At 33.2% G+C, this 236,449-nt stretch overlaps 11 protein-coding genes across 22 annotated transcripts; 6 read left to right on the plus strand and 5 right to left on the minus strand.

Moving 5' to 3' along the window:
• The first annotated feature begins 2,738 nt into the window (after positions 1 to 2,738).
• On the plus strand, positions 2,739 to 31,602 carry LOC148273117 (transcription termination factor 2-like). The gene is given in 18 exon segments (XM_088239102.1): positions 2,739 to 2,872; positions 4,138 to 4,302; positions 5,481 to 5,701; positions 8,069 to 8,356; positions 11,348 to 11,509; positions 12,641 to 12,770; positions 14,473 to 14,661; positions 14,664 to 14,774; positions 15,800 to 15,919; positions 17,041 to 17,240; positions 17,777 to 17,986; positions 19,747 to 19,938; positions 21,740 to 21,884; positions 23,480 to 23,691; positions 25,961 to 26,102; positions 27,314 to 27,477; positions 29,926 to 30,083; positions 31,324 to 31,602. Coding segments are annotated over 17 exon segments (2,961 nt in total). The 5' UTR covers positions 2,739 to 2,872; positions 4,138 to 4,139; the 3' UTR covers positions 31,478 to 31,602.
• A 2,381-nt stretch (positions 31,603 to 33,983) lies between these two features.
• On the plus strand, positions 33,984 to 37,211 carry LOC148273118 (cilia- and flagella-associated protein 45-like). Its single transcript, XM_088239109.1, has 10 exons — positions 33,984 to 34,189; positions 34,482 to 34,683; positions 34,924 to 35,116; positions 35,194 to 35,329; positions 35,501 to 35,772; positions 35,852 to 36,030; positions 36,103 to 36,252; positions 36,340 to 36,444; positions 36,517 to 36,596; positions 36,914 to 37,211. The coding sequence occupies exons 1-10, from the start codon at positions 34,107 to 34,109 to the stop codon at positions 37,092 to 37,094; spliced, it is 1,581 nt and encodes a 526-aa protein (XP_088095235.1). The 5' UTR covers positions 33,984 to 34,106; the 3' UTR covers positions 37,095 to 37,211.
• A 1,363-nt stretch (positions 37,212 to 38,574) lies between these two features.
• LOC148273119 (uncharacterized) lies at positions 38,575 to 43,332 on the minus strand. Of its 2 annotated transcripts, none has more exons than XM_088239096.1 (4): positions 43,220 to 43,332; positions 42,250 to 43,142; positions 41,923 to 41,985; positions 38,575 to 38,749 (listed from the first exon to the last, which is right to left on the minus strand). In XM_088239096.1, the coding sequence occupies exons 1-4, from the start codon at positions 43,226 to 43,228 to the stop codon at positions 38,731 to 38,733; spliced, it is 984 nt and encodes a 327-aa protein (XP_088095222.1). In that variant the 5' UTR covers positions 43,229 to 43,332; the 3' UTR covers positions 38,575 to 38,730. The 2 variants fall into 2 exon arrangements, with proteins under 2 accessions (XP_088095222.1, XP_088095221.1); XM_088239095.1 differs by lacking the exon at positions 38,575 to 38,749 and adding an exon at positions 40,755 to 41,679.
• A 4,765-nt stretch (positions 43,333 to 48,097) lies between these two features.
• On the minus strand, positions 48,098 to 93,966 carry CDase (neutral ceramidase). Of its 3 annotated transcripts, none has more exons than XM_088239097.1 (14): positions 93,149 to 93,966; positions 66,381 to 66,524; positions 64,120 to 64,263; positions 61,573 to 61,749; positions 59,875 to 60,002; positions 59,138 to 59,342; positions 58,147 to 58,356; positions 57,896 to 58,018; positions 56,819 to 57,022; positions 54,674 to 54,901; positions 52,155 to 52,250; positions 51,870 to 52,037; positions 50,988 to 51,106; positions 48,098 to 48,351 (listed from the first exon to the last, which is right to left on the minus strand). In XM_088239097.1, exons 2-14 carry the CDS (start codon positions 66,504 to 66,506, stop codon positions 48,174 to 48,176), a joined length of 2,106 nt encoding a protein of 701 aa, XP_088095223.1. In that variant the 5' UTR covers positions 66,507 to 66,524; positions 93,149 to 93,966; the 3' UTR covers positions 48,098 to 48,173. The 3 variants fall into 3 exon arrangements, with proteins under 3 accessions (XP_088095223.1, XP_088095226.1, XP_088095224.1); XM_088239100.1 differs by having other exon boundaries at positions 93,516 to 93,758; XM_088239098.1 differs by lacking the exon at positions 93,149 to 93,966 and adding an exon at positions 78,207 to 78,238.
• Positions 93,967 to 107,397: 13,431 nt separating this feature from the next.
• On the minus strand, positions 107,398 to 127,018 carry LOC148273121 (phenoloxidase-activating factor 1-like). Its single transcript, XM_088239101.1, has 6 exons — positions 126,868 to 127,018; positions 116,306 to 116,460; positions 116,019 to 116,193; positions 110,620 to 110,919; positions 109,046 to 109,265; positions 107,398 to 107,699 (listed from the first exon to the last, which is right to left on the minus strand). Exons 1-6 carry the CDS (start codon positions 126,935 to 126,937, stop codon positions 107,456 to 107,458), a joined length of 1,164 nt encoding a protein of 387 aa, XP_088095227.1. The 5' UTR covers positions 126,938 to 127,018; the 3' UTR covers positions 107,398 to 107,455.
• A 13,571-nt stretch (positions 127,019 to 140,589) lies between these two features.
• LOC148273122 (CLIP domain-containing serine protease HP8-like) lies at positions 140,590 to 160,825 on the plus strand. Its single transcript, XM_088239110.1, has 6 exons — positions 140,590 to 141,093; positions 152,902 to 153,071; positions 154,288 to 154,561; positions 156,919 to 157,230; positions 159,037 to 159,214; positions 160,574 to 160,825. Exons 1-6 carry the CDS (start codon positions 141,024 to 141,026, stop codon positions 160,818 to 160,820), a joined length of 1,251 nt encoding a protein of 416 aa, XP_088095236.1. The 5' UTR covers positions 140,590 to 141,023; the 3' UTR covers positions 160,821 to 160,825.
• Positions 160,826 to 170,066: 9,241 nt separating this feature from the next.
• On the plus strand, positions 170,067 to 176,234 carry LOC148273123 (uncharacterized). Its single transcript, XM_088239116.1, has 2 exons — positions 170,067 to 170,535; positions 171,136 to 176,234. Exons 1-2 carry the CDS (start codon positions 170,067 to 170,069, stop codon positions 176,232 to 176,234), a joined length of 5,568 nt encoding a protein of 1,855 aa, XP_088095242.1.
• Positions 176,235 to 178,188: 1,954 nt separating this feature from the next.
• On the plus strand, positions 178,189 to 192,950 carry LOC148273124 (phenoloxidase-activating factor 3-like). Of its 2 annotated transcripts, none has more exons than XM_088239115.1 (7): positions 178,189 to 178,392; positions 187,006 to 187,394; positions 187,740 to 187,899; positions 188,763 to 188,859; positions 188,975 to 189,180; positions 190,412 to 190,633; positions 192,687 to 192,950. In XM_088239115.1, exons 1-7 carry the CDS (start codon positions 178,341 to 178,343, stop codon positions 192,866 to 192,868), a joined length of 1,308 nt encoding a protein of 435 aa, XP_088095241.1. In that variant the 5' UTR covers positions 178,189 to 178,340; the 3' UTR covers positions 192,869 to 192,950. The 2 variants fall into 2 exon arrangements, with proteins under 2 accessions (XP_088095241.1, XP_088095240.1); XM_088239114.1 differs by lacking the exon at positions 178,189 to 178,392 and adding an exon at positions 182,241 to 182,303.
• A 158-nt stretch (positions 192,951 to 193,108) lies between these two features.
• LOC148273125 (uncharacterized) lies at positions 193,109 to 198,000 on the minus strand. 3 transcript variants are annotated; one of them, XM_088239111.1, is made up of 6 exons: positions 196,520 to 198,000; positions 196,275 to 196,439; positions 195,771 to 196,004; positions 195,024 to 195,339; positions 194,443 to 194,687; positions 193,109 to 194,337 (listed from the first exon to the last, which is right to left on the minus strand). In XM_088239111.1, exons 1-6 carry the CDS (start codon positions 197,293 to 197,295, stop codon positions 193,935 to 193,937), a joined length of 2,139 nt encoding a protein of 712 aa, XP_088095237.1. In that variant the 5' UTR covers positions 197,296 to 198,000; the 3' UTR covers positions 193,109 to 193,934. The 3 variants fall into 3 exon arrangements, with proteins under 3 accessions (XP_088095237.1, XP_088095238.1, XP_088095239.1); XM_088239112.1 differs by lacking the exon at positions 196,520 to 198,000 and having other exon boundaries at positions 196,208 to 196,315; XM_088239113.1 differs by lacking the exons at positions 193,109 to 194,337; positions 194,443 to 194,687; positions 195,024 to 195,339 and having other exon boundaries at positions 195,915 to 196,004; positions 196,208 to 196,439.
• Positions 198,001 to 198,723: 723 nt separating this feature from the next.
• Positions 198,724 to 204,318, plus strand: LOC148273126 (ubiquinone biosynthesis monooxygenase COQ6, mitochondrial-like). Its single transcript, XM_088239108.1, has 3 exons — positions 198,724 to 198,935; positions 199,083 to 199,273; positions 203,414 to 204,318. The coding sequence occupies exons 1-3, from the start codon at positions 198,764 to 198,766 to the stop codon at positions 203,726 to 203,728; spliced, it is 678 nt and encodes a 225-aa protein (XP_088095234.1). The 5' UTR covers positions 198,724 to 198,763; the 3' UTR covers positions 203,729 to 204,318.
• Positions 204,319 to 204,382: 64 nt separating this feature from the next.
• On the minus strand, positions 204,383 to 232,924 carry pyx (transient receptor potential channel pyrexia). Of its 6 annotated transcripts, XM_088239103.1 has the most exons (15): positions 232,667 to 232,817; positions 229,944 to 230,088; positions 220,225 to 220,426; positions 217,480 to 217,630; positions 216,556 to 216,690; positions 215,447 to 215,675; positions 213,391 to 213,636; positions 211,866 to 212,061; positions 211,568 to 211,597; positions 210,796 to 210,995; positions 208,987 to 209,207; positions 208,135 to 208,285; positions 206,942 to 207,240; positions 205,219 to 205,419; positions 204,383 to 204,769 (listed from the first exon to the last, which is right to left on the minus strand). In XM_088239103.1, the coding sequence occupies exons 1-15, from the start codon at positions 232,700 to 232,702 to the stop codon at positions 204,383 to 204,385; spliced, it is 2,829 nt and encodes a 942-aa protein (XP_088095229.1). In that variant the 5' UTR covers positions 232,703 to 232,817. The 6 variants fall into 6 exon arrangements, 4 of the variants coding, with proteins under 4 accessions (XP_088095229.1, XP_088095230.1, XP_088095231.1 ...); XM_088239104.1 differs by lacking the exon at positions 211,568 to 211,597 and having other exon boundaries at positions 232,667 to 232,924; XR_015824685.1 differs by lacking the exon at positions 204,383 to 204,769 and having other exon boundaries at positions 205,282 to 205,419; positions 211,683 to 212,061.
• Between the last annotated feature and the right edge of the window lie 3,525 nt (positions 232,925 to 236,449).

Consider the following 236,449-nt stretch of genomic DNA (forward strand, 5'->3'; position numbering starts at 1 on the left):
TATTGATCTGCCTTTTCTCTTCAAAATTTTGAACACTTATCGATAGTTCTTATCTCAGTATTTCAATCAGTTGTCCCGTAAAGTCAACACGACAAGTTAAGTTTTTTTATAATCCATTGCCCAAAATAAATATGTTTAAAACTCATTTATTTATCGTAACTGCTCCAAATTTAAGTCACTTTTTCCGGGAATGGGAATTCAGATATTTTCAATACAAAATTTTGTGACTTAAAAAAAAACTTTTTGAAACACTAAAAACAAAACATTTGTCACTGCAATAATTTTATGTACCTTTAATTATGATCATGTTATTATCATATCAAAATTTTGAATCAGTCAACTACATAATGAAAATCCCTCTCCTCCACTCTGTTTCATCATTCCTTAACCTTTTTGCTTTTTTTTTATCTTGTCTTCTGTAATATACATTTTTTTCTGTACTGTGTAACATGTTCTCTTATTATATTTTATAAAAAAAACTTTTACTGAATGCATGTTAGAGTGGGCCGATGATGTGAGAAGTTTTTTTATTTTTTTAGACATCAAAGTGAAAGGGGTCTAAAAAGTTGCATTTTAGATCACATTGAACGTAAAAATTATTAAAAAATATTTTCAATACTAGTTTTGGTCCTCAACCGTCTGAATATTTTGCTAATTATCTGTACTGATAATATTATTGTTTTGTGAATAAAAATATAACTTAATCACATTACAAATTCGAACACGTTTTAAAATTACCGAAATGCAAAAAGTTAACACTCCGTGGAACTGATTCCGTTGAGCACCTGGCTAATATTGACGAAAACAATGGCTAATTAAAACAATGCTACCCATTTATTACTTAGATGCTTATTTAATAAGGTTTAATGCATATTATATTAATTAGACTGATTTTCTTACTTAAATACGAAATGACAGCTGGTTTAGCGCAAAAAAATATTTTTCGAAAACTTCAAGTTCTGGTTGCGGGCCAAAAGTAGTATCAAATATTTTTTGGATATTTTTTGCATTCCGAGTAATCCAAAAGACAACTTTTTAGGCCCCTTTCATTTCGTAATTCAGAAAAAAAATTACCGGACCACCCTAATGTATGTACTATTTTTATTTTTTTAAATAAAATCATCATTCCCTTTCCGCACCTAATAGTGGATAGGGCACTGTATTGGTACACCAATCTCAGCAAATCTTGATCATTTTTGCTACATGAAGGTAAAATGATCAGTCTTACGCTTCAGGTACCAATCCAGGAATTATGAATTATTCTAATGTAAAATCACCCCTTTAAATAAATATTTCATATCAACCTTGTCGGAAATCGATCCCGAGACCTCTCGTATGGTAGACAAACGCGCTGACCATTGCACCACGAGGCCAACAATTTATATAACAACTGTTGTATTTCCAAAATAAAATAAACAATTTAAAAATTAAAAAAACAAGAACGAAAAGAACGATACTCATATGAAAGACTGTTGTGTATAGTTGGTGCTACAGACTGACAGATGGAATAAATATTTATTGATTGTATATCAACGTAAAAACAACTACCTATATTCCCTGGTCCGAAATACAGTTTTTTGCAACGCACGGGCAATGCACAAGACATATATTTCGTCTATTAATTTAGACATAATCAGACAACATGTGCTGCAAGGAAAAATGATATTGATTAATGTTCTTAAGGTTAAATTTTAAGTACGCTCATATCGGTTAGACGTTAAATAAACGAGCCTCAAACTCAAAATAATTCGTTCAAACGATGAGTCTGATTTTTATAGTGCCTCTTTGATGAAATAAGTAAAAGGGAGCAAGCGGAGTATTCATATTATCGTATTTACTCTTGTACTAATCGTTGGTCGCCTTCAGTCACTCCCGCTCGTATTGGCATTGAGTACATATATGTACCTATGTAGCAGCAATTTTATCGAAATTAAAAAATACGTACCAGAATACACGCTGGATGTTTCTGCCTTCACATTATCCGGTACTTCAGCAAGATCATTCCTCAAATCCGCTTCCTCTAAGTAATCGGGGCTCGAAGATATTCTACTTGGCATTTGGTAATGTCCTATGTGAGGGTTTGGTGCCAAGTCATCAATACTCTCTTCTGGCGAACTGCTTTCCTTGACCTGAACATAGAATTGATTGAGCATTTATTATTTTTAATAATTATTCTAGAAAGCAAATTCAGCAGTGCAATACTATGACTGACCTATTTTTCATAGTAAAATACTTTATCTACATATTTTTACAAATAGTAAAACGTTGAATACATATTAAAGGTGTTCGGGTGTAATGAAAAATATAAATAATCCACATTGATTATTAAAGTCTAGCAGTATTGTAGTACAAAATATATTGTCACCTCACTATAAATTTGGTACCAAAACCACAACTGTTTTATTGTCTGGATAAGGTAACATATGATTGTATTTTTAATAATATTTAACGGTTTCTAACTTGAGTCAAAACTATGGGACGTGAACCTGACTTGGGAGGATGCACAGGAGCTAGCAGCTGACAGAGATGCTTGGAGGATCTTTGTGGGCACCATATGCTCCCACTAGGGAATAATTAATGAAAAAAATCACTTGAAAAGGGTCAATAAAGTACCTACGCTTACGGTGAAATGTGAATGCTCCATTATTATACGAACCATAGATTTGTAAAATTTGTCTCTGGTTTAATAAGATGAAAATAATTTATTCTATGAATAATATGAAAATTAACCGAATCTAACGTGTTTGAAGTTTGAATTGTCTTGAGTTTTAATTTTTAATGTTGTGTTTTGAATTTAAACTGCTTAATACATCGCACTTCTTGAAAATCTAAACTACTTAAATTATTTTTATTTCCCAAAAGTTTGCCCACAGTAAGTGTGTTGAATCCGTAATCCATATATTTATTGTTCAAAATAACTGTCATTGCGATTATTTGAATGCAAGAATGTTGTCAATTATTCACTCTTCTAATAGTTGTTTTAGTGGGCCTTTATTATTATATGCTGTAAATAAAACATATTTACACTAATCATCGAATTCAATCATTTATACTATACTACTGTCGAAGACAAATTTACGACTTGAAATAATTTCGCGAATTGTATTATTATTATATTTTTAAATTACCGCTTTTGTCTCTCTGTCACATTCATATTCATTTGTTTATACGAGACATTTCTTTTAGTATGTCACGCCACTTACAGCCATTAGCGTGACGAATTCCGCTCCATTTAACTTTGTTTGTTATTATTGTTTTTTTCGAGTTGTTTTACAACCATCTTATTTAAGTCTAGGTACTAATAAGTACAACGTGTATGGTCGATGGGTATCATTTTTTAAACAAAACGCCATTTGTATCTGATACTCAATTATTTTAATTAAATATGAGACTCAATTGTATCAGTCATTTGGTTCATTATGAATGCCATTTTCACTACACTAGACTTGTACTTATTGAGGTCCACCTCATGGTGAGTGGCTAGTATGTTTGCATACCATGCATGAAGTCTCAGGTTTGATTATGGTCATGAAGTATTCATTTAAAGTATACACGGACATGGCATGACCAAATCCAACAAATTTTTGAAGATGGACATGTCAAAAGACAGAATAGTCCCGATTAGTGGGTTAACTTCTCGGTAACTAGAAATGAATCCCAACACTTATCATTGGTTGAATTCGGAGAACAAGTGATGACGTTCGGAGTAGTTCATTTTTATCAAAATCATTTTTATTTTTTTTTTTTACATTTTAGAGATACTTCGCAGTACAATTAAATGCTCTAATTTTTATAGCGCATAAGAAAACATTTTTTGTATCTAATTTTCCATTGCACAAAACTTCTTCATTGACAGGCTTACGAAAGCCCTTATGGATTGGCATTAAAGATATAAAGGTACATTGATTGAACTTGAACAGTCTCAAAAACTATTTTAAATTATGCTAGGTATGGTAAGGTAATGGTATGGTCTAGGCAGACATGCCAAGTGTGCCATCTTTACGCCAGGAGTTATAATATCACTTGCTTCTTGAATGCTCGCCTTTGCTGTAGGAACACATCGACAGTGCTACTTTAGGAGATTTTCTTAACTGTTCTTACGTTGGTATTACAGCTTTATCGTATTTATTATTTCAGAAATGGATGATTCATTTGCCAGTTATCGACATGCAATTAATGAACGCTCGGAATCTGAATCCAGTGATGTAATCGACCTGAGTAATGATTCGTCATATTTATCAAGCAAGAGATCGTCAGCAAGGGAAGATGAGAGACAAACTATTATTCCTGATTCTGATGAAGGTAACTTGTGTTTGGGTCACCATTTTAAAAATATTTTTGCAAATTGTGTCGGTATCCCATAGAATTGCACATTAATATTGGGTGTGTTATTCTGTAAATCCACCCATTTCTTTATTTCTACACGTAAAATATAAATGTGTTTATCTAGAGGTTGATAGTTTACATAAATAAAAATATATTTTTTTTAATCTTGTCTTGTTGATGCAAAAAAATGAGCCACAATATTATGACTTTGAGAAAAATTATTGCAGATGATGAAACATCTTTACACATGTTATGTAAATGTGATGCTTTATATCATAAAAGAAGCCGCATCCTCGGTGGACCATTGGTCAAACCTGAGGATTTGAGAGCATTCACCCCCTATCTGATAGCTCGTTACTTTAATTACTTGGGCTTGGAGGAGGAGATTTAGCAATAGATATGAGATCACTTCTCTTTAAAGACTAAGCTTGGAGGGCGAGAACGAATTTACAGGGACCCGTCACAATAGATCTACACAAGTCGCAGTGATGCCAGGAGCTTGTTTGGCACTAAACCCTATTTACAAGAATAGAATGGAATTGACTAGTTAATAAAAAATACTTCTTTCTATTGTAGTACCAATATTTATTTAGCTGGGTTAATAAAACCATTAGTAAATGATATTAAAAACCGGATATACTACAAATCACAAAAGAAAACTTTATGAAAAAGTTTATTGCAATAAATAAATATTTTTCTCTTAGGGCTTTTATTACCAAGACAATGTTTTGTGCCTTTTTATTTAGAAAGTGTCAATTCATACATTGCTTTATTTTTTAAATTAAATTATAATGCTGTTCCTAAACATAAACTTATTTGCGTGCAATGTAGTGTTCTTGCTTGATACCTTGCATTTATATATTTTTTTAATTAAAACTTTAAAATGTGATCACTTTTTACATTACTGCATAATTTTATCTAACAGTTTTTGTTCCACTGACCCATCTTCATTATTTGTTCTGGAAATTGAAAGGTTGACTCAAATATATTATTCAATTTTGATTTCATAGTGAATAAAAAAAATACACAATATTAATCTATTATACCGCAATATTTTATATATTTTTCTAAAGTGTATTTTTGTAATTATATTTCTATGTAAATAATATGTGTATGGAAAAATAAACAATATATTAAATGTGTTTTGTTTTTAGGTTCAGATGGATCGGATACAGAAAGCAGCTCGTTATCGTTCAATCCTAAGAAAAAAGGTGCGAAAAATAAAATACTCACTGATTCTGACTTAGAAGATACTTCAGATTGTGAGGATGATCACAATATGACCATGTCAGCTGCAACACGGCTGAGTATTTTCGGAGTTAAAGCACCCGGTGCCAATTCTGATGATGACTTTATTGAATCAGATAGTGAAGAGGTAATTGAATTTAATGTCAGTTAGAGTAAAGTAAGGTGCGATTTCGTTTCTGTTGATGATAATTTTTCACAGTTGTGTACAATTTCTGTTACTTAGGCACAACCCGCGATAAGTGAATCGGAGTAAAATAATATTAATAAGAGAACTTGTTCATTTTATATTAAGAGGTTCTAGCCGGATGTCTCAAATCAAAGGGTTGTGGTCCCGTGACTAGTATCGCGGACTCACAGATCAGAGGACCGAGGTTCGAACCCCGCTCTATCATGACCTGATTCCCATTTTCTAGTAATGAATTATTTATAACTCATTGAATCGGGTTGTGGTCCTGTGGCTAGTGTCTTGGACTCGCAGACCAATGGTCTGTGGTTCGAATCCAACTCTACTCCAACTTTATTTCCATTTTCTAATAGTGAGTTATTTACAACTCGTTGAAAATAGCCCTTAAAATGAAATATTTGGGTAAATCATAACGAAATATTTATTTTTTCCAAAAAAAAAAAAAAATGCCCCATAAACTTGAAGTATTTGGGTAAATAAAAAAAATGCAATTATTTATCTCTTTAAAAAAAGAAAATGATGTCATTTCTAAAGTGTTTTAACACTTATGCGTAGGTATTGGAACAATTGTTTTCTCACATCCGTATTTTTATTTTTCTAATACATAAGTAGGTTCCTAAATATATTGAACGTTATTATAGTCAGCAAATAATAATATTATCTAATTACTTTCAGTATTGTATTAAAATGCCCGTTGTATTAATTGGAGAAAATAAAAATTAACTTGTTTAACACCCGTTGGATAGTCGTGACATTTAAATTATTAATATTGTTTTTATCGAAATGAACTCGAGAGTTTAGAGTTATATTCTAAAATAGCCATGTGCCTAAAAAAATAAAAACATTAATTCAGAAATTTTCAAAATTGTAAATCTCCCAATTTAAAAATCATGTCTTTGGTCAAAAAACAAATTAATCCTTGCAGTTCACAATAACCACTAAACAACCTAATGAAACATAGCATAGTATACTACTGTTTATGTGTAGTACAATATTATGTGTAGACCACATAATGAGTAAAACTAAAATGGGTGGAAAGGCTTCAATGTTTACATCTGCTATAACTGATAGACTGACCATTATTCAACAATTCTGTCATTTAACAGCAAAAAAAAAAACTAATCATCCGAGAACAATCAATAAACCAACAGCAAACTGAACTCAAATATAAGCTAGAATTAAAAAAAATAATTTAATTGACATGTGAAATATGTAAAATTAAATTGTTCTCCTTAGAACAGGTTTTTTTCTTAGGAGAACTCTTAAATTAATTCTGTAAAAAAAAAATGTAGAGTAAAAAAATCATTTCATAAAATGACCAGACAATATTAAGTCATTTTACATAAAGTTCCAAAAGTAAAGAAGCTTCAAAAGTGGGTACCCAAAGAGCTCAGCAACAAGCTTGCGTCGATACCTGCATTGCTGAGCCGACACAATGACAGGGAAATTTTGGGTCAGATTGTTACTTGCGATGAGAAATGGATCTTGTATGACCACCGTAAGCATTAATCGCAGCGGTTGAATGAAGGGGCTCCAGCCAATCCCAAAATGAAAAATCACCCAATAGAAGGTTGTGGTAACGGTATGGTGGACCTGTGTCAACATTATACTCTACAGCTTTATAAGATCTGGCTAAACTGTGACTGCAGATGTTTATTGTCAAAAATTGCGGACAATGATGGAGAAGCTCGCAATAAAGCAACGAAAGCTGATCAATCGCTCATCACTTTTTTCATGACAACGCCCAGCCTGGCACTTCACGGAAGACGGTCTCTAAGCCGCGAGAGCTGAAGCTGGAGACTCCGTCACCTACCATACTTGCCGGACCTGTTCTGACTGATTACCATTTTTTTTAATTTGGTTATTTTTTTTCAAGGGTTAATTTAACTTCTAAGATTCAATGAAAATGACTTTTTAGGATTTGTCAACACCCGCCCACAGGACTTTTACAGCAAAGGCATCATCAACTACCATTAAAATGGCAAAACTGTGTAGGCAATATTTAGATTAATTCAGTATATAATTTTCATACAAAAATAAATGTTTAATTTTTCTATTCAAAACTGTAATTTGTAAGTGGGCACCTAATACTATAACTGTATCGTTTATATGTAGATTTCAGCAAAAAATAAAATATTTTTCATTACACCCGAACACATATAATATGTATTCAACGTTTTACTATTTGTAAAAATATGTAGATAAAGTATTTTACTATGAAAAATAGGTCAGTCATAGTATTGCACTCCTGAATTTGCTTTCTAGAATAATTATTAAAAATAATAAATGCTCAATCGATTATATGTTCAGGTCAAGGAAAGCACTTCGCCAGAAGAGAGCATTGATGACTTGGCACCAAACCCTCACATAGGACACTACCAAATGCCAAGTAGAATATCTTCGAGCCTCAATTACTTGGAGGAAGCGGATTTGAGGAATGATCTTGCTGAAGTACCGGATGATGTGAAGGCAGAAACATCCAGCGTGTATTCTGAAAAAGATTTCTCCATCAAGATTTTACCGTCGGATGAAGAAGCTGTTATTGATGTCAGTAGCGACGATGATATCAAAGTACTAGACAAAGAAAAAACTTCTGTTGTAAGTTATTGTTTTTTTTATAATTTATAGTAGTGAAAAGAACCAAGTCTCAATATTACTGTTGACAAAAACACTCATCCAGGGTTCTGTTTCTCAGAAAATCCTAAAAAAGAAAATCGAGTGGAGATAGGTTGGCCTCGAAGCATAGTAGTATGCGAATTAGCCTACCATGCTAGAGGTCCTTGGTTTGATTCCTGCCAAGTTATATTAAGTTCTTTTCATGGTCATGTCATACTATATTTTTGATTATAAACTTAATGGCCAAGTTCTTTCGATTGTCACCTCTATAAGAGATCTTGGAGTGATCCTAGATAATAAACTAACTTTTCTGGAACACTTTGATAATATAGTAAACAGATCCTTAAAAATTTTAGGCTTTATTAATAGAACTACGTCTGATTTCCAAAGTATGCTTACACTTAAAACACTTTATTGCTCTTTAGTTCGCCCTATTCTTGAATATGCATCTGTAATCTGGTCCCCTCATTATGCTGTTCATATCAAGCGCCTTGAATCAGTTCAACATCGTTTTATAAGAAAAATTGCATGGAGGATGGGATTGGAAAGAGGAGACTATTCATATTCTGATATGGAGAGGTTTTTAAGCATATCAAGTCTTGAAAAACGCAGATGCATTGCAGATATAATCTGCATGTATAAAATTATGAACTGTCTCATTGATGCCCCTGAAATTTTGCAAAAGATTCTTTTTAACGTTCCCACCCGTAGACTAAGAAATAATGAAATGCTTTTCCTCGGTCACTACAGGACCAATTATGGTGCACAGTCGCCTTTGCCCAGAATGATCAGGCGGGTGAACGATCATCAAGATCTTGATTATTATGGTGTAAGGATGTCTTTCTTTACAAATCAGCTAAAGAATCTGTATAGTTAGCCTATGCTTTTTACTTAATCTAAAAAATCTATCATCTGTCTTTGCTGCTTATTTCTGTTCCTTATATTTTTTTATTCCTTTGTAAAAATTTCTTTTAATTGTAATGTTTATAATGGACTTTGTCCGTAAATAAATAAATAAATAAATAAATATATATGTACTATAAACTATTTAATAATTAAAAAAGGAATGTCCCACGCTCACACGCTGTAGTCTTTGTGGGCATTTTTGCCAATTCGTGTTATAGCTTAATTTTAAGATGTATTTTTCTAAAGTGTATTTTTGTAATTATATTTCTATGTAAATAATATATGTATGGAAAAATAAACAAATAAAAAAAAAAAAAAAAAAACGTGAAATATTTGTTTTAAAGGTGGTTTAACTCTCCACTATTTCACTGTTCCTGAGCTAGTACCTGGAGCGTAAGACTGATCACCTTACCTTCATGTAACAGATGATCGAAATACGCTGCATCTAGTATTTCAATGTACTGTCCTATGCACCACCGGGTGCACACGGGGGTATAATGATGATGAGTTAATAAAAAATATGTCTTTCTGTCTTAGTACCAAAATTTATTCAGCTGGGTCGATGAAATCTTCAGGAAATTAATTAAATTAAAATGTAGTATTGTGGGGTAATTACTACAACGAGGCAACATAAAAATCATGATTTTTGAGTCAACCATTAAAACACATCGCACCTCGAGTGTAAAACCATATGTATGTGCAAATAGATATGGAAGATTTCACTTTGCTTGAAAAACTGAGTTTTAAAAATGTTTTTAAAAGTTAATGTTTTAATTTAAACTTACTTCTCCTTTTCACCTTCAATCTTGTGACAAACAAATGTGATCGTTTTGTATTTAAACCTCAAAAATGACAAATTTGCAGATTAATTTCACACTTACAGCGCGACGTATTTCTATCTTCCTCCATGAATGCTACAAATGGACATGTTGTGATGCATTCAAATATTATTATGGTGCAATTTTTGAGTATGTCCAAATGCTTGCAGACTGGGTGGATTTCCTCCCTAGGGAGTTATTCATATTCAAATTTAAATACTCCCTAGGGAGGAAATCCAATCAGTCTGCAAGCATTTGGGCATACTCAAACATTGTTGAATTAACTACCTGGTAAAAAAAGCATAAAAATTGGAGAAAAAAAAATTAAGCGTTGCCTAGTAGGTAATTTGGTTCAGCCGAATGAATCTCATCCCGTGATAAAGGTTTCAGCTCTTTTACTTCACAAAAGTCAACAGATTGAAGAGTTGAGGAAATGTGGATGTTCAAACATGGGTAGAATGGTGAATGTTACATAGTGTGTAAAGTGGCCACTTAAACCAGCCAATGACAGGTCATAAGCCCTATAAATGCCTAGACTTCCATATTACTTAAAAATGTTTTCCCTCTTTGTTGAAATAAATTGAAATATTATGGTGATTTGAATTTACAACTTGTTAATTTATTTATTCAATAAACGCCCAGAGGGCTCTTACAATATACAGTTAAAAGTACATAAAGCATTATAGAAAATAACATAAAATAAAATCATAACTATTACACTAAACGTGTAATTAATTCTAAAAAAAAAGAAAGAAAGAAAAAGAAAATAAAGTGAATATAAGTAGAGAAACACATTAAAAAGAGGAGAATTGAGGAGATGGCCATTCGATGGATAGGATAGCTGATTTCACTGCAGCAGGAGTGGTGTGGAGCAAGTCCAACAGCTCAGCATAATGATTAGCAGTCCTGTGGATGCTCACTAGGGGAGGGGAGAATGGTGGGTGAAGTTTGTCCTGTTGTACTCACACTGGAACATGTGTCTGAGGTGAATCATGTATTATGGAGGAGGATACAAAAATGTGTTTTAGTTGTTAAAAAAATGCTAATTACCCAACGATATGACCATGATTTTTTTTACATAAAAAAATGTAAAATGAAAGTCTGAGCACCCATGACAAACAGTTTAGCAGTAGAATAGTTTATGGGGAAGAAAAGCTATTGTATTTTATATTTTGTAAAATATTTTTTTTTTTTTTTACATGCTACCAATACGTTTGTTATATGTATATCCATGACCTTTTTTTTTCAGAGAAACACTTCACAAATTTCAAATACATCACAACCAAAAATAGCAAACTTCTTTACCGACAAGACCTATCCAAATAGCGGAGTTGTGTATGTTAAGAAACAAATTAAAGACAATGAAATGAACAAGCTTAACTCGCTTAAAGTGGATTTGATAAAAGTTAATGTAAGTTATTAATAAATTATCTTTGCTAAAATACGTATTTAGTTCAATTGCATTTTTATTTTTAATTTTAACAAGTGACTGACAACGTCATGACAAAACACGGTCACTGGTTAAAATTATAAATAAAAGTGGAATTAAACTATATGCATATTTTTATTATTCAATGTATATATTAAAAAAGTTATGTTTACATTTGCATTTAATATAATTTACATACATATGTAATTTTGTAACATTAAATTCCATTGTATAAATTTATATTGTATAACTGTGTAGTAAATTATGTAGTAGGGAGTAATGTTATTATTTATTTTTGCATAAAAATGTCTGCTTTAAAAGCACAACTCTGCTCCGAAATATCAAAGGGAACTATGCATTCCAGATGAACTAGCTGACAGGCGTCTCACGCTTAGATCAGCTACGTCTACGGCGAGAGGAAAAGTTATCATACCTCTACGCAAACGGCGAACTAAATTTGGTGAGCGCGCATTTGCGTTCGCAGGCCCTATGGCATGGAATGCTCTCCCAGCAGAGGTGCGAGGCTGTGAAAGTGAAGTGATGTTTCGGAAAAAACTTAAAACCCACTTGTTCTCTAAATCATTTGAATAAATCCGTAGCATGTGACAACAAAATAAATTGTTTTAATCAAATTACAAATTTAAAAGCTTCAATTAAATTAATTTAACAATATAATCACTATGTAAAGCGCCCTTGAGGTATTTTATTACAAAAATGGCGCTATATAAGTTATCCATAATAATAATAGGCAGACTAAACATGATCCAGAAAAATCTATTACCTAAGTGTGTATGTAGTAGATAAAGTAATTGTTATTTTTGTTAGTAAACTATTATCTTATTATTAATGTGTTCTGTTGTAGCTTCAAAATTTATGCATGTTACATTCAAAGTCAAATATTTAATTTGCTTTTTATAATTATTTTTAAGCTCCTAATGAATGTGTCATATAATTTTTTGATTTAATTTTTTTTTATTAATTTCAGGTAAAAAGAATAATTCGATAATAGCACTTTATTTATATATTATTCAAGTTGCATCACTTTAGGTGTATATGGGTTCTATTTTGCAATTGATTTATAGTAATATTTTTAAAATGAATTTTTGATTTCAGTATCTGCTGGAGTCAATGAATATTGCAACATTGCCAGATAAAGGGGTGAAGCTTAAACGTAGAGCTGATGAGCTAAAGGTGAAAATCAGAAAACAGCAGGAGAAGGTTTCCGATATGGTGGTGGAACCGGGTGAGTACATTAGCCAAATATTACTTTTCCATTGTTTTATTTTCATGTTTCATATATTTTTTATTCTATATGAACTGTCGAAGTTTGCACTCCCTACCTCAAGGATTATTTGAAATAAAATGTATTATTTTGTTGTAAATAAATCTGCAGTTATTTTTACTAGTAGGCTCTATTTGTATGTCAAATTCAGTAGTCCACTGCATGCCTATAGACTCGACTTAGTTCCTTTAGGAGAATTGAATTATTTTTTACATTTTATTAAAATGTTTGTATTCTATTAAATTTGTATGTTTGTAAGGTAAAAGGCACTGCGTGCTGTGCATATTAGTAAATAAATGTTTTAGAAGAATGGACAACAGAAAGTTATTGGGAACTTATTATGTTATTAGGTTATAAGTTATTAGGAAGACTTCTTACCGAAGACAAGCTCACAAATGTGTAGAGAGGCTTGGACTCTGAAGATGAGGCCTGTAACGTACGCGTTACCACGATGAAAGTTTCGCCGGTTCGTCACCCGCGTCTGCCGCAGTCAAGCTTCCCGGCGTAAGTGGGAAGCCGCCCTCCCAGACAGAGCCAAAGACAAAGTCGGAAGGTAGGAGCACAGCTGCGCCGACCGCAAGTCAACCTCAATAGCCCTGAAAAGGACTTTCCACCCGGTCCAAGTGGTGCAGAGAGGCGAAGGCAGTCAGCAGGCAGAGCGGAGCGAAGAGCGAAGTGCAGGAAGGCGAACAGGGCGGAGAACGGAATAAAACACGTGTGAACTGTTCAGAGTTAGGAACTCAACTGATTTAATATTTCCAATTGACCGCCTTATAAAGCGGTGCGCGTCAGGCTCCGTGAGTCGGCCATCCCACCCGCGCTGGCTGCCTCGGAGTGGTGGGGGTAATCTTTCCCCGCCACTCGCTACATGCCGCCGGCCGCAGGTGGCGTAAATACGGGCGCTCAATGCCCGTACGGGCCATTTCGTCGGCAGCCGCGACGCGCGCAACATGACATTTACATAATATATTTTTATACATTTTATCCATTTTAACCTAGCTATTTTTCCCCGGTAATACTGAGGCCAGGCTCGAAAGTGACCATTTTATCTTTATTGAGAGCCCAGCCATCAGTTCTATACATTTACCGGGGATCCTTTCTAGTTATTGTATTATTTTAAATTATTCGACTTTTACGCGTCCGGAACAAGGCCAATAATTATTGTCAACAGACTTCTTAAATATTTAGATTTTTCTTTTCAATTATTTATTTAAAAACATTTTTTTCAAACAAGTTACTTCAGGTCTCTTGATGCTGTTGCAGACGAATTAGAGGTTATTAAATTGTGTTGTGATTAATATGATTATTCATTCATCGATCATTCCCCTTTCCGCACCAAATGCAGCGTACTTCAATCATCTGTTACATGAAGGTAAGGTGATCAGTCTTACGCTTCAGGTGCCATTCCAGGAACAACGAAATATCGCAGATAAAAAACCTTTCAAATCAATATTTCACGTCCACCCTGCCAGGAGTAGAACCCATGACCTCAAGAATGGTAGGCGAAAACATCAATCATCGTCGATTACCTTATTCAAGACTTACTTAAGAGCAGCCATCGAGTCAAAAACACTCGCCCAGGGTTCTGGTTCTATTTCACACGCATAACTGAATTCTTCACCTGCCTGGACTTACGTTAACAAAATTTGAACAACTCTTTCAGATGTGATCACTGAGACTCATATAAAAAATGACGGTTTCATTTCCTGGGATGACATCAAATCCGGTAGTACCGCAGTCAAGCCGACCCAATTCGGCTCTCAGGCCATCAGTACGCACATGGCGCAGCGAAACTTGACGCTGGAGAGTCTCCGCACCCTACACTCCTCCCTGCAGACCTGCCCCTCGGAGGGACCCTGGCCACTCCTCCCAAGACCCTGAAGACAGAGCTGATGGTGCACCAGCTGCACGCCCTGGCCTGGCTGGCTTGGAGAGAGACCAAGAAGCCTAAGGGAGGGATTCTGGGTTTGTATATTCAAATACTTAACTCTTTGAACTTTATTTATTTTATACTCACTGTTCAAGCTAGCTCTGAATTAAATTCTTGCAAAATAATAGAAATACAAAAATAACAAAGAAAATTTATTTACACACTGATTTATTTAAAATAATAAACATTTTATAAGTAATTTTATCACTATCGAATTTTTTCCTTCATCTGGTAGTTTCCGCAAATTTGTTTCGTAAAACCACACTGTTTATTTTCTCCTTCCCTTTTTATTTCAGTCACTGCACACTGCAAAGTCCTTGGATCCACTTCTCTCATCATCCTATTCATCTTATTTCGTCATCAAAATGATTATGGTCGCGCGGGTGGCTCCCGCCAAATAAGTTCTAAGGGTTAATAAATCTGCACCCTCGGGAGTGCATACAGCATCCACAAATTGTGCCTGGATTTCTCTGTCGACAGTTCCTTAAAAACGTCCTACATTATTTTAATGTCAAACCTTCAAAACTCAATAATTATCTACAAAGTGTTAATTTTCTTATTTAGATAATATTATTATTATTATACAAGCGTCACATAGGGTAGCATTTGGTTTTATTAAGCAAACTTCCGATATCCAGACAGCTTATATTAGGTACTAGCCAATCACTGCCACATTCTAATTCTTTTTAAAAGCAGTCATTTTATATCCGATTCTCATATTTACATAATCTCTTCTCTTCTACAGCATGAAACAAAAATGAAGGCGTTACATATTATTATGTATTTTAACTCTTGTTAATATCAAATTTATATTAACTAGTCTGTGAAAGCATTGCTTATATACCTGTATACATTTTTAAAAAATCAATCCACTGTAATTCAGTTTTACAACTTTTTAAGATTAACTTGATGATAGTGAGGCAAAAAAATCTTTCATTTTGGAGATTTATTTTATGTTCTTTTATGGTTGGATCTGCAGATATCTTTTATTGGGGTATTATTGATTATAAATAATTTGTATATTGTTTCATATTAAAATTTCAACATAAATTATTTCCAGCTGATGACATGGGACTTGGTAAAACATTGACCATGATATCCCTTATCCTCCACAGCAAAGAAAACGAAAATGATGAACTGTACGGTTCAGAGGAAGAAGATAAAGATATGAAAGGAAAATGTAAGTATAAATATATTTAGGTGGCCTCGTGAAACATTGGTACATAAAAAAAAATAATAACAAAATGAAAAAAGATACAGTCCAGAAAATACAACCAGAAAGCCAGGTGACTGTTTTTGACTCGATGGCTACTCTTGTGTATAAATTCTGAAAGGGAAATCTAGTGAAAATCAATCTGTTTCGTAATGTCCTACATAAATAGGTTCCTATAAAATGCCGTGCTATGTGAAACCGTGTTATATGAGACTCAGGGCCAGTACAAAAGGGGGGTTAAGCCACAAAATTCAATGCAATAAGATTTTTTTTGTCATTTAAAATTTTATTAAAAATTATTGTATGTGACAAACAGTAAAACATACCTTTTATTTTCTTCATTAATCTTGATTAAATGATTTTCTGCCACATTGCTGCTCGATACAACTAAAGGTAAACGTCTTTCTGGTTGAATGATAATATCATTTTCACTATCTGACTATTTTTTATCATTCGCGCTTTCCGCCCTCTTTAAAAAGTCTGTGATTTCGGTTCACTTAATGTTCCTTAAAAGGTCATTGTAGATTTTATGGTATAGAAAAATTTTCAGCTCTCTTTTGTGTTTTCGGATTCTTTCGATGGATGGGTCTGCATTTGTAAAAGAAATATTCTAGATTTTTTGCTTGGTTAAGCCTTCTTGTAATCTCTTTAAAGTCAATTAAAAAGCCTTCATCACCGTTTTTCTGCTCAAAATCGATTTGTGCTTCTTCGTCTTTCATAAATAAATCTTGAAAAAATAAATACCGTCAAAACCGTCGCCTACAATCGATTTTCTAATATGACAACAATTTCAGTATCTGATGATTCGTGGTCGTTTTCTGCTTCAACCGACAATTCCTAATTACATCATATATAAACAACCATGTTGTGAGGACCTGTGTTGTAGGAGGGTTTCTGCAAAAAAATTAATCGTATTAGAGCGAAATCGTGTTGTAAGAGGGTTACCTGTATTTCTCAATCATAAACATAACATAATATGATAAGTTAATTATGTATTCCTCACTGGGAAATCATGTGCTGTGTAATGCAATTAACAATTTTTTTTTACATTTAAAACATACAATATTCCATACTATTTGTAATTTCAGTGGCTAATGGCGGAACCCTGGTAGTTTGCCCAGCATCACTTCTCAATCAGTGGCACGGGGAAATTACAAAGCATTGCAAAAAGAATGTCCTCAAAGTGGAGGTCCACCACGGGCTAAAGAGAGAGGGAAACGCATACAGATTAGCTCGAAATGATGTTGTCATCACTACATATAATCTCGTCCAACGCGATCTAGAAAGGGTTTGTTCCCGACTATTTATATTTTGTTTAAAATGTATGAATACTTAATTTAGTAATTTACTAGTCAAAAAATGACAAAACACAAACAAACTTAACAATTTACAACACATCAAGAATTAAAAGAGCTGAGAAATACGGGAAGGTCTATCTCTCCCGCAAAAAATTCCAATTCTCTTTACAATCAAACCGCAACAAATAATAAAAAGCTTTTATTGTAACCCTCATGGCATATTCGCCAATTTGTAGTCGATCACACACACATTGTCAATATTTACACATTACTCTAGTCTTCCTGTATTGCTTCGGACAGCAGCCATGTCATTGCGGATGCCGCTTTGGAAAATAAAAATATATTATACAAATAAAACAACTACCGCTTTACAATTTGGAAACGTTCACATTGGCCTAATTATAACACGCACTTAAATAGCAAAAGATATCAAAATATCAATACAAAATTGACAAATTCCTACCATTCCTATCACGTCAAATTCCCTACTGTGTCCTTTTAACCCTGCTTAATGTTTGTATTCCAGAAAGGCTGCCTTATGCGAATACATTGGCAGCGGGTTATTTTGGACGAGGCACATACAGTGCGCAACCACAAGTCCCAAACTGCGCTAGCCGTGTGTCAACTGCGCGCCTTCTGCCGTTGGTGTCTCACGGGAACTCCCGTCCACAATAAGGATCTCGACCTTTTCGCCCTCCTAAAGTTCCTGAAATGCGAACCATTTCATGATATTGCCGTAAGCCAACTATTTACTTAAAAATTATTGTTTCATTTATTTTACATCTTGAAATAGTGCACACATAAACGTATTCTTATGTAATGATTTAATAACTAATATTTACATATAAGTTATTAATTTAAAAATACTTGCATCATATATTTATATGTATGCATCATTTACAAATTGTTTAACATATTATATCGTCTTGGTTGTAGAACAATGACGGATGTGCAAATAATGCAAAATTGACTTTTTTTATCTTGAAAAGGCTTTTGAATTTGAAAAAACAAATACAGTAACACCTCGTTTTTACGTTCCTTGATTTTGCGTTTTCCCGCTTTTTACACCGAAATATTTAGGTTCCATTTTTTTCCATACATTCTCATTCAATTTTCCCCCCAATTAACGTTTTTCATAACCCCGGTTTTACGTCGATTTTTTTTTCATAACTCATTTGATCTGTCAAAAGAGCCGCGCGCCGCCGCGTGAATGAAGAAAAAAATCGAGGTAAATAAAAAAATGTGTAAATTATTGTCTCAAACCAAATTCAAAGTAGGTGCAGTGTAATTGACCATTTTGTTTTAAGTGTCTAATTTTGTCATTTTACAAAATAGTGGCATGCAATTGACACATGTTTAGAAAAAATAAAGTCTTTACATCAATAAATTACGATGCAGAAAGTTAAAAAAATTGGCAATATAAATATTATTTGATGTCATACACACATAATGTGAAAAGAGGATAGTTTAAACAGTTATCATAAAAGTGTGAAACAGTCCGCGATGTAAATGACAGTTGAAATTTTGTGGTGCTATACTAAAAAAAGTGATAAATAAAATTTCCTAATATTTAGGGAATAAATTGTTGTATGCATTTTATGCAAATTCAAATGTTTATTTTCGTTTTTTTAAGGTTAAGTACCTATATAAAATTATTTATGCATGTATTTTTATAATTCAACAAAAAAAAAACATTGCAGTATTGTTTGAATAATTCCCAATCATGACAGTTCTTACAATTTTTCTGCAGTATATTTAGTATAGTCTTGTTTAATAATTATATTTTAATGAAATTTCATTTTTTTCATACATTTTTCATTTCCTCACTTTAAAGTTTTCCTCAGTTTTACACTTTTTTGTTGCTCCCTTGAAAAACGTAAAAAAGGGGTTTTACTGTTTATATAGCTAACCCAAGTATCAAATGATGTACTTTTGTACTTATCAAGTTGTGACATATTATTTTTTTTTTTTAAATTAAACCGCTCTAAGGTAAATTTGAAGAAAATCACTTCCGTCGTTGTTCTACGATCATGACGATCTGTCCAGGGACAGTGAAGTACTAAGCCACCTTAGTGCGTGTAAACTGAGAGTCACACGAAGAGCCATGGAGCGAGCGATGCTGGGGATGAGTCTTGGAGACAAAGTGAGAAATTAAATCATAAGAACCAAAGTAACTTGTTTTTTTAATGAAAATGTTTTATTGCAATATATTTTTATAGAGCTGTTAGTTTTGCGTTCCTGATCAACGGAATCACCGAAATACTTTTTGTCTTACCATATTCTATACTGTAAGCGTTGCGGGTGCATAAACAGTACACAAGCATTCGGCCGGTGCCGCACTAGAACTCGTTGCGTAGACTGTCAACAAAAAAAATCTCAGATTTTTTTATTCTTTCAGTTCTTGAATAAACAGCTTTTAAAAGTGTTATTTTATTTTATTCTATCCACACATTTGACCTTAGCTCCTGAATTGACTTAATGCTTTTTTTTGCACAGCTTTGGAAGAAGTGGATCGATAACAAATCAACAGGTGGTCAGGAGAGACTTTCCATGATTATGAAGACAATATTACTGCGGAGAACGAAGCAACAGTTGCAAGAACAGAAGACTCTCCTCTGCCTTCCAGAGAAGACTTTACACCATATCAATGTCAAACTTTCCAAGGAAGAAATGAATGTTTACCAAAAGGTTGGATTGCAATACTTTTGCCAGATTAAATAAAAATTAATATCATATTTTAACTCGGTATCTTTATATGTTTTTATTTCTCGAGTTGATTTATACGACATGCTAGTTTACAAACAAATATTTGCACTATCTAATTCTATATATACCCCTAAATTAAACTTCTAAATTACTAAAGTAAACGTGGCACTCAAATTCATATTTTTTTAACTGTTCATACTTTCAGCAATGACATATAATTAATTAGACACGTTACTAGTGCGGAGAAAATGGCATTTCAATTCCTACGTGCCTTTCTTCCGTAATGGACTTTCATTATGATCAGATGTGATGCTACGCAGACACATGCCGCTATCTTATGTGATAAAAAAATGCTTTAATTGAACTGCAGCTGTGAAAAACAAAACAGATGAACTGTTTAATTCTTAAATCTAATTTATGGAATAATTAGATGTATTTTTAATTTTTAAGTACATTTTTCAAAATTTATACAGATCATCGCTTGTGTTGTTTTATGGTAACGAGTTACACAGAAATAAATATGAACTAAGGTTATATATTTATCTCTTTCTTACTGATTGGATGTGTATTGTGATTTGATCTCTTTTTTTTTCAATTGTTAAAAAAATTAATTAAACATTTCTATATTATTGTTATCAAAAACATTTTTCACTTTGTGGTATGACATTTTACACTGATTTGTTTATAAATTTGTATAAACCACTTTAATTTTTTTAATTACACTTCGACCGGTTTCGAGGTTACTACCGCATAAAAAAAATTAAATCATTCGGGAATTTATAAATTAAATTGTTTAAATTGCCCAAATTTCTATATTGGAAAAACTTCACGTAAATTTAAAGTTAGAATCAAAGAACATATAAGATGTCTGAGTAATAATAATTTTTCAGAATTCGCAAATCATCTTATATCCGAAAACCATGAATTTAATCAAGAAACGGGTGTAGAAATTTTGCATGTCAATAAAAATGGTTTTCGTTTAGATAATTTAGAACGATTAGAAATTAGAATAATTTTTTAGAAAAGTAATAGATTTATTTTTAAATATATTATTAAATTTAACTTTGTTTCCTGGAATAAGTGATTTTTTTATTTCTTTATTTCAACGTGTTGGCCATAATATAAATTGTACATTGGTGGATTTATTGCCAACTGGCAACTTCTTCCAACCAACTAATGATGATGATTCCACCAAATAAGGTATTATTTAGTTAATTTAAGTTTTTTTTTATTGCTCTAAAAACTAATAATGTATTAAATACTAATGTTGTATTAAATAATTTTTTTTATTATTATTACCTAGTTATTCTCAACTTTACTTTGTTATATTTATATTTAGAACATAAGATTTTCTCATGGTTATTCTTATCTTTCATTTTGGTATGTTGTTTCTTTTTTACTTTTTTGTTTTTTTTATATTTTATGTTCACTAAACTGTTTAGTTTGAATTATTCTATTATATTTCATATTATATACTACATAATTATTGTGCACTGCTGTGATTATTTCTTTAAAATATTTTTTTGTAATAGTTTCTTTAAACAGTTTATGTATAAATAAATAAATAACTTTTGATGATGCAAATGCCCTTAAATCAGTTTAAGGATTATCAACTAAATATAATAAATATCATTACATTTTCTTTAGAATTCAAACTATTTAAATGCTTAAGAAATTTACATAAAAATAAAGAATAAAAATAATAATGAATAGAAATAATCGAAATCTACCCAAACCAGCATAATCATTATGATAAAAAGTATAATAGACCTTTTGTTTTTAGGTGCTTGTGTTTTCTAAAACACTTTTCGCTCAGTTTTTGCACCAAAGGGCGGAGAAGCAGAATGCTGTGACCGGCTTTAATCCCAAAGATTACGACCCCAATGGGGAATACAACAGAATGCATAGAAAAATGGTTTCCCTCCATGGTGAGTTATTATTTATTCAACATGTTTAATAAATTACAAAAGAAATACATAAGGCGAAAGTACTCATGAAGAAAACGAAAGGGATAACACATCAAATAAGAGAAAGCCTTTTGTGCTTGATGTGGGATTCAACTTTTCAACTATCAAATCAATCCAAACTTTAATTTAATAATAGGGTTTAGAATCCCAACCGTCTATGCGCTCTGTAGCTGCAGGATGTGTTGTAATCCAGCTCTTATTTGTAAACAGAGAGGTACAAACAAACCCACGATCTTAGGCATCCCCTACACCACCACCAACCAACGGCCTCGCTTCTGAGATCTAGAAACAGTTTTATCAAAGCCACCTCCCCTGTTGGATCCTCACAACAGCGGAGAGAAGAACTTGGCAAGATTATCTTGGAGCGAGACTGTGGATGGATCCAAATGAGGGTATCCAAGGAGGTGAACACCTACTATACTCCCTATGGATCGCCCTCAATAGACAATGGGTGGGTGTTACACAATTTTTAAAAAATCTCCAAAGGTAGGGGTACCTCTCTGGTGATAACATCATTTTTAATTTTTTTATTTTATTAACATATACGGCAAATCTGCCTTTTACTAAAATTTATAATACTTGTTTGTTACAATATTTGAGTTTGTCCAAATGTTCACTTCCATGTTCTCTTATTTAAGGTATTCTCCATCCGTGTTGTAATTTGTTAATCTTACTTATTTGGCTTAATATTTTTTTTAAAAAACATAAATTTCCTTTTACCCAAGATTTATAAAAAAAATAAACATAAAAATTATACATGATTTATGAAAAAAATCAACCTAAAAATTATACAACATATTTAGTAGAAAGTTTAAACAATTCAAGAATAAATATAAAAAATATTTTAAAGTAATATAATAAGAAAATCATAAGTACTGTTTCATACAGCTGGGCAAAGTGAACAAAAAATTGTACATATTATGAAATGCATAAATAAATAAATATTATTACCATTCACCATCTTTGTAAAAGTTTAAAAGGTTTGTTCTATAGGAACAATACCCTACACTAAATATATCAGGTACGTGGGAATAACTATTGTCGAGTTCATGAAGTCTGTTCAATACGGCATTACAAGTATACACTGTCCGTGAATTGTCGCTACAAAACGGTGGCACCTGTCTGGTCATTCTTCCAGGCACCCTAAAGTTGATGAGAGATAACAAGGGCAATCCCATATTGAATTTACAATATCGTTAAGTTTCAACAAATTTAATGTTTTTTAGTAAAAAATCGTTATTTAAAAATTCATAACTGATTCTAAGTTTAAACTTTATATACCTTAAGATTTTTTTAAATATACCTTACTATACCATTTACTTAAGAATATCACGATTTTTATAATGCTTTTGTAACATGGTTGTTGAATGTAAATGTGTAAATACATCTATAAAGGAATGTTATATGATTGTTCCTAAATGAGTTGTATGATTGTTCCTAAATTCCTTAGGAGTATTATGTATATGAATTGTGTATAGTATGTTTTTTTTATCAATACAATATATACACTGCTGATTGACACAAAATACAATAATAAATATTGATTCTCTATACAGGAGCCAAGCCCGTGAAGTCTCACGAGATCCTGGTGCTCCTACTGAGGCTGCGGCAGATCTGCTGCCATGCGGGCCTCATCCACTCCATGCTGGAGGAGGAGCTTTATGAGGAGCACGAGGGGGCGCCCGAAGGGCCCGAGGTGGACCTGCTCAGGGAACTGGCCAGTCTGAACATAGAAGAGGAGGATGAAGAAGCTCTAGTGAGAAGCGGAGTATGTATTATCATTAGTAACGAAGCTGAAAATTACATATTATCGCACTTCCAATAACAGAATTCCCAGAAGAGTCCAGAAACTAAACCGACATTTTGTCTTAAAATCATGTTTTTTCTCTATTTAACCCTTGTGTTATGATGTCACACGAGTCTACATAGAATACATAATTCCCCTTTCTGCACCTAATGGTTCATAGGGTAATGCATTGGTACACCAATCGCAGCGTATTTTGTGATCGTTTTTGTTAAATGAAAGTGATATGATCAGTCTTACGCGCCCGTCCAGGGACTATGAAATATTCTAGTGTAAAAACACTTTTGTATAAATATTTCATATTAACCATGTCGGAAATCAAACCCAGGACCTCTTGCATGGTAAGCAAATGCGCTGACCATTGCGCCATGAGGCCTACCTTCTGTATACTTCACTCAAAACTAGATTTTGAAGTATGTATTATAAATTACCATTTTATCGGAGGTGCAATGTACGAGGTGTGTTCAGAAAATAACGGGAAATTTTTAATTTTGCGGGGTTGGGTCCAATTGTCAAATTATTTGTTTATTATGTTGGTATACATGCCCCTGAAGTATGCTCAAATTTTTAACTGTGCTCATTGTTTACTTTGTCTGGCAGAATTGACAATCGGACTCTCCAAACCTGCAAAATTAAAAAATTCCCATTTTTTTCCGAACACATCTCATATATTCCTCATCCTTTAATATGTATAGCATAATGTACTTTTTCAAAGTTAATATGTGCAAGCCTTTTCTCCCCATTAAAAAACAGCAGTTATTTTTAATTCATTAGATTTTTTTTTCATGTATCTTTTGATATATATTTGTGTTTTTTAGTACAAATTTTTGACCAACTCTTTTCACGAAGTTGGAAGATATCGCTTTTAGCAATAAGTCCGCCAAAGTACTGAATTCTTTGTACTTGAATTTTTAAATAAAACAAATATATTAGACTTTATAATCTTGTGATTTATTTATTTATTTAAATCTTAAAGTAGGGCACACATATCATACATATTGTTATGTGTGTTCTAATAATAACATTACAAATATATTTAATTTATAAATTGTTTATCACATATGTCTTGACCATTATTTTAAATTTTGATATGTTTTTTTCTTCATAAATATTTTTTTCCATTTCGTAATACTTTTTAATTGCTTTAAATAAAATTGAATTTTGTGACTTTGCCTTTTTCCTAAATGGAAGTCTAATTTTGTTCTTTTCTCTAGTATTGTGATCGTGTTCATGCTGGTTCCGATCAATTTGCGAATGAATGTGCAAAAGTCGAACGTCATGGTCTTTGAAAGAAATGTAACTATGACTGAATGTAAGATTGTAGTAAATGGAGATAGTTTGAAACAGGTCGAAGAATTTGTATATCTGGGTAGTATGTTTACTAGAGATGGAAATATGGACAAGGATATTGAAAGGAGGGTTAGTGCCGGTAACAGAGTTAATGGTGCCTTAAAGTCTGTCGTAGCAAATAAGTGTCTATCGCAAGAGGCTAAATTAGCAGTTCATAATGGAGTTCTGGTACCAACCCTAATGTATGGAAGCGAAGCATGGAGTTGGAAAAAAAGGGACGAAAGTAGACTGAATGCTGTTGAAATGCGATCCCTCAGGCGAATGTGCGGAAAAACAATGTATGATAGGTGCCCTAATGTCGAAATTAGAGCAGAATGCAAGGCTGAGTTAAGCATTATCGACAAAATTAAGAAATGTCTTTTGCGATGGTTCGGTCATGTGGAGCGAATGAATGATGAAAGAACGGCTAAAAAGATTTATGATGCGAATGTGTCTGGTTGTAGAAGTCGAGGAAGGCCGAGAAAGACATGGCATGATCAAGTACAACAAATTCTTGAAAGTGGTCATGTGAAAAGTCGGAATAATCGACGTGCGTGCATGAGAAGATGTATGAATGTGAAGGAAGCAAAGGAAGTGTGCCAGGACAGAGTAGTGTGGCGTTCTATCCTCTCTGCCTACCCCTCCGGGGAAATGGCGTGATGGTTAGTTAGTTAGTTATAATCTTTTCTATGGCCCAAAAAAGCCAATCTTACGAGTACTTTATGTACGAGAGGGCTAATGCGTTGACTGTATTGTATTTGTATGGCTATGGTGTGCCGTCAGTCCAAACAGTTGACACTGCAAAGCGTGCCAAAACTTCGCAGGAAATGCTATTAAAACATGGCATAACAACCCAGAAAATTGCTTCTAAAGGATATGAAAATCAACACTGTTTATGTTACAGGCGGACGTTGAAAAAACATCGGTGGCGGTAGCAATGAGCAAAGTTCTAAAAGCCTCGAATCCAGTATTTGATTTCAAGAATAAAAGTGCCAAGATCAAAAGTGTACTTGAATGTCTAGAAGAAAAAGTATTTATCCACAAAAGTATGTACAACTACATAATATTTTTTTTTATTTTTTATTTAAATCTTAAAGTAGGGCACACATATACATATTGTTATATCATGGGGTTAATTACTTCAACTGGGTAACTCCAAAATCAGCATTTTCGAGTTAACCACAAAAAACACGTTTTTGTGTCCTCCTTGATGAATATTACAAATATTTTGTTTCATTTTTTCATACACATATTATTTACATAGAAATATAATTACAAAAATACACTTTAGAAAAATACATCTTAAAATTAAGCTAAAACATGAATCGGAAAAAATGCCCACAAAGACTACAGCGTCTGAGCGTGGGCCATTCCTTTTGTAATTATTAAAAAGTTTGTAGCACATATATATGGTATGACATGACCATGAAAAGAAATGAAAAGAAAAATAAAAGAATGGAAAAGAAAAACCAAATTAACATATGCTGAAATTACGAAAATATGATTTATTTGCAGTATGCATTTATTTTTAATTTTTTTTTTTTTTTTTTTAAGAATGTATCTGCTCCTTCCATACTAATCCAAGACCTCAAACCTACTTTAAATGAACGAGTCGTGCATTCAAATCGTAATATTGTTTAAATACATTGTGACTTATTTGTAGCATTCATGGAGGAAGACACATATCACGTTATCCTGATTTTGAAGTTACCTAGATCCAGTAATAAGTATAATTGGAATAATTCAGCGATTAAAGGTGGCGGAGTAAAGAATAAAATTTAATATTTCAACACACTAAGTTTTTGTGAGGTATTTATTTGTACATACCTACTAAAAAATCCAACAATGTTTTCAGTTTGTCCAAATTTTTGTAGACAAGAACTGGATTCAACCCCCTAGGGAGCTGTTAATATTGACATATTACAACAGAGATGAGCAACATTTTTGATAAAGGAATTTAGAAATCTAGGCATCTGTAGGGCTTTGGACCTGTCATTGGCTGGTTTAAGTGTTTAAACATAGACAGAATAGTGAATGTTACGCAGTGTGTAAAGTGGCCACTTAAACCAGCCAATGACATGTCATAAATCCTGTAATGCCTAGACTTCCATATTCCCTTTTCAAAATGTTTTCCCTCTCTGTTGCAACAAATTTAGATCTGAATAATTCCCTAGGGAGGAAATCCAGCCTGTCTACAAACACTTTTGCAAAATAATTCATTCACGTTCATAAATAAATGAAAACATGTTGTTTGCAGGGGACAAGTCTGTGGTTGTCAGTCAGTGGACTAGTATGCTGGATATTGTGGAGACGAACCTGAGGGCGATGGGCATCAAGTGTGCCACGCTCAGCGGGAAGGTTCCCGTTACAGCGCGACATGATATTGTGAAGAATTTTAATGATCCTAATTCCCCAATACAAGTTAGTACACAATAGAAAGATAACCAAGTCTCGCGTATTGCATAGAAAATAATCCAGAAATGCAGTAAGAGAAAATTCAAGGGATAGAAATAATCATTTATAAAAAATATGTTGAGGGCCTTACTTATTATAAACCTGGCATAAAAGTTATATTGCATAAGTTATACCCAGTATATAGCTGGAATAGCGACCATAGAAACATATTCCACGTTTATATCTGCGTCCAACGTGGTATAACAATGGAACAAGCCTGCGATCTGTCATCTGTCACATTTTTCAGTAATAAAATAAATTGCATTTATCTGGAATTTAAACAATTTAGAAAATATGCTGTCTTTTTAAAGATTTTAAAGTGAAATATTGTTGACAAGTGTAAAAATGATCATCAAATTTACATTACATTCAGATAAATTTTATTTAGCATTTGTTTTGAAAATGATCCTTATCATATTTTGCAGTATTTATCCATATAAGATTTATTTTATTACATATTTAAATTTATTGAATGAAAATATATGCGTCCAAACATTTATCAGTGGCATATTTCATTTCTGTATATAATTTTAAAAAATGATAACTAATTTCAATTTGTGCGTGGTGTAATATCTATGAATAGTCTTTCTTCAATTATTTACATTGAATATTCTCATCCAAAAGTCCATGATGTCCTGAAAATATAGTTCATTTACAGTGTGTTCTTTAAGAAGAAATTCCAAGTCTTAAACACCACAGTAATAAATAAATATCATTATCATTTTTGATTGACTTGGAATTTGTAAGTTACGCTTGACATTTATTTCGTTCATTTTGTTTCATTACTAATACTAATTAGAATAACATATTAGTATTTTTAACTGCACATACACATGCAGCTTGGTCATAAATTTGCCATGGTAAAAAAATAAACGATGTAATAAGCTAAATATAGTTATACTAGGCCTAAATGTTTTTATAAGAAACCTTTTTCTTATACCGTTTATAAGTAGTTACACCGGGTATAGTTATTCCTTGGCATATGGAAATCTAATAAGTAAGGCCCTTACTGTAATTGTTATTATAAAAACATACATTTTCCCTGTACCAATATTAAAGAACTAGAATTTTGTCCATATTTGGGAATCAGAATCCTGGACGAGTGCTTTCCACTCGGTAAAAATCCTGAAAAATATAATCATATGAAGATGATTCCGCCTCACAGTTTAGTGGTTGTTGCATTCTCCTACCGCGCTTGAGGTTCCGGCTTCGATTCCTGGGAAGGAGACACGAAATATTTGTTTAAAATGTGGTTTTACACTGCGATCTTTATTATCCCCGGGCTAGCACCTGAAGCTTAAGAATAATAATCACCTTAACATTGTTTTTGACAAATAATCGATATACATCGCATTCGGTGATGATGATAGTAAAAATTTGTATTTCTTGATAAAAACTACAGTAAAACTCCTGTTCTACGTTTTTCTAGGAAGTAACAAAAAAAGTTTAAAACTGAGAAAAATGCTAAAGTGAGGAAATGAAAAATGTATGGAAAAAATTAAATGACATAAAAATATATTTATTGTACTAGACTTTACTAAATAAAGTGCCATAATTGTGGATTATTAATATTTACCTATGATTTAATTTAAAATATTTTGTATTTTTTCAATCAATACTATAATGTGTTTTTTTTTGTTGAATAAAAAAAAAACATGTTTCAATAAGTTTACGTAGGTACTTAACCTTAAAAACACGAAAATAAAAATTTGAATAAAATACCTTCAATGATTTTTCCCCTAAGTATTAGGAAATTTTATTTATATGGTATGATTTTTTTTGTGTGGTAACAGAATTTCAACTGTCATTTACATCGCGGGCAAAAATGTTTCACACTTTTACGATAACTGTTTAAATATCTTCTTTTCACATTATGTTTATAACTTCAAATAATATTTCTATTGCCAAATTTTTAAACTTTCTGCATCGTAATTTATCAATGTAAAGGTTTTATTTTTCCTAAACATGTGTCAACTGCATGTCACAATTTAGTAAAATGTCAAAATTGGATACTCAAAGAAAATGGTCAATTACACTGCACCTACTTTGAATTTAGTTTGAGACAATAATTTACACATTTTTTTATTTGCCTCAATTTTATTCCCCATTCACGTGGGGGCGCACGGCTCGACGTCTTTTGACAGATTTATGACTTTCGAAAAAAAATTCAATGTAAAACCGGGGTTGTGAAAAACACAAAAATGTTAATTGGGGGGGATACTTGAATGAGAATGTATGGAAAAAAATGGGACCTTAATTTAGTCATTTCAAACTTAAAAAAATAGATGAACGTAAAAACGAGGTTTTACTGTGTATATATTATGTTTTTTTAAATCCTTTTACCTTTCTTTGACAATCTGCACTGTCCCTTACAGCATTTCAAATTTCCATTAATGATAGTATTTGTTTTGGCAGGTTCTTCTTTTATCTCTATGCGCGGGCGGAGTGGGGCTCAACCTGATCGGAGGGAACCACCTGCTGTTATTAGACCTCCATTGGAATCCTCAACTTGAAGCGCAAGCGCAGGATCGCATATACCGAGTCGGCCAGTCCAAACCTGTTCACATTTACAAGTAAAACATCTTGTTTGTCTTAAACCCGTCTAACATTCCACCATAAATGTAAATATGCGTAATGTAGGTAATTGAGTTGTCTATTTCTGGCCTGACGACTCAACCATTGATATTATTTTCATGAATATAGTGCATTTTGAAAAAAAAAATATACAAAAATGTACAATTTCAAGATAAATCGTCAAATCGCGGACTTCGTAGTTTAAGGCCAGAATGACACTGCTCGGTGAATTGCCGTCTTTAAGTCTGTTAGATCCTCGCGTAGTATTGATGCTTGGAATAATACAGTGGAGTACTTAAAGATACTGGTTTGTTATAATTATACTAATTAGTAGTGAGTTACATTCTAAGTTTAGATCTGTTTAGTCGGAGAGATAATTCAATAATGAGTTTGCCAGGATGTGATGCAGATAACTATAGATATGTTGTTGTTACTAACAACATACCTTCACTCCTTACAAAGTCAGTGTTGCTTAATGTGTCTGCGATTAAGAATAATAATTCACGTCATGCTGTCAGGAGTAAGTTTTTTTCAAAAGCAAATGTATTTATTATGAAATCAGAAATTGTTAAAAAAAAAAAAAAAATATTTTACATCTTCTAAAGGAATAAAAATAATAATTGTATCAATGCAGATTACCTCATTACTATTGAGAACTATTTTTACAATTTAATTAATATTGTAAAACTCTCCAGGTACAAAGGCGCTGAAAATAACGTCCTACTGCACTTGTCTGCACACAATTTTCAAATTGTAACGGAAATGGTACAACTTATGATATCAGTTATTACATCATCTAATACCAGCTTAAGGCCGGGAATAGATGTTAGATTTTTCCATACAATAGTTGGATCCGATATCTGATCTGGATCGGAAGTTGTTCGCCAAATAAATCCGTCGAAACAGTCAATTGAGTCGATTGGACATCAGACTCGTTTGAATTTAAAGCATTAATCCAATAGCAGCATTTTTTTCCTTCCGAATTAGCAGAGGCAAATATTCAATCGCTAAATTTTTTCACTATCCATGTTCGCTTGCGTGATATATTATGTTTTATGCTGATTGTAGTGTTTTAGACAGATCGGAAACGACTGAGACACGAGAATCAGACGTGTATTTGGTAAGTCGGATCCGATTGTCTGATTGCTGATCTGATCTTATTCCATCCTTAGCAATAATAAAAAATGAAAATACATCTAGCTATACTTTCCTTTGATAATTGTTATTCCCTTGTTACAGGTTTATGTGTGTGGAAACAGTGGAACAGAGTATAAAATTGATTCAGGACAAGAAACTGGAGTTAGCAGAAAATGCTCTCACTGGTGCTGTAATGACACAGTCATCTAAACCCTCTATAGAAGATCTCAAATTTATGTTTAACATGGCATCATAAATGCTTCGTGTATATAAAAGTTTAGTTATTATCTACCTCTTCTGTTGTGTAAAGCTTACTATTATGTAATGAATAAATATATATTAATATGTTATGGGATCATGTCAGTAAAAAAAATTGAATGTGTATTCCTTGTTATTATTACATGTCATATATCGCACGGAAAAAGATTAAGAAATAACCAAGCATGTTATAGTAAATTGTACATGTTTAATAAACATGTGTTTTTTGGGCCGATAAACAATTTTCATTTAAAAAAAGTTTAATAATAATTTAGATATAATAGATTCTACTGAAATGCTTATTTAATAATGTTTAACATGCTAACGTCTCATCATTCCACGTCCGCTCCCTAGTTGGAACATATAGTGTCTACGAAGATCCTCCGGGCATCTCTGTCGGCTGCCAGCTCCTGCGCATCCTCCTAAGTCAAGTTCGAGTCCCGTAGTTCTGACATGAGCTACCGACGAACAGTCGGCAGTGGACGTCAAGGACGTTGAGAACCCGATGCCTTGTAAAGTAGGCAAGCGTTGTTAAGTCTCTCAGAAGGCATCCACAGTATATGGCCAAGCCAACCTTATTGCTTCCGCTTCGTGATAGTCGTCGCCACATATTATTTACTGTGTCGGGGTGTGGTACCACGGTAGTGTCCTGGACTCGCGGATCAGAGGTCCGAGGTTCAAACCCCGCTCTACCTTTAATTCCCATTTCCTGCACTGATGTATTAAATCTTACATGTACACCTTCGAATCTCGTCGTCAAATTTTTCTTGGGAAACATTTTTATTAGCTGATTTCATAAAGTATGTATAATCCAAATATACTGAAAGATCAGATTGTATGTTCCCAATAATTATACTAGAGAGAGATCTTATGCACTGTTTTACACACCCAGAAGCAGTACAAATGAAAGTCTGAATTCACCCATTAATAGGGCAATTTACTTGCTAATAACGGCTTCTGCGGATAATATTTATCTATTTTTCTCTACATATCGGCAATTTAGCAGTTATCTGCTTTCTATTCATTAACTTCTAAATTATATTTACAGTCTGCATTACGTAATGGGTTAAACAGCCTGTCAAGTAACGCAGCCTACAAGTTTTTAAATAAATACACGCTTTATTTCCAATAAAGGCTATATTAAAGATATAGTAAATATTGTGTCACCCTCGACAAAAAAAGTATACACAATAAGAAAGAGATACATATATGTATTTTCTTAGTTCATATTATTTATCTGTGTAACTCATTGCCATAGATAAGATGGCAGCTGTCAATATTTATAGAATCTACCACATTATAATATAACTATGTATCTACTTATTCCTTAAATTGGATCGTATTTACAAACTAAGCTATTATCTGTTTTCACTGTTGCAGTGCGAAATTATCATGTTTTGGTAGAAGGTCCTAATAAAGAGGGGAAAAAAGCATTTTTTCACCACACATGACAAAATATTTCTGCGTAGCCAAGAATTAAGAATAGTCCAGAAACCGCATATGCACTTTAAACAGAAAGAGACTCAACTACTCATAAATGAGTAGGTTTACGTTTTGACCCATTAGTTTCTTTGTAGACGTCGCTCAGTATGCAACTCCTGATTTGAATTCAACTATGCCGTGTTATGTCCTTTTAAAGTGTATAAATAATGCTAGGATCTTAAAGAAACAGGATGCAATCACATTTCATGTGTAATTAGCAAATTAATGTTTATATAACAAATTCAATACTTAAAAATTGAATTATTTTTCCATCTCTCAAATTGTCGAAGAAACAAAATGGAAATTTCCTTAGTGTTGCCAGGGTAGTAAATTTTTTTACCCTACTTTGCTCATCTAATGAGAGAATTAATGAAAATTGGATCTCGGATTAAACAACTCTGTGGTGGACATTTGACCGACATTATCTTCAAAACATCAAATATTATTTAACATGATATAAAAAAAAAAACATTTTATGTAAAATAAAATTTGTTTTATATTTTAAGTTTAAAGTTCACTAATTCAATTACTCTTATTAAATGACCCTTTACTTATCTACTCTGTTGTGTCAATCAATATTTCCGCGTGCACAAAAAATTTTAGAGAAATTAACAGATTGCTTTTTTTTTACCTTACATTTGTGTTGTTTTTTTCCCCCATCAAGCAACATTACGCGGCGACCTCACGAATGCACGTGGCGATAGTAGGGCATGGTGGGGGAATTATTGGACACAGTTCGATGTATTCAAATATGATTCTACGCTCCTTCTGGACTATTCTTAATTCTATGTGCGTAGCATTATAAGTATCTGATTTGTTTGAATTTAAAAAAAAAATTCTTAGATACATACTGTTTCATATAGCTTTAAAAAAAATCCAAGTAGGTAATTTGTTTACTTTGATGACATTATTTCTCATTGTGTATTTTATAACAGCAACAAGATCTTAGCAACAATTTTTTTGTTAGTCCTGGGTAGTAATTTGTAATTTCCATAGCAACGTTTCTTTTTTCAAACTGTTTTGTCAATTAGTTCCCCATCAACCAGTAACACTTAGACATTCCTAATAATCTCTGATAACACTGAAAGATTCTTGATCAAATTTTGCTTTTTCTCTGGTTTATCAAATAAAAATCATCGTTTGAAATGTCGAAACTTGCAAAATTGAATAAAGTTAAATACGAATTTCAAAAGGATAACATAGTTCCGGGAACTTATACACTACATCGGTATGTGAACCTAATAAGAACCTTATAAAATTAAAATTGTTATTAAAAGCCCCACATGATGTGGTTGAGTTGCGATAATATTATTTTGGGATATTAAATGTTTTTCTTTTTAAATTGTACACATTTCATACCAGAAAGAAGAGTTGAATTAGGACATTTGGAATCACTACCACACCACAAAATAACTTACTCGCTGAAAGAACTGTTGTTTTATTTTTTCTACTCATCAACATAGGTTATTATTTTAAGTATTTAGTTGCTCAGAAATTTTGTAAATATTTTTGATTGACAGCCCGTCTCAATGCAATTTGAAATTCCCCACAAATAATAAACCCATCCACAAAAAATTGACAAGCACCTTCGAAGGAAAAGAGGTCCTCAAGGTTCCCCAGAATGATAAATGGAGAGATTTGTTAGTTCCTAGTAATGAGACCACCGTTTACCCGGCAGTGTGGCCCAAATGTGAATATGAAAGATTAAAAGAACAGGCCAGGGTAGGTAACAACTTTTTTATTAGATGAAAAATATCTTCTAATTTTGCGTGGTACATATCCACCTGTAACTTATGTATAGCAACTGAAATAGAATTTCTGGCAATATGTACTCAGAATTTTGACATAAAATTGGCAAAACTCCATTTTGACACCACCATTACTTTTACATCTCTTGCCTGAACTAGTTCTTTCTATGTATTATAATTAAATTAAAATTGTTTAAAACATTTCATTACTAAGGTGGTGACACTACAAGAACAACTTTCTGAAATTCAAGCTGCAGAAGATGAAGCGAAAAAAAAAATAGCAGAAAGTGAAGCCAGGAAACTGTTGCTGAAACGAACTCTACAGAAACAACCCGGACAAAAGGTAGAAAGTTCTGACGCTCAAGAGGTTCCTGACCAACTAGAACACATTCTCAAACGATCATCGGGTATTCAGTCTTTCAAAACTACATAAAAAATATGCATATACTTTTGTAGACCATTTTCTCATTCTAATTGTTTTCAGGTTTGAAAAATGAAGAATTCCAAGGTCCACGTTTGGCTAATCAAATTATTTTGGCATCAAAGTGTCACGCTATCCGCGATGCTCAATGTATTGAAAAGCAGATGATAAAGAAAGAGTTAGAAGAAGAAGAGAGAAGGTTCGTCTTATTAAAATGATTGAAAAGCATTGTAGATGTTTTTTTTAAATTGGTAGATCAAGATTTCCAGAGTTGGATGTCAGATATATAAAAAAAAAAAAAGATTTTGGTTGGCTTGAATGCATATTTTAAGCTAAAATTATTTTCTCAATTTTTGTATTTTTTCGGCAGACTTGATCAAATGATGGAAGAAGATAGAATAGCAGCAATAGAAAGGGAAGAAGAAGCGGAAAGACAAAGGAAGTCCCGCCGCATGGACAACATTAATAATATCAAGAAGCAGATATCATTAAATGAAAGAGCTAAAATGCTCGAAGCTGAAAGAATCGCCACGGAAAGCATTAAACAAAATCAAGTTGGGATAGCGACGCAACTCGATGAACTGGAAATCCTCAAAAGGAAAAGAGAGCAGTCAGATAAACTTAAAGAAATTCTCGACAGATGTTAGTTACAATTACTAAACAATAAAAAACATATAAGGTATGGGTAAACACACCGATTAAATTAATATTTTGTTTGTAGGCAATGAAGAACTCATGTACTTTAAACAACTAAAGACTGAAGAAGAACGCATTCAAAATCTACGTATAGAAAATTTTATAAAACAAAAACAAGAACGGGAAGCAAAACTCAAAGGGGATGCTGAAGCTGTTAAAGCTGCAAAGGAGAAAGGAATCGACGCCATATCGAAGGCACAGAAAGTTAGAAAATAATATTTAAAGTAATCCATCACATTTTACACCAGGTGTTTAAAAATTTCCAAAATGTTTCAGGCTGAGAAAGAGCTTAAAGAAGAGCTAGAAAACATCAGGAATCTCAAAATTCAAGAAGACGTAGAAAAAGAATTCCGTCGTAAGGAAAGAGAAGCAGCTATCAAGAGACAACAAGAAATGAAAAATCTGAAATCATCGAGAGAGCAGCAAGTCAGTAAATACAAAAATATAGGAAATAAGGAACCATTTTATTTTTCCATACCTATCTTTGTGTCACATTTATTCTGTACATTTTAGATTGCCGACATCCGGAGGCAAATCGCATTGGAAATATCCAGAGATGAAGCAATGTTCCATAGTATTGTAAAGAAAAATATGCAAGACATACAAAAAGAGGAAGATGTAAGTTTTTACCATTGTTTTTCCCATTTCGATATTTACCAATGAACATAAAACCTTTTTTTTTCTTGACAGGAAAAGAAAATTCACCACAATGAGGTTCAAAAACATCGTATGGACATCATTAAGCAAATCAATGACAAGGAAAGAGAACGGTATGGTTTTGCATTATATTTGTTTGACAATAATTGTAGTCTGCATTACTTTACGGGCTGTTTAACCCATCACATAATGTAGACTGTATATATAAGTTAGAAGTATTGTAAGTTAAGTATAAGTTATTGTACTATTTGGAATTTTACAGCAAAGATTTTTTACATCGCATCATTGTGTTTCTTGCTTTTATGTCTATGTTCTATCTTTTAAGCTATTCTTATTTTCTATTTGAAGCTTTTTGAAATACAAAAAATAATTTGAGGTAAAAATATATGTATACATAATATGTATCATTATATACATTTTTGAATTACAGAATTAATCTGCGGCAAAGAATGGCAGATGAAGGTGTCGCCCTGAGATTGGAGATAGAGAGGCAAGACAAGTTGGAGAGAGCCATAATACGACACAAAATAAATGAAATGAAAGAACAAAAGATAGATAAAATGTATGTATCCGAGGTTGAACAGCGCCTCGCCAAACTTAAGTATTATTGATATTTTGTATTGTGATACTAAAAATAAATTATCAGCACTTTCATTCACTCAGAGCCCAATATTGAACACGCTTTTTTGAGAACTTTGTAACTTTTGTGATTGTAACCTTTATATCAACTGTGTATATTATAATATAATAATATTTATGAATGATTTTTTTTTCCGATTCCTTATAAAATTGAAATGAAAAGGTAAGTAACCAAATTAAAAAAAAAAAGAGTAAAAAAAAACTATTCAAATTGCAATGGCATAAATTTTTAGGAAAATTTATGAAATAATAAATCATGAAAATACTGCAGTCAATGGCCTAACTTGAGGAAATATTTGATGATACAGGTTGTGGTCATATGTCGGAGGTTCCCGCTCTACAACAGCTTTCAACCAACATAAAACAGTCTCCAAGTTGAAAGATTCACAACCTGATTTTCATTTCCTTATAGTGATATAATCTCAGAGTTAAAATTCGCAGCCCGCTTATAAAGAAGCCCTTTCGCTCTTTTGTGTAGAACAAAAGCATCGGTTTAACAGATGCGTACCTACAGCCTGTTGTTTTGCTGTAAGCTGTAGCGAACTTCGTGATTGATAATCCTAGAATGGTTTTCGTCCGTATAACCGGGCTGCGAATTATTAATCTGAGGAATTATACAACCAACCACCTCACAACTCATTCAAAATGGCCCCCAAAATTAAAATTTGTAGGCAAATCATAATGTAAACGTTAAAAGAAATATATGGATCATCGCATCTTTCAAACACACTGGCTGGAAACTACTCAATTTAAATCCAAGACTTCATTTTTTTTTCCTTTTGCATGACAAAATGACACAATATTTCTGTGGCATTCGGGTAAAGAGAGGTCATTAAAAACTGATTGTGTACATAACCCATTTAATATTAGCTTTTCGGGGATATTAAATGGTTCTATTCCGAATGCCTGTAAAGTTTCTGTTTTATTTCCGCGGTTTGATCGTAAAGAAATATTAAATTTTCGCTTAATTAGTTTAAAAAAAAATTGATATCGATATGCGAAACTGAAGAAAGACTTAAGTCTTTATAAACAGTTTCGAGAAAGGGGTGGATGCTTTCATTGTATTCCGAACGCTCTCGCGCTCGTAGAAAACACTTGTCTCGCGTATTTTGTATGTAAACATGTGAGATTTAAAAGCTTTTTCTACAGCCGCGAGAGCGTTTGGAATGGCAGCGCTGGATTTCCTCAATTCTAGTGATGTGTACCTCCTTTACCTAGATGCCAGATTAAATTGAAACATTATTTTAGTTTCATCTTTTAGAGCGGGTATAGGTCTGCACATGTTAGTATAGGCATTATAACCAGCAAAATAATCATTCCCGGATTAGGTTTTTTGAACATGAGAAAACTATGGTAAATATTTATCTATCTCGATATTAAACATTAATTTTTCCAACTAGGATTATTTTCACTCCTTCCCTTTAGACAGAATGTAACAAAAGAAATAAAACATTTTATTTTTGTAAAATCATTTATTTTTGTTTACACATTTACATCTCGGTACTTCCAGCCGATCTCAGGAGTGGTGCTGAGAAAGCTTCGTTCTTGCGATTCCTCTCAGAGCAGTATTTCAGTTTGGCCACCTCTGGCCATTCCTTTCCTTAGTGTTCATCCTCCACTGGATAAGCTGCACAAAATAACACTAATTAGCTTTATGAAGCAGCACATTTTGACGGGGAACTTTAAATTGTTTTTTTTTCAAGGATGTTTTTTTAAGAGAAGAACTCGATTGAAAAAAATATACTGAGGGTAAAAATATATTAAAAGTAGATAAAGATGCTTTAAAAATATAATCAGAAAAGTATAGAACATGTTTTGTTTATTTCAAATTATTAATCTACATTTAAAACTTGATTGATCAGCATTAAACTCAAATTTGCAACAACTTCGAAAGAGAGTTAGAGAATTATTTTCTGTTAATATTGAGAGCAAGTAACAAAATATTCATTTTGAAACATTGAAGCGTCAAGAGTAATCTCTATTTCTCTTTAGATGTCAACAGCAATAATTATAACATGTAAGCAACTGAAGAACAAGGGCCGGAACTAGCTGAAATTGATAATTGGTCAAGTAAGGTCCTCCTTGCTGATCCAATAGGTTGGGGGGAGCTGAACGTATGTATTACTGCATGTGTAACGTACTATCAAGTCTGGCCCATGGCACAATGGACAATTGACTATGGAAGGAGCATGCACTAATTCTGTACGTGATACTAGCAACAAGTTGGTTGATGCCCAGTACTAATATAACGCAACTAAGGACTGTCGAGACATAACAGTCTGGGCTACTTACGATTGATTGCGCATAACGATTAACGCTCCTGAGTCAGCGGCCGTAATAACGTGGTGATCGGCGCTGCCGTTCCGTGACATTACCCCGCTAGTAGCCGCAAGGGATATACGCTCGTTGTCTTCATTCGCCGTGTCTTCAAACCGCTTCCGTGACGATATTTTTTGACTTTCAAACGATTCTTACGCTGAAATTATCTCAAATACCAGTTTTGTAAAAACGTGTAATCACTTGGCAGCTGCACAAACGTATTTTCTTTTATTTTTTGCAGAAAACACTGCCAGTTTCAATCGTCAAGTAAATTAAACGTCAAGTAAATATATAACAGTTGGTTATATGTAAATAGTTTTTATGCTATCTAAATTAATTTCAACATTTTTGCCAAAATTTTCCTTGAAATATTCACATATAAAAACATATGTGAATCGTACAAAATTACAAAACGTAATTTGGAAGCTTAATGAGGAAGTTTAGTGTTTTTTATTACAGTATATTGTTATTTTGACGCCAAAATGAATTTAAAGCTTTAAAGTTATTAAATCCCCACTTATATGACATCACTCTTTCTACCTAGTTGTACGAAATCTTGGGATTTTTTCTATTGTGGTCAAACGGGCGTTTATGATTGGCGAACTAATTCATAAATGATAAGGACGTAGGTGACGACGTGTAGTTAAACAGTGCATTACTATTTTTGAGTACGTTTAAATAAATTTGTCTATTTCTGTTCGTATTGTCCAAAATAACATTTTAGAAACATAATTTTGGGTAGCACTAAACTTCCTCATTGATTTTATTATTCGTGATCATCTTTACGATTTGAAAATATGGAAATTTTACACAAAAACAATAAACCTTCAACAACTTAATGAACTTTGTTCAGGTTTGCTGATTAATGCAGTTAAAAATATTTTTGTCACAAATTTTATAATTAATTTTACATGAATATTATGTAATGGCAGCCACGGTCATCGTAAGCTACAGTTAATCGAATAATCAATAATCCAATGTTAATTACATTTTGTTCAAAACTTGTGTTTTACGCTGGGTACAAATGAATTGATATTTAAAGAATCGGCAATTAAAAAAAATCAGCGTATATTAAAATTAAAAGTAGGCAAATAAGCACAGCTTGTTCATAATATTTATATTTGTTTTAAAATTTCAATGATTTTTTCTGGATCAATGAATGTATTAAGATACATTACCGATTACATATTTTGTTAGAAATAATAAACTGCCTTTCTTGCATTGAATTTGACAATTACTTCGGGGTGAAAGTACTTTACGATCTAGATTCTAGATGTTCAATTGTTCGAATTCTAACGGGTTTAAATAACAAATTTTGTTAAGATTGTGATAAATGTTTATTTCGTCAAACGTATTTTTACTGACAATAATATGATATAAAATAAAATTATATTTTTACTTTATTAACCTTACCATATAATAATACAAAATAGGATGGTAAATCAGATTCTATTAACTGAACGATTTTACTCTTACATCACATGAGCAAACATAAAAATGAAGGTTCGATAAATGGATCCATAAACCTAAACTTAAATTAAATTGAAAGACGCTAGGATTTCAACGCATTTTATTGAACTTTTCAAGTCATTCATACGCATGTCTTGTACAATAATGCAAATACCAAAAAAAATACTATCGGCGATAGCTTACACCTATGGAATATTCATGGTATCGTAACATTAATTATCGCAGGGAGTATAATTGTTTTTGATATTAAACATCCATGAGAATCCACGATTATATTTAAACATCAAATTATCACTTAACGCATAAAAATGAAAAACGCTAGATACAAATTGATTGTGTGCTATGTAAATAGGAGAGAAACGAAAAATACTAATTAAAATCAATGTAAATTTAAGTTACAGAATAAAAACAAACGAATACCCTCGTCGGGAAGAGAGATCTCCGCATTATAGAAAACTAGTTGCAATAAGTGGGTGAGTAATGAATTTAGCGTCAGGTACGAGTTTGTTTAAATGATATTGCGTTCCGCGGATAAATACTATCACCGCCAGTCGGCGACAGTGTAACGAAGACTGACACGAAGTTTGATCTCTAGCGTATAAAATATTCCTACAGCTAAGTGTCGTTACCTTAAGGACACAGTCACATGGAATAATAGTCTAAGGTTAGATTAAAGGGCTAGTTGCGGTGAAGTGTGCATCCTCGGGGGCTCAGTATCTGCGTGGGCCCCCCATGTCCCGGCCGCCGCGCCCGCCTCCTCCGCCGACACTAAACACAAACCACCAAACTGTAGCAAACTCCAGCCACCGGCTTCTATCCGCTTCCTCTGCGTGCGTACGCTGACTCTCTACTTTACAGGGAACAGGCAATGCGAGAACCGTGAGGCGGTCGCCGCCGAATGGATTAACTGGGAGCTAAACGCAAATGACGTGTTGTGCGGGCATCCGCAAATATTAAGTTTCTGATTTAAAAAACAAAAAAGGATGGATGGATGTGCAGGTGGGCACTTACCGGCCGAGGGGAGGGAACTGTTGGTTGTACGGGTCGCGATCTCCACCAAACCCGCTGACTCTCCTGAAACAAACAAACACATTAGAGCGGGCTGAAGGAAACCAGATCTGGGCAATACGGCTGTCGACGGTTGAAAAAAGCTACCGCCGACCGAGCCGGTCTCCGTGTGTAGTCTCGATAACTTCAAAAATGGGCCAACAACTACCTTTTGTTAAATAGATTCGAGTGTATCAGCTTCAAGCTGCTCGCTTAAAATTAAAATAATGTTGAAAGGTAACAAGGCACTTATCATTTTCAAAAGCTTAAAATATATATTTTTAAACTTACATAGGTGGAGATCTCCTGCTGTACATGTCTCCGTTGCCCATGTTGTTACCGCGAGGTGCCCCCCTGTCGAAAGCAGGCGGCATGGGCATGGGGGGCGGGCGCATGCCCCCGCTGCGGCGCTCCATCATCATGTTGCCGCGCTCCTCGGGGAACATGCCCCCGCCGCGTCTGTCCTCTGGGAACATGCCGCCTCCGCCGCCGCCGCCGCCACCACCCCCGCGCCGCTCGTCCATGGGGTACCCGCCTCCGCCCCCGCCGCCGCGCCTTTCGTCCCCGTACATGTTGCCCCCGCCATAGTTGCCTCCCATGCCCCCCCTGTCCATGAGGGCGAAGCCTCTTCTATCCTCGCCGCTGAAGCCGAGCCTGTCGTCCGGGTACCCGCCGCCCTGGCTGCCGCGCCGGTCCATGCCACGGTCGAAGTTTCCTCCGCCGTTCCGCATGCCCATGGGCCCTCTGCCCATGTCGCCCATGGGCGGGCGCGAGTCCCGCATGTAGGGCGCGTCCCGGCCGCCCCCCATGGGCGGGCCGCGCATGGGGCCGCCGCCGCCGGGCCTGCGCGGGCCCATGCCCATGCCGCCGTTCCTCATGCCCATACCGCCGCCGCCGCCCATTCCGTTTCTCATGCCTCCCGGGCCGCCGCCGCGTGGGGGACCGGTGCGTCCGCCTCCACGCTCCTTGATGCGGCCGCGTTCTACGGTGATCACGCCGCCGTTGAATGTGGTGTTATTGAGGCCTCTTATAGCGTTAGTCGCCATTTCCTCGGTCTCCATGTGTACGAAGCCGCACCTATTCATGACATCGCACTCCGTGACCCCGCCATAACTCTCGAATAGACGCCTAAGTTCCTCCGGCTTCGACCCGAGCGGTAAACTACCGATGAACACCTTGGTTTGCTAAAAATACAAACATGCAGTGAGTAAAACATGACTCAAATCGTAATAGATAAACAACAAAGCAAAATAAGACTTACCGGAACCATTTTCCTTCCTTAATTGCGTTGCCAAAATCAGGACGAAAAGCGAGGAACGACGCAAAAGACGAGAGTGATTCCAAGATGGCGACGGAGACTCAGAGAAGCGACTCACCGCGAGCGTCGGTTCAACAAACTATATGGCCAAATAATCTTATTTTTAACAACCAGATACATGATAACGACGCTCGTTATTTAAACCGGGGCCTTATGTTAATTAATTTTAAACTGTCCAGTGTTTCAAAAAATAGTACAAATTATTTATTTATTCCAAAAGATATGCTTAAAAATTGCTACGTATGAAAATAAATGGTTTTGGTTATGTATATATATTAATATTATATAAGATTCAAAAACAAAATTTTATTCAAAAGGTATTTCAAAAGATAAATATTAGTAAAAGTTAATATGTCCAACAAAGTCGTGTATAATTTTTTTTATTAAATATATATTTATTTAACAATATAATATTCTTACGTTTTTTAAGTAAAAAATATTTTCACTTTATTGTCTGTCATTCCAAAACAAAAAATCCGATAAATTAAAAGCTGTAGATATCTGCTTTTGAAGAACCAAAATTGTTTAAGACATTTTCCTGGAATTACAGTATTTAAAATAATTTTAGAACGTTTCTTAGCTTGAAATTAAAAAACAGATTGGTGTATTAATATTATAAAGTTATATTTTCGATATCAGTTTGAATACTACGAAAACAGTTGATAAGAAAATTTATATCATTTATAATTAACTTATTTATTAGTTTGGGTAAACCATTAAGTGTTTGTGAAAAATTATATTTCATAGTCTGTTGACTAAAATCAATTCCGAATGTTGAAAGTGATGGTTTGCAAGCCTCGATTTCCTGAAGAACACTTGCGCTGTGATTAACGTTTTTAATAAATTCAGATACTTCCATTAAACTGTTTATAGAGGTTGATAAAATTTGTAATTTTTGAGAAATTTCTGGGTGATTATGAACACTCAGAACGTTAAAAAATCTGTAGTTTTTCAATAAATACTCGTGTTTCATCGACACTCGTCCAATCAAGTAACCTAAAACAAACGTTTCATAATTAATATCATTCAGAATCTGTATGTGTGTTTTATCCTAAGAAGTTAATAATTGCTTTGTGTTGGTGCAAATTGTCACCTTGGTCCCTAGTAACTACCTACCTTCATATTATTTATATTACATTTTATTTGAAAAAAAAAAATCTTTTAAAAAGGTCTATAATTATTTATAATTACACCTAAATCATCAGTAATTTACCAAGAAATATTTTAAATATTCGTGTATTAATGTAGAATTTTTCAAACAGCGAAGAAGAATTGATTGTAATGAGCATACAAAGTGTGTTGAAAGTGTAGATAATAAACAAATGAATCGATGTTGATACACAAAAATAGGATTTTAGTAATACCTAGCGTTATTTTTTAGTGGACATTATGGAATAGACCCAAAATCTTTTCTGTCATATGGCTTGTAAATACTGGAATTAATTTGAATGACTAATGAACAGATTATTTTATACCTACGTCGTGCGTTCGCTGTGAGCAAATAATATCGTATATAAATATGATAATCCACAGATTTTTGTTGAGACATGAAAATTATAATTATCAAACTTTCAGGGTCAGTTGCACCAATAAATCTCAGTTATTTTTCAAAATTAAAATGATTGTTGCAGTTTCGTCAAAATGAGCAGAATAAGTGGTTTTTTTCATGCAATCTGTTTTATCCAGTTTGTAAAAACACAACTATAATTTAACTTTTTTTTTTGTCTAATTGATTCTCAGTCAGTGTATTATAAAGTAAATATAATTAAGCATTCGTAAAAAAACCCACAAAAATTAGTTATTCATAGCGATAAATTTGGAGAATCGCTGATTATTGTGTAATATAGTGCGGTAGTAGTGTATAGGTGCCATAGGTTCTCACCTACGTAATCAAAATTATCTTTAGAAAAAGAAAACCAAACACAACGGAAAATGATAAATAATAAACCGAGACGTTCGAGATGCGCCTAAGACTGACTTCAATTTGACATTGGCTTATCTTTATCTTTCAGCTTTCATTTTTGTACATTAATATTTAATCGGTTGTAATAATTAAGATACTAAATAAATAATGCAACAATGAAAACACAACGTACCTCCAAATATACCTAGAAATCCAATTACAAAAACAATGCTTATACATAATCTTTTTCTAATGTATTCTGATTGGCCACAACTTCCCGGTTCCCGAAATGATAGCACTCTATCCATTTCCAGCACAGTATAATATACAATTGAATAAGACTTTAAAAATTAACGCAATATTTACGTTTTCATTATATTCAAACTCTTTTAATGAAGTTGTGTAAAAATAGATTCCGCGCGGCCGTAAATATTCGGATATTTAGAGAGAAATTGGAATCATCCCGGGTAGGTAAAGAATATATTATTTTCAGACATATACACAGGAGAGTACTCAGTATGAAACACAAATGAAGGACGCAGGCGCATATATTGTCTTCATTAATTATTGCAGAATTTAATTGATATTCAATGTTTACGAATGTTTCAGTTGCTTATATTAATTTATTGTAACCCATTTCATTTAATTTCACTATATTCAAGGAGTCCTGAAAAAGCACATTATTATGTTTATAATTTTATTTTCAATCCATCCCCCTTATAAGGATGATTATTTGGTTCTAAACGTTGTGGAAAAAAAATAAAGCATACGGCATAGAAACTAAAAAAAATAACAATTATTAGTGTAGTACTAAACCCATAAAATTGTCTACACATAAAAAAAACCTTTGTGTACTCACTAAACTAAAATGATATTTCTAGATTTGTCGATCTAGCGTAAAAAACTGTAAACTTTAACCCAAAAATTTAACCGTTCAAGGTCATTCTAGTTTGGCTGTGTTTTCAATTATGTCTCTAAGCCACCGTTAAAGCTATTTTATTTATTTACCTTGCTATTCAAAAACGCAGTAACCCAACATTAAAAAAAATTTTTTTTTTTTTATCTCGAATAAACCGAACACACATCGTTTATCAAATGTTTTCTAAGACTAAACGCGAGAAAAAAACATCCAGGACATGTTGTTATGTGATTTAGAAACATACCGAAGGACATTAATAAAGTTTCATAGGTAATACATCTCACTGCACATGTCATAAAGTGACATATCATTGATTAATTTTATTTTTGGGGGATTTAAAAAAAAGTTTTTAGCTGCTAGAACTTTATGACTCCATGTGCTTTGTAGCTGCAAGACGTTTGGTAATATTAGCTTTTATATTAAGTAAATTAACTAACTAAATCCATTCTTCCCATTGAATAATAAATCTTCCAACTATAAATACCTACCTACTGTATAAATCAACGAATACCTATATTTGTAGTCAGAGATAATGTAGAACTATTACTATTTGTAGTGTAGGTAGGTAATGACAATACAAAGACGGGCATCTGTCAATTTGTCATCTAGATGAATTTGAGCTAGCTGTGAAAAGACCTAAATTATATTGTTGTGGTATTTGCCACAATTAATATAGTGTAAAGTTTCCGCAAACCAAGTTTTGTAAAATTTCCACTGAAAATAAACGTAAAAATGTCATTTTTCAATAAAAAATTATAAAAGCGCCATCTATGAATAATGAATTAGTTTCATATTTTCGTTTAGAATCGCTGTTTTTTCCTTTCAATGTCTTTCTCTATGATCATCGTGGTTTCGGATGTGACAGGGTTTTATGAACATTCTGTATATTATAAATAAGTGTCAGCAACGTATCATGTGTATTTTTATTATTTATTTATTAAAAATATAATTTTGTCATTTTTTTTATTCTATTTTTTAAGCATGGTTTGAAATTTTTCAATTTAATATATTTGTTTCAGAAACCTGCTACGTTTGAATTTTTTAAATATACCTTATTACACCATCTACCAACATACATTACCTGTTGTCCGAATATCTGCATGCACATTTATTATTACTCTTTTTTTTTTTACAATGTTACCTGTCTGATTATATCATTTTCCTGTAGATCATCAGAGATTGACAACCATAAACAAACAATAACCATGTTTCGTTGATAGTTTTCAAGTTTATGGCGGGTTTCCGATTGTTTTTAGATTTTACGAGAATTTATATATTTTTTCTTCATGTGTTTTTCTCATTATTTTGAAAGTGTTTTTTTTTACTGTTCAACATACACTGTTTTATATCAGTAGGAATAGGTAGGTACTATACATAATTTAAATCGATTCTTGTTGAGTGATTTGCAAATATTTTTATGTGTAAAGAAAATTTTTTTAATTAATAGAAGAACTTTGAACTTTTTGAATAAATAATAAAATTTTGAGTCAGTTTATTAAATTATTCACATAATCACAATCACTATATTTTTGGTTGAACTGCCTAGTAAAAAACATATGTATGTATTGTTTTATACTTATTACACTTCAAAAAACACGTTGGTCTTGTGGTGAAGTGATCAGGACGTTTACCTACCATGCAAGAGGTCACAGGTTCGATTCCCAACACGGATGACATGAAATATTGATTTAAAAAGGTGTTTTTATGCAAGAATATTTCATAGTCCTTGGATTGGCACGTGAAGCGTCAGATTGGTCATCTACCTTCATGTAACAAAAAAATTATCAAGTTACGCTGCGATTAGTGTATCGATTCAGTGCCCTATGAACCATTAGATGCAGAAAGGAAATGAAGTAAAAAAACACGGAAAAAATCATATTAGAACAAATTCAGAATCCCATGCCCGGTTTCCCAATATAAACCCCAACACGATGCAGACGATAACTTAAAAATACAAATTTCTTTTGTTCGAGATTTATTTTAAAGTAGAAATAAAAGATTTTGTGTTTAAAAATATATATTTATGTGGTAGGTACATTTTAAATATAGTATCAAATTAATATAAATATTTTTGGCTAGTATATTTTGAAGGATTTTGAAGTTCCCATATAAGATTTTGTAGAACCTAAAATGTATCGAAAAGATCCAAAATGCTGTATACGATACGTTCCTACTGGTGTTTTGTCGGACACTTCCCAGTAAATATTTACTCGGCTAGTTCCCAGAAACATAGAAGTTCTCTCCCAAACAAATCTGAAATACGACATTATTATTTATTACTCAAAATTGTAATTCAAATCTCACCCACCGTGTCTAGTCACTAAAAAACAAGACTACAAAAGTAGGGGGCGAGGAGAGTGCTTTTATATCTACAGCCGAATCTCGTACCGGTCCAGGTTCTGAGAGAACTAGTTGGAAGGGAAGCGCTCTTATCGCACCCCCCCGTCCTGAGTGCCACAAGTCTAAATGCGTCAAACTGAGAAAAACAACTTTGAAGATTTTGTCATTGGCAATTTTTGACCATAAATCAGTATAAAACAATTTACTTAATGTTTACTGTAATAAACATTCATTAACAACAATTAATTATTCAAAAATATCTTTGATTGTTATTGACACTTAAAAATATGTTAAGACTGACGCAGTTTGTAATTATGGTAGTCTTGATGAATTCTAAAAGATTATAGATAATATCTTTTTAGTTATGGCAGTTTGGCACAGTGTACCGTATTTTGCGGACGATAAGACGCATCAGACCATAAGGCGCACCCCAAAATTTATCTATCAATTTTTAGAAAAAAAAAATGTTTCGGACGGTAAGACGATCAGTTTTTGGTTGAATTTTCAGAGTAAAAAAAGTGCGCCTTATGGTCCAAAAAATAGAGTACTACGAGTATATTTCAAATTCTATTAAATGTCATACTTAACTTAAAACATTTTGAAAAATACTTATGGAACCCTTGACGGGGGATGCGTTATAATCTACAAGTCTAACAATTGATCCTTTGAATATCTAACATTCTCATTAGGTAATATGTATATTGTTTAACAGGCAGAATAAAAAAAATATACACACCACAATGCGGATGTTACTTGATTGTTATTATTGTTTTGAATGTAAAAATGCTCCAATGTTTGTTTGAAAAACAGCAACTGGTTAATTCTTTAAGTAGTGTATTTACAAAACAATATTTTAGAATAAATTATTAATTATAATTTAATTAAATAAAGCTTTTTAAAGTTGATTGGAATACTGTTTAGAAAATTCTGTAGTTAAAGGTTTTAGATATTTAAAAAAAAAATGAGTTAGATTAAACTTCTTAGATTTTCATGGCCGTTCGGATGCACAATAAGTTTTTCTGAGTTTTTATGCCGTGTGTCGTTTGAACTATTCACCGACGTTTCTGATCGCATTGCAACGTTCATCCTCAGGGTTGATGTATAAGTTAGATAGTGGTATTGAGAAACTAAAGAAAGTCTAGAATACTTGTTTATCAAAACGGAATCTAATGATTTCAACATTATTTATAAGCGCATTTTCATGTGTATACACATCTCATAAACAAAATACAAAGTGCATTTTCTTTTCAAAGTTGTATATGCAAGAGAAACATCATTATAGATTTAGACTAAATATGTTTAGTATAATTACACATTTAAAATTAAACTGATGGAACCCAGATATTAGAACTGCGGATAATGTTAATAATAAATCAGTTATCGTTATAATCAGTCAGTCCTAAAACCATCTGTACAAAATATAATCAGCATATTGTGATCTAACTTCGCCTATTGTTATTTTAAAATAATTAATTAACTTAAAATAATTCAACATAAATAAAGATATGTAAATTCTTTGAAATTTCTACAAAATGATCTTATTGTCCAAAACTTTCCACAAACGACGACTGCATTCAGGAATTGATTAACTCCAATAAAAGGCAAACACCAGCAATTCATTTTGAAGATAAATTTTACACTTTTTGAAAAATTGTTAAGTACATTGTTTTGTGTGTAAATAAATGTTTATATTATCGTTGATTGAATTGACATTCACTTCATTACACTTCATGATGAATTATTATAACAATAAAGACTTTGTTATTGGTGTAAAAATTATTTAAATGGGTTTTTATTTTTAAAATAATTCATTTTTTAATCCTTCGCTTAGTGTTTTTAAGCAGTTATCCTTGTAAAAAAATACAGGTCGCATAGTGATATCACTGTACCTGGACAATAATCCAATTTCACTGTACTTATATAACGTAATATCATATTTAAATACCTATGAGAGATTTGATATTTTCGCATATTATTTTGTAAATACACATAACTGAAAGAAGTAATCATTTGTTGTTTCTCAAATCAAACATTCGAGGTTACTGACCATATTATACAGTACATAACATTGTAAGGTAATTAATTACTAAAACTAGGTAACTTCGAAATCAGCATTTTTAAGTTACCCATTAAAAACACATATTTGTTTCTTCTTCCATGAATACTAGAAATAGGCAAGTCGTAATTCATCATAATCATATAATGATTATTTGAATTTATGACAAGTCTATTTGTAGCTTTCATGGAGGAGGATAAAAAAAGGGGTTTTAATGGGTAACTCACAAATGATGATTTTGAAGTTACTTAGTTGGAGTAATTACCCCGCAATATGATATAAAAAGTATGTGGCACAACAAATTATATTATACTATGTATTGCCCTTTATTCTTCCTCCTAAAATACATGATGCAGTTAAAATGGTTACTGAGAAACGGGACATCTTGTAAAATACAGAGTTAGTTCCCCAAACATTAGAATTAAAAGCATTCAAAACATGTAACAATTATGTAAAACGTGATTGTTTTATGATGAAATAGACGTTTTCAAACCTCGTTTCCCAATGAGCATCGGTGGCCACAATTTTCCAAGTAGAATCGACTTCATTATACTTTTGAACAGTTAAGTAAGTTCCTCCAGTCATCAAATTGTTTCGAGGGTTTCCCGAGACCTGCAAAGAAATTTAGTTACCCAGAAAATTATTGCTAAACTTTTATATATATGCAAGGGAAAATGTAATCATTGCAGAATGAGGAATTTCGGCCCCACGGGAAATTTGATACAATAAATGTTTTCTTGCGCCCGGTGAAAATTAAAACAATCGTACAATTTTAGATAAGTACAGTATTTTATTAAAAACGAACTTCTTTGAACGATGTTACAGTTCATATGAATCAACCAATGATAAGAGAGTAATGGAAGATTACCGGTTTGCTTACCGTCAACTGATTAATGGGCAGAACTGATCGAGAATAAGTGGAAAAGAACCTCTGATGTCACACGTGGAGTTATTTTAGAAATACAAAACTTTGAAAAATCATCGGGCCGATAATACGATACATGAAAATTTTAAAAACTACTGAACTTCCTCATTGTCAATTTTTAACACACTAATCTCATTTTTATTTGTAGTTTGGATCAGCTATTAAATTATTGCTCCTACAAATTATTTATTTTATAAAAACACATGGCTTTTTCGTTATGTTTATATTTTATTGTCACATAATGTTTTTAGGTATCTACTTGTTATTTGGTAAGATAAAAAATATTTAGTGCTAGTTTATTTTTAAGCCCGGATAAAAGGAACAGTCGTGTTCTGAAACTGGTCAGCATAATAAATTTATTTTAGTGATTTAAGTAAATACGTAGTTATATTATTTTCTTTAAAAAGTTCTAATGTTTACATTACATTATGATTTGTAAAGAAAGCTTACAAATTTAACGTGAACAGTGTCTCCACTCCTATATCTGGTCTGCGGTTGGACTAAACATTCTCCAAATGCAGAGCCCCATGGCGCAATGTCAAATATAACTGGGCCCACTAAAGAAATGAGATCTTCAGAAAAGTCATCAGGAACTGGTCCAGGGTCCACTGTCTTACCCTGAAAAGACAAATGTGCAATGAATTCAATATGTACTACTTTTAATCTGAAAGTTTTCTTGAAATACCTATTCCATAAAACATTTGGTTACTCGAAACAAAATTTTATAATATTTACCTCTATTATAGATTTGGCGAGTTGATCAAACTTATATAAATAAATTGCAAGTGTGTTTGGTCCAAAAATGGTTGACGCCGCTTCATATCTTTGGGCCTGAAATAATAAAAAAAGTATGAAAATGTAAATAAAAATTAGTCTAAAAAAGATATAGTTTTATGGTTTATGGAAGAATAGAACATGGATTTTTACCGTCATCATACACCCCTTTCCACACCTGATGCATATGGCACTACATTAAAATAACAAATGCAGCCTGCTTGGATCGTCTGTCACCAAGCCACCTTAATGCATATACACTGAGAGTCACACAGAGAACCATGGAGCGAGCGATGCTGGGGATGAGTTTTAGAGACAGAGTTGGAAACAAAGAGTTGGCTGAGCTAGTCAAGTTGCTTACAACCCAGACGATAGATAGACAAAATGCCTCCTGGTGCCCTCGGACTACTACTAGAAACCCCGGAAGAACCGGCTCTGCTGGAAAGACGATATTGAGAAGCATATGGGAACGGCGTGGATGCAAATAATCTAAGACCGTTCGGCATGGAGGAGGCCTATATGTTCATGAATGAACGGCTACAGTCTGAAGAAGAAGAAACCACCATTATAACCCTTTAAAGCGCATTTTTTATGATTATAATTACAACAATATTTTCACGTCATATTAAAAACTTTTATTTTTACAGCAAATTTCTGTTCAGACAAAACTTTGAAAACAATGAAATTTAGTTTTTTAAAAAGAAAACTTTATTCATAACAAAGCTAACCACGGTGTGTTTGGTAAGGTGATATATTATTTTCCATAAAAATAATAATTTCCTTGAATTGTTGTTTATTTATTGGTATAAATGAATGTTATTAAACAGTAAAACTATAAACTAATAACAAAATAAGTTTGGCCATAAACAAATGAAGGGTACCAGGATATAAAGGATGAATGTCAAAAAGGAAGTTTTGAGATATAACGTTTTTAAACCTCTTGGACATTAAAATAAACTTATGAATTATAAAGGAACCTGCTTAATGTTATGAGCCTATTATGTTTCATATCATCTAAAACGGTTTTCATTTAAATTAAATATTTGCTCTTATTCTAACATTTAACTCACTACCACCCTTTTTTTTGTTCAATTATCTTAAAAAATAGAGCCTTTATGTCAAATTTTATTAAACAGAAATGTCGATCATGTGAACTACCGTCAGGTGCCATTATTAAGAGAATGTGGCAATTATACCAATTGTTTGTTTTAAGATTACTTCCTGCCTATAATAAAATGAGCATAAAAAACAAGTTCAATACAATATTGTATGAAATATAGCCCTAATTGTAGATGATCTCAGAAGCGACCACTTTACCATTTGCGCATTAAGGAATTAAAACTAATACTTCATATCGACCCTGTCAAAAATCAAACCCAGGACCTCAAGTATGGTAGGTGAATGCACCGACCAGTAGACAGTAGAATAACACAATGAGTTTATCAGGATTTTCATCTGACAGTAGCTTTCTCGTTGAAAACACGCATCAAGGGTTCTGGTTTTATTTCACACGCAGAACTGCAAATGGCTTTCCATATTCCCACTCAAAAATATTCCTAGTTTCTGTTGTATTATGGATCAAAAAAACACATGTATTTTTCAAATTTTTATCACCTTACAATCAAATGTATTGTTATGACATCCAAGAATGAGAATTATAAATTTGACAACGACCTTTGTACCACAAAGTTGCATTTATTTATTAAACATGTTTAACAAAATCGTTGCTATGTATATTTTCAATTCACCATATCAGTAAATTTATATTCATAGTTATAACTAAAATCATAGCAGGTAATGAGAAGGTTCAGTGCTACTAGAAATTCAATATAAAAAATATTTTCTTAGACATGAGGTAAAAATTAGAGCATTAAATTGTACAGTCAACTTTCCTAAAAATGCATTAAAAAAATTAAAAATACCATTTTAATAAAAAAATAGCTACTTCGAACGTCACTAGTTCTTCAAATAAACCAATGATAGTGTTGTGATAGATTTTTGTTTACAGGAAGCCAACTCACCAATCAGCGGAACTCACCAAAGAGCACTTGTGACATACACTAGGATTAATTTAAAAATTACAAAACTTAAATCGTAGCGCTGATAATACGATACATAAAAACATTTTTTAAAAAAAAGTTTGACAGTCTATAAACAAATAAAAAAAACACCTAATTTCCTAATACCAATAATAATTGCAAAAATTGTACAAAATTATTATCATTAGCATATCGTCAGTGATACTGCAATACCACGTAACTTTATTTTTTTACAAAATATTTTTACTGCATAAATTCGCTCTAGGGACGAAGAGCTTTTGTTAGTTTTAAATTATTGATATTTTTACTCTAAATAATAATAATAATTGTTTTTTTTAGGTTCCCCTGTAAAAAGTCAAATTGATAGTTACGAGGTATTGCAGTATCACCAACAATATGTTGAATTCATTATAATGTATACCATAATATTATAAGTCTTACTTGGTACTCCTCGTGGGTTGTGATGTAGCTGCTGTAGGCGTTACTGAGCCCGGCTATGACAACCTTCACGTCCTTTCCGGCAACAGCGAAGGTGTTTGTCAGGACGTTCCTCATCCTTCTCCCCGCCATGGTGGTGAACTCTCCGGGTACCCCCACCAACACTACGTCTCCCAGGAGAGCTATCTGAGTGGTTATTATATCCGGCTGCCATTTGTATGGGAACGTTATCTAAACATAAATAAAATAGACATTTATTAAAACAATCAATAACTAGGGATTGAGAGACCATAAACTAATTTCATTTGAAATTCTTTCAGTAGTGGATTAACACTTAATGTTGTTATTATAGTGTGACAAATATTATTTTATGTATCAGGGCCTCGACTACAATGGGAAGTTAACATTTATCTTCAATTTTATCTACAAAGTAAAATTAAGTTTTCTGTATGAAAAGCAGAATATTCATGTTCAATTATAGGTAACCGATGGAGATACTTTAAATGTTCATGCAAATAAACTCATTATCATACACAAATATCGGTTTTTCTTTATAGACAGTTGAAGATAACTCTGTTGACTTCCCACTGTAATCGGGGCCCTCGTCTGTAGCTTTCGGCAGTAAGACAATCAGTAGCTTATATACATATGTACATTCCTCAGGGATCACACTCAGGTTTGATTTAGTTTATTTTGTACATAAATGATTTGTCAATATTTTTGAAAATGTCGAGATTTTTATGTTTGCTGGTGACTTAAAAATGTTTAAAAGGATACATAGAGTAGCAGCCTTGTTTTACAAAAAAAAAAAATAGATTGTCTCTCTCTTTGGTGTAAAGGAAACAACCTTTCCTTAAATATTAGTAAGTGTCAAATAATTAGATTTAATCTTTCAAAAAAGACTCATACTTTTCCTTATTCACTCGACAGTGTTTTGCTTCTGTAAAGGAAGTTAAAGACCTAGGTATCATATTTGATCCAACACTTTCTTTAGTATTCATATAGATTATATATCCAAGAAGGGTATCCAAATGCTTGGATTTGTGTTGACGTCAGCAAAAGACTTCAAATAAATATTACCATTAAAAAAATTATATTGCCCATTGATTAGGGATCGATTGGAATACAATTCTTCAATTTGGTCAGTATAAATTTATTCGGTTCAAAAAATTTAAACTGCATGTAAATGCGAGAAAATAGAAACTATAATTTTCTCTTCTATACATTGAATTTGCTTAAAATTAGTCATGGCAGAGTAATTTCTATTCTTGTTATTTAGTAAGACATTATAAATAATCTTTTTAATGTTCCTGATTTGGTCAAATGTGTCTATTTCAGTGTACCTAATAAGCCAATGAGGCATCATATTTATTTTAGATACATTAAAATCTCTTAAGTCAAATTTGCACATTAATTCTCCGTTTCCGAGAATTCACTCTCTCAGGAACAATCACACAGATGAGCAAAAAATAAATGCATTTGTCACAACTTTAACAAATTTTAAAAATCAATTAGGTACTTATTGATTTTTAAACAATTGTGTACCTAGTATTTTTGGTTGTTTTTTTTAATTAAAAAATATTTTTTATATAGTAAATTATTTATGACCACCGTATATGTAAAAGCCCTTAGGAAATTAATAAATAAATCAATTTATTATGTGCCGCACTGTATGTATGTAGATATGTATCTATCGTATTATGTAATACGAGTACACTGTACGTCAACTATACTCGTATCAATATTTATTATAATATGTAACTGTGCGACCGATATTCAAATGTAGATTTATTTTGAATTTTTATTAATATAAGCAATAATATTAATAATAATACTATTTAATTGACAATTCCTGTAACATTTTTTTTAATTTTTTTTTTTTTAACATTTTTTTTTGCACCACAACAGGCCAGGAGGCCTAATTACAGTGGTGAATTACATCACAGAGCACCCAGGCTTGAGAAAAATCACATTTTAATTTTTGTGTTCTCACCGGGAATCGAACCCGGAACCTTCCGTGCGTGAGTCAAGCGTCTTGACCACTACACCACGGAGGCCGCCAACTACGGGGAAGCCTCTCTAATTAGACTTTATGAAAATTATTTATAATATGTATCTTATGTATTTTTAAAAATAATATTGACTCACCCTTCCTGTGGCAAGAAGAATCGGCTTAGGATGTTGACACTTAATATCTTCCGTAGTAGGTTTTGCTAGCAAGTTTCGAACAGAATCCCACAGTGGGTTACCAGTGGTGGTACCCTGACTGAAGTTAAATGCTCCCGGCCCATCCGTAGTTCCTGCAGCAAAACTGTACCCCATAGAAGGTGAACAGCCATGTACCTTTACTTTCTAAAATCAAATAATAAGTATTCATAAATTGATACAGTCTGGGTCTATAGCTATTAGCTGATGGTTCTTTACTACAGTGTTCAAAATATTAATTATTGAGAATCATCTTTGCAATTAAATTTTCATTGATTACATCCAATCCAAATGTAATACTATTTATTTTTTGATTTGTTGCATAATATACAAACATATTAATTATCAGAGAATCTATATAAAACTAGATCATTTTAACTTGAAAAAGGAGTGTCCTCTGGTTACGTTAGTCTCTGTCTGACATGGCTTAGCTTGTTCTAAAATGGAGATTTCTTGTGTTTGAAATAAATTATAAGTAGTTCTATGTCAATATTGAATAAATATTATTTAGAAAATTAAAACTACTTAATTATAAATAATAACTAACTAAATACAACATTTAAATCATATTCCATAAATTTAAAGTATTAATAATTATAAATGTATACTAAGAATAGATAATGTCATTTGAACATAAATAATGTAGTACTAAATGTGATGAAAACTTACATAAATTAATATATATAATAATATGTGTACCAATGATATAAAGATGATAATTTTTTATTGTAATTTTTTATTTTTTGAAAAAATCTCTGGCTACACTATTTATGTGTGTCTAAAGTTATTTTTCTTTTGAAATTTATATAGCATTTAGAATCCTTTATATCAGGCATTAGGTCGTTAAATATTTGTATATTATTTATAAATAATTATATATTGATTTAGCTTTGTGCATTGGAAAAGCGGACGAAGAACCCAGGGCACATGGTTAATCTTGATTTTCAATTTTGAGTAGTCAATGCAGTGATTTCCAGGTTTCATTAGTTGTATAAAAAAATGAGTAAACGAAAATCTAACCTCCTCAAAGAGTCCAGTTTCAGAATTGTAATTAGGAACTTCAGTTTCTGGCATATTAACAAATTGGTGAGCTAACTTGATTGGTCCAGTTATCTCGTGCTCATTGGGACCTTGGAGAAGTCTCTGCAGGAAAACAGAACAGTAATAAATAAAAATTTCAATGTACAAAGAAAAACACTTATGAAATTAAAAAAAGCAGAACGAATAGTGATTTCAAACTATAAACTGGATCTTATTATGTGTTTTCTTACCAATCCTTCACTTTGAATGCGCTGAGCAATTATTTTTGTGCTTTCAAACATGTTTTCTCCCGGACCGGAAGCAAAACATTTCTCGTCTCTGTCAGCACACCTGCTGGAGTGGATGTCGCAAGCAACTCTGGTGAATTCACATTTTGGCCCCATTATGTTTGGTGAAATGTCTCCTAAATTTGACGATGCAAAAGCACCAACAAATTTTCCCTGAAATGAACCATAATAAGTACTTTTATTTACAATCATATCCTTTACGTATTAGTACCTACCTATGTAATATTAAATAATTATAATGTTTGAACATATCTACTGTAAATGCATTAATTGAAGTGGCTTAAAATATGTGAATTATATAAAATATTTTTTTTGTTAAGAGTGCCAAGAACACAACTATAGTTTCAGGAAAGCACTCCTAAATACTGAAAACAACGTTTTTATTTTGTGAAAAATTATCATGAAGTATTACAAAGTGAATGCTGATTCAACCGATGAAATAATATGCAACATTAAATACATGACTTTGTCAATAAATGCCAGCTAATGATCAATAGGTAAAAAATACAAGATAAAGTTATTTATATGACCACAAATAAAAATGTTAGAATGGTTGTTGAATGAAAGTTAAAGATGCAATGATTTATTTTTCTTCTTCCTTTTCACATCCGTTCCTAAGTGGAGCATCTGGACATCACCAGACACCTCCAGGAGACCTTGTCGCCAGCCAGCACTCTGGTCTCCTTCCACGTCAATACCGCTTCCCTCAACTCTACCGAATAATGCGGAAAGATCGTTATCGCCGGCCTTCTAAAATGGAGACCGTAGGTGTAAAGAAATAGGAACTTAGGTAAAAGCTCTTCTGAGGCATCGGTAGCTTGTGTCCAAACCAAGTCCACCACCCATATAGGAGTACTGGCATTACACGAGATTACACAATTTATTTTACTAATATTGTTTGTAAATTATGTTGAATAATGAAATTAGTGCCGACCTTTCCTGGGAATGTTCCGGGAGGGTTGACTGCCTCCTCTAGCAGGATTGAAGCGTAGCCCATATTATCCGAGGACACCAGAGTATTTGTGTTGTTCATGCTTGTTGGATGCACAGCGAACCAGTTGATGGCTCCCAGCAAGGTCCCATCAGCTGAAACTATCTTCATTTGGCTTATTTTTTTGTCTGTATCTCCATCTACGTATCTAAAATTTATTTAGAAAATATTTTCAAAATATTCTAGAAACTCTTTTTTATCAAGAAATAAAGTTTATTAAAACAAAATTTAAAAATAAATATAAATTAAATTTATAAAATATTTAAAAATAAGGGGGCATTTTCAACAATTTATAAATAAAAATATTATAACTTGGGAATCAAGTACTAATCGTGGGACCACAAACCTGTTCTCTAAACAACTACTTATTTAGAAGAGACGGGTGCGTCTCGAAACCGGTACACATAGAAAAATCGGTAAGTGGTTTTATACAAATATTTAATAACATTTAGTAACTAAATTTGTTTAACAAAGATTCTAAATTTTCTTTCTTCTTTTCTTTTCTCTTTTCTTACTCATCGAATCGACATTTTAACACGTGTAATTAATAATTTTTATACTAATTAGTTTATTTTACAATTATTCCAGTTTTTCTAAATAGTCTTTGTTCCAACTCTGTAGAACCTTTGTCTTGTGTTAAATTGGGATAAAATACTCAAAACGAATAATATTGAACTTACTTATCTCTCTCTGACTGTGGGTTGAGTAGATAAGATGTTGGTGAGCGGTTAATGTTAGCATTTGAAACACTTCCTTCTTTATAATACACCCTTCCTGGTTGTAATGAATCATGTGCCATTTTGATACTCTGAAATTTTGTAGTCGAGTTAGTCATAACCTCAGAGTAATAATTCACCAAAGAAGCACAATAGCTCTTATTGCATAAACAAAAGCGTTCCAAATGTTTGTGGTTTTTAGTTTAGCAACAAACGTGTAACTTATGGTTTCCGTTTGCACTTGCGATTCTCGACCTGAGTACCTACGGCCAGTTAACTGTAGCTAACTTCGTAGCTACTTAGATAATCATAGAATGGTTTTTGTCCATATGGGCGACTTTATTAGCCACTGGCGTGTTATTACTCTAAGATCATAACCTATTTTTAATAATTCATTTGTAATTTTTTTAATCCGTTGGGGTATAAAAACATGTTATAAGGTCAAGTTATGTTATGTCTCATCTGGTTAGTATAGTCATCCTAAGTTTTTTAATGTTTATTCTAAATTTTACTCCAATAAAAAAAATACAAAGTCTTATGGTAAAGGAAGGCTTTTAAAAATAAAGTCCCTTTAATCATTTATTAAATCTTCAGGATTGTAGAACAACGACGCATGAGATTTTCTTCAACTTTACGTGAGAGTGGTTCAATTTATTTTGGACAATTTATGTCACAACTTGATAGGTACAAAAGTATAAAAGTAGTAAGGTTATTTATTATATAAATAAAAGACGAGTGATACTTTAATCCACAAATTTGGAATATCCAGTAAGTATCACTTGTCTTTCATTTATATAATAAATTACAATGAACTTCCATCAAGAATTTTCACTTACAAACTTAAATGTAGTAAGGTTAGTTATATATTTTTTTTCAAACCTGGAAAAAAATTATCAAAAATGAACTACTTTGAACGACGTCACAAGTTCTTCTAAATCAACCAACGGTAGAGTGTTGTGATAAATTTTCAGTTTATGAAAAGCCAATCCACTAATCTGGACATTTTACCTAAGAGAACTAGTGACGTTACTCGCGGACTTATAAAAAAAACGAAAAACTTTAACAAATCGTAGAGATGATAGTATAATGATACATAAAAAAAATTATTAGTTTTATTGTCTATTGACAAATACAAAAAAAAAACACTGAACTTCCTCATTGTTGAAATGATATACCTTCTTAAAAAAAATGAATTGTAATTAAATATTAATCACGTATAATGCTCATGTCAATTATTATTCTGGATAATTTATATAGCGCCATTTTTTTTTAATCACCCCAAGTGCGCTGTAAATACGAGTATTGCATATAAAATTGATAAATATTTTGTTTTGAGACTACATAAAACTTCTACAAATTATGATTTAGGATTTAGTGAAAAATAAATGTACCTAACTAAGAAATGCCCACTATGGCTCGTCTAAATAAAATATTGATGCATTTAAATACGCCGCTTTCATTAAAGAGAAATTTATAAGTCAAATACATAAGTACAAGATATACCTACATAATAAAAAAAACCCACAAGATTAAAACAGAAACTGTTTTTGTAATTATCAATTTACTAGTAAAAATATATAGGTAATCGTTTAAAATAAGTGCATAAAATAAAGGCCTGTGGGGTTCCTATTAAAGGATATATTTAAAAGTATTTGAACCAACCTTTGCTATACCTCTTGCATGAACGGCAACCGTTTGTTTTACAAATCCCAAGATGGATATATCGTATAGTAAATAAAAGTTGTATCCTCCTGGACCGGAGTGTGTGTGAGTTGCGCTTATAATAACATTAGAATCATCATAAGTTGCGCCGTAAGTCTGGTTCAGTATACGAAGTACCTACAATGGAATATTAAAATAAAATTTAAAAAAAAACAATTTCATAATTTTTTGAATTTATAAATCCATTAGCAAATTACCAAAAAATATTTTTAAACTTATTTAATTCTGCTGAGCAGCGACAATACATTCTTATTGAAGTAACATAGTAAAACAAATCATCATATTATTACAACAGGGATGAAGAAGATATTATTAGATATTTTGAAAAAATCCCATGTTTTTCAATGTTCCCTTCTATGCTAGTTTTACTGTACCTACCACAGATCTGCTCCGCGATTATGAACGCTATCTTACATATCGAGACGGTATAAACTAACATCGATATTTAAATATGAAAATGTGTATATTTGTATGAAAATTCAAAGTACATTCGTCGGTAGCCTGTAATAGGGAAATATCACTTTTTTAAACATTTTGATGTGATAAAGATCTACGAAATACTGTCCAGTAAAAAAAATTTTTTTGCTAATTATTAGTTGCATAAAAAATATTTTTAAATGTGTAATTTTGGATTCTCGCAAAAACGGTCATTCCATTGGCCACGCCCCTAATACGTCACGATTTCAGTTTATTTGTTCCTGACCATTCAAATTTGTTAAGAACATTGTCACGAATCTTGACGTCACATCTGTCAAGACCAAACGTGCTGCGTTTTTCTAGCGACGTATTTTTTTAAAAGTTCTTTTTTGAATTTATGTATGAAAATATTTCTCCACAATACCCATGTTGATTTAGAAAATACATTTCATTATGCTAAAGCCATTTCATACATTTTTATCGGTATTCGTAGTATGTGATATTTCCCTATTGAACATGTTTATAAAACAAAATTTTAAACATAATATTCTATATTTCGTACAGAAAACCTCATTTTACATTGTAGATAAAACTGAAGATACATTTTAACTTCCCATTGGAATACGAACCCTGGGCCGCGATTATGAACGGCTTTCTTCATCGGTATATCCTGAAACGGTATAAACTAATATTTATGTACGAAAGTGTGTATATTGTATAACAATTCAAAGTGTTTTAGTCGGTGACCGGTAATTAAACATGTTTAGAAAGAAAAATTGTAAACATATTCTATTTTTCATTCAGAAAACTTAGTTTTACAGTTATAAAATTGAAGATACATTTTAACTTCCCATCATAATCGAGGCCCTGGGGTACAGCGTAACAAGTCAATGACTTTTTAATATATATTTTTTTTTAAAATATTTTTTACTTATGGATGTAGCCACTCCACTGGACCGCAGGCACGATCCGGAGTGTCAGTGTATTATTTATTTTATACATAATTGTACATAATTTCACATCAATTGTGTAAAAATTCAAAAGAAATAAAAAAAAATCAAACATACCTACATAAATAAAACGATAAAGGACTTTCAAGAAACTAAAATTATATCCTTAAATATGAAACATATTCCTCAGCTTCTTGTCTAGTCTTTTTAGCAATCCATTTATGGACTCTAGCTTTGAAAACATTGTTTTTCATTTCGTTCACCAATATGTCCTTGCTTAAAAAGTTGTATAGCTTAGTGGCCAGAAAAGTATAATGCCTTTGTCCGTAATTTGTTTTTTTTTTGGGAGCAGAAGTATTGTCTTTTGTCTTTGCCTAGTGTCGTAAATTTGTTGTTCGTCATTACGTCTATCACTTTAAAAAATAACTTTTATTATTATTCATGATCATGTTTTTTTATTGCTTCTTATTAGTAAAGTCAAGCTAAAGGATAAACTATCGATTGAGTGTAAGAAAAGTGTTCATGAAATAATAACAGATTTAAAAAAATGAAATAAAACTTTTGTTACATCCCATCTATTAAGCATTGTTAAATTAAATTTAAAACATTTTTTTGATTATATTTTTCTACCGTGTTAATTCTAAATCGTGTTCTGGGCCCGTATTATAATAGAAACTTAACATTTATCTTCAATTTTATCTACAAATTAAAATTAAGTTTTCTGTATGAAAAATAGAATATGTGTACTTTTTTTTTCTAAACATGTTCAATTACAGGTTACCAATAAAGATACTTTAAATTTTCATACAAATATACACATTTTGGACATAAATATTGATTTTATCCTTTACCGTCTCAATATGTACCGATGCAAATAGAGTAATCGCGGCCCTGGGGTGGTATTCGAAACGCTCTCGCGCCCGCATTATATCGTGAATTCACGTGCAAGATACTCGAGAAAAACTGTTTTATCGTGTCACGAGAGCGGTTCAGAATAATACCCCTGATGTATTTAATGTTGATCTTGCCAGGAATCGTACCCGGAACCTCAAGCGTGTAATGTAGACGAACGCTTCATTCGAAATTAAAGCATTAAAAATATTATAAAAGTCCATTTTACCTCATTTTTTACGCCAACACTCATCATAGCGGTGTCCGTGCTGACAAATGCGAATTTCTTATTTCCATCGTCAAACAAGAAGGCTCGAGCAAACTGTCTCAAATGAATTCCCTGGCCAGTTTGTTCTGTATTAGCATAGCCCATCTAAAATAAACATTTAAAAAAAAAACAAATCAGTAATGAAAATAGAACCGGGTTGTGGTCCCGTGGCTAGTGTCACGGACCCACGGATCAAAGGTCCGAAGTTCTAACCCCACTCTACCACAATTTTATTTCCATTTTTGAATGGTCGCGGAGAGTTTGAGAGGTTGATGAATTACTCATATTGACATAAAGTTATAAAATTGGTATTTAAATAGCTTATTTGTAATTCGTCAGTAGGTAGGCACTTATTTTCAAATATAAGTTTGACCTATCTTAAATATTTGCATATTATTTATTTAAATGTTTTTATTAAGTAAGAAATATTAAATTGAAAATACAATTATACCTATAATATAAAAAAATAAATAATGAAGTAAAAACCTATACAACAATATAAAAATCAACGTTGAAATCTTATATAGATACTGGTCCCGAATGAAAAGTAGTTTATGTTTTTTAAGTGATTTATTTTATAAAAAAATAAATAAAACAACTTTGTTTTTAACCACAATTTTTTTTTCCACCGACCGGTTTCAAAGCAAACAAGCTTCTTTGTCAAGGTTTACGTAACTAATGAATTAATTCTTATTTTATTTTTTATCATGTTAACCAAATACTACACGTGGACCCAATAAATCAAGTATTTTTTCCCTTACAAGGGTGGTAATTTAATATCAATATTTTCGAAGCTAGACAGGAGCAGACTAAAAGAAATATTAAATAAATATTATTTCGCACCTATTTAAAAGAAATATTGTTTATTTTTATTATTAATAGCTTTTTTAATTTCTATGATTTTTAAGTATTAATTAGTGGTTGAAAACAAAGTTGTTTTATTTATTTTATTATAATGAATAACCACAAAGTTAGTGCTTCAAATGTAAACTTTACTTTAGATTTATTTTATGTCTGGGTATTCTGGGCCCCGATTATAATTGGAAGTTAACAAAGTTATCTTCAATTTTGTATTTAGAGTAAAACCGTTTTTTTATTAAACGGAAATGTAAATATTTTTATTAAAAAAAACTATGCATCCCCGTCGGTAAAATGTAATGAAACAGTTAAAAAATAAACACATTATCGTACAAAAAAATAGAAAAGAGTAAAGTAAAATTCTTTGTACTAAAATGTGTATATTTGTGTATGAAGATTTGAAGTATTGTGGTAAACCGTAATTTTAATTGTCTCTATAACAATTTTATAAGAATATTCTATTAATCACAGAGTATTCGATTTTACTTTATAGACAATTGAAGATAACTTTTTCAACTTCCCATTGTAATACGGGTCTTGCAGTGCTATTCTGAACGCTTTCTCTACACCCTAGAGAGCGGTCAGAATCACGCTGTTGGTATAGATCAAGGCTGCTCAACCTTTTTAACAGTCGGGCAAAACGGACGATTCAGAAATATTTGGCGGGTTAAAGAGTTCTAAATCGGCAGGATAGTTCCTATTTTAGTTACTTCTAAGACTTGTGTAAAAAAAAATCCAATACCTATTATGAAATAAAATTGTTGTTAGTTAAAATAATAATATAAAGAGCATCTTAAATCAAATTCTAAGGGTAGGTAATTGATTAAATTAATGTGATTTCTGACATTGTGTTTGTAGCAATATTTTTTTTATGCTAGGCATTAAGTCAAATGTTGACATTAACAAGTCACAAATTAATACGTTGCTCTGTTAGTGATTCAAAAACATAATATGTTGATCAGAAACTTCTTGAGAACTGCAAGGCCAGGTCAGTTATTGCAGGAAAGTCTTCTTTTAGTACCAATTTCCAGAAATCTGCAAAATCTTCTGAGGAATGTTGTGATTTCGAAGATAGCTTTTGGGCAAATGGGTTTTTTAGGGCTAAATGATTTAGTAGTTCAGTGAGTTCTAGCTGAATGTTGGCAATATAGGTAATTATTTCAGTCAAACTGATTGATAAAAATGTGTATATTTTGTTTCTTACTCTCGAAGTGGGCCATTTAAAATTCGTAGGGGCCTGAATAGATTGTGGGTGTGGTAGGCTGTAGGAGTTCGAACTTCCCACCTTTAAATCGGAAGTCCGCAACATAATCCCGGGATTATAACCCGGTTCTGCTTCAGATGGTTACAATACATATACTTACAAAATTAACTTCAACTGGGGGTCCAGTTATATCAGCTATTCCTACTCCAACATTATATAAAGCTGCCGTACTCTCCACACAGCACAGTGCTGTGAGGAAGAGCGCTGCCGATCGTATTTTTCTCATAATTATTTTGTTGTTGTCCTGAAAAAATGCATAAAAAACTAACTTATTATAATTATTTATTATTACCTATAATATACACATGGTCGTTCCGCAAATCACAAATTACATCGGAGAACGAACATTAAATTTAGTCGTTTAAGGTTGTTGTTTAATAATCTCTCGATAACCATTATTATCATGGAATGAAATGAAAACGAAAAAAATGAACTGAAAAAACACCTCATCAGTACTTTAAAATTTATGTTTGAAAATATTTAATTTATGTATTTTATATGTATAGGTGTGTGTGCAAAATAAACCTGTTTTTAAAAATTGTGTCCCACCAAAGTCTCTGGACTTAGTGGATGACAAAACTTATGTTAATAAATATCGTATCGTATCCCTCAACGTACAACTCGGCTGCAACAATTGTTTCATGTTGGTATTTCAGCACGAATAATAATAAGAATGCATCTTTGCCCAGAATTGTAAATAACTATAACACGTTTTTTGCTGAAATAGATATATATTTCCTCACTTTAAACAAATTTAAAGAAAATGAAACATAATTTTATCTAACTGTACCAACCTAATATTTTATTTTTTTGTACACTTTAATATTGTGATTATTTTCTCTTGTTTGAAAGAAGAAAGAAGGGAGGACTGGTAGCTCCGCATTACTCTGTATGGATCCGCCGGCGAAATGATTTTAAGTCCGAGTAAACAAAAAACTTTTTCTTTTATTTTTTAAAGTAATATTTTATTTATTTTTTACGTGTGGAATGATGCGGAGAAGAAAAAAAGCATGATTTCAATGTATGCTTTTTTTCTTCTTTTTTTGACATTGTATTTAGTTTTGATTTATTTGCAAATATTTTTTTTTGTTATAATGACTGTTGTTTTCTTTTACTAAATAAAATAATGAATAAACGCTAATCTGCAGCAATAAAAGAAAAAATATACATAAATGCGTATTATTATTTTTTATTTCTAGCAAATAAGATGTATTTGTTACCGGTGTGGCGCCTCCGTCATAAACAATCCTCAAGGACCTACCGAGGAGCGAAACCACGCAAGCGAACGCAGCTCGTTAAGTTACCAGCCTGCGGTTCGATACCCAGCCGGAAATAGAGATTCGAAAATTCGATTTCATTTTATAGACGATCGTAACCCAAGACAAACTAGTGGGCCACCGAAGCGACGCTGGGTATTTTATGTATCCAACACAGTCCCACATCCCGCCTTATATTAATAATAAAAAATACAATTTAAACAGACGTGCGTCCAGCTCAAAGTATTTCTCCGAACTGACAAATAAATGAATATTTCGTTAGAATTATTTTTTCATGTGTCAAAACTCGCAATATGAAGTTGTGTGGAGTAGCTGTATTCCCAAAGAGTGAATTATAGTGAAAATATAATTTCTTTGAAGTGGTTTTTATACATTAAGAGTATTATTATTTAATGTATTTTACCTGGAATTATGATTTTTTTTTAAATAAAATGTATGAAACAGGCGCACGGAGCATGACAGAAAATGGATTTCCGTATTTTTTTTACGTTTTTCTAAAATCTAAAAACTTTTTAGATTTCAATCAGTGCACTGTATCCTACTTTTAACCATACATATTGAAATAACAGTTCAATCATCAGTAATATTGCATGTGTTGGAATGATGCGAAGTGATACTTCTGATATCTGACTCTTTTTGATCAATGTGATCGGGCCATGATACTAAAAAAATATTTGTTTACTTACTCAGAAGCTAAAGGTACTAGTAAAATCAGCTCGAAAAATATACAATACGGAAACCTCTTAGTGAACACAACGATAAAAATATCAAACTGAGAAAAACAAGTATTTATTCTTTTTTTTGCATAATTTGTTGCCTATGATGTACTTACTCGACGAGCAAATTCCACACCTTACAAAAAGATTATATTTTTTGGTGAGGCAAACCTACGTTTGTAAGTAATAGACGTGTGCGCCGATCAACATATCGTCTGCATTGCGGAATGAAGTGCTAAAATGGCCGGCGGCCGGCGCGGCGGTGTAATCGGCGTAAAATAGGCACGGTTATTTTGATAAAATATTTTTCAATGTTTTGCTCTATAATCTCGCATACTACAATGATTTCACTGATATCTCAAAAAGTAATTTTTAGTACCCTGGTCATCAAAGCTTTTATTTATTTTTATTCAGATATTTAGAACATTACAGAAAGAAAACCCAATTCATTCTAAATACAATAATAGATCACAAATTATAGTGGATAGTTATGTTATTAAAATAATATAACAAAATGTAAAAAGAAAAATTAAAAGTTAGAATGTGCTTTCCTAAGGGAAGGCCCACTGTCGTGAAATATGTCGACATCCGAGGGGATGCGATTAAGTAGCAAGATTGCTCTACCAACCGGCAAAACCATCGGCAGGTTGGTTCTGCATCGTGGTAGGTAAAACAATCGATGCTGTCTTTGTCGAAGATAGTTATCAGCTTATGGGCTTAGACGACACAAATGTTCAGCGCTACGGAAAATTTGATTCGAAAAATGTTTTTTTACATGCGGTATAAATTAGAACATATAATTGCACAGCGAAGTTTTTCGAAAACGTACGAAAATATTAATAAAAATTAGTTTTACTTTTAACTACGTCACAAGTTCTTAAAAATGAACCAATGATAGAGTATTGTGAGGTATAAATTTTCTGATTCCGGGAAGCTTACTCACCAATCAGCAAAACTCACAGACGAGAAATTGTGACGTCAAAGGCGGAGTAATTGCAAAACTTAAAAACATCGTAGCTATGATAATAAGTTACATAAAAATAAAAAGATTGGCTTAGTTTGATAGTCTAGTAACAAATAAAAAGTTGAAAAAACACTCGTTTGAGAAACTGATTGTTAGCTTTAACACCTCGGTAAAAAAAACTCAAAGTTCGATTTGTTAAGTGCATTTGATTGCAGCGACTGTCTATGCCAAACTGGGATATATGTACATTAAAATAACACGCAAATACTAAGGGGCAGTCCAAATGAGTGTAGTTAGTCCATAAACATCCAATGACCAGAAAATGTTCGCAGTTTTTTCCAGTTTAGTGATCAAAATCTAAGAACTTATTACACATGCTGTGTCTAATAGAAACGACAACGTTTGTCTTGGCTGAGTAGCGCGATTTAAGAAGGTCATGCCGTCTTTTAGTTTAGTATTTTCTGTACTTGTACGCGATGTTTCGACCGGCGCGGCGTGGCGGGGCAACGGCGGCGACGCCGACGCAACGATAGCTTAAAGCTAGGGTTTCCTAGGACAGCGGTGCCCGCATCTTAACGGCCGTAGTGAACAGTGATGCGGTGGACAGCCGTCGTAACGGTGCCTAGAGAGTGGTTTCCTAGGAAAACGGTGTTATCAACACCATTTAACACCGTTTCTCTAGGAAACCCCTCTCTGGTCGACGTTACGACGGCTGTCCACCGCATCACCGTTCACTACGGCCGTTAAGATACGGGCACCGCTGTCCTAGGAAACCCTAGCTTAATCGGAAGTCGGAATCATCGGCGGCCGTCGCCGTCGGCAGCGCGGCGCGGCGCGGCGCACACTTAATTTTTTGTGACGTGACATTTTTTGTAACTTGAATATTTTGCATTATTAGTTACTACATTATTGTGTTATTTATTACATTAGCATATTTTATACAAAAAAATTGATAAATATTCATCATGAATTTCATGAATCGGGTTGATAATGAGGAAGTTCAGTAATTTAAAAAAAAATGTAAATAAACTAGTAGTTGGCCAAATGTTTTTTAAAATATTTTTTCGTATCGTGATATCAGCGCCATGATTTTTTTAGAGCTCTGTAATTTGGATATTACTCCACCCGTGACGTCACAAGTTACAGGCAGTGAGTTCAGCTGATTGGTGAGTTGGCTTCCCGTCAACTGGAAATCTATCATAACACTCTGTAGGTTGATTCGTAAAAAAAATGTTTCATTTTTATTATTTTTTTTATTCATTTTGAGAAATTTCGCCATACAATTAAATGCTCTAACTTTTACCGCGTATAAGAAAACATTTTTCATGTCCAATTTCCCTTAGCTCTAAACTTCCTCATTAGCCGAGAAAATGTGTAAATAAGGTACCTAATTGAATGTTATGCAAGCAGAAAATATTTTTTTGATAGTAAGAATAATACACAATATTTAAGATGAAAAGTGTAACACCCACATTACGATTTATTTTATATAATATATATTTCAAATCTATAATTTACACTTAACATTTTTTTCGAATAGCCTACAATACCATAGGTACCGAGTTTGATTATATAAGTTTTGAGTGAGTTTTACTGTAAAATCTGGACTGGATTTGAATGTAAGACTAATTATCTTCACCTTTATGTATCAAATGATCAGGATATGCTGCTAGTTGCTATTGGAATACCTGTACCTACATCCCCATAAACCACTGGGTGCTGCTGATGATTGAACAAACACCTTGCTAGAATGAACCTTTCCGAAACTTCTAGGTGTAGGTTCTGCAGTGCAGATGAGAAAACACCTATACACATTATATGTGAATGTGATGCTTTACATCATAAAAGGAGCCTCATCCTCGGGGGACCACTAGTTAAACCTGAGGATGAGAAGAGCTCGCCCCTTACCCAACAGCCTGATACTTTACGGATCTGGGCTTAGAGGGGTAGATTTAGCAAAATGTAAGCTCTCGCCTTTCATACACCAGCCAAGCTCTTTATAGACCTGGGCTTGGAGGGCGATAACTATTCACGGGGACCCGTCACAATAGATCTTCACAGGTCGCAGTGACGTCAGGAGCTTGAATAGCACTGACCCCCCCCCTCTAAGGATAATATTGGGTACTTTCTTGACATTTAGCAAAATCTAAACATTTATTGCGGGCATCTGCGATATATGTGTAAATGGTGAGATTTGTTAAAACATTAACTTGACTTAATCACGCTTCCACATTGAATACCAATGATACACTTTAACAACTACGTCCATTTTCTTACTACATAATCGGTACAGTATTCAAATTACCGTATGTATATAAATTTCACTTTCTACAACTGGCTTCTGATTGCGTATTATGTCGCCAATTTGTTCATTCATAGTAAAGTTATGTACATTTCGATTTAATACCATACACTTATAAAATATTTCGGCATAAAATATTTTCGGCACTTTATATTACAAAAAAAAATTACAATCGTTTTTTTAACATATTTTAATCCAATTTAAGTCTCTTCAAGAAAAAAAACCGGTAACTTAAAAATAAATCATAATTATATATTATACGATAACAATCCAAAGAAATAACATAAAATACTTAATACTTAAAAATAATAAAATAGAAATTGTACCTACATAGTTATAAGCAAAATTTAATATACAAAATAAAAGAAGCATTAAAATCGATATAAAATAAGGCAAATAAAGATGTGATTTACATGGTATAAATTGAAATAATTATTAAAGTATCGAAATAACAGAAAAAAAAACTTTATGCAAATATTAGGTACTCGAAAAATGATACAAATTACCAGACAATACCACTTTAATGATATTTATACTTTAAGACATTCAATAACTTATTTATGAACTTAGTATTATTTTGCATATTTGCACATATTCACCGGTCTTAAACATTTAAAATGGAAAATGGAAACATAGTGTAAATGGAAACTATTAGCAATTTGTTTAATCGGGTTGTGGTCCAGTGTATAGTATCTCGGACTCACGGATCAAAGGTACGTGGTTCGAATCCCACTCTACCCCAACTTGATTTTCGTTTTATAATATTGAGTTATTTACAAGTAGTACAACTACTTGTAAATAAATCAAAATAAAATATTTGTGTAAATCATAAGAACGCTAATATTTATTTTCCAAAAAATAGAATTAAAATTTTCAGCGTGTGCGCTTGAGTAGAATATCAATGCTTAGATTACTTTGTACAAATAGCGTTTTAAATATTATATTAGTTGTAAATATGCAAGTCGCTACACGTTTTGGTGTTGGATGCAAAGACCTCTAGTTACTTGACCTTAGAAACCAAAGTTCATGCTGGCTCTGGCTGACACATTTATCTTAGTAAATATCAGCAGTAACCTTGTATGCAGAAATGCCCTATTGTGATACGCCTGCGCCTCCAATATAATGAATAATAACCATGTTATTGTGTTAAACGCTATTGACATTTTATAAGAAAGGAAATATTGCATTAGTATTTTTACATAATATTTTTTGACCCGAATTAAATTCCGTTCGCTGGTGGAATCTTTTATTTCAGTACCCCGAAAGCAAATTATTATCGACAATGTTATTTGTTTACACACAAAAATTGTAGTCGAGCATGGGTAGGAATGAGCCACGGGGAAGAGGGAATCATTGACCATATCGTCGGAGTAACTTGTAAAACCCGTAAGTCCCAAACGTACTTTCATCCAGGGTAGAGTTAAAAAAGTATTTACTTAAGTGGGCAATTTTTTTTGATACTTAAAAAAAATAATGCTACAATGTACAAATATGTAAAATTAATTAATAATGTAAAATTAAATAAATAAATAAAAAATTAAATATACAAGTTTTACAAACATATAAATTATTTGAAGTCCTAACAGAAAACTTGAAATAATCCCTTTTGACCAATTGGGGACTTACGCGTTTTACGAATTTACGAATCAGAACTAGCTCCCTCGGTATATTCGAAAATCTTAATGTAAAATCTATAAAACAACTTTATGTAAAAGCTTTGTTACTGTACGCACACAAACATTATTCTCTACCTTCCATAACTCCTTCCACAAATAAAAGAGTTACTAGATACTCCACCCTGATGCTGTAAAAAAAAATAAAAAGAATAATACAACCTTCGGTCAAAGTGGATTGGCTTACTACTCGGTTAAAGTGTACAATCTACTTCCATTATCCATAAGGACAATTAGTAAGTATTCTCAATAAAAAATTGCCATTAAGAAATGGATAGTGGAGGTGGGTTGCACACGGATCGATGAGTGGATCAAGCCAAATAGGTAAAATGTGTGTACTGTTTATGAAATTTGGTCTCTACAAATTGTTTATGTTTTTTATGATTATCTTATGTTATATTGTTTATTATTTTAATGATGATTAGGTTAATTAGATTAATAACGTTTTTTAAATTTATTATTATGTTAACTTTGTTAAACAACTAATGAGGAACTTCAGCCCTACGGGAAATTGGATACAAAAAATGTTTTCTTACGCGGGGTAAAAATTAGAGCATTAAATTGTACGGCAAAGTTTCTTGAAAATGTACAGAAAAAATAATAAAAAATATTTTGATAAAAACGCACTACTTTAAATGACGTCACTGGTTCATGTGAATCAACCTATGATCTGAGAGCTATGGAAGATTTCCGGTCTGCTTGTCGCTTCTGGACCAATAGGAAGAACTGAATGAGAATAAGCGGAAATGAACCTCTGACGTCACACGCGGAGTTATTTCAGAAATACAAAACTTTAAAAAATCGTAGCCCCGATAATACTATATGTAAAAATTAAAAAACAAAAAAATTGACTTAGTTTAACAGTCTATTAACAAGTAAAAAATTTGAAAAAAACCACTGAACTTCCTCATTTAAGGCATGTTTCACATTTTGTAAAATGTTTCCCTCGGCACGGGACACACTAGTGAGGGAACATTATTATGTATAAAAAAATAATACAAACAATGTAAAAGTATAAATACATGAAAGTGACGATATGACTTATCGTATTTTTGTACTCGTCCCGTACATTCAAGTTGCCCGGATCTTGTCACAGGAGCATGCGCTGACAGTGTCATCCGCCCTTTTTGATGATTAAGTCAAATTTACGTAGTAAGTGTTTGACACCTCAATAAACTATGTAGTACCTACAACTGTAATAATAATTTTAAAACCCAAGTGTTTCGGGAATGTTTCGGGAATATTCCCGCTCCAAAAGTTACGCTCTCGGGTATTGTCACATCATAAGTCATATACATACGTTGACACGATTTAATAGGTACTTTTTCCATTTAAATTATCTGTTGAAGAGAGGTGGGTAAGTGTGTAGCACTATGTAGTGAAGGTACGTATGTACCAAATACTGATTAATTATGACGTGGGAAAACACACCACCAAATATTTTAAGGTAAATCTCAGTAAAATTAGATAAGAATGACATATTACATTTTATGCAGGCAGGTAATGCCTCATATCACATAATTAATTCAATAAAATAATATGCTATCAATAATAATTCGATGTGTTTTATTACGTAGATAATATATTATTATGTACGAGTATAATTAATTTCGATTAATATTTATTGTCAACAAAACAATAAGGATGACGTTTAAAAGTAAAACAGTATCGCCTCGCATTTATCGATAACGCAATTATGTTCTTAGTTTTAACGTAAAGATTTAATATTTCAAAGGAACATAATATTAATTCATTTACTAACAGTAAATTACCGAAAGAATTGCAGTAAAATTGTCAATCAATTAGACAAAAAAATAAACATTTAACGATACTTAATGTTAGTATGAAAAGTCTCGATAGACGCATGAAAAAAAAAGTGAATACAATTAAGAAAAAAAAGCTAGATTATTTTGGACATTTTATTTATTTATTTCACACTTCATATATATATACAATTTATATACATATAAGGGCGGGCATATTACCTTAAGGCAAATTCTTCCAACTTACCCAAATTGTTTAGTTTGAGAAAATTACAAGTGCATGGACATATTCTATGTAATTATTCAGAATCTTACAACTTTATACAAAAAGTTAAAACGAAAAGTGGAGAGGGGATGGGAAGGAAAGAAGAAAGAGAAAGGAACAACTCAAACATTTAGATAGCGACATTTCAATATTGATTTAAATGTAAATCAAGAAAGGGCGTCTCTAACATTAGCGGGTAGATTATTCCACAATCGAGTAGTTACTACTGTGAAAGAGGGGGCAAAAAATTAGAGCGATGAAAGGGTATTAAAAGGGTTCTCTCGTCACTAGAACGAAGAGATAGTCGATGTTGTGATAGAGGTTGGAAGAGCTCTATCAGATAAACAGGCGAAATGGGATTATTTAAAATATTGTGAAGAAGTTATAGAATGTGAACGTTTCTTCTATGCCTGATGCTGATCCAGTGTAGCGCGTGCGGTAATCGGTTGGAATCGAATTTGCGAATATTAAAGATATAAGGTGTACAAACACTGCGCAATAGTTCCAACTTATCATGCAGTTCAGAATTAGCATCTGGGTAACATATTCGTACATCTGCATAATCAAGGAGTGGGAGAAGTAAGCTCTGGACTAATGTTTGCTTAAGAAATTCTGCAATCTTTTATGCGATAGTAAACTGCTATAAAGTTTACACGGGGAGAGAAGTACAAAATAGTCTGCATCATATTGCAAAACGCAGAGTAGGAAGACGACGCACGACGCCGACGCGACGCCGCGCCGACGCCGACGCGACATAATATCCTGGCTTAAAAACAAGAGAGTAGTTTCACTATATCTCCAAATCCTTATTTAGAGTGGGTTCGCACAAAATAAAAATTTCCATGATAATAGCCAACCCCTCCATAAGAAGAAGAACCAAAACTATTTAAAAACATTATTTAATTGTAATAAGATTCGTTATTTAAGTTAGAAAAAATACATAGATGCACGGTTGTTTGGTATTTGTATTTATAATTATTATACCTAATGCGTGTTTTTCTTATTAAAATTATAATGCAATTCCACGAAGAAATGTCAGTAGCGAAACTCAATTTTCTACAAAGTTTAGTCATAAGTCATAAATTACTATGGAAATCGACTAAAGCGCAATACGAAACCCGACCTATTTACCTGTCTTGGACATCAATTTTATTGGCCGAGCTTTTAGATTTTATAGATTTATTTGTACAAAAAAGGTATTTTCAAATAAAATAGTTACGATTTTGAATTGAAAGGGCATTTTGCCGTGATCGTAACTTTTTATTTATATTTAATAATGGAAACTATTCCTAAAAAATAATGTAAAATCACCTTGATGAAATAAAAATATTTATTTTATCACTCACGTCGTAACATTTACATTATGTACATTTTATTCATAAACGCATGGGATTAGGCAGAAGTACGTAGGTACTAGGTATATAAACTTGTAGGCATTTAAAAGACAAGACTTGTCCTAAAACTATCCATTTACAAAATGTAGGACATGAATAAATAAATGGCACTTTTTCTGAAACAAAATAAACCTTTCTTACTTTCATGAACACAGGATTCAAACGAGGTATATCATTATTATAATCCAAATGAAAAGATAAATATCTCTTACCCTTTGACCCTTGAATTTTTTCCTAACATAAACTACAAAATGAACCTAAATAATATTGTGCCAAAACTCTTAACTTAATGATAACAATTGCCTCTGATATTTATTAAGTAATCATATTCAGTGTGATACTGATAATTTTTGACGATAAAAATACATCTACCCATTAAATGTGTTATTTAACTTCTTCAGATGTTATAAATTGACTTTCGCGATTATTAGAATTATATTTTTTTATAGTTTAAATAAAACATAAAAACGTTGTCAATTCGGACACTGCGCGCTGCACAAATACGAAGAAGGGAAGGTCAAGCTAGGGCATTTCGTATAAACAAAAAAAATAATTAAAGTACATATACATAATTCGTCAACGTGTAGGGTTTAACATATCTTATTTTGCAGTATATTTTTAATGTCCATTAAAAATAATGCTGATGGGCAGAAAAAGTGCTTGAAAATGTGAAATATGCTTATCTTTGCATTTTTTAAGTGTTACGAAGTATGCGTGTGCATTTGAGGACCGTTTTCACAAAGCGAAATATCTACAAAAATAACCTTTTCAGAATGTTTTATCATGATAAAAAAATAATTATTAGGATTTTAAAAACAAAAACACTGTTTTATAGAAATTTTACATTATAACTTACACACTAGAAATCAGTATTATTGGAATAAGTGCAACTGTTCATTTAAAAAATCCAAACTTTCGGAATTTTCAAAAACGATATATTTACATATTTTGTGACAGTAATGTATAGAAAATATGATTTGTGTTAGGAATATAGCATACATGTTTATCATTATAATCATTATCAATTGTTTTTTTATTATTTATACCTATGTTATTTCTATCAACATCTATATTCCTTCAATTCTTTCATCTGTTGATGTTTGTGAAGTTAAAGAGCTGAAACCTTTATTTATGCGGGTGAGATTCATCTAATTGAATTATTTCACCTACATACTAGGCAACGCCTGAAAATGTTATTTTTTCCATCTGGTCCATGAAGAAATATAGAAATAAAAAAAAAAACAAAATTTGTTTTTTGACGGAAATCGATTCTTCTGTATGAAATCTATCAATAGGTGAAATAACATTTTAGCGATACGATATTTGTGAGAAGTTGCATTGTGTAATTACACCTTATATATATATTTTTTTATACATACCAAATGCCTACCTAAAATCAAAAGTTAGAAGAAAAAAATAGTTTTTAATTCACTCTCGTTACCCACAAGCAAATACCACCTACAAATTAGGAAATAACGTTTATAGATTTCTGAAATATGACATTTGCAATTCTAAACATTAAAAGTAATTACATTAAAATAAATTACAGGTATAATGTTATTAAGAACTTACAATTATTAATATCGAAGTCGAAACACAAGAATATAATACTAGAACCAACACAATGGATTGCTTAAATATTATGTTATCTCACGCCAGTATGTATTTATTATTACTGATAATATTTGATAAGCAAAAAAGGCAGGCACTGATTATAAGATTGCTATCGCATATTTATAATATGTAGATTATAGAAAAAACAAATTGCATAAAAATTTTAGAAGATTAAATTATTTATTTATTTAACTTTTTGTACATAGTGTTATTTGTACATTGGCGGGCTTATTGCCAATTGGCAATTTCTTCCAACCAACCAATTAAATAAATGTTTTATTTTTATAATTCAAGTTACAGAACATATTCAATAGAAAAAGGAATAAAAAGCTAAAGATATATAAAAATAGAAATATGTAAACGTATTTGTTTATAAATTACCTTAAATCAAAACTATTACTTAATAGGAAAAAGGAAAAAAGAGGAAAATGGAAAGGGGGAGAGATTAAGGAATATTTCCTAGGACCAAAAATGTACCTCATGCATGTATTCTGAAGTCGTTCAAGTTTATCGAGTTGCTTACAGCTTAAATCAGTCATGGAAACATCAGCGTAATCTAGAATGGGTAGTAGTAATGCTTGTACAAGGGTGCATTTTGTATTAATGGGTAAGAATTTTTGCAACCTTCTGAGTGTAGACTGAAAAATATTTTGCGACTTAATTCATTAGTATGAGCTCGCCATAGATTATTATTTCTACGATTAATTATTTCTACGATTCGTAAGTTTTTTTTATTGGAGCACATAATATTACAGATTATTCTTATATGTGTCCAAATATACCATTTGAAAAATTTAGACCTTTTTTTTGTAGTCATGTGCAACAATCCACTTGGTTACATTGACCCTGATCATGCCGAAACGGTTCGTGGCGTTTAGAGAACTGTGCAGCTGACTGTACACCCTTGGTGCACGGATATTGCTTTTGGGCGAAACTCTTTCTTGCACCAAGGGTTATTCAGCCAGAGCGCAACTCGCGTGTAGCCGGTATACTGATAAAACCCTTCAAATGACAAATTTAAGAAAACAAGGTAAAAATGCAGTTGTATGTCATTTTTTGAGCTTTATTAACTGATAAAATCCTCTAAATTCTCCGAAGTTTAAAGGCCGTTTACACGTGGACAATACAATACTGTTTTGTCCCAAGACTCGACCATTGCTTACGTGTAAACAGCAATTCGCAGGGCAATAACACTGTCCCGAGACATTCCCATGGAGATAGACAGGCAGGATATCTCCGTAGAACAATGATTACCTCTACCACCGCAGGCGGACGCATTGTCCTCGTGTGAACACGCACGGCCAGGACCATGTGACAATAGCGATTTGCTCGACATGAACATGGCCGCTCCCGCTCATTTTTTCTCTCAAAAATGGAGGCAGAATCTTTTTTCTTATTTAGTTCATTCTTTCAAAATTACATGTTCGTATAAAATAAATAATATTTTTCGTGAACTCGCTCGTAATAAACGCCGTCGTGTATTCATTTCCGCAGCGTTCATGTGTGAGCTGCGGCCGAATTTTCGTTTAGTCCCTGCGTTCTGTCCCGCGCGGTCGATGTTGTTCACGGAGCTGGGACAGGACAATGTTGTCATATCTATTGTATTGTTCACTTGTAAATAACCCTTTATTTTTAAAGTTAGCATCTACAGCCATAATCCATGCAGTATTTGAAGAAATGTAGGTAGTATTATAAGAATGAGTTATAACTTATGACTAAAATAGATTTAAACTGACTAAATCGGTTGTAAAAAGCCTACCTTACCTACTTCGAGCCATAATAATAATAATAATGGTTTATTAACAAAAATAACAATTTCTTTATCTACTACATGTACACTTGGGTAATAGATTTCTCTGGATCATGTCTAGTCTGCCTAACTAGGTACAACCTGTTTTAAGGCAGACATTGTTATGCAAAATAAACAATAACATTACTACCTACTGGTTAATTTATTATACAGTTATACATTTTTATACTATTTATTATTTAAGAATGTTTTTGAGTAAATTTTCCGATTTTTCTTATTTTTTTTCTTTTTCTCTTTTCCCAGTAACCAGATAATAATAAAATAATTATTACCAGCTCTGTTGAAATGCCAATTCCATCGTTGATTACTGTTTTTGATGCTGCATACACCGTTTAAACAAACACAGAACAAACTGACATGAGTCTGCTGGTAACTTGCATACCTTGGTCTACATATGTATCAATATTATGGTGGTGCAGCCAAGATTCTTATTTGTAAATGCAAGATACTTATTCATTCATACTGCATATTAACGTATAATACACAAATATGAATAATGCAATTACAAATGTGCAGTCAAAGTGTACAACGATACAAAATTACAAAGCCTCGCACACTACAACATGCACCCAACCCTTACTAGATTTTACAGTTAGTAAAATAATGCATACATATGATTTTTTAACTGTTTCAATATACGCATATTATTAACAATAAAATTTAATGGTGTTATAAAAAGTATTTTAAATCTATTCATTAGCGGGATAGTGTTAACGTTTTTAGCATAAGTAACTTTTACTATAGATTTACTATGAAGGTATTCGCTATAAGTAAGTACGGTTCATTCAAATCGTTAAAAAAACTTTGCTTATGCATGCGTAGCAAAGCGTTTTTGTATAAATAATTCAAATCTGCGTGCTTACACCAGCAAAAATGGTATGTTTACTTGGTTCACTGACAGACACTAACGCATTAATACAGGTTGATTAAACGTTAAAACGCACTGTAGTTACTTATCATTACATAATATTTTATTTAAATACCAATATAACCAGATATTGAATGTCCTTCGTATAGTCTCGCTTTGCACCCATGCCGATTATTTTTGACAAGTTTAGTTATTAAGCAATTTAAGTACCTGGTGCGGCGGTTGAGAAAGTAGATATTAATTGATTGTATCCTCAAGGACGATAAAATATCAATTTCTTAACTCAGAGTAAGCATTTTGAATCTATAAACTAATACGTATATATTTTAAAGATCGTAAGACATCAATACAATCCCCTTTTCGCACCCAGTGGTCCTTAGGGCACTACACTAGTAAACTAAACGCAGCGTAGTTCGATCATCTTTTACATGCAAGTAAGATGTTCTAGTCCAGATACAATGAAATATTGCAGTTAAAAAAAAACTTTAAAATCAATATTTCCAGTCCACCCTGCCAGGAATCGAACCCAGGATCTTGAGAATGGTAGACGAACACTTCAACCACTACACAACGACGCGAACTTATCTCCACTCAATTTGCTTAGTCGGGATTTTAACTGAGAGTAGCCATTGAGTCGAAAGCACTCGTCTAGGGTTTTGATTCTATGTCACACACATTTTTTTTTTTTTGTCTGCCTGGGCACAGAGAGATCGTAAGAGTAACATGTATTTTTATAGAATTCAAAATAAATAAAATTCGTGAGGACTTTTGATTATGGTTATGTAGTGTATTTGCTGATAATTAATATAATTACACACGTTATGTGTATCTGCTAAAAAATATTATAACATATAAAAATACAGAATGAATTAACATCTAGTTCACGGTCGCATGCAACACATTTCCCGTCGCCATTTTCCTTTTCACGTATATTGAAGATGATGTCATAACCCATCAAGCTATTAATTATTATTTACTAAGCGGTTTTATCACTACTCACTACTAACTCAATTACATATTTCGTGTGCATTCATAATACTAACTTCTTCACGCCTTCCACGCAAATAAGGCCAAACAGGGTTCGGCATTCCCAATTTAAAAGATAATTTAAATTATATTTCTTTAAAAATTAAATACTTCTCGCTACTCCATAAAATAAAGTATTATATCATGGAAATCAATTGATGTTAAATCCTTTAATTACGTGAGAAAAAATTCGGGAATTTTATGAAAAAAACACTTGAATAGCATTTCCGCGTATCGAACATTGTGACTTAATCAAAGGCATAACAATGACCAAAAATATTTTAAAACAGTAACAAAATATCAGAAAACACGATGAAGCCAAAAGTTTTCCGAAACTTGTATTTTTTTTGCAGTGTGTTTTCAAACATTCGTCGTTTTTTGACAATATTTTCTCATACAAATTACTATGGGAAGAAAATTTGTTTATTCGTTGCCCAAGTTACCCCAGCGAATTAAATTTTTATTCAGTCAGAGGTAATGTAGAACTATAACTATAGTCCTTAAAATATAGCTTGATTAGAATGACGGCTGTCAAACTAATTTCATTAGTGATCGATTTTATCAGTTATTTCATGCAACCATAAAACTCTGTTTCCGAAAATTGATATAAAAAAACGCAAAAACAAGCCTATTATAGTGTGTTTAATAAAATTATTCACCAAAAAATGAGACATTTATACTTTTTTCATGAACAACATCAAATAAATTGTTTTTTTATTCGATCAATTTACATTGATCAATTTGTCCCATCTCTAACGTTTTTGTAAAATGATGTAACCTTGTAAGAACGTCGTAAATAATAAGGTTTATTTTAGTTTTCTTTTAGATTTAAAGCTGATTTTATATATTAATGTTGATTTATGTTTCAAGCATTGTATTTAAAAAAATAATTAACACGCTAGATACAAATGGTTTTTCGTGTGTCAATATAAATAACTCCTTTGACGTTACTACAAAGTTATGTCGTCACTTTTTCTGACAACTGTCATTCTAATCATGATACATTTTAAGGACTAGTTTATTCAGTTGCGAGTTGACTTTGAAGCCGTAAGGTGGCGTTTTTTCACTTCGAAAATTTCACGATCTGTAATCATGTATATAGACAACCATTGCAGTGGTAACATACCATTGGTGACACAAAAGTCAGTATTATTTACATTATAATAATTGTATGCATATAGTATTACGGGGTTTTATGTAATTTCAAAACTAACCTTTTTTTAAATTCTAGATTGGTGGACGCGACTTTTTTGGTAAAATTAAGATAGACGTCATTTTCAAGGAATTCTAATTTTAAATCTGATATTTATTTTGAAAGCCAAGATGGCTGACTAGACTATTTTGAGAAAATAAAGATGGGTGTCATTTTCAGATATATAAAGGCGTCCTAATTTCAAATCTGATGTTTATTTTGAAATCCAAGATGGCTGAATGAACTATTTTGTAAAAATAAAGATGGGCGTCCTTTTCAGGTGTATAATGGCGTTCTAATTTCAAATCTGATGTTTATTTTGAAATCCAAGATGGCTGAATGAACTATTTTGTAAAAATAAAGATGGGCGTCCTTTTCAGGTGTATAATGGCGTTCTAATTTCAAATCTGAAGTTTATTTTGAAATCCAAGATGGCTGACTCAACTTTTTTGAGAAAATAAAGATGGGTGTCTTTTTCAGGTGTATAAGGGCGTTCTAATTTCAAATCTGGTGTTTATTTTGAAATCCAAGACCGAAATATTCATATGAATATAAAAGTAAACTCTATTTTATTTTTAACTATCTGTCTAACGGTACCCCACACGATAGGGTGCGCGAAAAATTGTCAGCCCTTAGTTTTATGTATCTATCTATCCACATTTTTTTTTTCATAATTTCACTACACAATAGTAGGGCGGTTTACATGTATCTGCCTGTGAAATTTCATCGGAATCGATGAAAATGTAGTTGAGCTATAAGCCAGTGACATACGAACAAACTGAAGGAAATAACAAAATTAAAATAATTCCGTTTTGGTAACCGAACCCTAAAATGTGAAATTTGAATTACGAACACCTCAAAACCCGGAAAATAAAACTAATCTTCATTTTATCAAAAAAGCCATATCTGCAATCTTGGATTTCAAAATAAAACTAATATTTAAATTTGAGTGAAAATAAAAAGAGAACACTAATTATAATATATTCGTACATAACAATTCTTTTAAGTATTGGTGTTTGTTCGTGTATCGTGCCGTGCCGTACCCCTGAAGCTATCAGTATGTGCGTGCACCGCCGACCACTGTATGTGTAGTGTCAAATACCTAAATTCGAAAATCGGCCGCGAAAGTTCCGACCCTTAACTTGAGATGAATAAGAAATATATATTAATTAGGATGGATATTTAAGTCTAAAATTTTATACAGGTGTGTTTTTATGCAATATTCAAAATATTTAATAATGACATGTAATTTACAACATTGTTTTGTAAAATTATTTTGATGCTCTCGATTAATACTGTGACATTATTTCATATGCCGATGATGCTGTACTCATTATAAGGGGATCTTCATGGGACGAAGTAAATTTAAAATCAAATATAGATATTAATAAATTAAAATAATGGTTCGATGACAATATTTTGTCTCTGAATACTGAAAAAACATATTACATCACTTTTACATTGAAAGAACAAGTTATTCCTCGTATAAATATTTGTACCCACACAACAAAATGCAATGAAGGATATCAGTTTCATAATGATAATTGCCTTCAAATCACTGAAAAAAATAGCATAAAATATTTAGGCATTATAATTGATAAAAATATAAAATGGAAGGAGCAAATAAATAATATTGTGAATAAAATGAGAAAACGTATATATGTATTTATTAGATTAAGGAATATTTAACCATCGAAAAATTAATTTCAATTTACTTTGCATTCGCCCAATCCATATTACAGTACGGAATAATCGGATGGGGTGGTGCTTTTAAAACAAATATTTTACCGGTTGAAAAAATACAAAAAATAATTTTAAAGTTATTTTGAAAAAACCGTCCACTTTTCCCACTGTTCAATTATTTAAAAAAATTAATGTTTTAGTTACAAAATTTCTATATAAAAAGAATTGTTTGCTTTAAATACATAAAGATAAAATAAATAGTAGTATTTCTAGGTCACAAAACGTAAGTACGCGACCTAGAACAGGTGGTAATATCTTAATTCCTAAATTAAAAACAAGTACTGCACAGCATCATTATACTTACAGAGGAATACTTTTCTTTAATAAAATGAACAAAGATAATAAAAAGTACAGTCAGGAATACAATATAAGAAAGAAGTGAAAAGTTACATCTATAATTCTTCTTTATGTAACACCGATGAAAACATCGTTTATATCTTTTTTGTAATTTATAAATGTTATCCTAAAAATATTATTAATTAAAATAAAATAAACTATTGTAAGGCGTCACTTCCCATTATGTACACAAGAATTGTTTATTTCTTTTACGTAATGGGAAACGTTAATGTAAATATATGTATTTGATTAATGTAAAAAATTGTATTTAGTTGTAAAATTGTATTTTTATTTATTATTAATAAAAATAAAAAAAAATACTAAAATATGAAAGATTACAAAGAAATTTGTCGTGTCTATTATATTAATTTATTATATAATATATGCCCAGAGGGCACAAACATAATATTTAAGCGTCTTATGGTATAACAAGACAATATGTAGGTCTTATAAATATGTATCTAATTAACAGATATTTTTATTGTTTTTAAGAAAGGAATATATACGCGGTTTTACAGGGCCAGACCGTGAAACTTCAGAGGAACATTTCTCATGGTAACCTTTTAAAAAAACCTGATTACATTTTTCCAAAAAGTCATTAAAAAAAAACGGTTTAGCCATGAAAAACCGTGTATATTGCCTATATTGGTCGCCCTGAGAACTCAACTGAATTTTGTATTATTTATCTCGGTTGTGCCAGAAAATTGGGCGCTATGTAAAAATAAAACCGCCTGGTTAGCCGGCCATAATGCCTAGAAAATTATATTAAGGGATTCAATCGAAAAAAATATCAAATCATATTCAGCTAAATAACCAGAGCTGGTATTTTTATTTTTTTATTTATTTTAAATTACATTTGTCTACATATTCACCAATATATTATGGCTTTTTAGGCTGTTCCCGTTTTAAGCCAACAAAATATAAAATAAATTCAAATAATTTCACAAGATACAATATAAAATCTAAAAAAAGAAAAAAACAACCCAAATAAACCATTAAATACTTTGATAATAATAATTTAATATGATACAATATTAAACATTAAAAATAACAATCAAATTTTAAAAATGGCGATCCAAATTAAGGAACTAACATTTAAAAAATACAAAAGTAATAGAATACATATAAAGTAACAAACATAAACCAGTATTCAAAATATTAACATCATTAAAATTAATATTATAATAGTATAATTGATATAATAATTTACATATGGGATATAAAGTATAAATTAAAGTAATCAAGTAAAAAACAAAATAACGCTTTAAATGATATAAAAAATAGAACGAGACATAAAAAAAATATAAAGTGGAAATAAAGATAAGGTATTCTAAACGTTTTTTAGGTTGTAGAGAACGCGTCACTAGTGCTAGCACTAATTTAAGTACTAATTAGGTGCTAGCAACGCTTTCTCTACCACCGAGAGTGTGTTCAGAATCGCACTGCTAATCCCATCATAAAAAAAACAGCAAAATATATTTGCTGCCGATTGAAGATTTTCACCGCCTTTCGGATACTGTTGACGTTTTTCTGGGATATTATGCCGTCCATTGTTTGTACTTCTTACCGATATTTCGGACAGCATTGCCATTGCGATTCCATAATCGGTTCAGATATTTATCATCAGTGTCATTTCAGCATTTTTTGCTTATATGGTTCTTATAGGTTTTTATTAACTTCTCAATTTTTATTAACTGCGAGATTTTTCATTCTTCTTTTTTCTGGCAAAAAAAAACATGAAAAAATGCTTACTTAAAACCTTTGAAACTACAACGGGCACCCTTGTTCTGCTTTGTTTGCACGAGTTATGAAACATTACGTGGACAGCAGAATTCATTTATTTTGGCATGATGATACTTTTTCAAAAGGTCATCGAACAATAAAATATCCTTTTTCGGTTTGTTTTTATCTAGTCACTTTTTCCACTCACCAGTGGGTTGCACATTAAACCTAATAACTCCATATGCAATTAAATTAACACGTAATATGTATATTTAGCAAATACTAAAATATACAATGTATGCGATCTTGCTCATCCTTTTCTTTTGATAATTTAGCGTACTATGGACGCACTATCAGTAACAATCTGTTTTTTTGTATAGTTAATGCTTTTATTGCATTTATACGTTGTCTGTAGTGCATGTTTTTTAGGCTGTAAATGGCACGAAAATTTTAAACATGAATTTTTAAAAGAAAATTGACACGAATTTCAAAATAATTCCTTGGCACAAATAAAAAGTTCACTTCGTCTACGGTTTGACAGTAAATATCTTCTCGACTTTTTTGATAAATTAATACATACCATGCATATTATTAACACTTTGTATCCCGGAGTCGTGTAAACACGTGATTATATAACCACGCGTTGTGTCCCGGTCCCGTGTTTTCACGTGGTTTACAAGCTGTCAAAAAAAAGTGCATTTTATTGATATCTAGTGACTTTTATTAGTACTTTTTCGCTGCTGGTAAACTACGTGAAAACACGGGACCGGGACACAACGCGTGGTTATTATAATCACGTGTTTACACGGCTCCGGGATACAAAGCACAAAAAAGGAGTTAGACCCTGTGTGTGTGTGTGCGAACATTGCAATGTGGCTCTCCATAAAGGCCAATTTTTGCAAAACTATCATACAAAAATGTTTCAAAATATTTTTAATAAATATGAGAAGTTTTAATCGATTTAATACAGTATTTTTATAATTATAACACTTTTAAGAAACCCTTCACAAAGCAGGAAATTTCACAAAAATGGGCTGGGTAAATTCTATGTGTATTCAGCCGGTACTCAAAGTGTTAATAATAGGACCTCGTGGCAATTTAAATATTTGAATATAAAACAAGTTATTTGCATATTGATAAAACACTATTTTCATGACGAATAAAAATCCTCGGTCATAAATATTTTAAAGCACTTGAGTTTTCACATTTGTAATTTCGAACAAAATTATTCCGCAAAACTTTGAATGCCAAAAATGTTAATAATTTTGGTATAAAATATCAATAAAAATTGGTTCGGTTTTACTTCAGAGTAATAATACGCCACCCGATTATAAAGTCGCCCATACGGACAAAACTTTGATTTATAATTTACATAAAACATTCATTAACTCAGTATTTTTATCTCTCATTAAATACATTTTTATTCTTTTCTTTTTAACCCCTTCTTTTCTTTCTTTCTTTCTTATTTTATTTACATATTTTAGACCTTAATTTTAATAGTTATTTCAAAAAATAAATCTGTAGATATAAACCGAAATTTTTGATTTACTTTGTTTTATTTTATATCTTGTTTTGGTTACATTTATGAGCACCCACTATTTTTGCGTGTATTCTTCGGAAAATTCTTAGCATCAAAAATCACTTCATAAAAATATATTAATTTTATTATTTCACACACTTCTTTCGATAAATCGTCGGATTTCTGGCACAAGATGGTAACTACAAAGTTTCTGGTGACTCTTTTTCGATGTCTTCATTAATGGCATCGAATAATGTTTGTTTAAAAAGTAAACAAAAATATTTCGTATTTTATAAAAACAAAAATGATATTTCATAATATTCAACATGCAGTTTTATTTGAATATATGGTAGATTTGAGATGAGGTTTAAACATTAAAAGTGCAACATCTTACAACTAGTAAACTGTAGTTACCAACTTGTGCCAGAAATCCGACGAAATGAGATTCAAATATTGACAAAAATGAATCTTATTAAACATTCATTAAAAGTAACAAAAATCTTTCATTTTCATTATACTATTAACAAATTGTCAAAACGGTCAAAATTTTATATTCAAAGTTTTAACTTTACGAGATTTTAGCCTAATCTTTTTTTAATAAAACTGTTTTAATATGGGTGTTTTGTACTCAACCAGGTTTTAAGATTATACTGAAATGAGTTTACTTCACTTTTAAAATGTCAGTTCACTTCACCCGCAAAGGACGCATACATATCGCTAATCCAAAGCAACTGTGACATATCTCTGAAGAACCTATTCTTGGATAATCGGACTTTGAGATGTGCGAAGGGTCTGACGGAATTAAATTATTTAAAGTACATAGATTATGAACACTATACTTTCACATAGGTTAACTATCTGACTTCAATATTTTATTTTTTGAAAACATTTATTTATTTAAGTTATTAACATATCTGTATGTGTATCTCAAAATCGGAAATTTCGGGTTAATTTCACTGTTGCTTTGAGCGAGCGATATATCCTTAGAAAAATAACACGCCTCTGGCTAATATTTATTTGACTTTTTGTACATAATGTTATTTGTACATTGGCGGGCTTATTGCCAAATGGCAACTTCTTCCAACCAACCAGTAAAATAAAAGTTTTATTTTTATAATTCAAGTTACAGAACATATTCAATAGAAAAAAAGATTAAAAAGCTAAAAATAAATAAAAATAGAAATAAACGTATTTGTTTATAAATTACCTTAAATCGAAACTATTACTCAATGGGAAAAAGGAAAAAAGAGGAAAAGGGAAAGGAGGAGAGATTAAGGAAGAGAAAGGAGATGTTTCTTCAGACGTGATTTAAACAGAGATAATGTAGTAACATCTTTGATGGTGGGTGGGAGATGATTCCACAGTCGAGCCGCATGGACACTATATGAGTAAGAGAAGAAAGAGGAATTGTGGATGGGTATTAAGAGAGTGCCTTGAGAATTGGAACGAAGAGGTAAACCATAAACTGATAAGCGTTGAAATTTTTCACGCAGGTATATAGGAGCGTTAGGACTATGAAGTACATTGAACAGAAGTGAGAGGGAGTGATAGTCTCTCCGCTGTCTAATTTTGAGCCATTTTAGTTGCCTACGATAATCAGAAATGTGGTCATATTTCCTAAGACCAAAAATGTACCTTGTGCATGTATTCTGAAGTCGTTCAAGTTTATCGAGTTGCTCACAGCTTAAATCAGTTATGGAAACATCAGCGTAATCTAGAATGGGTAGTAGTAATGCTTGTACAAGGGTGCATTTAGTATTAATGGGTAAGAATTTTTGCAACCTTCTAAGTGAGTGTAGACTGAAAAATATTTTGCGGCTTAATTCATTAGTATAAGCTCGCAAGCAGAGATGTTCAACCATTTGTACACCTAGATTTTTTACGGATTTCCTGTATTGAATATTGGTACCATTGACAATAAAAGGATTAAGTGAAGGTATGTCTAGCTTACTAAGCAATCTTCGACTACCCGCAAACATAATTTGTGTTTTAGATGGGTTTATTAGTAAACCATACTCTTTTGTCCATGTTGACACGCAAGTTAGTGTATTAAACATCGATTCTATTGCTTCGCTGGTGTTTTCAGGTCTGCAATGAAAATATAATTGTAAATCATCTGCATAGAGATGATATGAACAATTGAGACAATCTGCAATCGGATTAATAAACAGAGTCGCCCATACGAACAAAAAATATTCTATGATAATCAACTAAGACGTTAGCTAAATTTTGCAGCAATACAACGGGCCATGGGTACTCAGGTCGAGAATTGCGAGCGCAAATCAAAATCGTCCGTTGCACGTTTGTTGTTGAACCAAAAACAAAAATTAAGATTTGGAACACTTTTGTTCTATGTATATTAATTATTAAAAGGCTTCTCTAGCGAACCATTACTTTGTGCATATATCAGTACTAATAATAATAATAACGATAATAGTACTAGGTATTAATAATTACGATAATATGTACTAAAAACATTAACTGAATAACGATATTATTGCCATAAAAGAAAATATTTGTTTAAAATCAATAACTTAAGAAAGACCATATCAGTGAACTAGTCAAACGAATTAGAAAATGTATATACATATTTATTAGATTAAAGAATGTTTTAAAAATCAATAATTTAAAAATAGCTTATTACTCAATTGTTCAATCTTTGTTACAATATGGTATTGTAGGATGGGGTGGTGCATATGTCAATATATTATACCCTCTTAAAATAGTACAAAGATTAATTATCAAAGTAATGTTTAAGAAACCCTCAACATTCAATACCAAAAGTATATTTAAAGTTCATACAGTAGACACTCTTTATAAAATAAATTATATTATACAAATATATAAAAAAGAAAAAATAAAAGAATTTGAAATGAATAAGTCACTCAGATACCAACATAATATCAAAATTCCAAAATTCCATAAAAGTCATGGTCAAAATAGCTTTGTCTTCAAAGGTGTAAAAAATTATAATAATCTTCCTAATGAACTAAAAACTGTTAAAAATAATATATCGATAAATAAATTTAAAGTTAATCTAAAGAAATTTTTTGAACTCGTGTAAAAACAACATTAAATTTTAATTAGTTTGAATGTATTATTGTTTTATGTTTATTCTTTATAAGTCCTTTGTTTTTATTTTTCTTTTCATGTACTCGTATTAAAATTATATAAACTCTTATAAATAAACAACTAAAACAGTGTAAGTCACTCTCCAAGCACAAGAGTTAGTCTTTTTTTTTGGAGAGTTACAGTGATAAAATTTACTAGATGTGTAAAAGTAGTTATGTTTAGAAATTTACAAAAAACTTGTACTTTTTTATGAAATTTGTGAATAAAAAAAAATTAAAAATAAAAATATGTAAATATAAGTTATAACATCATAAAAATGGAATTTCAATAAATAATTGTCAATGAAGAATTGTCAATAAATAATTTAAATAAAATAAAAAGAAAAATCATTTAAACTACTCTTCTCCCCTTTGAACTAATTTAAATCATGAAAACAGGTAAGCAAATTAGGTAGCCTAGCCTACCTTTTCATAAACCCAATGAACGCCGAATGACGGAGTAATTTTTTACAAGTCTTCAATGGTGTAAACTCGGCCTAAGGAAACTACATGGCCGAATCAAAATGAGTCACCAGTGAGTGGCCAGTGCCCAGTGACAGCGACCAAGCAGTGAGTAGATAAGAAAAAGAACAAATCAAACCAAGAATGTCTTCTGCCTATCATCTAAAATATAAAAACAATCTACGTATTATATTTGTACATTTTTGTAAATATTTACAAATATAAACATAGTTTCAAAAGAGAATTTAATGGAAATGAGGTATGATCTAAAGCTTAAACAATATTTTATTTATATTTTATTCAGAAACCATTATTATGGATGCTTGTTTTGTTTCAGTTTTTAATTTATTAAGATGTAATATTATACAATCCGTTTCAACCAGTACTACCATATAGGCAGTCGTAACAGATTCAAACGATCGAGCTTTCGAAATATTACTTATTCTACAGTCAAATTCTACAGTAAATGAAACGAATTATTAATAGATGGTGCTTTTATAATTTGTTATTGAAAAATGTCATTTTTACGTTTATTTTCAATGGAAATTTTACAAAACTTAGTTTGCCGAAACTTTACACTATTTTGATTGTAACAAATACCATAACAATATAATTAATGTCATTTTCACAAAATGGTGTACAAAACAAAAAATATCATTATTAATTTGGTAAGTTAGTTTATATTACATGTGGAACATAGTGTATTATAAACATTTTTTTTTCCATATGGCACTTTTTCTTAAATTAATACATTTATTTTTATTCTTTATACTTTCGGGCAAGTACACCTAATAACCCAATAACCTTCCTTTGAAAAAAGGAAGGAAAAAATTGTAAATTTTATGATTCTCTTTTTTATTTTTTTATTAATATGGTAATGTATCCAAAATAAAATAAACTTATTGTATTATAATTCAGCTTTATTTTCACAATATTTCACCCTTTGTGTATTTAAAAAAATATAATCTAATAAACTTGTTTTATTTTGGATACATTACCCAATTTAATATGGAATTCTACCAATTGTCTGCATACTCAATAAATAATTTGATGGTCGTTAATTCATTTGCTGTCTGTATTATTTTATATGAAACCCTGTTTTTTTAACATACCTGAAAAATATTTTCCGTTGTAATATGCCTGTCTTTTAAGTCCAAATTATTAAACTAATATCACTCTGATCACAATCACAGAAAAACTTAAACTAAATTTTTTATTTACTCAATTTAATTTGCAAGAAATGAGTTCACTTAACAACTACACAGCATTTAGCGTAAAATGATCGTTAATAGCAATGTCAATAACTTCCCGTCGAAAAATTACATTAAAAATGATAAATTAAACACTCAAATATTTGCCGGGATCTCACGACCGTTCACAACAAAGCGGCTTTATTGTGTAAACAAAAGCAATCGATTTTTAATTTTCAGACGCACCCTATTTTCAAATATTTAAACGTCACAAAACATAAAAACTTACACGCGTAGGTACCTACACAAGTGTTTCTAGTGATTTATTTTTGAATTCAAAATGATTCTTTTATCCATTATCCATAGATAAAACTCGCGATGACACTTTCTTTATTTTTTCACAGCGAAGGATAAACGATTCAAAAATGGTTCGAATATTGCGCCGTGCGGCGGCAAACTAGCGCGAATTACTTAACGTCGTCCTAGAAATATGACAGTTCTGCCCGACTCGCTTAGTAATATACCGAGTAATAACATTATGTATGGTTAATATTATTATCGTGAGTCTGACTGCACCGGCGCGCGGTGACCGCGGTAGCTGGACAAAGACTGCCATGTTGTGTGTTGTGCCATTGACATGTCTGTACTCCGTACCATTCTGTCCAATTTAGTTTCAATGGTTGCTAACCAACGGAACAGAAATATTCTCAGCACTTCTTGTGATTTACTGAGACCAAACTAAATGTAAATAACTTGTACTTACGCAGCACAGAGGTGGACTAGAGCCTTTTGAACCGCAAGCAATTATGTAACATATTATTTGTTTATTTTATTTTATTTCACATTTACATAAAAGAGAAATATCACGATTTGAAATTAAAAAAAAAAATAATTAGGTCTATGAACTACTGTCGAGTAAAAAATATTTTTTTTGTATTTATTAGAAGCATATATTTTTTTAAAAATTTATAAATTTAAATTCCCCCGAAATCAGTCCATTGCATTGGTCACGCCCCTAATACGTCATGATTCGTTTAAATTTTGAAGTTTGTTTGTAACCGTTTAAATTTCAATATAACATCGTCACCATTGTTAAGGCCAAACATGTCGCGTTTTTGTAGAGACATATTTTTCAACAAATTAATTTTAAAAGTTATGTATAAAAACAATTTTCCACAAAGTGCATTCTTCTATTGCATCATTATTATTTAATTTCTTTAATTTTACTTTGTATTTTTTATTGTAAGTTATTTTGGCTTAACACGGGCATAGCCTAAAAAACCTTAATATGTTCATTAATATTTAAACGAGTGTATTGTGTTTAAAAATAAATAATTAAAATGTCTATATTGATTCTGAAAAATCAATTAATTTTTCTAAATCCATTACAAAAATTATTTTCAAGAGAAGAGTTAAGGACTGGATTTTCCTTAGTTGGAGGGATTTGAGTAGGAAACTCCTCGATGCTTTCTTAAATGCTTGAGTTTACTGTTTACCATTTTGATGTGCCATATATATGTTTTAAAAAAAAAAATTTATAATTATTTTTTATGTTTCTAATCCTATATTTGTGGTGATATACTCATGTGTCTGTGTCATATAATTGCTCGTCCCAAGAACTTCTAGTCCCATGGAGTTGGGACTTATTGTCTCAAATAATGTACAATAACTTTATGAATGTAAATAAATAAATAAATTTAACATATTTTTATTGGTATTCGTAATATGTGATTATTCTCTTTTAAAACATGTTATTTTCCAACTGCAATATTTTGCAACTGAAAATGGCAGCATTTAAAACATTCAACACATTAGCGGTATGAAGGCTGTCTGGAGATCGGATATTTATTTAGTGACAATTAAATGCCTCCTATGTAACGCCTGCATAACACCTATTCTTCTCAGCATTAACCGTTATCATGTGGAGGTGATTCGGTTGGTTGGGCCATATACTGCGGATGGATCCTGAGAGCCTTAACCACGCTTGCCTGCTTTACAAGGCATCAGGTTCTCAACGTCCCAAACGTCCGCTGCTGATTATTTATCGGCGGTATCTACGGAATGCGAACACGGGATGCACAGAAGCTGGCAATCGATAGAGATGCCTGGAGGCTCTTTGTGGACACCATATACCCCAACTAGGGAGCGGACGTAGAATGATGATGATGATTTTCCAGTTTTAATAGAATTCCATATATATTTTATATTGTACAAAACGTAAAAGGAACACAAAACTTTGATACTTTCTTCAGAAAAGCGCACCTAGTTATTTAAATCTATAGTTTTAAATTAAGGTATGAACACCTCATAAATTATAATGCATGTTTTTTAAATTTTCTTTCATTGATTATTGCTTTATTCGTCAACTACTGATCTGAAAAAAAAAGCTATAAAGTATTTGATAATTAATCAAATAGGTCTGAAAGTATTTTTTTATCAATATTCCTACAGAGATGAGGTAGAATTTTTTCAAATTCAGGATTATCGATATTCGAGCGTTTACAGGGCTTATGAGCGTTTACAGGGCTTATCATAAGCCCTGTAAACGCTCGAATATCGATAATCCTGAATTTGAAAAAATTCTACCTCATCTCTGTAGGAATATTGATAAAAAAATATATACCTACTCCCCCTCGGGAGAAATCCAGATTTGTGTATGTACAAAAAATACACATACCAAAAAATAAGGTCTGAAAGTTCTTATACCTACTACAACAAAATTTTAAATAATAAACATTATGCATAAATTGTTTTCGAAACACTTCCCAGCCCAAGGAGCTACTGACTTGCTAAATAATATCAAGTATATTATGCATCTACAATAATGTCACTAGGTATAACTAAAAAGGTACACTAAAATAATAATACTAATATAAATAATAATATATAATGTCAAATTGAATCTACTAAAAGTGTCACTTTCGCAGGAAAAATTGTACTATCAAGAAAAACCCTACCTACATTGATACGCTTCAATTTCACAATGTTTACGCGCTTTAAAAAACCAACACAACATAACTAACGATTGTGAAATTCTTCAGTTTTCTAATTACTCACTAAAGTTTGCTTCGATCGCAATTAACATACTAATTGGTTCTAACAAACATGTGTTTATTTAATTTTAAAACCACATTTAATTTTTTTTTATTGAGAATTGTTCCGTAATGTATTTCTTTGCATCGTGAATCATTTGAGTAATTTTTTCGTCGTTCATTCGCTCTACATGTCCAATATGACATAAACAAAAAGCTAAAAAAAAATGTGGAGCTTCGTGCTGTGGATGCTGCTAGCTCCTACTTCCAACGACTAGCAACTAGTAATAGTTTACATTATCTCTGCGACTAGCGTCAAAAGTTGGAATACTCGGGTGCGTGCGTAAAATGTGAAGTGAAGATTTAAAACCGTGTGAATTTAATATATCTTCTATTTTTCCGGTTAGAATGAAAAATGCAATCCTGTGTATGAAATATATTTGTCAATTTTAACGAAAACGCAACTATTATTTAACTTTTGACTTTTTTTTTAACATAACTTTTTTTGGAACAAACGGACCTCACCCCGATCCCTGTCTGAACATGCTGTCATACAGACTATGCATTAGTTTCGCCCCTCGCCCAGTATTAATTTACGAACGCGGTAGGTACTATGTTGTTTGCTACCTACTCTAATAACAAATAACACTGATTGCTATTCTAATAACAAATAACAATGATGGCACAAATCACAATATTATATTCATATTTATTATGACGATTCAGTGATTTTACATGGCACCTTAATGGAAATATAAATGCAGGCATTTCTAAGGATTCTCAACACATTCAAACAAATGTCAGGGATTTTATAAAAGGTAGACTAGTAAAAAACAGCTGTTTCTTAACACTTTGTATCCCGGAGCCGTGTAAACACGTGATTATATAACTATGCGTTGTGTCCCGGGCCCGTTTTTTCACGTGGTTTACCAGCTGTCTAAAAAAGTGCATTTTATTGACATCTAGTGACTTTTATTAGTACTTTTCGCTGCTGGTAAACCACATGAAAACACGGGACCGGGACACAACGCATGGTTATTACAATCACGTGTTTACATGGCTCCGGGATACAAAGCACAAAAAAAGGAGTGAGGCCCTGTATATGTGCGAACATTGCGATGCGCAATGTGGGTCTCCATAAAGGCCAATGTTGGCAAAACCATCATACAAAAATGACTTATTTAATTATTTCAAATAAATTTGAGAAGTTTCGATTGATTTTACCTCGTATTTTCATAATTATGACAATTTTAAGAAACCCTTAGAAAGCATGAAATTTCACAAAAATGGGCCGGGCACAGGGCGAATTCTATGTGTATTCGGCCGGTACTCAAAGTGTTAAAAATGACAAAAATATTGTACATACATAATATCGTCGGTGATACTGCTATACTGGGTAACTGGGTAAATGTTTCACTAAAATAAATTCGTTCTAGAGACTAAGAACCGTTAGTTTGAAAAAATATATATTTTTACTAGAAATAATGATAGTTTTTCTGATACTCCAGCGGTACTTTTGGTTGATAAAATCGTGAGTAATATATTAACAGAACACTTTTTACGTTCGTCTGCCAAAAAAAACAATTGATAGTTACGCGGTATTGCAGTATTACCGACGATATTATATAATTATCACTCGAAATTTATTAGTTTAGCTTGTTAATATTTTCAACAGCTTGCCCTCCCCCCTATCATATTTTTTTAGGCATGATGGTGAGTGTTACACAGTGTGCACTCAAACCCGCCAACAACAGGTTATTAGTTTGTAAATGCCTAGATATCCATATTCCTTCTCTAAAATGTTCTCCATTTCTGTTGTAATATATTTGTCTAAATAACTCTGTATAGAATTTAATTCAGCCCATGTCTACAAAAATCATAACCAACTCAAAATATTTTTTTTGGTCATCTTATAACTTTTGATAACATAACAATTTTTTATCAAAATTTCTCAAGAACCTATTTATTCAAATTAATAATAAATATTTAAATGCTTTCTATTTCTTTTATTTCTTCAGGTAACTCATTGTATAACATTAATCCCTGGTACAGTGAGTTAAGAGACTCAGTTTTTCTCCTCATTGTTTTTTTTAATTTTTTATCCCTAGTTTCATATGTATGACATTGTTGCTTAAATTTGATTAATTTTTTTATTTTATCTATCCTCTTTATTATTTTTTTGCTTTATTGTAAGCAAGCCAATTTATTTGTGTATTCTTTCATTAGAATACATGGAGTTTGAGATACGTTATAATTAGTATTTTTGTAATATGTATGTATTTGTATGAATAAAATAAAATAAAAATATTTCTTTTAAATTTAATCCTCATCGCTTTCTTTTCAAGAATTTCTATATTTTTTATTTCCCCTTTACAAAATAAAAGAGACAAGATAAGACCCCATAAGATGGTCCCCTAAAATTTAAAGATGGAGACCTTGGGAGAAAAGGCGAGGCGTCGGAAGACCTCAAAAAAGATAGTCCGACGACATAGCTGCTGTGGGGGGTAAAAAATGGCTGCAAGCAGCAACGGACGGAAATAAATGGAAGGATATGGAAGAGGCCTATATCCAGCAGTGAATGACAGAAGGCTGAAGAAGAAGAAGAATATAAATAAAGAATGTAAGAACATCAATTTATGTGTGGACATATGATTTGTTGACTGTTTTGCAGTAAAAGAGCTGAAACATTTATTGATGTGGGTGAGACTCATCTGGCTGTATTAATTTACATTTATTTCATTATTATATATATACGGCCTAAGCCAACTCCAACAGTTACATGAAGAAGCATGTATAGCAAATACAAGAAACTGAACAAAAAGAACATTAAACTATGTAGCAATGACCAACAAGGGTAGTAAAATAATGGTCATACTAATAGATCGCATATTTTAATCCCAATTTCTGATTTCATCGTATTTTTTCATTTATTGTCTGTATAAATGTCGGAAAACGGCACAGGAAAGACCGGAGTGGCAGAGGGACGCAAAGCTTTGCTGCAAACAGCAAATCAATCCAGAGGATTGAAACTAGAGACAGAATATGAGGAAGTTCAGCTCTTCGGGAAATTTGATATGAAAAATGTGTTCTTACGCGAGGTAAAAAATTACAACATTAAATTGTACTGCGAAGTTTCTTGAATAAATTATTTTAATAAAATCGAACTGCTTGAAACGAATTCGCTAGTTCTTTGGAATTAACCAATGATAAGAGAGTTGTGAGAGAAGAAACCAAATAGAACCTGAGACGCCACACGCGCAGTAATTTAAAAAATAATATTTTCAAAAATCATAGCGCTGATTATAAGATACATAAAAAATTTAAATAGTTTTTTTTGGCTTAGTTTATTACTCAAAACAACTAAAAAAACGACTGAACTTTCTCGGGAATACATACATGCGATATAATCTCAATAGTATAGTGAATATATTTTTTTAACTAAAATACTTTATTCATTGAATATATTGCGTGATATTGAATTATAAATGAATATTTTGATTTGATTATTGTTAAACGTACCACTCATTATATCCTGTATTTTTCTATTTACGTTCGGCATAATCGCTTCGTTCATTTGACATTGAAAATTCACGTGATCAAAATAATTTATATAAATGCAATCTAACTTCCGCCCGCAGAGACAAAAACAATAAAATTTCAATTAATTTATGGTGGAAATCTAAACTTTATTCAAATTCAATTGAAAAGGTACATTGTAAAAATAGTATTGTTTATTATGTATAATCTGTCCTATGCCTATGTATTTCTACCAAGCTGTGACAAATTAACATGAGTTTACGAGTTCGGTTTCCGCTTGGGTAGATATGTGTGTAAAATATGTAATAAGGTTATATTACGTTGGTTGGTAAGAAAATTCGGTAGAATCTTTTAAAAAAAGTTTTTGGACATCCATGGAATATTCGAGATGAAGATTTTTGCTTAATCTTAAAATATATACAGGTAGTTCTCGACTTACGACAACGCGACTTGCGGCTGTTGACGGTCTGCGCTAAGCATGACGATGGTGGTCCGAGCATTTTCGAAGCCCTTTCGAGACGTTTACGAAAGGGAAATTGACAATTTTTCAATCTGCAGAAAGGGTATTGGAACCAAAACATAGCGAAACCCGAAACAGGAAAGGGGTAATGCAGAAGTAAAGGGTACATGACAAAAACGGGCTCATCGCATTTTTTCGATTTTAGAGATATTAACCCTTCCGGGCCTGGGGGGTGGGTATCTAGGGAGTAGGTAGTATATTTTATACCCCAGGTGGCATATTTAATCAATATTTCTTTGGTTTATCATCGTATTAACTATATTTTTGCATAATCCTATCTCATAATGTTAAGAATGTATTAAAATGATCTGTCGAATTCTTTCAATAATATTTCACTTTATCCTTGCGTTCTCCCCGTGCAAACAGCGTTCATTACAGTTTACCTCTTAAAAGTTGAATATTATTTAATATACACGGTTTTTCAGGGCCATACCGGTCATACAAAAAAAAAAATTTTTAAATTCCCGCGAAAACGGTTCATTGCATTGCATTGGCAACGCCCAAATCACGGCATGATTCTGTCAAATTTTGAAGTTTTTTGTTTTTGAACGTTTGTGGCTGTTTGAATTTAAATAGAACATCGTCACGAATCTTGACGTCACAATCACTTTTTTGAAGTGACATGTTTTTTGATAATTTTATCGTAAAAGTTATATATGAAAACATTTCGTATTGATTTTGAAAATACAATTCATTTTTTTAAATCCATTTCACATGTTTTTATCGTTATTCGTAGTATGGGATATTTTCATATTGCCATTTTCTTCGCGCTTGTAACGCGACCATTTAATTAAACGTCCTTGCATAAAACTGCATACCCATTAGTAACTCAATACTCATCGATCGTCCAATTCATTCGTAAGGTAAGTCCTTTGTTTACGCCTACAAATATTTTGCTGCAATTATGTGAGCACTGTTGTAAATATATAGTGGAATCGCAGGAACCATCGCAAATTATGTACAAATTATTCACTGACGTTTAGTTATTCATATACAAGCTGCATCTTAGATATATAAAATATTGTGTTGCTCTCCACAATTTGATCACGAAACACAACCAAACGTCCATGTGAGAAAAAGGTATGTATAATTCCTAAGTTATTAAAAAAAATCTCTTTACAAAAGATACGGCACTAGCGGGCAGCTGCTATTGTTATTATTTACGTATTTAAAAATTAAAAAAACTTAACTTAAAAAAAAAAAAAAAATGTTTATTACTATATTTACATTTTTTATACTTGCAACTCATATAAAGCTAACATATTACAACAGAGATGAAAAACATTGTAGAGAATATAGAAGTCTAGGCATCTACAGAGCTTATGATCTGTCATTGGCTGGTTTAAGTGGCCACTTTACACACTGTGTAACCATTCTGACCATATTTGAACATCCATATTCCTTCAATTCCTTCATCTGTTGATGTTTGTGAAGTTAAAGAGCTGAAACAATATTTTGAGTTTGTCCAAATTTTTGTAAACAAGAACTGGATTCCACTTCCTGGGGAGCTGTTAATATCAACATATTACATAATTCAGTTAGATGAATCTCACCCATATAAATAAAAGTTTCTGCTCTTTAACTTCACAAATATTAAGCATATGAAAGAATTGAAGTAATACAGATGTTCAAATATGGGCAGAATGGTGAATGTTACACAGTGTGTAAAGTGCCCACTTAAACGAGCCAATAGCCAAGTCATAATCCCTGTAGATGCCTAGAATTCTGTATTACCTTCTTTAAAATGTTCTTTATCTCTGTTGTAATATGTTAATATTAACAGCTCCCCAGGTATTCGAATCCAGTCCTTGTCTACAAAAATTTAGACTAACTCAAAATATTGTCGAAATGTAATTCTGTCTATTTTCTCTAATTCTGTAATGCACGTGGAAATGTTTCGACGAATATGTACAAATTGTATGTTTTTTTTAAGTTCCTTTGTATCTTTGTTGAATTGCAATACAAAATAAAATAATATCGTACTATTCTATATTTTGTATTTAAAGACATTTCTCATTATATGCAGTGGCATCATTCTTTTTAGTGTCACGTTTGTCCATGTGAGATGATGAAGGCAAAGATGGCCCACGAATGCCATCTACCACGCGGTGTTTATTTAATAAAATGTCATTATACTTTTTATTTCAAATAACCATGGGCGACTAATAGAGCCATATGAACACTAAAATCTAACTAAAAACACATTGTAGAAATTAAATATTTACAACCAGAATATTGTTCCTAAATAAATATTATTTTTTTTATTTTTTTTTTATTTATTTATGACAAAATACAAGGTTCTAAACTGTACATATTACATTTTATTACATATTTTATTAGTACGAAATATTCCCAATCAGCAAAAGTGCTGGTATAAGGGGATATTATGTATAATAACACAATAGTTTTAATAAAACGTTGATAAAAAAAAACATCACATATCACTCGTAACACGGGCTGTAAGAACTGTTTTATTTAGGTGTTTTTTAAGTACGTGCATGTTTTGTATGTTTTTTAGATCATTAAAAAGTGAATTGTAAAAATTTATTGCTGTATACAAAAAACTGTTTCTTTTTCTGTTAGTCCTAGGTTGTTCGCAAGTAAAATTATTTGATGCTCTTGTATTTATTTTATGTATGCTGTAGTTAAAATTAAATTTAATATTTGTCTTCATTTTATTCTTTTTCATCTTAAATATCTTTTTTATTTTTTCTGTGTGGATCAATTCCTCTAGATTGAGCATTTTTGTTATTCTATGTAATTCTGTAATTCTGTAGTTCTAGTATATTTATTAAAATTAAATATTACTTTAAGTGCTTTATTCATTGTTCTTTGTATTGATTCTTGCATATGTTTACTACATTGCGACCATATTATTAATCCATATACAAAGTGTGGAAGTATAAAAGCATTGTATATCATTAATTTTGTACTTTTCTCAAAGACATCTGTTCTTCTCATTATTCCAATATTTGGGCCTATTTTTTTTATAACTGCTTTGATATGTTTTGTCAATGCTAATTTTTCATCCACATCCAAACCCAAGTACTTTACATTTTCTGTTTGTTTAATTTGCTCATCTTTAATTATTAGGTTAAGTTTTATTTGTATTTATTGTTAATGAGTTATTATCTAACCAATATATAAATTTATTCAGATCCTCATTGATGTTGTTTTGCAGTTGGGTTTCATTATCACCACTATATATCAATAGAGTATCATCTGCATTTACAAAATACCTCCCTGATACATTTGAATGTCCAAGGTTATCAATATACAATAAATACAATAGGGGGCTTAATATAGACCCCTGAGGGACCCCTATAGTTATAGGTATTTTATCACTCATATAATTAAGATTCTTTGTCATTGCCTTTCTTCCCTTTATATAGCTTTTTATTAGCTTTAAGGAATTTCCCCTGAAACCCAATCTTAATAGCGAGCATAATAGAGTGTCATGATCGACGGTGTCAAAGGCTTTAGATAAGTCGATAAAAATTGGAATCACGTATTTACCTTTATTTAATTCATAATTTATGTAATTCATAGCGTCTACTAACGTTGCTGTCGTATTACTATTTTTCTGAAAAGCATATTGGTATGGATCGAAACCTCCATTCTTGTTAATAAATTCGACAAATCTAGTATGTAGCACATTTCAAAAAAAATGTTGAGTGTACTGAGTAAGCTAATTGGTCTATAGTTTCCACATTCATTTTTACTTCCTGACTTAAAAACAGGTATAATTGTTGCAGTTTTTAAGCAATTTGAATTTTCAGAAAGTTGATTAAGTTAGACAATGTAGGAGCAATAATACCCTGAATATTTTTTATATCTGTTGCTGTGATTCCGTCGCAGCCACTGGATTTACCATTTTTTATTCACCATATAGGTAAAAAATAATGTAACTCTTATATAAAATTACAGATATGTAAAAAAAAAAGTTTTAAGAAAATTTATACTACAAAATACATCGACCCGAGTTTGAGAAAAATCATATTAAAATATCGTGTTCTAACTGGGAATCTAACCAGGAACCCCGTGCGTGAGAGAGCGTATTAGCCATCACACCTTGAGAGCCGCCAAAAATTTTATAATAATTTCAATATTTTAAAATACATTTCAAACTTGAACATACATATGTTTAAAATGTACAAAAAGGCAAAAGACGCTTGCATATCTACATCTTAAGATTAGGTACGAAATACTCGTAAACTAGAGACTTCTGGCATTTAGAGACATTTCCATGAGTATGAAATAGTTTAGAAGCTTTTGTAATTTTCTGCTGGCGCAGTTTTATGATTAAGAAATACTCTACATACTTGGCAACTATAGACTGTTCTCTGAGTAGGAAATAAACGATAGGCTTCTGGCATAAGGGATAGTTCTATAAGTAGGAAATAGTCAAGAGAGTTTAGGCAATTAAAGACAGTTCTTCGAATAGAAAGAAGACCCGATGTTTCTATCATTAGGGACCGTTCTACGGTGTACTTTAAAAAAATGTATATTTGTTTTTTGTCCATTGTTGATTTCTGTATATTGGTGGGCTTATTTCGATATGGTTATTTCGTCTAACAAACCCAACTGGGAAACTTACTCATAAAAAAATCTTTGTAATTACAAAAAAATATAACAATTTTAAAAAAGACTTCAGATTTTAAAAAAAACCTTTTGTTTTTCTGGGGCAATTGACGTGTTATTATTGACGAGTTTAATCACACACTACGTAACATTAGCAATAAATTCTGTTTTATTATCAATATTTCTTCAATTCTTCCATCCGTTGATTTTTATGGAGTCAAATATCTGAAACATTTATTGATGTCTATTGAAGTAAACGTCAATATCGATACTCTCTAAAGCAGGGGTGCTTAAACGGTCGACTTGTCGATCGCGAGTGCTTTTTAAGTCAATCTAGAGAAAAAATATCCTATGTAGATTCACAGATTTTATTTTATTATTATTATTATGGATAACTTATATAGCGCCATTTTCGTAATAAAATACCTCAAGGGCGCTTTACATAGTGATTCTATTGTTAAATTAATTTAATTGAAGCTTTTAAATTTGTAATTTAATTAAAATCATTTATTTTGTTGTCACATGCTACGGATTTTTTCAAATGATTTAGAGAACAAGTGGGTTTTAAGTTTTTTCCGAAACATCACTTCACTTTCACAGCCTCACACCTCTGCTGGGAGAGCATTCCATGCCATAGGGCCTGCGACTGCAAATGCGCGTTCACTAAATTTAGTGCGCAGTTTGCGTAGAGGTATAATAACTTTTCCTCTCGCCGTAGACGTAGCTGATCTAAGCGTGAGACGCCTGCCAGCTAGTTCATCAGGAATGCATAGTTCCCTTAGATATTCCGGAGAAGAGTTGTGCAGTGACTTATACATAAGCCAACAGAGTTTGTATTCGACCCTCTGTGGAAAACGTAGCCAGCGTAGTTCCCGAAGTAGTGGATATATGACTAAACTTAGATATTCCGAAAATAAGTCTCGCTGCGGCATTCAATACAGATTGTAGGCGAGTCATTTTGTTCATTGGTAGACCTGCATAGATACCATTACAATAATCGACTCTAGACACTACAAACGCATTTATTAATTGACGGGCGGCATCAACCGGCAAATTTTTGCGGATGCATTTAATTTGTGTCAGCTGGTAGAAGCATGAACTTATCGTTTTACTAAATTGAGCTTCAAGAGAAAGGTCAGAATTGAGTAAAACTCCCAGTAGTTTAACGGTGGGTAAAGCGGTACTCCCTACATTGGGTAGGGCCGTATCCTGGATCAAATTCTGTCGTCTGGCTCTTTAGTAGGTAGGTAACTAAAACAAAATGTAATGAATAAACAACTAAAATTTATTCAATCTACAATTAAGCCAAAATAACCCCCTCATCACTTTCTTTTATCGTTATAACTCCCTACTAGCGGCAATAGCAGGTCAGTTATGTTGAAAATGAGTTGGTGCAGATTATATCAAATATACATCTCAAAGCCACAGCATCTGATGCAAAATTCTGGTGTTTTATATCTGAAGATAAATATCAGAATCTAAGGCAAATCGCCCTTCAGCGACGGCTATGTTTGGGTCAACTTAATTGTGCGAATCTATATTTTCTGAAATGAAGATAATTAAGTCAAAATATTCCAATCGACTAACTGACGAACATATGTCATCATGCTTGCGATTAGCACTCGGTAACTACGTACCAACTTATGAAAAGTGTGCTGAGGACATGCAGTGCCACGCTTCAACATCCAAAGTCACTCTTTAGTCAAGTTTAGACACTAGAACTCGTTTGTTTTGTGAGAACCAATAAACTCGCAATTTTGAATAATTATGAGTGTTTTCATTGACATTTTAGAGCAAACCTGCACTTACCACTTACCTTGGCTAAAAAAATGCATATTGTGCGGAAAATTAATATCTATGCCACGATACACCCTACCTGAACGACATACTTGCAGCCTCAGAGTCGATCCATCGTAGTCTAATAATATTAAGGTAGATCGCCAGCAGTTCAAGATTGAGCACCCCGGCTCTAAAGGGTTAAATCAAGTTCTCATAATAGTGTTGATAAAGAATATTCTGGTCTAAGAAGAAAAAAAAAGTTTTTTTGGGTGTTTTTTAGTAGGTGAAATAATTTTATTGAATTTAAACCACATCAATAAAGGTTTAAGTCATTTTTAACACAAAAAGACAAAAAACTTTTTTTTGTTCACATAAAACAGATTTTAAAATAATGAATAAAAACACTAAACTTTCTTATTGCCACCGCCATTGGAGTGTTAATCATGTTATATTGTCAAGGATCCATTTTACATAGTACACGTCCCCGATTACCCACATCAATAAAGGTTTAAGCCTTTTTTAACCCAAAACTGTAAACAATACTTTTGGTTTTAGTAGTTAAATAGAACATAAAATAGTAAAAATCACTAAACTTTTATATTTCCACCGCTAGTGTTTAAATTTTTATATTGTCATGAATCGATTTCAAGCAGTACGCCACCCTGATAACCCACATCGATAAAGGTTTCCGGTATTTTTAAGAGAAAAAAATAAAAAACGAGTTTCACATAGTTATATACATTATTTTATAATAATAACAAAAAACACTAATGCTAATATCTAAGGTTTCATATTGTCCAGGATCCATTCCATGTAGTACGCGACCCTGGTGTAAATACTAGGTGTGGAGACGACGCCACAACTCTTGATGCCAAAGCTCACAATCCCGAATTGGACGTTTTTGATGGTATTATCTCTTGGAGCAGCTACGACCAGAGGACCTCCAGAATCTCCATTACAGGTACCCACAAACTCTTCTCCACCAGCGCACAGTTCGTGGTACCCGATGCCGTCTTCAATGGATCTGAAAATAGGCAATCATAAGTTACATATATTTTTTTTAATTTATTTATTAAATATTAAAATTTAATATCAACTTAGAAATAATAAATAAAAATTTAAAAATGTTTTCAGGCGTTGCCTAGTATGTGAAATAATTCAATCAGATGAATATCTATACAATCTTTTATTTCACTTTAAAAAAAGGTTCTTAATTTACAAATCAAGAAAGTCTAAAAAAGACAAACAATTTGAAATTCTCATAACCATTAATGAAATAAAAAATAAAAATTTGATAATAGAAATATTTTGAGCCGGTAAAAAAAACTAAGAAAACAATTTAGAATAACACTAAACGATATTTTTTTTAAATTATACATATTTTCATATAAAAATAAATACTTTTTACCTAAATAGTAATTTTAAATAATAATAGATATAATTTTAAATAAATATCGTTTGGTGTTATTCTAAATTGTTTTCTTAGTTTTTTTTACTGGCTCAAAATATTTCTATTACCAAATTATTATTTTTAATTTAATAAATGGTTATGAAAATTTCAAATTGTTTGTCTTTTTTAGACTTTCTTGATTTGTAAATAAATAACTTTTTTATAACGCTACATATAACTTATAATTAAACTTACATGTGTGAATATTGAAATCTTTTTGCTATTAATATGTAAAAGGCACAAGTGCCATTTATTTTGATATATTTTTATACAGGATGTTCTTTTATTCAATTCAATTCAATTCAATTAATTTATTTTAAATAAAACATATACATTACAAAAATATATTCAATACGTACATATAAAAAAGAAGAAAAAAATACACTATAGAGACAAAATTTAAACCCTGTCACATCCGAAACCACGATGATCAGTATAGGCAAGAAGACATATTGGCATATTTTAAAAAACATTTAGAACGAAGAAAATTTGTAAAAATAAAATATTTCAAAAGAATAAATGTTTGGCAACCATTTGTTTTTTTTTTAATATTTTATTTTTGTAAATTTTATTCGTTCAAAAAATTTATTTTAATGTACCAATATGTCTTCTTGCTCATATTGATCATCGTGGTTTCGGGTGTGACAGGGTTTAAAGAACACCTGTATATCTTTAGCTTTTTTTTTTTTTTCTATTGATTATGTTCTGTAACTTGAATTATGAAAGAAAAACTTTTATTTTATTGGTTGGTTGGAAGAAATTGCCATTCGGCAATAAGCCCGCCAATATATAAATAACATTATGTACAAAAAGTTAAATAAATATATTTAAAAAATATATATATATATATTTATATATATACATATATATTACATAACTGTGTATAAACAAGATTAACAAGTAATAAGCAATAAACTGACCTGTTCATTTTTAAACCACACTGTAAGTTTGGTATAATAGGGGTGTCAATCTTGAGCAGTTTAGTGGAGCGCCGCCCCCTGTTGCCCGCTATCGACCAGTCTATGTTCCCCTCTCGATCCACGTTCGTCCTGCCCCACCCCGCCATGGTGACGATCTTCCCATTCAGATTATACTGCTGTTGGTCCATAGTCGTGGGCAGGCAAATTGGATACACGTTTTCTAAAATGTTGTTGATTTTTTTTATTTTTTTTTTATTTATTTACATTTTTTTTTTTGCACCACAACAGGCCAGGAGGCCTAATTACAGTGGTGAATTACATCACAGAGCACCCAGGCTTGAGAAAAATCACATTTTTAATTTTTGTGTTCTCACCGGGAATCGAACCCGGAACCTTCCGTGCGTGAGTCAAGCGTCTTGACCACTACACCACGGAGGCCGCCTATTTGTAATCACAAATTAATATGTATTTACGAGCACATTTAAACTTTGTTATTTACATAAAAACATTAAAAAATCATTATACTTCTTCAATTACTTAAATATATGACAATCTGTTCGCGAAAGCTTTGTTTTTGTAAAAAAAATCACCAAAAAGCATAATCTTTTTTTTAAAGTTAAATAGTAAAAACAAAAACTATTTTCAATAGAGGTTTTAAAGACTGGATCCGAGTAGGAAACTCTTTGATGTTTTTTCGAAAAAATGACCTCCTCTTTTCTCTTTTTTATTATTAAATGTAAATCAAATGTTTTTGTCTGCTGTTTATCATATCGTATTTTTTTTATTATGGTTCTGATTTTATATAATATTTGTGGTGATATATGTTTGTGTTTATTAATTATTCATCCCAATTCAACGAAAGACGTTGGTCTCGTGGAGTTGGGACTTATGTTTCAAAAAACGTATTATAAGTTGTAAGTGAATAAATAAATAAAGTACACTCCTGTAAAATGCATTAAATTCGGAGAGGCTAATTTTACAATAAGGTGACCATTTATATCAAAAGAATCCATGGGCACAATACACGGGCATTTTTTCATGAACCCATTTGATACTAATGTTACCATTTGAGAAACATCACTAATGAAGAATTATAGAGGTTTTTTTTATTTGTTTATTTGTCAATAGACTATCAAACTAAACCAAAATTATTTTTTAACTTTTTATGTATCGTATTATCAGCGCTAAGATTTTTTAAAGTTTTGTATTTCTGAAATTACTCCGCGTGTGACGTATCAATTTCTCTTCCCCTTCTTGATGATTTCTGCTGATTAGTCGTTTGACTTATCGGTTAGTTTGGAAGAATTAGTGACGTTGTTTAAGGTAGTTCATTTGTATTTTTAAAAAAATATTTTTAAATGTTTTTAAGAAACTTCGCAATACGATGTACGATTGAATGCTTTAATTATTACCGCGCGTCAGAATACGTTTTTATATCTAATTTGCCGTATGGCTGAGCTTCCTCATAACCCCACGATAATATTACATGATTCGAAAGAATCTTCTACTTATCTTAATAATAAATAATAAATCCTTAGTAGACGGCGAGGAAAGATATTTTAAATATTACTGACCTTTTGAGGTATCGATAATTCCCGCAACCCTTATAAGTCCAATATCAAACCCCACGCTGGGCGATCTCCCCGGCTGGTTACGAAGGTATCCCGGGTGAGTTATGGCCTTCTCGATGGCTAAGTTCTGCACAGGAGGGTTGCATATCTGTCCGTAATAGGTGTTCTCACAGTCCAGTTCCTCCAGGAGATCGTGTTCACCCACCCTGACCTCTGAAAGGGCTATGCCATCGATGCAGTGGGCAGCGGTGAGGATGTAGCGGTTATTAATGATACTACCAGCGCAGTGGAAATCGTTAATACCTGTCAAATTTAAACAAACATAAATTACGTGGTCCCCATGACACAAAGCACAAATACTAAAATACACTCCTCCCTGAAGCCGCAAAAACAATTTTAAATTTACCCGACTTTCTTTCTGAGGATCTACTTCTCGGCATTTTTATTGTTTTTATGAAAAAACTCATTTTAGGACAATCTTACAAGTATGTGTACAACCTACCTACATTGTCCATAAAAACAATGGGCTATTATCACGGTTTTTTTTTAATAGCTAATAAATTAATTTGAAAAATCACAAGACAATCGGTACTACTCTTATTAAAATCCGTTAAGAAATAAGGGAGATATAAAGGATTAAAGTCTAGTCATTTGAATATAAATAAAAACAGACAATTCATGACGTCACCAAGTTTGACGTCATCGTATGCGAAGATAGTTTTTACGTAAAAATTTATGATTCGAGTAGAGTAAGTGGAATGGGGTGACTTTGTTCAGTTTCGAACTTCAAACCTTCGTAAAAGAAAAATTAAAATTCTTATTTTTTAAATGAGAAAATATTATGTTGTGTGAGCGAGAAAATAATAAAAACTTTGTGATCAAAGTCAAACCTTCGGAGTGGGGTCGCTTTGATACATCATGATTTTATGCGTTTGTTTTGAACATTTCATTTTATTTTTTACTTTATTTAGATAAAAAATATAAGTATACAACGCATACAACATTACTACTAAATACAATTTTATATTAATTTAATACTTATATTTACATTAACGTTTTGCTTTACGTAAAAAAAAAAACGATTCTTGAGTATAAAATGGGGAGTGACGTTTTACAATAATTTGTTTATTTTATTTTTAATCGGTAAATATTTTTAGTATAACATATAAATTATAAAAAAAACGGTATTTTAAGTCAGTGCTACACAAAAAAGAATTATAAATATAACTTTTCACTTCTTTTTTAATTATATTATCCATACTCCGATAGTAAATTACTTACAAAAAAAACACTCAAGTATAAGCAAATTATGATTAAGCGTGTATTTAATAAGCGTTTAAGTCGAATCTCATGAAATAATTAAAAATAATATACTTTAATTCCACATAAAACAAAAATTATTTTTCTAATTATTGTAAACCAAAAAATTGAATTTTTATATATACTCAAAAATAATAATTGAAATATACATCAAGATTAAAATATAAATCAAGAAAAATATTATGGTGATTAAAAAAATGTATTTAAGAAATATTTTAAATAATTGATAAAGATAACATAATATACTCCTTCCTTTTTGATGGAATAAAATTATCAGTTAATGAATGTATTATTGTGTATAGGAATTTGTTCATTGACTGACATTATTATCGAAACAGAATGAGAGGTTATTGTGTTCTTTTTATTTGGTGAAAACTTATCTTTCACAGCTTTGAAAACATATTTTACCGAATGAATTAGAATCCATTACTTTATTCCAGGAAAGCAATTATTGTATCTGTTTATTTGTTTCTTACAAAGACGTGAAACATACTTAGGAAATTAATATTGGCCATATTTAACAATGTTCGACAAAATTTCACAAGAAGTGCAATTGAGGTGTATGAGGTTTTTTTACAAGCATTTCGTAACAATTATCTGATTTACTAGATGAATAACTTCACCGTTATCATTCGAGAACGAAGCTTCACATTTATTTGCTCACCTTTAAAAGAAAATCTTTAAGACTCGTTCATTTGAGTCATAATATTTTTTATTTATATTCTGAAATCCCGTATGTTAAAGGAAAATCCCCAGTCCTCACATTTTGGTAAATAAAATTTTCCTTCTGTTCTGGAAAACTGGATTAAATGATTTGAAGGATGTTTAACTTTATATTATTCATTGTATAGTCTTTCAAATAATATTTTGTAATGGTTGGAAGCAGCCCGAATTTTTGTAACAGCTTTTCTTAGTATTTGAGCAAAATATTTTTTTTAGGCCCTGTTTCAAAACTTTTATTAATAAGTTCGAATCATGTCGCTCTCAAAAAAAAGATGTATATAAAATGATCAATTTCAGCTCATTTTAGAAAACTTCTTATTATTCGTTAATTAAAAAATAAAATATTAAAACAATCATAATAATGGACACTCAGTGATATAAGTACCAGTAATGTCAAGACAATGCAAATTATGAAATTACTTGTATCATTAAAAAAAGTCTATTACTAAATTTAAAAAAAATTAAAAATATCTTGACGATTCCACTTCAAACTTCTTGAAATCTTACTTTAAATAAAGTTATATAACAATTTCATTTAAATCGTATTCCGTGTTACCATTAAAAAAACAGTTAAAATTGATCGAAATTTTAGTTATTTATTTTTAGTAGTTATAGAGATAAATATAAACAATATATCCGCTGATCAAAGTCGCCTTACGATTTAAATGTCGCCCCATTTTACGGTCGCCATTTATTTCAAGGTTGGCTAGAGAAGGGGAAAAAATCATAGAGAGCAATACGCGTCGTTTCAATTTCTATTCGGATTACCAACATTTAAAACAAATGCACGATTCGTGGTGTACTGTTGGGTGGGTTTGGATGATCGAATTTATTACCAACCGAATAGAAACGCTTTTCAGAGATGTTGAAAATAGTAAACGAAATTTATGAATGAAATTATTGATTATTAGAGCTTTTATAAACACTAAAGGAGTCTTTGAGAAATCCTTTATATGTATAATGTGTTAAATCCGATATTCCTCCCGGGTGATAATACCCTATTACTCTCACTATAAAATTGCTATCACAAAGGTATCTGGCCAAATAGGTAATAAAGTATTTTTATTTGTAAAATGAAGGCTTGTCAGTACCAAAATTTGTAGCAAATATGGCCAAGAAACTCTGAAGAATACTGTTCCGAAATATTTTAATGAAATACCTTAACACATCTCAAAAGAATGCATTGACCTCACATTGACGAAAAAAAAATGCTGTGTTGCTGATATGCAATAATGCCTAGTATTAAATACTAATTTCTCGTTTTTTTATTTATTTCAAATTCATTAATAAACCCTTACGGATGAAATTCATTGAACTAAATGATTTTTATTTTTTAAATTCATATTCTAGTGTAAATGATAATATTTTTGACGTCTTTTGTAAAGGTTGTCTCGGGTCTTTTGTTTAATTTTGTCTGGTATTTTATAGTATAATTTCAGTCCCTGGCTCATTAGTCTCGACTCTCGACTGTCCTTGTTTCGTTTTATAATGTTGCTTATGGTATTGTTCTGTAATTCTCGTGTTGTGCCTATGTTTATTACAATTTGACGGTTTTTTCCATGTATCTTAGTATTCTGATAAATAAAAATTAAGTTTTTATTGGATAAACGCTAATGCTAAAAGTAATATATTTTGCTTAGTGTGTTTATAAGACAGGTTTCAAAATAATGTTAAATGTTTCCCTCGGCACGGGACACCCCAGTGAGTGAACATTTTTTTTTATTAAAAAAAAGTAATTCAAAATACGTAAATGAATAAATAAATCAAATATAAACCAAGGGCAATTCAACACAAAATAAGTGCAATTTTGAATCGGGTTGTGGCTAGTGTTGGGGACTCACGGATCAGAGGTCCGAGATTCAAACCCCACTCTACCCCAACTTGATTCCCATTTTCTAATAGTGAGCTATTTACAACTCGGCCACCAAAATTGAAATATTTGGGTAAATTATAAATAAATTATATTTTTTGTAAAAAAAATGAGAGATGAACTAAAATGGTTATTTGTAAGAAGGAGACTTAAATTTAATGTGTTGATATTTATAAATAAATTTTTTCACGATAAATTACCAAAATATTTTAAGGATAAAGTTGTCTTAAACAAAAATTGTCATGAATATGCTACTAGACAAAAGGATAAAATAAGACTACCATTATTGAAAAGAGCTGAGTCGCAAAATTGTTTGATGTATAAGGGTTTAAAAATGTATGATGAGATGCCTGAATGTATGAAGAATGAAAAGTGTCTGAAAGAATTTAAAAATAAATGTATAAGTTACTGTAAGGAAATGTAAATATATATAGATGATGTAAATGTACATAATAGTTTATATTAGTCTTAATATAAGCTAACTTAAGAAATAAATAAAAAAATAAAATTATAAGAAGTCTTAGATCTCTGTTTTGAGATTAAAAATTAATTTAGTTTTTTACAGCCAACAGAAAATATAAATAAGATATAAAGTTTGCGACACTACCACGGAACCACCACCCAGTTCAATTAAGAAGAAATCCTACATTTATAACGAAATTTTATTAAATATTTATATATAACCACTTACTGACTTTTCTATGTCTACCGGTTTCGAGACGTACTCGTCTCTTCATCAGGACACTAATAAAACCAACAGTCAAAACCCACTACACACCTTCACCATAGTTGCTGCTCAAAAATATAAAACCAACTAGAGATGCATTTGAATAAGGACATGCACTGATTAGGTTATGAAAATATTTTATTTTGTGGGAGAAATAGTTAAAAAAGAGGGATGAAAGGACGGGTTAAAGTTTAATATGTATAGGTTGATTATTTCAATGAAACTTCATATAATGGGCTATATTAAAGGGTTGTTTGATTATTGATCAAAGAAACATTAATTTTCAAAGCTTTCATAATGTTAAATATTTTCATATTATTTACTTTCAACCCTTTATTATTAGAATGTAAGATTTTAACTCTTGTATCTTTTTTACAATATTAAGAGTTTGTCCAAATGTTTGTAGACAAAAGACTGGATTTCACCCCATAGGGAGTCATTTAGATTAACAAATTGCAACAGAAATAGAAAAACATAGGCAAAATGGAGAATGTTACGAAGTGTGTAAACTAGCCACTTAAACCAGCCAACGATAGGTCGTAAGCCCTGTATATGCCTAGACTGCCATATTCCATTATCTTAAATGTTCTCCGTCTCTGCTGTAATTTGTTAATTCTGTATCTTTATTAGACGAGACATAGAAAAGTCGGTAAGTGGTTATATACATACATTTCATAACATTTCGTAAAATGTTTGACCACAGAGTAAATGCTTGAAATATAAATAATAGAGCTTTAACATTAGAAAACGGTAAAATCTCACCTCGGTCATTTATGCTGAAAATGAGAGCCATCCATGGGAACTCTTGTATTCCGGTCTGATTTCCTGAAAAGGCTTTATTTTCGTCAGAATCTCCGCATCCTTTCGGTAAAAGCCTCAGGTTTCTGTGGCCGGAAACATTCGGTGGGGGAGGAACATATTCTTGGGGACAACAAACCTGAAACAAATTAATGGTAGGTAGATAGTTACATATATTAAACGGACAATTCTTCCAAAGAGGATATATTGATATCTTGGCCATCAAAACATTGCCAAAATATTCAACTCACCAATGGAGAAACTGTACTGCACTTCCATGCGATTCTAATCCTTTTAGCTTCCTCAAATGGTTTTCCTTCAGTGGCATCAGTTAGGTGTCGACAGTCTTTAAATCTTACACATTTTCCTCGGATATTACTTTCTGTTTTACATTCTATTCCATACTCTGCAACATAATTGAGAAAACGAGATACAAATTATTGTACATTGTAAAAAAATACTTAACGTAACTAATTTAAGGTAGATAGCGAGTGTCGCTGATACGCCAGAAAAAATGCGTGCATTGCTTTTATTAGAATATTTTATGGAACATTGTCTTTATTATAAAAAAGTCATTTCGAGTATTAAACAGATCAATATTTGTTAAGATTCAAATTTTAAACCCTAATGTCTCTTCTTCTTTTAGTGCCCTGTCAGGTATCCCTAAGGTTAGCAATCACTTTGGCGAAAGTCTCTCTGTCCTGTGCTGCCCGGAAAATCTGCTCCATAGTCCTGAAGCCAGTCCAGTCTCGTATATTACGCAGCCAGGACATCTGTCTTCTTTCAGTACCCCGGTGATCCTCAATCTTGCCCATTGATTAAATGAAGCAAGTGGTACTTTCCTCCACGCATTATATGTCCCAGATACGAATTGTTATGGTGGTTAAGAGTTCTCTGTTCATTCTAGCTTGACTTAAGACTCCTGAGTTCGTTATTAGATCTGTTCAGATATCTTAAGCATTCTGCGGTGCAGCCACATTCAAAAGCCTCCAGACTGTTCCTAGTGTTCACCTTCTCAGTCCAAGTCTCACAGCCATACAACAGTATAGACCACACATAACACTACCAATCTTTGCCTTATATTCAAGTTTAGATTATCATTGCAGAAGAGGGATTTCATTTTGTTAAAAACAGCTCTTGCTGCCTTAATTCTGCATTTAATTTCAATATCTGGGTCGAATGTTTCTATTAGAATACTGCAAAGGTACTCAAACTTGTTCACCTTTTCAACGCCACTACCCTTTAATTTGAGAGAAAATGTGGAGTAATCGAGTCGGTCTAATGTCTAATCTGAAATGTTATTTTGTTTTGAGTCACTGGGGTACAACAATTCACATGGTCCACGGGTGTTACCAGGATTGACAAGATAAAAAAGAATATATTCGTTGTAGTTTTGGGGTCGCGCCTATTCCGGAGTAACTAAAAGAGACTAGACTCTGATGGTACGGACACACATCAACAGACGAAATGACGAAACGTGGTCAGACTTGCGCTAGATTTCCCCACACAAGCGAGAGCTCGAGGTCGTCCACAAGCCACCAGGACCGATATGAGGGACTATAGAGGAAATGAGTAGTTGACCAGTGAGAGAACACAAGACAGAAAGACTTGGAGCTGTGTACTAGTAGAGCTGACCCTAGACGAACTGGAAAAAGGCAAGGAAAAAGAAGGTATAATGCTTTTGTCAAAAAAATATACAAAACGATGCAGTATTTTGGTTGCAGTTGTTGACATTGTCGCATCGACATTGGCGCCGAGAATAGGACGATGTTTTGAGAATACCTTTATATTTATTTTAAAAAATTCAAATGAAACAATATGCATTTCAGGGGTAAATATACTCGGTAAAAAAACACAGTTGACTGCATGTAAAACATATGGGAAAAGTAAATGTATGTTTGACTTAGAGAAAGGTGACTATCGTATGCTGAAATGGAGTCAGTATTGAATAGTTCGAGTCTACAAAAACGTAGAACTAACACCGAATATTCATACATGGTTTTTCAGGGCCAGACCGTGAAACTTCAGAGAAATGTTCCCAATGGTAAGCTTTAAAAAAATCCTGATACATTTTTTCCAAAAAATCATATTTATTTTTTTTATTTTTACTATCTCAAAATGGAGTAAATCTTTAATTTCTCGAACACATAGTCCCTCTACAAACTCCTACCCCTCTCCTACCCAGCCGCTTCCCTTGTCCGCGTCTGGTGCGTATCGCTTTGTTGGTCAAACACGTTTTTATCGCATTTTTTTCTGTCATGGAGGGTAGGAGTTTGCGGAGGGGATGCTAGTCCGAGAAATCAAAGATATACTCCATTTTGAGATCATTTTTTTTTTTTTAAAAAAAAACTTTTTGGAATTTTGTTTTTAGGATTTTTTTAAAAGCTTACCATGAGGAATGTTCCTCTGAAGTTTCACGGTCTGGCCCTAAAAAACCGTCTATATTCAGAATATTCAATGGTATAATTAATACACCATCAGGAACAAATGGGACTAATAAAGTTCAATGTACGCACCCGTAGGTTGAGAAACAATTAAATGCTGTTCTTCGATCAGCATTCAATGCCGCGTTTTTGGCAAATTGTAAACTCTGGACAAGATTTAGACTTTTTCTGTTAAAGTCTACCACGATTTATACGAGCACTAAATCAAATGATGCAGATCTTGTCTTGATGTTGAAATTTTTGTCAAGCTTTGGCTCTGATGTTTTTTTTTCTTTTGTCTCTTATATTTGTAATTGTATCATTATCAAAAGTATTCTGGTTTACCTTTATAAATGAATAACGGCTGATAGTTGAAAATAAGAATACAACAGCTAAAACATATTTGGGGTGGCAAATTATAAAAACAAAAAGATTGAATTAATAAATTTCTAAAAATATGCTAATCTGCTAAATGTTGTTGCAAAATAATCATATTATAATACGTTATGTCACAATTTTAACTTATCATCAATAAAATTGTTTAAGTATATAACATTTGCTAATTAAACGGTATTAACCTGTTATAATACACATTTAAAATTCAGTATTTAAGAATAATAGAAAACTATCTACGCTTTATTTATTAAAACCGCTTATAAGGAATTCAATTTCAGTGAAAAAAAAAACTGGATTGGCCTCTATGGTAATTTTCCATCTAACTTATCTAAATTTTTGTATCTGAGAATGAGTGATAACATTAATAATATATTATGGTATTATAAATAAACGAAAATATTCAAAAATATACTATATAGATATACAAACAAATCTTTATAGACAAGTCATTGGCAAATAAGTTATAATTTATTAAATCACCATATTTCGCCCCCTACCTAATAGCTTGATACTTTACGGATCTGGGCTTGGAGGGGGAGATTTAGCAAAATGTAAACTCTCGCCTTCCAGACAGTAGCCAGACTCTTATAGACCTGGGCTTAGAGGGCGAGAACTATTCACCCGTCACAATAGATCTTCACAGGTCGCAGTGACGTCAGGAGCTTAAATAGCACTAACCCCCCCTCTAAGAATAAGAATAATAAGAATCACCATGTGCTTGAGGGCGGTGTATAGTAAATGTTGGTCAATAAAACATATAACCCCTTTCCAACAGTAATAGTTGTCGCTTGTTTTTTCCATTTTGCTTTTTTCCTCTATAGTAAACCATCATGCATGGAAATGTAATATTAAGTCGAGGATATATATGGAAATATGGAAGTCGAATACCTAAGTGATCACTTTTTTCGCATCACGCCCGCCGGTCCACTGGATTGGGAGATTAGTATTCTAATGTTTTTTTTTTCAATTAATTAAATGGCTACTCTCCGGTAAAAATCCTGTAAAAGGGAATCGAGTGATGATTTATCGACCTCGTTTTGTGTCTGCCGTTAGGTTAATCTCTTATCATTATTTTTGTGGATAATTTATACAGCGATAATTTAGCTTACTTTTCCGTTGTAGTAATTACGATAAATACGAAGATTATCCCGATTTAATATTTGTTAATGACGAAGTTCAGCGCTACGGGAAATTGGATATAAAAATGTTTTCTTGCACGAAGCAAAAATTAGAGCAATTAATTTTCTACGGGGAAGTTTTTCGAAAACGTGTGAAAAAAAAATCTAAAAATGTTCTAGTGAACAGCTGTTTAGAATAGCTAATCAATGGCGTGTTTTGATATATTTCTGGCTTCCGGGAAGCCATGTTTAGCGTGTTTACATATGTACGGAGTTCTCTTTTCAAATATTAGGACCACTAGTGACGTCACGGACGGAGTAATTTCAAAATTACAAAAGTTGTAATAATCATAGATGATTCTATTATACGAGTACGATACAAAAAAATCTAGGTCATGATTATTAAATGTTATGCGATGAAGATTACTGATATAAGTTGAATTTTTCAATGAGTTTACAATGAAATAATAATTTATAATCTTAACTTTTAGAGGTTTAACCGCAAATATTCGTGTGGAGAGTGTCGACGCGGCATGGAAAAGAAAGCGATCTGTCTTGGGTTCTTTGTTTTATAAAGTTTTGACAGCGCTCTATGATGACCGGTTTTGCATTTTGTGCGACGCTCTGGCTCTGGCACATCACTTCCCTTCTAGCTGGTAGCGATATAGCTAGGCTGCTTGCGATTATAATCAGTTTTACACATGCAACTGTATGACCCGACCCCTAATACGTTCTACGTTGTAAAATTCCACCCAGCACGATAAAATTACATGGATATTTATTGATTTCTCGTTGTTTTTTATTATATTCGTTAATTTGGAAGCAGATAAATGCACTAACAAGTACACCATAAGGCCGACTAATACTGAGAGTACCCACTTTAACCACATAAAAATATAGGAATTCGGAGTTTGCATCCGTTGTGTGGAGCCCACAAAACATAACAAACATAGAAAGGCTTAAAAATGTTCAACGAAATTTTTTATAATACCTAGATTATAAAAACAATAAAACGCTTTGTACTTACAGCCAATCTGCCAAACAAAATGGATTTTTTACCCTTGAAAATAGACGCACTGTATTTGAATTATGCTATTTACATAAATTTACTTTTACACTTGTTTGTTTATAAATTTGTATAAACCACTTAATTTATTTTTTTTTAATTACACTTCGACCGGTTTCGAGGTTACTACCTCATCGTCAGGAATTTAACTAACTTATAATTACACGCGTTGCTATTTATATAATATTGTATGAAAGAGACAGAAAATTGAAAGAAAGAGAGAGAAAGAAGATAAAATAAATCATAATGGGAATAGTTTTAAAAGAGGACTCGAAGTTAAATTTAATTGATTATTTATTATTTGAAGTTTTTGATTAATGGCTAATTTCTAATCGTTCTAAATTATCTAAACGAAAACCATTTTTATTGACATGCAAAATTTCTACACCCGTTTCTTGATTAAATTCATGGATTTCGGATATAAGATGATTTGCGAATTCTGAAAAATTATAGTTACTCAGACATCTTTATATGTTCTTTGATTCTAACTTTAAATTTACGTGAAGTTTTTCCAAAATAGAAATTTGGGCAATTTAAACAATTTAATTTATAAATTCCCGAATGATTTAATTTATCATCCTTATCTTTACAATTTGTAAATATTTTACCTATGTTATTATTAGTATAAAAAGCTGACCTAATATTGTTAGGTAAAATTTGTGCTATATTATTAGAAAATGAATTAATGCACAAAATTCTACGCCAGATTTAATTTTTATTGGAAATATTTTGGGAACTGTATAAGTATTTTTTCCTATAGTTTAATTTAAGTTTTTTATTCAAAATATTGTCAATTAAATTTAGTTCATATTGAAAGCAATACTCTTTATAGTATTTAATTCTAAGTCAAAATTATTTTTATTTAGTGGTATTGAAGTAAGCCGATGTATCATAGAATGGAAAGCAGAGTGTTTATGTAATAAAGGATGATTAGAAGATTTATGGATGACTGCATCTGTATATGACCGCATCTTTATGTAATTATAAGTTAGTTAAATTCCTGACGATGAGGTAGTAACCTCGAAACCGGTCGAAGTGTAATTAAAAAAATATTTTAAAAAATTAAGTGGTTTATACAAATTTATAAACAAATAAGTGTAAAATGTCATACCACAAAGTGAAAAATGTTTTTGATAACAATAATATACACTCTTTTAACCTACTCTCCAAAACTAATCCCCTTTTGCGTGACAAGAAATAAGTTTTATTCCATCTGCCAGTCAGTAGCACTAACTATGCACAACACTCTTTCCTCTATCGTTCTTGCTCTAACCATAATGTTTTTTTTCATCTATTGATTTATTTTACATGCCCCTTAATTTATTTAAAAATAAATTAAGACTTATTATTTCTGGCTGCGATACGATCCCACTTGCTATTTAAAGATGCACACACCTGAACACTTAAGCTAGGGTTTCCTAGGACAGCGGTGCCCGTATCTTAACGGCCGTAGTGAACGGTGATGCGGTAGACAGCCGTCGTAGTGGTGACTAGAGAGTGGTTTTATTTTTTAACGGTGTTATCAACACCATTTTTATAGGAAACCACTCTCTAGTCACCGTTACGACGGCTGTCAACCGCATTAATGTTCACTACGGCCGTTAAAATACGGGCACCGCTGTCCTAGGAAACCCGAGCTTTACTCCCACACTAATACACATAAACACACATCTTCACTTACTCTCATACAAATACACATAAACACATCCTTTTGTTGTAACACAATTCAATAATATGTATGATTTTTATTTAGAAACTTCGCTGGTCTGTCTTTAAACCGTATTTGAAAAAAAAATGTTTTTATATCACTGTCGACTGTTTGTTTAAAGAAAATTTTAAAGAAAATAAATAAATAAAAAAACCTATAGCAAATATCAATCCTCTAATACAGTTAGTTTTTAATACCGGTAAGAGATTTCTTGACTTGTCATGCAAACCCTGTCATGATTTATTATACTCAAATTCTTTGTTATGTTATTATTATATTCCCTGTTATGTTATTATTATATTCTTCCTAAAATATAACTAATGCGGAAATAGAAAACTTCGTAAAAGTGCGGTTAGATATACGAGTACGTTAATCGTAATTCCCAAGTGATGCTGATGTTAATATTATATTATTATATTAACGTCACTAGTTCGGTGGTTTTAATATTGACTCATGTAATTTAAACTAGACATTTTTAAATATCCTATTAATAAGTTAATAATAATAATAAGTTATTTAATGGTGTTATCTAGCAGTGGCGAATAATGATTTTATTCAAAAATATCATATATTTGTACCTACATAAAAGGTACATAATACAATGTAAGTAATATATACTATAAATTGATATTTTCTCTGTGGTTCTGTGTGATACAACTCTCATCCATGAAATCAACTCAAACGATGTAACTTCGTGACACATTATATTATACAGATATTATCCATTACTTTAATATAAAATTTAATATAAAATAAATAAAAAATACTACAATTCAGTCGATATTATTAGGTATTCAATTGAAATGTCAACTGGCCGAATTGTTCTAGTAATTAATAGTGCTAAAAACGGCCGCGTGGAGCGCTATATGTCCTGCAATATGACGCATGAAAGTAATTATGGTCTTATGTCAAAAGTACCATCTCAAAGAAAAATAGTCCTTAAGAAACAATGTTTGAAATACTGTTTTCCAAATCAAGAATCTTCAAATAATTTGTGTAATCTGCAAGTTTAATCTAAGAGAAAAAACCCGCACTGGGGTTAATACATTCAAAACATAGTATACTTATTTGTATGAAAAAATAAGCTGGAATAATCGGCTAGTTTCTTGGCTCACCGCAGGCGCTGGGCGCGCTTCATTAAAATTTATAATTATATTAGGATAAAAATACAAACGGTGGAAATAATATAAAATAAATATTAACTATTTATTTGTTTTTCTGTAAATAAAGTTACGATAAAACATTATTATGGTTTGTCAAATATAATGGTAAGCTGTGCATAATCGCTTCTATACACGGTTCGCCCCTGGTATCTAGCTCCTTTTGGTTTTTTGTGTCCAAATTTTACGACTTTTTTATTTTATTTATTTTATTTTATTTTGTTTAATCAGAAAACATACAGTCATACATAATAAGTATTAAAAACAACATTTTTTTAACATAAAAAGACCAATCAAATTGTCATAAATTATGCAAAAGATATAAACATTAAATGTGACAAAAAAAAATAGAAATTAGAAATTAGAAATTCAAGTAAGAAAATAATAATTGTTGACCTTTTTGTTTTCCATGGAGGTAATAAATTAAAATAAATAAAAATACCGAATGCACACTCCGAGCCATCCACGCACACACATGAACGCACATATAAAACATACACACACATATTATACATTACATGCGGCACATATACATAGCATAAACCACTCAAGATGCACATTCAGCAACTATCCCAAATAATCGACTATAATAATTATTTGTTAATGTAATATTTCTAGAGTTATTTTGTTTATTCTGATTCTGCTTTTATTTTTATTATTGTTATCTACGGTGAAAAATGTTAAAGTCAACTTAATATAACCTTAAGATATATTCGATAAAACCTTGCATATAACAAAGGCAAGGTACAAATAATTTGCAACTAAAAAAAAAAACTGGACATATTTATAAATCTGCGGTTATACTTTAAAGTAACAGTTTTTAAAAGGTTGCTCGCAAAGCTTTCCTTAGGGGGTCGCAGTGGCAGGCAAGATAAAAGTAAAAAAATAGGATTTTAGGTCATCCCCTACAGTAGAAATATAATAATTTCAAATGATACTAGCGGACCCGACAGACGTTGTCCTGCCCGAACGTTTGCTTGCCTGCTATTTATTACCATGAAAAATAAATTTCATTGATAAGTAGGTACCTAGGTACTTGTTTGTGATTAAATTCCAAAACTAAAAATTGATAATATTAAAATATTATTCAATTTAAGTAGGTACCGAGGTACTTATTTATGGTTGAATTCGATTCGAATTCGAAAGGAATACGATTTAAATCCACGTTTTGAATTTAATATTATTTTAGTATTACCAAAAATCCAACAAAAATAAATAAATGGGTAGAAATTATAAGGAATTTAAGGAAAGAATCTGATTGAAATCCACAAAAAACAAATGTTGTTTGTAAACATTCAAAAACAAACTTTTTTACACACAAAAAAACAACATCTTTTAATTTTTTTGGAAATGCATTCTCCTCGAATGCAACCCTGGTAGATCAATGAATAAAACATTTATGCTCCTAACTTCTTTTTTACATATTCGATTGAAGATTTTAATATCTACGAACACGCAAAGCGCAAATATCTATATTTCTCTGAAAACCGCACGTAAATAATGGTGCATAGACTGCATTGATACATACATCAATCGCAGCGTATTTTGATCATTTTTGTTACATGAAGGCAAGATGATCAGTTTTACGCTTCAGCTACCAGTCCAGAGACTCTGAAATACGAGTATTCTAGTGTTAAAACACTCCTTTAAATCAATATTTCATATCAACCATGTCGGAAAGAGAACCCGAGACCTCTTGCATGATAAATGGTGCATGCGTAAAAAACTTTATCAATACCTACTATAAATTCACAAATTAAACTGTTTCTAAAAGTAACAGGGTTACTTGTATTATCGTTACAAGGTTCGATTAATTTATTTTTATGAAACTGTTTTAATAGTTGCTAGTACCAGATTTTTGCCAACGCTGCTCTAACCGTTTCACAAATCAAACTCTTTTAACTGTTACCGCTACTTCTTTTAAATAACCGAAACCCCCCCCCCCCCCATCTCTAGTGTGAACTGAACGATACGCACTTTAAGCCGGACTGTGGTCCTGTGTCTAGTGTCACGGACTAGGATTCGAAATACTGAAAAGGATATTGAAATGAGGGTGAGAGTGCCAAGAAAGAGTGAACGGCGCTCTAAAATCAACCGTGGAAAATTAGCCGTTCACAGTGGAGTCCCAGTACCAAACCTTATATATGGAAGAAAAATATGTAATTGGACAAAAAGGGATGAAAGTAGACTGAATGGTGTTGAATAACGATCTCTCAGAAGAACGTGTGAGAAAACTGTGTACGATACGTGAACAAATGTCGAGATTTGTTCATTATGTAAGGCCGAGATAAGCTTTATCAACAAAAGAAAGAACGTAGTTCTGTGTTGGTTTGGATATGTAGAGCGAATGGCGGCGAAATAACGACTAAAAAGATCGATGCGAATGTTGATGGATGCAGAAATAGAGGAAGACCTTGGAACATGGCATGATCAAATCCAAAAAAATGCTTGAAGATCGACATGTCAAAAGACGGAATAATCGGCGCGCGTACATGATATGAATGTATGTAGAGGAAGCGAGGTCTACGTGCAAAGGCAGAGTGACATATCACGCCAAAGCGTTCTATCCTTTCTTCCTACCCCAACGGGGAAATTGCGTTATGGTTTGTTTGTTTTATTGGGGATAACTTACATGGCACCATTTTAGTATTGTAATTAGAATATCTTTACAAAGGCGACTTTATGCAATATTGAATTCAATTTAAATAAGAATTCAAGTAAAATAATTTATTTGTTCATTACAAATAAACTAAATAAAAGTATTATTTATTCAATCGATTTAGAGAACGGTGGGGTTTGATTATTATCCTAAAACCAAACGTTCAGTGGAATCTTATGTTTAATTTTGTTTTATGTTTTAGAAAAATAAAGGCTATATTATATGTGGCAATTGTACAAGTTGTAATTAATCATGAAATAAATAAATAAATGATTTATATTACCATTCCGCCGACACGCTGCTACATTGAATACCGCGCACAAAACCAACACACGTGATATTTTCGTAAACATTGCAAAAAGAAAAATCTTTGACACAAGATGGTCGCTCGTTGCAGCCAAATGTTGAACTGGACAGACTTCTTGCGTGTAACGAAGGCAACCGGTTAGTTTATGGTATAAATACGATAATGGAGGAAAAACAATGGGCGACCACAAGTTGTGGGAAAACTTACAGCACTTGTCAATTCGGTCTTGTCTTTGGCTAAATAACAATATTTGACTAATCGAATGAGTAATCAATTCTAATTGGAGTATCCCAAAGGATGTAAAATTTAAAGAATACGGTATAAAGAATTAACGTATTTTTTTTGTCTTTTTTAACTATTCATCATTATCACCAAACCTTTATCTTCACCGTGCCGTGCTTCGCATTGTTAAATCAATGAAAGCTTTTTTAAATTTTTATTTTTAATTTACCATTGAAACTAATGCTATAAAAAGTAATATTCATACAGCAAGTATTTATATATTATAATGTTAACGGTACTTGGTACTTTTCGGGATCATAAGGAAATATAACTTTTTAAAATATTTTGAAAGTAATAAGGCATAAGAGTCTATGAAATACTGTCCAGTAAAAAAAAATTGTTTCTTTTAAGTAGCATAAAAAATATTCTTTAATTTGTCAAAGCATTGCCCACGCTCCTAATACGTCAGGATTCATGTTCATTTCCACCTTTGTTTCAAACCATTCTAATGTTTATGGAACATCGTCACGAATCTTGTCGTTTCAACTATCAATGCCAAACATGTCGCGTTTTTCTAGTGACATATATTTTCTAATTTAAAGTTATTTATGGAAACATTTCTCCACAAAATCCTTATTAATTTTGAAAATGCAAATAATTATTCTAAATCCATTTCATATATTTTTATCGGTATTCGTAGTACGCGATATTTCCCTATTATAAAAAAAATATTTCATACACAATTTCTTTTAAATAAAACAACGAGTTATATAAAAATAAATTGGGATATTTTTAATTAAAAAAACAAAATAACGAGAAACACAAAAAATTAAAAATAAGTACATCTTTACAAAAATAATGTTTGATAGTAATATTTTCTACCAGTATTTAAATATAAATACGTACATATTGATACAAAAAATGTCATTTAAAGTGTACCTGATTAAAAAAAATATGGTAAATTTTTTTAATTCTGTGTTCTGAAAAAAAACATCAAAAAGTACACATTGAAAGTACATATTTAATTATGTTAATTGTTATTGTTACCTTTTTTCAATAAAAAGGTAACAATAACAATTGTACAGGTTAATACCTAATGTACAAATTTAATAAATTAGAAAAATCGCGATTAAGACTGATTTCCACTTCATGGATAAAATCAATTATATTTTGATATTGGTTCAATACCTTTAATTTATAGAAAAAGGAAAATACATTGCAAAGTTAGTAGTATTATTGATACAGTAGAAAACATCACTATTTTTTATTATTTATAATTAAATTGTACAGTTTAATTACACTTACTACGTTAATACAAATAAAAATCATTTTATTAAAGAAAAAACCCTTCCGGTGGACACGAGAAAAATGTCAGGCACTCTGCACTTTGAAGAAAGCTCACCACTACCCGAAAAGAGCCAAAGATTTCTGAATTGCCTAAAAGAAGACAAAAATCTAAAGAATTTCATTACATTTATGTCAATCTAAAGAAACATAGCTAAAAAAATAGTAAATAAAATGTACGTACCTACATTTCGCACATGTATTTCTCATTCATCATTCATTATTCCCTTTCCGCATCTAATGGTGCATAGGGAAATGCATTGGTACACCAATCGCATCAGATTTTGATCATGTTTGTTACATGAAGGTAAGATGATCAGTCTTACGCTCCAGGTACCAGTCCAGGGACTATGAAATATTCTAGTGTTGAAACACCTTTTAAATAAATATTTCATATTAACCATGTCGGGAATCGAACCCGAAACCTCTTGCATGGCAGGCTAACGCGCTGACCATTACACCACGAGGCCGACTTCTATTTCTAATGTGACACAACTCAAAAACATGTGTTTTCGAATTATTACTAGGTATATAGGAAATTAGGAAATGTTCCCCTTTTAACTATTAAAAGCGTAGTAACTTAGCGTCAAAAATCAACGGGCAAATGGCGCTAGTGTCACTTTTGTTATTTCGACTCACTTTAACTAACTGTGTATGTAGTGTTCAAAACTGTATTATTTTGAGTTATGTCATTTATGTAGATGAAAGGTAATTTTTCTGTGTAGCATTTACTGATAAGAAATTTTCAAATTTATAAAATTTCGTCTGTTTATCCGATTCAGATAAGTAGAAAGTTTGTTATTATTTCGAATTACCTATGTAACTTCAGAAATTTTTAAAATTACAAAACTATATCTGAGGCTCAAGCATAATACTATAAAAAATTACCCGATTGAGCACTAGCCGATTCCTTTAAAAATGAATAATGCCAAAAACGGCCACTGCAAACGCCACATGTCCTATGTGATACATAATATGTCAACGATATCCTATAAAAGATAAATGGTCCTTCGAAAATAATACTCGAACTACTAGTTTCCAAATGGAGAATCTTTAAATAATATTTGTAATCTGCAAGCTTGTTTTAGTACTAAAATAGCTGACTTGGGTTCTTCTTTTTCTTCTGCCTTATTCTCTCCACTGCTGGATAAATGCCTCTTCTAAACGTCACCATTCCTTCCTATCACCCGCTTTCATCATTCATGTTTTACCGACAATAGAGGCGATGTCATCGACCCATCTTTTCTGTGGCCTTCCAACACTTCTTTTGTTTACCCATGGTCTCCACTTTATTATTCTGGGGGTCCACCTGCCATCATTTTGCCTCGCTAAGTTTCCTGCCCACTGCTATTTCAATTTTGCCGCACGATCCATGATATCCACGAGTCTGGTTCGGCGCCTTATTCCTTAATTTCTTACTCTGTCTCTTATACATACACCAAGAATCTGTCGTTCCATGGATCGTTGCGAACATTTCAATTTCTGGCTACTTTTTTGTCTTACAGACATGGTTTCAAGTCCGTATGTTGTCGCCGGCAATATGCACGATTCATATACTTGTCTTTTTAAGCATATATGGACTTGATTTAAAGATGTAAAATATAGTGTGCTTTTTTGTATGGAGTAATAAGCTGAGGTATCGGTTGGTTTTATCGTTCACTGAGAACAAGCTGGGCACTGGGGGCACCTCATAGATATTTTTTTGTCGGAAGATATTAACGGTGGTGGTGATTTCTAATAAATATCAATTATTTTATCTATTTTCCCATAAACATATTTACAATAAAACATTACTATCAAAAGACAAATATATTCGATTCAATTAGATTCATTTATTTAAATATAACATATACATTACAAACATACATTTAATACGTACATATTATAAAAAAGAAAAAAAAATACGTGAAAGAAATTCATGTCAAAGTAGTAGGAGAATCCTGCTCCGGAAAACCCCTTCGGATACATGGAACAGATCAACATCCAGAACGATGTTGTTCAGCATAGCGGTAGCTCTTCCAACAGGCATAACCATTGGCAGGTTGGTCCTGTATATTGGAATATAAAACAATCTATGCTGACGCTGTCTCAGGTAATTATCAGGAACATACAAACCAATGCTCATCATAATCTCAGGATTATCGACAATACCGCGCAACAATCGATAAAAATGTGTAGTCAAATACATATTCCTTCTAGCCTCTAAACTGTTGTAGCCATGCATACCCTGGAGAAACTCGGTCGGATAGAGCCAAGGATAATACCTGCACTCTCTCATGTAGAGATATCTCAGAAACTTCTTTTGGATTGTCTCTATCATAAGAGAGTACTTCAGTTCATGTGGCCCCCAAATCATCGAGCCACTCTCGAGTCTACTTCGCACCAAGGAGTTGTAAAGAGTTCTCACTACGCGGGTATTTTCAAAAACCCTGGCAGTACGCAGAACGAATCCCAACATCTTCAATGCATTACCACTGATTGTCTCTATGTGTTCATGAAATGTCTGAGTACTCACAAAAATAACGCCCAGATCCTTAACATTTGATGTTCGTATCAGATATAATGGTAAGATGTGCATAGTCGCTTATTTTGACGATTCGCCCCTGCTATGAAGTACAGTAAACAGAAGTGAGAGGGAGTGATAGTCTCTCCGCTGTCTAATTTTGAACCATTTCAGTTGCCTATGATAATCAGACATGTGATCATACTTTCTTAGACCAAAAATATAGCTAATTCATATGTTTATAAGCAGTTTCGAGAAACTGTTTGTTTTCATTTTATATAAGCTTTTACCCGCGGTTTCGCGTGCGTGGTATTAGGAAGAAATAAATCAAATATTATTTTTTTAGGAATTTTAGTACCTTCTTTGAATAGTTATTTACGCGAAGATCTCGTTTTCATGTGCATAAAAGTATGCTTTTTGTATCTATTAGGATCTGATTTGACGATAATATCCATCTCCCCCTTTCAAAAACTCTGCGACCTAGTATGCGGTTATAATTAACGATTCGGTCAAGTGTCTTCAGGTCACTGAAGATAAGCTAAATAGGTACTCCGCATGCATGAGTTTTAAGATCAATATTGAAAAAACCCATGTACTGTGTAACATTTCGTGCCGTGTCAACCAAATCGTCGATAGGGTCGAGATTTTCGAATACCTGGGAGTATATGTTACAGAAAATAGCAGATTAAAAACTGGGAGTGCGGTTAGGTTAGGATCAAATATTTACTCAGTGAAAACCGAATTCTGCCTACATAACGCCTGCATTATTCTTATTCTCCCCCGGGCCCAAAACAGCCAAATACTGAGTTTTGAGATTATGTGTCTCAGAAGAATCTCGGGCGTACGGTAGTTTGACTTTTTGAGGAATTCAGAAATAAGAGAACGGACGCAGCAAACTTCGGCGACAACTTTCATCAAGCTGAGGCGATACGGTTGGCTGGGGCATATAATGCGTATGCCTCCTGAGAGCCTTAACCACGCTTTGTTTTTATCAGGTTCTCGACGTCCAGGACGTCCATTGCTGACTGTTCGTCGGCAGTTTATGTCAGAACTTCAAAACGAGAACCTGACTTAGGAGGACGCCCAGGAGCTGGCTGCTGATAGAGATACATGGAGGCTCTTTGAGGATACCATATGCTCCAACCAAGGAGCGGACATGGAATGATAATTTACAATAAGAATTTACCCGATTAAATTGAACATTTTTACCGGACAAAAAGTAGCCTGTATCGATCGCCGGTCCTCCAACTATCGCTATGCCAAAAACTGGCGATCTATTAGTTTACGGCGACGTAGCATCGTTATTCCGTATGAATATAAATTCAATTTTCCAATAAGCATTTTTCCGAAGAGATGATATTTATGTTTTCGGGATGCAAAGTATTTTTTTACACTATCAGCTCTTTGGCTGTTATGTAAAGGAAATACAAACGAACGTACAAATACACTTTCCCATTAATAATATTAGTATGGATCTCATTCTGGAACCCTGTCATACATAGATTTTCCACACTTGCGTAAATAAAGAGATAAAGTTTTTTGATGTCATAATTTATTCATGATCTTGGAACATAATTTGAATCTACCAATTTATTATGAATTATTTTTGCATTATAAATAATTTATAATTATATCAACGAATGTCTACCAATTGTTTTCTTAAGTGTGTATCTTTGTTGAATTACCCAATGAAAATTAAATGAATAATCAATCCAACCTATGAAACGAAAGTCGATTAGATTGTAAAGTTTATATAAACTCTCCTTGAAGACGATTCGAAGCCATTTTGACCTTTCTTGTACAAGGTTTTATACATTACATTTATAATTTATATTATTACCTTCCTATCGAAAACGCGTAATACATATGGTTATAATTATCATTTACAAATGCTTATTGTTCATGGACTCAATCATTGTCCATGGGTAGCGATTCGATACGAGGATACGCGATCTGACTTTTCTTCATCCAAACGTATGCGTCAACTAACCCTGAGTTGAACGATTGAATAATGTTTGTATACGTTGTATCTTTGATCTTCGCAAATACGACGACATAACCGAATATCGCACGCAACTACACTGGCTCAGTATCAGACACACAAGAAACATTCACATTCTATCACTTCTTCACAATATTTTAAATAATCCCACTTCGCCTGTTTATCTGAGAGAGCTCTTCCAACCTCCATCACAACACTGACTATATCTTCGTTCTAGTAACGAGAGAACCCTTTTAATACGCTTTCGTCGCTCTAATTTTCTTGCCTCCTCTTTCACAGTAGTTGCTGCTCGATTGCGGAATAATCTACCCACTAATGTTAGAGACACCCTTCTTTATTTACATTTAAGGCAAGATTGAAATGTCGCTATCTAAATATTTAAGTTGTTCCTTCATCCTTCTTCTTTCCTTCCCATCCCCTCTCCTCTCTTCATCGTATAGTATTATTTTTTATATATTTTTATTTGGTCAATCTTTGTTTTTAATTTTGTGTAAAATTGTAAGATTCAGTATGTCCATGTAATTGTAATTTTCTCAAACTGAACGGTTTGGGTAGGTAGGAAGAAGTTGCTTTAAGGCAATATGCCCGCCCTTATATATATATATAAAGTGTTAAATAAATTAATATACCCTTATTCTACATGTATTATGACACGAGAGTGGTGTGTTTTTTTATACACCATAGATATATACTATTGGCATGTCGCTATTGTTTCGTTTTTTTGATCAACGGTTTCTTGTGGGAGGCAGTACCATCCAAAAACCCATGAAAACGCCCAGTTTTATCTGCCGTTTTCGGACGCGCGGTATACAAATATGATAATTTAGTAAAACGGAAAAGGTTCTGACACAGAAAATCTCATTCTGATACTCTTTCTAAAAAAAATAATAATAAATGTTTAGATTTGAGGTGTAGAAAGCGGGACAGTTGCCTTATTCTCTAAATTTTGGGTAGGCATCTGCGAAATTGAGACAGCAAAACTTTTTTCAAATACAGATGCATTAAATCTAAAGAAATTTTTTGAACACGCGTAAAAATTACATTAAATTTTAATTAGTACGAATGTATTATTGTTTTATGTTTTTATCTTCATATATCCTATGTTTTTTTTTCTCATGTACTCATATATTTAAAATTGTATGAACTCTTATAAATAAACAACTACAACAGTGTAAGTCACTCTCCAAGCACAAGAGTTAGTTTTTTTTTGGAGAGTTACAGTGATAACATTTACTAGATGCATAAAAGTAGATCTGTATAGAATTTTAAAAAAACATTTACCTTCTATCAAATTTATGAATAAAAAAATTAAAATATCTCTGCCACCGCATTAGTTCAATAAATCACAGGCTTAAATTTTCGTTCATGTTAACTTCTTTTTTCATTGGCTTATTTGTTATTTGTTTTGTTTTTTATATATGATAAATGAAGCTGTTGGTATCCGAATAAAGAATTTAAAAAAATCAAAAATTTGATCACAAATTGAAATTACAGGTAAGAGCAAAATTAAATACTTTTCTTCTACAGTGTGTACCTCTAGTTCCCCAAAACTAATATAAATATGTAATTAGATCAATAGGTGGTCCCGTGGTGTAGCTGAGACGTTTGATTCACGCACGGAGAGTTCCAGGTTCGACTGTCAGTGAAATCGTAAAAATTACTATGTTATTTTTCTTAAGCCTGGGTGTGCTGTAATTCACTACTGTAATAAGTTCTCCTAGTTTGTTGTTGTCCAATTTTTTAAATAAAAAATGTAAATTATGTGTTTAATAAATGCGGCCCGCGTTCTGTCCGTTAAAAATAAACCTAAAAAATTGATATATATATATATATTGATATATATTGATATATATTGATACATATCATGGCCGTTTTTATTAAAAATCTTAAACGGTGGTGTTCCACAGTAAAAATCCCCCTGTTTGATAAAATGAATGCGAGTAGAAAATTAATTAATTGAACCAAAAAGAAAATAATAATTAAGTGTCCACCCACCCTAATTTTACCGTGCCGGTGGATTGGGACGATACATATAAAATGGGCTTTATAATAAAATTTGTAAATACATTTTTTTTTTCATAAAAATGTTGGCTGTTTCTAGCCTGGCTTATATTAGTATTTCTCTATTATGATTTTTATGTGGTTTCTCAAAGAAACGCAATTTTGAGTAAACTTAAGCTTTCTTATTCTGTTCCGTTATTTAAAAAAAATATTTTTCCACTTATTGTACCTACAAAACTATCCTTAGTAAACACATTTAATTATTAATTTTTTCATGTCTTTTCAATGAGGAACTTCAGTCCTACGGGAAATTGGATAAAATAAATGTTTTCCTGGGCGCGGTAGAAATTGGAGCATTAAATTGTTTGTCAAAGTTTCCTGAAAATGTACAAAAAAAAAAATATATTGAAATAAAAACGCACTACTTTGAAGGACGTCACTGGTTCATATGAATCAATCTATGATATGAGAGCTATGGAAGATTTCCGGTCTGCTTGCCGTTCCTGGACCAATGCGCAATGGGAAGAACTGAATGAGAAATGAACCTCTGACGTCACACGCGGAGTTATTTGAGAAATACAAAACTTCAAAAAATCTTAGAGCTGATAAAACAATCTATAAACTTTAAAAAAAAATAAAAAACCACTGGACTTCCTCATTGCAATACTTTTATTTTTTATTACTATATTCCATCCCTCCGTCACTTTTGTATTATGAATTTATTTTTAAAATACTAAAAATTATGGTCTCTCTGTGAATAAACGAATTCAGTAAGTGTAGGTACACGGAATATTTAATGATGATGACTCCATACCTTTAACTTAAAACATGAAGATGCATAGCAAGTCCCACTGCACATTTTCAGGTTGTCATCATCATTAAAATATCCTCATTGCATAACGAAATTTAATGGTCAAATCACAAACCATCGGTCATTATAATGTAGGTATATAATTTTAGTAAAAGCTTAAAAAAATGGTTCATATCAAAAGACATTAAGTAATTTGAAAAAAATATAATCTCAATAATAATAGCATAGTTATAAGATGTCTCGGCAAACTGTCCGTACAAGATTTACAAGAAAACATTACTTTTTATTTCCAAAATTCCCGACCTCTTTACCAATATATACAGGGTGTTCTTTAAACCCTGTCACATCCGAAACCACGATGATCAATATGGGCAAGAAGACATATTAGCATATTAAAAAAAAAATAGAATTAAGATTTTTTTTTAAATAAAATAATCAAAAAAACAAAACGTTGCCGACTTCTGCAGGGGAGAAGCGAGGAGGCGTGGACACGCGGTTGACAGGCTCACCCCTCCCCCTTCCTCGTTTCTTCCCTGCAGAAGTAAGCAACCAGTTGTTTTTTTTGATATTTTGTTTTTGTAAATTTTATTTGTTCCAAAAAAATATTTTAATGTGCCAATATGTCTTCTTGCTCATACTGATCATCGTGGTTTCGGATGTGACAGGGTTTAATGAACACCCTGTATGTTGCTCTGAAAGTGTGCAAGTTTAGGCGTAGGACAATCAAATTGCGAACACCAGTTTTACTGTCAAAGAAGTTTTTTTTATATTTCTTTTTATACCAATTCATTATATTCGGTATATGAAGTATTAAAAAAAATTAAAATTGTTTTCAGGCTTGTCCAGTAGGTGAATTGGTTCACATGATAAAAGTTTCGGCTTTTTTACTCACAAAAGTTAACAGACAGAGGAGTTGAGGAAATGTGGATGTTCAAACATAGGCAGAATGTCGAATGTTACATAACGTGTACAGTGGTCACATCAACCAGCCAACGACAGGTCACAAGCCCTATAAACGCCTAGACTTCCATATTCCCTTCTCAAAATGTTTCTCTCTCTGTTGCAAAATATTTAGATCTAAATAACTCTCCAGCGAGGAAATTCAGCCTGTCTAAAAACATTTGGACATACTCAAAACATTGTTGAATAAAGAAATAAATTTAATTACAAATGGTATTATTTAACATTTACATACTTACACAAGGAGAACTGGTTCATTAAAGCAGTAAACTGCTGAAACGTGTCAATATTTTGATTTTGACTATTGAATTTAAATGCGGTCTGTTAACTAGTTGAAATTGTAATAAATGTTAATTAATCGGATTTTAAAAACGCAATAGCCTAAAAAGCTTTAATAAGTTCATATAATTTTTGAATGAATAAATAAATAAATAAATTTCCAACATACATTTTCGCGATTCTTTAAGAAATCTTTTTAAAGAAATAAACTTTATGACGGTATATAGTCAGTATATTTATGAGAATATTATGTATGTGCGTAAAAATATATCTCTCTTTCAAAAAAATAGCGACAAACATAATCACAATACTAAAAGTAAAGACAAATTGGTAATCCCGAAATTAAAGTTAAGTAAAATAAACACATCGTTTGTGGGGCACTGCCTACGCTTCTACAATAGAATACTCGACAATGTCCTAATTATGACGGACAATATATATATTTTTTTAATAAAAAGCGTACTTCTAAAAAATGCCTATTATGGACGAACTGACAATATTTTTTTATTTGTGTTATTTATTGAAATCCGACTATCTCTTTGTGTTGTTTTTTTAATTGATTTGAATATTGTCTTTCAATAGACGTGTAAATTTTACCTAAATTGAAGAAAAAAAAAAATTAAGCAAATGAATAAAAAAAACTAGCCACGGGACCACAACTCGATTCAAAATTTTACCTTCATGTGACAAAAATGATCAATATACACTGCGATTGGTGTACCAATGCAGTGCTCTACGCACCAATAGGTGCGGATAGGGAATGATGATTATGATGATGATAGATTTCCGGCTTACGGTAAGTCAACTGACGGATCAGCAGAACTCATCAAGGAGAAAGGGAAGAAAACTTGAGACGTCACACGCGAACTAATTTCATAAATGCAAAACTTTAAAAAAGCATAGCGCTGATAATACGTTACATAAAAACAAATCAAATAATAAAAAAACCACCGAACTTCCTCATTATGTTAGCACAAAATTATTTCTAGCGACTGGTTGAGAAATAAGATATGATAGATTTGAATATAAATATGTAGTTAAAATATTTCCAGCATCGCACAAGAATCGATTTATTTTATAACCGTGTAATCAATGTTGAAATCCAATGCAACAGATGTCGCTTACTATGTGTTCTTCGTGTCACAATACTTGAAAATATAATTTTGACATCCATATACCAATACCAAGACAGCTCTACACGTTGGCCAATACGTTCACCAGTATGCTGGTGCGCATATTGGTAACGAAATCACTACACTGCCCACACGTTCGTAAGTCGCTCAGTGTATGTTGATGCGGGCCAATGTGCGGACGTGTATATTCTCCAGTGCGTACGTCAAAAGCGCATGAAAATACGTGGCTCAAGGGTGATATTCTGAAGCTTCTCTACCCCGCCAGAGAGTGATTAATTCGGAGATTTTTTTGCATGCATTTACACTTTTCTTTATATATGGCCACGCTGATGAGTAAACGTCGAATAAATATAATCACGTGAAATCAAACATGATGATTTTCATTATTGCGACCTTGAGCATTACTTAAAACACTTAAGGCCTTACTTATAAACCTGGTGTAAAGTTACGCCTCGGCATAGTGGTAGAATAAGAATGGGAATACCAACTTTTTTCAGTTGTAGAATAAGAATGGTATTCCCATCCACATCTGCCACTTTGCCTAGGCGTAACTTTATACCAAGTTTATGACCAAGGCCCTGTATTCGGTTGAATTAACCAAACCGTATTCGTTTCCTTCTGTTTTTTAACCAGTTTTATACATCATTTGACGAATAACTGTCAGTGTGGCCATATACAACGGCCTCTTGGTGTAGTGGTTTGCACATTTGCCTACCATGCAAGAAGTCTCGTGTTCGATTCCCGATATGGTTGACATGAAATATTGATTTGAAACGTTGTTTTTACAATTGGATATTTTATAGTCTCTGGACTGGCACATGAAACGTAAGACTGATCATCCTACCTTCGTGTAACAAAAATGATCAAAAAACGCTGCGATTTGTATACAAATGTAGGGTAGAAATGGAATAATGATGATGATGATGGCCATATATGAAGCAAAGCATAATCACACGCAAAAAAAAACCCAAAATTTCTTTCTTCTCTATCCTCGCGATTCACAATATTACCCCAGGTACTGAAATGGACAAAGACACTGCTGTAGCTGCTATGTTTTTAAAAAAATAGATATATCTATTCAAACTTCAAATAAAATTTAAAAAAGCACTTTGGCGGACTTACTGCTAGAAAAAAAATATTTTAGGCAACCAAAAATAGACAGGTAAAAAATAGATCAAAATTATTACTCAATAAAATAAATAAACATATTTTCGAATTACAGCGGTTTTAAAAAGCTCATTTACTTATTTAAAGGAAACAACGTCCATTACATCAATAAATTATGATATTTACAAATGAATCACATTATAGGCCAATTATTTGATTTGTGTGCAGATAAAACTACAGTGCATAAATTTATGTCATAATTAAATTTCTAGGAAAAAGAGACAAAAAAATAAATCAAATGTTTCAATAAATAAATTGAAAGTAAATCTAAAGAAATTTTTAAAACACGTCTAAAAACTACATTAAATTTTAATTAGTATGAATGTATTATTGTTTTATGTTTTTTCTTTATATATCCTATGTTTTAATTTTTTCTCATGTACTCGTATATTTGAAATTATATAAACTTTTATAAATAAACAACTACAACAGTGTAAGTCACTCTCCAAGCACAAGAGTTAGTCTCTTTTTTGGACAGTTACAGTGATAACATTTACTAGATGTGTAAAAGTAGATATGTATAGATTTTTTTCAAAACATGTACCTTTTATGAAATGTATTAATCAAAAATAAAAAATAAAATTTTTTACTTACGAACTTTAAATACTGTGGTAAATAATTTGTTTGCGCGCGGCGATGTAACATTGTATTACCATAAGCAAAAGACGGAATATTCTGAAGTTCAAACATTTGGAAAAAAATACAAACAACTATAATAATCACCTCCTGAAAATAGTGTCGATCACAAAAACGGCATTTATCAATTTGAACACCCACAGACTTAAAAATTCTTACGGTATTAAAAAAATATATTTTAATACAGAATGTCACCTCATCCATTCAAAGTTTAAATGAGTTAACATTCAATATTAGATATGTCTGTTTTCTGCAAAATGTGTATTTTAGGTTGTATGGCCAGGCTTAAAAAAACGATTAAAACAAATGATTTAAGTGAGTCTTTACAATCAAGTACCCTAATATAAGTATACAAAAATATGTTCAATACATAATGACACAACATATAGTAGATCATAGTTTAACTAGCGCTGGCTGTTTTCTGCAAAATGCTAATTTTAGGTTGTGTGGTCAGCCAGACTTTCACCGAGCGCCCTGTGATCCGTGTTGAAAAACGGAAAATATTCCAGCCACAAATACCCACCTCGTCACGCTTGCCAATACGCGCCAATACGTACAGGCGTACAGGAGTACTGGCGAACGTATTGACCAACGTGTAGAGCTGTCTTCATATGATATTCATTATTTGCCTGAGTACTACGGGCTTTATATTTAAGCCCGGGCGTCTGACCGAGCTGCAGTCATGTTGAAAAAAGTTTTTTTTTAATAATATTTAAGTCCATAATTTGAACTTTCGTCGCCGCGCTGTACATTGTACAAGACTTACATTTCTGTGTTACTTGCGAAGAAATTTAAAACTTAAGCGTGTCCCGGCGTGTGCTTTGAATGCCAATCAAATATAATTCAATAAACATTCATTCGATTTGCAAATAATAATGGCCGCAGGAGCCGAGGTTAGGCGTGTAAAAAAAACTTGCGAGTGGCTGTGGTTTTTGTGCGGTTGGTGAAATTTATAGTCCTGCGAATGTCGGGAAACGGGACTGTGACATATTCTTTATATCTCTTTCCTCAGTATTATGAAGTGACTCGCCGCAAGCGTATTTTTGAATTGCTGTGATTGCGAAATTTACTAAAATGTCTTCAAATTTTGGACAGAACCTGAGAATGACCATAATACTATCAGCTGTGGTAACAGCGCTGTGCCGTGAGTCAATAATTTCCTGTTACAACTACGCTTACAATATTTTACATACATGCAAATCGATTTCTTGGAAAGATGGTCGGAGTCGTTTACACAAAACTCACCAAACAAGTTCCTTGTGACTAATACTTCTCATGTCAACAAAGACCCAAAACAGAATAACGAATTCCACTGTATTTTTTATCACCTTTCCCCTTTCCGCACCTAATGGTGCATAGGGCACTACATTGGAACACCAATCGCAGCACATCTTGATATTTTTTTGTTACATCAAGTTAAGATGATCAGTCTTAGGCTTCAGGAGCCAGTCCAGGGACTACGAAATATTATAGTGTAAAAAACTTTTTTAAATAAACATTTTATGTCAATCATGCCAGGAATCGAATCCGAGACCTCCTGCGTAGTAGGCAAACGCACTGATCATTACACTACGAGTCCGACAATTGTTTTTTTTAAAACGTATTATCTAATTTAAATAAAAATATTTTTAGTTCTATGATTTGTGCTGAAATTGTTTGTTTAATTTTCATTTCAAAAACAAAAATAGTAATAAATATTTACATTCCAATTTTTTTTAATTCTTTTACCTTTACCTGTACCTATGCTGTTATTTCATTGTTTTTTTATTAAAATTCATCATAATTCCACTTTTCGCACCCAGTGGTGCATAGGGCACTGCATTGGTATAACAAATACAGCTTATTTCGATAATCTCACGCTTCTGACAGCCAGCCCTGGAGAATTATCTTCGACTGTCTATCAGCAACACTACCAATAGTCCTACTCCCTAGCGTCCATGAGTGGTCTCTTTGGCCCCGCGAGCCCTGGGCAATGTGGCCACTGGCATTAACATCAGTGCCATAGCAGATAGGGAGAGGATGAATGGCGAGTGTCCGGCGCTATAAAACGGGACCCCTCCAGCTAAGGGTAGGTAACCCCGACAGAAAATTCCACCGAAGAAGGCAACGGGAAACCACTTCGGTCAATAATCAGGATATCACTATGAAGAGAAACCAAACAATGGCCCCGAGTCCCGGGCGGTCCTTAAATGGACCAGGGGTGCGAAGAATCTCCCGGCTCGACATAGAACTGTGGAGAAGCTGTTTCGCACTGCTCAGGATAGGGAAGCTTTCTCCCAAGTGATCGTCAACGTCGGGGGGACCCGACATGACACGTGACGAAGAAGAAGTCTATTAGTAAAATCGAAATTTATGTACAGAAATATATACATTCATATAAAAATTTCAAGCATCTTCATTGTTAACCTTAAGTGAAACATGTTTAAAAATAAATATTGTATGCGTATTCTAATTTTTATACGAAACTTAAGTTCACTTTATAGATAAAATGGAAGATAACTGTTACCTTCGCATTGTAATACGGGCTCAGGAATAATGTTGGAGTTCTAATGATTTACCCAAACATTTTAATGTCGGGGCACCTTTCAATGAGTTGCAAATATCTTAATATTAGAAAATAGGAGTCAAGTTGCGGTAGAGAGGGGTTTGAAGCTCGGACCTTTGATCCGCGAGTCCGGATCACAAGCTGCGGGACCATAACGGTTCGAATCAATATTTCATATCCCTGTCAGGACTGGACTACGCAGTTTTTATCAGGTCATGGTAAATTTAATCAAAAATTATTTGTTTTCAATGTTGTTAACTCCCCTTCGGGCTGCTGCACATTCTGCGGTCTTGTCCCTTTCCACCTCTCTATAATTACCGAGTGGAGCTTCTCGCTATTATCCGTGACCCTGTTATAGGTCCTGTCGGATATACAGATCTGGTGGCTTCCAAAAAGAATTTCAAGGCAATTTCGGCGAATTGATCATGTCCAATCAATTTAATCCCAGTCAATGAAGAATTCACTTCCCTCTTTTCTCAATCCAATGAAGTACATATTATGTACTTCTGGATTACCTTCTTTCGACACAAAGATACTAAGGATACCATATTACAGAGAGCTCCTTCGGGCAGCTTTTCTTGTTTTACAGCGAGCAAAATGTTCGTGTATGTGGGCACCGCCAAGGAGACTTATGTCCTTAGATACGGTGTGTGGTATGTGGTGGGCAAGTTGTATCCCTGTCAGGAATCAAACCCCGTACCTCGAGTATGGTAGACAAACGCGTCGAGCGCTACACGATGAAGCGGACTTATCTGCAGTTGTTTTTTTTATCTTTTGGAAAAAAAAATATCTACCTAATATATATAAGAGTACAAGAGAGGAAATAAAGACAATATGTTTACTAATATTAGTATGTATGTTGTTCAAGTGTTATATATACACGAGTATTCGTCCCAACTCAACATAGGACTTTGGTTCCATGGAGTTGAGATTTGTGTCTCACTGAATGTTCAATATATTGGGAATAAAATAATAAAAAATAAAAAATCGTAACTCCCTAGAGGTATAACGCTTTTACTGACAATGTTTTCTATGGGATACATAAATATTTTTTTTTTTCCTCATGAACTAAAACACGAATAGAAATTCAGTTCATTTTCAGCCTGATAAAAAGATAGGAAATCAATCGTACAATTTACCCATCTTAAAACACTGTTTTTTTTTTCAAAATTGTGTTACTCAAAAAATTAAGTAAACATGTATTAAATAAAAACAATATTTTTTAAAGATATTTATGTTAAAAAAATATGAAATAGTTTTATACTTCAAATAATATTTGTAATCTGCAAGCTTGTTTTGGTACTAAAAACTTGCCAGGGTTAAAGATGTAAAATACAGTGTACTTTTTTGTAAGGAGGGATAAGCTGAGGTAATCGACTAGTTTCAACTGACATATTCTAAGAAATAATACTGAATCTTAAAATTAAATACAAAATTCAAAACAAAAATCAACTAAAAATTAACGGGAATTGAACACGAGATCTCTTGCATGGTAGGCGAATGTACTATTAATCATTTTTAGTTTTGAAATTCAATCATAAACAAGTACCTCGGTACCTACTTATCAATAAAAGTCTTTTTCCTTTTATCCGAACAGTTTTTTCACACTTTCAAGACACAATCAAGCATTTTACTTTTCATCCAACAGTGTCGCTTCTGTTTGATGACAGTTTTTTTATTTTTTTATTTAGGTTAATTTATATTGGTCTGTGTTAATTTTGCGGGTAAGAAAAATGCGGTGCGCGGAGATACAAAATGCGGATATTTATCGAAAATCAGAATAATCGGAATGCGTATAGACTCATAGGAGAAGATGTATGAATGTGGAGGAAGTGAGGTCTTTAAACAGATACAGATTGCTATGGCGTTCTATCCTCTCTGCCTACTCCCACGGGATAACTCTTAAAATTTAGACCAAACTTTGGTTTTTGATTCATATATAAAAACTTAGAAATTTGTCCAAATGATTTAATGATGATAAATTAAAAATTAAACATATAAAATCTTAATTTTTTATTCTAGGAGAGAACTACGAGCATTTTTAATTACGTAAATTTTGTGGTATTTATCTTTAATTCAATGTAAAATTATGACTTCAGTAATTGTTTTAAAAAAATTAAACCGTCGGAATATTTTATTTAATAGCCTTTTTTCAGTCATAAATATTGCTGACGTTGTAATTGAACGTTCTATCCTCTGAATGCACGAACATGTTTCATGTCATTATCCGAACGAGGGTATTCCCATACGCTATTTGATTGAAATGAGGTAAATAGACGTTAATAAATTATGCCTTCTGGGAATTGACATTCATCATAATTTTATATATATAACTCTTGATATTTCCCAGGTCTACGCAATAAAATAGTAATGAAAAAACTCAAGCATGGGTGTTTTGCGGTGCACATCACCATTGTAATTTATTGGCGAATGTTGAGAGCCAAAAAAAAGCACTTAATGTTTTTTTTTAATCTTAGCTATTTTTAAATATAGTTTATTTTATGACGTTTTTATTTATTTATGCTTTATTAAGTTAGTTCATAACATATTAAGAACTAATATAAACTTTTAATAAAATTTCTTTTTTTTTATCAAAATTTCTCAATAACATATATTTTATACTTAATTTTAAATATTTCAATCGTTTCAATCTCCTTTATTTCTTCAGGTAACTCAGTGTACAGCTTCAATCCCCTGTACAATGAGTTTTAAGATTCTGTTTTTCTCCTCATTGGTAATCTTATCTTTTTTTATCCTTTGTTTCATATGTATGACATTGTTGATTAAATTTTACAATTGTTGTTATTTTATTCATCCCCTTTATTATTTTATGTATAAAAATTGGTACATTTTATTTAATTTGCTGCTTTACTGTGATCAAGCCAATTTCTTAGTGCATTCTTTCTACATTAGAATAGATATTTGAAGGTACTACTTGCAAACCCGGCGAAATCCAAAATCTAAAAAAGTGAGATATTAATTGAAACTCATTCAGAATACAATTTTTTACAATAATTATAACAATATTTTGAGTTTGTCCAAATTTTTGTAGACGAGGACTGGATTCAACTCTACGGGGAGCTGTTTATATTAACATATTACAACAGAGATGAAGAACATTTAAGATATGGTAATTTAGAAGTCTAGGCATCTACAGGGCTTATGACCTGCCAATGGCTGGTTTAAGTGGCCACTTTACACACTGAGTAACATTCATCATTCTGCCCATATTTGAACATATATATTCCTTCAATTCTTTCATCTGTTGATATTTATGAAGTTAAAGAGCTAACACCTTTATTTATGCGGATGAGATTCATTCAGGTCATAAGCCCTGTAGATGCCTAGACTTCTATATTACCTTCTCTTAAATGTTCTTCATCTTTGTTGTAATATGTTAATAATTATAACATTGTCACTTAAAAATACGGCTTTTTTTGTAAGAACTTGACTTATAAATTATCGGATTCGTTGCAAACATGGCAACCTCTACTTAAGTATTGTAAAGTTGGAGTTTATAAAATTAAATTTATTATTTCACTACTATTTCTTGACATAATCATGCTTATGTCATCACTGCTTACGTATAAAATGTTTACTGGTTGTAATAAAAAATTGAAGTTTAAAAAAAAGTTGAATAGAAGTATTGTATCAGTTTCTTGTGATTTGCTCAAAATAAAGAAAGATGGATTTTGCCGGGTTTGCAAATAGTACCCTCATTTCTTTTGAGTATAATCCTCATCGCTTAATTTTGAAGAATTTGTATATTTTTAATTTCTCCTTCATTACATAAAAAAAAGATGGAAAAACAGTAATTTATGTATGGATGTATGATTGTTTTATATATAAGAACACTTCTCTTTATATCTGTTACAATTCGCAATCTTCCCATAAATATACATTTTTTTAAATGTAGATGTTCGACAAAAACGTATAATACCGTTTTGGTCAAAAGTGCGGACATTTTTTTTTCTCACACGATTATTTACATTCTTTGTCATATTAAATAAGCTACTAAATTAGCTAGGTTACCCAAATAACTTAAAACCAATTTTCTCGATAGTGTATTTGACAATATATCCACAAAGTTAAATGCTCAGCAAAAAAATAATACATCAGTAAGTCTAAGTAAATATTAGAGCGCATCAAAAAGGAATTACTCTTAATAGCATTTTAAGTAGTACCTTTTTATGAGTGGCTCTTAATATTCTACTTTAAACTATAATTTTGAATAATTTCGTCATAAAAATTAATAAGCAGATTTATCAAAAGAATTTTCTATTTTTTTTCCAAACTTATAACTCATTTTAGACTAATGAATGGTCATGGTCGTAAAGAAGATCAGTTACTTCTTTTTAAAATTTATCATAATGCATCGACATTTTTTACTACTATAACGTGATAATGCAACAGCTTTGCATGTTTCAGCTATCACATATAAAAAAAATGCTAGTAATTTTGGATGTGAAGCCACCAAATCACTTGTGAGAAAGCTTTGTGAGCTAGTAAGTGCGTGGAATTGCATTGGCAATCGATACAGGCTACTTTTTAATCCGAAAAAAAAAACATTTAATCAGAAAAATTCTTATCAAAAAACGATAAACTAAGAGTAATTAACTCATTTCTCCCTAACATCGCGCGATTGAAGCCGGGGGTGAATCTAATATATAATTGCATAAACACTGCTCAACTTTACAGAATGATAGTTACAAATAATAAAACATTAAAATATAATAAATAAATACATCGTCATCATTAGTCATAACCATTCTGCATCTAGGTAATGGTTCACGGGGCACTGCATCGCTACATAAGTAAACCGCAGCGTATTTTGATAGTTAAAAAAAAGCGTTCTTATGATTTACCAATAGTTCAGTGAGTTGTAAATAACTCACTATTGAGAAATTGGAAAAGATTTAGGAAAGTAGGGTTCGAACCTCGCACCTCTGATCCGTGAGTTTGCAACCTAGCCATAGGCCCTCAACCCAGTTATGATAATTTCTGATTTTTGATCTCACCCTTTATATTAGATCAGATCACTTCTGGAATTTTTACAAAGTGTTACTGCATAAATACAATGATATTTTTAAATTTTGATGAAAAGTCTATATAACATATTTAAGGTTCATTCAGTAGACACTCTTTATAAAATAAATTCCATTGTACTAATTTATAAAGAAGAAAAAATAAAAGAAATTGAGATGAATAAGTCACTCAGATACCAAAATAATATTAAAATTCCTAAATTCCACACAAATCAAGGTCAAAATAGCTTTGTCTTCAAAGGTGTAAAGAATTATAATAATCTCCCCAATGAAATAAAAACAATTAAAAATAATACATCGATAAATAAATTTAAAGTAAATCTAAAGAAATTTTTTGAACACGTGTAAAAACTGCATTAAATTTTATTTAGTATAAATGTGTTATTATTTTACGTTTTTTTCTTTATATATTCCATTTTTTTTTCTCATATACTCGTATATTCAAAATTATATAAACTCTTATAAATAATCAACTACAACAGTGTAAGTCACTCTCCAAGCACAAGAGTTAGTCTCTTTTTTTTGAGAGTTACCGTGATAACATTTACTATATGTATAAAAGTAGATCTGTATAGAATTTTAAAAAACATGAACCTTTTATGAAATTTATTAATAAAAAATAAATTTAAAATTTTTTTTAAAAATACATAATAAAAATATTATTGTGGCTGTTCTTTTATCAAGTTATCATTTTATCCTTTATATTCTTGTAAAAAATATGAGTGATCCTTACATCCAAAAATTAATAAAAAATAATATTATTTAACAATGTTTTTAGTGCGTCCAAATGTTTGTGGACAAGCTGGATATCCTCCGTAGGAACGTAGGGGGTCACATAAACCAACCAATGACAGGTCATGAGCTCTGTAAATGCCAAAACTTCCATGTACCCTTCTCAAAATTGTTTTTCCTCTCTTCTGCAACAAATTTAGATCTTGATTTTATTTCATTGATAAAAAATTACAATGAACTTATACAAATAATTTTCACTAAAAAACTTGAATGTCCTAAATCCTACAATTTTGGATTTTTTATAAAATTATAATGAATTTCCACCAAGAAATTTTGCTACAAAACTTAAATGTCCCAAATTTTATTTTTATAATAAATAAATTGAGCATCATAATTCTCACTAACAAACTTAAATAGTTAAAAAGGAAATCATTGTTTTAATAAATTATGGGGATTTTTAGCTTATAATTTGGTGCTCTCAAAAACGTATATTATACTAACTTTTACCCGTGGCATCACTCAAATGGTATTAGGGAGAAATTATTTGGGTAATTAGTTAGTTGAGTCGTTTATCAATTAGAGATTTTGTTTATCAATAAGAATTTTCTCGGTGGCATGATATATTTAATCGGATAATAATTGGCAAGGACTTCCATAAATCACTATGAAAGAAATACGATTACCCGTTTGTCTATGATTATAGCGCCGTTATTCTGTTCACAAATCAAAAATCCTACTACAAAACTTAAACGAAAATCAAGCCGAACTAACCATATTTAAAGCAAGTCAATTGCGGAATTCAAATAATTAATTTCAAATATATTATTGTTGACATCCTTAGTCATTATCATTTTTTTTTAATTTGTGATAAAAAATAAGTATCCTGTTTTACTTCTTATCTCTCCGGCTATCCCTACGAAAAAACATATGTCAATCGTTCGCTCCGTTGAGTCGTGAAGGAATCACAAACAAACACACTTTCGCATTTATAATTTACTATTAGTATGGATTCGTTCCAATTAGAACGTTCTGTGGATTCTGTTCGAATGTACAAATGTATTATTTATTGTTTCAGCTTTTGCTTTGTGGGCAAATATTTTTAATTTATTTAAAAATAAAACACTTTGTAATTTATTACCACAAATGAATTTAATGTAATAACTCGGCTAGTTTCAGGTATTCTGAATTACGTGAATTTATTATAAATCATCATCAGGTGTATATATAAACTGTAGTTTATTTTTACACCTGGCGATGTGTAATTCAGAATACCTAAAACTAGTAAAATTAATTTTAACTTGTATGTGATAAAAAAATCACAAAGTGTTTTATTTTAAATAAAATGTATCTCATAACGTGGATTTCAGGCAGATAAATTTGTCTGACTTTATATTCTTACTGGCATCGTACCAGTGTGTGATGTAGAAAGTAATTTCAATATTGCAAATTTTTGGAAGTCCTCAAAGAGAACCGATCTTCATTCCTTTATTAGTAAAAGTGTTGATCTGTACCTTAGAAAATAAAACACGATTTTGAAGTAAAAAATTCCGAAATTATCGCAATGAGCTTTTTTATACGTCCACGTTCGTCCAAATAATGTTTTTTTTAAGTTGAAATAAAACAATATCTTGGTATTTTTACAGAACCTCGACTTACATGTTTTATACGTGTATGATTCATATCATTAATTGTAGTGCTTTCACACTAGTAGATTACGCAGACAGGGTATAGTCTAAGCTTATAACCGAGTTAATCTGAAGAATTATGTATGATATACATATTCAAAAAACATCAGTAGTCCCAGATATGCTATTTTTATGACATGAACTATCATTATTATAATCATTTTACATTAAAAGTACTTTATAGAATGGTGTTTTTTATTTTTTTATTATTATTTATTTTTAAAATTATTTTGTTAACTTTATTTATTGATTCAAAATTACACTCATTTAAATATTGATGAACTTTTTAAGTTTACTTTGTTATATAATTTTTTTTACTTATAAATTTTATTTATTTACTTTTTTTTATAAATGTTGTTTTTTGATTTATTTATTTTATTCGTTTTATTGGTTACTTTTTTATTTTATTTGATTTTTTCAAATAATAATTTTACTTTATTAATTTATTTTATTTACTGAAAACTTCAAGTACAAAGAATAAGTACTTTGGCGGACTTATAGCAAAAAGCAATCTCTTCCAGCCGACTAAAAAACAGCCTGGTCAAAAGAAGAGTTGGTCAAAAATGTATGCTAAAAACCGAAAATATATATGTAAAAAAGATATATTGGTACATAAAACAAAAAATTATCTCGTTTGATTAAAAAGTTGTGATGTTTTGGAATCCGCATATCACAAAATCTTGTTTCCTAAATATTTTACTATAAGAGGCTCCCGTGGTTTATCACATGGGGTGAATTAATTTACAAAATGAACTTTTGTATCAATAAGTACTCCTAAATCTCTTATGCTACGTCAACAGACTGAATAATATTAGTATTTAGATTATAATCATGAATTTATGTGTTTTCACTATTAAAAATAACGTAACCTGACATTTTAAAAAGTTTATCGTTAGCTTATTATTTCGTGCCCGGGCAGGTGAAGAGTCCACTTCTGTCTATGAAATATAACCAGTATCCCAGACGGACGTTTTCAGCTCGATTGCTCCTCTCTAAAAAAATCCTATAAAAAAAAAATAGCGCTCAACATATTACAACATAGATAAAGAACATTTTAGAGAGGTAATATAGAAGTCTAGGCATATACAGGGCTTATGACATGTCATTGGCTGGTTTAAGTAGCCACTCAGTGTAACATTTACCATTCTGCCTATATTTAGACATCTATATTCCTTCAATTCTTTCATCTGTTGATGTTTGTGAATCTTCTTGGGTTAACCCCGATCACAGGACTACGCAGTTTTTATCAGTTCATGGTAAATTTAATCAAAAATTATTTGTTTTTGATATTGTTGACTCCCGTCGTGCTACTGCGGATATCCTAACCAATCTTCTGAACACATTCTGTGGTCTTGTCCCTTTCCACCTCTCTATGATTACCGAATGGAGCTTCTCGCTACTATCTGTGGCCCTGTTATAGGTCCTGTCAGATATATAGATCTGGTGGCTTCCAAAAAGAATTTCAAGGCAATTTCGGCGAATTGATCATGTCCAATCAATTTAATCCCAGTCAGTGAAGAATTCACTTCCCCCTCTTCTCAATCCAATGAAGTACATACTATGTACTTATGGATTACTTTCTTTCAGCACAAAGTTGCTAAGGCTACCAGATTTCAGAGAGCTCCTTCGGGCAGCTTTTCTCGTTTGACAACGAGCAAATTTTCCGTGTATATGGACACCACCAAGGAGACTTATGTCCTCAGATGCGGTGTGCGGTATGTGGTGGACAAGCTGTCGATGTTTGTAAAGTTAAAGAGCTGAAACCTTTACTTATACGGGTGAGATTTATCTAATTGAATTATTTCACCTACATACTAGGCAACGCCTTGTCTAGAAAAAAATAGACAAACTCAAAATATTGTTGATGGTTGACGCGTTTACTAACCACCCTTGATGTTCCGGGTTCGATTCATCAAAAAGGTCAACAATTTTTTTTTTAAGTTTGGTTCACTGAAATATTTAACTGTCCATGGGCTGACTCCTGAAGCATGAGGATGATCACACTGGTCTGCAAAAAAAATATTTTATGAGCTCTCACACCATTCTTGCTGATTCTTTTGTAAAATGATTTCCTGAATCCGAATATAACCACCGTTTTCCCCTATCACACGTCTATTCCTGGGGAGCCTTCCCGATTTCAATTACTTTTCGATGATAATTAAATGGCCATGAAATTGATTTGGAGGGGTGAAAAGGATTATTTCAGCCGTAAATAATAATAGAGGTGTGTTTGTCAATGAGCTGAACACTCTTCATCATCGATGGACGTATCATTTTATGGTCCAGGAGAGGGAGGGCCTTCACCAAAAACGGTGGGTGATGGGGGGAAACATTAGTTGTATTTGGATTTAGGAAATCATTTCACTTAAGAATCAGCAGTACCAGCACCTTAGCTTCATGTAACAGATGTTCGAAATACTCTCCATTCGATGAATTTGCTTATTTCGGCGAGAATACAGTAATGATTTTACTTTAAAGTGTTATTTTTATGTAACTATAATATAACTTGGCCTATTAAGGCCTTTAAAATAAGGAAGTTCAGTGCTGTGGGAAATGATATATAATTTGTTTTTCCTACGCGCGGTAAAAATAAGAACATTTAATTGTGCGGTGAAGTTTCTCGAAAATGTATGAAAAAAAAAAAATTAACTACTTTTGATTACGTCACAAGTTTTTCCGAATCAACCGAAATATAGAGTGTTGTGATAGATTTCTGATTTACAAGAAGTCAACTCACCAATCAGCAGAACTTACCGAGAACTTGTGACGTCACTGGCGAAGTAATTTCAAAATTACAAGACTATACGATACATAAATCAAATCAATAATAATCACTGAAATACATGAAAATATTGTTTTAAAAAATTTGGCTTAGTTTGGTAATCTGTTTACAATTTAAAAAAAAAAACAAAAATTCTGAACTTCTTCATTCCGCTTTTTTACAGAAATTGAAGATCCTTGCACCAATCCTTTTGGTCAAATTGGGTCCTGCATAAGCCTGAAGAAGTGCTCCATAATGTACAACTTCATTATGGTGCAGCCTCGACCCTGGTCAATGGACGTCAGAAACATTCTCCGGGCCTATCACTGCGGCTTTGAAGGCAGAGATCCTAAGGTGAGAAACGCATTCAACTTAAAGGTGATTAAATCCAGGGTTAAGGAAGTTGGTAGATTATTCTAATTAAATGCGATGAATAAAGCCAATCTGTTTATTTTTAAATAATCTTCATTTCTAAATATCTTTAAAAAGAGCAATTAAAACAACTGGCGTAGTAAATGGACACGTTATTTATGTACTAGCTACATATTATACAAAACAAATATAGCTTTATCACTATAGACATGCAAAAAACTGTGTGAGAAAGAGATATATTTTATTTTATTTTATTTGGGAAATCAACAGTTCTACATAAATGTTTATAGTAAACAAACAGATATAGTGTATAAACTCAGAACTAATAACAGACTTCCACAAAGTTAGTAAAGAAAATATTTAACATATTAAATAAATGCATATAAGTTTATGCATATAAAATGTTATTTTCATGTACTTGTAAATATTTTTCAAAAATCTAAGATTTTTTAAACATGTTTTTAAGAACAGTACTGAAAAGTTTCTTGAAAATGTAAGAAAACAATAATAAAATTATTTTTTAAAAAAACGCACTACTTTGAATGACGTCACTGGTTCATATGAATCAATCTATGGTATGAGAGCTATGGAAGATTTCCGGTCTGCTTGCCGTTTCTGGACCAATGGGAAGAACTGAATGAGAATAAGCGGAAATGAACCTCTGACGTCACACGCGGAGTTTTTTGAGAAATGCAAAACTTCAAAAAATCGTAGCGCTGATAATACGATATATAAAAATATTTTTAAAAAATTGGCTTAGTTTAATAGTCTATTAACAAATATTTTTAAAAATACCACTGAACTTTTTCAATATTATTATTATCGGTGTGTTTTCTAATTTATATTTATTTTTCATTTTTTTATTCATATTATTATTATTATTTAAATTGTTTAGCATCATTTAATGAAAAAAAACACATGTTTAAAAGAATGTCCTGCCTGAACTCATGAATTTCTTAGCTAGTTGGGACCTTAAACAGCAAACCTTTCTATATTTTAAAACTTTAAACTAAATCAATATTTTTTGTTTAATTTGAATGCAACTTGAGATAAAAGAAGTAGAATATGTGTTTCACGTAACGTCCATTTTTGTTTCAAGACTCACCAAGCCAATTTATATGGCTTGTCGGTGAAGATCCTTATAAAAACATATGATCACACTACATGATCGTATAATAATAATTACTTCCAAATGCAGATTTGCTGTTCGCCAATTCCCGGCGATTTGCCCGGTTCTGGGTTAACCTACAACACGAATGGCATTCAGGGAACGAATGCTAACTTGAACGCCAACACGAACCTCGCAGCAACTACCGAAATGCCTTCCCTGACACCTCCTTCCGTGGAAGGCCACCCCAGCCTTCAGCTTTTACCCACAACATGCGGCACTATTGAAGAAGATCGCTTGTTCGGCGGGAATTCAACGGGACTTTTCGAATTCCCGTGGATGACGCTCATCTCCTTCAATACAGGTAATGAATTCATCAAATTGCAACCATCTCCTATTCTTCATTCTTCATTCTTATTTTATGGTTACATACGAGGCATATGGAATATTTTTGTGTACGAGATATTATGTTATTATCTTATATATACTTACTGTAAACTAATTTTTATTATTTGTTTTTAACAATAATTTGTCAATGCCATTTTTTTATGCGTATAAGTATGTGTATATATATATATTTTATTTCAATTCTTTACAAGTTATTTAAAATTTGCTTTTTAATTCAATTACTTTTCTTATATCCATAATTTTTAATTTTTTTTTATTATGTAAAGTTTCACTTTTTATTTTGCATGGCAGTATGCTTTTTATTGTTTCTACATGTATACAAAAAAGCGTTGTTTATTTTTTTAATTATTACTTACTATGTTTGTACTTACCTGTATATTTTTTGTAAATGCCCCTTGGACGTATTGTAAAATTAAATAAATAAATATATTTTTCTTTTTTCTTCTTCTTCTTCTTATTTTTTCTTCTCTTTTCTCTTACTATTATTTATGTATAAAGTATATATATATATATATATATTTTATATCTGTGTGGATTTAAGTATGAATATGCATTATTGTATATAAATAAAAGTGTTATGTAAAACGTGAAATAAAAATTTAAAAAAATATCCAGAAAGTAAGAGAACTCAATTTTTGTACTAAAAAAATAAAAGGTATAACATCGCTCTGCAAACACTTAATTCTATTTGACATATTGCTTTGATTTTTTACCTCCATATGTATTAAGTAGACACTGTTAACATTATATAGTTGGATAATATTAAAGTTGGCTAAAAGGATCTACGATGTGAATGTTGATGGATGCAGAAAACGAGGAAGACCGAGAAAGACATGGCACCATCAAGTCCATCAAATACTTGAAGATGGACCTGTCAAAAGTAGGAATAATCGGCGTGCGGGCATGAGAAGATGTATGAATGTAGAGGAAGCGAGGTCTGTAAGCAAAGATATAGTGTTATGGCGGTCTATCCTCTCTGCCTACTCCTACGGGGAAATAGCGTGTTAGTTTGTTGTTGTTGATAAGAAGGAAGCTTGTTTAGATTCGAAACCGTTCGGTAATTAAATAAATATTAAGTTTAACAAATTACAACAGGGATGGAGAATACCTTAAATAAGAGTATATGGAAGTCTAGGCATTTACAGGGCTTGTCATTAGCTGGTTTAAGTGGCAACTTTACACACTGTGTAACATTCATCATTCAGTCAGATAAATCTCTCCACAACAATAAAGGTTTCAGCTCTTTAACTTCACTAAAATCAACAAATGGAAGAATTGAAGAAATATGGATGTTCAAACATAGGCAAAGTGGTGAATGTTACACAGTGTGTAAAGTGGCCACTTAAACCAGCCAATGACAGGTCATGAGCCCTGTAAAGGCCTAGACTTCCATATTCCATCATTTAAGGTATTCTTTAGCCCTGTTGTAATTTGCAAATCCTAATGACCAAATTGTGAAATCCAGTCTATTGTCTTCAAACATTTGGACAGCCTCAAATATTGTTATTAAGTTGTTGAAAACGGAGTGTTTTTATTTTGACTTTAAATAATTATCAGTTATTGACACAAAGTAATGTTAATTTTCTTTAACAACAATTCAGATTAAGTGCTGACAAAATGGCGTTTATTTAAGTTGAATACAGCTTTATTTTTACAATAAGGAAAATAAATAATAAATTGAAAAAGGTACATAATAAAAATTGTAAGTATGCTTGCTAAATATCTCACTAGACATAACTTGTTCTGAGGTAGCTAGCGAAATTCTTTAGCTATTTTTTCAAAGCATTATTTTGATTACATTGTTATAAAAGTACAGAAATAAACAAACATAAAAATATGCATATATTTAGTAAAAAAATGTTTAGATATATGTAAATTGATGATAAAAATGTTTAGATATATGTACATTGATGATAAAAATGTTTAGATTTATGTACATTGATGATAAACACAGATGCTCCCCAAACTTGCGGTTTTCAGTAAATAAACAAAATGTCGTAAGGCTGCAACTAGTTTTCTTCTGCAAATCTCGGTTTTCAACATATTTGATGTAATTTATTGATCGCATAATGTCATTTTCCTGTTGTAATCTAAAATTAAATTCCAAACTTAACAAACAGAAATTCAATCGAGGAAGTTTCCCAAGGAATATTAATACATAGTTGCTTGTTATTTTTTTGACAAGATATTTTTTTAAGTCGATGAGAATGAATATTGTAAAAAAGAATCAGATTTGTTTTCATTGAAAATCATATACAATCAAAGTGTGAGGAACTAAATTAGTTTATTTTTTCAAAAGTTGTATGTTTTAAGCTCGCGGTCGGCGTTTCGCCTGCGGAGGAACAATCATCAACGGCCATTACATCCTTACCGCTGCACATTGTGTCACTAACCTCGGATCTTCCTCCTTGGCTGGCGTCAGGGTAGGGGACCACAACATCATGAACGAGACGGACTGCCAGGGAGCTCCCAACCTTCTGGAATGTGCTCCACCGTATCAGGACTTTACGATATCAGAAATCATTCCACATAAGGACTTTATCGGATCTTCCACTCGTGGTCTGGCACGGCTGCAAAATGATATAGCCTTGATTAGGATAAATGGAGAAATCGATTTTAGCAAAGGTAAACACGTAGTTCAAACTTAAGTATGGTTCTTGAAAAATATTATTTATGCATAATTTTTCTTTTTAAAATCATTTTTATTATCCATAAAATTAATAAAGAAAAGTTAACAACATCTAAATCACGTTAAACTAATAATAAATAAAAGTTTCAAGGTGCGTTTCTAAGCATCAGAAATTATCAACAAAACAAAAACTGCAAATTAAAAAAAAAGATAAATAATAGTTGAACTCAATTTTACACTCTGAAGTCTTAATTTTTGATGAGGAAGTCCTTTGATTGTCTGCTTCTTTGCTCCAGACTGGTAGAACCCTTTATCTCGGCATGGAAGCTTGTTAAACATAAACGGCCTTTGTACAAGAAATTCAGCTGTATGCTTCCATAAAAGTCCTGTGCTTTGGAATCATCGCTAAAATTTACCCATATCCATATTGGCGATTGAGCTGGGTTTTTTCTTCATTTTAGTACTTCATACATATAGGATCATTTGGGTTTACCATTTCAAAACTTACATTCGTCATCAGAATAAAAGACTTTGTGTTTTGGCAAACGCAACGGTATTATCGACCACTATTATGGGCGTATCAAACTCAAATAAAATAAAGAGCAGCTTTATGAATTATTCATTTCATTGGTCCATAAAGAAGGGTGTTATACAATACAATACACAAAGAAAAACAACATATTTTTTAAAAAGTTATCTAGGATTAGGTACAAATTTCTAAACTATAGTTTCCATTAATCGCTTCTTGTTAGCCGGTAAATGTTAATTTATTTTGAAAAAAATGCAGGATTTATTTTTCTTCGTACCTTTGTTTCATAATAATCTAACAAACGTAACAATATTGGTCTTAGTAATGCAATTTCGGCTAAAACTAACAAACTGATTTACCACATTTTGAAAAATACGTAGATCAATCTCTCGTCGCCTCTGCATCCATTCATTTAAAAATGTTTTGACAAATCGTTCGCTGATCATTCTAGAAAAATTCCATATTTGGCTTCCACTATCTCTCGCGTTCTCTCTCGTGACTTATTTGTCAGAAACCTAATTCTCCTCAATTAGGAACTTGAGCCCTACGGGAAATTGGATAGAAAAAATGTTTTCTTACGTGCCGTAAAAACTATTGCGTACGGCAAAGTTTCTTAAAAATGCACGAAAAAAATATTAAAAATATTTGAATAAAAACGGACTATTTCGAGCGGCGTCACTAGTTCATATGAATCAACCAACCATGGGGTCTAGAATTTCAACCGTCCATGCGCTTAGCAGCCGCAATACTTGTTGTTATCTTACTTCTATTATTATAAATATGCCTTTTATTTCGTTTTTAAAATATCACTTAAACTTTACTGTTAAATAAAAAAAATGTAAATAGGGGCTAGATTCCTTACTGTCCATGCGTTCTGTAGCTGCAAGACGTGCTGTTATCTAACTCCTATATATCATAATTGAAGACGAGGAACTAGAATCCCAACCGTCCATGCGCTCTGTAGCTGCAAGACATGCTGGGATATTTATTTATTGTACAGCGCCTTTGAGGTGATTTTCACAAAAATGGCGCTATTTAAATTATCCAAACATAAACATATATATATAACCAACGATAAGAGAGTTGTGGAAGATTTTCGGTTTACGGTAATTCAATGGACCGGAACTATCGACAGAACTGACCGAGAAGAAGCGGGAGAGAACTTGAGACGTCACACGCGGAGTAATTTCAGAAATACGAAACTTTAAAAAATCATAGCCCAGATAAAACGGTACACATTTTTGTTTTAACCAGCGATCTTCATCATTTCCAGATAATGTCCAACCAATATGTTTACCTACAACTAAGCAGCTTCAGGCCGTACACCTGGAGGGGCAGAACCTGGTGGTGACAGGATGGGGAGCAACCGAAGATGGAACTCAAAGTGACGCACTTCTTAAAATTTACCTGCCATTGGTTCCGAACGCTCAGTGCGCTGTCATTCACAACAGGTACCTACAACCAATTTGACTTTTTTTCGTAAAGGTGAAAATTTTAAATATTTATTTAGCATTGGAAAATAAAATTATTCTCCTCATTGAACCATTAATATTCAAGTTTGATGGATACCTTAATTTTTTTATTATTTAAGGTTTAAACTAAATTACTTTGATTATCTATTTTAATTTTTTTAAACGGCTATTGAAGGTAAAAATGTCACGAAATTTTACGTAATATATTCAAAAATCTTTTTTTTTTTAATGAACTTTCCTTATCAATTTTATTATACAAACGGGTGTACAGGTTAAATTATTATAAATAAAAACTATAAAAAATGTATGCACAGTAGGGCCTGCCATCCAATAATATGTATTCACTTAATTATACTAAAATAAAGCGAAGACGTGACGGTTTAAACTATATAAAAAATAAATATACTACAGTCGAACTCGGTTATAACGATCACGGAAATAGCGAGGTCTCGGATGTAACAAGGAAACATTAGTTGACATTTTACTTCTTGGTTTTCTCCGTACAATTATTCAATGTTATAACGAGCTACTTATTGGACATACTGAACAAAAATATTGTCGAAAATTACATAAAAAATCTTCAATTGTTAAAAACATCATTCTCGAAATAAGAATCCAAGTAATAAAATCTGAACGTTCGTCTAACGTAAAGGATAAGTACCGCCGGACGTTGGTGGGATTGGATTGTGTTTATAATAAGTTATGTAAGTGTCAAAGTACCTAATTGTATTTTTTGCCGACAATATTGAAAAATGAACACATATGGTTTTAAATAACAATCGGTCGCTCCGTTGAGCACTTACAAATACAGTATTATCAAGTTTTATCTTCACATAAAAATCAGCTGACATTTTTAATTGATTTGGTTTTTTAAATTATTATGTCCTTTTTAGCACATATTTTTGACCAATTATTATTTTAACCAGCCTGTTTTTTGGTTACCTGGAAGATATTGCTTTTGGCAATAACTCTAATAAAGTTATTATTTGTACTTAAAGATTTCAAATAAATAAATTTTAACAGGCGTAATCTGCCGGTCGAAGAGTAACTACATTTTAGTTAAATAAAACTTCCAAATATATGTTTTTTCAGAAATACCTTAAAAATATGGTTTTTATTTTAAATTAATTTCTTTGAAGAAATTTTATTTTAAAAATTATAAAATACTAACAATATTTTGGAGTTTGTCTACTAAATTGGTTTGCCCACCATCATCTGTGGCCACCTAAACGAGCCAATGACAGGTCATAGGCCCTGTAAATGCCTCAACTTTTATATTCCTTTCTATAAAATTTTCTTTATCTCCGTTATAATATATTAATTCTAAAACATTTTCAGATCGACCTTGGACGGGATTGGCATCCGTCAGCTGTGTGCGGGAGGCATCCTGGGGGTGGACTCCTGCGGTGGAGACTCCGGGGGCCCGCTGAAGTTCCCGACCGGCAACAGCGCCGGGATCCCGGTGTACGTCCAGTACGGGATCGTCAGCTTCGGCCCGAGGAGGTGCGGCTCTCCAGGAGTCCCGGGCGTCTACACCAACGTGGTGTACTACGTCAAGTGGATCCTAGACCAACTAAAGCCTTAGATAAATATAACTGTACAGCTACCCCTGATTTGCAATCATGAACAACTAAAGCGTTGACCAATCGACAGTAAAGCTATGGGTTTCAAAGAGAAAGCCGTCATGTTACGGTAGATGATGCCATAACGTTTTCAGTACAAACCGGATAGCGCAGATTTCATAGAGAGCGCTGATTGAGAGCAGAACGTCAGACAGCGGTGCCGTTATTTGCGAGATCACTGTCATAGCGACACAATCACTTTGGCAACGTTTTTTCACACGTAGCGTCATCGCATGTTCATACATTTTTGTGTATGAAAATGAGTTTAAATGTGATCTAGATCTATTAAAAATTACCAAATTTTGCCTGATTTTACAAAATAAAAAAATTCATTAAACCTTATACACATTGTGTAAGTTAGTTTAAAATGTCTAGACTGTACATTTTCCGCATTAGTATGTCTGAGTTTTACGATAAAAGATAACAAAATAAGTGATCAATTAATAAAATTAGGTGATCACGCCCGCTAAATAACGGCAGCGCTCTCTTTAAGTTGACATCTCTGGGCCCGTATTACGGTGAAGTTAATTACGGGATGTTAACATTTATCACCAATTTTATCTACAAAGTAAAATTAAGTTTTCTGTATAAAAAATAGAATATGCACATATTTTTTAAAAACATATTCAATTACAGGTTGACAACGTAAATACTTAAAATATTTATACAAATATACACATTTTTGACATCACCATCATTCACTTTTCTCACCTAACGGTGCATAGGGCACTGCATTAGTACACCAATCGCAGCGTATCTTGATCACTTCTGTTACATGAAGGTAAGATGATCATTTTTAGGCTTTAGGTGCCAGTCTAAGGCACTATGAAGTATTCTAGTATAAAAACGCTTTTTTAATAAATATTTAATGTCAACCGTGTCAGGGATTGTCAGGTCCTAGCTCCCATAAGAAAACATTTATCGAAAATGCAAAACTATATAGACACGGAAAAAATATGAAATAAGGACTCATTTTAGATTTTATTTGGATTTAAAAAAAAAAAAAAAAAGGTTCTTTGTTGTACCAAAACTTGCGTTTTGACAAAAAATGCGTTTTATCGTTGCATAAATAACAATAAATTATTTTAGGGAGACTAATTTAAAATACAGAAAATGTAATTGAATACATAGATAGTATATATACATATATTTCGTAGGACTTTTTCAGTGTACAATACAAAATTTATAGATATAGATTACACAAACATCACTCTGTCAGATTTAAAATTTACACTAAAAATGCATTATGTAACTTAGTAGACATTTTAATAATAACTATGTACATCTCCCTTCCCCTCCTTATCCTCTCTTCAAGCATTCTTGTCCTAATCCCACCCAATTCACAATAACTTACTGTTCTTAAAAAATATATTGATATACATCTTAAAAATCTCGGCTTATTGAAAAATATTTACGAGTACATGAAAATAACATTTTTATATAAATAAACCTTATTTATTCGATATGTAATATATTTTCTTTACTAACTTTGTATACTTTGTGGAAATCTGTTATTAGTTCTGAGTTTATACACTATATCTGTTTGTTTACTATAAATATGTATGTAGAACTGTTGATTTCCCAAATAAAATAAAATAAATAAAATAGTTTATTCCAATATAACAATGTAGAAAAACTATATATAATGTATGCTATAAGAATACAATATTTTAATTACTTTTAATAAATAGATGACCTAAGTTTTATGTTTTTTGGTTGTAAAAATGATTGAATATGTATACGAATTTTATTCATTATTTTTAATTAATTTAATTATTTATTTTAATATTACCTAAAGTGCCTCCTAATAACTGTTATGAGACATACAGTAAATTTATTTAAAAAAAAAATTATATTAATAAATAAGCGAAGTTCTCTTGAAAAACTACAAAGAGCTTAATTTATATGCGATTTCAAAACTTGATCTCCCAATATCCCTTTCAAAAACTACAATTATGACTAAATCATTCAAAGGACAAGTGATTTAATTTAATTGAACCATAGAATTAAAACAATATGACTAGTATTATTCTTATTAAGAATCTGACAGTTTATTTCGTCGCGACCTTAGAACAACGACGGATTTGCTTGATGACTTTTTTATATTTGATCTTGAAAAGGTATGTTAAAGGCATAATCCAGGTTTGAAAAAAAATAAGTAGTTATAATAACTAATCTAAGTATCAAAATATGTATTTTTGTACTAATCGAGGTATGACGTTAAAAAAAATAAACCGCTCTTATTAAAAGTTGAAGATCGCATGTGTCATTGTTCTACGATCCTGACGATTTGTGTTTTGACAAACAACCGCATTTTAAATATGATATGATGTTTTCATAGGTATACCTACATTCTTAAAAAGCTTTTTTTTATTTATTTATTAATAAATTTCATAAAAAGTACATGTTTTTGTAAAATTCTAAACATATTTACTTTTACACATCTGGTAAATGTTATCACTGTAACTCTCCAAAAAAAGAATCTAACTCTTGTGCTTGGAGAGTGACTTATACTGTTTTAGTTGTTTATTTATAGGAGATTATATAATTTTAAATACGAGTACATGGAAAAGAAAAATAAAAACCTAGGATATGTAAAGAAAAAACATAAAACAATAATACATTCATACTAATGAAAATTTAATGTTGTTTTTACACTTGTTCAAAAAATTTCTTTAGTTAACTTTAAATTTATTTATTGATATAATATTTTTAATAGTTTTTAGTTCATTGGGAATATTATTATAATTTTTTACACCTTTGAAGCTCATTTTATCAAAGTGATCAAAAAGCCTGTAGCTGGGCCACGATTACAATGGGAAGTTAACAGAGTTATCTTCGACTGTATATGAAGAAAAACCGATATTTGTGTACAAACATGAGTATGTTTGCATGAACATTGAAAGTATCTTCGTCGGTAACCTATAATTGAACATGTTTAGAAGAAAAAATGGTAAGCAGATTCTGCTATTCATACAGAAAACTTTGGGCCTGAATACTTTTAAAATTAGACAATAATAGAAAATACATTTATATCAAATATCTAATGGTGGTTTTTGAAGAATTTTTATAATATTGTGCCATAATATATATGTAAAATAGTTGTAGTGAGTGTAATGTACTCTTATGTATGCGTTTATACGTATTTTTAGTGTGTAAATAATGAATATATCGTAATTTTGAATCTTTCGGTGTTTTATTTTCGTTTTATTACATTTTACACAAGGGCCAAAGGCCAGATGCATAGCAAGAAAATTGTTGCGTTTTTTGTAAATAGGTAAACCACTTCATTTATCATTCTTTTTTAATCCAACCCATTGTGATTTTTACTTTTTTCTTTTAAATTAAAAAAACACTTAGCTTCCTCATTATATGTGAACACAACGTGTACAAATAAGTTTTTAATTATTATTTTTAATGGACAAGCTTAATTCAATTCTATTGATATTATGAAGTCACCTACTTATTATAATTTTACCTAAGCTCACAAGCATAATATTATCGCAAAGATGCAAATAATTAATAATCAATACTGAATAAAATCAAAACAGCGTCCAATGTGAATCTATTAATAAACACCGACCGTGAATTTTATTTGCACAATTATTTCGCAACTTCTATATTTCCGCAGTCCACGGTTGCTATTTTGATTCGTCATTTAATTTCTTTCAAAGTGCCTAACTGAAAATGTTACTTTGAGATAAGTACCGTGTGTCTGTTACTGTAAACCAGCGTTGAAGAAAGTGAAGGACGATCTCAAGTAGATAAGTATAACCAATTGAAGATCATGCGAATGAACTTTACAAGGTGGATCATTATTATAAGGATGACCAAATTGAGGAAGTTCGTTGTTTTTTTTATTTGTTAAATATACTTTATAGCCAAAATTATTTTTTTGTTTCGCATTATCAGCGATATGATTTTAACTTTTAAATTACTCCGCCAGTGGCGTCTCATATTCCAGTCTGTAAGTTCTGCTGATTGGTGGGTTTGATTCCTGGAAATCGGAAATATATCTACTATCGTTGGTTGATTCGGATGAGCTCGCGTTGAAATTCAAAGTAGTTATTTTTTATTAAAATATTTTTTGTAAATTTTTTCACACATTTTCGAGATACTTCGCTCAACAATTAAATGCTCAAATTTTTACTGCATGTAAGAAAACATTTTTTTATAGCCAATTTCTCCTAGCACTGAACATCCTCATTGGTAGAATAGAATAACCAAATAATTTATAACCGGTTATATAAAGTTATATACAAGTGGTCTCGGGCTCGATTCCCGACATGGCTAACACGAAATATGTATTAAAATTTTTTTTCAGCATAATATTTTATAATCCCTACTGGCACGTTAAGCGTAAGACGAATCATCTTACCTAGTGTAACAATGCAGTGCCCTATGCACCATTAGGTGCGGAAAGGGAATAATGATATATAACCTTGCATGGAATATATATATATATATTTTTTTTTATAACCGACGTAAAAAAATAAAATTATATATTTTTTTTTTCTGATCATTTTTAGAGTGGCGCCTTCAATACTCGTTTTGAACGGTCTAAATCGTTGAAGGTTTTCCGCTTCCGGGTATGACTTTTTAAGACAAACGACCAATGCTAATTAGCCTTTTATCCAGATAAATTAGATTATTCTTCTAAATAAATCGATCAAATCTCCGAGTTAAAATAAAAGAAAAAAACCTGAAAGAACCTGAATACAATCAGATCGATGGAATAAATCTTATACACGATTAACAGGTGGCCATTCCGCGAAACTTTATCGATTTCGATAACGATTCATTTTGGGAAGTCTCCATTTTCAAATTATAATGTTTTTTTTTTCATTCAAAAATTGAGTTCATGTAAAAAAAATTTTTGGGATTTTTTTATAGTTTACAATGAGGAATACTCTAAAGTTTTGCAGTATGGCCCTGAAACACGTGTATACAGGGTGTTCTTTAAACCCTGTCACATCCGAAACCAGGATGATCAGTATGGGCAAGAAGACATATTAGCATATTAAAAAAAACATTTAGAACAAAATATTTTTTTTTTAAATATATTTAAAAAAAAACAAATGGTTGCTAACTTCTGCAGGGGGGGAAGCGAGAGGGGCGCGGTCGCACGGTTGATTGTGTATCAGACTCCACCTCCCTTCCTCGTTTCTCCACTGCAGAAGTAAGTAACCATTTGTTTTTTTTAAATATTTTCTTTTAAAATATTTTAGTCATTCTAAAAATTTATTTTAATGTTCCAATTTGTCTTCTTGATCATACTGATCATCGTGGTTTCGGATGTGACAGGGTTTAAAGAACACCCTGTATGTTCATATTTTACATTTTGTAGTTAGGAGAAATAACATATGAATTACGACCAGAGTTTGAATTACGATCAAAGTAATTACCGGTGACCGCCAGCCAGTTAACAAAAATAGTTCATTTAACACACGTTAGTTATCGCTGTGAACGGTTTACGGTTCGTGGCATTTACAGAAGTTTAATGATTGTTTATTAAAACGACGCTTAATCAATCAGATAAATATTAAAGCAGAAAATGAAAACTGCATCTTATGAAAAAAATACGGTTCATCGAAAAAAACTAATCTGTATGGTCAGCAGAGTGGTCCTACCGGTTTATGCGACAATTTATATGCTAAAAGGAATAATAATCAAGTGTGAAATATTTTATATTTAATAACATTCCCCCTTTCCCCCTTTTTAATCACACATATGTGTTAAAACGATACGATAATATAAACAGCCGCAGAAAAGCGATCTTCGTTTATTTCACCCGATTAAAAAAAATAAACAATTTTATCATAAATTCGGTTTATTTATTTAATATATAATTATGCATATCCGTTATGATTTATTTTATCTTCTTTCTCTCTCTTTCTTTCAATTTTCTGTCTCTTTCATACAATATTTTGTTATATAAATAGCAACGCGTGTAATTATAAGTTAGTTAAATTCCTGACGATGAGGTAGTAACCTCGAAACCGGTCGAAGTGTAATTTAAAAAAAAAATAAGTGGTTTATACAAATTTATAAACAAATAAGTGTAAAATGTCATACCACAAAGTGAAAAATGTTTTTGATAACAATAATAAATTATGCATATGCTTTATTTATTACGTTTTTTTTTATTTATTCATTTTTTTCACATTATAAACAATAATAAATGATAAAAATAATGTGTCCTCACTGGGGTTACCCGTGCCGACGACACTCAACAAAATACTTTTATTTCATGTGAGAATTTACAAAGAAGACTATAAAATATACAGAGAGAGATTACAAAATGTTATGACAGTTATAAACATCAAGAATTTATTTTTATATTTCATTTCTATATACCTATATTGTTTATATTTTAAAACGCATAATAAAGGAATAAAAACATAACATAAATCATGCGTTTGTAAAGCAGGTGATTCAATATTAGTTTGTCATTATTCACTACCGTCGGTGATGGTATATTACTGATCACTGATCAAATCGATTTTATCAGTTATTTCATGCAACCATGAAACTCTGTTTCCGAAAATTGATATAAAAAAACGCAAAAACAAGCCTATTATAGTGTGTTTAACAAAATTATTCACCAAAAAATGAGACATTTATACTTTTTTCATGAACAACATCAAATGAATTATTTTTTTATTCGATAAATTTACATTGATAAATTTGTCCCATCTCTTACGTTTTTGCAAAATGATGTAAACTTGTAAGAATGTCGTTAATAATTAGGTTTATTTTAGTTTTCTTATAGTTTTAAAGCTGATTTTATATATTAATGTTGATTTATGTTTCAAGCATTGTATTAAAAAAATAAACTAACACGCCAGATACAAATTCTTTTTCGTGTGTCAATATAAATAACTTCTTTGACATTACTACAAAGTTATGTCGTCACTTTTTCTGACAACTGTCATTCTAATCATGTTACATTTTAAGGACTATAGTGATTATATTATTTGTATGTGGTGTATTGTCGGGGTTTTGTCTTTCGTTTGAATAAGATTAGTTTTTGAATCTTTAATTGAGTACAGTTTTAGCGTATAATTGCTTTGGTGTCATAAGTTGTGATTTGCGGAATATTTATTCAGTGGATATCTGTATCGGGACTCAGAAGTATAATTTTAATTATAGTTTTTTGTGCAACAAATATACGATTTAAAACTGTGCCACTCGCACCATCCCATTTAATTATACCATACTCCAAAATTGATTTGCACAATGCAAAATAAATCTTTAAGAGTTTTTTTACATCAATTATATTTCGAATTGTTTTGAATATATACGTGAGTCTTTTAAGTTTATTTTTAATATTTTTAATTTGCTGTTTCCACTTTAAATTTCTCCGAAGTATTTGACATTATCTGCCTTATCCAATGATGGGAAATTACAGTGAGCATTATGAAGATACTTATTTTTATGTAATTTGATGTTTAGATATTAGACATTTTGTGAATAGTTTCCAGTACTGATTTGAAATGCAATTAAGTTAGTTTCAGATTTATTGAGAGTTGAGTAATTAGTATCTAGCCATGCCTTTACTATATTAAGATATTTTTCAGCTTTTTCATGTCGCACATTTAAAACGAAAACGACTTAACTCAATAAAACCTTTAAATGAGTTAAGCATAAAACGATTTCAATGAACATTATTCATCTTTCTGGATTTAAAAAATGCAACATTCGGGTGGAAATAGGACAAAACCGTTACATCTGTCTCTTAGTTACTCGGAGAATTTAGGTTCCGTATCAGTACGGAAGCGACGCTATTAGTGTTGTGTTTATATTGCTGTGTGAAAGACGCAACGCAGACAAACATATAGTGACCAAATACCGGTTGAGTCGATTTTATTCCGATACAAATAGCAACTTTACTTTATTTTTGAAATTATTGAAACCACCAATTTAGCTTTGTGATTGTTTCGTTCCTACTTACCGATAATCTTAGTAACTTATTTAAGTTTATGTCATTTCGTGAATAAATAAAAACGTGTTTGGTGACCTGATCTGACCTAATAAAAATTATGTCATTATCTTATCAAAAAGCATTTGCTTATTTGTTTCTTTTCAATCTTATAATGACTTTATTGCGCCTTTTTCATAGATTCATAGTTAAATGCCTTCGGTATAATTTTCAACAAAAAAATTAATGCTTACTTCGAAAAAACGAAACAATCGACGAAAGAATACGAAGGTGTCACAATTTACATTCTTCTTTTGCAGTTTCCTAAAAACAGTATTTTTTTAGTTGAGTCGTTTTCGTCCCAAATGTGCGATATGTTCCCTTCCGTGTCTTATCTTTGAATATGCCATGGTTCCGGGTTCGATTCTCGCTGAGATAAAAAAAATATAAATATTCTAAAGTCAGAAATGTGGTCATATTTCCTAAGACCAAAAATGTACCTTATGCATGTGTTCCGGACGCGTAAAATCGAATAAATTAAAATAATACAATAATTAGAAAGGATCCCCGGTAAATGTATAGAACTGATGGCTGGGCTCTCAATAAAGATAAAATGGTCACTTTCGAGCCTGGCCTCAGTATTACCGGGGAAAAATAGCTAGGTTAAAATGAATAAAATGTACAAAAATATATTATGTAAATGTCATGTTGCGCGCGTCGCGGCTGCCGACGAAATGGCCCGTACGGGCATTGAGCGCCCGTATTTACGCCACCTGCGGCCGGCGGCATGTAGCGAGTGGCGGGGAAAGATTACCCCCACCACTCCGAGGCAGCCGGCGCGGGTGGGATGGCCGACTCACGGAGCCCGACGCGCACCGCTTTATAAGGCGGTCAAATGGAAATATTAAATCAGTTGAGTTCCTAACTCTGAACAGTTCACACGTGTTTTATTCCGTTCTCCGTCCTGTTCGCCTTCCTGCACTTCGCTCTTCGCTCCGCTCTGCCTGCTGACTGCCTTCGCCTCTCTGCACCACTTGGACCGGGTGGAAAGTCCTTTTCAGGGCTATTGAGGTTGACTTGCGGTCGGCGCAGCTGTGCTCCTACCTTCCGACTTTGTCTTTGGCTCTGTCTGGGAGGGCGGCTTCCCACTTACGCCGGGAAGCTTGACTGCGGCAGACGCGGGTGACGAACCGGCGAAACTTTCATCGTGGTAACGCGTACGTTACATTTGGTCCTTCGGAGCTAAGGATCGTCGCCAGTGGTCTCCAGTCTACAACACACCTACAGTATGCCGGTCAACAGATCGCCTGTGTCGACGCGTTCGGGAACGCGTCGAGACGCCGGCACGGAGCACGAAGAGGAGCTTCAGGAGCCCCAACCGGGGTCTGTACGAGCACATCAGGAGGAGCCCCAGCCAGGGCCTTCACACGACTGCCAGGAGGAGCCTCATCAAGGACTTCTGGAGGAACAAAAGGACTCGGACGAGGGATCCGCACCCTCGGAGCGGTCCATCTCATCGGCGACATTTCGCCGACAGATGGAGGAACGCGAGGCGCATCACGAGAGGCAGGTGAGCAGCCTCAACGAGATCATCGCCGCGCTGAAGGCCGCCAACGCGAGAGAGGACGCCAGACGAGACATGGCAACCCCCCTCACGCCCACCATCGAGAGGGACCTCACATCGCACGGGACGTCGGAACCGGCTCACAAGCCGCTGCCGCTGACGTCAGACGCGTCTAGGACCGACGCAGCCCTCAGTACGAGGGAGGCTGCCGCCGCACGCCACGCCGCACGCTACGCCGCTGATCCGGAGGATACCGGAGCGGCGTACATCCAGCAGCCGAGCCACTACGACAGCAGCCGGGCGAGAGACGGGGCCGCTTGGAAGCGCCCTGTCACCGACGCGGAAGCAGCCTTCAGCACAAGGGAGGCCGCCGCCGCACGCCACACCACACGCTACGCCGCTGATCCGGAGGACACCGGAGCGGCGTACATCCATCCACCGAGCCACTACGACAGCGGCCGGGTGAGAGACGGGGCCGCATGGAAGCGCCCTGTCGCCGACACGGAAGCAGCCTTCAGAGCAAGGGAGGCCGCCACCGCACGCTACGCCGCTGATCCGGAGGACACCGGAGCGGCGTACACACTTCCGCCGAGCCACTACGACAGCGGCCGGGTGAGAGACGGGGTGCCACGGAGGCACCCGGTCGCAGAGGCGGACTCCAGGACGAAGGAGGCCGCCAACACACGCTACGCCGCTGATCCGGAGGACACCGGAGCGGCGTACACATTTCCGCCGAGCCACTACGACAGCGGCCGGGTGAGAGACGGGGTGCCACGGAGGCACCCGGTCGCAGAGACGGACTCCAGGATGAAGGAGCCCGCCAACACACGCTACGCCGCTGAGCCGGCCTACGCCGCTGAGCCGGCCTACGCCGCTGAGCCGGCCTACGCCGGAGCGACAAACGCACATTTACAAGGCCGCTACAATGAGCGGCATCGGGACAATGAGGCGCCACCCGCACACAGCCGAAGGGAGGACGCCGACGTACGCTACGCCGCCGGGCCAGGCGAGCCCGTAGCGGCACGTACTATACCACTGGGGGGCTACGAGTTTCGTGACCCGGTGAGCGCGTGGGTACAAGAGGGGCTACCCACGGAATACATGCCGCCGGGTGCCACCGGCGAGCCTGTGACGAAATACAGACAGCCGCCGGAGTGGCACACGTTCATGGCGAGGCAAACCGGCGCTAGGGATCTACCGCAATTCTCCGGCGACCCGCTAGAATGGCGAATATTTAAGGCGCAATTTGATCAATCGACACAGATGTGCTCCCTTACAAACGCGGAGAACATTCTCCGTCTGCAACGAGCCCTCACAGGACGGGCCAAGGCCACAGTGTCGTCTTTGCTGGTAGATCCCCGAAATGTGCCGGACATTGTGAAGATGTTAGAGGCCGCCTTTGGACACCCGGAGATCGTCGTGGACAGAGTACTAGAGCGGATAAGAAAACTCCCTAAACTGGCCGACAACGCATCCCTGGAGGCCCTGACGGACTACGCGGTCGCGATAAGAAACGTCGTATCGACCGTAGAGGGCCTCGATGGAAGCCACCTCTCCTCCCCGAAGCTTCTGTCCGAGATGACTCAGAAGCTGCCACGAGTCGAGAGGATGATGTGGATTATGTCACGAGCGGATACCGTGAGGAAAGCTACCCCCAGGGATCTGGCACTGTGGCTAGCGAGACTGACCGGTGCAATACCGAATGCGGGTTGCATCGGGATCAGCACGGAACCCGCCCGAGTGGAGAAAAGGCGTACCCAAGAAAGGCACGTGTTTCTCACTCAGGACAAAAAATGCCTGTTCTGCGACATGAGTGGACACGCATTCGGACAATGCCGGAAGTTTCTCCGGAAAACGGTAGAGGAGAGGTGGACAATTGTGCGTGCCAAGTTCGTGTGCTACGGATGCCTGGAACCGGGACACAAAACGACCACCTGTGAAGCGGCGAAGTGCGACGAGTGCCACGGGCGGCATCATCGGTCGCTACACCGCGAGAGAGTGGACAGTACGCCGAACGAGCAAGTCTTATTGACAAGGCGAACGGAAGTCCCAGTGACCTTCAAGGTAGTGCCAGTAACCTTGAAGGGCCCGCGTGGGTCAATGGAGATCCACGCACTACTAGACGAGGGTTCATCGGTAACTCTCCTCGAGGAGGATGTCGCCCGTGCAGTGGGCGCCACCGGGGCCTGCGAGGAGTTGAGACTCATCGGTGCCAGTGGGAACACGGACACGCTACAATCACAGCGTGTATCCGTAATCCTCGTTAAAGGAAACAAAGAATTTGGTGTCCAGGCACAGACGGTGCGGGTCATGGATCTGCCGCACCGCAACCGAAAGAGCACCAAGACACACGGGCCAGGCATCAAGCCGAAGATGTTAATCGGTCTTGATTACGCCACCCTAATGGTATCTACAGGCCCGCCAGTCCTACAAGAGGACGGGCGGCTAACCATCGAGACGGCCCTAGGAGCCGTCACCTACGGCGGGGCTGTGCACCCCGCCTTTGAATTACCCCCAGACGGCCAGGGTGAAAGGGACTTAGCGGAACTGGTAAAGAAGAGCTTCGCCGTTGACTCGCTAGGTGTAACCACCCTGGAACGTTGCCGCGCCGCAGATGTGCGAGCGGCGGAGCTCATGAGCAGCTCAACCACACAACTACCATCCGGACGATGGGAGACCGGTTTACTGTGGGCGAAAGACGGGGATTCTTTGCCCTGCAACCGGCAAGCAGCCATGAAGCGGCTGCACTCCCTGGAAAATAAACTACGGAAGGATCCGATACTGGCGATCGCATATCGCGCCAAGATGGCGGACTACATTGAAAAGGGATACGCCGTCAAACTAAGCCGCGAGGAGGTAGACGCCCACCATTCGCGCAAATGGTACCTGCCCCACTTCGCGGTGACAAACCCCAACAAGCCTGGCAAGATAAGGGTCGTGTTCGACGCCGCCGCCCAGTTCCAGAGGACGGCGTTGAACGACCATCTACTGACGGGACCTGACCTGCTTTCATCCCTCCTCGGAAACGTGATCCGCTTCAGAGAGGGACGAGTAGCCATCGCGGCCGACATACGGGAGATGTTCCTGCGGATAAGAATCCGGGAAGCCGACCAGCTATCGCAGCGGTTCCTATGGCGGACGCAGGACGGGCAGGAGCCCGACACGTTTGTCTTCGCGTCCATGATGTTTGGAGCGAAGTGCTCACCCAGCAGCGCGCAATTCGTGCGAAACACAGTCGCACGAGCACACGCGAAAGAATTTCCCGCCGCAGCAGAGGCGATCGAGCACAATATGTACATGGATGACTACCTAGACGCCACAGACAGCGAAGAAACAGCTGCAAGCCTGGTACGAGATGTTACCCTCGTACTCGGCAATGGCGGGTTCCGGCTCACCGGGTGGGCTTCAAACAAACCAGATGTCCTGGAAGAAGTAAAGGCCGACGACCGGGCCAATACAGCAGTCACCATAGGGGAAGAAGTAATGACGGAGCGGGTCCTCGGGATCGTATGGGATCCCAAGAGCGACCTATTTATATTTCGGCACGGAGCCGAAAGTGCAGCCATCCCGGAGCGACCCACCAAGCGCGGCATGTTGAGCGCCGCCATGAGTATCTTCGACCCAGTAGGCTTCATTGCGTGCCTCACGATACGGGCGAAGATATTGCTGCAAGCCATCTGGAGGACAAACACAGGTTGGGACCAACCGCTGCAACCGGACCACGCCGAAAAGTGGTTGGAATGGCGCGACCTGCTGGCAGCGAACGGCTGTACAATACCGAGATGCTCGCTGCAAGGGCAGAAAGAACCCGTGACACTGCACGTGTTCTGCGACGCGTCAGAGCAGGCATGCTGCACAGTGGCATACTTTGTGGGGGCCGACACCACAAGTTTCGCAATGGCGAAGTGCAAGGTGGCCCCCCTAAAGCCTCTGTCAGTGCCTAGACTAGAACTCCAGGCAGCGCTACTAGCGGCAAGGATGGCCGCCACCATAAAAAAAGAGAGTCGAGCTCTCATCACCCAAACCGTGTTCTGGACGGACTCGAGCACGGTCCTGTGTTGGCTGCGAACCGACCCACTGCGGTACAGCACGTTCGTCGCAAACAGGCTGGGCGAGATTGACGAGCTCACAGACGTACGGGACTGGAAATGGGTCCCCACCAAGGACAACCCAGCCGACATAGGGACCCGCGACAAGGGCCCACCCGACCTTGCGAGGTCGGGACTATGGTTCGGAGGCCCCGGCTTCCTGAGAAAAGGGGAAGCCGACTGGCCGAAAGAGAAGAAGTTACTACAACAACCGGACGAGAAGACGCTGGAGCGGAAACAACCCCGCCACTTCGTGGGCCACATCAGACGGACGGAGGCCCTACCCCAGGTGCAGCGCTTCTCGTCGTGGACCCGACTCGTCAGGGCGACGGCATGGGTGCTGCGATTCATCGCACGATGCCGCCGCCACGAGTCCCTACCGTCCCCAGGGGGGACCTTTGAACTTCACGCCTCAGAAACACGGGCCGCAGAAATCATGCTGCTGAAGCGGTCCCAGGAGACGGCTTTCGGAGAAGAGCTGGAGCTCCTGAGACGAAAGGCGCCTATCCCGCCGCACAGCCGCCTCCATGCAGCGGCACCCTTCTTAGACAAAGAGGGAGTCATCCGGATGGGAACGCGCATCCAAGCGGCACAGAGCTTCGCAGAGGACTGCAGCGCGCCGCCTATCATGGACGGGACCTGCCCATACACCCGGCTGCTGATCACGCACAGCCACCGGAAGGGTGGCCACCCGGGAGTCGAGAGGACGATCGCCGACCTGAGAGCCAGCTACCTCATCCTGCGACTCCGCGGGGCTGTGAGGAAGATAACACGATGGTGCCCGCTGTGTAAAATGCTGCGCAGCCGGCCCCAACCCCCGCTGATGGGGCAACTGCCTGAGGCCCGACTGGCCTTCAGGACGCCGCCGTTCACGCACTGCGGGCTTGACTTCTTCGGGCCGATGATGATCACCAACGGCCGAAGAAAAGAAAAGCGCTATGGGGCACTGTTCACCTGCCTCACCACACGCGCGATCCACCTGGAGCTAGCGTCGTCCCTCGAAAGCGACTCCGCCATAATGGCCATAAGAAGGATGGCCGCCCGCAGAGGCTGCCCACACGCGTTATACTCGGACAACGCTACCAACTTCAGGGGAGCGGACAAAGAGCTGAAACAGGCCGTAGACGAGCTCCTGGCGGACCCCAGAATGCTCGCCGAACTTACAGTTCGCAAAATTGAGTGGAAATTCATTCCGCCCTCATCACCTCATATGGGGGGAGCGTGGGAAAGACTCGTGAGATCTGTAAAACGAGCCCTCCACGCAACCCTCAACGAGCAGGCTCCAAGAGAGGAGACCCTCAAAACCATATTGGCTGAAGCAGAGTACACCGTGAACAATCACCCGCTCACGCATGTGTCAACCAAGCCCAACGACGAAGCACCGCTGACCCCGAACCACTTCTTGCTCGGGTCAGCCAATACACAGCCAACTCTGGCATATTATAACAAAAAGGAAGAAGGGGCCTGCCTTCATAAGCAATGGAGGATCGCCCAGAAAATGGCCGACATGTTTTGGCGCCGATGGCTGAAGGAGTATCTTCCCACCTTGGCGCACAGGAAGAAATGGCGCGAGCCCGCGCCTCCAATACAGGTCGGGGACCTCGCGCTCATCATGGACCCAAATCTGCCGCGGAATTCTTGGCCTCGCGGCAGAGTCACCCGTGCAGAACCAGCAGCTGACGGACAAGTACGAGTCGTCGAGGTGCGGACCACCAACGGCACCTACACCAGACCAGCGGTGAAGATCGCCGTACTAATGAAGGAAGAGGAACAACGCGCCCAGCAGGAAAATAGTACAGACTAGCTGCACGGGGGGAGTGTTCCGGACGCGTAAAATCGAATAAATTAAAATAATACAATAATTAGAAAGGATCCCCGGTAAATGTATAGAACTGATGGCTGGGCTCTCAATAAAGATAAAATGGTCACTTTCGAGCCTGGCCTCAGTATTACCGGGGAAAAATAGCTAGGTTAAAATGAATAAAATGTACAAAAATATATTATGTAAATGTCATGTTGCGCGCGTCGCGGCTGCCGACGAAATGGCCCGTACGGGCATTGAGCGCCCGTATTTACGCCACCTGCGGCCGGCGGCATGTAGCGAGTGGCGGGGAAAGATTACCCCCACCACTCCGAGGCAGCCGGCGCGGGTGGGATGGCCGACTCACGGAGCCCGACGCGCACCGCTTTATAAGGCGGTCAAATGGAAATATTAAATCAGTTGAGTTCCTAACTCTGAACAGTTCACACGTGTTTTATTCCGTTCTCCGTCCTGTTCGCCTTCCTGCACTTCGCTCTTCGCTCCGCTCTGCCTGCTGACTGCCTTCGCCTCTCTGCACCACTTGGACCGGGTGGAAAGTCCTTTTCAGGGCTATTGAGGTTGACTTGCGGTCGGCGCAGCTGTGCTCCTACCTTCCGACTTTGTCTTTGGCTCTGTCTGGGAGGGCGGCTTCCCACTTACGCCGGGAAGCTTGACTGCGGCAGACGCGGGTGACGAACCGGCGAAACTTTCATCGTGGTAACGCGTACGTTACAGCATGTATTCTGAAGTCGTTCAAGTTTATCGAGTTGCTCACAGCTTAAATCAGTCATGGAAACATCAGCGTAATCTAGAATGGGTAGTAGTAATGCTTGTACAAGGGTGCATTTAGTATTAATGGGTAAGAATTTTTGCAACCTTCTAAGTGAGTGTAGACTGAAAAATATTTTGCGGCTTAATTCATTAGTATGAGCTCGCCAGCAGAGGTGTTCATCCATTTGTACTCCTAATTTATAACTAGTTATATAAACCAGTTATAAATTATTTCGTCAGCGCATTTGCCTACCATTTAAAAAGTCTCGGGTTTGATTCCCGGCCCATGCTTGATATGAAATATGCATTTATTTAAATATGTGTTTTCACACTATAATATCCTCCGTGCGCGGGAAAAGGGGCTTAAGTCATAAAATGATCAAATCGACTAAAGTATACAGTTAAGAAGCTAATTTTTTTTGCGCATTTTTTGGTGTACTTATCATAAGTTATTAATACTAACCAATCGTTGCATTACAGGTCAAAAAGTCTTTAGTAATACTTTTTTCCGAATTTTTTTCAATTTTGTGATCCAATAGGCTTAAGTCATGTAAAAATCAAATTAAATGCAAAATTTAAAAAACAGAAAATGTCAAAAATAATTTTCTAAGTATGTCGAAAAAAAAATTCCTCAAACAGTTGAATCCTTATGATTCGACAGCTGTTTTCTCGATTTTTAAAAAATCAAAAAATCGTCCTTTTTTACTTAAGACCCCTTTCTTCCTCTTTCTTGCACGCGGAAGATATTTCATAGTCCCTGGGCCCCGATTACAATGGGAAGTTAACATTTATCTTCAATTTTATCTACGAAGTAATATAAAGTTTTCTGCATGAAAAGCAGAATATGCATATTTTTTTTTATTCTAAACATGTTCAATTATAGGTTACCGACGAAGACGCTTTGATTGTTCATGCAAATATACGTACTTATTTTCGTACACATTTATGATATTTATCGGTTTTTCTTCATTGACAGTCGAGGATAACTCTGTTGACTTTCCGTAGTAATCGGGGCCCTGGACTGGTAAAAATGATCAAGATACGATGCGATCGGTGTACCAATACAGCGCCCTATGCACCGTCAGGTGCGGAAGGGGAATGATGATGATGGTATTTCAGGTTAGGATCGCGAATCGCGCACTATACAACCCTGCGTTCTAAGAATGAAATTAATGAAACCAGCCGCAGTGGTCACTGGCAACTGGCAACAGTATTCTGCTCACCCAGTCCTCAGTCGTATATAACCAGTGGGCGCGATTAGATACCGACCACTTTACTTATTTACGTAAATACAAACTTGTTTCATTTTCAAGTTTACATGACGAAGTAACCTTCGCCATGGTACCGGTTGTTATTGTGTGTTGTTTTAGTATAACATTGCTATTAATTGGTGAGAATGACTTACTTTTTTCAACTCCCTTCATATTTTTTCACATCATACAATATTCCTTTCAAACATAAACGTGTAGACTGTAAACTTATAATTAGAAATCAAACACTGATTTGAGTCTACTGAACACTTTATTTTATTTTTACAAATATAAACATACAAAAATAAAAACTTCGTGACAATTGTTTCGCCTTATTAGGGCATTTTCAAACGAATATGAAGATTATTTGGATTGAATGTCCTTATATAGTTATATAATACAAGGTACTTAAGTAGAAAATAAAAATAAAAATAATCTTATGAACTATAGCATGTACGTGAGGCTAAGTGTTTAGTAGGTAATGGGGAATTTAGGTATTTATATTTGAATTTCGGGGAAAATATAACAAAGCAAAGTATTTATTGACATACAAGTATGTATTGTGAGATAATTAATGAAGCCTTATAGTTTTGTAAATTTAGATAATTGTTGTCGAAAAAATATCAATAATATTATAATAGGTTACTCTTCATTTTAATTTTAAAACATGATTGAAATATTATGAGGAAATTTATATAAACATAAATGTATTATTATACAATATTTCTATTTTTAAGAATTTCTTATCAAAATATATAAATGCAATTGTTACATGATTCATCTATTAATCACGCGTCATATAAGCGTGTACAAAAAGGAAAAAAGTGAAGAATAACAGTATATTTAAATATGTTTAATAGTGGTGAAGATATTAGGTTGGTTTGTTCATTTATTATCAGTGTAGATTTTACATAGAAACACTTGTCTCGAGCAAGACATCATAATCCCCATCAAACATTTATCCCCGCCCGATGATCCATAGGGCACTGCATTGTTACTTTATTTTTTTTATCAATATAAACAACACCAATACATAAAAAATATATCAAACATTATAAGAAAAACATAAAATAAAGCAATTAAGTTTTCCACATAAACACAATTATAAAAATCCAGTTCAGTTAGATATTAATAAAGATATGCATGTTTTTGAGGGTGAGGATTGAGGATGCGCGGTCTTGGTAGGTACGTGAATAATGGTATAATCTGTACAGCGTACCTCGATCAGCTGTTTTGATTGTAAATGATTCGTGCCATTTGTAAATTCAGTGAAAATAAATCTCATGTGATTAATCCCAATCGCGTATCGTCGAATAACCATAACCTTCCTAATTCAAAAGAACTACAATTAAATAATATCAAATCTCGATAATCTGACACCGGTTCATGTGCTACAGCGGGAAACCTTACACTTCAATCCAGGGACAATGAAATATTGCTGTGTAAACCATCTTATAAATAACTATTTCATTTTGATCTTCGCAGGAATTGAACCCAGGACTTACCACTTTACTACGATCGCTGTGATTAAATGAGACTTTTCTTTAGCCCGGATTTTGTGTGCTGTATTTCACCACTGTTATTGGGCCTCTCGGCCTGTGGTGCAAAAAATAAAACATAATATAAACATAAACGATATTGTTAATATATTCCACGATGTCAAAATTCTCCTATTCGCTGATGATCTCAAGATCTTCAGACTTATTTCCACTCCTTTCGACTGTTCAAAAAAATTTGGATAATCTTGTGACCTGGTGCACTAGAAATTCTCTTTTTCTTAACGCGGGTACGTGTCATGTTATGGGGTTTTCTCGAATCAAAAATCCATTGGTTTTTCAATATAGCATCAGTAATTCGACGTTAACTCTTGTAAAGAAAATAAATTATCTAGGTGTCATCTTTGATGATAAATTAACTTTTGTTACCAATATGAATGAGATGGTAAATAGAGCCACAAAAGCCCTAGGCTTTGTTATCAGAACAAAGAGAGTTTAAGTCTGTTGATGCATTTAAAATATTATACATGACCCTAGTAAGAAGCCAGTTAGAATATGGGTCCTCAGTTTGGTCTCCTCATTATTATACCTATACCTATAAACAGTGTGGAGAAGGTCCAACACAAGTTTTTAAGATTTCTAAATTTCAAATTAAACATTCCAATTGAAGAGCTTAACTATAAATGTTTAATGAAGCAGTTAAAATTAATATGTATTAGTGATAGAAGGGAAATATCAGATTTAGTGCTGCTTTCCAAGTAATTAAATAATGTTCTTGACCGTCGCGAACTTTTAAATTGTGTGAATTTTTATGTGAGACAGCGTGGGACGAGGCAAAATACTTCTTTTGCTGTTGATTTGCATAGTTCAAACAATGCTAAATACTCACCTATTCCACGGTTCCACATGTTAGCAAACAAGCATAGAAACATAGATTTATTTCACTTATCTTTATACAAATTAAAATCATTACTTTTTAATCACTTCGTTTCTAAATTATAAAAATGTACCAAGTATTGTACTTGTTTTACTGTTTATGCTATGATACATCGCTTCTGTTACTTCAATACTTTTTATATTTAAACCCATTATTTATTGTTAATTTGCTGCATACCTATGTTATAATTTCTTAAATTTAATTTTTCTTTTTAATTCCCTTATTTTCTGCTGATTTTATTTCATGTATCTATATTTTTTGGTGTTTTGTTTCATTATAAATGTTTTTAAATATTATTTTATACTTTGTCAAAGGCGTAAGCCGTCGAAATAAATAATCACATAAAAACATTTGCTTTGTGATTTACATAAGAATTTCAGTTTGAAGATGGTTTATAATTAGTGTTAAATAATTGCGATAGAAAATAGGAACCAAATGTTATAGTAGAACCAAAAAACTTCCCTGAAAAGAGACTATAGAAATCTATCATTTACAATGCGAAGCTTTTATCATTTTGCCTACGTTTAAACTGCTATATTTCTTCAATTCATCTCGTTAGTTTAGTTGATCTTGTATCAAAATAATCGTTTGTTTACGGTGTATACGCGATATAATATGACACAACTACGACAGTTGTGTCATATATTATATCGCGTAGTTGTGTCATATATATTAGTATTGTACTACCTAGATAATATGTACATGTACATAATTATCTTCATCTGTATCAAATTGACGTATGTTACGAGTATTTTGTAATAATACTTCTAGAGTCTAGTCTAGCTGACATCTGATTTCTACAATTTGCCGGTTTTCCCATGATTTAATTGGTAAAAAAATGCCAGTAGTTGGATTTAAACAATAAAAAAAAAAGATTTCTGGAATTATTTTCTGTAACTTAATTATTTATTAGTATAACATAATGTAGTTCAATTATATCCATATCCATATTCTTCTTGTTGTTATTATTTATTTATTTATTTTAAAGAAACAAACAGTCGACAATGATATAATAACATAAAAAAGATACGGGTTAAAGACAGAACAGCGAAGTTTCTAAAGAAGAATCTTACATATTAAATTGTGGTACAACAAAAGGGTGTGTTTATGTGTATTTGTATGAGAGTAGTGTAGAGGTGTGTTTATGTGTATTTGTGTGGGAGTAAGTGTTCAGGTGTGTGTAAGTGTGAGCATCATTAAATAGCAAGCGGGGTCGTATCGCAGCCAGAAAGAATGAGTATTAATTTATTTTGAAATAAATTAAGCGGCATGTAAAATATATCAATAGATGAAAAAAAACATTATAGTTACAGCAAGAACGATGATATAAGAAAGAGAGTTATGCATTGTTAGAGCTACAGACTGGCAGATGGAATATATACTTATTTCTTGTCCCGCGAAAGGGGACATTGAGATTAATTTTGGAGCGCAGTCTACTTTATTATTTAATAATTTATATAAATAGCATAATTAATTATGAGGGTTATCCATGCCGAGGACACTTAAAAATATTTTATTTGTATTTTGTTCATGAAAAAATAATATTACAGGGCGGCCATCATGGTGCAGCGGCCAAGATGCTTGACTCGCGCACAGAAGGCTCCGGGTGCGATCCCCGGTAAGATCACAAAAATTAAATCTGATTTTTCTAAACCCTAGGTGTTCCGTGACCACTGTAATCGCTATGATTTTTTTAAGTTTTGTATTTCTGAAACCAATCCGCGTGTGACGTCTCAGGTTCTCTTCCGCTTCTTCTCGGTCACTTCTGCCGATTGGTCCGTTGACGTACCGTAAACCGGAAATCTTTCATAACTCTCTTATCATTGGTTGATTCATATGAACTAATGACCTCGTTCAAAGTGGTTCGTTTTTATTAACATACATTTGATTTTTTTTTTCATACATTTTCATACAACGGCTAAGAATATTTACAACGCGAATGTTGATGGATGCAGAAATAGAGGAAGACCGAGAAAGACATGGCACGAATAAATCCAACAAATACTTGAAGATGGATTGGTTAAAAATCAGAATAATCGGCGCGCGTGCATGAGAAGATGTATGAATGTAGAGGAAGCGAGATCTGTACGCCAAGATAGAGTGATGTTGCGTTCTATCCTCTCTGCCCACCCTTACGGGAAAACGGCGTGATGGTTGTTGCCCGTGGTGCTTTTAATCAACTGTTTTTTAAATATATTTATGATAGTTACGAGCGGGTGGCGTATTCGTTTTAATTTCTTAATAATAAATATTTGGCATAAGTCAGGAGACATGTTATGTGAAATTGCTGGTTTGACTCTTGACTAATCAATACAAAATATTATAAACCCGATTAAAAAAGAGGAAATTATAAAAATAAACACAATCTTGATTCTCTGACTCATAAAATATAATTCACGGTATTCTGACATTCTTATGGCGGGATTTTATACATGAGTCAGCAGTCAGGTGTAGTCAGGTGTGGTCAGATGTATTAGGTACCTACCCTAATGGTGCCGGTTTTATGAACAAGTAATTTTGATACCGTTTTCAATTAATATTTAATATACCGCCGATTATGGCATTTTATAAACGTTCGTAGCGTAACTAGTAACTATACAAGGTGTTCTTTAAACCCCCCCCCCCCCCTTAATTTTTTATTTTCTTAATTTTTTATTTTTTTTAAATTTTATTCCTTTAAAAAAAATATTTTAACGTGCCAATATGTCTTCTTGCTCATAATGATCATCGTGGTTTCGGATTTGACAGGGTTTAATGAATACTTTGTATAGTCGGTTAAATAATGATTAAATTAAATGGTTTTCTACACAATTTCGGTCGGTTAAATGTTAAATGCATTACAATCCACTATCATCAGCGCCTCTGCCAAATTTGAGACTGACAGATATTTTGACACAACACATTTTTATTTAATAATTTTTTATTTCTCCGCTTATTCAGTATCGATTTGTCATTATTTCTTAAACATATTATGTTAATTACCATTCTTATATCGGCCTCCTGGTGTAATGGTCAGCTCGTTTGACTACCATGTAAGAGCTCTCGGGTTCGATTCCTGACATGGTTGACATGAAATATTTATTTTAAAAAAAAAATTTACTGATAATAATTCATTGATTCCAAACTTTCCTTTTCCAAAAGTTTCCTTCTTTTAAAAAACATGCACTATCTCGGATTCAAACTAAAGATATGAACTCTTTTTTTCTATGATTTATTTTGTTGCCCTTTAATAATAAGGAATATTTTTGTATTTTTTTATTTTTTATTTCCTTTTTTAATTACTATAAAAAAGCACCGTATTTTACAGAATATTTTATTTCTTCTTTCTTATGTTAAACAAAAATATTATAACTGTCTATTATTTATTATAGGAGCAAAAATTCATTAACATTTTCAAGGCCATGCCTTTGTGGGATTTTTTGTTTACTATTTTTCTATGTATTTCATTGCTATGTAATTATGCTTAATTTTTTTGATACTCGGTTTTATTATAAAAAAACAAAAAAAAAATGTTTTATCACAATATTAAAAATATATATATTTGAAATTTATTTATGAACCCTTACAAATTACATACATTTAACAAAAAAAAATCTTTTTCGAAATTCATATTCTAATTTTTAATATCTTTTGTAAAGGTTGTCTGCGTCTTTTGTTTAGTTTTGTCTGGTAGTTTATTGTATAATTTTAGTCCCTAGTCTATTAGTCAAGACTGTCCTTGTCTCGTTTTAGAAAGGTGCATATGAGATGGTTCTGAGATTCTCGTATTGTGTCCATGTTTACTACATTTTTTTTCAAGTTTTAGTTCTTCATCTACAATTACATCAGTGTCTAATTTATGAATACATTTTAAGGATTCTAGTTGAAAGAGTTTAGTTACATTTAACTGTATAGTTTGTTTAAAGAGTTTTCTAGTTGCTTTTAGATAAGGGAGGTCATATACTAACTATAATATTTTGTTTTGCTGTCTTTGTAGTCTTTTTATGTAATTTTAATTTCCTGTTGCATATAATATATTTTAGTTTTTTACATAGGCTTCAAACTTTTGTTTTTTTTTTATTGTTGAAAAAAAGATTTTGACCATAAAAAAGGCTCGATAATGTCGCCACTTATTAAATCGTTGATATTTTTATTTTTTTAAATATTTATTAATATGAAGAAAAACATAATAATGTATCCCTAACTCCATGGAGCCAAGAGTCTTGTGTTGACTTAGGATACAACATAATAGAAAGTGGAACCATGCAATGAATTGTCCATGTCAATTGTCTGTCTACTGTTAGTCCTAAGTATTTCATGTGTTCAATTTCAGTTGGTCGTTCATCATTTATGTAAGCATCTACTGTGTATAATATTTCATAGTCCCTGGACTGGCGCCTGAACCGTAAGACTGATCATATCTTACCTTCATTTTACAAAAATAATCAAAATGTGCTGCAATTGGTGTACCAATGCAGTGCCCTATGCACCATTAGGTGCGGAATGATGATATTTTTAATATCGCGTTGTATTTGGCAAAGAAGTACATTTACATAAAGTATTGGGTATACAAACAACAAAACAAATAAAGGCATAATGAGGGTCTACAACTACATAGTATGTTGTGACACTGTTCAGTTAAGTTTGTATAAATATTAGCTGGTCAATATTCACGAATATATTATATTCTTGAATATAAAGATGTCTATTTTGATCGAACTCATTACCGCATTTCTTCCGTGCGCCTTGAACATAGACCCCGTCTATAGGCACAGTGTGTTCAAATGTTTAATAAGTCCATGTTAAGGTGTTAGTATCTGGCATTGAACCAAGTAGACGTATATTTTTGCTTTTGTAAGCTTACACGTTTGAATGATTTATATGATTATCAATTTAATCAAATTGATATTAATAATAAGTTCACTTAAAAATAAAATTTATAAAACAAATTTAAGTTATGATATGTTGTGCTTTGAATCCGGAGCATATATACATAAATATGTGCTGTACTGTATGTGGGCAGATAGTAAAAGTACACTGTGTGGTCAGCTATATTGGTAACATATATTGTTATAATGTGCAACTGTGCGATCGATATTCAAGTGTAGATTTATAAATTATAATATAACAAATTGTGTACTATTTGTTATATTACTGTGATTGAAAAATGTTTTCATGGGTTGCCTAGTATACAGGAGAAATAATTTAGTGTTTTGAGTTTGACCAATTTTTTGTAGACAAGGACTGGATTCAACCCCATAGGGAGCTGTTAAGATTAACATATTACAACAGAGATAAGTCATAAGCCCAGTAGATAGATGCCAAGACTCATATATTCCTTTCTCTAAAATGTTCTTCATCTCTGTCATAAAAATTGAAAAAATTCTAAATATTGTTGATAAATCCTACTGGTCCAAGAAGAAGTAAAAAAAAAAAGAAAAATGTTTTCAAGGGTTGTCTTTAGTCCTTAAAATATAGCTTAATTAAAATGACAGCTGCCAAACTAATGTCACTAGTGATGGAAAATTACTGATCACTGATCATGTACCGATCAAATCGATTTTATCAGTTTTTTCATGCAAACATGAAACTCTATTTCCAAAATATTGATATAAAAACGCAAAAACAAGCCTTTTATAGTGTGTTTAAGACAATTATTCACCAAAAATAATGACATCTATATTTTTTTTCATGAACAACATCAATTGAATTATTGTTTTATTCGATCGATTAACATTGATCAATTTGTCCATCTCTAACATTTTTGCAAAATGATGTAACCTTGTAAGAACTTCATTAATAATTAGGTTTAAAGCTGATTTTATATAATAAAAAAATTAATTAACATGCCAGATACGAATGATTTTTCATGTGTCAATATTAATCACTCCTTAGACGTTACAACAAAGTTATATCGTTACTTTTGCTGACAACTGTCATTCTAATCAAGCTTTATTTTAAGGACTATAATGATGCATCTCACACATTTAACTTCAAAAAGATCAACAGATGGAAGAATTGAAGACACGTGGACGTTTGAACATAGGCAGAATGGTGAATGTTACACAGTGTGTAAAGTGGCCATTTTAACCAGCCAATGACAGGTCATAAGCCTTGTAAATGCCTTGACTTCTATATTTTCTTCTCTAAATGTTCTTCACCTCTGTTAATTATTTTTTATTAGAATTACATCACAGAACACTCAGGATTGAGATAAATCACATTACATTTTTGTGTTCTTACCGGGAATCAAACCCGGAACCTTCCACGCGTGAGTCGAATATCTTAACCATTACGCCACGAAGGCCGCCAATTTTATTCAAATAGGTGATTTGTTACAGGTCCAGTAGATTCAAATTTTGATGATGGAAAATGTGATACGGGTTGGAAATGCAAACCCTTTGCATCTTGCGCTATCGAGTTACTCGACAGTGAGACAGTATTCCCGTGCAGTCAGTTTGGGGCCCCTATCAGAGTTTGCTGTCCTCCGACAAGAAAAGACAAGGGAGATGAAGAGGAGAGTACCACCACCTCTGACGAACCCGCCAACACCACTGAACCCACTCCTGTTACCACCAGCAGTACCACTACCGGCAGTACCACTACAAGTAGCACCACTACAAATAGCACCACTACAATTAGTACCACCAAAACCACCATTGCGAGTACAACCCAAACCACCGCAGCCATGAAAATCACTAATGACACTAATACTACTACTGAGAAACCGGTAAGATTGTATTGTATACCTGATTAATTAATTAATACTAGGAACGCCACATGCGACACATTGGTAAACTTTCTATTGTTTTGGTAAAAGGTACTCTCAAAGATTTTCCTTCGACCTAATAAAGCTCTATGAAATAAATTTTGCAAAAGGTAAATTTTCGTATTTGCGGTAGATCAAAAGCACGTCACGGGCCGCACAAATATAAATCGCGGGCTGTGCTTTGGACAGCCCTGCTTTAGACAATAACATTGCTAAGAGTCAGTAGGTATTATCAGTTGATTTTTATGTAGGTCCTTAGCAAAAATATGTTCATCGGCAGCTTTATTTTTTTTCCTTTACTTTTAGCACCCTGCTACTGTATGGGGCAAAATGCCAGCTCCACTACGTGAAAAGTTAAAACTGCTTCCCAAAGACTGCGGTCGTGTTATTATAGCAGAAAGAATTCTCAATGGAGAGGATGCTAATCTGGGAGAATGTCCATGGATGGCACTTATTGGCTATGAAGGTAGGAAATAATACATCCATTGTTGTTCTCATTAATTTTCAGTACATTTGACTGAAATTAAAATAAATATTAGTTGCTTAATCCATGTCCTCTCAATAGCAGCGTCAGGTCCCCCCGACATAAATACACATACTTATTTTCAAATAACAGCTGTTTTTTAGTGGGCAGATAGAGCTTGTACATATGATCATGTTAGTAAAAATACTTTTGTAATACACATTATCTATATCAGTCTTTTCTAAAGGGGTCTATGTCGACCCCTAGGGATCAACCCCAACCTGCACGGGGCCATTTCAATAAAAAAATGATTAGGGGTGTATGAAATGTAAATGGAAGAGAGTAGGTCTCATTTAGGTAGGCCATAAGCAAAATTTTCGCTTCTTGTAAATGTAATAATCCACCTAACATAGATAGTAACCCAATAAATAAAGAATTCTTAGTGTATTTATTTTATCTAAAAATGTTGTGTTTGGTGAGTTTTTTTGTTTTTGTTTATTTTTTTATTTAAAAAACTTCCACTCTACTCTACCACCCTACCAAGGTGAGTAGCTCTGTGTAGCTTCATAAACACCTTTTAAGTTGATAAATTAGTAAAAAATAAATATTAGGAAAGTGTCTACCCAAAGCAGAAAAAAATGGCAAGTGGGGTCTACGGGGCAAAAAAGTATGAGAACCTCTAATCTGTATGATGTGGAATGTGGGATCAGGTAACTAGATTTGAAAGAGACAGGAAGAGAATCCAGGAAAAAAAGATTTTTGTTGGGGTTGTTAGAATATTATTAATCCCCAATAAATATAATTTCGGTAATATGTGTACAATTAAAATAATATTTTATATTGATGTGTATGTGCATTTTTTACAGATGCAGGAGAAAAGAAATTCTTCTGTGGAGGCACTCTTATAAACAAGCGTTACGTTCTGACAGCAGCTCACTGTTCTCGGGTAGCCAACTTTACTCCGTAAGTTTATTGTAAACATAGACAGTATACGTAAAATCAACATGTGTTTCCTGTTTACTCACTCCTAGCTAAAAACAAGTTTGCGGAATATCCGAGTGATTTTACTATTTTTCAGGTCTTTAGTACGATTTGGAGAATGGGATTTGAGAAAGGATCCGGATTGTCAGATATTCCAGGACAAGTGTGCAGATACAGCAGATCCCGTGTTGGATGTTAAAATTGAAGAGTTCATTGTCCACGGCATGTACGGAAATAGAAGTTTACCACTTTTACGTTTTGACATTGCCCTCATTCGACTTGCTTCTGATATGACTTTCACAGGTAATAAGAATACACTTATGATATTCTCAAAAACAAAAGGTGAGATCACCCAGTTGATTCATCAGACATAAGGTTTCGATAATGTCTGATGAGCCAATTGGATTTTATGACCTATCATTATGCTATTATTTTCTCTGCGTCCGGGTGAATTAAAAATACGGTTCTGTGTCTGAAATAGAACCAGAATCCTGGACAAGTGCTTTCGACTCGATGGCTACTCTCAGATAAAAATCTTGAATAAGGAAATCAAGTGGAGTCAAGTCCGCCTCGTAGTGTAGTCGTTGGCGCCAAGTCTACCAAGCTTAATGCCCGAGATCGACTCCTGGAAAGATCGACATGAAATAATGATTAGAATGGTGGTTCTACAATGCAATATTTCATGTTCCTGGACTGGAACCTGAAGCGTAAGGCTGATCACCGTACTTTAATATAACAGATGATCAATATACACTAGATTTAGTAAATCAATGCATTGTCTTTGGACCATCAGGTATGACGATGATGATTATGCTAATCTGCTCGAAAGCATATCTCTCCAATGGCACTACAGCCCATATTGAGTTTCGGCCTCCTACAACTTTCGCCTCCAACTCTGTCTGTCCTCAGCCGCCGTCTTCCAATTTGCCACCTGGAGAAACTGCACTGCATCCTTTCTCACTTCATCCTCCCATTTTAGCCTGGGCCTTCTCACTAATATCTTTCCACCCGGGTGTCTGCTCATTAATCTTTCAAGGACACGTGAATCAGGCATTCGCTGTACATGTCCGGCCCATCTTGATCTAAGAAACTTCATATGTGCCGAGATACTCGGGGCCTGGTATTTATTGTACAGTTCTTCGTTCTCACAGTTCTTAGTGCTCAAAGAAATATATCTAATTTTAAAATTACGCCTAATTCTGCACACTGCTTTAAATATTTCCTTATAACTCCCTGGAGTATATAACCTGAAAAGATAAAATTGACTTAAATGTTTCTACTTTTGAGAAATAATAATAAAGTATAAAAATCAAAATCACCATAACCTCATTTTCTTTCTGTTCATACAATCATCACTTTCTTCTGCTATCCCAGGATTTTTTCATCATTACTTTGATATTATTTGAAAATGCATTGACATCACAAGGACACTATACAGTATACGAGTGTCAATCAGGAAGACTGGTAGTAAATGGCTGGCTGAGCTCCTGTCAATAAAAAATAACTAATTTGTTGCCTTTGTGTTTCATTTCAGACTTCATTCAACCAATCTGCCTTCCTCCAAAAATATACACAGAATCTTCAAAGTATTCTGTATCAGGCTGGGGAGTCACAGACAACATCTCTAGGCAACCGAGTTCCATTTTGCAGTTCATAACCGTGTCTCTGTTTGATTTCTTTGAATGCAACAATATAGCTCCCGCAGAAGTCAGCCCTCTCTTACCTAAAACCCAGTTCTGCGCAGGAGGTGCAAATGGTAAGAATAATATAAATAACTTGAACCAGTAAAAATAGCACAAAAATGGATCATGAAGATCATTCTCAAAAAACCCTTGAAGTATTCAACGGAAGATCTATTTGCTGAGTTAAAGATATTGGATGTAAGACAATTGTTTGTAAGGTGCCTACTACTTAAATTTTATGATAAATTAAGTGAGGTCAAAAGAACCCAACAGAATATAAACACACGTGCAGCAACACAAATTAACTGGATTGTCCCATTTGTATCAACCGCCTTTGGTAAAAATCAGTACAATGTAATTGCTCCAAAAATATTTAATGATTTATTGCCAAATATAAAAGACTCAAAATGTAAAACAAATTTTAAAATAAAAATAACTGCACATGTAAATAGTGTACCAAGAGATTTTTTTGAAAAATATATAGGTAAATTAATAAACGTACTTTATATAATTGGTACACATATTATTTATATTTTTATGTATTTCATTGCTTTATATTTGTTTTATTATGTATTATACTATATTATTTATGTTTAAGTAACATGTATTCTTGGCACATATATATACTTTATATTTGTATAATAATGATTTTTAATTTCTTTCATTTGATTCGCTAGGCATTTATACTTAAGTAGTTTTAGTTTTTCTTTTTTATGTTATTGTTTTATTAGTATAGGACTACTTATGCTCTAAAGATAAAAAATCTCCATCTTAGAACAGGCTGTGCCATGTTAGATGGAGACTATCATAAACAGAGAACACTCCGTTTTCATTTTACATTAATTGGTTTTATATAGATTCCCTGTTATATAATTTTTTTTGCAATAAATATATAAATAAATAAACTTAATGAAGTTTCAGGTTATCAATATATTGTCAGATAATTTTGGTAGATTTAGTTTTTCTACTGACTTTTATTGGTGGAACTACATTTTAATTATAATAATAAACTGATGTCTGACCAGTCTAACGATGTTGGTCACGAAGAAACCCAGTCACTGGTAAAATTATAAATGAAAGTGGAAAACTTACGTATTTTTATTATTAGAAGATAATTTTGGTTTAGTCAAAGTGACATCCAATAAACTTTTACCACCGGGTCATTATAATGTAGTAGATGTAGACATCTAATCTAACAGTAGAAAATTTTGAATAAAAAAAAACATGCTATAATATCATGGAATAATGTCAGTAATTTTTTAATATTTTTTTATTGGTTAATTTAAAACTAAGTATCAAACTGAGCCATTTTTTCTAATATTTTTACGTATCGTATTATCAGCACTATAATTTCTTAAAGTTTTGTAATTTTAAAATTATTCCGCCTGTGACGTCTCAAGCTCTTAAGTATAATAAATAACCATTACTGTGTTTTGCCAAAGTCATATTTTCAATGAATGGACATCATTTGGCGGCACAGGATTTGGCGGAATTTAGTTGTTGGAAGTTTGTGAAAAGTAGGAAGTTCAGTGCTACAGGAAATCGGATGTAAAAAATGTTTTCTCACATGTGATAAAAATTAGAGCATTAAATTGTTAAGGAAAGTTTCTTGAAAATGTATGAAAAATTTTTTTTAAAAGATTTTTATAAAATTGAACTACTTTGAACGACGTTGCTAGTTTTTCCGAATCAATGAATGATATAAAGTGTTGTGATAGATTTTCGGTTTACGAGAAGCCAATTGACGCATCAGCAAAACTCACCGAAGAAAACTTGTAACGTCACATGCGAAAATTTCAAAATTACAAAATTTAAAAAAATATGATAATACGATAAGTACAAAAAAATATTTCTTAGTTTGATAGTCCATTAACAAATTTTACAAATTAAAAAACAACACTAAAATTCCTCATTAAATAGAATGCAACTTAGTGAAAAGGAGATGTGATTGAATAGTTCGGGGAAAAGAGAAGGGAAATACTGATTTTATGTTACATAAAAGGCGAATTAATTTGGAGACAAATAAATTTACTTTCAAATGATAGTCAGGTTTCTTTTTTTGTAAAATCCTCTTTAAACTTTTAAGGTTCAAATAAATTTACATGCATTTATATGTTTCATTTATAGGCCAGGATGCTTGCAAAGGAGACAGCGGAGGGCCCCTCACGTATAACATCAACAATATAGAATACCAGAAGGGAATAGTTTCACTAGCAACATCAGTGAAGTGCGGAAGAGAAGGGAGGCCAACAGTATATACGGAAGTCGCCACATTTATTCCTTGGATTCTCAAAAACATAAAACCGTGATACCAATATTACAAACAATTACTCATAGTATAAGTTATTATTTTATTTAATACCTATTTTTAATAAAACTTAATTGACTGTGTTTTCTTTTTCTTAATATATAATTTTATTTTAAAAAACCATGAGTGAAGGGGAATATAACCAAGAAAAAAAATACCGTAAACAAATGTGAGAGGGGGCAGTTATTTTCTTGAAATAATGAAGTTTAAAATACAATTCATCGCAATAAAAACCTTTAAATTAATAAATATTGTTTATTTCAAGCAATTCTCATAGATATAAAATTGAATTAATTTGCAACTGTGTTAATAAATTTTAAGCAAAGTTGTGTTTTTATGTTGTACAAAAACACAATAATATCACTCGTGTAATCACTAGAAACTATAATACATTAGTATTTGTTAGCCTTTACACATACAGCAGTCATATAATAGTGCGTAACAACATTATATTTTTTAATTCGTATCATTCCAAAAGCTTTACCAATAACAGTATTTCAATCCATAATAACGTAGATAAATCTATAAAATACATAAAGACCACAAGAAATGTTAATCCTACCACATTACACAATAATTATGGTTAATTGTATGCTAGTTACGGCAAATTAAATAATACAAAGGTGTTGTTATTTTCAAAAATGTGTCGAAAAGCTTTAATAAATACATCATAATATTATGAGGTATTACAAAAACTAGATGACTTCAAAATCAGCATTTTTGAATCTCCCGCTAAAAACAAATGTCTGTATCTTCCTCAACAAATGCTACAAAGAGGTGAGTCGTGATTAATTTGAATCATATTTTGATGTTTTGAATGCACAACTTGTCTATTTGTAGCATTCATGGAGGAGGATAAAACTATGTGTTTTTAAATGGATAACTTACAAATGCTGATTTTGAAGATACGCTGTAGTAATTATCCTGTAATATTATGTATTTTATAAGAAGAAGGAAAAGCCATGGAAAATGTGTTTTGTACCTAATAATAAGTAAGGACTTGAGATTTCGAAAAAAAATGTTTAAGCATTGTATATCTTTTAATTTCTTATTTCAAAATATGATTTTTATGTATCTCCAAAATCAATGCTCTCCGGTATGTCATCAGATGATTTAGATTCTTTCTCATCATCGCTACTTTTGTATAGGAACTCATCAATATCATCTCGAATAGTTTCAGCAGTCTCATTTATGGAGACCTTTCTCGATCTGTTAGGAGAAGATGTATTCGGTGTGAGTTCACGGTTGATAAGAGCACTTCTTGGTTTATGTGTTCTATCGCTATCCTCTCTTGAGTAAGCATATTCTTTCTGGGGGAGATTTCTTCGTGGACCGTATGTGCGTTCAAACATTAGCGGCTGCTGGTGCACTCGGCCATACATCAATTCCATCTCGTGTAAGAACTGCTCTCTCAGGAGACGCTCTTCGTCCTTCCTTGTTTGAAGCCTCATGGCAATATCACCAGAGGGGCTGAAAATTTACCAATTAAAATTATCTTCACATCACAGGTTTCACCAGTGAAAGTTTTAAAACACAACATTTATTCATTCATTTAATTATTTTCAAAACCTGTACATTAGAGTTTTCCATGCCGGTTTCCTCCTCAATACACTGTCACGCCATTTAACCTCGGATTGAAATCTTTCCTCTTCAAGAATTTTTAATACATCCGCTTCCATTTTCTTTTTAGTTGATTCAATCCGTAAAATGGCCGCCAAGTTGGATCTGTTTACGGATGGGATCTCAATAGCCGAATGAACGCGATTGCTCACTGGAGAATTTGCATGTGCTTGAGTGCCATAAAGCTTTTTCAACAAATCCTAAAAGAAATCATGCTTTTACTGAATACACAGCACAAATCCAATTAAAATTATTTTTATTCAGACTAAAAAAATTTTCTTTGAACACTCATAATCTGTCAAAGAACATCATAATACATTTATGATTTATTGAGGTGTTCAACAAAAACAAACCGGTTTTATAGCATTTTGTAAGCACATTCTACTATTGGTTCATTTTTCCAGAGAGCTTTAAAAATCAAATTTTATTTCAAAATCTTATTTATGATTATACCACACAAGAATAATAAATCAATAAAATGTAATTTTATAGGGCTATTGGAAGACATTTGGAGTAAACAATAAATATTTATATACCCCAGATGGATTTCTACTAGATTTTGTAGGTGACTTGCTTCCAGATGCAATAAATTCTTGTTTTAATTCATTGTATTCCTTGTCAATCTTCTCTTGTCTCGATGATTTTTTTCTATATTTCTTATTCTTGCTTTTTCTCATTCTTTTATCACTCCCGCTGCTCGTACTAGATATTGTGTCACTTCTCTGCTCTATTTTACGGCAGAGAATTGGAGAATCACAATACGCCTGTTTGTGTTTCTCTCGTTTAGCCATAGATGGTGGAAGTGTAGACACTTTAAGCATCTCCTCAGCGCGTATCCTGCGATTAAGGGCTCTGTAATCAATAACACCGACAAAATATTGCTGACCATTAAAATACATCCAAATATAGATAAATTTGATAAAATGATACAGTATTTAACATATATTTTTTCATTAACAGGACAAGCTGAAATAAGATAAAATTTTCAAAACTTATTGCTAAAATTAAAATAGGGCTTGAAATGGCTAAAAATGCTTATAATAATAAATTACACTTTACAAATTCTAACTCTGTGATTCTCCATATTTCAAAAATATAAATGCATTTGAGTTTGAACAAATGCATTGCAATTTAAAACTTTAAACTGATCTCTAGCAACCCAGTTTTGTAATATTATTGGTCAAAAAAAGGTCATTCTTACTGAAAAATATCAAATACAGTAAATTAAAAATTACAAAGTGTTTTTAAATGAATTCTTCATGTCCACATTTAAAACACATTACCTATAGAAATCATCCTCTCTCATTTTCTCGTAAATATAGTTGCTGAAGAGATTCTTTGGCACCGGTTTGGCTTTGAACTTCTTATTAGATACGTCAGGGGATAACAAATTGAGCTGTGGATTAGAGTGACAGAGACGGCCACCAAAACTCCTACGCTCTTCCCTCTCAGTGAATTTAAACGGTTTCATTTGAGATTGCAGTTCTGCAGTGGACTGCAGTTTTGAAATGGAACGCCTACAAATAAAATCGCCTTTTAATTTTTTTATCTTCCATAAGCTTTAACGTCAACCATTTCTACCATAAAGATTATATTCTTGGATTTAATATGTAAAAACAAGTGTCGAACTAAAACAGTGAGTAACATAAATTAATAAAAATTAAATTTTTCAAATAATATTATAACAAATTAATTATTTATAAAAAAAACACTAACACACCAAAAATAAAAGTAGAAATGTGCAAGTAACTTAGGAAAATTTTTAATATTTTCTCCTTTTTTGAAACCTTAGTTCTTGATCCTCCATTATTTTATCAAACAATGGTATTCTCGATTCTATAGGAACTGGATTGGCTCGAAACTTCCTGCTATTTTTTTTGCTCTGTAGAATGCTGTACTCCAGTTCATCAGAGTAGTCTTGTAACTGGTCTAACAACTGCTTTTCATTTTCTCTGAAACCAAGCCAAAATTATTAAAAAATAATAATTTTAAAAGAAAGATATAATATTATTTGGATGGTTTTTTTTTTTACTTCTCCGAAATCCTTGGTTTGCGGGGTGACCCAAAATTAGTCGATAAATCAAATCTTGGTGATTTTTTTACTGGGCTAGTAGGAACACTGAAAGATTTCTTAGAATATGTGTCTTCCACTTTCCTATATTTTTGAAATGGAATATTTGTATCATCTCTATATGCGTGAATATTATTACTATCATCATCCCAGGGTGCTAAAGAGCTAGCTCTATGTGCAGAATTCAAATCTGCAGTTAAATTAGAATTGAAATCACATTCAAAATGTTTAGATGTTGTAGAAGGAGACTCGTCTTTTCTGTTGCATTCTCGATAATTACTATCTGTTTTATGCAAAGCTCTTCCGTGCAAGTGAGTATTGTACTCTGTTTTTTCTTGTTTCGAATTAGATGTTCTATCGACATTCAAACATTGATTATCTTCAATTAATTTATTGGTCCAGTCTGGGGAACGTTGTATGGACTTTCCACATTTCAATAAAAGTTCATTCTTATTTTCCCGAAGCCTTTCCAATTGCAAGTAAAACTCATGATTTGATAAGTGAGTTACTTCCTTGTAGTCAGGGATACTTTTGAAAAATTCCCGGAAAGAAATTTGATCTTTTGTTTCAGTATTATCGTTAATGTCACATGAAATGGGATCCCTTTGCTTTTTACGATTGGGAGATATACTCGAAGACGTAATTCTTTCATACTTAGCAGACGGTAATCTACTAGATGGATTTAAAGGAACTTTTAAACAAGAATTTTTAAATACAGTATTTGTATGTAAACCCATTTTTGCAATGCATTAAATAAACCATTGAATTGTTCTTATCGAACTGGGGAAACTTGTTTTATATAATCTCTGACTGGGAAGTCAGATAGTAGAACCTCTTTGACACAGATTATATAGTACAAGTACTCTTTGACACATTGTTTGTTATCCTCGTATCCATGACAATAGAAAATTCATTGATTTCTTAGTTTATGAAAATAGAAAACTGAATGAATAATTAATGAAGTTGTGTTTAGTTGGCAGGTATACAAGATTCTTATTTAATAGGTACTTCAAAATTATTCTTTGCTTGAGCTTGAGGAATTATTTAATTTTAAACAAATGCATGAATAACTTGCAATGTTTATTTTGTGACTATCTATCGGGAAAATGCTGTACTTGTACTCATAATCGACTATAAAATACATTATTTTCTAACCATCCTCCATTCCCAATTAGGTCAAATCAGTTGATTTTTACTATGATGAGACTCTGAATTTTTTGTTTATTTTTATCAATTACCGTACTTTAATGATCATTTATTTATTTGTTTTAGTACCTAGGTACTATCTACATATGAATGATATTGCACAGAAATACTTAATAAATTTTCAATTTGGGTAGGTGTGTTTTTTTTTTAATATAGTGTATTGTTGCCAACATTACATAAGGAGGTAACAACCATATAAAAAACCTCTCATTATCCAATAATTTCTCAAGTTGCTCAACATTACTGTCAAAATCATTCTGGGTGTGGAGCGTTTATTCATTAAGATTGATTACAAATCGATCACATAATATTACAAATACTTATAAATAATCAAAGTCACAAAATCTTTCGGTTATTTATAAACTATTACTATATTTACTAAGGTAGACATTTACAGTTTTAAAAACATAAAAAAAGTATTGAAATGTATTCACCATTTTAATTTTAAGTGGGTTTTTTTCTTCTTCTCTGCCTTTATTTGGTTTTATTTTATGTTCTCCTTGATATATATGTTTGACTAACGTGCATAAATCCTGGGTACGATTCTTAATAGAGCAAGCAAAACATTTATTTGAAGGGTTGTTTTCATGTTAATATTTTATCGTTTCCCTATAATAATATTTAAAGCATAAGACTAATCGTTTTAGGATAAAATGTTCAGTATGAGTTAAAATTGTCCCAATGTAGTATTTTACGCAGAGAAAGGATTTTGATTGATCCATGCAATGCCAATACGCCAATAGGTAAACCAATTTGTGGTTCCGCGATAGTGTGGTGAACTCAGGTTTTAGAGGTTCAAACCTTTCTCTACCGAAATTCGATTGACATTTTTTTAGCACATTTGTTGACGACTTTTTGAAAATAGCCACAGAATCGGATTATTTGAGTACTTAAAAATAAACGCAAAGGTTTATCTTTTTAAAAAAATGATCGAACGTGATCATTAAACGAGTCACAGTGATGTTTATGAACACAAGTTGTTAATTGTCAGTTGTCAAAATGAACCGTACTTTATATTTACGGTCTTGCTATAAAAATTGTACAGTTTTAAACAAGATTAACAAAAGGCTTATTTCTTCTATTCAAAATGTGGACGTAGATAAAGAAAACCATTATGATATTGTTATTGCTGGGGGAGGAATGGTGGGATGTACACTAGCATGCACTTTAGGTTAGAATAATTTACTTATTTAGTTTTTTTTTTATCCTAGATATTAGTAATTGTACTATTATTATTTACTGCTGCAAATCAAGTTAAGTGTTTTAAAAAAAACATATGTTTCATTATAATTAATGTTTTTTTTTGTTATTTTCTTAGCAAAAAACACTAAGCTTTCATCCCAGCGCATATTACTGCTTGAAGGAAGTCCGGAACAGAAATTCACTTTAAAAGAACAGTATAGTAATCGAGTATCAGCAATCAACCACAACACCAAGAAGCTAATGAATTCTATTGGTGCATGGAAACACATTGAAGAGATGAGATGTAGACCCATTAAAAACATGCAGGTATGTGTATAGGTAATTACTCAAATTATGTTATCAAGCTTCTTCGTTCCTAGGTTTTCATTGCTATTCAGATGAATACCACTACACAGCTCGCCCACCACATACCGCACACCGCATTCAAGGACACGAGTCTCCTTGGCGGTGCCCACATACACGGAAAAGTTGCTCGTTGCCAAACGATAAAAGCTGCCCAAAGGAGCTCTCTGTAATCTGGTAGCCTTAGCATCTTTGTGCTGAAAGAAGTCACCAGATCTGCATTTCCGACAGGACCTTTAACATGGCCACGGATAGTAGCGAGAAGCTCCATTTAGTTCCTCGGGATATGTTCAGAAGATTGATTAGGATATCCACAGTCGCACGAAGGGGAATCAACAATATTGAAAACAAATCATTTGTCATTAAATTTACCATGACCTGATAAAAATTGCCTAGTCTAGTGATCGTGAAAACCCAAGAAGATTTTAAGCGGTGACAGATTGAAGGGAAAAAAGAAAGGTAACCCTCCCTGAAGGGGAAGATTCCCATCGCAATTGCCAAGCATCAAGAAGAGCATTCAAAGACATTTTTTTTATATCCAATTGAGACATTCCTTCAGTTGAGAGTAGACAGATGCCACCAATAACAGATGAATACCTTGATTTCTATCAATATTATTTGCATAATGACAAATTATAAACTACAACAGATCACACAAGGAGTGGCCCTAAGTGTGGCATACCGCTTCATGGTTTAAAAAAAAAAAAATTTCGACAGTAAAATTATTCGTTTTTAATTTATGTAAATACAGTATGTATTTAATAATGTGAGTTCTTCATCGTCCTCAAACTTTTATCTGCACAGTGCATTTTTAAATAAAATGCAGCATATTTCAATTATCTGTCACCGGAAGGTAAGATCAATCTTACGCTTTAGGTGCCAATCCAGAAGATAATTAAATACTTCAGTGTGAATCCACCTTCCCAGGAATGACCTCCGAGGTGTACATTTCTCTTGTATTCTCTTATATACTCAATGTGTTTTTATTGGTGTTTTTAGTGTGTGTATACATTTACCAATTTAGTAAAAAAAAAAAGACTTGTCAACACTAATTGATCGGTTGATTTACAAAATCTTGTGACGTCTTCAAGGTAGTTCATTTTTTCATACGTTTTTGAGATATTTCATTTTCATAAAATAAATAAAACAACTTTGTTTTTAACCATTAATTTTTATTTTTCACCGACCGGTTTGCCGTTCACCTTCCCAGGAATGACTTCCGAGAGGTGTACATATTGGTGTTTTTAGTGTGTGTATATATGTACCAATTTAGTAAAAAAAAAATGACATGCCAACTCTAATTGATCGGTTGATTTACAAAATCTTGTGACGTCTTCAAAGTAGTTCATTTTTTCATACGGTTTTGAGATATTTCATTTTCATAAAATAAATAAAACAACTTTGTTTTTAACCACTATTTTTTATTTTTCAAAGCAAACCGGTCGGTGAAAAATAAAAATTAGTAGTTAAAAACAAAGTTGTTTTATTTATTTTATTATAATGAATAACCACAAAGGTAGTGCTGAAAATATAAACTTTATATTTCATTTTCATTTTGCCTTACAATTAAATGCTCTAATTTTTGCCGCATGCAAAAAAACATTATACCAAATTTCCCACAGCACTGAACTTCCCCAGTACTTCGCCTATTAGGCAACGCCTGAAATAACTCATAAGCATAAATATTTTTTATGCTTCTCTGTATACCGAAAAATATTTTGAGTGTGTCTAAATGTTTGCAGACAAGACTGCATTTCACCCTTTACGAAGTTATGAAGATTGAAATTTATTACAACAGAGAGGGAATAGTATTTTCAGGCGTCAAGTGAAATAATTCAACCATATGAATCTTACTCGCATCAATAAAGGTTTCGCCTCTTTTACTTCACAAAAGTCCACAGATGAAAGAGTAGAGGAAATTTGGACATTCAAACATAGGAAGGAATAGAATAAATTAAAATGTATTAATATATAATGAATGTAAGCAATAGACACCATAATCTTGTATAATGTTTTTACTGTTGGTGTTTTCTAAACTTTTTCATTTGTTTGTTTTTTATTTTTTTAATAATTTTTTTTATTAATTTTTATTACATTTTTTATTTAGTTTTGGTTAGACTGTAAGAAATTGCTAGTGGCAATAAGTCCGCCATTTAACTGTGTATACCTTTGTTATTATATTTGTAAGTATGACATTGTATAGTATGGTTAGTAAAAAAATAACTAACTAACTAACTAACCATCACGCCATTTCCCCAGAGGGGTAGGCAGAGAGGATAGAACGCCACACCACTCTGTCCTGGCACACTTCCTTTGCTTCCTTCACATTCATACATCTTCTCATGCACGCACGTCGATTATTCCGACTTTTCACATGACCACTTTCAAGAATTTGTTGTACTTGATCATGCCATGTCTTTCTCGGCCTTCCTCGACTTCTACAACCAGACACATTCGCATCATAAATCTTTTTAGCCGTTCTTTCATCATTCATTCGCTCCACATGACCGAACCATCGCAAAAGACCTTTCTTAATTTTGTCGATAATGCTTAACTCAGCCTTGCATTCTGCTCTAATTTCGACATTAGGGCACCTATCATACATTGTTTTTCCGCACATTCGCCTGAGGGATCGCATTTCAACAGCATTTAGTCTACTTTCGTCCCTTTTTTTCCAACTCCATGCTTCGCTTCCATACATTAGGGTTGGTACCAGAACTCCATTATGAACTGCTAATTTAGCCTCTTGCGATAGACACTTATTTGCTACGACAGACTTTAAGGCACCATTAACTCTGTTACCGGCACTAACCCTCCTTTCAATATCCTTGTCCATATTTCCATCTCTAGTAAACGTACTACCCAGATATACAAATTCTTCGACCTGTTTCAAACTATCTCCATTTACTACAATCTTACATTCAGTCATAGTTACATTTCTTTCAAAGACCATGACGTTCGACTTTTGCACATTCATTAGCAAATCACTCTCCTTGCACACTTCGTAAACCTTAGTAACCAAGGATTGCAGTTCCTCTTCGCTGTCAGCTAGGAGGACTGCGTCATCGGCGTACAGAAGGCAACTGACAGTTAGATTACTCATTTTCGCTCCCACATCCATACTTTTCAATTCTTTCATACATTTATCCATGTATATGTTGAATAACCACGGTGACATTACACATCCCTGTTTGACTCCTTTAGGGATGTCAAACCAGGAAGTTAATGACCCATTTACCCTTACACACGCTACACTATCTTTGTACAAGGAAGCAATAGCGCGGACAAGGTTGTCACTCACTCCATACTCCGATAGAACCATCCATAATTTTTTCCTATCAACTCGATCAAATGCTTTTTGCAAATCAACAAAAGCGCAAAAAAGCTTCTGGTTTTTCGCCAAAAACTTTTCTGTCATATTGCGTAATGCAAATATTTGATCCATACATCCTCTACCATTCATAAATCCACTCTGTACATCCCATACTTTCTCCTTGGTCACGTTTCTTACTCTTTCTATCAGTATTCTTCCATACATTTTGCCGACAGCGCTCAGAAGACTGATAGCTCTGTAATTCCCACACTCCGCCTTAGAACCCTTTCCCTTGTATAACGGCATAACAACTGCCCTCCTCCAATCAGGTGGAGTCCTTTCCTCCTTGAGACACAAGTTAAAAAGTTTATGTAGCCATGTGAGAATTAATTTGCCACCCGACTTAATAAACTATGCTGCAATACAGTAAAAAAAAATAATATTATTATTAATGCTGAATGTTGCACTGTATGAAAGTGATCACTTAAACCAGCCAATGACAGGTTACAATCCCTGTAAATGCCTAGACTTTCATATTACAAGAACCTCCACGGTGTAGTGGTCAAGACCTTGACTTGTTCACGGAAAGTTCCGGGTTCGATTCTCGGTGAGAACACAAAAAACGTGATTTTTCTCAATCCTGGGTGTTCTGTGATATAATTCTGGCCTGTTGTGGTGCAAAAAAAATGTAACGTAAAAAAAAAAGTAAAAATATCCAGCACTATTTCTGTACAATACTTTCTCTACAGTAAAATGGATAATTTATATCTAATCCCGATCTTTATTTACAGGTCTGGGACTCCTGCTCCGATGCCATGATCACCTTCAACAAGGACAACCTGGAGAGCGATGTCGCCTACATTGTGGAGAATGACGTTCTTCTTCATGCTGTGAATACGGAACTGACATCCTGCGAAGCCCCGAACCCTGTGACTGTGATCCACAGCGCCAAAATAGCCGATTATGATCTTCCGAGCTGCGAAGGGGGGAAACCTATCATCAAGTTGGAGGATGGAAACGTCTACTCCTGCAACCTTTTGGTAAGTGAATTTAAAATACTAATACCCCACCTTCCTGCACGACATCACACCTGCGCGCATGCGTGAAGTGGCCGCGGAATGTTGCCAAACCGCGAGAAATATAATATCATAACACAAATCTAAGATAATTTTGTGTTATGTTTTACCACAAAAAACGTTTTATAAGTAAGCTGGACTATACAGTTTAATATTAAACTAAGACTTATAAATAGAAAGCCGGGTAAAAAATTCAACTACCCTGGCAATTCTAACAAAACTTTTATGTGTCGTATTATCAGCGCTATGATTTTTAAAGTTTTGTATTTCTGAAATTTATCCGCATGGACGTCTCAAGTTCTTTTCTAACTACTAACTAAGTAAATAATGTCGGTCTCGTGGTGTAGTGGTCAGCGCGTTTGCCTACCATGCAAGAGGTCTCGGGTTCTATTTCCGGCATGGTTGATATGAAATATTTATCTGAAAAGGTGTTTTTACAATATAGTATTTCATAGACCCTGGACTGGCACCTGAAGCGTAACACTGATCATCTTACCTTGATGTAACAAAAATGATCAAGATACGCTGCGATTGGTGTACCAATACAGTGCCCAATGCACCATTTGGTGCGGAATGGGGAATGATGATGATGCAATAATGAACAGCCGAAATATTTTTTTAATAATGTATTTTTAAAAACAGAAAAGTAAATATGTATCCTGATAAAAATCTATCTAAATAATGTCAACTTTGTTCTTCGCTATTTTTACTCAGACTTTCAATTTTGGATTCAAACGAAGCCATCTTTGCTTCAATAGATTTCTGAAACTGCTCCATCTTTTCACACAGTTCTGCTATCTGCTTCGCGACACTTGTGCCCTCCGGCTCTCTGTTGACAGAAGATGTCTTGAATGTCCTCGGTCCTAAGTTTGTTATATCCGAAGTAGTTCTGGGTCTCAGCCCCGTATTGTTTTTGTTCACGATCGATTGGTGTCTATAGTTAATGGTCATATTCCGATCCGATATGATAGGCGTCCCTTGACAGATCTTGTTGTTCCGCATTGCGGCTTTAGCCTGCTCTTTTTTGCTCGCCACCAGTTTGTATATGCTCGTGATTAAACTCCGTGGTATCTGTAAATAAGAATTTAAAACAACAATAAAATCACGTGAATTGTAACATATAGCAAAACATCACTGTCTATATCACCATTGTTGTGTAACTGTTGTATCAAATGGCTTCTAATTTATATATCAAATATTACTTGTTTTAAAGCGTAATCTTTATCAGCCGGAATCTGAACTCAATTCATTACATACAATTATTTATTTTTAAATTTGAATTACATCCATTTTGATTAATCTTTAAAACCAAAACAGAGAAAAATTTATACAACATTTTATATGCATAAAATTGCAATGAGTATTCGCTTTTTGGTTTTATGTCTATATCTAGTAATAAAAAGTGTTTTTCTTTTTACTTTTGGTAGTGTCATCATCAAACTACAAATTGGAAAAAAAAAACCATCAATATTTTTTGCCGATAATTACAAAATATAATGAGTATTTTTCCTTCTACTCACCCTATTCTCTCTGGGATCGTTCGGTCTGATGACCAGGGCCCAGCGGTAGGGCTCCGACAGAAGTAGGGCCCCCTTGTGGAGTAGGGCCAGTACCCTCAGGGGCATCCATCGCAGCAAGGGACTGAACAGGAGGCTCTCCATCCTAGCCACCTCCCCGGCTTGTCTGACCAGTCGGTCCAAACCTGCACTCTCTTGTAAAGCCTGCAATATGAAAATATTATTTTCTCCAGCACAAGTTATTTAGGACTTTTAGGAAATGGTCTGGTGGAAGGAGCGTAAGACTGATCACCTTACCTTCATGTAACAAAAAATGATCAAGATACGTTGCGATTGGTGTACCAGTGCAGTGCTCTATGCACCATAAGGTGCGGAAAGGGATTTCTTATTTTATCTGTGTATTTTTCATTGAGGCATTTGCACATATTCCTATAGCTCGTTAAACATGTCAGACATAATTATTTATTCATAAAAAAAATTTCCACATAGTTAACAACGATTAATAATATAAATAATGTGACCTCACTGGGGTTACCCACGCTCAGGACACTTAAGAATTTACTTTTTAAAAATATTTTTACATGTGAGAATATACAAAGAAGACTTAATATACAGAGATAATTAACAAAATGTACATACAGTTTTATACCCTACGTATTTATGTTTATATTTCTATTTATGTTTACCTATATTATTTATATTAAAAAACGCTCAATAACATAATCGAGTTGTGGTCCTGTGGCTAGTGTCTCGGACTCACGGACTAAAGGTCTGTGGTTCGAATCTCTCTACCTCAACTCGATTCCATTTTCTAATAGTGAGTTATTTACAACTCGTAGAAAATGGCCCTCATAATTAAATAATTGGGGAAATCATAAGAACGCAACTATTCCTTTTTTCAAAAAAAAAAAAAGAACGAAAACATAACATAAACTATACATTTGTGGAGCGCTTGATTCAGTATTGGTTTGAGCGAATCAGACAATCCATTTTACTTCTACCCAGTTCCACTATCCATTTTTTTATAGCCTTTTTGAACATTTTCTCGTTACTGATTGTTTTAATGGATAGTGGAAGTAGGCTATAGATTTTAATTGCATAATACTCAAAATCCCTTTGTCGGAAAGTGGTAGTTTGTATTTGTTTAAGTTATCTTCGTGTTGAGGATCTAGTAATTATATTATTTGTATGTGTTGTATTGTTGGGGTTATGTCTTTCGTTTGAGTGAGAATAGTTTTTGAATCTGTAAGCGAGTATTGTTTTAGTGTATAATTGCTTATATCATATTATAATGTTATTTAACATAATATAGGTATAATTATAATAATAAAAATAAAAATACTTCATAGTTTTATTTCACTTTTATTTATAATTATTTTATAATTTTTTTACCAGTGACTGGGTTTCGTCGTGACCGACATCGTCAGACTGGTGACGGTGACTGGTGACGTGACCCGGTCACTGGTAAAAAAATTATAAAATATTTATAAATAAAAGTGGAATAAAACTATAAAGTATTTTTATTATTATAATTCAAATGCAGTTCCACCAAGAAATGTCAGTAGAAAAACTCAATATATTAATATAGGTATAAGTTGACAGAATGGAAAGACATGTACTGCCGGTGTTTTTGGACAGGAGCCGCCTGTGCATAGAAGTGAGGGATTCAGAATGTATAAATGTGCATAAAAAATATTTAAAATACCGACAATAAATTTAATCACACCTGAATATCGCTGACAGCCAAGCCGACCAGTAAGTTAGTCAGGATTATGGTAACGAGAAGCACGAAGGTGATGAAGAGGGCGTGAGCTGTACCCGGATAGAGTATTTCTAAGGTGTTATCATCAGGGTAGAACAGGTCCTCGTACTCCACCTCGCCGGACATCATGACAATAGTCTTCAGGAAACTCAGGAAGATGTTGAAGAACGGCTTGAAGTTCGCAAACAGGACGCCGAAGGAGAAGGCAAAGGCTATCAGTAGACAGGAGTACGCCAACAGAAATTTGGAAAAATTTACTGAAACTGATGACAAAACATTCATTAGAAAAACAAGTTTATTTCTACAAAATAACTAAACAAATGAACGCTGGTTTAAGAAACATAATGCGTAAACATGTAAAATCATTTATTTTCTTTATTCCCTTATTCCTAACATTGACTACCTAATGTTTTTACTTCAGTCTGTTCAACTCGCACCAAGTTCAAAGATTTGCCTCTTTTTTTAGCACTTATGCCATATTGTTTTAATGACCTACGTAAATCATTCCATTGTCATACAACTTAATGTTCGTATTGTTGTCATATTGCATCTGAGCGATAATAATGAACCAACAGCAAAAAAAAATTACATATATGTTTACTTTAACTACTTAATTAATTTGTTGTATAAATAATTACTTGTAAATTGCTGTAATAAATATGTAAAAAAATAATAAAATAAGTCCAAAATTGTCTTTTTTTAGTTAAGTACGAGTATGCAGAATTGTTTCTGAATATATTTCCGATCTGCACAATTTATGGCATAATTCCTAAAAATGTTCATGTAGCCTTAAAAGCAAAAATTACAGTTTTAAACGTTTTTTTTTCAAATTTAAGAAATAAAATTGGCACAATGATCATTATGCCATTGTTATTTCTGAAAACATTTCAAACTAGATAGCACAAATAAGCAAACTTTACGTCGTGCCTTTGTTTTTACGAATAGTGTGGGTGTTACGAAGTTTACTTAGGTGGGTGTGGGTAAAACTGCTCTATAAAAATGGGTTTTCTGAGTTATGCCACTATGATTGCAATGTCCAAAAATACATTTTTAAAACCCTTGAAAGAAAATCATCCGTTCCGATTTGAATTATATCAGTCAGCTCTTTATGTTCATGGCATCGCTTATTCCGATGTTTAGTGAATAAGTTGTTTTACCCGTCGCAAACATTTGAACATAGAGTCCAAACATGGGGAACCTTCCGACAATAAGCATCAGCTCCACCCATGCCAAGAAAATTCCTATTGCAGCTGCGTGATGTTGCCAAGTTGAGAGATCCATTTTAATATTGTCTTCCTCGCCGGGAACCTTAAAAGAATATATAAACAACATTATAGTATTTTGATAAAACAAGTTAGGCTGATGAATTTGATTCTTCTATCTAATTTAAGAGCCATTGTCGTTCAGTCGTAAAAACCCGTGTTAGAAAATGGTAAACAGACTGTGGTAAAATCAAAACTCCCGACATGGAGTTCGCGACTGCGACATTACTAATCGACTACATATAATCCATCTCATATATTAATCGCCCGTCAGCAATATCGCTGAACTGGCCGTTCTGGGGATCTCTCTTTATGTATTTTATCAATTTGATCATTTATACATAAATTTCAATTTACAATTCTACCCAAATCTGTTACAAGTCATAGATAGTACTATTTGTTTTACCACTCCTCTGGTACTTTGTTGTATGCTCTTGGATTGGTATTGTAATATAAAATTTTGTGGAATTAATATATATGTAAATAATTTTTGAAATTTCCTTGTGAGGCGCATGATGATATCTTAAAAATGTGGGCGTGTGCTTTTTTCTTCTGTATGTATCATTGTTTTACTAATATGGATCTGATGGACATTAAAACAATGAATTGGTTGCTTGGGTGTCAAAACGGTTTATTTATAGTCACTCTTGTTACCGATTTATCCTCTAGCTAAAAGATCTACCGTAGTTTTAGCTACGCCTCCCCATCCTATACCGTGACGCATGCATTCAAGTTAGTTTCTCTCACCGCGCACATGAAGACGCTGATGATTACCATCCACTGCAACCAGTTCTCGCCCTGGTTAAAGTAGACCACCGGGCTGTGCAGCACCTGGAACAACTCGCGCATGACGAGCAGCAGATTGAGCCCTATGAGAAGGTAGCCGACGACCTTGACTATCAGCGGCACTTGACACTCGATGACAACGGAGCTCCGGTTCTGGGGGGGACAGTCGCGAAGATACACACCTGAAAACAAACTCTTTGAAGATATGTGCCGAATTCAACCTTTATGAGCTCTTCATCGAGATCGAGATCAATTGGAAGATTGAAAATGCAACTGTTAGCGTTTATTTTGAGAAATAATAGGATCGAATTCGTCATCATCATTCCCTTTATCCGCACCTAATGGTACACACGACTCTGCATCAGAACATCAACTGCAAAGTATCTCGATCAGTAAAATAATCAGTCTTACGTTTCAGGTTTCATACGCCCAGGTCTACTTATTATTCTAGAGTAATAACACAATTTTAAATAAATATTTCATATCAACCATCTCGGGAATCGAACCCGAGACCTTCGGCGTGGTAGGCAAACCTGCTGATCATTAGATTGAGAGGCAATGGGTGGTAAATAATTAACGCAAAAGTGTTCTTCATTATTTTTTTATAATTCCTAAATATCTCTAATCGTCTAGCTCTTGAGTCATTAATTCATTGAACGTCTGCTCCATATCACAATGTGAGTCACGGAATGACCTCGTAGACCCAACTCTGACTAACTCTGTTGATGTGTGGGTTTTGTTAAAATGTATTATTATTGTTATTGCACTTCACCCCAGACTTGGAATTTCCAGTTGTTTGTTGTGAGTCACAAAATTTACGCAGTTTGTCAAGAACCTGCTTTTTCTCCGGTTTAGAAATAATTAGGACTTGACGAGATCCGACACAAGTTGGTTATTCCAAAGTTTTCTGCTATCGGTAATAATTTATTAAGCCAAATTCATTTAGCGGTCTTCCGAAATAAGGCAGACCGTTTCGGTAATTTTGTTTCTAAGAGTAACAATTTGATCGGGAATATTTTTAACTTGGTATAATAATGCGAATGCCTATTCTTATTTAGCTTAATTTCTTAACTATTTTTCAACATAATCACCAGATTTTTCAACGCATTTTTGTTGACGACTTATCCAATTTTGGAATCCAGCTTCAAAGAAGTCCGCCGCCAGTCCGTGGAGAAATTTGGTGACCGCTTCCTGCACTCTTTCATCTGTCTCGAAACGTTGTCCACCCAAGTGTTGCTTTGATTTCGGAAATAAGTGGAAGTCACTCGGTGCAAGATCAGGGCTGTAGGAGCCTGGTCAACGAGATCCCAGCCAAAATTTTGCGCGTTGTCGTGGTGCAGTCTAACGCCTTTCGTCAGTCTTCCTCTCCGGCGATTTTGGATGGCTCTTCTGAGTTTTTTCAAGGTCTCGCAATAATTTTCCGAATTTATTGTGGTCCCTCGAGTCATAAACTCAACAAGCAGGACAGTCACCAAATTCGTCCATGGACTGGTATGATCAGCGACCAATTATTTATCTACATTCTGAACAATAAAAACGAAAGCTACGTCTAATAGATTTCCTTTCAGATACTTAGGTATTCAATACTCGTATATTGAGTGGTTTATTTTACTATTTAACTTTCAATCATTGACAAAGCATCCCTAATGCCTATCCTTGGCGTGTTTAAATCTGATAATGTGATACTTTTTATATTCCTTAAAAAAATAAATACAAATTATCGTAGTTTTAATTTTTTGCATTACGTAATATCCTTTTTATAATACTCACCGAGAATATAGACGCTGAACAGCATAACAAAAATCGCGTGGCATACTAAACTAGCGAAGAAAAACTTCCTGATCCGTTTCCACTTGAGGTGGAGAAAGGTTTCACAGAGAGGATGCTTCAGGACGTCTCTTTGTCCCACTTCCACGAAGGACAGAAGCAGGCTGCTCTCACTTCGGGCCTGTCCTACCATGCCCCCCAATCTGTAATCAACGCACACATTATACACTGATGAAAGGCTTCCGTAAATTTCCCTGATTATTGTTTTGAAATTGTTTGAAGCTCTAAAGAAATTATTATTCAAAGTACCGTAATCCTTGCCCAAAGCGTGCCAAAACCAATGCGATTATTTTGATGTCATAAAGCGAATGGATTCAATACTCTGGTACCCTGAAATTTGGAATGAAGTTTTAGTGTATCTCTAATTTAGCGATTTCGCAATAATTGTATGATGTTGATATGGTCTCAGGCATCATCCTTAAAAATCAATCTTGAAGCAACTTTATATTTGCGTATCTAACCTATTTATTGGTCCGTGTTGTTATTTCAGATATTTAAACAATAAATTGTTATTAGTTTAAGCGTTAGTTCCGCATTATGTTCTGTAAGCTCTCCGACTACCTGTTGTAAAATTATCAAAAAATGAATATCGATAGTAGTGAAGTGTATAAAACAAGCTGTAAACCAAAATATGTCGATAGTAGTGATGCGTGTAAAACAAGCTGTAAACCAAAAAGCAATGTTTGCAGTGTGATCGATCTCTCGGAATACTTACATATTCAAATTCTCTCCTGGCTTCTCAGTCCTGAAATAAGCATATTGGTTTATTTCATTTGCAAATTTTGAAAAGCTATGCACAGTAATCGTAATATTCTTTATTTTATCCTCACCAATTTGCGATTTGCTTCCTTTTCGCATTGTGTTTGATCCTCGTTTAAGTACATAATTCACAATAATGTTAGTATTAGGCATGCATTTTGCATCGATAAATTTTTGCGTTTCTGAATAATAATCGTAAAATTATTTCGATATTTACTCAAGCCAACAGAGGGGTGTTTCAAAAGTGTTCAAACCTTGCAGCAAGTGGCACCAGTGGCCTGAAGTCTAGTTTCAATTCACAATCCACATCACCGATCTCGTGATCCACCACCCTGATAGCATCGTCGAACTTCTTGATGTAGTGGGGTAGGACTTCTGGAGTTCTTCGAACTATGAAAGAAAGTGCAGAATGGCCACCTTTTGTCCTCATTGTGACGTCGCCACCGTAATCTAAAACAACGTCATAGATTTTAACGAATGCCCAGAACAGATCAATCTCATTGCTACAGAGCTAAAGTTAAAAGTACAAAGGGATGTCAGTTTCATACACACTGAAGAGAAAAATCAATAGAACGGATATTTCCTGTTAATTTTCGAAACCACGGTTGCTTATGGAAACTCCGGAATAGTGCGATTTTTTTTTAAAATTTCACAATAGGTCGCTCTTAATTTATTATTTGCTGTAAAATATTTGTTTATTTGTTTAAATTTAATGTTGTGCACACAGTGCTATGTTAATATAAATCTAGACAATATTACGAACAAAAAATAAACCTAACACAGCACCAATTACGTACACAACACAATATATGAAACAACTATCTAACAGTACAACAAGATGTAAGAAAAATTTGTGCTATGTGTGAATTTACTAGTGATTGTGTTTTTATTGTTGTGAGTATGAAATGTAGTGCGTGGAGTGAGGTGTATGGATTGATGTGTATAAGATGTGATGTTTATGTAGTGTGTATTCTGGTAGTACCTAGTTTAGTATTAATTGTTTCTGTTTATTTTCAAAGAGGCTAAATGATACTAATATTACAGTAACTTTAAACTTTGAAGTAGGGCACACATAAGCAAATTCCCTTATGTGCTCCAATAATAACAATAATAATATTAGTAATACTAAACATTAAAATCTATAAGACTCAGCTTCCGTTTGTAGCAGAGACCTGAGTCGTTAAAGATGTCTAAATCGTACATCTTCTCAATTTTAGAAAAGTTACTAACTGCTCTTCCTAAGAGCGAATTTTGAGCTGCTCTGGTGTTGCATTTGTTGTAGCTCAGTAATACAGTATGTCGAGTGCGACGAATAGGAGTATTAAAGTATATAATATTTATGTGGAGGCAGCTACTGAAAAATAATTAGAAATGAAGGATTAGGCGCCGAATCGGAGTCGTAGGTATCATGGATTGAACAGCAGAATCAAAATGTCAGGGGGCAGGACACTTGGTGAGACAAAATGATAACAGGTGGACACCCAGAGTAATAATGTGGAGACCATGGGCAAAAAAAGAGGTGTTGGAAGGCCACAACAAAGATGGGCCTATTGCATTGCCTCGATAGCCGGTAGAACATGGATAAAAAAAGCGGAGGATAGAAAGGCGTGGAAACGTTTGGAAGAGGCCTTTATCCAGCAGTGGAGAGAACAAGGCTGAAGAAGAAGAAAGTCGAAGATGCTAGAAATGTATTAGGATAAAAGCATGTGACATTCCGTCCACTCTGTTGAGTAAGATCTATTCAAAGTGAGCACTCGAGATGTTTTAAAATCTGTTTACCTAATAGCATGTTGACGCACGTTGAGAACTCGTTCAACGCCGACAAGTGTACCGGGGTGTAGCCGTAGTTGTCGGGCGCATTGGGGTCAGCTCCGGAGACCAGCAGCGCTCGTGCGCTTTCGGAGCCGCGCGCCGACCTCCCCAGCGCGGCGTGCAGGGGCGTGCGCCCGTCCTGGTCGCGTGACGTCATGCTGGCTCCACGCGCCACTAGCAACTCCACCATATCTGTGGCCTGGGCGATGCATGCTAAAGAAATAAGCTCAGTGAGTGGAAAAATGCTCTGCGTATGAATATGTATTTCATGTTGATCGTGCCGAGAATCAAACCCGGACCACAAGCATAGTTAAATATTCTAACTATTTTATTTATTTTTTATTAATATAAAATAGCTGTTTCTTAAGAGCGCACATTGAACGGCCTATGAAATGTATGAAACATGAGTTTGAACAAAGTGATTTCAACGATATCAGCTACATTAATACTAATGAGACGATAATGAGGAATTCAAGCCTAACCCGGAATATTTTTTTTTAAATGTTTTCGTGTACATGTAAATGTTCAAAAATTTTGGAGTAGGATGAAATATCTCAAAAACGCACGCAAAAATAAATAAAAAATGTTAAAAATAGTATTCATTTTAAAATCGTAAATAATGACGTCACTCCTTATATCTACGTGTAGTATTTCCGGTTTCCGCTTTAAAGCCCCGCACCTTGTAAGGAACGTTTTGACCATAGAAAAAAAGAGTATAATTTTCATTATACTTTTTTTTCAACCAGAGATTATGTCAACTTTCTAGGTTTTTTTTAAATCGAAACGTTCGTAAAAACAACCATAACATAGAAATGAGCAAATTACGATCAACTAAATGAAGTAATCAAAGCAATATTCCATAGATTCTTGTCAGTTTTGTTATTGGCTGGAGAAATACAACTTACCGCGGTCAGTGAAAGTAAGAACGCCAACCGTTTCATGACGTCACTACTGAAAAGTGACACACTGATTACAGTCATTTGTTAAATAGTACGCTAATATAAAAAAAAATGAGAAAACAGTGGAATTCCTCATTGCTGATGTTTCCTAGATAAAACATAAACTGGCTAAAAATTGTCATACCTAACAGTTTTACATATCGTTTGATGTTTAATCACCAGTGTGGGCATATATAAAGCAAAGTGGGATCGGATGTAAAAAATTAAAATCCCCAAATTAATCACTCTCTCTCTCTCTAGGCGGTAGAGAAGATTCAGAATAGCACCCCAGATTTTGTCGCAACGTCGTATGTACAAATTTGTTTTGTCCCGGGACTCGACCACTGTCCCTGTGTAAACAGCAATCTATAAGACAAAACATTGTCCCCAGACATCGCCACCGAAATAGACAGGCAGGGTATCTCCGCGGAACAATGAATTATTACCACAAATTAATACATTTTCGTATGAAATTAATAATATTTTTACTGAATTCGCTCGTAATAAACGCCGTCTTGTATATTCATTTTCGCAGCGCTCACGTGTGAACTGCAGCCGAATTTTCGCATTGTCCCGCGCGGTCGAGGCTGTTTACGGAGCTTGGAGATGTCAATATTGTCTGTTGTATTGTCCAGTTGTAAACGGCCCTTTACTTAGAACAAGCATTGCATGTATAGGAAATAGGAGCCTATAGATCTTCATACAAATATTCTGCTATATCACACCCACTTCTCCGGTTTGACCTATCCTCAGTGCATAAATACGCCATTTGTAAATTTTCGAAATTGTGGTTTTTATCTTGTATGAACATAAAGTGGGTGTTTATTTATTAAACCGCTTGTCTTCCGAAGAGAGAACTGAAGGAATATAACTAATACTGTTTTTTATTATTATTATGGTAGAGCCGAAGCGAAACTAAAAACTCATCTGTTATTCCGTAAGATTCATATCCAAACTTACGAATATAAAAAAAATCAGCTAGAGTTTGGAGCTGTCGATATTGATCACAGTTATCATGACGTAACGATGGGAGAAGTCGTTCTTTATATTTTTATCGAACGTAATAATAACCAAAAAAATTCTACCTAAATGCAAGGCCGTCTGCTGGCGCTTGTTGGGTGTGTCCGTGGGTGCTCCGCGGTCCAGTAGTTCCTTGGCGCAGTCCACGTGTCCATCCTCCGCCGCCAGGTGCAGGGCGGTGAGGCGCGCGGGACCGAAGCGGGCGCGCACGTCGGCGCCGTGCTTCAGGAGCAAGGCGGCACAGGGAGCCGAGCCCAGGGCAGCTGCCACGTGTAACGGAGTTTCAGTAAACACCTGAGCGATGAGATAAATACATACATCTATTTACCAATTTTCTTACAAATTTATTTGTTTATTGTCGAACATCAATTTCTTTATCCAACCGAATCTTTCAATCCGATGCATGCCTAGAGCACAAATGACACAAATGTTGAATGCCCTTTTTCGATATATTACCATCTCCTTATCTGCACCCAGTAATGCTTACGGCACTGCATTGGCATTCCAATCGCAGTGTAACTTGATCATTTTTATTACATACATGGAAAGTAAGGAGATCAGTCTTCCTCTTGATACCAGAATGTGCCAACCGCTAATTTACCAGATCGGCTAGAGGGAATCCTCTCGATTTCCTTCTAGTGTATCTAGTCGAAAACGCTCGTCCAGGATTCTGGTTTGTTTTTAATTTTACTTTTATTTATTCATTTTTTTTGTTTTTTCACAATATACATAAGAGGTAAAACAGAGTGTATAAAAAAAAGATAATTACATAGCAATGAAATACATATTAATAGTAAAAATAGTAAACAAAAAATCCCACAAAGGCATGGCCTGTTCGTGGGTATACAAGAAATGTGTATAAATTTTTGCTTTGAAAATATTTTTAAAAAACATAAAACTATTCCTTATTATTAAAGGACAACAAAATATATCACATTAAAAAAAAGTTAATATCTTTAGTTTGAATCCAGGATAGTGCGTGTTTTTTAAAAGGAGGAAAATTAAAAATTTCACACATAACTATATTCTTAATCCACCTGAACACATTGATATATATGCTTGATAATGTTTTTAAACGAAATGCATCATTTGTACTACTCGAAATATATTTCAACAAACTAATGATTCGTATAGCAAACAACTCCAGGTTACTCAATCTAAGTGATAGACAAACCTGCGGAGTGTCAGCTCTTGCACCATTCTCCAGTAAAACTCTAACACAGTCTTCTGCCTCACTCTGGACTGCATAGTGCAATGGAGAGCGATCGTTAATTCCCGCATTCACGTCTGCATTATGCTTGATTAGTGCCTAGAAAGAAAAAAAATCGTCATAAAGCATTCCATTTTAACTTTGGGACAAAAATTTATAGGGGCGAATCAAGACTAAAAATTGAGGATAAGATTATCCTGAGATTAGAGGGCCTTGCCTTGCGTGTAATTTAATACTAAATTGTAGCGTTTTAAACATCATTCGCATTATTCGCACGCAAAGGTCCAAAGGGCAGTAGATTGATACTCCAATTGCAAGCGATCATTCGTAATATACGTGAAGGCAAGATGAACAGTCGAGATCCGTCAGATCAAATACTGTAGTAAAAAGCCGCCTATCGAGCTCATATTTTACGTCAATATTACCGGGAATAGAATTCGAGACCTCAGGCTTGGCAGACAAACTAACTAACCAGTACACCACGAGGTTGACAAATCTCCACTCAATTGGCCTTTTCAGAATTTTCAGCTTAGAGTCGGTAGCCATCAAGTCGAAAACACCCTCCAGGGTTCTTGTTCTATGTCACACTTAGACACGAGTCTAAAATTAGGGGCTGGTTCTGATTATATTTCACACACAGAATAATATTCGTATTCTGCGCTGAGAAGAGTCTAAAATTCGTAATTAAATTCTAAAAACTAAAATTAGGAAAGTTTAAGGGGAATTAGCCTTACATTAATACCATTTAATTTGTTTTTTTTTATATAGGTACTTATATATTGCGCAGATAGTACGTAAAATCTAAGTTGCGGTGTGCAAGCAGAATTCCTGCAAGGCATCAGATTATTCAAATCAGTATCAATCTCCTCAATATTTCAAATATCTCACCTGAATACAAGCAACGCTCTTGGCACTAGCTGCACAGTGCAGGGGCGTAGCCTTGCGGCTGCTGTCCCACGCACTAGGAGCCGCTCCGTGGTCGAGAAGTAGCCGGACACAATCTGCACTGCCCACCAAAGCGGAAAGATGAAGTCCACTTCTGCAAATAAATTACCCAAGAAGTTAAAAGATGACTCGATGAATAGTACCAGATATTTAATATTTGGTGTTGTTTTTAATTATCCGCATTGTTGCCAGCTCTGTCAATAGTAACTGTTGTGAAGGTGGAGGTGTATTTTAGTATTTGTATGTTGGTGTAGTGAGTGTTCTGATGAAGAGACGGGTACGTCTCGAAACCAATAGACTAAAAAAGTCGATAAGTGGTTATATACTAATATTTACTAATATTCACTCTGACGGCAGATAGGTAAAATGTGTTGTTATTAGAGGTGTGTAGTTCGCGAACGACCCTGTCACACTGACAAGGTCAGAAACATTGAACTACAGACATGTTTCTTTCATCTCGGTCAGTTAGTTCGCGAACTAAATGGCTCTTTGTGTCATTTGGATCTTTCATATCTTCGTGTCTTATGGATCTCTAGCTCATTTCGTTCATTCATTGAACGAGATTGTGTCCTTATCTCTGTGGTTAGTAGGTAGATTATACACTCTGTATCCATAGTAGGCACCTAAATGCCTAAACTGGCTGCTTTGTTAATTGTTCTCCTTTATCTCCCGCGCGTCGCACTTGAAATTTAATTGACACTAATTATAAAATGTCGCGATAAAAATGCTACTTTATGAATTGTTATTTACGTTGAGATGAAAACATTAGGTATTCGTCTTTCATTAATGCCCTCTAATGTGAAAAAGAGGTTAGTTTGTTCACTCGAGTTTATTGGATTTTATATTTTTCTGTTCTTTTTTGCTGTATAAATAATAACAGAAACAATTTTATTAATTCATTATAAAAACATTCATATTTTATAACCTTATAATGGCTTATTAGGCTGTGCCCGTCTTAAACCATAATAATTAACATTAAAAAAAAGTAACTTAAAATTATGAAGTGATTAAAATATATCAATTTCAGAATAACAGTCCAATCGGACGATATAACATAAAAAAATAATTATAAATGAAACAATGTAAGAAATAACAACCCAATTGTGGGATAACTTATTAGGTCAGTTATCCATTTTGTGCTAGAGGCCGATTAATGTTTTTTTTTTAAAATTTTATTTGTGTATATTTTTTTTAATTTGCCTTAGTTTATTTCATAATATATATTAAAACTGCACACGTTATAAATATAAAAACCTAATTTTAAAAAATGTAACCCCTCTAAGGGATTTTAAAAATTCATTGTAAAAGTAAATAAAAAATAAATAAACCTAGCATGAAATATAACTTTTGATAATATATAATATAACGTTTTTTCTGTAAATAAAATAATTTATCTGTTTCTACAGGTTTGTGATATTATAATATCCAAAGAACAATATTATCAAATCTATAAAGAAAATCATGCTGACAAACCAGCCAAAGGTTTAGAATTATTTGTTTGATTCACCGCTCGTACGCATTTGACTCAAGCGAACGAAAGAACGAAACGAACTAGAGACACGAAAGACACGAAAGATATGGAGACACAAATTATACGATGATGCGAAAGATGCGGAGATATGATTACCTAAATGAGCCGAATGAGCAAAAGACACATTCGTTCAATTGAACTACTTAAAAGATTCGGTCACTTTGGTGATGCAGATCAAGTGACACGCATCCTCTCGGTGACAGGGTCTTACCCACGTCCAGCTGTTATCCCTCTATATAGAGATGTGTATACTCTTAAGTTATATAGAGTAATCCGGTTCTTCATAGCTCTTTTTATTCTATTCACTGGCATTAATAGGTTATTGTTTATATTCAAGGCGCGTTAATGGGTATAAAAAATATATTGACGTGATAGCGTTGTAGGAAGCATAATAAACTTATTATTTAGCTGTTATTCCAATGGTTATTATCCTGTTGCCGAGATATGCAATTATTGCGTGTTTTATGGAAAAATATAATGTGGTTATTCAAAGTCTTATTAAGGCTTGGTATAAATGCAAGCTAGATAATAATCAATGTTAACGAATACATACATTATTCCTAAGCGCCGTGTATTTCGATATGTAGATTTTGTAGATCGTTCAGAAAATGTTCAACAGCTTAAATATTTTTTTAATTAGGTACGCAAATATGTTTTTCTTGGATAAGCTTCATTCATCTAGGCTTCTGGTGAAAAAGCGCCTCTTGCAAACAGCCAATAAAGCTAGGGTTTCCTAGGACAGCGGTGCCCGTATTTTAACGGCCGTAGTGAACGGTGATGCAGTGGACAGCCGTCGTAAAGGTGACTAGAGTGTGGTTTTCTAGTAAAACGGTGTTATCAACACCATTTAACACCGTTTTCCTGGGAAACCGGTCGGTATGGCCGTTAAAATACGGGCACCGCTGTCCTAGGAAACCCTAGCTTAAGGAAGTTCGGTGCAACGGAAAATTGGATATAAAAAATGTTTTCTTACTGGCGGTAAAAATGACAGCATTTAATTTTACTGCGTAGTTTCTCGAAAATGTATGAAAAAATTAATAAAAATGAACTACTTTAAACGACGTCACAAGTTCTTGCGAATCAACCAATCAATCTGAAATGGAATATCACAAAGGTAGTGCTTTAAATATTAATTTTGTGACTGGAAATTGTCTAACCTGCCTTGCGCGTCGAGGACATTTGGGTCCGCGCCCGCCTTGAGTAGCAGCGCCACCGCGGGGGCCTTGGCCAGCCAGCAGCCCCACAGCAAGCTCACTCCGGCGGCCCCCGGGAGGGCGAGCGCTCCCGCCACGCGATCCGTGCACACCAGCTCGCCAGCGCCCCATGTGTCCAACTCCTTGAGACTCTCCACGATCTCATCTGCAAATACAAATTCACGCTTATTCGTTTTTCTAATACAGTTATGTGTGTCAAATAGAACCAGAGCCCTGAACTAGTGTTTTAGACTCGATTGTTACTCTCAGGTGAAAATCATGAAAAAGGAAATCGAGTGAAGATAACCCCTCATTGTAATGTGGTAGTTGGGGTGTTCGCCTACTATATTTGAGGTCCCGAGTCAGATTCCTGGCGAGGTGTACGTGAAATATATTTTAATATTAGTATACTAATATGTTTCTATTCAGTATAGTCTATACTGCAGCAATATAATTTACTGTTCGATTGGACATGGTTTTCCTGGGTCCGTATAGTTAACAGAGTTATCGTATGGAGTAAAATTAAATTTTCTGTACAAATAATGAATACTCACATACATATAATTAAGAATAGTCGAGAAGGAGCGTAGAATCATATTTGAATACATCGGACTGTGTCCAAAAATCCCCCCACTATCCCCCACTTTCGTCGCGCGCATTCGTGATGTCGCCGCGAAATGTTGCACGATGTAAAAAAATATAATCATAACACGAATGTAAGGTAAAAAATAGCAATCTGTTAATTTCTCTAAAATTTTATTGTGCACGCGAAAATATTGATTGACACAACACAGTAGATAAGTAAAGGGTCATTTAATAAGAGTAATTGAATTAATGATCTTTGAACTTAAAATAAAAAAAACAATTTTATTTGACATTAAACGGATATTTTTACATCATGTTAAATAATATTTGATGTTTTAAAGATAATGTCGGTCAAATGTCCACCACAGAGTTGTTTAATCCGAGGTCCAATTTTCATTAGTTCTCTCATTAGATGAGCAAAGTAGGGTAAAAAAAAATACTACCTTGGCAACACTACCGAAATGTCCATTTTGATTTCTTCGACAATCTGACGGATGGAAAAATAATTCAATTTTTAAGTAATGTATTTGCTACTTACACATTCATTTGCTAATTACACATGAAATGTGATCCCATCCTGTTTCTTTAAGATCCTAGCAGTATTCTACACGTTAAAAGGACACAACACGGCATAGTTGAATTCAAATCAGGAGTTGCGTACTGAGCGTCGTCTACAAAGAAACTAATGGGTCAAAACGTAAAACTACTCATTTATGAGTAGTTTAGTCGTCTTCTGTTTGATGCTCGTATGCGGTTTCTGGACTATTATCAATTCTATGCTCGCATATTTATATGAAAAATTGACGGAAATTAAATTTAGAAGTTAAGAGGAAACACTGTCCGACTTTTCTTCAAACAAACGCGTTCCCATATTTTCTCCCTGGATTATGGCACTAGATTTTTTTGCACTATGGGTATTTACCATATTTATATTTTTGCTTTTTTGATAAATTGTTTCTTTTGTAAGCTAGGACCTTTCAAAAACCCATAAAAGAGCCGAGATTTATAATATAATATAATATAATATATATATATATATAAATATATATATATATATATATAAATATATATAAATAATGTATATATATATAAAAAATTATATATAAATAATGTATATATATATATATATACATATACGCACGCACACATTTAAAAATGTACCATAATTTAATGTATGATTTTTATTTAGAAACTTCGCTGGTCTGTCGTTAAGCCTTATATAATTTATCTTTATATATATATATATAATTCCTCTGTGCGTGTGATGTCACCGAACTCCTCCTAAACGGCTTAACCGATTTACGTGCGGTTTTCAGAGAAATATAGATATTTGCGCTGTGCGTGTTCGTAGATATTAAAATCTTCAATCTAATATGTAAAAAAGAAGTGAGGAGCATAAATGTTTTATTCATCGATCTACCAGGGTTGCACTTAAGGAGAATGCATTTACAAAAAAATGGAAAGATGTTGTTTTTTTGTGTACGAAAAAAGTTTGTTTTTTAACAAACAGCATTTGTTTTTTATGGATCTCAATCAAATTCTTTCCTTAAGGAATATAAATTCCTTATAATTTCTACCCATTTATTTAATTTAACTGGAGTTTTGGTAATACTAAAATAATATTAAATCAATACATTTTTAAAAATCGTATTCGTACATAAGTACACCCCTCTGTTTGTGAGAAGACCGGAGTTTGACGTTTGCAAAAAGCATGCCATATTTGAAAAAATATTTATCTTATGTTTTGGAATTCAAGCATAAACAAGTAGCTACTTAAATTCAATATTAAAAATTTTTAGTTTTGGAATTCAATCATAAACAAGTATCTAGGTACCAACTTATCAATGAATGAATGTCTTTTCTGAGGTAATAGCAGGCAAACCAACGTTCGGGCTGGACAACGTCTGTCGGGTCCGCTAGTTACTTATATCATTCAATCATTGTAGACTGTATGTTTCTGTTAAATAAATCAATAATAATACTCCTTTTTTATTTTTAAAATATAAATATTCTATTTTTCATACAGAAAAATGTAATATTACTTGACTTCTTGTTGCATCGGGATTGCAAAAAATTCGAAATTTTGGCCTCATTACTTTCGTTCAGTAGTATTAGGTATTATAGCTCTTGCGACCTCGGCATCGTCAGATGGATCAACTAAAGCATATAGTTTTTTTATTTCTGCCTCGTTGATAATAGACCGTCCGTTAAAACGGACATTTCTACACATAAAGAGTAACAAAAATAGTAAATACAAGGCAACAACGCAACGTGAAAGATCAGAACAGAGAATTGACATCGGAGGCATACATAATATTTCCTTTCTCTTTTCTTGTGTCGGAAATTCCCAGTACTTGTGTTATGAAACCGCGCGGAGGATTTCGACATATCGCATCGCAATAATAATTCAAGTTTATTTTACCTCCTATTAAGAAGGTTAGCTTAAGGTGACTCGGCTGGTTTAAGTGGCCACTTTACACATTGTTTAACACTCGCTGGCACTCTGTAAACTGAACTGGCAGAGGAAGGATGAAGGTGAACGCGGTTGGAATGCGATCTCTTCGACGAATGTGTGGAAAATAAATGCTTGACAGGGTTACGAATGATGAAATCAGGCGAGAGTGTAAATCTGAGTCAAGTACAATTGATAAATTAAAATTCTCAACTCACTCTTTGATGCGCCTGAACTAATGAGCTCAATAAAATTAAATATCCCAACTAGAAACCTCAGACAAAACTTACTCTTTCATACCGATAACCATAGAACTAACTATGGTTTTCATTCCCCTATGCCCAGAATTCTTAGGTCTGCCAACAAACATACCAGTCTTGATTAATTTCTTTGATAACAAGTTGTCTTCTTTCAAACGATCACTGAATCAAATTCAATTATAAACACCTCTCTCCCGCTTCCACTCCCACAAAGTCTACTATAAACCATTGAGTCTTTCTAATTTTGTTATAATATTTTTTTTTGTATAAATGTGTCCATAATGCCCGTTGGGCGTATATATAAATAACACTACAAGTACAATTGATAAGATTAAGAAAGTGTATCTGAGATGGTTTGGTCATGTAGAACGAATGGACGACGAAACAATGGTAAAACAAGTATATATGGCGATAATTAACGGTAACGTGAGACGAGGACGACCAAGGAAGACGTGGCATGATCAGATAAACTAAAATCTTAAGTCTGGTCATGTCAAAAGCAGACAGAACCGAAGGGCATGTTTGACAAGATGTTAGGAATGTATGCCAGGATAGACGTGTGTGGCGGTCCACTCTCTCTGCCTACCCCTACGGGGAAATGGCGTGATGGTAGAAGTAGTAGGTAGTAGTTTAACACCTATTTTGCCGATGTTTGATCATCCATATTTCTTCAATTCATCTATCTGTTGATTTTTGTGATACTTGCGAGATTCTTGTCTATAAGAGAATTTGCAGAATGGTTGGTAAATTAAATTTTACATCTTTTCCAATGTCTCATGGTATGAACTGAACAAATATTTTGTGCCGTCCTTTCCCATCAAAGGGAAGTAGTGTTGCTAACCCTTGGTGTTGAAATTGTCTAACAATCCTTTCACTGTGACTTGATTAAACTGTTATAAACCTTTAAATAAGCGGTGCTACATTTATTTATATATTTATTAATGTACACAAAACTCGGTGCATTTTACTCTTCAAAATATTGTAAAAATAAAAAAAATAAAAAAGTATTACGTTTTAAATACTATTACACAGAAGTTTCGTGTAGAGAACGTGCTTAGATATAGATTATAAGATATTTAAATTAAATAAAAATGAAATATAAAAGAATAAAAAATTAAAAAATGTGTGCATATAAAATTTTTAATTTTAAAAATAAATCAACAATGTTTTGAGTTTGAACCATTTTCAGAAGGGAACATATTAGTCTAGGCATCCACGGGGCTTATGACCTGTCATTAACCGGTTTAAATGGTTTAATACAATAAAGCTTTAGTACAAGGTTTAGTACAATAAAGGTTTCAGCTCTTTAACTTCAAAAACGTCAACAGATGGAATGGTCGAAGGAATATAGATGTTCAAATATAGGTAGAATGTTGAATGTTACACAGATTTTAAAGTGAACACTTAAACTATAAAAACTTACTATAAAAAATACCATGTTATGTTTTACATAATATTTTATTTTTTCCTTCTTGTGTTACACAAAAATATTATAACTGTCCATTATTTATTATAGAAGCAAAAATTCATTAACATTTTTTTGTATACCCACGAACAGGCCATGCCTTTGTGGGATTTTTAGGTTTACTATTTTTCTATTAATATGTATTTCATTGCCATGTAATTATGCTTTATTTTTTAATACTCTGTTTTATTATTATGTTTATTGTTAAAAAAACACAAAATATTCAATAAAAAAATAATATTAAAAAACCAGCCAATGGCAGGTCATAAGCCCTGTTAATGCCTAGACTTTCATATTCCTTTTCTAAAATGTTCTCCATCCCTGTTGTAATATGTTAATCTTAATAACTCCCTGTGGGGGGAATCAAGTCATGCATTTTGACAAACTTAAAATATTGTTCATACCTGAATTCTGCCTATTTTTAAGTTAGAATGACTCGACTAAATACAAAACTGTAACTTTTTGACCGTTTCTCAAGTAATTGACGTGTTTACGTTTTCTTTGTTTTCCTTAACTTTATCTCAAACTGTTTGTATACTGAATCATCAGACATGTACGTCAAATAGAAAAATCCTTTGTCCGTTGATAATCACCATAATTGAATGTCGGTTAACACGTTGGGGTACTATGTACCGTGCATGAGTACTCAGAGCTGATTACCAGCTCTGTAAACATAAAATATAAATATTAAGTCATCACGTCAGCAAATTTTTGAAGAATGAGAGAATGCATCATTAGATGCAGAAAGGGAATTACGATGATGATGCATATTGGGAACCATTTTCATTGGTGTACATTGTACCGTGTACCGTTAGGATATTTGCGGAATATCGTCAATAAACTATTGTTGACCGATTGACGATAGCACAGTGATTTGGATTTCTCTGGTGTAAAAATATCCGCCACCAGCTATAGCATAGGTCTTCAACCCGTGGTGGCTTCCTTGGCGGCCCGGCAATAACCTGACAAAATTAAATTTATTGATCTATGTATAATATACATATGTATCATAAGAAAGTAAAACAAAATAGTTAAGTACTTACAGAAATGCGCCCAATTCGTATTCGTATTCGTAATTCGTATTCGTATGCCATAAAACAATTTTGTTTAATACATAGGCACACTGTACCATCAAGTAAGCTGCATTATTTCAGAGAAAATAGGACGTAAGTCAAAACCATTTACTGAGGGCGAATTCATAAAATAATGAACGGAGGCTGCAGCAGAAGTATTATGCCCATCGTTAATGCAACTTTTTCTAAAGTATGTGTGGCGTTACAGTTGCAAGGAGGGTAGAATAACTGGCAGGCGATATCGAAAGAACATTAAAGGTGTCGCGTATCGCAATGTGTTGGCAGGTTTGCTCGAGTTTTATTCAAAATATTCAATTCAAAACATTCAATATTCAAAATATTTATATCCAATTCAAAATATTCCATATTAATTTCAATTCAAACTCTGGAGTATAGAAGAGTGATTGCAGATCAAATATTCCTGTTTAAACTAGTAAACAACGTCGAAGACTGCCCTTTACTTACAAGTTCTTTGGAATATCTTGTACCCAACAGAACAAGACTCCATACTACATTTAATTTGCCAGTACCTAGGGCTAACTCAGGGAAAAGCGACTTTTTCTTTAGAGCATGTCATTATTATAATACTGTTCTCTCCGGTCAGGCAGACATTTTTCATCTATCCTATATGAAATATAGAAGATTCCTTATAGACAGTACACCTGTTTAGTTTTACGATGTCAGTAATTATGTACATATATACTCGTATGTTCATTATTATATTTTTGTACCTTTTACATTATTTTTATATAGCTTTTTTCTTTTCTTGTTCTTTAAATTTAAATTTATCCTGTTTCAATTTACTTTATTTTTATAATTGTATAAAAATATATGTATTTTTATTTTATTTGCAACTTCTAAGTGCCTAACATTTCTTAATTGTTAATTGATTTTATTTTGATACCGATAATGTACTTAATCAATAGCTTACACCACTGGAAAAAAATTATTGGCGGTTTTCACAATTTTCGTTTAAATATATTCTTATTTTCTGTATACAATATATGTAAAAACTGTTGTTTTTTTCCCAAATAAAAATTAATAAATACATCTCCGTTTTAAATTTTCCTAATATCATAGATCATGCACTAAAAAGACGTCACTTTTTTAACCACATATCTATGCCAGCAATTGTTCCAAAAGTGATTGAGTGATGGTATGCCCTAGTATGCGGCCCGCTCAACAAAAACCAAGGTTTTTCGGCCCTTGACTTCAAAAAGGTTGAAGACCCCTGAGCTATAGCGTGCGGTCAGGACAAAGTAAACACCGAATTCCCCGTTGAATGATACAGCCCACGCGACCATCCGCCCTCCACATCCATAGAATACCGTGCTAAATACTGCTAAACTCTCACTGGCGCCATACACAAAGCTCTATTTTAACAGCACGGCCAGCATTCCGATGGGATAATAAGCCGGTTCCCTTTAAGATCTGCTCCTCTGGAAGCTAATCAAACCGAAGGCGAAGTTTTGATCTATGAACACGAATATGTTTACATAAGTTTTGTTTGGTTCTGGGTATCCGCGGATGAGGCCGCGAGAGTCAATTTAATTTTCCCCCGAGTTCTGGGAAATGGCTTTACCAGCGACATCTCGTTTGGAATTTTGATTTAAAAGGAAATCACGAATCCAAATAAAATAAGCTATTTGTATATATCAAGCTTATTGATTGATTTGGTGTTTATTTTGTAGAACTCCATATTTCAACTTAAAATATTAGAAATCAAACACTGATTTGAGTCTACTGTACACTTTATTTTGTTTTTACAAATAATATAAAAACAAAAATTTCGCCTTGTTAGGGCATTTTCAAACGAATGTGCAGATTAAATGGATTTAATGTCCTTATATAGTTATATAATTCAAGGTACTTAAGTAGAAAATAAAAATAATCTTATGAATGTACATGTACATTAATCATAATTGACTAACAAGGCGAAACCATTGTCACAAAATTTTTGTTTTTATATTTTTTATATTTGTAAAAATAAAATAAAGTGTTCAGTAGACTCAAATCAGTGTTTGATTTCTAATATTTTAAGTTTTAATCAAGCTTGCCTACGAGAAATTATACTGTAATATAAAAAGTCTACGCCGTGTAACCCTGTTTTCTGCCATACGATTTAAGTTCATTCCTCATCTTTACTTAAGATTTTTCATTTATAATACCTGTTTTATTATCAATTTTGAAATTATATTTTTTAATACATTCAATCACATTTCTTCGTAAGACTTTCTTAGCGTTTAATCATTTTAACTACATCAAAACACTCGCATAGAATTTAAAGTGTTCAAGTTTGTTTGTGAAAATTATTGGTGGAAGTTTATTGTAATTTATTGGATAAATAAAATACGAGTGTTGCAAAAGTCCAAAAATTTGCAGTAACCAGTGACCGGTTTTATTCCTTTCCCAAAATCTGCAAGGCATCTTGTAGATGTCCAATCTTGATGTCGCGAGAGCGATGAAATTGATTACTGACTATTCCAAAATTGTGGATTTGAATATTACTCGTCTTTCATTTCAATAGTAATGTAAAGTGCTTACAGCATGCGTTCTGTGACTTTCCAATCAGGTATTATATCTTCTTGCTCTCTTATATCGTAGAGTAATAATTCACTATTTTTTCTGCTAACACCTTTTTATTCTTAATTTTACAGCTTACTTTATTCCAAAGTTTTTCTGCATGATTGCTAAATATTGAGTGATGGGTTGTGGTCCCGTCATAGTATCGTGGACTCGGAGATGAAGGTTTGACACACGCTTTACCACAACTTGCTTTCCATTGTCTACTACGATTTATTGCTACCAGAAAATGACCCCACATTGAAATATTTGAGCTAATCATAAGATCGCGAATATTTATTTTTAAAATTTTTCGTTAGCTCTTTACTCGTTCTATGCATAGTTTGCTGACCGCAAATTCTGAAACTGCGATTTCATTACCATAAAAATCCTTGTTTGAATACTAATCAGTAACACAGGATGCCGTAAACGGCTATTATTCACTAACCACAACCTATTGACATTGGTTCCTTGTCAGAAGTCTTCGTTTGTATTATTCATTTCGAACTACGTTGATTTTTTAAAAAAATCCTCGTGTTACGCCCAGGCGCAGGCGTTTTGTGTCAATCCATAGTCTCGAGATGTTCTTCAGAGTGATGTAAGCACTTTACCAACTCACAAAAACAAGCACCGATTTTAAGCAATTATGTCAAACCAGTTTTAAAATTCAATGTTGCTATGTTATCCTAAAAAATAATCGAGGTAAATTCGAATTTAAAATTTCTGATTGTTCAATTACTACTACAAACAAACGAAGATTTTTAGTAGATACTGTAAATCATTTAGTTTTCAATACTGCAAAATATCTTAATGACCTCTTGATATCCGATACTTGACTGTAATGTCAATAGTTTTTTTTTTCAAATTGATTGATGTTTTGTTTTTTTTTTACCATTGTACTATGACCAAAATACTGTCAGTTAAACGACGCTGACGGTGACAAGTGCCATGGTAGCCACAAACTTTTTTTTTTAGATTAGAGCTTCTTGTTGCGAGGCTTATATTTTCTGCAAAAAATATGTTCTTTCGAACTGCTCTAACTATTATCTGATGATCTGGCAGGATACTCGACTATGGCCTTGGAAACTTCTCCGCGTTTGCTCGATAAAGAATAAACTACAGAAAAACACTCTACGTTTATCGATAGGGCTTCTTCTGAAAAACAAACATTACATGAATCTGTAACACAACCTCTGAAAAATAAACCTGTTTTGCAGAAAGTAAACGACCAAATTAAACCTCTCGAGGGAAACCTTTTCATAAGAAGAAAATTGACTTAATCTCACCTGAAGGCCATATGTCTCTCATCGGCCAAGACCGGCTGCGAGCTATGCAGTCTGCCCCTGCACCATCCTCTTCGCTGCTGATGCTCTCCCCATCCTCTTCAATAATGATAGTTGTGACGTCAGTTTGCTCATCTGTCTCGTCTTGCTAGAAAAATAATCGTTGCTGTTTTATTATGGATTCTGAACAGATTTTTGTTGGTGTGAATATTCTTATAAACAAAATATATATTCCCCCATTTGCACTCGGGGTGACCCATGCCAAGTGCCCGTGCTCCTTCCTTAGAGGCATGTGTTTAAGATGTGCCTTATCGACATATTATACATAACATTACGTATGAATTTCTACTTAATCAAAACTGCCGTAAAAGTATGCCAGGAGGTAGGCTGGTTTTGCAACCTTCCTTTATGATATTTTCACCCACGCGAAGTCAGAATTAAAATCGTTATTTTAGTATCTTTTATTTTATTTTAATTCAGTAATATATGAAAAACATAATTAAAATAAACAATAAAAACATGCCTACACGATTTATAAAAATGTTTTATACATGTCACTGGAACTGAACCCGCCATAGCAAATTCGCACATAGAGGAGGTCATTTGCTTATTGCATCTCACTTTCCCTACCTAAAGTTTTATAGTTTGGGAGATATGTAAATTTTTTTACTTTATTGAGATTTTTCCAAAATTTGAGCTTCAAACATTCAGAATTCTAAAGTTTTTTTTTATTTGTTAGTATTCATAAATATTTGTGATTATACTAAAGGTACAAATGTTATTATTTAAGCGTACAAAATAAAATAAAACAATAAAAAACACATTAATTTTTCTAAGTACTTTTACCTTTTTATTGAAATACGAGTATTATAATTAATATTACTCTAAAAAAAATAACAGAATCACCAGTGAATGACCACTACTACCATAGTAAAAATAATACTCAGATTTAGTTACATTAAAAAACACCCTTACACATTACAAATTAGAATATGGATATATTCAAAGAATTGCATAAGAAATGTAATAGATATTGCATTCAATACACAGGAGCTGCCGCGGTCAATTTAGATTTTTAATGAATAAATTTATCCGAAAATGACAAATAAAAAATGGTTTTTACCTTCAGAGGTCGTAGTTCACAACACCAAAGAAGATATTTGGGTTACCCTGCAGCAAAATGTGCTAAATTTAACTAATTTAATGTCTGTTTTTAAACATTACACGAAATAAAAACTTGTATCCACCCGCGGTCTGGAAAAAGAGTCCCATACACGCCACTGGGAACTTTTGTGCATCTGGACGAATATTTGCGAGAGAGAAAAAAAATTCTTAAAACATTTACACCATAAGTTAATATTAGGACATTCATTTATTATGTTTGTACTATTTAAAGACAAAACAAATAAAAAAAATTAAAAATAGCATCAAATAAAACACTTATCACACCTTTCCTTATAAAAACACTATCAATCTCAGAACAATAACGGAAAGACGCACTATTACCTTTTGACAACTCACAGTTCTGAACTGATCAATTTGTTTCTTACCAAAAGATGTGTCCGCCTACTGCTTTTGTCATAGTTTCTAGTGTTAAAAGTTTTTTGACTGGACACATGTAGCAATTCTTATTATATTGTGTTTTATTAACCGATGGTCATTTACTGGGGGGTGGTCATTTACTGGTGCTTTGACCCTATTACGCTTTTCAAAAAACATTACGATCAAATTCAACCTGAAATAAATATAAAAACTACGGTGTTTCAATAATTTATTCTACTCTAAGTTAGTTCTTTAGTTCTTTCTTTTTTTTTTAGAGTAATTAATATCTTATTTTTTAACCCTCGTTTGAGGGAAATTCCGACGTAGTTTAATCACAAATGTGTATGACTACCAACAGATAATAAAAAAATACCAAAATAATAAAAAAAGTTCTAAATGTTTGAAGGTCAAATTTTGGAAAAATCTCAACAAAGTATAAAAATTGACATATCTCCCAAACTTAAAAACATTAGCGAGGGAAAGTAAGATCCAATAATTAGCAAATTACCTCCCCTATATGCGAATTTGCTATAGCGGGTTCAGTTCCAGTCAACCTGCATGAGTAATATTTTTATAAGTATTTTCAAAAATTTTCTTCTCCAATTGGGTACAAGAGCCCGTTTCTTCTTTGGAGTGGGACAAATAAATTTAATATTTATTTTTATTATAAACGATGCAATTTTTTTTGTTAAACGTTTGGCCATTTTTTAAATACTAACTTCACTCTCACTATGTTGCCCATCACAAAACGTCACGTGTTCGTTCATTTTATTATATCTACTGTTTTGGTGCACTTTGTCGGGAGATTCGTCGTCGACTGAATTCGAATTCAATTTAGGAAAGTTTGGGCGAGTTATTTCGAAATTCCATGTAAACAAATGTTGTATTCGTTGTGAAATGAATACATACTATTACTTTAAGGGTAACTATGTCTATTAATAATTCTTTATCAGTTTGCTATCGTATTTACATACCTTTGCGCTCAACTTGTGCTACAATGGGTCACTTCATTTTTTTGTATAAACTCCCTTTAGTCAATATTTAAAATATCAAAATCATGAATGTATGCGTCAACTACACACATAAATTTCGCATAATATAAAAACAATTTAGTTGTCACTGTTATATTTATGTCCGTGTTCAAAAACAAACTCAGAATGATGAAATAAAAATGAATATCTTACCTCTTGTTTTATAAAATCCATTTTCATTGAATTCATTTTGTATTTTATTCCTTTCGATTTTTTTTCATCACTGATTTCACATTTTACAGAAGTTACACTTTTTCACTAAATTTTCACGCAGCAATATTTTTAACATTTTTCACATACTGCCTAGTAAAAAATCGGATTTAGTATATTTATGACATTTTCGCTACCGCATATACAGTAGAACTCCGCCGTACTCCGGTCAGCGGGTTGCCAAATATCCAGATCGTTTTTAGGAAACAAAAAATAAAGGAGACGTTTTTAATTTAATTGCCCAATTAACTTTGCTGGCCATGTTAAAGTGAGTTTTTAATGTGATTCTATAATATTTCAAAAGCAATAAAATCTGTTACTCATTAATCCGGATAATTAGAGTTTATATTGACAAAGAAAATTTTTTTTTGTAGTGTGCTAAAAAATGCAAATGGTCTTTTATTATAAGTATCTTTCGCTCCTCTAAGAGATCGCTTTTCGACAGAATGAAGAAGTTCAGTGTCACGGGAAATTGGATATGAAAAAATATTATCTTACTCGCGGTAAAAAGTAGAGCATTTAATTGTCCGGCGAAGTTTCTCGAAAATGCATGTAAAAATGACGTCACGAGTTCTTGTGAATGAACCAATGATAGGGTGTTGTGATAGATTTCCGGTTTACGGAAAGCCAATTCACCAATCAGCAGAACCCACCGTAGAGAACTTGTGACGTCACAGGCGGAGTAATTTAAAAAATCATAGCGCTGAATTGAACTGAATTTCCGTATTTTCATTATTATTATTTCAACGCCCGGGGACTGCCTCCTGAAGCGTAAGATTGTTTATTTTACTACATGTGGGTAACAAACGATCGCTGGTATATTTCGATTGGAGTACCAATGCAGTACCCCATGCACCACTGGTTGCGGATAAGATCATGGCGATGATGATGTGTCAACTTCTACACATTAGGATTGGTACTAGGACTTTACTAAGTTCGTACTGGTTTTACCATCTGCGTTAGACATTGATTTGCCAAGTCAAATATTATTTATTTAGTAAATACATATTTAGTTTTGACCACGCTCAATTTGAAAATGTTTACCAGTGACCGGGTTTCGTCGAGACCGACGTCGTCAGACTGGGGGGAGACCGATCTAATTCTTATGGCATACTAAAATGAACATATTTTTTATTTTACAACACTTAAACATTGAAACAAACAAACCATCACGTCATTTCCCCGTAGCACCAAAGAGATTCTCGCTTCCTCTACACTCATACTTCTCATGCGCGCGCGCCGATTATTCCCACTTTTAAAATGTCCGCCTTCAAGTATTTGTTGGATTTGGTCATTTATTTATTTATTTATTAACAGACATTGTCCATGTATACAATTTATAGAGTTTAAATATTACAATAAAATTATAGTTAAAAACATTTTTAAAAAAAGAAAAGAAGCATTGACAAACATGCGGGACATCAAGACAAGGTCTGGACTATTTATTTAGTACTTGTTTAAATCGCTGTAAACTTAAACCAAAAAGTCCAGATCTTGTGTCGAGTTTACAATGCGACACAATTGGGACTTTGGTGCATGTAAGCCATAGGTTGTGCTGTGTTGATCAAGGAACAGCACATTATTATTTCGCAACCGACGTATCGGAACTTTTTGTAGACTTGAGATTTTTAACATTGACTCCATTTCACTTGCAATTTTATTATTTTTTCATGTTTTATGTTCAATGTAATTAATGCCGTTTACGTAAAATAAATAAAAGTGTAAATAAAAATGAGCACGTGCATCCGCTCTACTCAGGTTCATAACGATAATTTCGAAAAACAACAGATTCTTTCAAATTAAATACTGTGTTTTAAAATTGGACTCAATACAAATTTAAGTTTATTAAGCCCTTGGTGCTTAGAAATGTTGTATAACGTTTATTCCATCAATCAAAATGTCACAAATCGCTATTAAAAATAAATTTAAGATAAATATGTAAAGCTAACACACCTGTTTAGTCATTCATAACAAATAAGTTCCTAATCCATACTAATATTATAAATGCGAAAGCGTGTTTGTCTGTCGCTTTGTGTTTCCTTCACGTCACAATGGAGCAACCGAATAACGTGATTTTTTTCATAAAAATAGACTAACAGATGGTAGATTTTTGCATAGCGATAGTTGGAGGACCGACATCGATACATGCTACTTTATATCCCGAAAAAATATGTCATTCAATCGGGTAAATTCTTATTGTTAAACAACAAAACCAATTAATTGACTTGTTTCTCCCTAATACAACGAGAACGAAGCCGCGGATAAAGTTAGTATTTTTATAAATTCAAAATTATAATAGAAGTTAGGCTGTGCGGCAATTACAAACGCTATCTGCATCGGTACATACCGACACTTCTACATAACTTTTCTACTCTCTTTACCTCCCCCGATAAGGCGAATTTTGATCTACCGACATGTTGATATTATTATCATTTATGTTTTATTAATTTAGTTCATAACATCTTAAGAACTAATATAAACGTTTAATAACATTGTGTAAAAATAATGTTTTATAATATTCTACTGGTGGTTTTATTTGAATTGTTGATTTGGGATCATCTTTACTATATAATTGCAATATCTCACAAACATCCCTCAAAATATAGCTTGATTAAAATGACAGCTGCCAAACTAATGTCAAACTAGTGAAAATTACTGATGATTGATCATATACCGATCAAATCGATTTTATCAGTTTTTTCATGCAAACATGAAACTCTGTTTCCGAAAATGTATATTAAAACTTAAAAACAAGCCTATTATAGTGTGTTTAAGACAATTATTCACCAAAAAATAAGACATTTATACCTTTTTCATGAATAACATCAAGTGAATTATTTTTCTATTCGATCAATTTACATTGATCAATTTGTCCCATCTCTAACGTTTTTGCAAAATGGTGTAACCTTGTAAGAACGTCGTTAATAATTAGGTTTATTTTAGTTTTTTTTTTAGTTTTAAAGCTGATTTTATATATTTATGTCGAGCATTGTATTAAAAAAATAAATTTACATGCTAGATACGAATGATTTTTCGTGTGACAATATAAATCTCTCCTTAGACGTTACTACAAGCATCACTTTTGCTGACAAATGTTATTCTAAAGAGCTTGTAAGTAAAGGGCAGTCTACGACGTTGTTTACTAGTTTAAACAGGAATATTTGATCTGCAATTACTCTTCTATACTCCAGAGTTTGAAATGAATTTGGTGTACAATGAAATTGATATTTTACTAAATTAATGAATCTCATATGTATCCTTTGTAGGTTTTTATATATATTTTATATTGGGGATTCCATATAATTGAAGCATATTTATGGGCATATTTATACATTTAACCCCCTCAATTAGTCTAGTCTTTATGAACAGATTCGGGAAAGGAGTGGGCTTTTTTTATTGTATGCATTGTTGGGCGGGAAGGGAATGTTGGAACAAAATAAGAAAATCCAACAACGCAACGGTTTGTTTTGAAGTGGTCCGAGCGTCTAAGAGACTTGAACCGTTCGCGTTCGTGTGTTTTATCTTCCATTTGTTCCACAACAATTCCAATGTTTGGAGAATCAGTTCAGAAATACTCCAGTGCCTGTCTTCTGTCAGTAAGATAACATATTAACTATACTAAATGTATCGACTGTTCCGCGTGAGGCAAATTTTATTTATTTATTTACTTAAATATCTGTATCTCAGAGGCAGACGGATGCAAATCCAGAATTTGATAAAATGACA

This window comes from Micrasema longulum, unplaced genomic scaffold (genome assembly GCF_059751315.1).
Source record: "Micrasema longulum isolate JH-2025_06_02 unplaced genomic scaffold, ASM5975131v1 h1tg002066l, whole genome shotgun sequence".
Taxonomy (NCBI): Eukaryota; Metazoa; Arthropoda; class Insecta; order Trichoptera; family Brachycentridae; genus Micrasema; species Micrasema longulum.

Excerpts from the sequence above, each read along its gene's own strand:
- LOC148273119 (XM_088239095.1), bottom strand. Across the intron at positions 41,986-42,249 it reads AGCAGGAGATCTCCACCTAT|GAGAGTCAGCGGGTTTGGTG; the intron begins GTAAGTTTAAAA and ends TGTTTGTTTCAG. Across the intron at positions 41,680-41,922 it reads CAGTTCCCTCCCCTCGGCCG|TGTCGGCGGAGGAGGCGGGC; the intron begins GTAAGTGCCCAC and ends GTTTGTGTTTAG.
- LOC148273126 (XM_088239108.1), top strand. The coding sequence starts at position 198,764 with ATGAACCGTACTTTATATTTACGGTCTTGCTATAAAAATTGTACAGTT. Across the intron at positions 198,936-199,082 it reads TACACTAGCATGCACTTTAG|CAAAAAACACTAAGCTTTCA; the intron begins GTTAGAATAATT and ends TTATTTTCTTAG. Across the intron at positions 199,274-203,413 it reads GACCCATTAAAAACATGCAG|GTCTGGGACTCCTGCTCCGA; the intron begins GTATGTGTATAG and ends CTTTATTTACAG.
- LOC148273122 (XM_088239110.1), top strand. The coding sequence starts at position 141,024 with ATGTCTTCAAATTTTGGACAGAACCTGAGAATGACCATAATACTATCA. Across the intron at positions 154,562-156,918 it reads GCTCATCTCCTTCAATACAG|CTCGCGGTCGGCGTTTCGCC; the intron begins GTAATGAATTCA and ends GTATGTTTTAAG. Across the intron at positions 157,231-159,036 it reads AGAAATCGATTTTAGCAAAG|ATAATGTCCAACCAATATGT; the intron begins GTAAACACGTAG and ends CATCATTTCCAG.
- LOC148273123 (XM_088239116.1), top strand. The coding sequence starts at position 170,067 with ATGCCGGTCAACAGATCGCCTGTGTCGACGCGTTCGGGAACGCGTCGA. Across the intron at positions 170,536-171,135 it reads TAGGACCGACGCAGCCCTCA|AGACGGACTCCAGGATGAAG; the intron begins GTACGAGGGAGG and ends ACCCGGTCGCAG.
- pyx (XM_088239103.1), bottom strand. The coding sequence starts at position 232,702 with ATGAATTCAATGAAAATGGATTTTATAAAACAAGAG. Across the intron at positions 215,676-216,555 it reads CAAGAGCTGACACTCCGCAG|GTGTTTACTGAAACTCCGTT; the intron begins GTTTGTCTATCA and ends CTCATCGCTCAG. Across the intron at positions 207,241-208,134 it reads TGTTCAAATGTTTGCGACGG|TTTCAGTAAATTTTTCCAAA; the intron begins GTAAAACAACTT and ends TTTTGTCATCAG.
- LOC148273125 (XM_088239111.1), bottom strand. The coding sequence starts at position 197,295 with ATGGGTTTACATACAAATACTGTATTTAAAAATTCTTGTTTAAAAGTT. Across the intron at positions 194,688-195,023 it reads CTAGTAGAAATCCATCTGGG|GATTTGTTGAAAAAGCTTTA; the intron begins GTATATAAATAT and ends GATTTCTTTTAG. Across the intron at positions 194,338-194,442 it reads CCGGCATGGAAAACTCTAAT|CCCCTCTGGTGATATTGCCA; the intron begins GTACAGGTTTTG and ends GTAAATTTTCAG.
- LOC148273121 (XM_088239101.1), bottom strand. The coding sequence starts at position 126,937 with ATGTTTACGAAAATATCACGTGTGTTGGTTTTGTGCGCGGTATTCAAT. Across the intron at positions 110,920-116,018 it reads TTTCAGCATAAATGACCGAG|GTATTAACGATTTCCACTGC; the intron begins GTGAGATTTTAC and ends TAAATTTGACAG. Across the intron at positions 109,266-110,619 it reads AATTATCGATACCTCAAAAG|AAAACGTGTATCCAATTTGC; the intron begins GTCAGTAATATT and ends ACAACATTTTAG.
- LOC148273124 (XM_088239114.1), top strand. The coding sequence starts at position 182,246 with ATGGTGCAGCGGCCAAGATGCTTGACTCGCGCACAGAAGGCTCCGGGT. Across the intron at positions 182,304-187,005 it reads GGCTCCGGGTGCGATCCCCG|GTCCAGTAGATTCAAATTTT; the intron begins GTAAGATCACAA and ends GATTTGTTACAG. Across the intron at positions 189,181-190,411 it reads TTCTGATATGACTTTCACAG|ACTTCATTCAACCAATCTGC; the intron begins GTAATAAGAATA and ends GTTTCATTTCAG.
- CDase (XM_088239097.1), bottom strand. The coding sequence starts at position 66,506 with ATGAGAAAAATACGATCGGCAGCGCTCTTCCTCACAGCACTGTGCTGT. Across the intron at positions 59,343-59,874 it reads CCACAGTCAGAGAGAGATAA|ATACGTAGATGGAGATACAG; the intron begins GTAAGTTCAATA and ends AATAAATTTTAG. Across the intron at positions 52,038-52,154 it reads TCGCCAAATCTATAATAGAG|GGTAAGACAGTGGACCCTGG; the intron begins GTAAATATTATA and ends TTGTCTTTTCAG.
- LOC148273118 (XM_088239109.1), top strand. The coding sequence starts at position 34,107 with ATGTCGAAACTTGCAAAATTGAATAAAGTTAAATACGAATTTCAAAAG. Across the intron at positions 34,684-34,923 it reads GATTAAAAGAACAGGCCAGG|GTGGTGACACTACAAGAACA; the intron begins GTAGGTAACAAC and ends TTCATTACTAAG. Across the intron at positions 36,597-36,913 it reads AATGACAAGGAAAGAGAACG|AATTAATCTGCGGCAAAGAA; the intron begins GTATGGTTTTGC and ends TTTGAATTACAG.